The sequence below is a fragment of the Micromys minutus genome (assembly GCF_963924665.1).
Source record: "Micromys minutus genome assembly, chromosome: 2".
Taxonomy (NCBI): domain Eukaryota; kingdom Metazoa; phylum Chordata; class Mammalia; order Rodentia; family Muridae; genus Micromys; species Micromys minutus.
This window is the reverse complement of record NC_137971.1, coordinates 92,716,928-92,960,720: the sequence shown is the minus strand read 5'-3', so window position 1 is coordinate 92,960,720 and position 243,793 is coordinate 92,716,928. Positions and strand designations below refer to the sequence as shown.

At 41.7% G+C, this 243,793-nt stretch overlaps 5 protein-coding genes across 10 annotated transcripts; 2 read left to right on the top strand and 3 right to left on the bottom strand.

Annotated features, from left to right (window-relative positions):
* Nucleotides 1-1,559: 1,559 nt before the first annotated feature.
* STIM1 (stromal interaction molecule 1) lies at nt 1,560-160,855 on the top strand. 6 transcript variants are annotated; one of them, XM_080913541.1, is made up of 14 exons: nt 1,561-2,790; nt 84,892-85,022; nt 113,135-113,249; nt 131,128-131,239; nt 134,007-134,122; nt 138,223-138,400; nt 144,836-145,013; nt 149,643-149,810; nt 150,266-150,366; nt 150,647-150,882; nt 152,377-152,469; nt 154,433-154,499; nt 154,756-154,826; nt 158,936-159,074. In XM_080913541.1, exons 1-13 carry the CDS (start codon nt 2,652-2,654, stop codon nt 154,799-154,801), a joined length of 1,680 nt encoding a protein of 559 aa, XP_080769667.1. In that variant the 5' UTR covers nt 1,561-2,651; the 3' UTR covers nt 154,802-154,826; nt 158,936-159,074. The 6 variants fall into 6 exon arrangements, with proteins under 6 accessions (XP_080769663.1, XP_080769667.1, XP_080769665.1 ...); XM_080913537.1 differs by having other exon boundaries at nt 1,560-2,790; nt 154,433-154,826; nt 158,936-160,855; XM_080913539.1 differs by lacking the exon at nt 154,756-154,826 and having other exon boundaries at nt 158,936-160,855.
* A 3,069-nt stretch (nt 160,856-163,924) lies between these two features.
* RRM1 (ribonucleotide reductase catalytic subunit M1) lies at nt 163,925-189,379 on the top strand. The gene is made up of 19 exons (XM_080911735.1): nt 163,925-164,138; nt 165,020-165,108; nt 167,623-167,800; nt 168,830-168,930; nt 170,601-170,660; nt 171,062-171,101; nt 171,871-172,033; nt 175,482-175,623; nt 177,421-177,504; nt 178,090-178,251; nt 178,456-178,535; nt 179,869-180,070; nt 180,666-180,815; nt 181,004-181,225; nt 181,954-182,030; nt 183,982-184,117; nt 185,970-186,065; nt 186,971-187,159; nt 188,782-189,379. Exons 1-19 carry the CDS (start codon nt 164,120-164,122, stop codon nt 188,968-188,970), a joined length of 2,379 nt encoding a protein of 792 aa, XP_080767861.1. The 5' UTR covers nt 163,925-164,119; the 3' UTR covers nt 188,971-189,379.
* Nucleotides 189,380-207,017: 17,638 nt separating this feature from the next.
* On the bottom strand, nt 207,018-208,028 carry LOC308416535 (olfactory receptor 52E8-like; the record flags this gene model as incomplete). The annotated part of the gene is made up of 1 exon (XM_080911556.1): nt 207,018-208,028. The coding sequence occupies one exon, from the start codon at nt 208,026-208,028 to the stop codon at nt 207,018-207,020; it is 1,011 nt and encodes a 336-aa protein (XP_080767682.1).
* Nucleotides 208,029-214,284: 6,256 nt separating this feature from the next.
* Nucleotides 214,285-215,289, bottom strand: LOC308416337 (olfactory receptor 52K1-like; the record flags this gene model as incomplete). Its single annotated transcript, XM_080911287.1, has 1 exon — nt 214,285-215,289. One exon carries the CDS (start codon nt 215,287-215,289, stop codon nt 214,285-214,287), a length of 1,005 nt encoding a protein of 334 aa, XP_080767413.1.
* A 15,855-nt stretch (nt 215,290-231,144) lies between these two features.
* Nucleotides 231,145-232,095, bottom strand: LOC308416726 (olfactory receptor 52K1-like; the record flags this gene model as incomplete). Its single annotated transcript, XM_080911784.1, has 1 exon — nt 231,145-232,095. One exon carries the CDS (start codon nt 232,093-232,095, stop codon nt 231,145-231,147), a length of 951 nt encoding a protein of 316 aa, XP_080767910.1.
* Nucleotides 232,096-243,793: the final 11,698 nt, after the last annotated feature.

The following is a 243,793-nucleotide window of genomic DNA, read 5'->3' as shown; positions in this document are numbered from 1 at the left end:
AGATACATTTATGGCCTAACTTTGTAGACTGATTTTGAAAGCTGATACAGATAGCAGTTTCTTTTCCTTTTTTCCTTCCTTCCTCCCTCCCTGACTTCCTCCCTCCATCTCCCCTCTTTTTGGTTTTCTGTCTGTCTTTCTTTGAGACAGGGGTTCTCTGTGTAGCACGGGCTGTCCTGGAACTCACTCTGTAGACCAGGCTGGCCTTAAGCTTGTGGGACTAAAGGTGTTCATCACCATACCTGATGGAGAGCAATTTCTTTAAAAAGTTTTTTGACATTTATTTTTGGCACATGTGGAGGTTAAGAGGAGACCTTGGGCGGGGCATTTCTCTTCTCCCACCTTGTGGCTTCTGGGGCTGGAATTCAGTGTGGCTGGCTTTCGTGGTGAGCCCCTTTACCCACTGAGCCAACTTGTCAGCCTTAGGTTGGCCCTTCTAAGGAGTTTTTATTCAACAATATCTAGAATAACAAGAGGTTAAGTTTATTGGTGGGGAGCTGGTGGGGAAGTAGGGTGAGAAAGGTTTCCGGTAGAAGAAATAACAGACACAAATGCTCTAAAGCCTGTTTGATGTGTTTGGGAACTTCCTGATGGTCTATGTTTACCGTGGCTCATAGGAGAGCTTGTTTAGCGTGTCTGCGGTTCTGAGTTTGCCCCATTATATTGTAAAAGTGCACACACACACACACACACACACACACACACACACACACACACACAAAGTGTGATGGGAGATTAACAGAGTAGACAGAGTGATGGTAGATGACGTCCAACATGTATTTTTATATCAACAGCCTAACCCTTAAGCCAGGCAGCTGTTGGGCAAATCCGTGTTCTGGTCTTCAAAGGGCTCACTCATAACAGGAGCTGGTTTATCACTGTCAGAAGAGGGACTGGGCCTAAGCCAGTCTCCTGCCTCCAGTGCCAAGGACAGGGGTAGGGCACGGAGGTTTCGGTAAAGATCTGCTGACAGCATGCTTGAGAAGAGAACAGGAAGTATAGGCTTCGTTAAAGGAAGCCTGGGTGGGGTTTTCTGGTTTTGGGACACTTATGCTCAAGTCGCTACCATCTCCCCTAAGAATCAGAGATAGGAGAATGAGATGGGAGGAACCGGTCACAGGTTTTACCCTCAAAGCCTCAAGAGGATGGGGCTTGAGGGGTGGGTTCCAAGAGCTACACAAGGGTATCTGATGTAGATCACGGGCAGGAAGTGTTAGGAAAGCCGATAGACTTTTTAGGCTATGCACAGGTGAAGTTTTACCTACAGTGGGATGGACATTTCACTCTGATTTTTGGAACAATTTCTTCTTTAAACACTTGTAGCCTCTAAAGGGCTTGACTAGGGGCTCCCCTTCCCTTCAGTAACCCTCTAGAAAGGGTTCAGGGCCACCTAGGAACTAGTCCTTTCGCAGTACTTAGATCTGACCACCAGGGACCGCTGCGTACGGGAGACAGGAGGCGCGGGATCTTGAGCCGCAGAGAGGCGGAAGCCGATTGGCTGCGAGGCGCGTCGAAAGGGCGGAGCCTGGGAGCTGGGAGTTGGGGGCTGGGAGCGCGCCCCTGGGCCAAACCTAGCGGGACCAGAGTCACCGCGGGTGGCTCCGGGTCTGTCATCCTAGTGCGGGGTTTCTGTCCAACCTGGCTTTACAGCGGAGCCCGGAGAGCAGCGCTGCGGCCCGGAGATCCGGACAGGGCAGTAGCTGTCAGCGCCGCCGCAGGCCTGAGTTACCTGAGCAACTGCGTGTCAGGGGCCCGCCTGCGGGCGGGCGTTAGAGCGGGAGGCTGGGGTGCGCACGGCAGAGGCCGAGGCCCCATCCTGGTCGCGGGGCCGCGGTCCTGACGACCACCAGCGCAGGTCGGGTCCCCACGAGAGCCCGCCAGTGGCGGGGGGCTCCGACGGGCGGTCCCCAACAGGTTATTCCGGGATAAACCGGCTCTGGGGCGGGCCCGGGCTTCGCTGGGGGCCGGGCGGCGCGGGGCGGGCCGGCGACAGAGCACGCCCCCGCCCACTTCGGGCCCGCCCCGCGCCGCCCTCCCGCCCTCCCGGGAGCCGCTGTCCCGGGCCTGGCCCGTGCGCGTCCGCCTGCTGCACCGGGGCACCAGGAGCCGCAGAGGTACGGGACCCGGCGGGGGCACTGACCTCGGCCTAGGAGTCTTAGGATCCGGGAGACATCCGTGTCTGCCAGGGCCTGGAGGTCGCACGCCGAAGTCCTAGCTGCTGAGGCTCACCGCTGGTCCGCGGGGCGAGGTCAGGTGCCCCCACTTCTCTCCTCCCTTCTCTCCCTCCCCCACTTCAGTGCGGGCGGGAGATTCTGCCCGCCTCCTCCCGCAGGGGTGCAGCAGGCTGCGGAGCTTGACAGCGGCCCCGCAGCCACCCTGCTCAAACTCTCCGGAAGCAGCTAGAGCTCAGGCCGCCGCCGCAGCCCCGGCGGACCCAACAGTTGGACCCGAGTCTCCGATCCTTCTGCGCCCAAACTTGGGGCACTTGACCTTCGGTTGTCGGAGGAGGCAAGCCCGCAGGTGGCTGGACAGCTGCGGCGTCGCGAGGGCATCTTGCTTTGGATCCGTCGGCTGCACTCCCTGACTCTGGGATTTGCTTCTGGGATCCAAAGGTGTCTACAGCAAGCGCATGTTGACTGAGACCCACCGTCATGGATGTGTGCGCTCGTCTTGCCCTGTGGCTTCTTTGGGGGCTCCTTCTGCATCAGGGCCAGAGTCTCAGCCATAGTCACAGTGAAAAGAATACAGGAGCTGGCTCCGGGGCGACTTCTGAAGAGTCTACTGAAGCAGGTAAAGAAGGCCTTTGCGGCGGGCTGGACTGGGCTGGGGGCTTGATTGACTCAAAACTGTGTGGCCCCAAGTGGGCGAGTTGGGATCTCCGCACATGTGAGATACACCATAGCACTGTGTAGTCTCAGTAGTCCAAGAAGTTCTTTCGTGTAGCAGTCATGCCTAATGTTAGTATTTCCCCTGAGCAACTTTCCTTATCCCTTCTCCGGAGGATAGTGAGAGAAGCCTCTTGGGGACACCTTGACGTTTTATATCAGTAATGTTGAGCCCCCTCCTCCCCCCATTCAGGACTTCTTGTCTGGTAGAGTGGTCTTCTCAGACGTTACAATTGCTTTTAGCTAGTTTTATCACTTGAGGTATAAGGGGATGGGTGGGTGGAGGTGGTGGGTTGACGCCACTCGGGCTGGGCAGGGAAGATCAGGGCTGGGCTGGGTCTGTTTTTCTACAGCTTGGTGTTCAGGTGTGCCTTTCTGTTCTAACCACCGTGAGAACCGAACCGTAGTCCCTCCTTTCCCTCAGGAAATCTGTCTTTTGGTTGTGCTCATGTGAAATATCAAGCAAGTCCTTAGATGGAATCCTGTTTACCACTAGGGACTTAAATGGCCCTTTCTTGACTTCTCGGTAATAAAAAATCCTGGGACCACTTGTTGACTTAATCCGTTTCTAATGACTGATGAGAGTAAGGATTCCATGTTATTATTTTTAATCTGTCCGTATTTTCCCTGTATACTTGGGGAGTCTTGTTCAGCAGCAGTAGCTGTGGCCAATACTTTTGCAGTAGAAAGGAATCTTTAAAAAATACAATTAATTTACACAAATTGTAGAAGTTTATCAGTTCTCTTTTCCTGTTTCTCACACCCTATGATCTTCCTCAAACTGTCGCCTGAAGGGTCGGGGCAGAAGAATAGTTAGGGTGTTTGAGGATAGGCACGTTCAGAGAGGGCCTGTCTCAGTGGGCATCTGATGATACGAGTAGGCAAAGAATATGAATCATGGCGGGTGAAGTGTTTTAGATGGCATTGGTGGTAGACTTTTTCTTGCCCTGCTCTCTTTCAGCTTTCTTGACTTGGTTGTGTGAACTTTTAGTTGTTTCAAGGGCTGATTTGCAGATGAGGCCAGGACTGTCTCTTGCACAAGCATGGAGTTAGAGCTGTTGCTTTTAGGAATGAATCCTGCATCTTCATAGGAAATCTCCTAGGCCTCTGAAACTTAGCTTAACTGTCTCCCGGCCACTCCACTAGTCCATGAAGGGAACAATTAGTTGAACTGTGAAATAACTCTGAGTAGCATTTCTGCAATCTCAGTGACAGGCATCCTGATTTATAATTGATAATTTAGCCTTTTGCTTTTACTTCAGAATATGTAAAAAAGTCAATCTTTCTGAGAGCTGTTTTGTACATCAGATTTAAACTAAAAGGATGCAGGTTCGAGTTTCAGGCATTAGCAAGCCTTTAGGAAGTTGACTGGTGTGTGTGTGTTGCCTAAGGTAGAGAAGCATTCCAGCATTCCTTAGGAATACCTCATGACAAGTTTATGGAGACATTCCTCATATATCCTATTTTAGAGGACTGACTATTCAGATTATGCCAGAAAGGCCTCTCTTTTCATCTTTATTTCCTCTTAGTTCAGAATTGCCTTTCATCGTTGTAGTAATTACATCCCAGGAGGAGAGTCTCAGATTCTGTGTGTTAGGAGTACCCATCCTTTTCCTGGGAATGTGGGTGTCATGTGGGTGTCCTTCCTACCTTTGGTAGCTCGTCTCCTTGTGTCACTGTGGAACTTTGGCTCAGGCAGGGACTTAGTTTCTCCCCCCCCCCAAAGAAGTGGCTTATACCCTAGATTTTGCAGAGTTTAGGGAGAGAGTGTGATATAGGTAGGGACTCTTGCAGTCCTTCCAAGTCCTCTGTGTCAAGAGAACACAGGAAGGAGTTTTACTTGCTGTTAAAGCTACCCCTTCTACATCGTTCTTTCTTCCTCTCTTCCTCTTCCTCCCTCCAATCCTTCTCTCTCTCTCTTTCTTTAGAGAGAGGATCTTCAGTAGCCTAGGTTGGCCTTAAACTTAGAATGTAGCTGAAGCTGGTCAGGAACCTTTGATCTTCTTGCCTCCACTACTCAAGGGTTGTACTACAGGACACAAGACACCATACCTGGCTAGCTACCATTTTTTCTTAGCAAGATTCAACAAAACTGGTAAAGTTCTGTGCACTGTACGACTTGTATTTTACAGTTACATGACTTATTCTGCAAAGACTCACAACAGCTCTATTAAAATGCAGGTAAAGATAATACATTCTTATTTTTACATGTGAATAAATGCCTTGGGCTATCAAGATGGCCCAGAGAGTAAAGGTTCTGCCAGTGCATATCTGGTGACCTAAACTCAATTCCTGTTGGTGCAAGGAGAGAATTGACCCCATAAAGTTGTCCTCTAGTCTCCATGTGTATATCATGGCATGTGTGCTCACAGATACACATTGTATACACGCGCGCGCGTGTACACACACACACACACACACACACACACACACACACTAAAAAACAGAAAGAGAGAGAGGGAGACTGAGAGAGTAGGACTGGATTCTTTGCTTGGTATTTGAAGCAGGTGTTCTGATTGTAAGTCCTGGACTTCTTCCATCTTCTCTGGTCCTGTCCTGTTAAAGGAGTGCTAGGTGGGGCCTAGAAAAGGTTGCTCTCCTCTTGGCAATTCGGTAGGCCCTGGTGACTCTGTGATTGAGATCCAAGAAAAGGGGTGTTTTTTTCCCCTCTTCTGGAGAGGTGTTGATAAGAATCCCCCTCCTCCATTTTGGATGTATATGCAACCAACCTTTTAATCTGTCATAAGATTTGATTGTAAAGATTTTGCTAAAATCCTTATGATGGACAGGTATGATAACATATAATCATAGTTCCAGCACTCAGGAGGTAGAGGTAAAGGCAGGTGGATTTCTGTGAGTTCGAAGCCAGTCTGGTCTACATAGTGAGTTCCAGGCTGTTAGGAATACATAGAGAAGACTGTCTCAAAAAATGTTTATGGTACACTAAGGATATAGCTTAGTGGTAAAGTCTTGGTTAGTGTATTTCCAGCACCACTTAGAAAAAAATTTAATGACTTTTTTATGTTTTCTGTGCATATACCAAATGCTATTAAAATCTTGACCAGGGGCTAGAGAGACGACCCAGCTGTTAAGAACACTTACTGCTTCTGCAGAGAATCTGGGTTCTGTTTTCAGTCCTTACATGGCGCTCACAACCGTCCTTAACTCCAGTTCCAGGGGCTCTGCTGCCCTCTTATAACCTTTGAAAGCACCCAGCATGCACTTGGTGCATGTAAATACATGCAGGTGAAACGCTTATACACATAAAATAGAAATAAGTCTCAAAACAAAACAAGCCAAACCCTGACCATGGGGGCTGAGGTTATATTGGGGCTTAGTTGATAGAGCACATGTCTTGCATGCACGATGTCCTGGATTTGATCTTTATTTAACACCGAAACCAAAGCACCTCACCCATCAACCAGACAGACAGAGTTTCCTCTGAACCCTGAGCTTTGCAGTGCTCTCTTAGGGAGTGGGTAGAACATTGCTGTCACTTTCTGTCTTAAAAATACTTGAACACCCAGTTGTATTGTCACTTTCTCAGAAGAGATCTGTCTATGGCCGTGTTATTCTAGGGCCTACATAAAAACTGACTGAGAATGAGTATCAGGAACCTATAGACTCTAGGGTCATTGCTTGCAGAAATTCAAATGTTTTCTACAGAGTGTGTATTGAGTGAGAGACCTCAGGTCCGTCTGGAGTTGTGGCTGCCATGATAGGTGGTTTGGAGGGTTTCTAATCAGAAACTGGTTTAGCTCCAACAAGGTTTTGGAGGATAGGCATCTGTGTAGAGTGCAGGCTTGGCTTCTCAATCAACTTCTTTGGAGTGGCAAGTCAGAACCCAGCCATCCCACCCAATTAGTCTCTGCTGCCTCCAAGGCTATAAATGGCTTGGCCATCTTGGTAGCTATGCTAATTTTAGCTGAGGGTGGCTCCTGGAACAGGGCTGGAGCCAAGAGCAGGTGGGTGGGGCTTGGTTGAAGCTGATACCAGGGACTGGCAAGAGGGACACACTATCCTGGGGCAGCCAAACATATTTACTTCAAGGCCTTAGCTTTGACAGTCACCTTTAGCTAGGTTAATTGATTCAGCAAACATTGAACAGTGCCAGCTCATATGTTGTTTATTCAACAAGTGTTTGAGTGACTGCTCTGGGTCATACTGTGTATGCTTTCTGTGGGGGTTTAAGGATGAATTAAAGAGTTGCCTCTTCATGGAAGTTATACTCTTGCTGGGGAAACAGTTAATTAGCACACAAACATTGTCTTGTGAAAAGTGGAATGGAGGACAGTGCAAACAGGAGAAGGAACTAGAGGCATAGTTAAAGCCTGAACCCAGGACGGAATGGGACACAGTAATATCAGCAACAATGATAACAATCACTGTGCAGCTCTGACTGGCCTAGAACTTGCTGTTTAGACTTGGAGGCCTTGAAGTCACAGAGAACCACCTGCCTCGACCTCCCAAATGCTGGGATTAAAGGCATACGCCACCACTCCTGGCTCATTATAAACTTTTATTTCATTTAATTATTATAAGCAGCTTTTCTGATAGATGTTATCCTTGTTTTATAGGGTAGGAAATTAAATGAGAGAGGTCAAATAACTTTCCCAACGTTACGCAGAGAGTAAAGAGAACCAGTGTTTGAATTCAGGTCTCTTTTTTCCTTAGCACTACCTCAGCTTGTAAGTTATCTTGAAAAAGTCATAGTCAGGGTGTATATATGTGTGTGTGCACGTGCATGCATGCCTGTATACATACATACATACATACATACATACATACATACTACATACATACATACACACATACATACATACATACATACATACATACATACATATAGCTGTGGCAATTCCTGAGGACCAAGTGACTAACCCTGCCTGGGAGAGCTTGGGGAGGCTTTACAGTCCCCCCCAAGTTTTTCTCAGATCTTAGGGATAAAAAGTGGTTGCTTAATTTAAAGGAGATGGAATTGTTGAGATCCTACTTGTTTTTATGTTAGGAAACTGATACCCAGAGAGGCACTAAATGTAAATTTCATAGTAGGTTATTGGTAGAAAAACTAGATTAGAATATTTGAGCCAAAGATCCTGACTAAGTTATTCAGTGTATAATTCAGAATAATGACTGTTATTATTACATTATTTTATATTATATTGCTTGCTTCTACCCAATGAGCCTGAGTCTAATTTTTTTTTGAGGCAGAATTTTATGCAGCCCAGGCTGGCCTTGAGCTTACTATGTAATGAAGATAACTTTGAGCTGTTGATTTTCCAGCATCTATCTCCCAAGTGCTTGGGATTACTTGAGTTACAAGTACGTTTGTGCCGCCATACCTCGATTTATTTAGGTAATTTTACACACAACATCATGAATAGATTTAACCAAGTTCAAATTCTAACAGTATAGACTGTGTAGGCAAAGGAAGAGAGAGCTGTATAGGCTATACTAACCCAAGGTGCCGAGGTGGGTTGAAGGAAAGGGTGTTCTGGATGTCTGGGTAACCGGTGTGAACATGTGGGATCCCACCGTCGGGTGGTTTGGTAATTAGACAGGTACTTTGTTTTTGGCTAGCTGCTTCATGTGAGCACCTGTAGATAGGAAGAATGCGATCATATGTGACCTTTTGCTGGTTCTCATAATTACCATAATTTTAAAGTAATGATGAACATAAGGACTATTTTTAGGTATCTGTAACAGTGTACTGTGATGTGAGAATATACATGATTTTGGTTGGTGACAAAAATTATGTGTACTGTTAATATTGTGGCTGATTGCATGTGTATTATATATATGCATATATTTAAAAGAAATACTAACTTGCAAGAGCATATTGAAAGTGATAATGTAGGCCAGGTGTGATGATGTATGCCTATGATCCTAGGCATTTAGGAGACAGATGATCATCAAAAGTGTGAGGCCATGGACTAGAGAGATGGCTCAGCAGTTAAGAGTATATGCTGTTCTGTTAAAAGACCAGAATTTGCTTCCTATCACCCATATCAGGTGCCTCACAACTGCCTGTAGCGCCAGATTGAGGGAATCCATTGCTTCTTGGCCAACTGATACGCATGTCCTGTATCATGTCTACATATTCACACATATGCACACATGCACATGATTAAAAATAAATCTTAAAAATGAGTCTTGCCTCAAAATGAATTCTCTACCAGCCACGGTGTGTTTGGCCAGAAGGAATGAAGCCTCTTTGAAGGCAATGGTTTCCTAGGTCTTCAGAGAACTTGGGCTCTAAGTTCTCTGTGGAGTCTTGGGCTTCCTCATGGTAGCCTGTGAGATACATTGCAGAGTGGCTTCGTGAGCGTTTGTGGTAGTTTCTATCTGTGGGAAATGAGTCTTAGGAAACCCAGCAGCTCTGGCTGTCAGGCTCTTGGGGAGAAAAAAAGATATCAAACTTAGCTTACTATGGTTTTTTTTTTTTTTTTGCTTATAAAAATATGAAACTAAGATAGCAAAATATAAAATTCATATGCACACAAAAAATAAACGTAACATTACAGAGTTTTCTTTATTAAGTCAGGGGCACTTTGTATGACTTTCTGATACAGGCATAGTACTTTGTGTGAGTATGTGTGTGTGTGTGTATGTATATACATGTGTATATATATATATATATATATTTTTTTTTTTTTCCTTCTTGGGATTTTGTGAAGGAATATAGGAGTGGTTGTACCTTATTGTTTTCATTGTGTTAAGCCTACGCACTGTTGAAATTTGTTGGAGAAACTGGTAATCAGACTGTTCACATGAGATTTTGTTATTTTTCCTTCTCTCAAATGTCTCATGTTTGGGACCTTTTCTCAACTTTTGAGGTAGTACCATTTACTCGAGGCACTATGTATTAAGTTTTATTTAAATTCAGTTCCCTTCTTAATCTTTTCTTTATCCTCATTTTTACTATTTTTCAAAAAAAATTTTGTAGCTGACAATTTGCCTTCTAGAGCATATAGCTAAAAAGGATAGTTTCAAGACAATAACTGGGAATCTGGGTTTATGCTGTTTTTGTTTGTTTGTTTTTTTTTTTTTACTAAAAACATTACTCATTGGTGTGCTCCAAAGTGTGTAAATTTTTGCAAGTCTCATACTCACAACCTGTCTGCTATATAGTTTTGCTATAGTTAGATCGTCCAAGTTGTTTGAATAGTATAGCCATTCATTACAAGGCTGTGTTGGGGATTGGCTCAGTTGTTAGAGTGCTTGCCTAGCATACACGAGACCCTGGGTTTTAGTATCTAGCACTGCATAAGCTGGTCATGGTGGCTCATATCTGTAGTCCCAGAACTCAGGAAATAGAGACAAGTCATCTTTAGCTATGTAAGGACTTTGAAACTAGCTTGGGATAAATGAAGCAACAATTACAGTTCTTAGCACAAGGCTTGGCATATGACATACTATACATATTATAAGGTCTATGCATTTGAATTAGGTTTTGTCAAGTAGTTTGGATTCTGCTGCAGTTTTCTAGGTGCTTGAAAGTTGAAAAATATTTTCCTTGGAGTGGGTTGCTTAAAGAAATAAACTTCTCTTATTTGGGAAGCTCATTCTTTTAGAATTTCATATTCACTACAGATCGTTGATGAATAAGTCTTATATTTGTTTTTAAAAAGTAAAAGAAAAGGCTGATGAGATGGTTCAGTATGTAAAAGCACTCGCCACACCAGCCTGATGACTGAGCTCAGTCACTGGGACTTACCATGGAAGAAGGATTGAACCGAGTCCTGAAGTTGTCCTCAAGAGTGTATAACAGTTACACCTGTGAGCGTGCATGCACAGAGAGTTACAGGTGCAATAATACAATAAAATGTGAAAAAATATTCAACTCCAGATCAGTTTGAGATCAATAAACTCATTTTACTTGGAAGAAGTATTAACTAATTAATTTACTATGTATGTGAGCATGATGTACGTGTGTGTTGGGGGAGGTGTCTGAGGTTAGAGGGCAACTTTCAGTAATAAATTTTCTCCTGCCTTCAAGTGGTCTCCTTGTTAAAATTTGACAAAAGCTGGAGTCATCTTGGAAGAGGAATCTTAATTGAGAAAATACCCCTATTAGATTGCTTATACATAAGTCTGTGGTACATTTTATTGATGTGGGATGGCCCAGATCACTGGGAGATTTCATCCCCGGGCAAGAGGTTCTAGGATGTAGAAGAAAACAGGCTAAACAATCCATGAGGAACAAGCTAGTCAGCCTTGTTCTTCCATGGTCTTTGCTTCAGTTCCTGCTGCCTTGGTTTTTCCTTGATGGGTCTTAACTAGTGAGCCACACAAACCCTTTCCTTCCCAGGTTGCTTTTGGTCATGGTGTTTTGTCATAGCAATAGGAAGCAGACTAAGACATATAGGTTCCATGGGGTCAGTTTTAGGTTGCCAGGCATGTGTGTCTTTTACGGTTGAGCCATCCGGACAGTCCATATGTGTAAGATTTTAAAGAGACCAGGGTCTTATAATTACAAGTTCAAAAAAAAAAAAAAAAAAAAAAAAAAAAAAAACCAACAACAACAGAAAAAACAGTTAAGAGTATAAGAGTATCCGGGATATCTAGAATATACAAGGCCCTTGGGAAAGGAAAAGAAATAAGAGTGAACAGTAGCTGGGTGGTGGTGGCACAGGCCTTTAACCTCAGCACACAGGAGCAGAGGCAGGCAGATCTCTGTGAGTTGGAAGCTAGCCTGGTCTACAGAGCGAGTTCCAGGACAGCCACGGCTACACAGAGGAAACCTGTCTCAAAAACCCAAGCAGGGGACAAAGAGTAAAGAATGGTAAGGAAAAACTAACTCTACAAAGAACTCTGCTGAGAGTCGGAGAGTCGGGAAATGAGGGATAGAGCTAGATAGAGGCCTAGAACATTACTAAGCTCAGCCCATATTCATTGATGGACCACATAGAATGTGAAGACCAGAAAGGCAGGGATCACTGGAGCCATCTTTAGTCATGCCTCTGATGTCACTCAAGAGCCATCCTCTTGGGAACAATGCTTTCCAGGTGCTATAGCCTTTTGGATTTTTCATGACTTCTTTTGTTTATCTCCTAGAACTGTCTGTTTGTCCATCTTTTTCTTTTGACAGGGTCTGGTATAGCTCAGGATAGCCTTGAACTCCCAATCCTCCTGCTTCTACCTCCTAAATCCTCCTTTGCCTCTTTGCCCTGAATTTTCTAGAATCTTTTTTCTTTTTCTTTAGAGGTAGGGCTTCACTATATTGCTCTGGTTGTCCTGGAACTAGCCAGGCCTGTAGTAGACTAGACTGGTTTCAAACTCACAGACATTCCCTTGCCTCTGTCACCTATGTGGTGGGAACAAAGCTGCATATCACCATTCCCAGAAACACAAGGACCAAAGGATCATTTAAGAAATTATTTATCAGTGTGTGTGTGTGTGTGTGTGTGTCACAGTGTGCATGTGGAGGTCAGGGACAACTTTCAGAAATCATTTTCACTAGGGTTTTAGAGACTAAACTTGGGTCATTAGGCTTATATATGGCAAGTGCTTTTAATCTGCCGAGCCATCTCCCTGGCCTTTCCTCCTAGGAACTTAGAGCCTTTTTTGTATTGCCTTTGGTATCATGTTTGTTGGTTCATAATGACTTCTTTGCTTTGGCATGGTGCTTCCCTTTCTCCTTGCTTTCCTCAAGTCCAGTCCTAACTAGTTTTTTATCCTAGTCTCTGGTCCTACTTCCCAACAACTTCTTGGTACTTGTGTTGGAGTCTTCAATACTACAACTTGGCTTCTAGACAATCCTCCTTCTTACAGGAGGATTGAAGTACCTTTTATACGTTGACAGATGAAAAAACTTACTGAGTTGGATGTGATGACACATTTCTTTAATCTCAGGACTTGGGAGGTTAGAGGTAAGCAGATCTCTGTGAATTTGAGTCTAGCTTGGTATAGAAAGAATTCAGACAAACCGGGACTACATTGTGTAAACTTCTCTCATAAAGAGAAGAAGGGGAAAAATTACTCTGGTGTTTTGGCCATTGGCATTAGGTACTAGGATTTGACATCCTAGTGTGCCATGACCAGAAGGAGTTTTAGGTAGTATCTCATTTTACATATGAGAAGAATAAACACGTTTGCCCAGTATATTGCTGAGCCAGGGATACTACCTGATGTTCTTTAATTCTCATTCAGTGTTGTTTCTACTTTGTGGTGGAGCCTCTCTACTGTATCACAAATGCTTGCACGTAGTCTCCAGGATCCAAACAGAAGAGAGCTCCAGCTTCTGCTTCTTAGGTCCTACCCAGTGGAAAGCATTGATGTAAGGTTCAGAAAAGTAAGTCCAGCAGTATGCATTGCAAGTGGTGACATTTTAATATCTGTGCTCTGGTAGTTCAGTTCAGAGAGAAAAAAGGTCTCTTTCCAGACATATACAATAGACTTCTAAGGGAGGTGTGTCAGAGCCTTATGCCACATGTCACACCATTGTTTGACTCAGTGGGTTGTACTACGGATTTGAAGCTTCTACAGACAGGGATGATGTATAATATCTTAAGCCTGTAGGGTTACTTGTGGTCACCTGAAAAGTGCCAAGGAGAAGCTTTGTAGGCTCTGAGAATCTAACAAACTCTTTCCTGTTGGTACACTTGCTAGGGCAGGTGAGAGCTCATTAGGGGAGGCTATGGTTCTGTCACATTTTTCAGAGTGGAGTACATTTGTTTGTATGAGAGAATATGAAAGGAAAAGCCTGAAATGAGCCCAGGAATATAACTTTGTTTCCTGCTGGGGAGCTTAGAATAGAGAAGGCGCAGGGCTACAGAGTCTTTGTTGCTCTTTGGACTCAGGGCTTCAGCTTCCAGCACCTTCTCTCTGCTCCATTCCTTGCATTCTTGGCACATTTCTTTGTCTTGGTCTACCAAACATGCTGCTGTTGTTATTATCGTTATCATTATGTTTTTTGAGATGGGGTCTCACTATATGACTCTTGGTGTCCTGGACCTTGCCATGTAGACCAGGCTGGCCTCAAATTCATAGACACAGAGAACCACTTGCCTCTGCCTCACAGATGGTGGAATTAAGGTGTATGCCACCACACCCAGCCAGACATGCTGTTTACTGCTTCTTTTTAATTTTTTATTATGTAAAAATTCTTAACTTCCAGAATGTTCTCCCACATCTCATATTCCTATTCACTCCCTCAGTCCTTGGTGCTGGCCATGACACACATCTCATCTCTGAGCAGAGTTTTGTAACATTTACTATCTCCAGGACAGAGTATGCACTTCATACTTTGTTTATTCCTTTTCATTGAAAAGGAACATTGTGTGGTGCCAGCCACAGTACTGAAAAACCTCAAGATCTGGCAGGCAGAGAAAGGAGAATCAGGAGTTCCAGGCCAGCCTAGGTTATATGAGACCCTTAAAACAAAACAAATACTTGATATAAGTTGTTACCTTTCTGACAATATGACTTCAGCTATAGTACCTTTTGATTGAAATTGAACAGTGGACTTAAGGACTGGACAGTGATGGTTACACCCTTAATTCTGGCACTTGAGAGGCAGAGGCAGTAGGATCTCTGTGAGTTGGAGGCCAGCCTGGTCTTCAAGAGACTTCTAGGACAACCAGAGCTGCATAGAGAGACCCTTTCTTGAAAAACCAAAATAAAAAAAAAAATCAAAAGAGAGTTACTGTATATGAAGGGTTTTAAAATTCAATTTTAAAATCCTATTGTTAGCATCTTGTGTATGTATTTTCATGTCTTTTGAGGGTAAGGGTTTGAGTGCATAAAAGTATCTAGTTTACTCCTGTGTCTGTCACAGTGCCATCAGAGAGCATATGTTTAATAATACTTGTTGAATAAAGAAATGAGCACATAATACTGAATTAATCTTTGGATTGGGTAAGAGGGTAGTGAGAGCACCAAGTAAATCAACATTGGCTTCTACAAAGGTTTAGGTAAGTATGCCTTGGGATTAGAGGTTAATTTACATGGTTGGTGTCTTGTGGGTTTTGTGGGCACTATTTTTCTGCCTGGCCAACTGCTTCATTTTTATTTCTTGAGCACCTAATGAAGCTGTGCTGGTGACGGTTTCAGTCATACTTTGTGGGGAATATTTTGCCAGTGTCTCTGGTTGGCACTTTTGTTTGAAACAGACATGACTGCCTTGATCAAGTGTCTGCAATAGGAATGGAGGAAGGCTAGGCCCAGGAAGGACACAGCCCTGAGGACAAGGCTTCACTGGGTCCTGCTGCTCTGTCTCTGGTTCTACAGTCTACATGGGTTTATTTCATGTCAGACACGAGGCAGCCAGGAAACAAAATGAACTTATAACTGCTTTTCTTAGCAGTTGTGGGATGGAGAAGGGAACCTTTTATGGTCCCCACTGCTGAGTTTGTTGTGTAGCAGGGAGACAGGATAGTCTTGCTGATTGCCTTTAAAATGTTATCTGATGCTGAGAGCTCCTTGGACCTTTCCTTCAAGGCATTCGGTTGGGGTCTTTCTGAACTTGATAGACAATTTCAAAAGAAGACAGCTCACTGAGCTGCCACCATGGCCAACTAGAACAAGCCTGCCCTTTTCCTGTTAGCCATATTAGCCATATTTCCAGAGTTCCTGGCTGCCTTGTGTTGTGTGCCGGTCTAGGTAGTGACCAGAAATCTAGCTGGCAGGCAGGCAGGCTTCCAAATCTCATGTGTCTCTAATTTTCAAAGTGTGATTCAGTAGCTCTGTACTTGTTTGGCCTCTCTGGGTTATCTCAGGCCTCTCAAGAAGCTCTCAGAACTCTCACCACAGTGTACGTTAAAACAAATGTGCATATGTTTGCCAAGTTCTCAGAGCCAGATTCTAAAATTTACCAGCCAGGGAAGAGGGATGCCCTTTGTGTGTGTGCGTGTGAACTCTTTAGCTCATAAAGAAACTGTGCCTCATATTTGTGTGTTGTTTTATGAATACGGAGGTCAAATTTGGAGTGGTCTTATTTTGGGAAACTTTTGCCGACAAGGACAAAGGTCACTGGAACTCATACTTCCTATCCCTAAAGAGATAAACATGTAATTAAGACAACTAACTCATTGAAAAGAATGATGATGATCGCTAGGATTTGTTGAGCTTCTGGGAAAACTCTACAACTATATAACAACCCTTACAGGTGTATATTGTTCCCCGTGTTTCTGAGAACTTAAGGTCATTTTCTCAAGAAGACTAAACCAGGATTTGAATTGAGGTTTATCTGATCTCAAGACCAAAATTCATTCTATTTTTGTTTAATAACTCCTGTGAAGGGAAAGAAACTGCTATTTGGATTTAAGGAAAGTAAGCATCTTGACTAGAAACAGTATAACTGTTGAGGGTATTAGTTTATTTTGCCTGAAAGAAGCTAAAATTAGGAGTTCGGGGGTTGGAGAGAGAAAAACTGACTGTTTTACTTATGAGTTTTGAGTGGGTAGTATCACTTGGTGAAGTGTTTAGCTACTGTTTTATATTTAGTTTGTATCTTCCAAAAGTAGTATTCTGGTTGGATTGTTCTAGATATAGGACTTAGGATAGTGGCTGGATGTATATAGTGTCTTAACTTCAGTTAACATTAACGTATCATTATATATGATAGTCTGTGTCCAATAGATGTATTCAGTATAATATTCAGTAGGAGCCAGTCCTATTATTTTATTTTAAATAAAGGTTCTTTTATAGCCTAGGATAGCTTCAGACTCAGTACGTAGCTCATTGATATTATTACTTCTTTCTGTCTCTCAAGTGCTGGGATTACAGGTGTTCTCTACTACTCCCTGTTTATTTGATATGAGAATGGAAGTTTGTGTGTGCTGAACACGTACTTTATCAACTGAGCTACCTACTCTATATTAGGAATAAGGTACTTTCACATTATATTATTTTTATTATTTCAAATGTATATGTGCAGAGGTGTGTGTGTGTGTGTGTGTGTGTGTACATGTGTGTACGTGTGTGTGTGTGTGTGTGTACATGTGTGTACGTGTGTGTGTGTGTGTGTGTGTGTGTGTGTGTGTGTGTGTTGGCCAGAGTACAACCTTGGTAGTTGTTCCTCATATGCTGTCCACCATCCTTTTGAGACAGGACATCTCATTGCCCTGGAACTCACCAAATAGCCTAAGCTGGTTAGTCGGCAAGCTCCAAGGATCTGTCTGCCTTTACCACCCTAGTGTGTTATAAATGAGTGCTATTGTGCCTCACCTTACTTTTCAAAAAAAGAAATTACATTTTATTTATTTATTTTGTGCACATGCATGTATGTGGGTGTATGTATGTGTTGTGATCAGAGGACAATTTGCAGGAATAGATTCTTGCTTTTCTTGCTTTTTACTATGTGGATCCTGGGGATGGAAAGAGGTTGTCAGGTGTGAAGGTAGATAGATGGCTTTGCCTGCTGAGCTGTCTGTTGGGTGATGCCTGGACTTTCTTTCTTTCTTTTTTTTTTTTTTTAGATTTGTTTTTATTTAAATTTTAAAAGATTTATTTTATTATTTTATGCATATGAGTGTCTGAATGTTTTGCTTACATGTGTATATGTGCATCACGTGCAGGTCAGGTGCCCACTGAAGTCAGAGGAGGATGTTGGGTCCCCTGGGACTGAAGTTACAGAAGGCTAAGAGCCACCATGTGGATGCTGGAAACTTAACCTGGGTTCTCTGCAACAACAACTAACACTCTTAACCACTGAGTCAACTCTTCAACCCTAATTTTATTTTTTGTGGTAGTATCTCATTATGTAGCACTGGCTGGCCAGAAACTCAGTGAGTAGACTAGGCTGGCCTAAAATTAGAGATATGCCTCATCAGTTTTCTGGGATTAGAGATATGACATCAATATGCCTAGCTTTTATTTTAATTTTTTTTTTGTTTTTGTTTTTTTTGCTTTGTTTGAGATAGGGTTTCTCTTTGTAACAGCCCTGGCTGTCCTGGAACTCACTCTGTAGACCAGGCTGGCCTGGTACTCAGAGATCTACCTGTCTCTGCCTCCCAAGTGCTGGGTTTAAAGGCGTGCACTGCCATGCCCAGCTGGCTTTTACTTTTTAAAATTATGTATGAGTGTATCTGTGCGAGTATGTGCAAATAGTGGAGATGCCTCTGGAGAAGAAAGTGTTGGACACCATTGATCTAGAGTTATCGGTGGTCGTAGTGAACCTCCAGTGTAGGTGCTAGGAACTGAACTTGAGTCTTCTGAAGAACAGGAAGCACTCTTAAATGCTATACTGAGCTATCTCTTCAGTCTCCTGGCTTAACACAAAACCAAGACCAACCAGCCAGACAAACAAAAATCATGGCTTATCGCGTATCAAACTCAGGTCATGGAACCTTTAAGTCAAGTTCTCTCCACTCCACATGATCTTTTTAAGTTTTCACCATGGCTCTCTTATTGTGCAAGGCACTGCCTAGCTTCACGGACTTTGTGGAAGAAGTAGCAGCTTAGTGCGTCTTCTGGTACTAAGGGCAGAAATAAAAGGAAGGTTAAGGGGAGCATTCCAGTTAGAGGCAATGTCATAAATAAAGGTATGGAAAGAGAAAAACTGGGAGTTTGGGAGACATTAGTCCAGATTGCTTTGTGGCATCCATGCAGGAAAGTGCTGTAGTACAAAAGGTTCATTGAAGAAATGCCATGGAGTTTAGTCCAGTGGCCTTCAACCTCTAGGTCAAGTTGCATATCAGATATTCTGCATATTAGATTATTTGCATTACTATTCATAACAGTAGCAAAGTTACAGTTATGCAGCAATGATAATTTTAAGAGAATAATTTTATGTTTGGGAGTCACCACAACATGAGAAATAGTATTAAAGAGTTGAAGCATTAGGAAGGTTGAGAACCACTAGTTTAATTTAGACTTTATTCTTAGAGAAGTCCTTGTAGGTTTTAAGCAGGAAAATGACAGGACCCAAGTGGTTATTTAGGAAGACTGAATCAAATAGAATATTTACAAAATGTTGGTGGGAAAAAGAAAGTTTAGAAAGGGGAACTAACTGTTCATGAGCAGAGGAGATAAGAGTCTGCTGTGGAGGCAGAGTAGGTGGACTTGGGTATAGTCAGAAGACTTGAAGCCACACCAGTGTTTTGAGTTCAGGAAGGAGACTGGTCATGCCATTAGCAGAAACCATGGCAGCCAAGAGTGCCAAGTGGTGGGGCAGTTGAATTATTTGAATTACTGGGCAAGGGGCCACACTCTGCAGCGTTCCTGGAATCACTTTTTTGCTATTAAGTTTGCTAACAGAAGCTGGTCCTTTGCTCTAAGAATATCAGAAAGGTTCATGGAGGTAGACAGTCATGAATTCAGGCCCGTGCCTGGATTTTCTGTTTTTGTTTATTTATTTATTTATTTATTTATTTTAGATAGAGCCTCATTAGCACTAACTGGCCTCAAACTCATTGTGTAGCAGAGGTTGGCTTTGGACTCTCTCCTGATCCTCCTGCCTCTACCTCCCAAATGCTTGGATTTTAAGAATGCACTACCATGCCCAGCAAAAGGTCGAAAGAGCTTAGGTCTCCCTTCCCATCTCTTCCCCTCTTCTTTTTCCCCTCTCCCATATTTTTCTTTTGTTTCTCATTATATAACCCTGGCTGGTCTGCAACTTAATATGTAGACCAGACTGGTTCTGAATTCACTGAGATCCACCTGCCTCCCAAGTGCTGAGATTAAAGACATGTGCCACCATGCTTGACCTTACTTTTTCTCCCACTGTCCCTGTCTGAAAATGTATCTTTATGTAGCCCAAGGCTAACCTCAAACTCATGATCTTTCTGCCTTAGCTTCTTGGTGCTAGGAACTATAATCTTGCTGTTTGTCTTTCCCCCCATTCTCTTTGTTCTTTCACTCATTTGTTCATTTATTCCTTTTGTCTCAGCATCTCACTTTGTAGCCCAAACTGACCTGGAACTCAACATGTTGGCTGGGTTGGCCTGGTACTCTTCAGCCTCAGCCTCTTAAGTGCTGGGATTATAGCCATAAGCTAACACACTCACATTTATTTGTTTACCTCTGTCTATCTATCCATCTGTCTGTCTATCCATCTATCTATCCATCTATCTATCCATCTATCTATCTATCTATCTATCTATCTATCTATCTATCTATCTATCCATCCATCCATCCATCCATCCATCCATCCATCCATCCATCCATCCATCTATCTATCTATCTATCTATCTATCTATCTCACTGTGTATACTATACTGGCCTTGAACCCAAAGATCATCTGCCTCTGCCTCCTAAGTGCTGGGATTAAAGGCATGCAGCACTGTGTCTTAAACAAACGAACAAGCAAACACACAAAACACACACACAAGCAAGTACATGTATTTTTTAAATAGTAAGATCCATAAATTACTATAAATTACCTGTCTTTAAACAGATTTTAATTGACAGCAGGAAAGTGATTGACGTATTACATTGACATTATACCTGGTCCAGTTGCAGAGGAGAGGACTTCATCTCCTGAGGCTTTTGTGACCCAGTGTGGATATTGAGAACTAAACTCAGGTCTCTCTGAAGCAGTATATAATTTAACCAATGAGAAATCTCTGCAGGCCTACAGAATATTTAATTAACTTAACTTGATAAATATTGAGTCTCATTGTATCCTAGGCTGTCTTCAACTATGTAGCTGAGGACAACCTTGAACTTGTGACCTTCATGTCTCCGTTTCAGTGTTGGGGTGATTGGCATGCGCTAGCACACTGGCTTTGGCTGTTTTTTGTTTTCTTTTGGTGTTGGAGGTTGAACCAGGGCCTTATGCATGCTAGGCAGGCACTCTACCACTGCTATATCATTAGCCCTCTTTTGAGTTTTAAAATCACTTCTTTTTCTGAGGACCTTCCTCCCTCCTTTAAATATGAGCATTTGGCCAATGAGATGGCTCAGTAGGAAAGCACTTGCTGTGCAGCTTGAGTCCCTGGGATTCTACATAAAAGTGTAAGGAAACAACCAACTCCACAGAGTTGTCTTCTGATTTCCACATAGGCATCAAACACACACACACACACACACACACACTTATAAATAAAAATAAAAAGCATGTACAACCAGGCATGCTTATAATCTCAGCACCTAGGAGGCAGAGGCAGTGGAACTCTGAGTTAAAGGCCAGCTAAGTCTACATAGTAAGTTCCAGGACATCTAGAGCTGCACAGATAGACTGTGTTTTTTTTTTTCCCCAAAAGATTTATTTATCTTATTATGTGAGTATATGGTTGCTTCCTTCAGACCTAATAGAAGAGGGCATTGCATCCCATTACAAATGGTTGTGAGTCACCATGTGGTTGCTGAGAACTGAACTCAGGACTTTTGGAAGAGTAGTCAGTGTTCTCAACCATTGAGCCATCTCTCCAACCTGAGAAACTGTGTCTTAAACACACACACACACATACACACACACACACACACACACACACACACACACACACACACACACACACTTTAAAATAGTAAGATCCATAAATTACTATAAATATTTAAAATAATATAAAATGCAAGTATTATTGTAATGAGGTTACTCTTGAAATGAGGGATCAAAACTTGCCTTTGCTCCCTTGCATTCTAGCATGAATTAGGTTGGGATATAGTTTTTATGAGAATGGGTTACAGTAGAGAACAGTTGTGTTAGCTAAGTTTACCTGTTCAAGATGGGTGTTAGAATCACAGGATATATTAGATACTACTGTCTGTCTTGTAGCTTGTACACAGTTATTTTTCTGAGCTGAACATGTGAGCTATACCCTCAGATAGAACTTGGAACTTGGTGAGTCTGATTCCCTAAAGAATTCAGTGATGAAAATTAGGGCACTTGAATAGATCTAATTGGCTGAACTATGTGAAGGGCAGAGGCTTTCCCTGGAGGCCTTTTAAATCTCCTATGGTTATAGACTTTAAGGTTGAACTAATTAAAACACATTGGCAGTTGGACTCAATACTTTCCTTGGACTAGGTTTTGTTTCAGCCTCCTGGAGTTCTAGCAGTTGTCACAAGGCTGCCTTTCTTGAGGAACAGAGGAGTAGGTTTCCATTTCTCCATGTACTAAATTTTATGATGTGTCATTTGTCCAGTATAGGCTGACAGACATCCGGTAGTACAGACTGGGTATGTCCTGGATTTGCTATTTTCAGACTCCTAAGATATCCCTGAGGTTGATTTCTTATTTTGTTTTAGCTCTTCTCACCATCAATGTCTTTATTCTGTTAGCTGGCAAGTAGTTTCTCTTACCCTGGGATATCATTCTCTGGTGTGTGCTCTGTTCTAACTAGAAAAGAGGATAAGGAAAGGACTTAGTCCTACCGTGTGCCAGGTCAGGCTAGTGTTTTATACAACTATTGTTTGAGGTGTACTTCGCAATGCCTGTATTTTTGATGAGGAAATGGATTCAGAAAAGGAGAAGAATATATCTGATGGTCACTGCAGCTTGTTATCAGAACTCAGATATCTCCTAGGCTCCTGGTTACTTTCCTCAGGCAGCATAAATGACATCTGCTTTAATATTGTTTTGCTGTCAGTTGCTCAGGCTGATTTTGAACTCGTAGTCTCAATGATTCTCTCTGTCAGCCTCCCGAGTAGCTTGGACTGGATGTTTGCCACTGTGCCTGGACTCATATCCTTTCATCCTCCTGAGCCTGGCTAAGTCCTCACTTTCAGGAAGTCGTCTCCAGTTTCTAAAGTTAAAAACTGATTCCTCTGCTCCTGTTCCTTCAAGGAGAATTGAATGAAGTCACAGGGTTGGAATTTCAGGTCATAACAGACTGATGAAAGTCAGGGTTTGCTCAGAGTCTTGGCTAGCTATCTGAGTAAAGTCTAGCCTTTGGTTTGCTCAGTGTGCTGTTTTATACTGGATGCAATGGGTCTCTATCCAAGGGCATTCAGGTTCTTCAGAGGTAGGCATCACTTCCTTTATGTTCTTTTTCTTGGTTGTTTGGCTTTAAAGTGGCCTTTGCAACCAGTAGAGCTAGGCCTAGCAGTATATGGGTAAAAAAATATAATCGAGCTTTCATTGCTGGAATATGTCTGCTGATTGTGATGTTTTCTGGTTTTATTTACTTATATATTTTTTGCAAAGACCTATTGAGTTATTTGCTCAGAATTTGGGACGTATACTTTCTGTAACATTTGCCCTCTGGAATGCATCACTTCACAGGATAAATGGGCTTTCCTGTAAGAGGCAAGCATGCGTAATGCTGCTTTTAAAATAAGTTGAATTTTCTTTCTTGATGACTGGAAAATAATTATAAAAGTGTTTTTTTTGCATTTTAAAATGCAAATAGGTTATATGCTTTTCAAAAAAGGTTTATTTTTTATTATTTTAAATTGTGTGTGTGTACACATGAGTCCAAATGTTCTCAGGGGCCAGTGGATCAAATCCTGTGGAGCTGGAGTTACAGATGGTTGTAAGCTACCTGAAGTGGGTGCTGTGAACTGAACTCTGGTCCTTTGAAAGAGCAGCAAGTGCAAATGTGTTTCAGTTTTGAGACAGAGTTTATTTCTGGCTAGACTGGAACTCACTAACTAGTCCAAGCAGGCCTGGAACTCAGAAATCTGTCCATCTCTGCAAAGTGCTGAGATTAAAGTGTGTGCTGCCACTCCCCAAATATACGCTTTGTTTTTATCATGAAAACCTTGTTCCTTTGGGGACAGATTGTAAATTCACCATAACTGAAGATAATGGAAACACACTTCATAGGGAAAGTGGTAAGATTATTAATAATCAAAGTAAGTTCTACAGCTGGTTGATACATAGCATATCCTTTTTCCTGAGGCAGGGTTTTATTATATAGCCTTGGTCATCCTGGAACTCACAGTGCATCAGGCTGACCTCGAACCTCACAGACAGCCTTCTGCTTCTGTCTCCTGAGTGCTGGGACTAACGCATGCCCACCACTGCCCAGATACATAGCAGAGCTTTCTAACACTTGAGACAGTTTCTCATGTAGTTCTGGTTGTCCTGGAGCTTTCCATGTAGCTAAAGCTAGCCTTGAAGTCTCCTGCCTCTGCCTTCCCAGTGCTGGGATTATAGATATCTGCCACTATGGTCTGGCCTTAGCAAAGAACTTTTTTTTTTTTTTTTTTTTTTTTTGGTAGAATGGGAAGTCTGAACTAGCTTAGTTACACAATACCCCTCTGGTTTCTCTGCACTGAAGAGTATGTGAAGTGCTCCTAGGAGGGGAGAGGAAAATATTCTGTGGCTAGGGAGCTGTGTGGTAGCTGAGTTCCTCTACTTAGTTTAGCTGTGGATAGTAACTAAGCAGTCTATGCATCAGTTTGCCTGTTAAACAGGAAGGAATAATACCCATCTTGTTTAGTTTTAGAGGGCTAAATAAAATTATTTATGTGAAAGTGTTTTAAAGCCTTGAAATACTTTTATTTTCATAATAAATAAATACTTACTGGGTAGCTGGACTGGATTTGCTAGCATTTCAAGGAAGCCGTTGATTTAAGATATGGCTTGACGTAGGTGGGAGGAAGGATTCAGAATTAATGGATACACAGTTGAATGTTGTCTGGGCAGCAGCTGTGGTGAGAGAAAGGAATGCATTCATTCCTGTAATATGTATTTATTCTAATCTGCTTAGTGAAGGAGAAAGAAACTGGTAAAATATAGAAGTTGTTCGTAAACTCCATAAACCCTGTCTCAGATGTCGCTATATATTCACCTGTATTACTCCTAGGATGTAATAAACTACCAGTAAATATTTTCTGGGAAAAAAAAAAAAGAAAGTTGAGCGTTGGAGTCAGAAGAACTGAGTCAGTACCTGGGTTCTGTACGTTGTCATCTTACTTTCTGGGAAGAACACCCAGATTTCTCTTTATAAAATGAAACTATGATTAGCTATCACACAAGTGGATATCACACCAAATATTTAAGAACCTTTGTTTAGGGGCTGGGGAAATGTCTCATAGTTAAGAATACTACTGGCTGCTCTTCCACAGGACCTGGGTTTGATTCTCAGTACCCATATGGCAGCTCATAATTATCTATTATGATAATTATCACAATTATCTATTTGATCCCATTTTCTGATCTCTGAAGGTATCAGATACTCAACCACTTAGCCATACATGCTTGCGAAACACCCATACATATAAGATGTAAAAAACAAACAAACACATACAACTTTGTATAAAGCCTAGCACATAGTGCTTAATAGTTCTTTAATTTTCCCTTTCTGGTTCACAGAGTGTAGTGGGTGCATCAAGAAGAAGCAGAACTGCCCGTGAGGTTCGACATTACTCTTATGGAGTTGGTCTGACAATGTCTTTCTAATGCTTCAGCTCACAACTATTGATGTTATTTCTAGGGAACCTCCTGGGATTAAACAGGGTCTTAGAATTGATATGCTTTGCTTCTCTGGAACTCCCAGGATCTTGGTAGGAGGGTTTGAATCTTGTCCTTCTCAAAGGTTACATTTGCACTGTAGGGTTGTACAAAGATCTGGATTTAGCTGATTTGGTGTAGGGCTCTTATAGCTAGCCACTGGCTCCTCCACCCATCAGACTTCCAACAATTCACTGGCTTTGAAAACATGTATTATTCAACTTCTGTTCCGGATCAGTTGTGAATTCTCCGAGGAGTTGGAACAGAACATGTTCACTTGGGTTAATCAGGTATTTATGAGTTGACCTTTCCTGGTAAAAACCCCATTTTGCTGTCATGCCTGAGTAACTCTAGCAAGCTTAACCTAGCATTCCTGAAACTGCTGGAAGCTGTAATAGGTTTGCCTGCCCTTGTCACATATACACAAAGGCCAGTAAGATTTATCTGCTACTCAGCAAGGAACCAGAACCTCTCTTGTTCTGTGCTTTTAAAGCACTGGGAAAATCATTCTCCTCTTTCTGATAGGCATTTTAGATCTTGGAGCTTTTTCTTCTGGTATGTTTCTTGGGAAGACAAATGAGCAGAGAGGAATTATTTGACCATTAAGCAGAAAGGCTTCTATTTTAAAGATTTATTTATTTATTTATTTATTTATTTATTTATTTATTTATGTTTATGAGTTTTTTGCTTGCACATATATAAGTATACTGTGTACTTGCTTGGTGCCTATGGAAGCAGGGAGAGGGCACTGGATTCTCTAGCACTGGAATTATAGATGGTTATAAGCCACCATGTGGTTACTAGGAATCAAACCTGTGTCCTCTGTAAGAATATGCTTAAGGAAACCAGAGGGTGTTTTTCTAGTACCAGGGCTTTCAAAAAGATTTATTTTATTATTATTTTAAAATTTTTGTGCAGGGGCTGGAGAGATGGCTCAATGACTGAAGAGCACTGGTTCCTACGTATGTGGCTCGCAACTGTCTGTAACTCTAGTTCTATCAGGGAATCTGATACTATCTAGCTGCTATGAGTGCCAGGCATGCATGTGGTACTCATACATACAGGCAGGCAAAGCATCCATCCATCCATTCATCCATCCATCCATCCATCCATCCATCCACCCACCCACCCACCCATCCATCCATCCATCCATCCATCCATCATCCATCCACTCATCCATCCATCCATCCATCCATCCATCCATCCATCCATCCATTCATCCACCCACCCACCCATCCATCCATCCATCCATCCATCCATCCATCCACTCATCCATCCATCCATCCATCCATCCATCCATCCATCCATCCATCCACCCACTCATCCATCCATCCATCCATCCATCCATCCATCCATCCATCCATCCACTCATCCATCCATCCATCCATCCATCCATCCATCCATCCATCCATCCATCCATCCATCCATCTATCTATCTATCTATCTATCTATCTATCTATCTATCTATCTATAATTAGAGCAATTATGTGTGTACATGTGTTTGGTTGTGTGTGGTGTGTGTGTGTGATTGGGAAGTTAGGGGTGTCAGATCCTCTGTCAGCTGCCTGATGTGGGTGCTAGGGACTGAACTCAGGTCCTTTGAAAGAGCAGTGTTTACACTTAGCCACTAAGCCATTTCTCCAGCTCCAGAAAGGGCTTCTTTCTTGTGAATTGAAGACTCTTGGCAAAATGCTTGTAGAGAACATGTTTTTAGGTGGCATAGTCAAGCTTTGGGTAAGTTAAAGTTAGGTTGCAGTTAGTGTTAACTGGGTTTTTCTGAAAGTGTTCTGGATATGTCTTTAGTGCCCTCCTTTGGAAATTAATACTGCCGCAGGGGAGATCTCAATGTGAGAATTGAGGAGAAAGGAAAGGAGGGTTAAGGAAATAGATAATGGGAAGAAAAGAGAACTTCATGGGCTTTTTCTCTGCTGGGTGTTTTATTACATCAGTTTTCCTTTAATTTTAATGACAACCTTGATGAGGTAGCTATCACCAATCTTGTTTTAAAGGTGCTGAACAGAGAGCTAAACAACTTTCCCAAGGTCACAAAGGTAGTAAATATTAATAGTAATAATAGTGGTGCCTGGAAGACACACATTTCTTTAAAAATTTTTATCATTTTAATTAATGTGTGTATGTGGGTGCTTATGTGAGTTTTTGAATACCACATGCAGTGCCTGGGGGAGCAGAAGGCATGAGCTCCTCTGGAATTAGATTTCCTGGTGGTTCTATGTCACCAGATGTGGGTGCCAAGAACTGAACCTAGGTTCTTTGCAAGAGCAGTAAGTGTTCTTAACCACAGATGGGACTATCTCCATCATGGCCAGATTTCTGTTCTAATTGTATGAAGGATTAGTATTTTATCACTAGAGTTAAGAGCTTTGGCTTCTTGTGGAAGGCCACTCATCTTATAGTGGTGGTGTAGGGATTTAAAGCCACATCTTTCTGGTTACAAAGCTTGCTCTCTTAATGTCTGTATTAGTTACTCTTCTCATTGCTGTGACCAAGAAACATTTTAAAGGAGGAAAGATTTATTTTGGTCACAATTTGAGGAGATATGGTTCATTATGGCAGGGAAGGCGTGGTAGTGGGAAGATGTAATGGCTGGACCAGGAGGCAGAGAAATTGGTACAGAGTGGAGTTGTGCTATATGAGGCCTGCCCTTTAATTATGTTCTTCCTTTAGCTAAGTGCTACCTTCTAAAGGTTCCAAAGGCTCCTGAAACAGTACCATCAGCAGAGGACCAAGTCTTCAAACCTCGGAGCTTATGCTGCCATTTTATGGTCAGTGTCAAGAAAAAGAGCCGAGAGTCAGACCCATGTCTTAGGTTTTCATTTGCTCCCATACTTGTAGGACAGTATCTACTATATATTAGTGGCCAATAGATGTTTGTAATGAAACCTGCCTCATAGCTCATGTTTTCTGCAGTGACTCCCTATTTTCATTTGTATCCTTTTAAAAGATTTATTTATGTGTATGAGTGTTTGCCCTGTATGTGTACATGTGCAGCACATGTGCCTGTGCTCCTTACCACTGGGCCAACTCTCCAGCCCCCTATTTACACCTGTGCCAGCTTCTCAGTTGCCTATCTTTCTTCCTCCGTGACTTTACCATACCCATCTGCCTTCGTTACTTTTCCATTGCCATGAAGAGACACATGACCAAAGCAGCTTATAGAAGAAAACACTTAATTGGGGGCTTGCTGGCAGTTTGAAAGGATGAGTCCATGACCATCATGGTGGGGAGAATGGTGGCAGATAGGCAGGCAGACATGGTGTTGTAGCAGTTGCTGAGAGCTTATATTTGATTCATCAAGCAGGCAGCAGAGAGTGTGGGAGAGGGAAAGGGAGTAAAGGAAGGAGAGAGAGAAACAAAAGAGACAGAGATAGGGAGACAAAGAGAGAAATGGGCTTTTGAAACATTAAAGTCTACCCCCAGTCACCCATCTCCTTCTACAACAAGGCACAACTCCTAATCCTGTTCAAGAAGTTCTACCAACTACCAAGCCTTCAAATAGCTTTGGGGGCATTCTCATTCAAAGCACCACACCATCTTTTATGCCCCTCCTGATCTCCTAACACATAGCACTGTTAATCTCTTGCTTCTTCATCCTTCTTACCATCGGTTACCTTTGCTTCCTCTGTTGCTCTCCATCACCCTTCAGGCATATTTTTCCCCCTATGGTTTTCCTGACCAATCTCAGAGACTTTTCTCTCCACACTATAATCTTCTCAGTTTGTACCTGTTTCATTTTTAAAATTCATTTTAAAATTACTTTATATGTACTGATGTTTTGTCTACATATGTACCACATGCATGCCAGGTACCTTAAGAGGGCAGAAGAGGGTGTCAGATTCCCTGGAATTGGAGTTATAGCCAGTTGTGAACCAACATGTGGGTGCTCAGTACTTAAGTGCCCTTGTTCTCCTGGGAGACCCGGGTTTGATTTCCAGCCCCTACATGGTATTTAACACCTGTCTATAGTTACAGTTTCAGGGGAATGCAGTGCTCTTTTCTGGCTTCTGTGGACAACAGGCATGCACATGATAGGCAAAATATTTAAACACATAAAAACAGAACGAAACCAAAATAATTTGTTGATGATTTTTATTGTCATTATTATTTGAAGTATAGAGTTCTTGAAGGTCACAAGGAACCCAATTGTGTTTCTTATCTTTATGGGTTACTTCTGGAGTCTTGATTCCCAAACATCAGTGATATAAAATATTATCTTAATGATTGTTGGCTAACAAGTTGGGCTGAGCTTAAATGCAGTACTTAAATATTCAATTCTCCTGGCCTCTTGAGGGGAAGGAAAATAGCTTGTAGACAGTTGAAGCATGGCTTCAGTGTCAAACACTGTGAGTAACATTTTGTTTTTGTGAAGGAGTTTGACATTAGGATTGTTGTTTCTGTAAAGTCAAGAACCTAGTTAGTATTGAAAAACTTTAGTGATTTCTGAAAATAGAGATGGCCCCAAGCTATTTGTTAAATACTTCTGTGTTCTTCCTGAATTTTTACCTTTCTCCCTGAAGGAAAATTAGATCTAGAACATTGTGTAATGGTGGTGTCTTTGACTGTGTTTGTCTGGCTGTTTTTGAAGTCAGCCAGAATGTGTCTCATGCTCCTCAGGCATGACCTGCTCTGTGTTGTAGGGAAACAGGATGAGACACAGGGACCACTTGGATTCTATTTAAAAGGGAGCTTCCTTTTTCTTTGGGGCTTTTCAGAATTCCTGACCTACAGGAAATGACTAGAAAATATGACCAAAGAAATGTTACCCAATGCTAAGATGCCAGGTTTAGATTTCTGAAGGATGATAAGACTGGCTTCCTGAAGAGACATAAAGGCAGAGCTAGATGGGGAAACATTTGTTACTTGAGTTATTCATTTTATTAGAGCGTGGTACCATTGGTTTTTTTTTTTTTTTAATTGAGTTGAAAGTTACATGACAGGTAGATGTAGTAACTTATGTCTATAATCTAGCACTTGGGAGGTAGAGGCAGGACTGCTGCAAGGTCAAGGCTAGTCTGGTCTACAAAGTGAGTTCCAGGTCAACCAGAGCTATGTAGAGAGACCCTGTCTCCAAAACCAACAAAAATCTCTTATACTATAAAATTAACTTCTCTAAAGTATACGGTTCAGTGGTACATGTACATGTAGTACATTCAAAATATTGGGCAACCACTACCTCTAACAATTTACATCATCTCAAAGCAAAGGCGCACCCAAGATACATTTGCTTTTTGTTTTGCCTTTTTCTTTCTTCAACCACCAATGTACCAATGCACAGTCTGTCTATGGAGTTATCTATTCTGGATATTCTCATTCTCTATCTCTTTCTCTCTCTTGCTGGAACCCAGAACCTCTCTATAGAGATCAAACTCAGGGCCATGTGCATGTTAGGCAAGCACTTACACTTGAGCTACAGCCTTCCCCTAGATACTTCATATGAGTGGAATTTTACAGTATGTGCCCGTTTGTGCTTGGCTTCTTTCACTTAGCATATAATTTTATACATTTATCTGAATTATATAGTCTCTATCAGTATGCTACATTCATCCCCCTTCCTCTTTTTTCCCATGCACATGTGGAGGCCAGAGGAGGACATTGGCTATCCTGGTCTTGTTTCTCATTTATATATCCTCTTTGGAGAAATGTCTTTTCAAGTGTTTGGTCTTTTTTTGAGTTGTTTTTATTATTGAATTTTAAGAGTTCTTTATATATTCTGGAGAATAGACATCATGCCTTAAAAGTTCTTTCTTATTTATTTATATATTTATTTATTATTCATTTACTTTTTTTGGTGTGTTTGCCTATGTGTATATGTGTGTACCACATGTGTGCCTGGTACTGCAGAAGTCACGAAATCATTGGATTCTCTGGAACTGGGGTTACAGATGGTTATGAGCTACCTTATGGGTGGTAGGAACTGAATGTATTTCCTTTATGAGAACAGCAAGTGCTCTTAACTTTTGAGGCATCTCTCTAGCCCAGCATTAATGTATTTAAAATATTTATTATTATTATTTAATCATATGTGCATGTCTGTGTGTGCATACATGAGTACAGTTGCTGGGAGAGTCTAGGAGTCAGATACCCTAGAACTGGAGGGGCAGCTATAATGCACCTGGTGTGGATATTGAGAGACAAACTCAGGTCCTCTGGAAAAGCAGCAGGTTCTATTAACCACTGATCAATCTCTCTAGCCCCAACATTCATGCTATTTTTAGAACGTAATTTTGTGGCAGTACTTTCTTCATTCAGCCATCACTCATTAGCCAAGTAGAGTGGCAGATTCCTGTAATTTCATGTTAGGGTTAGGCCAGAAAATCAAGGGTTTAAGGCCAACCTTGGCTATATGAAATTCTGCCTCAGAACAATAAAACAAGACAAAATCACTCACTAATCTAAATATACCTAGTGCTTTCATGTCTTTTAATCTGTTTCTCCCCTTTTTTATGATAGTGAGGTTATAATTCTTCCAGGTCAAATGTAACCCTCTTTTGGAAACTGTCTTAATTACTTTCTGTTCCTTGTTCCATTGGTAATGTATGTTCTTCTATAAACATTTTTATAAGGAAGCACCTTTTTATTGTCTTCCTTAAACTTCTAGATTATGTTTCTTTTTTAAATATAAGAAACACATGGAAATATCACAGTATTAATTAGTTATCTCTAATGCTGGGACTTTTATTTTCTTTTTTATTTTAAAGATTTATTTATTTATTATATATAAGTACATTGTAGCTACCTTCAGACACACCAGAAGAGGGCATCAGATCCCATTACAGATGGTTGTGAGCCACCATGTGGTTGCTGGGATTTGAACTCAGGATCTCTGGAAGAGCAGTCAGTACTCTTAACCACTGAGCCATCTCTCCAGATTATGTTTCTAATGTCATGTGTTACATTGGATTTGTCTCTGTTCTTAGTATTTAGCAATGACCTATCATACAGTTGATATTATTAAATGTTTAATGAAACTCAAACATGGACTAGGATTTTGAGTATAGACGAAAGGCTTACTTGGGAGTGATTATGTAAAGAGATCAGTGGGGGCTGTACTGAAGTCATTCATACAGTAAATATTTGCAACCTACTGCAAGCCAAGAACTCTGCTAGTTTAGTATGCAATATTTTCTATATTCAAGTAGGGTAGAAAATAAATAGTGATACAATATGATGCCAGATAATTATAAGCTCTAGAAAAAGGTAGAGTTAGAGAGTAATGGAAAGGGCTAGGAATACAGCTCAGTTGGTAGAATGCTTGTTTAGCATGCACTAAATACTAAATTCATAAAACTGGGCTCGTTGACACATGCCTGTAATCTCAGTACTTGGAAGGCAGAGGTAGAAGGATCAGAAGTTCAAGTTTACTACTGGATAACAAGTTCTGAACCAGTCTGGATTGTATGAGACCTTGTCTCAAAAACAAACAAACAAAAAACCAATCAATCAACCAACCAACCAACCAAACTACCCAGCACCACCACCACCACCCCCCAAAATATAAAGAAAAGGGAAAAGGAAAGAAAGAAAGAAAAAGAAAAAGGTGGGGTGGAGGAGGAGAGAGGAGAGGGGAGAGACACAGGTTTAGATAGCGTAGTTGGAATGAGCCTCTAATTGGATGGCCCTTAATGTCAGCTCAGGGGTTTGGACCAAGAAGGACACCAGGAAGTGTAATGTCCACTGTGTGAAGCTATGAAGGTGAAGCCTGGATTGTGTTGGAAACCCCAAGATGAATATCTGCCAAGGAATTACAGACCAGGTGTGGATCCAGCCCAAGAGAGAGAAAGAAGTATGTTGTAGTCATCAAAGCTAATAGCAGTTAGAGTTCTGAAGAGTGCTTTGACATCAGGCAAGAAGATGTAGAATTTAGGGCGGAATGTGGTGGTTTGAACAAGAATGGCCTCCATTTATATATATGAATACTTAGTTCTTGGGGAGTGGCATTATTTAAAAGGATTAGAAGGATTAAGAGCATGGTCTGGTTGGAAGAAATGTGTTACTGGGGGTGGTCTTCAGGCTCTCAAAAGCCCATGCTGAGTCCAGTCTCTGTCTTAGCCTACTGATTAGGCTCTCAGCTTCTACCAAGTTTGTGATGATAATGAACTAAACATCTAAAAGCAAGAGCCACCCCCTCAGTGTGATGCCTTCTTTTATAAGAATTGCCCTGGTCATGGTATCTCTTCATAGATGTAGAACAGTGACTAGAACAGGGTATCCCTTGGCAACCAGTTGGAACCATGAAGAGAAATATTGACACCTGTGGAAACAGTTGGGTGAGGGATGCAACTGGCAGGCTTTTTTATTTTAGACTGTCTATGTTTCCCAGGCTGGTTTCAAACTCCTGGGATCAGTGGTTCTTTTGCCTCAGCTTCATGAGTAATAGCTAGGTCTACTGGTGTTATAGATATATTTGATTATACCTGGCTGACAGACATTTTTTCATCTCACAGTAAGAAATTATGGTGTTAGGGAAATTGTCTTTTTTTCCCTAGCCTTTGTTGGTGTACTGGATTATGTACTGTTTAAGGAAACATGGCTATATAGTTAAGGAATCCCTGAACATACCAACAAAATGAGACAGTGCTTAGGGTGACAGGTGGTTCAGGGAACAGTTTATGATCATCTAGGCTGAGGAAGGAGAGAGATCTGTGAGGCTATAAGAGAAGAATCTTGGGAAATCCATCCTCAGTCCAAGGCTAAAGAACAGCTTGCACAGGGTGAAGGCCTCCAGGGGGAAAAGGCAGGAAGCACTCTTGAACTTTTGCTCCTGTCCTGCTATGATATCTTCTAATTTTTTACTCTGTAACAAACCGGTCCTTGACTATCTTTTCTGAGCCTGGCATTGCCCTTGCAGAACTGTAAACAGGCATCATGAAATACAGTACTTATTTCTAGAAGTGCTTTGTATAATTCATGGGGGTAGATCTAGAAAGAGTTGACTGTCATGTATGGCTTAAGACATATCACAAAGAGTTGGACTTGGTGTGAGACTGCAGACCTACTCTACCTTGACGTTAGGTCAATCTACTCTAGTATATGTATTGGGAAAGGACCTATATGAAGGCCATTGTGAGATGCAACAGAGGTACAGATGTTCTTGTAGAGTATATTGTCTTTTAGCCTTTTGTTCCACCTTCAAATTTAAGGGCTTGTTTCCAGGAATATTTTCCTTTCTGTTCCTTCTCCAGTCAGAATGAATGTAGGTGTCCCATTGCTGTTTGGGAAAGACAAAGCCTGGTTGGTGCTAGAGCTGTGTTCGTTGCTGTGGGACTAGAGGCAGGTGAGATTTAGCACTGCCTGAGGTGCTGAGTGAGGGGTTTGTCCTCTTGGCAAGCTTAAGTCTTGCCTTTTCAGTGAAGCAGGGTGTAGTCTGAATTTCATTTGGTGCTGTGAGTTTTGAAGCCAGTAACATGTATTGAGGGAGATGCTTTTGTGGGGTTCCAGCTTTTGCTAAATCCTTTTTGATATGTTCCCAGTCATTTCCCAGGAGATCAGCTTTTCCAAACAAATAGTACTAAAAGGAAGGAACACTTTCCGTCCTCTCCATATTCAGCATAGGAAGCGGAAGTGTGGCTATTCAGTTTACAGTTACTACCCAAGCCTTATAGAGGTGCTGTATACTTAGAAACATTTCCATGTGGTCCTTTTAGTTTGTTTCTTTGTTTTTTGGCACAGGGTTTCTCTGGGTAGTGCTGGTACTAGCTTTGTAGACCAGGTTGACATTGAACTCCAAGATCCACCTAGCTCTGCCTTCCAAATCCTGGGATTAAAGGTGCTTAGCCCATATTGTCTTTAAATTAGCTTTGAGGAATTATCTGGATTCCTATTGTCATTTCAATAGACAGGCTTTACTGTGAGAGGTGGGGAGCAGTGAAAATGTATAGACCCTCCTCCAGTGGACAGGAACTTGATCACTTTCCATACATGTTTACTTTCAGGGCTAGCAAAACAGTTGAGGCATCTTTGCAACTCAGGGAAGAAACCTATTAGTGGTTCATGTTCTGGATGGTGTCATGGAGTTCTCTATTTAGGAAGTCCTTACTGTGTACAAGGCAGCTCTAGGCTTTGGAGGGGACCATACTAAGTGCTGCATCTTAAAGGAAACATTTAAGATTACAGTTTTATACCTGTAAAGTCCTACACTCTTTATAGTCTTTTGTGTGTTAGTAAGTACCGAGGGGCTGGAGAGATGGCTCATCGGTTAAGAGCACTGACTGCTCTTCCAGAGGTCCTGAGTTCAAATCCCAGCAACCACATGGTGGCTCACAACCATCAGTAATGAGATCTGATGCCCTCTTCTGGTGTGTCTGGAGATAGTTACAGTGTACAGTCTCTCATTTAAAAAAAAAAAAAAAAAAAAAAAGCATAGGCAACTACTCTTCCAGAGAGTCTGGGCTTGATTCCTAGCACCTATATGGTGGCTCACAGTTATTTCCCAGCGCTAGGGAAATCTGATGCCCTCTTCTGTTCTCTGTGGGCACTTCATGCACATGGTGTACAGACATAATTGCAGGCTAAACATCAATACACATAAAACTAATAAAAAATTGAAAATAAGTATTGGTAATAGGAAAGACTTTATAAATTTTTAAAATTGTGTATGTCAGGATGTATATGTGGAGGTCAGAGGGCAACTTTTGGGACTCAGTTCTCTCCTTCCTTATGGCTTCAAAGGATCAAACTGAGGTTTTCAGGATTATATGGCAAGCATCTTTAGTTGCTGAGCATCTTGCTGGCATAAAAGCCAGTTCCCCTTCTTTTAAACAGGAGTCTAGACAAGGGTTGTGAGAAGGGAGCATGCTACAAACCTACCATGTGCCAAATACTGTGTTTTCTATTTCACATTCTTTTTTTTTAAAGACAGGGAGGGCATCATGTCATGTAGTCCAGGCTGCCTTCAAAGTTGTTAAGCAGTCAGACTACCTTGACCTCCTCAGTACTAACATTAGAGATACTTAACACCACACCTAGCTTTTCACAGACAGTGTGTGTGTGTGTGTGTGTGTGTGTGTGTGTGTATTTTCTTTGAGACAGGGTCTCACTATGTAGACAGGCTTTAAAACCATTATTGTTCAGGCTGACCACAATTAATCATGTAGCTCAGATTGGCTTCAAACTTGCATGGATCCTTCAGCCTCGGCCTTTTTGAGTGCTCAGATTATAGGGTGCATCACCATGTCCAGGTAACAATTTTATTTAATTCAGTATTCTGAGATGATTAATGGTATCAGTATCTGTATTCTGCCCTTCTGTACCTCTGTAGCTTCTCACTGGAATCATACTTAACATCTGGTTTAGGCTGTTTGTTGTTTTTGCTGTTAAGTTTCATTTATTTTTATTTTTGATGTCTTAGGTATTTTGGTTATGTCTGTCTGTACACCACATATGTACATACAGTGTCCATCAAGGCCAGAAGATGGTCTTAGATCCCCTGGGATTTGAGTTACAGACAGTTGTGAGCTGCCATGTGGGTATTGAGAATCAACCAGGTCCTCTGGAATAGCAGCCAGTGTACTTAACCACTGAGCTATCTCTCCATCCTATACTCTTTTTTTCCCTCCCCTTGAAGATAACTGGGCTATTTTGTCATTTCTGGACAACAACTGTATCAATTATAAAATTAAGCTAATAATATTTTATATTTTGGAAGCAGGAGTCAGTCTAGGTAGTGATCTCTGGAGGACTTTCTGGTTTTTCAAAATCTATGATTTCTGTGATTATCCTTTTCTGCTCCTAGTATAGGGTAGGGCACACAGAAGCTTAAGGTTTGTCATAGAGATCACTGAGAGTTTCTTATGTCCCCCTAGTTGTTTAGCAATTTCTTAATCACTGTTGGATTACATACCCAGTATCCTTGGCAGAGGCTGGAGGACAATAGCAGATGTTGTTTCTCAGAAACTGTCTACTTGCTTTTTTCAGACAGGGTTTCATACTGGCCTGGAATTTGCCAAGTAGGCTAGACTGACTAGCCAGGAAGTCCTGGGGGGTACACTTTTGGCAGCCTTCCCAATACTGGGATCACAAGTGCATCCAATAATAATAATAATAATAATAATAATAATAATAATAATAATAATAATAATAATAATAATAATAATAATAAAAGTAGCAGAGGATGGCATTGTCTGGCATCAGTAGGAGGAGAGGCCTTTGGTCCTGTGAAGGCTCATTTCCCCAGTGTAGGGGAATGCTAGGTTGTTGAGGTGGGACTAGGCAGGTGGGGTGGGAGCATCTTCATAGAAGCAGGGGGAAGGGGTATGGGAGAGCGGGAATCCGGGAAAAGGGATAACATTTGAAATGTAAAGACATAAACTATCCCATAAAAAAGATAAAAAAGAACCCCAAAAGTAGTAAAAACCAACTACATATGTCAAGTCAATATCCAAAGATGAAATAGGAATTCAGAAATGTTGAATTGTGCACAAAGATGTTGATACAGAAACTTTTTTTTTCCAAGACAGGGTTTTTAGACCCTGGTTCTCTTGGACCTCATTCTGTAGGCCAGGCTGGCCTAGAACTCAGAGATCTACCTGCCTCTGCTTCCTGAGTGCTGGGATTATAGGCATGTGCCCCCACACTGGGCAAGAAACTTTAATACTGTCAACAGGTATACAGCTTGTCTATGAGGGTAGCTTTGTGCTTTGTGGGATGCATCTTAGAGCCGGATACCTTTCAACAAATCATGTTCATAAAGGAATAAGAATGTCACATCTTCCAAAACTCTTTTAGTTTTGGTGGCTTGTGGTCTTTGGAATCTTAGAAATCCATGAGAGCAGTAAAAGGATGTGTTTGTGTGGAAGTCCTGAGACCATAGCTGTGACCTCTTTATTTTGTCACTAGTGCCTGACTGTTATGGGTGGTCAAGGATACTTAGTAAATATGTGTACCTGAATGAACAAATGAATTTAAGTTACCTTTAATGTCTTAATAAGCCTAATGGAAATTGTACATTTATATACAAATAGTCTTTGTATTTTGGCTTAAATTAAGCCAATTCTGAGAGTATACTTGTATGCTTATGTTGATAGATTCTTTGGTAATTGAACTTGTGTAGTGAGTGATGGCCTTGGTCATAAGAATAGTGTCTAGGGAACTGGAGGCATGGCTCATTGGTTAAGGGCACTTGCGGCTTTTCTTTTAGAGGATTCTGGTTCAATTCTCAGCCTTTCTGACCTCTCACAACCATCTGGTAATTCAAGACCCAGAGGATCCAAAACACATACCCATTCCTTAAAAACAACAACAACAAATTAGAACCTAACTAGGTTATTGTCAGTAGGGCCTAGTGCTTGAATAGTCATGCATTTACTTTATTTTATTGCTCACTAGAAATATTTGTTCAATGACATTGGAGACATGGCTCAGCAGTTAAGAGCACTGGCTGCTCTTCTAGAGGACCTAGATTCAATTCCCAGAACCCACACAGCAGCAAGCAACTGTCTGTAACTCCAGTTCTAAGGGATGTGGCACCTTCACATAGATACACATGCAAGCAGAATACCACTACACATTATAAGAAAAAACATGAGTTGAAAATGATCCTGTTATGCAGCTTTGTTTTGCTTTGTTTTGTTTTGAGACAAGGTATGAATATTTTGGAACTCATTCTGTAGACCAGGCTGGCCTGTAACTCACAGAGATCTGTCTGCTTTTGCCTTCCAAGTGCTAGGCTTAAAGGCATGCATCACCATACCGAGAATAAAGTTTTGATAATTGTATGTAGTTGGTTAAAATCTTGATCATCATTTTGAAAAGAGAAAGTAGTGATAATAAACTCAGCTGGAAAAGTTGAATTCTTTCTCAGTTAAGTGTACTTTGTATATAGACACAAGTCTCTCAAAACATAAGCAGATGAGAAGGAAGATAATCTTAAGTGTTGATAAAGGTAAATTTCGGTACTTCCTAGTCAGCATTTTATTCCCTTTTATCACAAGTACCTTTTTTGGGGGGGAGAGTTTTCAAGATAGGATTCACTGTTTAACCCTGGTTGTGCTGACATTCACGTTGTAGACCAGGCTACCCTTGAATTCATGTAAATCCACTCACCTGTCTCCCCAGTGCTGGGACTAAAGGTGTGTGCCACCATGACTGTACTGTAACTTAAGAAAAAATTACCGTTTTTCTTTGTGTGTATATGTCGCCTGTGTGCCAGCGCCCATGGGGGTCAGAGGGTGTATCATCCCCTGGATTTGGGGTTATAGTCAGTTTTGAGGCACCCACGATGGGTGCTAGAAATTCATTTGGGTCCTTTGGAAGAGCAAGAATCACTGTGAACTGTTGAGCCAGATGCTCTTCCCCTATGCTTTCCCACATCTTCACATAGCCCTCCATACTTAGTGAGCATGGCATGGTGGCAAATGCCTGTAATCCTAGCACTTGGGAGGCAGAGACAGAAAACTCAGGAGTTAAAAGCTGTCTTAAAAGAAACAGGCAACAAACAACAACAAAAAGTGTCCTGATGTGGTGGAGCACAAATGTAATGCCAGCACTGAAGGCTGAGGCAGGACAGTACTAAGTTTGTAGCCAGCCTGGGCTATAGACTGTCTCCAAAAACAACTTCCAAGAAACTGATGGAAATATTCAAACACTTAAAACTAGAAAAGTATAATATAGCATTCAATGTATAGGATGAACTTTATGTACCAGTTATTCACCTTCTACAGGTATGCACTTGGGACTAATTTTTTAAAAGCCTTTTTCATCTTTACTCTCCTACCTCTTAGAGTATTTAAAAATTTATTATTATTATTATTATTATTATTATTATTATTATTATTATTATTATTATTATTATTATTATTATTGTGTGAGTGTGTGTATGGTGAGTCAGAGGACAACTTTTGGGAGTCAGTTTTCTCTTTCCATTATGGATTCTGAATACCATAATGACGACTCAGGTCATCATCCTTGCCTGAGATGTAGTGTAGGTCTTGAACTTTTCTGTCTCTTGCCTCAGCCTCCTGTGTATTGGAATTAGCTGCACATACTTCTGTATCTGAGCCCTGGCTGTCCTGGAACTCACTTTGTAAAACAGTCTAACCTCGAACTCAAGAGATCCATCTGCCTCTGCCCCCAAGTACTGGTCACTCTCAAGGTGTTTGTCACTAGGCCTGCCTTGCACCTGGCTTCTTACAAGTTTTTGCCAATAATTTTATGAGCCTTCCATATTTATTCCCTATACCTGTTACTTCATTAAGGACTAGAAACCGAAGCACATAGCTGTTGACTTAGCTCAACTGTTTTTTAAAAAGGGGATTCTGTTGTTTAAAAAGTAAGTTTTGAAAACTCTTGGACTGAAGCTGTATAAGAGGAACCAGAGGCTATGGAATGGGGAAAGTAAATGTAATTAACTTGTCAGACTTCTTAAACATTTTTATAAACTTCCTCATGCTTTTTGGTTTTGGCCTATATTGTTTCCTAACCCAAAAGTTAAATTCTGGCACTAGAAAGGGCTCATATATTTAACTTTAGAAAGGGTAGGTGGGTGGACTGTTTTCTCCTAGAGCCAGTCATGATGAGGAAGGGAGCCCTAAGGGCTGACAGTTCTGCTTTAATGAGCAAAGGAAGTGGTTAAGTCTCTAGGGCTTCTGTAGCCTGAAGAAGAGCCGGAAAAATGGCCCCAGGAGCATCTAAGATTAAATACTGTTACTTGGGGGTGGGGGGTGGGGATGGGTGGTGAGTGGGTGGTGGTGGAAGATGGACCACTCCACATTTCACATCCTAACAGGGCCACCTCTGTCTAAATGGCCCCAATGGTCTGGCCTTCGTTGCATCATGTTGATATGTTTCAGACCCAGATTCTTGGTACTGTGTTTAGGGTGGATTCCCAGGAATCCTGAGCTGATAATCTCAGGAAAAGGAGAAAAGAGCTCCTGGTTTTCACTATGTTCTAAGGGAAACCAAGGGCAGTAAATCTCTTAGCAATAGCTTTGGCTGATCTGTGCCCAGCAATACCTTTTGTCACATTGGCCAAGGAAGAGCTGCTGTGGAGAACTTAGTGTTCTCTAACCTTCTTAGAGGTCATAGGCAGACAGGGCAAAGGGGCAAGACCTTAATTAGCTAGAAACTCCCAGAGGAAAGCCACTTGGCAGCGTCTCCTTAGTGGGACAGGCTCTTTCTCCTAATGACAGGGCAAATCTCTCCTCCCTTTATAGCTTTCAGGCCCTCAAGAGGGTAAGCTGCAATGTGGTTCAGGGGTGATTTTATAAGCTAGAGAGGTAATATGATAACAGTTTATTTAGTCACTCAAGCATGCTTTATTTAATTTCTCTGAACCAAGCATTCTGAGTTGTAGGTGCGGAGATTGAAACCCCAAGGAAGTACTTTCTAATTAGTTATATCTAATTAGATTGGCTTTCTAGACTAATGCTTTCTGTCTGTGTGAATAGGAGAGTGAAGCTGACTAGTTTTATAAAGTTGAATAATTTTTATGTATCAAGTACTGTATAAAGGCTTAGTTTAGTTTGATTTAAAGATTTATGTGGACTAAAGAGATGACGCAGAGGACTTGAGTTTAGTGCCTATCAGCCATGTCAGGCAGCTCACAACTACCTGCAACTCTACTTCCAACTCTGAAGCCCTCTAGACTTGAGGACAATTGAATTTTTACATGCACATTTTACATGTGTGAGTGTTTTACCTTATTATATGTGTGCCCCATGCAAGGGGCATGTGTGTGTGTGTGTGTGTGTGTGTGTGTCTCTGTGTGTGTGTGTATATACACATATATATAATAAAAAATTTAATTTTTGGCTAGTGAGATGGCCCATTGATAAAGCTCTTGCTACCAAGCCCAATAACCTGAGCTTCATCCTCAGAGCACATCCGGTGGAGGGAGATACCTGCAAGTTGCCATCTGATTTCTGCACATGAACCACAGCCACAGAGGCGTACACAATGAATACATAAAGATGCAAAAATTAAAACTCTATTTTAGTATTAGAGAAATTGAGCCTTCAGCAGCTAAATGACATTTTTTCTTTTTTGAGATACAGAGCTATGAAGTGTTTTGTTCAGGTCTAAGTCCATTCAACTTTAAAGACTATATACTTTTGATGTTGTTGCTTTTGGGTTTTTTGGGACAGTCTCTCATTGTGTAGCCCTGACTGGCCTGGACCTCTGTGTAGGCCAGGTTGACCTTCAACTCACCTGCCTGCTGCCACCTGAGTGCATCTGGCTAGACTATATTTCTTATTGGTGTTTAATGTAAAGGGTCTTGAGCTTGGGCTGGAGAGATGGCTCAGTGGTTAAGAACACTTAATGCTCTTCCAGAGGTCCTGAGTTCTAATCCCAGCAACCATATGGTGGCTCACAACCATCTGTAATATGATCCAATGCCCTCTTCTGGTGTGTCTGAAGATAGCTACAGTGTACTTATATATAATAAATACATCTTTAAGAAAAAAAAGGTCTTGAGTTCAAGATCAACTTGGGCCAGCAAAGACTACGTAGTGAGACACAGTCTCAGACAAACAAAAACCAGTTTGAGGGTATAAAGTCTTACTTACTTACTAAGTCTTATACTTGTGTCGCTTGTATCTGGTGCTGCATCTGTGGCTTAATCAACTTTTTAGAATATAGTCTAAAGTAAATAGACTTAAAGACACTAAGAGGGCCTACAAGAAGGCTCAGTGGGTGATGGCATTGTCACCAAGCCTATTTAATCTTTGTTATTTAATTATTAAATATTATTTCATTTAAGCCTTATCCAATCTGTTCGGTAGGTATTATTATTTTCTTGCTATAAACAATGTCCAGTGAATTTAAATCACTTAAACTCATACGGTTAATAAGTTGTGGGATTGGGATTTAGGCTAAGGCTTTGTGCTTTCAGAATCTTTGCTCTTAACCACTGAGCTATATAGTTTTAGGCAGTGAGAAATGATCATAGATTTCAGCTTAGCATGTCAACTTTTGTAAACTTTATGGTCAGGAAAGTTTCCCAAGGCAAGAAGATTAGCCACATGCTGTTATAGTAATCAGTTGAGTTGCTTTTGAAGGTGTATAAAGGTCATGAGTTACTTCACAAATTCCTTCCTGAGGTGGACCTGGCAGTTGCCTTTCTTCCCTGTGGTCTCAGCCCATTTGAGTAGTAAATTTATAAGGAACTTTACTCTTTAAATTTTTTATTGCATTTATGTACTTGAATGTGCAGGTGCACTCCTGTATGTGTATATGGAGGTTAAAGAACAACTTGTTGGGGTTGGTCTTTGTACTATGTGTATCAGGCTTGCAGGCAAGTGCCCCCTGTTCTGCTGAGCCGTCTCTGGCTCCTCCTCTTTCCTTTTTCTTTTTATTTACTCATCTTTCCTTTCTTTCTCTCTTCTTTTCTTTCTTCTCCTTCCTACTTCCCTCTCTTTCTTATTCTTTTTTTTTTTTTTTTTTTTTTTTTTGAGGCAGGATTTCACTGTAGTTCAGATTGGCCTTGGTCTTTCTACCTGAGCCTCTGAAAAGTAAGCTACCAGCCCACCAATAATTTTGGTCCTAAGGAAGTTTTTCTCTCTACTGCACAGGTTGTTCCAGCAGAGGGACAGCTGGAGTGGTTAGGAATATCCCCTTTAGGGTCAGAAGCCAAATAACATCTGGAAGCACTTGCAAGAAGGGAAGTTGACTCTATTAAGACATTCTGTTGCCTGGAATTTGGGGTCCTGTTGTGAGGGTCTAGGGCATCTTTAGGATTGTTAGTTGGCCCACTCATCCTCAGATTCTCAGCAAGAGGCTGGGGCACAGAGCTGAGAATGACCTATTCTCTCTATGATCAACAGATTGCCCAGAAAGTAAGCAGGCAAGCAAGTTCATGCAGTGTGGTGGTTATTCACTGCTGTAGCTGAGGAACATAGAAAATGTACTGGAAGAGAAAGGAAGAGGTGTTTAAATGCTCATAGCAAGAGTGATTCAGAGGAGTCATGAAAGGTGTTGAAGCTGGATCTTAAAGACAAGAAGTATGTTAGTCAGAGAGTTACCTGAAAGTCACTCTGAGCAGTGTCAGTACAGTATGGAAAACAGAGCTGATTCAGGAATGGTGGGTTGCTCTTGAGCTAGAGAGCTGGGTGTGTGTAGAGGCCCAGACCCTGAACACCTTGTATTTTATGACAAAGGTTAAAGAAATACTATTGGAGTTGAACTTTACAGTGGATATCTAAGGTAGAGAGCGACATCATTAGACCTCTCCAAAAAAAAAAAAAAAAAATTAAAATTAAAAAAACTTCCCCCAACAATAAACCCTAGTGCAGGGAAACAGCCAGAAGGCAGTTGCTGCAGCAGATAATGATGGTTGACTTAAATCATGTGACTAAACGGTAAAGCAAGTGGTGTTGGGTGTCTGGATAGTGTCATACTTTATCATGAAGTGTGCGGTGGGGGGGTTTCTGAGATATTTATGGGGGATATCAAAGAGAAAATATCTGATACTTAGGGAGATGAGTTTTGAAGATCCTGAGAGGAGAAGTACATAGCTGAGAATGATGACATATAAGTGGGAATGGAAACCGTCAAAGTAGAGAGAGGTCTACTGAGCAGTTCAAAAACTAGAGACAGAGTTGAGGATAGAGCCTTAGGAACTCTGATGCATTCAGACAGAAGCTAGGCAGCCTGAGGAAGAACAGTCATAGAGATAAAGTTTGTTCTGGGAAGCCGGAATGAACCCTCTCTAACATGGAGGAAAAGTGTCAGAGAACAAGTAACAGAGAACAAGTTGGTTGAGCCCTGAAATGAAGCCACTGAGTCACTGGTGATCTTAGTGACAACAGCTTCCGTGGAGGGTGGGACGGAAGCTACACTACTATAGCTAAAGACACAGAGGCAACACTGAGAAGTATAGTGATGGGGAAGGGAAGGAATGGGGCATTGTTTCTAAGAGAAGGTAGGTAGGGTTTAACCGACTTATTTCTTCATAAGTTGGAGGGAGTGTAGCGAGCTGAGCTGATAAAAAGTTCAAAGGAGAAGAAATTAGTAAGTGTAATTAGTGAAGGTGCTGCAGCTTTCAGAATAGGCCATTTATTGTGGGAGCTCAACACTTCACTGTCCCATGCAAGCCTGCAGCCATTAGGTGTAGAATAGACAGGGAGAACTTGTCCTTAAAAATAAGTACTTGTAGCACCATTTATTAGGTGACTTCTGCATGACAGACTTTTTTTTTTTTTTTTTTGTGGAGACTCTAATGTTCACACAGCCCTCCAAAGTGAGCATTTTCACTGTTTGTGAGATAGATTTAGAAGACATACACTAATTAATGGTGGAGCCAAACTTTCAGTTGGGTCTTTGGATCTTTAAAATGGGCTACTGTTTCACACTACTAGTTTTTCAATTAGAGGTTTGATGTTATGACTCTAGAGTACCCTTGCAAAGGCCGGAGATGGATGATCCAGAGGGAGAAGGATAGAATTTGGGAACTGGTACTTGCCTAGAGGGCATATGACCTCATTACTGGCATCAGGAAGGAAGGTATTTATCTGGTTTTGTTTTGTCTTTTTACTTAGCTGGAGGTCCTGGTGGCTGTAGGCTTTAATTTTATCTTTCATTATAATAAAGTAAATAAATATAATAAAATAAAAGTATTTTTATTTTTAATTATGTATATACATATGTGTCTGTTTGGGGGTATGTTCAAGTAAGTGCAGTTTGTCCGAAGAGATGAGAACATTATAGGCAGAGTGAGCTGCCTGACATAGGTTAGGAACTGAACTTTTAGATCCTCTACAAGAGCAATACAAGTTCCTAACCCCTGAGCCATTTCTCCATCCACTTTCTGAAACTTTACCAGGGCCTTAGAGGTACTAAGAGTTGCAACTTGTGGACTGTTTATAGAGAATTAAAAACAAACAAAGCAAGAGGACAGCCACTCCTTTAGTGGGAAGCTCATTGTGCTACTCTATTTTTGTATAGTGTTGAGAGTTTCTACAATGGGGCTTAATCTTTCTTGACAAACTACTTGTGAAGAGTTAACCAAGCTGTAGAATGATATTCTTTTGGCAAAGGGCATATGGTAAGTGCCCTGATAAGTATTTTTATGTGAATTGTGTAATTAGATCACTAGAAAGAACAAGCACCAAAAATTGGAAGACATTATATTCAATCTAGGTGAGAGCTAGTTTACCTTAGGGAAATTCCTTCTGCAATCCTTCCCTGTTAGTTACTACATTGTTACTGTGATTGATAAGATACTGTCACCTAAAACAATTTATACAAGAGTTTATTTTGGCTTACAGATGAAGGAGGCTAGATGTCTGTAATGGTGAGAAAGGCACCGTGGCAAGAGCAGGAAGTGGAGAGATCACATATTAATCACACAGGAAGCAGATAGTGTAACCAGGAGGACCAGCAGGAACACCAGGAAAAGTTCTTGGCTATGCTTCTTAGCAAAGTGAAGATCAGTAAAGACTCGAGACCAACGAGTGTTACACAGCCAGCTCTATAACAGGTTAGCTCAGCCTAGTCAACTGTCCACTGAGTTCTAGTTACACCCTCCAAACATCACGTGTTTCTCCACAGTTCTTCACTCAGCCGTGAGTCTGTCTCAGCTCACATCACTCTGCCAATCAGCCCAAGTCCACAGAAGCAGCAAGAAACTGCTGCACACCACCAGATGTCTTTGTTTGGTGCACTTCTTTCTATGGAGTTCCAACAAATGCAGCTCAGCTACACAGTGTAAGGCAGACACTGGAGTTGTTAGCAAAGAATCCCTTATCACATGTCCTTTCACTTGCTTTAGCAGAACATTCTTTCTTCTGTGTTTGCCCAAGCAAAACACCTTCCAACACAACTGACTTTCCAAATTACCCTGGTTTCCACTTCAGTTTTCATTGTTGATTTGACAACAATCTGAGTGATCTAGAAAGAGGGAACCCCAGTTGAGCAATTTCTTCCATCAGATTAGCCTGTGGGCCATGTTTGTAGGGGCATTTTCTGTTTCTAATTGTTATAGGAGGGCCCAGCCTACTGTGGTCAGCGCCATCCCTAGATGCTATATATAAAATGCTAGTTTAGCATACAGTAGGGAACAAACCAGTAAGCAGTGTTGTTTGGTTTCTGCTTGAGTTACTGCTCTGATTTCATTGGACTGTGTTCTGGAAGTATAAGGCAAAATAAACCCTCTCTTCTCTAAGCTGCTTTTGGTCATTGTGCTTATCATAGCAATAGAGAGCAACATAGAACATTCATTATCCTTGTAACAAGCCAGTTTTTCATCCCATTTAAAAAACATCTTCTGAGGTAAGGCCTCACTATATCCCAGCTGACTTTGTGCTCATGCCCATGATTCTCCTACCCAGACTCTTGGTGTGGGATGACAGACATGTGCGGCCATGCTGCCTTTGTTTGGAGCCTCTACTCACAGTCTTATGTAGCAAAGGTGACTTTGAACTCCTGACTCTTCTTTTTTTACCTCCCAAGTGCTGAGGTCACAGATATGTCTTGTTTGCTTTGATTCATTCAAGAAAGATTTATTTATTTATTTATCACTATTTTTGGTATGCTATATAAAATGTAAAGTTTGCCACCTTGATAATCTATAATTGCATAATCAAACCAGATATGGTGGCATAGCTCTTTAATCCTAGTATTTGATGAGATGGAGTTAGAAGGACAGGAGTTCAAAACTGCATGATAGTTCATGCCTGTAATCTTAATATTTCAGAGGCAGAGGCAAGGAAGATTCCCACAAATTTGAGGCCGGCCTTGTCCATGTAGTTAGTTCCAGCACAGCCTGAATTGGTAAACCTTGTATTAAAACTAGACCAAACCACACATAAAAATAAAAAACAGTATGCAATCCAGTGGTAATAATTATCTGTGATTCTAGCCCTAACCCTACTCCTAACCCTACGCCTAACCAACAATAGAGTAGACTTGGTTTTTATACATTATTTGTTTGAATTGCTTTCAACTTGTTTTCAATTCTTTCTTGGTGGGGGGAAGAAGTAGAATTGTGAGGTAATGTATAACTATGAAGGTTTTGAGGAACTAACTTTTTGGTTTTAAATTTTTTTTCCAGTGATGAGTATTGAACTCAAGGGCACACACATGCTAAACAAGTGTTGTATGAACCAGTGACATATCTAGGGCCCAAACTGTTTTCCCCATGGTAATTATACCATCCGAGTACTCACAATCAATGTATTAGGGTTTCAGGGCTTTTGGGAACATTCCACATTTTTTGCCAAACTTGTTTTTCTTTCTGTTTGCTTTTTATTGTTTTTAACTTCTGTTTTGTTTTTACTTAATAGGTATCCTTGTGTATAGGAATTGGTATCTCAGTGTACACTTACCTAGTGACTAACGATAATCTTCTCGTGTGTTTATTGGCTATTTTTATGTCTTTTTTGAAGAAATGTATTGAAGTTCTTTATTTCAAATTAGGTTATTTGTATTTTTGTTGAGTTTGTAAATTCATTTATACTGGATATTAGACCATTAAACTAAATCTTAGAAACATTTTTTCCCAAAAGATTGACCTTTTTGCATTCTTTATAATGTTCTTCGGTGCACCTATCTATCTATTCACCCACCCACCCTCTATCTATCTATCTGTCTGTCTGTCTATCTATCTATCTATCTATCTATCTATCTATCTATCTATCTATCTAATTTTTTCAGTGTGAAGATTGACCATGGACCTTAACATATTAGACATGTGCTCTACAACTGAGCCACATCCAGATTGCAGAGTTTATGGATTCCAAGTTTCTCTGTTGCTTATGTTTTTGGTGTCTGAGAATTTATTGTCAAAGCCAAACTTATGAAGATTTATTGTTTTAGCTTTTGTGTTTAGGCTATTGATCCATTTGAGTTAATTTTTAAAAAGACTTATTTATTTATTATATATAAGTACACTGTAGCTGTCTTCAGACACACTGGAAGAGGGCATCTCATTACAGATGGTTGTGAGCCACCATGTGGTTGCTGAGACTTGAACTCAGGACCTCTGGAAGAGCAGACAGTGCTCTTAACCATTGAGCCATCTCTCCAGCCCCATTTTGAGTTAATTTTTAAAGACAGGGTCTCACAATGTAGTCTTGGTGGTAGGCCTAGAACTAGATATCTAGACCAGGCTCATCCAGAATTCACAAAAATCTGTCCACCTCTTCTGCCTGAGTGCTGGAATTAGAGGCATGAACCATCATGCCTAGCTCTGAATTAATTTTTGAAAATAGTGTTGAGTCTTGTATATCTTTATTTACATTTAAACCTTTGAAAGTTTGCTGTTGGTGTTTCTGCACTCAGTAATGACGTGAGCTTTCAGATCCCAACAGATATCAAAGGGTGGCTGGTTGCTGTTGGCTGCTGTGCATCTCAGCAGGCCTTAGATCTGCTTCTCTAGATCTTACTGTCTGATATACCTGGGCTACTGTGAGAATAAGGTCACTGATTGCCAACTGCCAGGCAGTGGAGTGGTGACACACCTTTCGTATATGTGGTGGGAGGCAGTGCCATAGGCCTGACAGTATCTTAGCCTGTGAAGAAAAGGAACAGGGTGAGGCCTGACTGAAACAAGAGCTGCAAACTGCAAGGGTGGCAAGGCAGCAAATCTGCGTTAAGCTAGCCAGTCCCCAGCTCTGTATATAGCGCGTTGAGAGCTATACAAAGCAGTAATAAGTCGTGGAAGCATAACAGTTTTCAGACTGAAGTCTCGATTTCAAATTGATAACTAAAACCTAGTCACTTATCTGAATCTGAGCTTCTTCATTTGTAAATGTTAATGCTGAGCTGGACTATAGTCCTTGCTCTTGGGAGGCTAAAGCAGGAGGATCTCAGTGAGTTATAGGTCAGCCTGGGCTAGAGTGTCAGATATTGTTTCAAACCAAACAAACAATCAAACAAATGTTGACTTCAAAGAATTGTTTTGTTGTCAAGGGGAAACAATAAAATATATGTACATTTGGCAATGTAACTGTAAATCAAGAAAACGGTTTTGCTGGGCTGGCTGTCCTGGAACTCACTCTGTACCTCAGTCTGGCCTTGAACTTAGATCTTCCTGCCTCTGCTTTCCGAGTGCTGGGTTTAAAGGCGTGTACATCATGTCTGCCTGAGCTCTAGGGAGGAAGAGGCAGGCTTCCATGCTCAGCTTTGTTTGGTTTAAAATAGGGCCGCACATTCTTTAGTGCTCATCTCATAGAGAAGCAAAGCCTAGTTCTTCTACCAATGACTGATATGGTGTGTGATTTCAGGCAGGGATCAGGTTTAATGATAGAATCCTTGCTCTCTTTTTCTTGGCTCACTTACTCACAGAGAAGCTCACTAATATACTTTGAGGACACTCCAGAGGACACTATGGAAAAACAGGTATGAAAGACAGGATTCTCCAATGTTGACTACACACTTAGTGGAAGTTTTGCTTTTTGTCATTCTTGCTTTTTGTTTGTTTTTGTTTTTGATTCTGTTTTTTGAGACAGGATTTCTCTGTGTAGCCCTGGCTGCCCTTGAACTCATCTAGATCCACCTTCCTCTGCCTTCTGAGTATTGGGTCTAAAGTTATACACCACCATGCCTGGCTACTGAAGTTTCAATGGGCATCATGATAGCAAAAACTTCAGCCCTAGTCAAACCTACAGATAGCTTTATCCCTGAAAACAAAACCAAAAAACCCCATCAGAGACTTGAACTACAATTATTTGGTTAAACTACTTTGAATTTTATTTATTGTTGGCTCTTTGAGATAGGGTTTCATTATACATCCTGAAGTGGCTTTGAATTTAGGCCTTTTTCCTGCCTCAGCCTCCCAAATGCTGAGGTTACAGATGTGTGCCACTACACCTGACTTATCTTCATTTATAAATTTTACATTTTAAAATTTATTTTTATTTAGAATGCTAGAGTGATAGGTCAGTGGTTAAGAACACTTACTCCTCTTCCAGAGGACCTGAGTTCAGTTCCTAGCACCCACATCAGGTACCTGTAACTCAGTCTCCACAGGCCAATCCTCTTCTCTGACCTCCATGGGCATCGGTGCGCTCACTCTCTCTCTCTCTCTCTCTCTCTCTCTCTCTCTCTCTCTCTCTCTCTCTCTCACACACACACACACACACACACTCTCTCTCTCTCTCACACACACACATACACATACACACTCACGATTTAAATTTTTTTATTTTTATTTTCAACATAGGGTTTAATTTTCTTGTTCAGGCTGGATTCAATTTCTAGTCTCAAGTGATCTTCCTGCCTCAGCCTCTCCAGTGGCCAGGCCTATAGCTGTGCCACTATTCTGGCTTTCAGATGTAGTTTTAATCATGATGGGTTAATTTCACCATTATTTAATACAAGGGCCAGCACACTAGGTAAATTTCTATTAGAACACAGAAACATTCAGTTGTTTACATATTTTCTGTGGCTATTTTTACAGTGGTAATTAATCACAATAAAGGCTTTATGGCCTACAAACCAAAAATATTAATTATCTGGTCCTTTATACAAAAATATTTGCTGATTCATGATTTAATATATGTAAGCATAGTAAAAATTCTCTTTATCATTAATAAGTAATATTTTGATAATTTTGATATCTTTTGTTTGACTTACTATTTGAAACTATTAGTTTGCCTTTACCCTGTAATTTCATTCATATTAAGAAATAAAAATATCACCTGTCATTTTATTTATTTTTGTTTTTAATTTTTAATATTATCTTTAATTCTTGTTGAATTGTTTTTGTTTAACTTATTTGTGAGTAGCCTCCAATAGCATTTATATAATAAAAATTGCTGTAGTTGAGTAAGAATAGAAACAGTAATTCATACTTTACCAGTCAGGTATGTATTACCCACAGTATGTTTTAGTACCTCAAAGCAATGAGTAGCTTCAGACACTGCTTTTTTGTTTCTGTCTTCCACAGTATGGAGCTCCCATTCAAATCTATTTAAGATGACTTGGTTGTGGTATATGGTGTGGGAATGTCACAGTCCCAGAGAGGGTACCATTATCAGTTTGTACTTTTTTTTTTTCAAGATAGGGTTTCTCTGTGCTGCTTTGACTGTCCAGAAACTCACTCTGTAGACCAGGCTGGCCTTGAACTCACAGAGAGCCTCCTGTCTTTGCTTGCCCCTCCTTCCCCACACCAAGCCCAACTTGTACATTTAATGTTGGCATAGCATCATTTTCTATTTTAAGATTTTTTTTAAAAAGCTGCAAAATAAGAGTTAATTTCCCCCCAATAGTCAAGCATTGTGGAGGCTAAGGCATAAGATTATGAGTTACAGGCCACATGTTACATATTGAGACCTGTATATTCTCCAAAGTGAAATAGAACCACATTTTTTCTAGAAGTCTTGTGGAGTCTTACTGGAGGGGAAAAGGCAAAGTCAGTGGTGTCTTACTGGCTTCGGAGAGTGGGAGGTTGGCAGTAGAAACACAGGTGCCCTGATCAGACTAGTTTTACCTGGTTTGAGGCGTTGTTCTTGGCATCTGTCCTTGGTTTTCCACTTCTCTGGGTGAGTCTGAGTAACTCTTTTGGAAATTACTTATGTATTTTGCTTAAACTGGTCAGAATCAGTTTGGATGCAGAACTTGCAAGCCAAGTTGTTGATGTAAGAACCTTGCTGATAGATGCATCTGCCTCAAACAAGAATGGAACTGTCTTGGGAGTGCAACTAGAGTGTTTGAACTTTGTCCCCCACATTTAAAAAAAAATCTTTTTTTAAAAAATTTCTTTGTGATCTCTTTAAGGCAAGGTCCTTTTTTCCATTTCCTTCCCAAATTCTTTTTTTAATTATTATTTTATTGGATATTCTCTGTATTTACATTTCAAATGCTATCCCCTCCCCAACCCGCTCCCCTTCCCTCTCCCCCTCCACTTGCTTCCATGAAGGTGCTCCCTCTCCCAATCACCCTCTTCACCTCAGTGCCTTGGCGTTCCCTTACACTAGAAACATGTGTCATCACTGGATCAAAGGCCTCTTTTCCCACTGTTGCCAGACAACGATATTCTCTGCAACTGGAGCCATGGGTCCCTCCATGTGTGCTCAATGGTTGGTGTTGTAGTCCATGGGAGTTGTGGAGGGTTTAGTTAGTTGATAATCTTGTTCTTCCCATGAAGACAGGGTCTTAGTAGCCCATGTTTACTTGAAACTCAGTGTGACCTTGAACCATTATTCTGCCTCAGCCTCCCAAGAACTGATTACAGACATGCATCACCACAAAATGCTCAGTATCTCTTAAGATTTCTGTATTTCTAGGGCTTACGGTTAGGCCCAGTCTATAGTAAATACTTGTAGAATGAATATATCATGGGTACTGTTAATATGTGTTTGATTTTGCTGTTTGTCAGCTTTATATTACCCAATCTCTCCAATGAGCACTTTTTGTCATTAGATATGTTAATATAGACTTAATTCATTTAACAGCCAAATTTTAATGACTCAAGAGCTACTTCTTTAAAACACCAATGCACATAAAAAGAAAAGTAAATTATTCTTAAAATTTTATTTTCACTATTTTTAATGATGCATGTATGTTTTTGTCTGATATGTACTTAAGTACCCACTAAGGCCAGAGTTGTGGAATCTGCCTGGAGCTGGAGTTACCAGCAGGTGTGAGCTAAATTTATGTTTTCTGCAAGAGTGGTACCTATTCTTAACTGCTGAGCCAAGTTTCCAGCCTATATTTTATTTATTTATTTATTTTAGATAGGGTTTCTTACTAGACCTGGAGCTTGCCCATCAGGCAAGGTTAGCTGGCCAGTGAGCTTAGGGATTGTGTTAGTCAGGGTTCTTTAGAGTCACAGAATTTATGGAATGTCTATATTAAGAGAATTTACTGGAATGACTTACAGTCTGCAGTTCAACTAACCCAACAATGGGCAGCTGTGAGTGGGAAGTCCAAAAGCCTAGTAGTTTCTCAGTCCCACCAGGCTAGGTGTTTCAGCTGGGCTTCTGTAGAAGCTGGAGTCCTAAAGAGGTAGGTTCCAACAGATGTGTTGGCAAGTAAGTGCAAGCAGGTAAAGAAGAGAGAGCCTTCCTTCAGCCATTGTCCTCAGTAGGCCTTCTGTATAAGGTATGACCCAGATTAATGGTGTGTACTACTATGCCTGGATTTGGAACATGCTCTGTCCTAGGCTGGTCTTGAACTCAGAGATCTGCTTGCCTCCGTTTCCTGGGATTAAATGTGTGTACTAAGCTTTTCACGGCCACTACACTTCAAGATCTAGATCACAGGTGTAGTGGATTGTAGTTCATTCTGGATACAGTCAAGTTGACACTCAGGAATAACCATCAGAAGGCTCCTCCTGTCTCTGCTTCTGTAGTCTGGGGATCATAGGTTTTAAGTAATGTACTTGGATTGTTCTGTAGGTCCTAGGGATGTGGACTTAGGTTCTCATGCTTGTGGTACAGGCACCTCACGGAATGAGCATCTCCTAACCCCTGAAAGCATTTATAAGAGCAAAGTAAAATGTCTAAAAGGTTAAGGCCTATCTTAGGCTTACTGTATCTTAAAGCTATCAAGGTTGGGAAGGGTTCACTTTCCTCCCTCAACTGTTAGGAAGAGTCATCCTCTCTGAATACGTTTAGTTTTTAACTTCTAGTTACTTTAATTTGCCCCCAAGCCCCCATTCCCATTTCATTATTCAGGTGGATGCTGGGCTGCTCTTTGTTCTGAAACACAGCCTTATTTGCTTGTCTTGAACTGTAGTTTACAGATAACCATTTTATGATTCTCAGGACAGGCGACCAATTAGGCTAATAATAGATTTGAAGTTCTGGGAGCACCTTAGCCCTATCCAGCCCCTGCTTATAATTTCTGAAGTGCTCAGGCAGCTGGAAAGAGACTGGAAACAGAGCAGCCTGCCCATCCTCTCCTAGGAGGCAGTGTAGTTTCAAGTCCATGTGAGTAGGTTCTGGCCTCTTGGGTTTCTGCATGGCTTTAGGGCAAGTGAAAGTGCTTAGTATTTGGGAGGAAATCACACTTGTGTTCTAGGAATGATTTCCCTTTTGTCTTCAAAGCACATGTGTTGGATCCTCACTTACATGTAACATGCTTTATTAGGGGCTTCACATGTGTTACTGCAATCCTACAACCTTTTGAGAAAAGTTACATCAATTTTCAGAAATTACTAAAATGACTAAATAACTTAAAGTCATGTAGACTTTTATCCAGATATTTTGATTTTATTCTTCCTAAATTAAGATAATTTCCATGTTAATAACTCTCTGTAGTAAAATTGGGCTAGTATTATTTGGACAAATATCCTTGGGGACATTTGCATTATTGTATTGAATTATAGGTTTAGCCCAAGAAAATGAAATAAATGAAAGAACAAGTTGCCCATTGAAGGGACAGGATGATACTTGCAGTAGGGATGTAAGACCTGAAGGAATCCAAGTTAAATAGTGTGCTGTCTTGTAGGTTAATAAACCATATTCTGGGGAAGTAGCTCAGTTGGCACAGTGCTTATCTAGAATGCATGAAGCCCTGAGTTTGATCTCTACCACGGTATAATCTGGACATAGTGCTGTGTTCCTGTAATCTCAGCACTGTAGGAGGACCAGAAATTCCAGGTCATACTTAACTATATATGGACCCCACAGCCTGGGATCCATGAGACCTTCTCTAGGTCAATAAGCGAATAACTAAGTAGGCAGATGTGTAAGTGAACACATCAGTCATATTTCTTACTATGGCATAAATGCCACTTAGAGGTGAGTGCTTGTTTCATAAAGCCTATTTTATTTCTCCTCCCTGTCAAACTGTCCTGTCCACTAAATGTACTGTTATCTTTCATACATATGCATTTATAGGTTCTTAAGATTGTTAGCAATTGAGCTATTGCTAACCTAGGGCTCATTTAACAACCTTGAATTTTAGTTTTCCCAGAATCATTTTGGATTGGAATTTGCTCATTCATTCATTCACTCATTCATTCATTCAATCATATATTGGATAGCACTCCTGTGTCCCCACTATCTTAGGTCCTGGCAGTTAGTATGATAAATATGACAAACAGATATAGCCTCTGCTCTCTTAGAGTTTATAGTTTTGTAGAGAAGCTGGAAAATAAAACAATCACAAAAGTCTGATTAATATTATCCAGGGATGCAATGGAAAGACACAGAACTGGGAACTTAATGTGCTACACCTGGGGACATAGCACTTAAAACTCGGTATCCATGGAAATGGAATTCAGAAAGATAATTCTAGGTGATAGAAAGTACATTCAAAGGCCTGAAGAACTAGACATGTTCATGTCAGTTCATAGACTGAGCATCTTTATAGCTGCTTTATATCAGATTCTGGGGACATAAAAATCAATTAGATGTGGTCCCTACCCATCCTGGAGAAACTGTCACGAGTAATGATGTCATTCTTAATAACCATGGTGCTAAGGTCACCCTAGATTTTGGACTCAGATTCCTGGGTCTCATGTGACTAATACCTTTAGAAACTGCCTGTTCTTGAGTGTTTACCCCACCTGTCAATCATAGAGGACATGAGCAGCAGCATTTGTTCTTATCCCCGGATTCATAAGTACCAACTCCTTGATTGCTACAACTCTCCTAGAGAATGTTTATGATCCTAATTAGTATTTTGAAATCTTAACCCTATTGTGATGTTATAGGGTGGGGTCTTTGGTAGGTGATTAGGTTGTGAAGACTGATCACTTATGAATGTGATTATTACCCTTATAACGGAAACCTCAGAGAGCATCCTTGCCTTCTCTGCCATGAGAGGGCATAGTAAAGAAGGCAGTCATTCCCTATCCTGGAAATGAACCCTCACTGGGGATCAAACGTGTTAGTTCCTTGATTTTAGACTTCTGGCTTCTAGAACTCTGAGAAGTAAATATTTAAAATTTTTAAAGTATGGAGATTATGGTACTTTTAGAATAGCAATGTAAATGACTAAGACAAATTGTAACCAAGAAGGAGGTAACAAATACCTAAGAATACAGTCAATGTAGAGTGCGTGGGTAATTTAAAGGCACATACCAAGAAAACCTTTATTTTCATTAACAGACATTTAAAGTTTATCTTTGTTGTTTGTAGATTTATGTTAAGGCAGTACATGATTGGACAGGAGAGAGATAGGTGGGGAAAAGGTAAAGGAGCGGAAGCAGAGACAGGAGGCAGAGAGGGATTCTGAGAAAATCAAGATGGAGCTGGAGGAGAATGATCTAGATCCAGGTGGACTTAAGAAAAGAATGATTCTGACTGTGATTCATAGAGCACTAGGGCTGGCTCCCTTGTTTTCAAAAAGGAGACTAATTATTTTGCTTTCAGCAGCCTTAGGACATCTGTCTAAAGCCATAGGGGCAGTGTCACCTAATCTGAGAGGACAAGTCTTGGGTGTGTTTTGACATAGACTGTTGTAATTGAGGTTATCCTTCGGAAGTATATTTTGCTGTTGCCTATTTTTAAGTTTAGTTTTATGATGCTAGGCATTTTGCTTAAGGTCTTCAATATGCTACATAAGAATTCTACTACTGAGCCAGACTTTTAGACTTACCGTTGTATTTCTCCTTAAGATTAAAAATATATATATATGAGTGTGTATGTGTGTATGAATATGTATGTGTGGTGTGGGTATCTGCATGTGTGTGCAAGGTACTTGTAGACATTATATCCCCTGAAGCTTGAGTTATAGGTGGTTGTGAGCCACCTTATATGGATTCTTAGTAAGAACAGCATAGTCTTTTTAAATTTTTTGTTTTTGAGACAGGTCTCATTATGTAACTCATTTTGTAGACCAGGCTGAGCTCAAACTCAGAGATACACCAGCTTCTCCCTCCTCAGTAGTGGGATTAAAGGCATACAACACCATGCTTTGCTTAGTACAAATTTTTTCATTGACATTTTCCAACCCTGCCCCACTGTATTTTTAAAGTTGTGATTTGTTTAGTTTCCCAGGTTCACAGCTGAAGAGCACATTGCCTCAGGATGAATTGTACTGTGACTTTCATCTATATCTGATGGTCAAGATTTATGTGATATTTACTTTTAAGACTTTCAAATTGGTGGAACAAAATATAAGGAAGGAATATAAAAAAACTCTTGCTTTGTTGGGTTGTTATGAATTTATTTGCATCCAAGAAGCCCATGATTTGAGTGGGAGGGTGGAGGCAGAATGTTTTGGCTGATTGTGTCCTACCCAGAGTCATGTTCAAATCCTCGCCCTGCCATGCGATGGTGAATCATTTGCTGGGTCCTGAGTATGGGTCCTTTTTAAGTGGGATTATTGTCCTGAAACAATACAAACAAACAAACAACAACAACACTTCACTGAACTCTCTTGCCCCTTCTGCCACGGGCAGACACAGTGAGAAGAATTTTTGAACTAGGAAGTGAGTCAAGGTGCCAAGTCTGCAGGTGACTTGATGTTGGCTCTTACCAACTTCCAGAACTATGAGAAATGAATGGCTATTGTTTAAGTCATTCTACCTATGATATTTTTATTTTAATAGACTGAATGGACAGATTGGCTAATCTGTCTACAGAATGGAGATTGGTAGAGATCCAGAAATGGATTGAACTCAGGTGGTCAGGCTTGTATGGCAAGTACTTTACTGGCTGAACTAGCTCCATGGTACAGAAGTTTTTGCTTCAGTTTTTGGAGCTCAGTATCCTGTATTTGTTAGTACAACTGGATATATAGTTTTGGACCCATTTTTATTTCATTACTTGTTTAATTTAAAATTAATTTATTTTTATTTCAGGTGCATTGGTGTTTGTCTGCATGTATATCTGTGTGAGGGTGTTGGAGCCTTTAGAACTAGAGTTACAGACAGCTGGGAGCTGCTTTGTGGGTACTAGGAATTAAATCTGGGTCCTCTAGAAGAGTAGCCAGTGCTCCTAACTACTGAGCCTTCTCTCTGGTCTCCTAAAATTTCTGTGTTCAAATTGAGGCAACTATAACTATTTTAAAGAGCGAGTTAGCTCTGGATTTGTTTGACCATCTTTCTTACTCCAGCTTTCACTGTGTTCCTGGAGGTTGGACACTAGGAATGACTGGCTAGGAATGAATTTGAGTAAAGAAGGCATTGGAACTGAACTTTGGTGGTAGGAAGAGGTTCTTTTAGCCTTTATAATTTTCATAGCTGCTCTGGTTAGTTGGCTTTGTGAATTAGTACTTAATGTCTTAGGGACTTAGAGTGCATCTTATTCAGTAGAGATCTGGCCTGTTCTGAAAGCTGCTGACATCACAGTGGAGATGATGTTTTTTTCAGGGCTGTGGGCTGTGGGAGACAGATGGGTATGTGAGGCAGGGTTAAGGAAAGGTAGGGATAGGAGGTAGGCTGTGTTATTTGTCCCTTTGCCTGCTTTTCAGCATGTTTTCTTTTTCCCTTTTTCCCCTGGTAGGTTTTGCAGTCTCATTTGAGAAGTAGGGTCCAAAATAACACAGAGCTGCTACACTTAGCATTCTTTGTTCTCAAAGCACAGCAGGTGTAGACCCCCAACCCCTTCTTATTTCTTTGAGGCCCAGTCTTTCTCTAAATGTAGAGCTCCTAGCTAGGTTGGCAGATAAGTAATCCATCTGTTTTAGCTCTCATAATGCTGTGCTTACAGACTTGTTTGAGACACTCCTGTCTTTTTTACATGGGTGCTGATATCTGAATTCTGGACCTCAAAGTTACATAGCATGTGCTCCTAACCACTGCACCAATTTTCTAGCCCATGAGACTTCTTATATCTTGAGTCTCTGTACTTTCTATTCCCTCTATCAGGTATTCCACCTCCCCATATATTCTTAATCTTCTTCAAGACCAGATTGCATAGTATCACAAACCTTTTGTGATACTATGATTATCTGTGTAGCTGTCTGCTTTTCTCCTCACATCTTGTACATATATACATATATACATATACATATATATATATATTTAATTTTTTCACTGGCAGTATCTCTATGTAGCTCAAGATGACCTCTCACTTGGGATTCCCTCTCTCAGTCTCCTAATTCCTATTGTATTAGTTAGGGTTCTCTAGAAGAATGAATTGAGTGTGTGTGTATGCATGTATGTAATAATTCATTATGGTAGCTTAAAGTCTGTGGTCCAGTAACAAAAAAGCCAAAGCTCCTTTCCTTTGGGTCTTCTGACCCCCAAGTGATCCAACCAAGAAAAATCTCTCACTGTTTAAATCAGATGTAGTCAAGTTGACAACCAATCTGAGAATGCATGTGTGTACCATGCCTTGCTATTTTGAATTTAAGAGCAAGAAGCTGAACTTTCTCTGTTTTGAGCAAGCTAAGGGCCTGAGGTTTGAATGATTAATTCACCACACATCAGTGTACTGATGTCCAAACTAGAAGTAGGCCATTGCACACATTACCTTATAGACTGCCGTAAGCTGAAAGAGTCTCTTCTGCAGTCCATCCTAGTGTCTGTCATCAAGGCCCTCCAACTGTCTCACACATCTTGTAGTTGCTGATGTCCAGAGAGAACAGATGTCTTTTCTGCTTGCTCTTCTTACCTGCCCTTCACCCTGTGCTGCTCTTCTAAGCTCTTGGGCCTGACCCAGGGAATGTGTTGGAAGGAAATGCCAGGAATAAGCCTCTCTTGGCGCTGAATCTTTTGATTCACAGGTTTGGCCCTTGGGGGCTGTGCAAGGTGATAAAATGGAAAGGAACAAATTCCCTGTCACAGCTAGAGCATTGCCGCCATCATGTTTGCAGCTGCACGGATGAGGCTCTCTCCTGCCTGCTTTGCTCTGAGATGTCTTAGAGGCTGACAGTCTGAAACAAATAGTCTGACATCTTTGTTGTTTGTTTGATACTTTTATTTTTGAAACAAGGTCTACTCTGGCCTAGTCTGGTCTAGAACTTGGGATGCTTCTGCCCGTCCTTCCCAGAGTGCTGGGATTAGAGACCTGAGTCATACCACCCACTATTAATACTTGTTTTTCTAACATTGTCAGGAAATAAATTGTGAGATTATCTTCCCTCCATATCGGGGCATACAGGGTCACAGTAGGCAGGAGGCTGACTCAAGGTCATTTGACTTGTGAAGGTGAATCTTCTAGTTTTCTACAAATTGTTCCTGTCACTATATTTGTTGTCTCTCTAGTTTTTTATTTCTGCTTAGAATTCTTAAGTATGGTGAAGTTGGGGTGGAAATTTAATAAGGCCATTTTAGAGATGAAGAAACTTCCACACCCATATATGTTAAATAATTTAACTGTTCAAATTACATTTTAGATTGATTGGTATTATCAGTACTCTCAATATTTTTTGAATAAAAGAATGACACACAACCAGAGCCTAGATTCTGTTTCCTTGGTCATATTATGCCAAGCCCCCTGGAGCCTGCCTTTGACTACTGTTTCAGCTGGTCTTGTTGGTCTTTTCTTTGGGATTCCCTCATTCTTTAGCTGAAGCTGTGTGCACTATGAGAGACCATTATCTCCCTGAGTGGGCAAGGAAAAAACACTACACCTACTGAGATTCTTTTTTTTGTTACTTGTTTTCTGGAATCTTCACATCATTGTTGACAAGGGTGACTCATAAATTTCACTATGTGATCTTCTCCATTAAGAGAGCTTTTTCCTTAGCCCTAAAATAAATTAGTTAATTGTTATATGTGATTAAGGCACAGCTGCTAGCAGCTTTACCCAGAAGAAAATAGTTCTTTCTTTTTGGTGAACCCAGACCCATCAATTTGGGGTTTGTAAATGTCTGTAATCACAGTTAAGTGCTTTAGGAGAAGCCCTTGAGGTGATTGGACTTCAGGTGGGGGCATAAGACATAGACATAAATATTAAGTGAATTTGAGGCAGCTTTTAATAAAGTGAAAAATTAAATTGTGCACTTATAAGTATTTACATATGTAGGATAGATGATTTGGGACTTAGAAGGTACAATGGAGCAAGTGTGTGCTTTAGTATTGTGTGCCATTGGCAAGCTAACTTTACAAACTAATTTTTTCTTTTTAGGAATTTTATTGGGGCTGGAGGGATGATTCAGTGGTTAAGAGCACTGGGTGCTCTTTCAGAGGACCCAGGTTCAATTCCTAGCACCTACATGGCAGCTCAACTGGTCACATGCAACTGTACAGCTCAACTGTAATTTATACCCTCCCATAGACATACATGCAGGCAAACACCAATGCACATGAAATAAATAATTAATTTAAAAAGAATTCTGTTTATTAGTATTATTTGTGGAGAACAGCTTTTGGCAGTCAGTTCTTTCCACCTTATTTAAAAGTCAGGTTTTCTTCTGTTGTTTCTATTGTGCTTGCTGTGTATTTCAGGTTGGCTAGCCTGCTAGCTTCTGGGCAAGTCTCTTATCCCTCCTGCCTACCTCCCCATAGGAGTGCTGGAATTGCAGATGTCTACACACCATCCAATGTTTTCTTCCTCAAATTTTATTAGTTTTTGAGAGTTTTGTACAATATATTCGGATCATATTTACCCCTTCTTTACCATCTCTTCCCAGTTCCAGCACCATTTTCTATCCACCTAAGTTTGTATCCCATTTTAAAAAAACCCTTTAAGACCAAGACTAAATATTCTTGAATGTGTGTGGTCTTGCAGTTGAGCATAGTTGACTTACCAAGTTTTGACTTACTCTTAGACAAAACTGTTTCTCCCTTTCCCAGTTGCTAGCAATTGCCAGCGGGTCTATGAATAGGAGTAGGATTGTTCAGCTTCCATCTGCATGCTGGGATTTGGTATGGCTTGGCTTGTACAGGTTTTGTGTATGCATTTACAACTGTTGTGACTTCATAGGAGCAGTTGCCCTGCTGTGTTCAGAACATAGCTTCCAGCTGTCATCAGCTACCTTTGGCTCTTACACTGTTTCTACTCCTCTTCTGCAATGATTCCCTAAGCCTTTTAAGAGGGGGTACAGTACACACAGTGCACTGAGGGTTGACCATTCTCTTACCAACCTTGGTTAGATGTGGGTTTGTGTGTTAATCAGCATCTACTGCAAATAGAAGCCCCTCAGATGAGGGTTGAGAGGTGCATTGATTTATGGATATAAAGTGTGTTCTTGAGGGTTGAACTCAGGTTATTAGGCTTCCATAATAACCATGTTTACCTGAAGAGCCATTTTTTAAACTTTATTTTTAACAAAACAAAGATAAAAGAACAAATTTTAAGCATTTTTGCATAAATGTATATGGATACATTTTTGTCAGTGCTTGGCTTTTTTTTTTTTTTTTTTTTTTTTAAAGGTTTGATATTCTGCATTAAGGTCTTACTAGTTACAATGAGCAAAAAAGTACATGTAAAACAGGATGTAACCCAGAATTAGTCCAAGTATTCTTGGTGTGTAAGGATTGAGTATAATGTTTTTTTTTTTTTTTTTTCTTGAACTTCACACAGTCTGTGAGTTGTTTCTGGGGTAGGCCGAGCTTTCTGGGGTTAGCATCCCATTATCAGTGACTGCATATTATGTCTGTTCTTTTGTGACTGGGTTATCTCACTCAGGATGATATTCTCTAAATGCAACCATTTTCTTAAGAATTTCGTTAAGTCATTGTTTCTGATAGCTGAGTAGTACTCATTGTGTAAATGTACCACAATTTTTGTATCCATTCATCTACTTACTGAAGGACATCTGGGTTCTTTCCAGCTTCTGGCTATTATAAATAGAGCTGCTATGAACATTGTGGTGCATATATCTTTGTTGTATATTGGAGTGTCTCTGGGGTATATGCCCAGAAGTGGAATAGCTGGATCCTGAAGAGCCATTTTAATGCCCCCTGCTTTTTTCTTTGTCAAAATAGGGACAAGAATAGTGATACCATAGACTGAGAAAATTAAATGAGGTAATATGGAAAAGGTATGTTGTGAATATTTGATCACACTGTGAACTCTGTGATTGGGTTTACTGAAAAAAAAAAAAAAACTGTTTCTAATTGCCTTAACACACCTTTAGTCCTTCTGGCTGGAATTCAGACAGGCCCTTAGTACACACCTTTAATCCCAAATAAGGAAGATAAAGCTAGCATGTAGAAGAAAGAACCAATGTTTGGAGGTGATGTCTAATTGAGTGGCAGAAAAAGTGATGAATCAGAGAAAGACTTGACAGAATGAGACAGAAATAGGACGTGCCCAACTCTGAAGAAGAGAGAGGAAAGGGGAAAAGGGCAGTTTTACCGGGACAGTTGTACAGAGACTGGTTGCATAGAGAATAAGCCAGACACAGTAGAAGACAGAACAAGCCAGAGATTAAGAAGGACACAGAAGATTAGGACACATTGGCAAAGTTAGATGAGGCCAAGCAGAACAATTCAGGCAGAAGCTGAGAGAAGCCATATTCAATCAGCCTGGAGACGAGTTTGAGCCAGAACAGCTGAGTTGAACCAGCCAGCCAGAGCTCAGAAAGAACTAGGAAGGATGAGTGTATTCAGCAGTTAAGTCTCTAAGACTGAAAACATTGGAGGACTAGGCCTAGGTTAGCAGACAGAGGCAGTAAATTTAGGAGATGACAATTACAAGAGAATAAAAGTTAAATTTACAAATACAGTGACTGATGTGTGGTTGGCAGAAAACTATTGGAAGATCTATTTACCTCACTCCTTTTGTAAGGAGGACCTGGATCTGAAAGGCTGAGAAATGTTTTAAGGGGAGAAGAAAGAGAACAGCAAGCTTTGAATCAAAAGTCAGGCCCTATGTTGTTCAACTCGTAGGCACATGCAAGATACAGTGGAAATAAAGCTGAAGAGATAAAAGTTTGGACTGTTTTAAAAAGATGTGTCTTTGGGCAAGTGTCTCTCCCCTACCAGCCTTTTTTTTTCTTTGAGACAAGGTTTCTCTTTGTAGCCCTGGCTATCCTGGAACTCACTCTGTAGACCAGGCTGGCACCAGACTCAGAAATCTGCCTGCCTCTTCCTCCTAAGTGCTGGGATTAAAGGTGTGTGCCAACACCACATAGCTTGGACAAGGATTCATTTTATTTATTTCTTTTTCTTTTTTCTTTTTCTTTTTAAAAAGATGAAGTCTCAAGGCTGGTGATGTATTTTATTAGTAGAATATTTGCCTAGTATGTCTGAGTCTTGGGTTCAAATTCCCAATACTGTAAAAAACAAAAGACAAACACTGGTTATGGTGGCAAATAACTCTGATCCTAGCACAGGAAACTGAGTGTGTAAAGACTAAGAGTTAGAAAACAGCCTGGACTACATAAAGTTCTATCTCAAAACAAATTAAAACAAATAAAGTAATAAAACAGAAATAAATTTTAGATAAGCATAATGACCTATGTTTGTGATCCCAGAATTTAGGAGGAAGTTTGAGAATTCAGGGCTAGCCTGGGTTCATCATGAATTCAAGATTAGCCTAAACTATACAAGGAGATCTTTTTTGCCAAAACCTAAGGGTTATGGTAGATGACTTCCCTAGCACGCACAGGGTCCTGGGTGTGATTCCTAGTATATTGGTGAAATAGGTCTCACTGTGTTGTCCATGCTAGTTTTAAATCTCTGGGCTCAAACAGTTAATTTGTGGCAATTCTGTGATAACAGCTCTCCACCTTTAGTCTTCTCTGCTGTCTTTCTTATAAAGCTGTTTGGTAATGGCCAAGCCTGTTGCTGCTTCTTTCTTCTTTTTACTTGAATAGAGAGTCTCAGTATGTAGCGCTGATTAGTGTGGGGCTCTCTATGTAGACCAGGTTGGCCTGGAACTCAAATCTACCTACCTCTGAGTGCTGGACACCTGGCTGTCTGGCTTGTTTTCTTCCTTTTATATTGTCTCATATACAAAATGCAAATGGAGCCTTCTCAGTTCTTTCCAAGATGGAAAATGGAAGAAACAGGCTTAACAGAGGGTCATTCCAAGAGGATAGAAAGAAATTTTCTTATCTTCCAAAATATCAGGGCAAAAAAAAAAAAAAAAAAGTAGCAGTTAAACTTTCTGTCTTTTTCGATGAGGAAGCTGAAGTGTGACAGAGGAGGTCACACAGCTGAAACTGAAACCCTTCCTCCTTGTTCCTAATTGGCACTCATTTTGTTCTACCTTGTAACAAGTTGTGGAGACACAAGTAAAGTATGACCTGCCAGGCCTGTCACTAAGTACAAAACCCAACGGCTGTAAACACAGGAAATGGGCTGGGACGAGGTTCAGAGGGAGCCGGAAACTTTGCCAAGTTAGAAGTGTTCAAGGGTTTCCTGTCCATGCTGTTAACTGTCAGAAATCTCCAGAAAGGAAAAAAAAAAAAAATAAACCATTAAGAATGAAAGTATATTTAGACTAGATGTGGTCTCTACCTAGGCCAGCCTACTTGTTTTACTGATAAGGAAACCAAGAGTCTCCCCAGAAGAAGTAATTTGCTTAAATTTGAACACAGAATTTATGGGTACTTAGAAACCTCTAATTTAGTTAAAATTCTTCATTTTAAAGATGAGAACCCTAAGACTCAGGGAGAACAAATATCTTACCCAAGGCCACATATTCAGACAGTGGCAGAGCTAGTATTGGGATCTCAGCAGCGTGCTTCCCACTGCTTAGGGAAAAAATAACCTGGAATGATCACCACAAATGATGTTTTAGTCCTGGGCAAGGTACAGCAGGTCAGGAAACTGAATTACAAGCAGGATATGTTAGCAGCTAACAGAGAATGGCAAAACCAAACAGAGTAAAGGAGTCTAATGAAATCTCTTGTTTAAGACACTTGGAAAAGTAAGAGGAACTAACTAACTAACTAAATAAATAAATAAATAAAATTGTAGCTATTTTAGGAACTCTGAATCCAAGCAAGAACAAACAAGGCAGGCAGATACCAAAGGCTAAAACTTTGCTGGGCATTGGTGGTACAGGCATGTAATCCCAGGATTTGGGCGTAGAGGGAGGAGAAGTCAAGGCCATCTTCAGCTCCACAGCAAGTTTGAAACCAGGCCCTTCTACACGAAACTGTTGAAAGTTAAAAGAAAAACAGGAAGAGAGGAGAGAGAAGAGGAGGAAGTAGAAAGAGAAAGGCAGGAAGGAGAGGGATGTTAAAGATAATCTTAGTATGCTGTTTACTTCCTCTGCCCACTATACAGGTAATACAGTGACTAGTAGATTACTGGGTCCCATTTGTCACACAGCAGTCTGGTGTGCAGAGGAATGACATTAACACACTGCCTGGCATATTATACACCTTTATTTCTCACCCAGCCTCTCAAGGCAAAGATTATGACTCCATTTAACAGATAAACTAAGATATAGATAAATCTCTTGGTCATAGTATTAAAATTACTACTGAATATGGCCAAAATAGTATTCAAATGCATAGACTTTTATTCAAGAAATTTTTACCAGTTTGTCAACTTGTGGGCACCAGAAATATAATGGTGTAATGGATGTGGTCCCTGAACTAAAGGAGACTAATTAGAAAAACACAATTAAATAATGATTGTTATTTATTGTTTCTGCTTTAAAAAAAAGATTTATTTATTTATTATATTTACGTACACTGTAGCTGTCTTCAGACACACAAGGGCATCAGATCTCATTGCAAATGGTTGTGAGCCACCATGCTGGGAATTGAACTCAGGACTTCTGGAAGAGCAGTCAGTGCTCTTAACCGCTGAGCCATCTCTTCGGCCCTTGTTTCTGCATTTTAAGATAGAGTATCATGTGTCCCAGACTGGCCTTGAAACTCCCGAGTTTCCTGAATGTTGGGATTCCAGAGGAGCATTACCATGACTAACTTAATAATTTTCTGTTATGATAATATATAGCACTTTTTTTTTTTAAAACATAGGGTCTTTTGTAGGCCAGTGAGTCTTATATGCACTATGGCGGTGAAGATGATCTTCTGGTCTTCTTGCTTCCTTCTCCTAGTGCTGGAATTATAGGCCTGTGCCACCACCTAGGCACACCAGGATGCTAGGCAGGCACATTTTCAACTTTCCATACACTTTTGAATAAGTTTGTTCTTGTTTTACATGTTTATTGCTCTGGTATGTTTGAGAGTGCCTTGTGTTTTGTGTATTGAGGACAAGGTCTGAGTTCCCTGACTGGCCTGTAACTCATGATTTTCTTGTCTCTGCCTTCTTAACATTGGCATCACAGGCAGGTACCACTACTTCTGACTAGAAGCATGCAACCTTCCTAATGCGGAGACCCTTTTTAAAACTGTTCCTCATGTTGTGACTCCCAACCATATATTATTTCATACTACTAATACTGTTGTGAATTGTACCGTAAATGTCTGTGTTTTCCTATGGTCTTAGGCAACCCATATGAAGGGGTCTTCAACCCCCAAAGGGGTCATATCCCACAAGTTGAGAACCGCTTCTAAACACATTTCATTCTAATGAGTACTGCTAGCAAAGTCCAAGGCTATGAAAGCCCTTGCAGGGACCATTGGTATTTCTGCCTCATCTATATTATATATGATGTATATATAGAAGCTAAAAAACCAGAATTGTCAGAGGAGACAGATCATCCAGGACCAAGATACTGTGGCTTATTCCTGTAGAGACAGGACCCTATGACAAAAGATGGGATGGTACCAGAGTCCCCCTCCAGCACTGATCAGGGCCCTGTCACCTCTAATCTGCAGTGCTTTGTACCCAACATCAGCTGTCCTCACTAAAGTCTAGAAGTCAGACGAGGGTTCTGATCCCATCTGACATAGGAAGAGTATGAGCTCTACAGAGCTGCAGTTGTTTATTCTAGGCCGTAACTTGTCAAAGGCTTTGGCTTCTACCCTTTGTACTAGGTTACAAAAAGGAAAGCTAAAACATGGCCAAAAGAGTTGAACTCGGTTTTCCTCTGACCACTGTCTTCTCATTTTACTCCACGCTACAAGGAGAGAATATTTTATATTATTTTAAGTTGTAACAGAAGATAGAATTTGGCCCTAGACTGAGGTCTTTGAATCAGCTCCCTTGGGATTCTAACAAGTTTCTAACAAGAGAAAAATGACTGAAAAAAAGTTCACCATTAGCCAATTTGTGAATTCATTTGTTCATTCCTCACTACTGATAGCTTGTCAGTTTACCACCTGTGTTGTAGTAAGTCCTGGAGCCCCACAGTTTTATTAAATTCTATCTGCAGAAAACTTATCTTGCATTTTGCACTTCACTGTAGATAAAACCATCCTTTAATGAATTTGCTTGATGTGAATTTTGTGTATAATGACAATCTGTTTTTTAAACTTAAATATAAAGTATAAGTTGTGTGGAAAGTTGCTTTTTATTTGTTCATTGATATTTTTCCATTTATTCTATTTAAAATTTTTAATTGGAAATAGATTTTATTATTATTATTATTATTACTTAATTTTTTTTTACAGTCCAGACATTATCCTCCCTCTTGGTCTGCTCTCCAACTGTTCTCAACTCATTCTTCCTTTCCTGTCTCCAAGAGGATATTCCCACCCCTATCCCACCAGATCTCCCCACTCACTGGGGCCTCAAGTCTCTCGAGAGTGGTTAGGTGCGTCTTCTCTGAGGCCAGGCCCGACAGTCCTCTGCTGTATAAGTGCTGGGGGCCTCATATCAGCTAGTGTATGCTGCCTGGTTGGTGGCTTGGTGTCTGAGAGATCTCAGGGGTTCAGGTTAGTTGAGGTAACCTTCCTATGGGGTCACCCTCCTCAGCTTCTGGAAATAGATTTTTTTTCATGCAATATATTCTAACCATTCCCCTTCTTACTTTTGTCTCAGATCCTCTCCAACTGCTCAGCTATTCAACTCCATGACTTCTTTTCTCTCTTTGGAAAATGAACAGGCAAATACAACAAACTAGAATAAAAAACAAAGGAGGAAAAGCATAACAGACATAAACATACACACAAATAAAAACACAAAATCAGAAACCATAATATATACACAAAGGACATATATGGTAAAATATGCTAAAGACAATATGAGACTAAAAAAAATCTCTAAAAACCCTACTTGGTTCATTTTGTGTTGGCCTTCTACTGCTGGGCAGGGAGCCTGCCCTTAAGTGTGGCTTGTATACCCAGTGAGCCTCCAATGGAGAAAAACTTACTTTCTTTATGAGTGGTTGTGAATTGGAGATAGCTTCTTTGCTAGGGATGGCAGCTCATGTCCACTTCTACTGTGCACTGGGACCCACTTGTCTTGGACCTGTGCAGGCCCTATGCATGCTCTGTAGTCACTGTGAGTTCAAATGTGCACCAGTGCTGTTGTGTCTGTGAGACAGTTTCCTTCCATTCTCTCTGATTCTTGCAGTCTTTCAGCTCCTTCTTCTGCATAGTTCCTGAGCCATGAGAGGAGGGGTTTGAAGTAGCCATCCTATTTAGTTCTCTCAGTCTCTGCACATTGTTCGTTTGTGTGTATTTTTCTGTATTGGTTTCCATCTACCACAGGAGGAAGATTCTTTGATGGTGTCTGAGTAAGACACTGATCTATGGGCATAACAGAATATCATTACAAGTCATTTAATTGTGACATTCCTTTAGCAGAACAGTAGTATTTGCCCTAGGACCATGGCTTGTGTAGTCTCAGGTTTTTATCCATTGAGCAGTGAGATGGAACCATGCCTGGCACTGTCCAGTCAGATAGTGGTTGGTTTCTCCTACAACATTTGTACCACTATTGCACCAGCATATCATGCAGGCAGGTCACCACTGTACACTGCAGAGTTGTTTAGCCCTGGCTGGCATAGGTTTCCATATGTAAACTAGAGCCTACCCTGGAACTCATGATAGTTCTATTTGTAATTATTTTGTTTTACAGATGTTAATTATCTCGTAGTTCATCAAAAAGTCCATCAACAGTTCAATAGTGAATACTTTTAAGGTAAAACACAATGAGTGTGTTAAGAAAAAAATTAAGTCTGGGGAGATGATGGTTCAACAGTTAAGAGCACTCTCTAGAGAGCCCAGGTTCAACCCAGCATCCACATGGTTCACAACCATCTGTAACTTCAGTACAAGGGCTTTGATTTATCTTCTGGCTTCCATGGGCACCACGTATGTATGTGGTGCACATACACACATGCAGACAAGCATTCATGCACATAAAATAAAGCAAAAAAAAAATCTTTTAAAACAATTCACCATTCTTCTGCCTCAACCTCCTATCGTTAAAAATACGTATTTATTTGTAGTAGTGAGAGCTAGCCCAGGGCCTGGAGTCTCTATCACTTGAGTACATTCTCAGCTCTTTTTTAATTTTTAAGATAAACTGAGTCTCAAGAGGAGAACCTAAGGGTTATCAGCCCCAGTGATTAACACTGCTTTCTGTTCTTCCAGAGGACTCAGAGTTTCCAGCATCCATATGGGAACTTACAGCCATATGTAACTGCAGTTCCCGTTTTCTGACATTCTGACTGCACAAACATTAGGCACGCACATGGTACACATACATTCATTCATGCAGTTCCTGTTTTCTGACACTCTGACTGCACAAACATTAGGCACGCACATGGTACACATACATTCATTCAGGCAAAATATTTATAAAATAAAAATAAATAATTATTGAAAATAAGAGAACACACTAATTGGAAGGCAGATCTCTGAGTTTGAAGCCAGTCTGAGCTACATAATAGTTCCAGATCAGTTGGAGCTACGTAGTGAGACCTGTCTGCAAAAACAAAATAAACAAAAAAAAAAAAAAAAAAAAAAAAAAAAAACCCAAGATAAGCTAGTTTTACTTTTATCCATAGACTATGTGGTTTGCTTGCACAATCTTAAATAGAAAATTGTTTTATATTTTTACAGCTACGAAAAATAAGGTTAAGCAACTATTTGGACAAATGAAAGAATCCTACAGTATAATTAAGAATGGCTTGAGTTAGTTTAACCCAGGGTGGTCTAGAACTCACTGCATAGTGCAGGCTAGCCTCAAACTCACAGAAATACTCCTCCCTATCTTCCCATGTGCTGGGATTATAGGTGTGAACTCCCATGCCTGGTTTGGTTTGGGTCAGTTTAGATTATAAAAATTAGCATTCTCAATTTTTCTTATGTATCCAAATTCTCAATCTGTAACAGGGCTTTCTTGTGTTTATTTTGTAGAAGTGTTTATTTTATTCTTAGCTCCAACCTATTCTAGTTCCTGTTCTTAGCAACAGTGCTCTGTTCTCTAAATCCCCATTTCTAACTTTGATTTAGATTCCATCTACTTATTCCAGTTTTAGCTCCCTAAATTTCCAAAACATTTACATATACTATGTGCTGAAGTAGAAATGAATACAAACCCAGTTCTTGCTTTGACTTAGTCTTAGCTACATTTCTGTTACCGTGGAGAGGCACCATGACAAGGCAACTTATAAAAGAAAGTATTTAACTGGGTGCTTGTCTACTACAGTTTCAGAGCACCAGTGAGTCCATGATCACCATAGTGGGTGATCATGTCAGCATGGTGACAGGCAGACAAGATGCATGATGATATAAAAATCATTTTATTTACATATTATTAACATCTTATAACAATTGAGGACTTACATCTGATCAGGAAAATTGATCAGGAAACATGGGTGGTATAGGGAAACACACACACACACACACACACACACACACACACACACACGTCCTGGCAGGAGTTTTTTGAAATATCAAAGCCCACTTCTGGGGACACATCTCTAATACCTCCTACTTTTTGAACATTTCCATCTACCAGATACCAAACTTTCAAATATATGAGCTTATGGGGGACATTCTCATTCAATGGCCACAGAACTGTTGGTGGTCAGATGGACAGGTACAACATAAGAACATGGTTAATAATCAGATGCTTAGTATAGATTACACTCGAGTTGAGGTACTTTGTGTGTATCAGGTTGTTTAATTCTCATAGAAACAGAGGTAGAGAATTCAAATAAATGTGCTAGATTATAATAGAACCATAAGGCCTTAAAGAGCATAAGCATAGACTAGGGACTGCTAACCAAACCGTAATGGTCGGGGTAGAGAAGTCTCTAGGAATTTGAAAAGGCCTGAGTAGAATATTGAAATTTGAGTAGAAGTTTGTCAGGCATGGAATGAGGCAAAGTTCTTGTAGGCAGAAGAAACTTTACAAAGCCAGCAAGTAAACCTTGCTCATCTATGAAATGGGAATTGGGAATGGTGGGAATTTAGGATGTATGCTAGTGCCAGGAGAGAAGAGTAATGGTGTAACCCTTATAATAGCTATGGAACATTTGGAGACTTGAAAAATGTCTGTGAGGCAATCAGTGGATTCTAAAAGGACTGTTTTTGTCTTGAGATAGGAGCTAGCTTTGTATCCTAAGCTGACTTTAAACTCGTAGCAGGCCCCCTGCCTTAGTTTTGAAGGTTTTAAATTATAGGTATCACTTCTGTACTTGATATGCAACAACTATTATTATATCAAACTCTTTGGAATACTATTATAGAACTTTAGAATTTCATCAATGAAGATGTGTTTTAGAAATAAAATTTTACAGAATGGAAAGATGGCTCATTGGTCAAGAGCACCTGTTCTTTCCAGAGGACACAAGTTTGGTTCACAGCATCTATTTCACAACCACCTGTAGCTCCAGTTCCGGGGATTCTGACGTCCATCCACTCTGGCTTCTTGGGGAATTTGCATATACATGCTGCACACTCATATATATACACACCCATAGACCAAATCACAGCTTTAGAAGAAGAGAAGACTTATACTGAAATGATTATACTTTTACAAGTAGTTTAAAGTAGTATGGAGACATCATTGGAAAACATTACAATTTCCACAGTGTCAATTTGGAAAAAAAACTGTAATAAAATATTGCTACCAGGATATTGGCACTGATACACTCTACTGATCTTGTTGGAGTTTCTTGTAGAGTTTGTGTGTGTGTGTGTATCTGTGTGCATTGAACACATGTGAGCACGTGCACATGTATGCATATCCACAAAGAATTTGTTTCTGAAGAACAAAATTTAGTAACTTTAAATTTCAGAAAAATTATGAATAATTGGTAAGGTATAAGTCTGAAAGAAACTGAAACAGACATGTCATTGAGGAGATTTTTGTGTTTATCTAGGGCTCGGAGGCCTCACTAAGCTCTCTTGATTGGGATGGCCTTTGCCATGGAGGCCTGACCTTTAGAAATCAGTTCTGACTTGTAAGAATGAGGAAGCAGATTTGTAAGGAGGCTTGGGGATACTTGATTCTGAATGGTCCTCACTCATTAGGAATTCTGCCACATCCTGAGAAAGGCCATGGTAAAGAAAGTCACTCTTAAGCTGCAACTGCTTTTAAAATTACCATCTCGAATGCAAGGCTTTTCAACAGCTCTTCTTGGCTGTCTTCTCCTAGGAGAAGATTGAGGGTTCGTTGACCTTTTATTGTTTCAGTAGAAGTTTGTGTGGGATAGAAAAGTAATGTGACTCTCTCCCTAGTTTTGGTCTCTTGGGGAGTTTAGAAATGTGTCCTCTGGTAAGCAAGTGAGCAGCACATCCAAGAGATCTGAGTCCATCTTCCTATTGCTATGGAAACGGGAATCTACATTGTTTTTTTACCCCATGCTGTGGCATGTGCTTGGTTCCTCAGTATTAATGTCTTTGAGGCATTTTGTCTCTGCTTTTGGTATTGTTGTGATTGAGACTTGATTATTGTTGGAACTAGCCTTACTTTTGAACCTGGAAAGGGTATAATCCACTGGTATCTATGTGTGTGTGTGTATGTGTGTATATCCAACACACACACACACACACACACACACACACACACACACACATCCTTTACAGATCCACTGATAGGTTAAACATGTTTTGTTAGTACTGTGCACAGTCCCTATCTGGGCCTGTCCTTAGGTCCCTAACACTTTTATAAAACTTTTCTCAGCATTTGTTGAGTTGTCTTTAATTATGTTTTTGGCTATCCCAGCCTCTGACGAGTGTTGGCTAGGACACAAGAATGTTGGGTCAGGCTCCAAGTCAGAAAACTCAGGGTAGTTTTTGAACAAGCGTGTTGATTTAATTCCCCTGAGACTGGCCTTTTTTTCTTGGCATAGACAGCTTTAGCATATAAAGACCTGTGGCATGTGGTACCCCAAAGCTGGGAAAAGCAAATCTTCCAAGAATGTATACAGCTTTAAGTTATTCCTACATCAGGAACTATGCTGCCCAGTGCTTGGCTAGATACAGGGTAACACTGGAAAAATCAATGCTGCTCTTGTAACGTAGAACACAGAGAACTGACAAATGAACAACTAACACTGATGTAGGGTTATTGCTTTTCAAAGGACTTTGCTGATTTTTCAGATAAAACTAATCCTGCCTAATAGTAGCTGATGCTTGTAATCCAAGTACTCAGGGAGCTGAGAGAGAATTGCCATGAGATACATATTGAATTCAAGCCCGGCATGCATAGTGAGTTTAAGGCTACCTAAGACCCCATCTCGAGCAAACAGATCCATAAACAAAGCAAGGAACAGGGTGGGGAGAAAGAGGAAAATGAATGCTTAGGCACAGTAGTCAGTGTGTGTGAAAGCACACGTGGTGTTTCTGTAACTCAGAAGGCAAGGACAGGGAATCCTGGAACTCAGAAAAGGGTTTTATTATTTTGACTTCCTACTGCCTTTGACTAGCTTGACTAGTTCTGATCTTAACAAATTATTGTTAAAAGTGTTAAATGAAGGACCAAAGAGATGGCTCAGCAGTTAAGAGCACTGACTGCTCTTCCAGAGGTCCTGAGTTCAATTCCCAGCAACCACATGGTGGCTCACAGCCATCTGCAATGAGATCTGATGCCCTCTTCTGGTGTGTCTGAAGACAGCATAAATAAAAACAAATCTTTTTTTTTTAAAGTGGTAAATGAAAAGCTGAAATGGATATTTCAATGTGTGAGCACTGAACTGGGGGCAGACACTTTTAATTCAGTCAGGAAGGATAAAGAGACAAAAGCCGGGAAAGTGGGCTGCTTAGCAGTAGTTACAGTCCTGTGAGAGACTGAGGAGCTGGCAAAGGCAATTAGAATGGTGAAGGAACCCATGACACTAAGGTCATGGCCTGCTTGGTAGGGACTCCCTGTAGGGATTAACCATTTTTTTTTTGAAGAAGGCTTCTTGTGAGAGAGAAGTTTGAAGAAAATGCTGAGGAAGCGAAGAATGTAAATATAGAGGATAAGGAGTCACTGAGTGAGGATTTCTTGTCCAGCACTGGAGGATTAGGTTTCCTTCTCTTTTCTTAGAGGAGTCTTCTTTTATTCTTGGTCCTCTTCCCTCTGTTTTACACAGTGTGCCAGGACTAAGTATTCTTCTCTAGTGACCTGTCAACTTGTTTTTAAAACCTAGCGAGAAAGGAATTTTTGGCCGCTTTATATCAGAAAGTAAATTGGTGGCCAGTGTTTGGATTAGATCTTTCTAGATACTTGGTGCCTTTTTCAAAGCATTATAATACAGGCACACAAAATTTGCAAAGTAACTAGAGGAAATTGTATTCAAAGGCAAAGCTATTGTAGAGATCAGAATACTCTGTAAGCAAGCAGTAGGTCACCCGGGTAAGAAAGAACTTAAGGACTCTAGTTATTGTTGGGGCTTCCTTTTATGGTCTAGGAGAAGGAGTTTGATTATTAGGTGGCACAACCATGGTGGTTGTATATTTTGATTGACATACTGCACACTGACAATTCTCACCCCTACCCTGTACAAGCCCTGTCTACATCACTCCATCTCCTCCTCACAAATCTCTCTTTCATTGTCTGTTTAGTTTTGTGACTCACCAAGATTAACCAGGGCCATCTTTGAAACTGTGAGCCTGGAGCTATCTATTGGAACCTGGTACTCTCGGCAGTGGGTATACAGCAGATGACAGTGGTTCACCCTTCCTTAGAGTCTGTCAATAACCAATAGCTCAGAGGTAAAGAGTGGTGTCTCATGAGCTCCCTCCTCTCCTTGACTTATTGGGTCTTATGTGGGCCCAGTGCAGGTTACTATAATTGTTAGGAATTAATGGTTATACCAAGTCTATGGAATAGACTATTTTCTGGCTTTTAAAAACTTTCTGGACCCTCTTCTACAATGTTCCCTGAGCTTTAGAGGGGCTGGTATAAAAGCTTACAGTTGTGTTCACAATCATCGCTTACCCTTTGCATCTTGGGCAGCCAAGATTCTCTTCATTTACTGCTCTTCAGTATAGGGAGAGGCTTCTCTGATTTAGGCTGATAGCAATGTTTGTCCATATGTATGGACATAGATATTTAGAAGACAATTTGCTGATATGTCAATTTAGTTAAATATCAACAATAAGTTTATAGCTTGAGCCTGTGACCTCCCTAGACCTGGGTTGTTAGCTAGGCTTACAGTACTAGGCATAGGGTGTCCACTTATCTCCCCGACTCTACCCCCCCTCCAAACAGGTTGTAAATGCAATCAGAGGGAAGTTGGTAATGCCCACCACAGTCAAGCCCTTATTGTGCTGATGAGCATATACTGCCTAGCAATGTTGTTGTTTTAAGATGGGGGGAGGTGTCTTATTGCTTATTGTTGGCTGGCCTGAAACTTGCTATGTAGACTAGGCTAGTTAACTTGTGGTGATTCTCTTGGCTCTGCCTCCCAAATGCTCAGATTATAAATGTGCACTACTGTACCTAGATAATATATCAAATATAAAGTTACTATGCTGAATTCTTACGGGCTTTCATTGCTTGGATTATCCTCCCTTCTGTTCCTTGTATCTTTGATCTGTACTTTAAGTGTATGTATGTGTGTGTGTTCGTGTGTGTGTGTGTGTGTGTGTGTGTGTGTGTTCCCATATGGTGTGAGGGAGGTGGAGGTTGACATCAGGCTGACTTCTTCAGTTACTTCTCTGACTTAGTTTCTGAGGTAGGATCTTTCCCTGAACCTGAGAACTTTCAATTTCAGCTAGACCGGCTGGCCAGTAAATCCCCAGGATTCACTTGGCTCCTGAATTTTGGGGTCACAGGCACATGCTACCACACCCACCTTTTTATGTAAATGTTACGGTTTGAGCTCATATCCCCATGCTTGTGCAATAAGCACTTTACTTAGCCATCTCCTCAACCCCTCTTTCCTAAGTATTTTTGTGAGCAAGTACTGTATTTATTCATTTCTGTTTGAATATTTTCATTCAGTAATTTCTTGTGGGAATTCATTTGTTCATTTGACAAATGTTTATTTAAGTCTAACTTTGGTGCTATAGACTTTCCTAAGTGCTAAGTATTGGCTTGAAGCCAGGAACCAGCCAAGAATAAGACATTTAGTATTCCTGCTACCATGAAACTCAGTATTTAGTAGAGAAGACAAGTCATTACAATTGAAAAATGTAAACGAACAGTATCTGTTACTTTTGGGAACATACTATGTTGCCCTAATGAAGTTTGGGGGGAAGGGATGACAAGGAAGATTTTTGAAGTTAAAAAAAAAAAAGTTTAACCAGAGAAAGACAGCATAAGTTAGGATTTGCAAATTATAGATGAAGAATTCTATGTAGTTCTCAACTGGACTGAGTGTTACCATCACTCAGTACACAGAGTATATGTTCCTGGGAGGACTGAAGTGTGCTGCAGTACAGCCCCCCACCCCCTCTCTCTAACAGAGGTCCACCTACTTCTACTTCCCAAGTGCTTGGATTAAATGTATGATCCATCATACTCTCTCCTGATATAGCTACTTTAGAAAAAGTTTGACAGTTTCTTTTTTTATTAGTTAATTCTTTATTTACATCCCAAATGTTGCCCCCATCCCCCCATCCCCTTCGCCTCTGAAAGGGTGCTCCCACCAGTTATCCTCCCACCCTGGGGCATCAAGTCTCTACAGGATTAGGTTCATCCTCTCCCACTGAGGCCAGACAAGGTAGCCTTCTGCTACATATGTGCTGGGGGGGGGGGGTCTCAGACCAGCCCATGTATGCCCTTGTCTCTGAGAGCTCCCATAGGTCCAGGTTAGTTGACAATGTTGGTCTACCTATGGGGTTGTCAAAATGTCAAACATACTCCTTTTGTGTAACCCAGCACTTCCACATCTAGATACTCAAGGGGAATTCAAGTATATCTTTATTTGGATAAATATGTGCAAGTGTTTGTAGTAGCTTTGTATCAGGAAAAAAAAGACTTGTGAACAGATAAGTAAACTGTGGTATATGCATTTAATAGAATGCCACTTAAAATTATAACAAGCTATTTCTCTGGTGGGGGAATATGATTTAATCTTAAGCATGCTAATTGAAAAGATCTCCACACTGGGCTGGGAATGTAGCTGTATAACGAGCTGTTGCTTAGCATACACAATACCCTGGGTAAATTCTCCAGCGCCAGAAAAACAAACAAACAAGAAATTTGACATTTATCCTAAGAATAATGAGAAGAAGGGCTGGGGAAATGGTCCGGAGGTTATGAGTGCTTACTGTTCTTGCAGAAGATCCCAGTTTAGTTCTTAGCACCCACATGAGGTAGCTCACAACACAGTATTTGAAATCTTCGCTAGCCTGGAGCTTGCTATGTAGAGTAAATTGGCTTGGAACTTGTGGTGTCCCCCTACTTCTCTGTCCTGGATGCTGGGATTATAGGCATGTGCCACCACTCTGTTTTTGATAAATGACCCGTGGGAGAGAAGTAAGCTTGGTTGGAGTTTTGAATCTGGGGTTATTACTGTCAGTGCTGCTTGGAAAACTGAAGGCAGTGCCAGTTTTGTTCAGAAGAAAGGCTCTAAAGCTCTTCTGAATTCCTGCCTCCTGCTGAGAAGAACTGGGTCTCTTCATGGACACGAGGACATGGTGTTCTAATAAGTACAGGGACATCTCTCAAATTGGCTGGGTTGTACACACCCCAGTGACCTGATCTCTCTCCTTGGTGACTAGACTTGCATGCGTTTCACTGGGGACCTTTCCCCTGTGAACACTAAACCTGTATCCATAGTCTTCGTATTTCTATTCAGTCTGTTCATCTGCCCTCCCCTACCCCATAGCCACTTTCGTTTCCCTGTAACTTTATCTCAAAAACTTCTGGTTCTTGGCCAAATCTGAGAGTCTTCCCAGAGCTAATGCTCTCTCAGTCTTAACCTTTTGATCTCTTTCTGAGGGCAAGGGTTTATCCACTTATTCAGTTAGCCAGCCAGCATTTGCTGATTTTGTGCTTGACATAGAGAACGTTAGCAGAGATGACAGGCTGGACTCTCGGGAATAAAATGAGTTAAACTTGGTTCTTGCCCTTTTCTGGATGTGGCATGTGAACAATGAGGAACGTGAAAACTCATATACTAGAATTATGTACAAAGTGCTTGGAAGCATGGAACAGTGAGCAATAAATGACTAACTGTGCCTTGGGGACAGAAAGAGATTTGGACGCTTGGGAAAGAACTTTGAGATTTCCTCTGCCACAGTAATAATCGTAAGAGACTGCTCATGTCTTGCAGGGGTCAGTTCTCTCATTCCATCATGTGAGCTCCAAGTATCAAACTCTGAATTCCTCCTTGAAGGTTGAGGAGTGAGACTGAAACAGTCTTTTAACCTTGGCTTGGCTTTTCTTAGGACTAGCCTCCATCTGATGCTGCTGAGAGGTTACATTAGTATATGCCATTAGCGTACAGAGATGCCCTTATCATTTTGAAAAATTACAAGGATTTTAGGAGATGCATGCCTGTAAATAATAAATGTAAAAAATAAAGATTAAGATGTATACATACATGTAAATACATGCTGTATTCAAGGGACATAATTTAATAAAACTCTGCTTCACGGTTATCTGAAGGAAAAGCACCAGAAAAGGGCATCAGATTCCCTGGAACTCAAGTTAACCAATAGCTCTTGGTATCCATGTGGGTGCTGGGAATCAAACCCTAGTCCTCTGGAAGAACAGCAAGTGCTCTTAACTGGTGAGCTCCCAGCTTCCCCAACCCCTTTAAGACAAGGTCTTATTTTGAATTTCAGGCTGACTTGAAACTGGAGGTGAGCTGCTTCCTGGCATTCTATAATTACAGGCTTGAGCATTAGTACCCAATCTGACATTTTCTTGAAACTGAATGAAATAATGTTTTACTTGAAGGAAAACAAATGATAATATCTGCTGCCAATTGTAAAATACCAATTCTTAAGTGAAAATTAAGTTTCTGAAAATTTGTTTCAGTCACTGTGTGTTTGACAGCTTTTCTGATTAAATCAGTGGTAACATTAATGACTATGATTATTTTGATATTGTCTAAATAGAATGTGTCAACATTTGAATATTCTGCATAACCTAGAACTGAGTGTTTTCAAATGAGCTGTTTATCATATTACAAAACTGTGCATGTATAAAAGATTCATTCAAAGTACAAGACCAATGCATATGAATGTTACAGAGTGTAACGGGTTTGTTCACATTGCAGGTAGTCTTAAACTAACCTGACCACTTATCAAGTTTAGATACAGAAGCAGAGAATAGCCATAGTTTTTATCTGGAAAAGCTATTAAAATAAGCCCACCCCTTTCCAACTACATGTCTGTGTCTGATCCACAGTGAAAGCTACATTCAACAGCTTAAATGTGAAAGTAGATACAAAAATGTGAAAGTCTTTCCCTTCTCATGAAGATGTTTTCAGAAAATGTTTTATAGTCTGACATATCCAGGCAGGCCTAAGTTCAATGTGTAGTTAAGGTTGACCTTGGACTTCTGATCCTCCTGCTTCTACCTCCCAAGTGCTGAGATTGCAGGCTTTGTGTATTCTACCAACTGAGCTGCCTTCTCCAGTCCATAAAACATAATTAGTTTTTATTAAGCATGCTGTTTTCCTTAATTTGTTAGGGACATTCTATTCTCTAGTTAATATCTAAATATAAAGATTTGTTTTAATGTCTACTTTCTTTTTTTTTTTTTTTTACATTTACCTGTTTAGTTATTTCTTTCAGATTTGAGACATAGTTTTATGTAGCCTTGAGCTCCCTAAGTAGCTGAGATTGCTTTTACACTGCTGATCCTCCTGCCTCTACCTCCCAAGTGTTTGTTAAAGTTGCCACCACACCTGATTTCTTTTAAAAATTTAATTAATTATCATTGTATATATGTATTGTGTGTGCGCAAGCATATGTTCAGGTTTATACATGCCATGGCTCGTACAGAGACCAGAGGGTGAAACTTTCAGAACATAGTTTTCTCTGTCCCCTATGAGATCTGGGAATTGAACTCAGGTCATCGGCTTACACAGCAAGCAGTTTTACCCACTGAACTATATCTTGCTGGCCCTCTGATAGACACCAGATTAATATCAAACAGTTATTTGGAATTAAAAAGTTTGACTAAAAAGTTTGGATGTGGTGGTGCATACCTTTAATTCTATCGCTTGGGAGGCAGACGCTGGCACATCTCTGTGAGTTCAAGGCCAGCCTGGTTTACAAAATGAGTTCCAGGACAGTCGGGGCTGTTAAACAGAGAAGCTCTGTCTCATAAAAACAAAGAGTCTGACCATATACAGAGCTCCTGAGACTAAAAGTCCAAGAATTTGGGCCTTGATCTTTTTGCTTCTAGTTATTTTCTTTTGTCCCCCTAAAATTAATATTAAGGTATTCTTTAAAGTTTTTTTTTTTAAAATAGAACACTTATCAAGAAATTGGATTTTGGATGCTGCTAGGGACATGCTGACTTTAATTCATGGAGATCACGATCTAGGGGCATTATATTAAGAAGACACTTGCAGCACTGGGTGGTAAATGTTACTGGTAGATGCAAATAAATGTAGAGGGAGTTCAGGTCGTTGTCAGAGTCTTATAGTGAATCAGTTGTCTATTCACTTAGAACAGGCTTCTCTAATCTTCCCACATATGACCTCTTTTTGCTTGAGATGTTTTATGTAACTCTAGGTATACAAGTGTACAAAGCCATAATTCTACCTAACACCTGTAATTCCAGCTTGGGAAAGCAGAAACAATAGCATGCCTGGGGCTGGCTGGCCACCTAACCCAGCAGCAGTGGTGACTAAGGCTTCCATTTGCAATCCCAGCACTCTGGAGGCAGAGGCAGGCAGATCTTCTTGAGTTTGAGGCCAGCCTGGTCTATATAATGAGTTCCAGGTTAGACAAGGTACATAACAAGACCTCGTCTCATCTCTTCTCCCCACCAAAGTCTGAATGAAATCTGAGCTGAGGTACTTTCAGGCAAGCGGTCCTCGTCGTGTGGTGTGATGGCCCGCACTATGCAAAGTCAGCACGCCGTGTGTTCACAACCAAGACTGCAGTGAAGTTGCACAATGCGACATGGCAACACCTCAGAGTCATTATGCCTTTTATTTTGAATTAGTCTTTGATCGTTGCATGTTCAAAGCCTTTTTGTCTTACCACCTTTTGCTTTTCAGCTCCCACATCCACTTATGTAACCAACAGTTTAAGAAGCTATGACTAAAGGGATAGGACTAGTTACTCACATTCAGATAGAACTGAGGTTTCTTTGATTTTTCTATTTCTGTCAGGAAAAATCAGTTATGTGAATATGGGAATTATTCACTTGCTGATCGGGAAAGAAGAAAGAAGACTAGAAATATACTGAATATCAGGTTTATTATTTATTTTTAAATTAATCTTTTTAATGTAACGGCAGGATCTCATGTCATCCAGCCTGGCTTCAGCTTCCCTGAGTAGTCAAGACTCCCAGTGCTCCTGATCTACCTTCAGGTTCTGTTATGCCTGGACAACATCATGCCTAGCCTGAGAGATGCTTTAAAATATATAGTTTAATGTAATTCTCACAAAAGTGCATGTAGCACATCATTGCTGTTTTTGCAGATGAGAAAATGAGGCGCAAAGCAGTTCAACCATTTGCCTAATGTCATGTAGTTTATAATTGATTATGGATGGGATTTTGGTGTTTGTGTTTTTGACATTAAGTTCAGGATTCTTTCATTGAAGTAAAGAATGCATTGATAACTGAGTGGATCTCTTATGGTATTCCTGATGGCCGTAGGAAGCTTGCCTGTGTGGAAGATACAGAAAAGGTCTCAAGGAGGACAAGGAAAAGCTCAGATGAAGGAGTTACTTGTAAATTTTGGCTGACATGGTTTTCTGGATACAATTCTAACACTATGTGGGACATCAAACTTTTGTCCTCTCTTAGCCTCATCCCCTTAATCCTCTGTGCTAGAGGATGCCAGCGGCAAAGGTCACCTGTCTGTCTGCTCAGGTTACATAGCAGAGCCTGTTGGTAGGAATACAAACGTCTTGCAGTTGCCATAGGTCTTTGGAAAAGTGCTGGATGACCTTAGGGAATGTCCAGCCTCAAGGCCTTTGGTCACTAGTGCCTGGTATACTATTTCTATTATTTGAAAAAAACCTACTAAATCTGCATATTTACAAAAGCATTATATATACCTTTAGTGACAAAGTAAGAGGCTCAGTCTGTAGGTGGTCTTAGAGGAGGGGCTCCCGTGGGTAGGCTATAGCAGGACTAGGTAAATCTGGAGAGACTGGACAGAAGGACAATAACAGCTACCTACCTTAGGTTATGGTTGATATTATATGTGTTTCTAATGCAAAGTAAACAAAAAGGAAGATTCTGCCATTTAGTTAGACATTCAGATTGCTCTAGTGCTATAAAATATATGAATTTACATTTGTTTATTTGACCAATAATTATGTTTAAAATGATGTAGTTTTTTGATTATTAGTGAGTACAACCTTTTTTTCCTGTATATATTGTTCCCTTGGTTTTCCACCCTGATTTATGAGCTCTTTGTGCTGTGTCAGTGTCCTAGAGTAGGCCTAGTCCTGTGTTAGATTCGCCTGCTGGAGAGCTATTAGAACGATAAAGCATTGTGTTTGTATGGGGATGCTCAACACATTTTCCAAGAGATGGGTAAAGGTTGGATGATACACTTCTGTCACTGTATGTGTAGTGTATTAAAATGCTCCTATGAGGAGTGAGGAGCTGGAAGCTAAGATTGCTGACACAAGAGGCTGGTGGGGGCTGAGTGGCAGCTCTGAGTAATGTTGTCCCTTGGTTTTTCTATATAGAGTTCTGCCGGATTGACAAGCCCCTGTGCCACAGTGAGGATGAGAAGCTCAGCTTTGAGGCCGTCCGCAACATCCATAAGCTGATGGATGATGACGCCAATGGTGATGTGGACGTGGAAGAAAGCGATGAGGTAATCTTTCTGTGGCTCTTCTCTCTGTGTGACATGATCCCTGAAAGCTGCCCATTTGTGTGGAGAGACGGCCGGTGCTTGTTGCCTTTTAGGAATTAATTCCCATCAGGTCGGATGATGCCCAGTGGAACAGGTTTGCTGACTAGTGGATAGCATAGTTACTGACTTAAGTATTTGGGACTGAAGGGATTGCTCCAGTGGTCTCTATAGTTTTGTTGGCTCTTTAATGTGGTCTTATCGTGGAAAGAGAATGTTAATCTGTATTCAGCCTTCTGTTGGTGTGTGAGAAAGAAGGCAAGAATAGTCAGATCCTACCTTCTGGGGTTTTATTTTCTTATTCGGGAGGAAGAAGAAAATCAGGGTGGTCAGTCTATTTTTAAAGACACAGTTTATGGAAGTCAGTTAATAAAAACTAGAGAAAGAAAACTCTTTAAAAAAAAAAAAAAGAGCTGTCTTACTGTCATGCCTTTGGCATCACTATAAGTCCAGGTCAGCAGCCAGAGTAAAAGCTCCTCATGTAGAAAAGATGTGGTTTTTTTATCTCAAGCTCAACACACCAGCAGTTTGTTGAAGTTACCACACCATGCTAAATGTTCAGTAGTGACATAGTGTGCATTGGGGCAGAGAAGCCTAGTCTCTTCTCTTTGTAAATAGTCTACCTTTGAGTTTGTGTCCAGTTTTGGATGTCACATCATCAGAATGATTTAGAACAGCAAGAGACTATCCAGAGAGGGGTGATATGAATGATAGAGACTGTCACCGTCACCATCTAACATCTAACATTACATGTCCATTTGTGCCCTTCACTGTGCTAGGTGTGCAGACAGGGCAGTAAAGACAGATTAAGAGAGACATTCTTTTCTCACTACAGGCTAGTGAAGAAACTGGAGTCTGGAAAAGAAGTGACTGGCTTCTGGTTGTTGTGGTAAAATATCAGAAAAATGAAAGGAGGAAGGATTTATCATAGCTCGCTATTTGAGAACTTATAGCGCATGGTAGGTTCCATTGTTTCCGGGCTTCTGGTTAGGCAGACTAATCATTTCAAGGAGCACGTGTTAGAGCAGAGGTTCCCACATTATGGCAACTAGAAAGCAAAGAGAATAGAAGGGTCTTAGAACATGATCTATCTTCTTAGGTTGTACCCACACATGCCAATGTATTTCCTACAACTAGGCTCCACTTCTCTATAATACCATCATTTTATTAATGCACCGGATCAATAATCCATTAACAAGTCAGAGTCTTTTTGATCTAATCATTTCTCAGTGACAAGACTGGTCAATTATCACATCAAACCCTTGACATTGAAGTAATATATTTGACTTTAAATACAGAAGGAGTTGAGAAGTTAGATTTTGAAAATGACAAATTGGCTGAGTACTGTGGTCAAGTTCTGTGATCCCAGCATTCTGGATGTGGAGAAAAGAGGATCAGGAGTTCAAGTCAAGTCTGGCCCAGGCTACATTCGACCTTCTCTAAAGCAAATGATAATGAAGACCGTGGAACTAGTTGTCCTTGATTTATCTCTTGCTCTGTGTAAGATAGCGTTAAGCTCTTTACATAGTTACTCTAATTTTCTTAACTATCGTCAGAAGTCAGTTTTATTATGAGGGAACTGAGATGCTAGAAAGTTTAAACATTTACTTAAAGATACATACCAGATTTGGGCCTATATCTGATTTCAAAGCCCATGCTGTTATACATTGTATTGTTTCCTTTATTTTAACTGTAGAACAGGACCAATGTGGGGAAATTAAAAGCCAGTAATATTTTTTTGGAATAAAGAATTGCCTAATAGAGAAATTTTGTTATAGAAGAGACTGGCTTGTTAAATATTCTTTATCACTGAAGATAGGGCAAGTAGGAAATGACATTGTGCTAATTGGTTGGTAGAGGGGACTCTTCTGTAATGATCAGTAATGCCTAAGGAACTGAAGGCGGAAGAAAGGTAAAGTTTGAATAGAAGAGAAGCTGCAGGTTACCCGGGTTGCAGAGAGCCAAGTGATAGAAGTACAGATAACTTTGGGCATCTCAACTTTTAGTCTTATCTAGAAATATTGGAGGTCTTCAGGGGACCAAACAAATGGACCCACGTTCCTCTTAGGGAAGAGGTCTAGAGAGATCCTGGTCACTGTTCTAGCGTTGCCCGGAGACTGGAGAACGGGGAGTTCAACAACTGAGACTGTGATGGAGTGGGGCCACAGGGATGGCTAGTGGGTAAGAGCACTTGTGGCTCTTACAGATGACCAGGGTTTGGTTCTCAGTATCAATGTGGGGGCTTACAACTGTCTTAACTCCAATTCCAGGGGATCCAGCTCCCCCTTGACTGCCACAGGCACAACACAGGGAAAACATATTCATACACATAAAATAAATAAAGTTTTTTTTTAAAAAAAATAATATAACAGCACTTGGGAAGCTGATGCAGGAGGATCTCTGTGAATTTGAGGCCAGCCTGGTCTAAAGAGGGAGATCCTGTCTCAAAAAAAATGTTGATATAATATAAGATCTGCAAATTTCTGGACATCTTTGTCAACGTTTTTTTTTTAACATTCTATTGAGTTGCTTTGTTAAAGAGGGAAGGAAGAAAATGTTTTCTTAGAGGAATGTTACCACAACAAAAATCTCATCAGCACAAACTGTTCTAAAATAACACAAAAGCTGTCACCTACTTTGTCTAACCAGTGATGAGAAGTTCTTTTCAGCATAGCTCTGCCTTGCCTGGCCTGCCCCCATTCACTGTGATCTCAGACTCTGTGGTTAGAGGTTCCAGGTCCACCACTGTGCAGTTCCACCGTCCCTTGTCATCTGAGACTTAGAGTGAGAAACTAGTAAATGTGTGTGCTTCAGTTGTCTAAACATGTGTGGGACAGAAATGGTGTTAGGTAGATAGAGCAGAGCTGAGGTAATGGATGGTAAGGTGGTGTAGTAGAAAAATTCTGGTTGCCCTGGTTGTCAAGGACCTTAGATTTTTGTGTCCTATCTCTGCATAGTGTAAATTACCCAGGAAGTATGAAATGATGTACTATTAAAGCCTCATTTAACATAGGTGTGCTGTCACAAGCCTGTGATCCCAGATACTTGGGAAGCTGAGGAAGGAAGCAAGTTTAAGGCCTGCCTGGGCTTCCAGAGTTTAGACCTAGTCTAGGTAACTTAGTGAGTGGGAATTAGTAAAAGAGCATGGGATACAGATCACAGTGGTTTGTTAGCATGTGTGAAGTACTGGGTAATCCCTAGTGTACCTAAGCCCAGTTTATTCTGCCTCATGTTGGTAAGTTTTTCAGATAACTGAAAAAACTGAAAGGTTTACCTCAGTGCTAATTTAATGGTTTTTTCCCATTGTTTTGGCTTTATGAATGCTATGTAATTGCTCTGCCCCTGAGCTACATTCCACAACTCATTTCATTGTGTATTTTGTTGAGATACGGTTCCAACCTTGAGTATGCCTGGCACTGATTATGTAGCTGAGGTTGAACTAAAACTCAAAAATCTTCCTGACTCTGGCTCCACAGTCTAGAATTACAGGTGTGAACCACCATGCCTGGCAGGAATGGTTTCTTAGTAAGGCAAGGGTTTTTACTAAGTTAGCAGTGTGGGAACTCCTGAGCTGGTAATAAAACTGTAGGGGAAAGGATTTACTTCAGTGTTAGATTATCCTGATAGTCTGAGGTGGACTCTAAAAATACTATCTTACTTAAGTTAGACTATGTGTGTGTGTGTGTGTGTGTGTGTGTGTGTGTGTGTGTGTGTGTGTGTTTATGCACCCATTTGTATGTATACTTACATACAATTGTATGTATGTATGTGGAAGTCAGAGGACAGTTTGCAGGACTTGGTTCTCTCTTTCCATCCTATATGAGTCTAAGGTGTTGAACTCAGGTCATCAGGTGTGACCTCTGAACCATCTTATTGGGACCTTCGTTGCTTTTTTTTTTTTTTTCTCCAGACAGGGTTTTATGTATCCTAGGAGATGTACTGAGAAAGACACCAGTGGGTGGCTGCTTATGCTTGGGAGAGAAGCAGCAAAGAAATGAGCAGGAAGGAGATATTTTAAGCGATTTATTTATTTTTATTTTATGTACATTGTGTTCTGCCTGCTTGTGTGTGTGATTGAGGAGATCAGATCCCATGGAACTGGAATTAAAGACCGTTTGAACTGCTATATGTGGGTGCTGGGAATTGAACTCAGGTCCTTTGGAAGAACAGCCAATACTCTTAACTACTGAGTCATCTCTTTGGCCCCAAGGCAGGCCTTATATAAGGTTTCTTGGTGGGTGGATGGGTGGGTGGGAGCTTTCCAGGGTGGCTAGGGATTGGTGGATTTTTGGCCCTGATCTTGGACTTTTTTTCCCTCTCTCTACAGGGAGGTGCTTGGCCTCCTGTGTCTCAGGGGTGGGAACAGACATTATGGGGGTTAGCATGGATGGTGCTGGCCAATTTTAACTCAAACTCTCGGAGATGGAAGTCACTAATCCAAGCTGGCTTCAAACTTGTGATCCTCTTGCTTCAGCCTCCTGAGTACTGGGATGTCTACCATAAAAAGATGAAGTCTGCTGTACCCAACAGATAATCTTAACATTGTGCTGAGTGGAAGAAACCAGTTTAAAAATGTATATGTAAGAACTTTGGCTTGATGGTGCATGTTTAAGATCCCAATACTTATAAGGAGAGGCAGAGCAAAGATTGCTTCAAGTTTGTAACTTGGGACTGAAGAGATGGTTCACTGGTTAGGAGTACTGGTTACCCTTCCAGAGGTTCTGGGTTTGATTCCGAGTATCCACATGGCAGTTTGAAACCTTCTGCATGGCAGGCTGTGGGTAGCGATAGCCGCTACTGAGTGCTTGGTCTGTGGGACTAAACCCTGAAGGGAACTATCATCAAGAGCATTTGCAATAATCCAAAGGTAGGCAGGGGTTCAGATGTGCTGGGAAGTAGTGTGCAGAAGAGAAGAGGGCTCAATGCAGTTAGCATGGGCTGATTTGGGTGAAGGAAAGTAGCAGGGTTCTACGTAAAAATTATGACCATGATTTCTAATTTGATATTCCCCTTTAGGCATTGTGCCTCCTTTCCTTATAACCAGGTAATTGTAGACAAGCCTGCCCTGCCACTGGGGTCTTCCTTACTAACTCCTACTGTATCCACTGCCAGTAATCTCCAAAGCCAGATGGTGGCTCTGTGTCTCGTGTGTGGTCTCCTGCCGTTGCATCCCTTCGGATCTGGCCTTAGCTGCTGTTAGATTCTCTAGACACACGTCCTACCACTGGCGCTGCTCTCATTTGTGTCATAGACATTTCAGATTATCTCCTGGTTCCTTCCACCCCTTTGTCTGTCATGTTAGCTCTCCTTTAGCAAGAGCCAACCACTCAAGCAAAGATGGACTACTTCCTGCGCCGTGCCAGGCTCAAGTCAGCCACGCTGCTGAATGGTGTGGTGTCATGGTATGGTGAGATGGCCAATTTGAAGTTCGTTTTGTTGATGGTGGTGATTTTTCTATTGTTGTTTTATGTGTTTTGGTGTTGGGGATCATTATGTCCATTTATGCCTGGCTGTGCCAGGCAGTTGCTTTATTACTAACCGGAATCCCCAGGACCTAATTTGGAATTCTTGCTGTATAGTCTAGCTCTCACTAACTGTGACTGTACCATCATAGTAGGAAAAGGAGAAAAAAACCCAAAGCTTTAACACCTATTGTGTGTCAGACATTGTGCATGTGGCTTTGTATACATTACATTCTGATAATAATTCTGAAAATAGTCATTCTCTTTAAATAGTTGGGAGAAATGCCTTCTAAGTTGAAGTCTTTTTGCTTAAGTTCACATAGCCACTAAGTAGCAAAGCCAAGTTTTGAAAACAGGCCTGTTTGTAGCTATTCTTTCTGATAATGCTAGTAACAACCATAAAAGTTATGCTGAGTCTATTCTGTATTATACAAGGTATTATACAAGGTGCTTTCTATGCATTAGTCATTAACCCTTGCACAGACTTCATAAGCTACCTACCAATTACTAATGAATAGAGAGGCTGTCATTTTCAGTTTTTAAGTGGGAAAGTCTGGTGTTCTTTTGGCTGCAGATGTGGAGTATTAACTCAGAACAGAGCAACAACTGATACCACCACCACCCTCACTTCCTCTTCTTTCTCCTCCTCCTCACCTTCATCATCATCTCCTTCTTTCAGATTCTGGCTGTGTTGAGTAGTTTTATATTAACCTGCCACAAACTGAAGTCATCTGAGAGGAGGAAACCTCAATTAAAAAAAAAAAAAAAAAAAAAAAAAAAAAAAAAACCTCCACAATATCCAGCTGTACAGCATTTTCTTAATTTGTGTTGAAGGGGCGGGGCCAACACCATTGTAAGTGGTGCTGTCCCTGGGTCAGTTGTCCTTAGTTCTATGAGAAAGCAGGCTAAGCAAACTGTAAGAAGCAAACCAGTAAGCAGCACCCCTCCATGACTTCTGAGTCAGCTCCTGCTTCCAGGTTCCTGCCCTGTTTGATTCCCCATCCTGAGTTTTATAAGTGACGGACTATGATGTGGAAATGTCAGATAAACACCTTACTTTTGTTCACGCTGCTTCATCACAGCAGCTGAAACTCTAACTAGGACACTGACCCAGACCTTAGCATGCTTTCCCTAGCACTTTGGGATTTCTCACTGCTGAACATGCTGGCCTAACTCAAAAGGTATGGCTTTCTCTTGTTCCTTTCCATGTTCTTTCTCCCTGAGATTTTTATCTTGACTACTCTATTTTCTCTTACTCTAATGATATTCTCCTTGAGCATTTTTTGAGAGAGAGACAGAGACAGACAGAGACAGAGACAGACAGGAGGATAGACAGACAGATTAGAGAGCAAGCAAGACAATTTCCCTTTCCTTCCTTCATTCCTTCTGTCTTAGTCAGAGTTTTATTGCTGTGAAGAGGCACCATGGCACAGCAACTCTTATATTGGAGAACATTTAATTGGGGCTGGCTTGTATTTCAGAGGGTTGGTACATTATCATTGTGGCAGGAAGCATGGTGGCAGGCAGGCAGACATGCTGCTGGAGAGGTAACTGCAGTTCTACATCTGGATCAGGAGGCAGCAAGAATAGTGTCAGGATAGTGACACTGGGCTTAGTTTGAGCGTCTGAAACCTCAAAGCCCACACCCAGTGACATACTTTCTCCACGGCCACAACTCCTAATAGTGCCACTCCCTAGGAGCCTATGGGTAGCGTTTTCATTCAAACTACCATACCTTCCTTCCTCCCTCTCTTCCTTTAGGAAAGGACTTGCCATTGATTCTTTTGTGAATTTCACATCATATATACCCCAATTCCACTTATTTCTCCATCCATTCATATCAGCTCCCTGCCATTGTAATACCTCCCAAAGAAAACAAAAACAAAACCTACCAACCAACCAACAAAGATCTCACCGTGGAAATTGTAGCACATCACATTGTGTCACACAGTAACCCCTCTGTCCACACATCTTTTTGCAGATATTCATTACGTTGACTCATTGGTCTGATTTGAGAACTCTGGCTTTTGTTACACCATCAATAATGGATTCTAACTAGAATTTCTCTTGGGTATTTGTTATTGCCCTGTGTCATGGAGAACATGCAACTTTGGATCTGCAGGACTGGCCCCTTTCCACACTCCAGCAGTTCATAGATGGCGAAGATTTTTGGGGTAGGCCAACTCATAGCCCTTGATCTAGGCCTGGGTGAAACTGAGTTGGTCAGCCTGCTGGCTTCCCTGCACCCACACCCTCAGGGTGAGCTCTCTAGCACTGCCCCAGCTGGCTTACCCAATGCCTCAGCCAGCAAGGAGCGGGGCCAGTTCTCTTGCTATCGTGACCTCATAACCCCATGACCCCAGGGCCAGCTCTCCTGCCTGTCCCAGGTGACAAGGGTTGAGATGGCAGGAGATTGTCTTCCTTGTCCATGCCACCTCATGATAGATGAGTGTTTGAGCATGCCCTTGGGGCCAGCTTATCATCCCCCCCCAACCCACACCATGCCCAGCTCTACTGTGTTACCCAGATGTGGTTCAGGGCCCACTCTCCTAAGTGCTGCAGCCAGCTCTCTTGGCCTGCCTCAGCTATCTCTGCGCAGCCTTTGGACATTAACATGGTCCTAGGTGGCAGCCCAGACCAGGGACATCTACATGGCCTCTGGTGGTAATATGATCCATGAACATCAACACAGGGCCCTGCTGCTGCATGGCCAAGGGCCCAGATATGGTCCTCAGCTGCAGCCTGGGATGGGAGACCTTGACCATGGTCTCAGGTGGCAGGGCCGGCTACTTACATCAGGCTGTTCCTCTCCATCCTTGAGTCTCCAGTTCTGCCTCTCTTCATTGTGCTCAGCCCTTTCTTTGCTTTCTCTCCCATCTCTCCACCACAACTTGCATATGTAGTGGTACCCATTGCAGGTGGGCAGCTGGCAGAGCTCTTTTGCTCACCTCCTCCCTGTGGAAGAAGGCATTCCTTATGACATGTCTCATCATGTAGACCTGGATGTCATGAAATTCACTTTGAAGATGAAGCTTGCCTTGAACTCACAGAGGTCCATCTGCTTCTGCCTCTCAAGTGCTGGCATTAAAGGCATACACCACTGTTGCAGTAATTGTGAAAGGGTCTGTTGCTACTGTCCCCTGGGGTCTCAGTCTGTGGGAGCTCTCACTGCGAGAGTTGCTCCAGTGTGAAGCCAGTGGTACTCTGCCACAGGATCTGCAAGCTGCCTTCTCCACACGGTTCCCTTCCCAGGCGGTCCACTCTGCCTGCCCTAGCTGCTTCTGTCCCAGGTGATCCACGAGTGCCCCAGTGTGTTGTTTTCACTCACTTTCCCTTAGAGTGTTGTTGCCAAGCCTTGCACACACACATCCCAACTCTGGCAGACTCGGTGCATCCTGCCACTACACCTTGAATTCAATTAAATCACCACATCAAAGAACACATCAAAATACTCTGATCTAATTGGCATGATATAATTTACCCACATAAACAAGTCAAATGATCCTGTACAATTCATCCCTTATAAAATATTCATAACAACCTTTATTCATATAGAGATGCACTGAGAGAAACGTCTACATCTGCTTCCATGTTGCCCCTTCTTGAATCTCCTCTTTCCTGTCTCTTCTGCCTTACCAAAACCTACCCCCCCATTCTCTACTGTCCAATCATGTATCACCTTGACATCAACCTACAAACCACTATACCCACCCGGTGCAAAACAATTTCCAATGAAGTGCTAAACTGGGAGGTATTGAGTAGTGAGATAAGGGAGATGAGTAAGGATGGGGAAGTTGGAGGTTTGTGCAAAGTGAGGCTGATGGCTCATTTCAGAGGACACTGAGGTGACAAAGACAACAGGGTACATGATGAGGCTTTCTGAGTGATCACACTGAGGGCAGGGTTTCTGGGAAGGTAAAGTCAAACCTGTCTTTTTGAATACTGGAAGTAAGACATCTCTCTTCATCTGGTAAAGGGAGTACATTAGCTCAGGGGTACCACTGCCACATGCCCACGTCTTTGCCAGCCAATTATGTATGTGATTCCATTCGTTCCTTGGTTTGTCTGTGAGCTGTAAGCTACTAACTGAATTTAAAAACAATCTGTAATGAGTAGCTTACCTTTGTTTATTTAAACTCTTAATAGTTCACAATCTGGCTGTGGATTATCTGGTGGTTCACATTATGCTGTATTGGTTTCCTTCCTCTATGCTACCGATATCCCAAGCATGTTCTTCATAAACCATCATTGTGTTCTTGTTATAAATGAACCTTAATCCTGGTCTTCCCTTGCCTTCCATTTTGCCTACAAAATTTTCTCATCACCAAGACCTAAATGTTTCTGAACCTCACCATAATTGGTATTTTGGGCCAAATTATTCTATGTTATGGGGAACTATCTGTGCATTTTAGGATAGTGAGTGGCATCCCAGCTCTACAGCATAGGCTAGTAGCAAACCTTCATCTGTCCCATTTGATAACCCTAGATATTGTCGGTTATGAATGATAGTTTGCCCGAGGAATAATTATTACTTTCTTGAATACTGCTGGTTTAGAGTAAATGTTTTCCCCTAAGAAATCTCCTCTACTTTGGGAGGTAAACCTTTCTCTCTCATTTGGCATGTTCTCTCTCTGTCTCTCTCTGTTTCTGTCTCTCTCTCTCTCTTTCTCTGTCTCTCTCTGTTAATTAAAAGTCAGTTGTTTTTATTTTATGTGTAAGATTGTTTTTGCCTGCGTGTATATATATGTACCACATGTGTTCCTGGTGCCAGAAGTTGTCACTGGATCCACAGATGATTGTGAGCTGCCTGGTGTGGATGCTCAGAACAGAGCTCAGGTCCTCTGTCAGAGCAGCAAGTGCTCTTAACCACTGAGTCATTTCTCCAGTCCCAGTGTGGGTTTTGGTTTTTGAGATAGGGTCTTACTCTGTAGCCCAGTGATAGACTGTGATGAGAAACCGTAGCTGAAATGAACCCTTTCCTCCTCAAGTTGCTTTGGCCATGGTGCTTTATCACAGCAATACTAACCCTAAGACGATAATAAACACCTTTTATAACAGCAATTTACAGGCAGAAGCTAGGATTTCTGTGAAATCAGCATAGTTTACATATCAAGTTTCAGGCCAGCCAGGGATACACATGGAGACCCTTTCTCAAAACAAAAACCAAGTCTAAATATGACCGTTAGAGTCTGGCCTAAATCTATTATTTTAGCTCTACAGTCAAGTATTAGATACTCTTTGCCTTTGGCAAGGGTTAGTTAGAAAGGCAGAGATATGAACTATTTATTTATATAGAAATAAATACTAGGTTTTTTTTTTTTTTTTTTTTTTTTTTTTTTTTTTTTTTTTTGACACTAGACGTAGCCCTGGCTGGTAACTGACTAGGTAGACCAAGCTGGCTTTGAACCTGTGCTCATTCTGTCTCCTGAGCTGAGTACTGGGATTCTACCTGCTGACGGGAGTAGAGTTCAAAGGCCAGAGTGCTGCTGTTCAGAGAGCTGTGGGAATTTCTAGAAGTTAGGAGTTGTGGTGATCTAGCATGTGCTGTAGAGGAGAAGATACATTGTCATCTGGCACTCAAGCAAGGGTCCCAGTTGGCAGACACATGGAGCTACACATTTCAGAGAGTGGGCATACTTTACAATCTGTCTCAGTGAATGGCAGATACAGGATGAGGCAGCAGCTCCCCCAGATGGCCTCCCTCATGCTTCCAGAAAAACCAGAAGGTGGCTTGCTTTGACAGACAGGGAAATTCTTTCTCACTAAGCAGGCTGTTGTTTTCCTTCCTCCTTTCTTTGTTGTGAAGTTTGCTTTGTCTCTTCTTGATGGCAGTCCTGCTGCTGACAGGTTTTCTGTCTATGTGGATTAGTGTCCTTGTGTTTTTGTATGTGTACATATATAATTTTATGCTTGTAGGGGTATGTGTGTCTTTTTGCATTTAGAGACATCAGTGTCTGTAACAAAAAGTAGAGGAAGAACACATACTAAGTTAGGGAAACTGAGTCAGGATAAAAAGGTTAGGGGCAAAGGGTTAGGCCTACAGTATATGTAGCCTGGAGGTAAAATGGAAGCCCCAAAGTTGCTGATAATGTACGAAAAATCTGGACTCCACCCAGCTGTAGGCAGGTTTCAAGGATCACCTGGCAGCTAGGAGTGATGAATCCAACACATTTTAGGTACTAACCCTGTTTTTGATTCTTCTTGTCAGAAGTTGCCAAGCCCCACTTCCTTTTAGATCTAACTGGATTTTGTTTGTATATTTATGAAAATCTCTCTGCATATGCTTCTGTCTATGGGTTAGTCATGTTCAGTGTGAATCAAAAATATTAGGAAGGGCTGGAGAGATGGCTCAGCGGTTAAGAGCACTGACTGCTCTTCCAGAGGTCCTGAGTTCAATTTCCAGCAACCACATGGTGGCTCACAGCCATCTGTAATGGAACCCAATGCCATTAGATAGAGACAGACAAGAGGATAGATAGACTTCTGGTATGTCTGAAGACGGAGACAGTGGACTCACATACATTATATAAGTAAATAAATATTTAAAAAATATTAGGAAGAATTGACTTCCAATTCTGCCTCAGTTGAGGATTAATGACCCTCTCTGTCTGTTTTTGTTTTGTTCTCTCTTCACCTCCTCATCCTCTTCTCTTCCTTCTTCAAATATTTCCTGCTGGATGCTGGCATACAAACAAACAGTAAAGCAGACACATTTCTTCCTATGAAGATTTTTTATGTTATTGGTGGGTATGGTGGCACAGCTCCATCATTCCAGCATTTGGAAGGTTGAAATTGGAGTATCAAGAGTTCAAGGCTACTTTCAGTTACATAGTGAGCTCCATCAAGTTTGGTGATAAGAGAGTGAGGCCAGTGGGATGGACTAGCAGTAAAGGCATTGTTGCCAAGCCTGATGATCTGGGGACCCACATGGTAGAAAGAACCAACTTCCACAAGTTATGGAGGAATCTCAAATGTCTGAGAAACACCTAAAGAAATGTTCAAAGTCCTTAGTGATCAGGGAAATACAGACCAAAATGGCCCTGAGTTTCCACTTCATACCAGTCAGAATGGCTAAGATCAAAATCTCAGGTGACAGCACATGCTGGCAAGGATGCAGAGAAAGAGGAACACGCCTCCATTGCTGGTGGGATTTCAAACTGGAACAACCACTCTGGAAATAAATCTGGAGATTCTTCAGAAAATTGGAAATAGATCTACCTGAACATTCAGCCATAACACTCTTGGGAATATACCCAAAAGATGCCACAGGGGCACATGTTCTACTTTGTTCATATTGGCCTCGTTTGTGATAGCCAGGAGCTGGGAACAATCCAAATGTCCCACGACAGAAGAATGGATACAGAAAGTGTAGTTCATTTACCCAATGTAATTCTACTCAGCTATTAAGAATGAGATCATCCTGAGTTTTGCAGGCAAATGGATGGAACTAGAAAATATCATCCTTAGTGAGGTAACTTAGACCCAAAAGGATATGCATGGTATGTACTCACTAATAAGTGGATATTAGCAAAAAAAAAAAAAAAAAAAAAAAAAAAGAGAGAGAGAGAGAATGTACAAAAAACCCAGGATACAGTTCACAGAACTCTAAAAGGTTAACAAGCCAAAGGGCCCAAGTGAGGATACCCCAGTCCCACTTGGGAGGGAGACAAAAGCTATCACAGGAAGAGGAGGGAGAGTCTCGGGTGGGAAAGGGGACATAGAGGGGGACATGATCAGGTATTGGGTGGGGGAAAGGACTAAAGCCCTGAGGGCCAACAGAAAGAAAGGTGGGGGGGGGGACCTTCTACAATGTACCAGAGACCTGGGAGGTGAGAGACTTTCAGGACTCAAAGGGAGGGACCTTAGATGAAATGCCCAACAGTGGAAAGAGGGAACTTGTAGAGCTCACCTCCAGTAGAAAGACAGATCATCAAGTGGAGGGATAGAGTTTCCACCCCATAGTCAAAAATCCTGCAGAGACAAAAATGGAGAAAAGAGCCTTAGGAAAAGGAGGTCCAGTGACAGGTCCAAATTGGGATCCAGCTCAAGGGGAGGTCCCAAGGCCTGACACTATTACTGAGGCTATGGAGAGCTTACAAAGAGGGGCCTTTCATGACTGCTCTCTGAAAGACCCAACAAGTAGCTGAAAGAGTCAGATGTAGATATTTACACCTAACCAATGAACAGAAGCTGCTGAACCCTGTGGTTGAATTATGGAAAAGCTGGAAGAAGCTGAGGAGGAGGGCAACTCTGTAGGAGGACCAGCAGTCTCAGTTAACATAGGCCCCCAAGATCTCTCAACACTGGACCACCAAACAGGCAGAATATACCAGCTGATATGAGGTCTCCAACACATGTACAGCAGAGGACTTCTGGGTCTGGGTTCGGTAAGAGAAGACGCACTTAATCCTCAAGAGACTGAAGGCCCCAGGGAGTGGGGAGGTCTGGGGGGTGTGGGTGTGGGGACATCCTCATGGAGATGGGATTGGGGGGATGAGGAAGTATGGGATGTGGAATAGTCTGAGGGTGGACCAAGAAGGGGATAAAATCTGGAGTATGGAAAAAATATTAAATAAAATTAAAAACAAAAAGAAGGCTGGAGAGATGGCTCAGTGGTTAGAGCACTGACTGCTCTTCCAGAGGTCCTGAGTTCAAATCCCAGCAACCACATAATGGCTCACAGCCATCTGAAATGAGATCTAATGCCCTCTTCTGGTGTGTCTGAAGACAGCTACAGCATACTCATAGTAAACAAACAAACAAATAAACAAATAAACAAATAAATCTTTTTTCAAAAGACTTCATTTTTAGGTAGTGGTACTACTGAGAAGGGAGGGGAGCTTACTTCACCAATAGGCTTAACTTCAATTAACAGATGAATGGACAGGAGAGGTTCAGTTTAGAAAAACGAAACTAGTTAGAAGTCTGCCTTTGAAGGTTATACCTTGTCCCTAAGACCTGCCCTCTCTTGCTCTATTTCCTGACCACCATGTGGATAGTAGTTTTTCATCCTCATGCCCTTCTGCCTCGATGTTTCTTTATACCTTACACAAGGCATAAAAGCAATGGATCCAATTGACCATAGATCAAAACCCCTGAAACCAGGAGCCAAAATAAATCCTTTTCACCTTAGGTTTTCTCAAGTAATTGTCACAACATTATGGGAGGGTGATTAGCATACATGTTTTCCTCTAAAATTTGAACATATTTATAATGTCTATTCTGGTAATATTTCTATTAAATTTGACATGTAGTCACTGTTAAAGGGAGTTCTGCTGCTTGCCTTTATTCTGTTGTGTGGTCCTACTTTTCTATTCATACATCTTGCAGCTCTTTTGGAAAGGACATATGATAGCAACTTCAGGTACTATGCCAGCATCTGTGGGACTTACTTGCTTGTTTTTACTTGTTCAATGACTAGCTAGATTATTTTAATAGTCTTTTTCTACATTCTCTTTGATTTCATTCCATAGAAAGTACAGTCTTACACATGTACACAGTCAGTATGTGGTGATAAGAGTTCTGGCAGAGCTGCCTTTAACATCTCTTTTCCTGCTCCACCCAGTTTTGAAGCTCCATCAGTTGTAATATTATTACTCTCTTATTTTCAGCAGTGCCTTGGGGCATAAATTATTAGCATGAACCTGTCATATTAGATCTCCTTTGAAGGGATAGTTTCTTAAGCTTTGTACTTTCCAGCTACTTTTTACCCAGTTCTCTCCAGCAAACTCTCTGATCTATAATTTGCCCATATTCAATAGGCTTTATCTTCTCTAGTTTGATCTATTTGAGTTCAGCTGTGATATAAAATATTAAATGAATAATTTTATAAATAAGCAATTAATAAGCTTTTATTATGTATATATTGTTGTTGGGGATTGAACCCAGGGCCTTGTACATGAAGGAAGGTGTCCTACTACTTGGCCATTTCCCTGGCCCCTGTGAATTTTAAATTCTGTGTAGAATGTTGAAATCAAATGCTTTGACCAACCCTGGGTGTGAGTCATCTGTTTGTTCAGAGTATCCTTGCTCTGTATGATAGATAGGCACCTGTTAGTCACTGAATTGTCAGATACGTGGAGTGGTATTGCAGTGCTGTGTTCAAGTAACCCTTGTTAGCTTAATGGAAGTGGAACAAGTAGCAATGTTGGAAAATTGGACATGCCAAAGAAAAGGAAAAAAGTGTGCTGAAATTGTTAAGAAATAAAAATCAACCTATCTGTGAAAGGCTAAAGAGAATTTTGTTGTTGTTTTTTTTTTTTTTTTTTTTTTTTTCTTAAATTGCAAGTTATGGTCACAGTATCATTTTACTGTGGAGAAAACATATCATTGGTATATTCTCTCTCTCTCTCTCTCTCTCTCTCTCTCTCTCTCTCTCTCTCTCTCTCTCTCTGTGTGTGTGTGTGTGTGTGTGTGTGTGTGTGTGTGTGTGTGTGTAGGGGTGGAGTGGAAATGGAATGCATCCTCTGTAGAGAAGAGGATACTGCTTCAGCAAAACCACCATTATCTCTCCAGATGCCTTTTACCACAACTGACACTATCTACATGATATCTCTAGTTTTGAACTTACAGGGATTTGAAGTCTAATTTCCCTCCAGGCAATGTCTTTGAGCTGTGGTTCTAGAGCTGTTCTTAAACAATACTTTAGAAGTTGAGTACTTAGCAGTTGGGCATCAATAACTTCAGGTCTCCATGGTTTGTCTGTCCCAAAGTATAATTGTTATCTTATTAGTTAGTGTAAAGTCTGGCTGTGCGTCTCTGTATTTACTCCCATGCACAGCAGGAGGAAGCTCCTCTGAAGATGGCTGAGTATAGCAGAATGTCATTAGGAGTCATTTTATTGCTAACAGCAGTATGTATTTTTATTCTAGGTCTCTGTGCTTTCTAGTCTCCGGTTCTTAGTCACTCAAGCACTGTCAGGTATAGATTCATCTCATGGAGAGGGCCTAAGTCAAGTTGGTTGGTTACTCCCCAAGCTTTGTACCACCATTGCCTTAGCATATACTGCAAGCAGACCAACACTGTAGATCAAAGTGTTTATGTCTGGATTTGTGTTTACATTTCTTTCTCTCTCTCTCTAGAAAGGTAGCATGCAAAGTACCTTTCTATACCAAGGGCAATAGAAAGTAGGGGTAAAGGCCCCCATGCAAATACTAGCTCAACTTATCCATTATTCAATGAGTTGTGTAAGTGTTGTCTTTAGCAATGGGGTCTTTGCAACAGACTGGATTGTTTGGGGATTTCCATGGGATCACTTTGGCCAAGAACTCATTTAGATTTAATCCAACCCCAATACGGAAAGCTTCATTTTGTGACAAGAGATGTCCAGTTGGAGCTCTGTCTCTCCCATTTTTTACTGCATTAGGTTTCTATACTGTCTCTCAAACAGCTCTTAATTCTGTCTCTCCCCATATAGCCTCCTTTGTCTTCTCTCCCTTCCCTCTCCACACTTGATTCCACCATTCCAGCTCCCCATCCACCCATCCACCCATCCATCTATCCATCCATCCATAACCAATTATTCTATTTCTCTTTTCTAAAGAGATTTATCTGTTCTCCCCTAGTCCCTAATTCTATACCTAGTCTCTGTGGTTCTATGGATTGCAGTTTGGTTATCATTGACTTAACAGCTAATGTCCATGTATAAGTCAGTACATACCATATTTGTCTTTCTGAGTCTGGGAGACCTCACTCAGAATGATTTTTTTTTCTAATTCTATTTACTTTTGAATTTTATAAGTTCATTCTAATGTTCTTTTAAAGAAGATTTATTTGTTTATTTTATGTATGTGAGTATACTGTCGCTGTCTTCAGACACACCAGAAGAGGGTATCAGATTCCATAACAGATGGTTGTGAGCCACCATGTAGTTGCTAGGATTTGAACTCAGGAACTCTGGAAGAACAGTCAGTGTTCTTAACCACTGAGCCATCTCTCCAGCCCTCATTCTAATGTTTAAGTAATACTCCATTATGTAAATGTACCTCATCTTAAAAACATCTTTTTCTGTTGAGGGATGTGTAGGTCGTTTGTAATTTCTGGCACTATGAATAAAGCAACAAGAATATGTTTGAACAAGTCTCTCTGTGGTAGAATGAAGCATCCTTTGGTATATGCCCAAGAGTGGTAAGCTGCGTCTTGAGGTAGACTGGTTCCTATCTTCGTGAGGACCCATCACACTTATTTCCATCATTGCCATACAGTTACTCCACCAGTGATGGATGAGTATCCCCTTTACACCCTTACTAGCATGAGCTACCACTTGTTTTGTTGATCTCAGCCATCCTGACAGATGTAAGATGAAATCTCAAAGTAGTTTTGATTTGCATTTCCCTGATGTCTAAGGATGTTGATCATTTCTTTTTTTTTTTTTTTAAATAGTACAGCATAGAGTTTATTTATGTCATGGGGGAGTTAAGAGGGTAGTAGAGGCAGAGAGAGAGAGAGAAGAATAGAGGAGTAGAGGCCGGCCATGAGCATGTGGAAAGAGAGGGGGGAGAGGAAGAGGAGGGGTAAACGTGGGGGGGGGCTTGGGAGGAAGACAAGGTGTAAGGAAAAGATGACAGGACACACCAATGAAAGGAAAAGTCACGGGGCACCAATGTTGTGAAAAGATGATGTCCCAGGTTTTGGCACCAATGTTAGGGGAAGGATGAAGAGAGTGGGGGGCATATGGCCCATGGAGGTGCGGCGAGGCCTGGGGTTAAGGGAGATGCCTCTGGGGGGGCCCATGTTGGGAATTTGTTCCCCCTGAGGGACCAGCCACACGATGGTATAGTACAGAATAGAGTTTATTCAGGTCATGGGAGAGTTAAGAGGGTAGTAGAGGCAGAGAGAGAGAGAGAGAGAGAGAGAGAGAGAGAGAGAGAGAGAGAGAGAGAGAGGGAGGGAGGGAGGGAGGGAGGGAGGGAGGGAGGGAAGGAGGGAGGGAGGCCAGCCGGCCATGAGCACGTGGAGGGAGAGGGGGGAAGGGAAGGGGAGGAGGAGGGATGGGGTGGGAGAGCAAGAGAGCCAGGAGGCAAGAGAGGCCAAGAGCTGATCATTTCTTTAAGTGTTTATCAGCCATTTGAGTTCCCCTTTTTAGAATTCTTTTAGATTCTCATCTTATATTTTAATTGGGTTGTTTGTTTCCTTGATATCTACTTTCTTGAGTTTTTCATATATTTTGGGTATAAGCCCTCTATTAGAAATGTAGTTGGTAAATAATCTTATTCCATTATGTTGTCTGCCACTTTGTCTGAATGACAGTGAAGCGTCTCAGTATCAGGAAGTCCTACTTATTAATTGTGGATCTTAATGCCTGTGCTAACAGTGTTTCTGTTGAGAAAGTCTTTTGCTGGGCCACTGAGTTCAAGGCTATTCCCCACTTTCTCTTCTATCAAGTTCAATGTATCTGGTTTTATGTTGAGGTCTTTGATTGGTATGAAGTTGAGTTTTGTGCAGGATGATAAATATGAATCTATTTGCATTGTACATGTAGATGTCCAGTTTGATGGCACCATTTGTTGAAGATGGCATCTTTTTTCTAGTGTGCATTTCTGGCTTTATCAAAAATCAGGTGTCCATAGATGTGTGGATTTGTCTGGGTCTTCAGTTCCATTCTGTTGTTCAGTGTATCCATTTTTGTGTTAGTACCAGTTGGATTTTATCACTATAGCTCTGTAGTCCAACTTGAAATTGGGCATCATGATACTTCCAGCAGCTATTTTATTATCCAGGATTGTTTTAGCTATCCTAGGCGTTTCCTGTTTCTATATGAAGCTGAAGATTGTCTTATCAAGATCCGTGAAGAATTGTCCTGGAATACTGATAGATATTGCATTGAATCTGTAGATTGATTGCTTTTGGTAGGATGGCCATTTTTACTATAAGCATGGGGGATATTTCCATTTTCTAATGTCTTTAGTTTCTTTCTTCAATATCTTAAAATTTTTTTTGTATACAAGTATTTCACTTCCTTGGGTAGAGTTTCCCCCAAAATATTTTATATTTTTTTGAGGCTATTTTCTGATTTCTTTCGTAGTCTGTCACTTGTATATAGAAGGCTACTGAATTATGTGAGTCTTTTTTTTTTTTTTTTTTTTGTATTCAGTTTCTTTGCTGAAAGAGTTTATCAGCTATAGGAGTTTTTGGTGGAATTTTTAGGGTTACTCATGTATACTATCATATCTACAAATATTCTTTGACTTCTTCCTTTTCAGTTTGTATGCCCTTGGTCTCCTTCAGCCATTTTACTACTCTAGTTAAGACTTCAAGTACTGTATTGAGTAGGAATGAAGAATGTGTATTGTTCCTGATTTTACTAGAATTGCTTGTAGTTTCTCTCCATTTGATTTGATGTTGGCTATGGACTTGGTGTAAACTGAACTTATTATGTTTAGGTATGTCTTAATGTTCCCTTAATCCCTCCTGGACTTTTATCATGAAGGGGTTTTTGTGTTTTGTCAAAAGCTTTTTCTGAATGTAATGGGAATATCATGTGGTTTCTGCCCTTTAGTTTGTTTATGTGATGGATTACATTTATTAATTTATGTATGTTGAACCATCCTTGCATCTTTGAAATAAACCTTACTTAATCATGGGCAGTGATCTTTTTGATGTGTTCTTGGATTTGTTTTGCAAGTATTTCATTGAGAATTTTTGCACCTATGTTCATACAGGAAATTGGCCTGTAATTCTCTTTCTTTGTTGTGTCTTTATGTGATTTATATATCAGGGTAACTATGTCCTCATAAAATGGATTAGGCCCCTTCTGTTTCTCGTTTGTGGAATAATTTGGGGAGTATTGGTATTAGCTCTTCTTTGAAAGTCTTATAGAATTCTGTAGTAAAACCATCTGGCTCTGGCTTTTTTTTTTTTTTTTCTTTTGGTTGAGAGACTTTTAGTAACTGCTTCTATTTCATAGGGGTTATATATCTACTTAATTGCTTATCTGTTCTTGATTTAACTTTGGAAGAGGTATGTATCAAGGAAATGATACATTTCTTTAAAAATTTCCAATTTGGTGAAGTACAGGTTTTTAATGCATGTCTTTACGATTCTCTGAATTTCCTCAATATTTTTTGTTAAATCCTTCCTTTTGATTTTAGTTAATTTTAATATTCTTCTCTGTCTTTTAGTTAATTTGGATATGGATTTGTCAACCTTATTGATTTTCTCTAAGAACTGATTCTTTGTTTCACTGATTCTTTGTCATTTTTTTTGTTAGTTTGTTTCTACTTTCTTGATTTCAGCTCTGAGTTTATTTTTGGGGGTCTATTCCATTTGTGTGTGACTTTTTTTGTTCTAGAGCTTTCAGGTATGCTATTACATTACTAGTATGAGATTGCTCTCTCTCTCTCTCTCTCTCTCTCTCTCTCTCTCTCTCTCTCACACACACACACACACACACACACACACACACACACACACACACACTGGTACTTAGTGCTATGGACTTGTTCCTCTAAGCGAGGTGAAAGTCTTTAATTAGCCTAACTGCTCTCCTGGCTTGAGTGGCCTGTGGGTTCCTGGAGAATCTCTTCCTCAGTTTTACTGGAGACTTTGTCCATATAGCTTCTTATGGTGCCTTCTATCCCAGCAGTTTTTGTAAATATCCTGTCTTCCATCCAGGGGTGAGCCAGACTGACACAGTTTAGCTTGGAGATTGGGTGTGTTCATGGTGGTACGGGCACAGACTGCAAGTATCCTCCCTGCTGCGTCTGTCCAGTGCTGCACATCCATCCTGTGTAGATATGGCATCATTGACCCCAATTAAGAAGACGTTCTTTTCTCTCTGAGGAAATTCTTTCTAATTAGTGATCTATTTCTGTCCTATCATAAAACTAAGGTCACCAACTGGTAGTCCTTGACTGTTTTGGATACTTTGGTCCTAATAGTTTGCAAGACTGGAGATGTTAGTGTAACCCAGTCTTTGCTGTTCTGTTCTGATGCCTGGTGAGTTCAACCTTATGTGTTGCCTTTAAGATTTGACCTTTGTCATGCCCTTCATCAGCCACATAGGTATCCTCTGCTTTCACTTGTGCTGCAAATAAAGGGAAAAAGAAAAGGTGGTGTTGCTGTTTTAGAGGAAGTTTCCTTGTGGCAGAGAGCTAGAAAACAGTTGAAGATTATGTATTATTTTAAGTGAACAGTATAAGTCACAGAAGAAGGAGAAGGGGGAAGGGGAGGAGGAGACCTAACTTAGTTTTATCCATGTTTAGTAGCCCTAATAAGTAACCTGGACCTAAACAGATACCTACGTATGGTCAGGAGAAAAAGGGGAGTGTTTTAGATGAGAGAGTGGCATGTGCAGCTCATTGGACTGGTGAAAAGGCTGATAATTTCAGAGACTAGAAATTTATTATCATCAGGAATAGGAGAAAGAAGCAGTTGATGCTCAATAAAGTCATAGATGGTTTTGGAAAAGGCTAATTTCAGTTTAGGGTGGAGTTAGGGATTGCAAAGAATCTTAGTGCAGAACAGAAAGAACCTTTGAAGTTAGGGGACTGTTGCCTTAATTTTTTGCATTTTGTATCTTCTACCTTATTGGCTTTTGTTAGCAGGCACTGAGAGATAGATCTCCCTTCTATGTCCTCTATAGGACTCTCTTAGATCTGAGAGATCTGTATCATTATAATATTGGTTCCCAGGATTGTACTTACTTAGCTGTATTATCCTTAAAAGAACTCATCTCTTCAACACTCACACTTTGTTTCAGGTACTATTGTAAGCTGTTATCATAAATTGACTCATTTATAAGTAAGTGCTGTATTATGAGGGCATTACTGTTACCTCCATTTTATAGATGGTGTACATGATACATTGAAAGTAAGTGATAAGCCCACAATTAAAACCGAAGCAACTAGCTCTAGAAGCAAGGTCTAACTTGAATTCCAGCCAGTTTAACTCTCTTGACAGTTAAGGCATGTGCCTAGCATTCTGTGTGTTGTAGGGTAAACTCAAATAAGAGACGGCTTTTCAGCTATTTAATAACTGTGTACTCTGCTCTATGCCAGGGCTTATATTCAGAGATAAGTTTATGAAGCTAAATTCATTATTAGTTGAGTAGTCTAGGAAATTTACACTGTAAGTGAATAAAGTGATAAATAGAGTCTCTATTTTTGAGTTGCTTAGGGAAAGTAGGAGGAGCTAATTAAATAGTAATTATAGTGTAGTAGGAATACTGTCATAAATATGTACCCTGAGAACTAAGAGAACAAATATAAGGACATTCAATTAGCTTACCTAGAAGTGTGGCAAACTACGCAGAGGCAGTGATTTTAACAAGCATAAAGTTTTAATAGGTATAAAGCATTTTATGTGGACCATGTTGTAGAAATGCTTGGAGCTATAAAAGTGCATGATTTGCTTAAGAACTGGAAATGGCTTGATGTCTCTAGAGAGGGATTAATTACTTATTCTGGAAATAGCCAGAGATTAATTTTTAAGGTTTTTTTTTTAATAACAACTACTCAGGATTTTTTGTTTTGTTTTATTTGTTTCGGTTTTTGTTTTTGAGATAGTATCTCACTGGGTAGTCCTGGCTGATCTGAAACTTACTATGTAGACCAGTCTGGCCTATAACCCATAGAGATCTTTCTGCCTCTGCCTTCTGAGTTCTGAGATTAAAGTTATGACCGACCACATCTGGTTTCAGTTCTACTTTTATAGTATAAAGTAAACTATAGATAATGTGTCGGTGAATTAGTGAGGCTGTTTTCTGGTAAAGCTTTCCATACTGGGACTGGGGATATGGCTTAGCCATTAGTGACATGCTTGCGTAGCATGCACAAAGCCCAGGATTTGATCTCCAGCACATGTACTGGGCATGCTGGTGGTAAATGCTGGTAATCCCAGCACTCTGAATCAGGAGGATCAGAAATTCAAGATTGTTTTTGGCTGTACAATACATTTGAGGCCAGCCTAGGATACATACTAAAACAAACCCCAAATGAAAGAAAAATGTAAATAAAATGACTGTAAACTGGATTTGGCTTATTATAGTATCCCAACCCCTGGTTAGACCAGGAGGGAAAGTATGAAGGAATGCCAGTGGACAGTAAGTGTATAGGCCACATTTTCTAAGGCCCCAATGTGATACTGTGAACCTAGGGCTTTACTTTATAGGTTGTGAGGAGCCATGGAATTTTAAAGGAGTTGGTCAAGTTAGACTTGGATTTCATAAAGGTCATTCTAGTGGTTTGGTTTGGTTTTGAGACAGGGTCTTACATAGCCCAGGATGACCTCGAACTCCTGATCCTGATATGTCAAGTGCTGACATTATATTTGTCTCCACTGTACCCCCACTTCATTCCAGTGTTTAAACTGACAGAAGACCTAAGTGCATGAAGGATAAGTGAGAAACCTTCTCCTAACCTTTTAGCAGTAGCTGGTGAGAGGCCACTTAGGACACCTCTTTCCCTTCTGAAACATGTGTCCTCGTACTTGGTATAAACTGCACCTGGAGCTGTGGCAGTTAAAATGGCAGTTCTTAAATATGGTGGCACACTTTTGCAATTCTAGTACTGAGGATGCTGAAACAGCCGGGTCACATGTTTGTGGCTAGCCTTCCTGCATTGAAAAACAAACAAGTAAACAACAAACAAGGCATGGTGGGGGCATCCCTGTAATCTCAACGCTTGGGAGATGGGAGCAAGAGGATCAGGCTTGGGCTGGAGAGATGGCTCAGTGGTTAAGAGCACTGACTGCTCTTCCAGAGGCCCTGAGTTCAAATCCCAGCAACCACATGGTGGCTCACAACCATCTGCAATGAGATCTGATACCCTCTTCTGGTGTGTCTGAAGACAGCTACAGTGTACTTATATATAATACATAAATAAATCTTAAAATAAAGGAAGATCGGGAGTTCAAGGCTAGCCTCAAAATACAAATATCACAAACAGAAAAGTTAGTCAGTGCTAGATGTTTTAAGATACAAAGACGAGCTGAGAAACATGGGTTTTTAGTATTTGTGAGGAGGAGACTTTGGAGGTGCTGTTTGGTTTGGAAGGCATAGAAGACATAGTGAGGATCAGTTGGAGAGTGGAGGAAGGAGGCAGTGGTACTACGGGCCACCCTGGAGAACTGCTCAGGTCCCTGCACCTGAGGGTGTACCGTCTTCTGGCTTTAAGTCAGTGAGCTCTGTCCTCTGAGGAGGCTAGCTGGGACAGTGATGAGGGACTCTAGAGCTGCACTTTCCTCCTTCTCTGCCACCACCCACAGGACTGTACTGCTGCTTGGGATTGTCTCTGTGCTACCTCATGGAAGATCACTCTTCTGAGCTCATAGAGCTAAATATACCTAGTGACAGCTGGTGCTCAGGCGAGCTGCTGAGCCGCTGAGCGTCGTTCCAGCCAGTGCTGCATTTCCCATGGAAGACAAAACTTTTAGGGCACCTCCTTGGACCTTCTTGAGAGAGGAGCTCCTCATTCTGAGCTTGTTTTGAGAGCCAAAAAAGCAATCTTATTTTTGTTATTGCTTTGAAATATTGTTCTAGTTATCATCTGCTGGCTATCGGACAATATTCAGTGTAAAACAAAACAAGGTTAATGCTTATCTAAAATATAGTAGAAACTGGAGTTGTAGTTTAATATACCATCTTTTATACCATCTTTTAAATTTTTATTTACTTTTACTTTTTGTATATTGGTGTTTCACTGGCATATGTATCTGTGTGAATGTATTGGATCTCCTGGACCTGAAGTCACAGGTAGCTGTGAACTACCATCTAGGTGCTAGGAATGGAAACTGGGTTCTCTGAAAGAGCAGCCAGTGCTCTTAACTGCTGAGCCTTCTCTCCAGCTGATAAAACATTCTTTTTTTTTTTTTTTTTTTTTTTTTTGTTTTTTGTCTGTTTGTTTTTAGTACAGATTTTTTTCACATAATTTTTGTATTGGATATTTTCTTTACTGATATTTCAAATGTTATCCTCTTTCCCAGTTTCCTCTCTGGAATCCCTCATCTCTTCCCCCTCCCCCTGACTCTATGAGAGTGCTCCCCCATCCACCCACCCACTTTCTTCCACCTCTCCACCCTGCCATTCCTCTACACTGAGGCATTGAGCCTTTACAGGACCAAGGGCCTCTCCTCTTGTTGATGCCAGATAAAGCCATCCTCTGCTACATATGTACATATGCTACATAAGCAGCTGGAGCCATGGGTCCTTCCATGTGTGCTCTTTGGCTAGTGGTTTAGCCCCTGGGAACTCTGGGTGGTCTGGTTGATTGATATTTTTGTTCTTCCTATGGAGTTGAAAACCCCTTCAGTTTCTTCAGTCTTTTTTCTAACTCCTCCATTGGGGACCCGGTTCTCAGTCCAATGGTTGGCTGTGAGCATCCCTCTCTGTATTTGTCAGGCTCTGGCAGAGCCTCTCAGGAGACAGCTATATCAGGCTCCTGTCAGCAAGCACTTCTTGGCAGTAGCAATAATATCTAGGTTTGGTGTCTGCATGTAGGATGGATCCCCAGGTTGGGCAGTCTCTGGATGGCCTTTCCTTCAGTCTCTGCTCCACTCTTTGTCCCCGTATTTCCTTTAGACAGGAGCAATTCTGGGTTAAAATTTTTGAGATGGATGGTTGTCCCCATCCTTCAACAAAGGGACCCCCATCTCCATGGATTGGCAGGATTAATATAGTAAATATGGCCATCTTGCTGAAAGCAATCTGCAGATTCAATGCAATCCACATAAAAATTCCAACCCAATCCTTCATAGAGTTAGGAAAAGCAATTCTCAAATTCATTTGGAATAACAAAAAATCCAGGACAGCAAAAACTGTTCTCAAGAATAAAAGAACATCTGGGGGAATCACCATCCCTAACCTCTAGCTGTACTACAGAGCAATAGTGATTAAAAACTGTATAGTATTGGTACAGAGACAGACAGGTAGATCAGCGGAATAGAGTTGAAGACCCAGAAATGAACCCACACACCTATGGTTACTTGATTTTTGACAAAGGAGCTAAAATCACCCAGTGGAAAAAAGACAGCATTTTAACAAATGGTGCTGGTTCAACTGGCGGTCAGAATGTAGAAGAATGCAAATCAATCCATTCTTATCTCACTGTACAAAGCTCAAGTCAAAGTGGATCAAGGACCTCCACATAAAGCCAGATACACTGAACTTAATAGAAAAGAACGTGGAGAAAAGCCTTGAACACGTGGGCACAGGGGGAAATTTCCTCAGTTTTAAGTAGAACATTTATTACCTGCCACATTTCAGGACTGGAGAGATGGTAGTTAAAGAAATACATTGCTCTTCCAGAGGTCTCCTGGGTTGTTTACTCCAGTTCCAGGGGGGTCTGATGCCTCTGCTCTCTCATGTACACAAATGCACACGGAGATACAAATTTAATTACATTTGAAATAAAACAGTTCACATAAAACTTCATTAGTTCCCATTCTTTTCTCTTTCTTTTTTTTTTTTTCTTCCCATTCTTTCTTTTTGTGGGAGTGGTTTTTAGGACAGGGTTTCTTTGTGTAGCCCTGGCTGTCCTGGAACTTGTTCTATAGACCAGGCTGGCCTCAAACTCACATCTGAGATCTACACGCCTCTGCCTCTTCAGTTCTGGGATTAAAGGCATGAATCACCATGACTGGCCAAACCTTTTCCTTCCTTCCTTCCTTCCTTCCTTCCTTCCTTCCTTCCTTCCTTCCTTCCTTCTTCCTTCCTTCCTTCTCTCTATTCCTTTCTTTCTTGCTTTTCTTTTTCTTTTCTTTCTTTCTTCCTTCCTTCCTTCCTTCCTTCCTTCCTTCCTTCCTTCCTTCCTTCTTTCTTTCTTTCTTTCTTTCTTTCTTTCTTTCTTTCTTTCTTTCTTTCTTTCTTTCTTTCTTTCTTTCACTTTTCCCTCTCCCATATTTTAACCCTCTACTCCTCTTCCAAAAAAAAAAAAAAGAGTTCAGAGTCATCCTCAAGAGTCTAACCAAGTTCCAGGTTAGACTGGGCTATATGAGATTTTGTTCATAATAAAAAAACAAAACCACCAAACAAACAAACTAAAGAATTAGAGCTACTGGAAACATGGCTCAGTTGATATAGTATCCACCACACAGTGTGAGGGCCTGAGTTCTGGTCCTTAGCATCCACATAAAAAGTCGAGCACTACAGCACATGTCTGTAATGTCAGCGTGGTGTGGGTGGACAGGCGAATTTCTGGAGCTTGCTGGCCAGTCAGCCTAGCCACATTGATAGTTTCCAGGTTCAGTAAGACTCTGCCTCAAAAGGTAAGGTGAATGTTGACCTGTGACTTGTGCAAATGTACATGTGTGCACAGGCATGCACAGACATACTGAACATTCCTTTTGAGCAGTAACTTTTCTTTGTTTCCCTGTGGTTTGTTGAGTCAACTGTCACTCTATCGATGATGATGATGATGATGATGATGATGATGATGATGATGATGATGATGATAAGCAGTATGAGGGAAGAATTCTAACATATCTGTCTTTTCATATGAAACATAAGCAAAGTGAAAAATTATTTTCACTAGCAACAGAAACATTCACATAGAAAGACACATGAGTGGGGTTTATAAGTGGTGCATTGGAAATGTGTTATTATATCTGGAGACAAGTGACTTGTGGGGATCCTGGTGGTTCACAAGTATCTCCTGTGACTTGTGTGCTTTTCCTTTACAGTTCCTAAGGGAAGACCTCAATTACCATGACCCTACAGTGAAACACAGCACCTTCCATGGTGAGGATAAGCTCATCAGCGTGGAGGACCTGTGGAAGGCATGGAAGGCATCAGAAGGTAACAGGCAGCATGGTTGCGGTCCTAGTTGTCAGAGGTTTAGCGAGGATGAATAGATACTGTCCTTAAAAGGACATGAACAACAAAAAAATGCTTAACGAGAAGTGAATACTGAAATCATTCTATATGTCATGGAATAAGACTGAGCTACAGTCATTATGCTGGGCAAAGGTCAAAGTTGTCCTTCATTAGGATGTCTTGAATCCAGCCTGTCAACTTCTGCCCCCACCAGCTTGTCATGTCACCCCCAGAGATAAGGAGCTTGCTGTTCTCCTGAGGCAGCCTGTTCTGTACTCTCTGCCCAGTCCACCTCTTCTGAGTCCTAGGCCTTTCAAAGGTTGAGTGGCACCTCCACTGCTTCTCCCTGCCAAGTTAAATAGTCCTTCATCTTGGAATAAAAGCATTTAAGTCTGTTTCTGATTCAGATGTCCTTTTTGTAAACATTTTTATATCCTTCTTAGATCCTTGAGTTGGGCACAGAATCCTAAATGTGGTTTGATTTGCACAGAGCTGAACTGCATTGCCAATTTCTGGGCTCTGCGCCCTGGGCATATATACTAACACTTCCTGATTAAATGCTAGTGCCCTCAGTGGTCACATTACTGACTCATGTTGAATTTATCAATGAAAATCTTATACCTTTCTAGTAATAAAGCTCCTAAACCATAGCTACCTTGTTTCCCCCACTGGAGCATTTTATTCAGAATTCTGAGTAAAGGAGCATGCTTAGTTTATGATACTTGACAGGAAAGAAAGAAACAGATCTTTAGCTTCCTCCTTTATCTCTGTGGCTAGAGCTTCCTTGGATCTCACTAGGACCGGAAGCTTGTAGTTCAGTTGGTAAGTGTCTTTGCTGCTCATGAACAAAGTCCTGAGTTTGCTTCCCAACACTAGGAAACCCAGGAGTGGTAGTATACAAATGTCTCAGATCTTGGGAAGGGGAAGCAAGAGGACCAGAAGTTTAAGGTCATCCTCACTAAGTTCAAGGGCAGCCTGCGGTCTGTGAAGTCTCTAAGACAGGTAGGTAGATAGACAGACAGATAATGGAAACAGTGTTTTCCCAAGGTCTTATAGAGCAGATGTGTCCCAGTTTTAACCAAAATTAACTTGGGGAGGAAAGGGTTGATTTGGCTTATAGCTTATAGTCCATCATCAGGAGAAGCCAAGGCAGAACTGACGTGGATACCATAAAGGTATGCTGCTTACTGGCTTGCTCTCATGGCTATTCAGTTTCCTTTCTTACTCCATTCAGGACCTCCTGCCTTGGGGGAGGGGCATCACTCCAGTGGCCTGTGCCCTCCCACATCGATCATTAATTTTAAAATGCCCCAGAAGCTTACCTACGGGTTAAAGTTATGGAGACATTTTTCTCATTTGAGGTTCCCTCTTCTAAGACAATCCTAGCCGTATCAAGTTGACCCCCTCAAAAAAAGAAAAAAAGAAAAAGAAAAAGAAAAAACTGACCAGTATTAGGTGTTAAGAAAGGTTAAATATGAGTTATAGAGTTATGCTGGGCTTCAGAATTTTGAGAGTGTCCCCTTATTTTGGCCATGTTGGCCTCAGATTCTTGGATCTTAGCCTTGTAAGCAGCTGGGATTATAGGCTCCTGCCACTGTTTTTAATTTTCCTTGTTTTTAGATGAGGAAACTTAGGACTTGGCTTATAGAATTGTGTGCTCATTGTCATGCATTTAGGAGAGCCTGGACTAGATCTCAATCTGATCCTTGTAGATCAGTGCATTTCCTTCTCATCTGGTGGCAGACCACACTGCTTTTAGTAGAGTGAAGTTGTTTCTATTTTCATTCAGATTCTTATCTCTGACTACAGAATTTAAACCTGAAAAGGAACTTGCATATAGGTCGAGAGCAGCCTTAGGTTCATTAGATTTGCAGCAGAAAACGGGGCAGCTTCTGTCACTTAACTGTTTTGTCAGTTTAGAAGAAGCATGCAGGAGAAAGCATTCTGGAAGTCTTCAGAAGTTTAATCTCTCTCTCTCTCTCTCTCTCTCTCTCTCTCTCTCTCTCTCTCTCTCTCTCTCTCTCTCTCTCTCTCTCAGTTGACTGTTTCTTTACAGCAATGCAGGCTGTCTCCTGAAGAGAGAGGAGGCAATGCCATGAGCTCTGGCATTATATAGCATTGCCAGGGAAATCTTCCAGCAGTCTGTTTAGTTTTGGTCGACTTCTCTAATAGCGTGATGATAAGGTGCCTAGTTTTTAAGAGTAAGTTTTATAAGTATGAACTTGGAATGCAAGAGGTGAGGAGCATACTTGTAGCCTTTTCCCAAAGGTTTGATAGTATGCATTAAGATCTTACTAGTTACAATGAGCAAAAAGTACATGTAAAACAGGATGTAACTCGGAATTAGTCAAAGTTTTCTTGGTGTGTAAGGATTGAGCATAATGTTTTTTTTTATTCCAATATACAACAAAGACACATGCACCACAATGTTCATAGCGGCTCTATTTATCATAGCCAGAAGCTGGAAAGAACCCGGATGTCCTTCAGTATATGAATGGATACAAAAATTGTGGTACATTTACACAATGGAATACTACTCAGCCACCAGAAACAATGACTTAACCAAATTCTTAAGAAAATGGTTGCATCTAGAGAATATCATCCTGAGTGAGATAACCCAGTCACAAAAGAACAGACATAATATGCAGTCACTGATAATGGGATACTAACCCCAGAAAGCTCTGAATACCCCAGATACATTTTTAAAAGAAAAAGAAAATTTGTTTATTCCCTCCTCTTTTCCCTCTCTTGGGGCAGCACCTCAGGTAGCCAAGGCTAGCTTTGAACTCTTGCCTCTCTGTCTCCCAAACCCTGGGGTTACAAGACCATGGTAACCGGTGCTCGAACACACTCTCCCTCCACAACACCATGCTGGTTTTTACTTGCTGGAGTTCAAATCCGGGCCCTCACAAATGCCAAGCTTGTTACCTACACTGAGCTATTCTCTAAAGTCCCTACATAACTTTTCTTTCTGATGATTGAACCAAAATTGTCATCTATGTTGTGACCTAATATTTAACACAGTCATTTATGTTTTACTTTACACATATACTAGAAGGGAAAAGGGTCTTACTTCTATCCTCATATAATAGGGAAATTATATCCCTCTCCGATTCTTCCTAGATGTTACTCCTACGTACATCTCCTATGCTGCTGCCATAACGTGATTTTAGCAGCATTTTCATGCGAGTTACTGAGGTGATATTGCTATAAATCACAAGCATTTATAGTTTATTGTAGTCTATGCTTTGGCGTGTGTGAACAGTTGTGAAGCTACTACAGAGTAAAGGCAGACTACGTTCATTACCTCATAGCCTCTGTCATTTCTCCTCCCCTCAATAACTCCTGAACTACCTTCTGACAAGTGCACTTTACATTTTCTAGCATTTTATTTAAGTAGATTTATATAATATATACCCTTTAAAATGTAGTCTTTTGCATTTAACATAATTATTTTGAGATTCATACTTTACATGTACAAATAGCTCATCTTTTTTTATTCCTGAGTATTAATACATTGAAGAGATACACTTCAATATTTTTTATTCATTTACCTCTTGTTAGACATTTGGGCTACATATAGTTTTTGTCTATTACAAATAAGGCTGAACTGCCCATTTGAATATGAGTCATGTGCATTTTCTATGTCTTAGAAAAATACCTAGGAGTGGAATGACTAAATCATATGGCAGGTTTCAAGAACCTGTCTGCTAGATATTCCCATCAGCCTATGAGACTCTCGGCTCCCTGTCTCCTTTCATCAGCCTGTTACATTTTAGCACGGTGTAGTGGTGCCTTATTTTGGTGTTGGTTTATGGTTTGCTTAATTAGTAAGTAATGATACTGGGCATCTTTTCATGTACCTTAAGCTGTCGCTCGAATATCTTCTTTGGTTGAGTATCTTTTAAGTCTTTAATCTTTGTTTGTTTGTTTTAGATAACATCTTATAGTTCAGGCTTGCCTCAAATTGCTGTATAGCCATGACTGGTTTTTGAACTTCTGATCTTTCTGCCTTCACCTCCTAAGTAAGTGCTGGAATTACAGGCAATATCACCATGTCCTGTGGATGTGAAATAATATATTCTCTCTCTCTTTCTCCCCCCACAGCCCCCTCTCTCCCCCCTAAATTTTTAATATGAAGGCTGAAATTACTTATTTCAACCCTTTTTTCATCATCTTTTTTACATTTGCCCTTGTGCACGATATGAATTTATTTGCATATTTGTTCACACACACACACACACACACACACACACACACACACACACACAAGTGTATAGAGGCCCAAGGCTTACATTTTAAGTCTTCCTCAGTCATTCTTCACCCTATTCATTGAGCCGGTGTCTCTGTGCTGGCTCCAAACTCACTATGGATTACAGGCTGGCCCCAAACATGTGTAGTTTCTGCCTTTTGAATGCTAGGATTACTTGTGTTTTCTGAAACTTGTTAGATAGCCAGGGCTCTCAAACTTATGATTCTCTTGCCTCAGTTTCTCTGCTCCTTACATTACAGTTGCACACCATCAGACTCAGTTGAAACCTTCACTGTTTTATAAATATTATTTTCCTTTTTACGTCCTAACTTATAGTCTGTTCATGTGTACATGCTCATAGGCTAGTGTAAAAATACTAATCAGGTCATTGGCTGATGGTATTAAGTCCACTTAACCTTGTTTATGTTTCTGGCTGCTTGGCTTATCATTTACTGAGGAAGAAACACATTTTGTTTGGAAGATTTTGTCTGGCTCTCAATTTCAGAAGCCTTGTTGCCTTTGGTTTGTAGTAAAGTGTTCCATTCAGGCAGAATTTGCTTGGCAAGGGAAACTGTTTACTTTGTGGTGACTGGAAAGCAAGACAGGAGTGCATGATAACGTGTCTGGACTTCTAATACTCATGTGTTACAGATGACAGACTTCTCTCTGCTAAGCCACACCTACAGGTTCTGCTACTTCTCGGTAAATGGGTCTCCCACCCTGTTATAGTTAGTGTATATTTTTTTGTCTCTTTTCATTACATTCTTTTATTTTCAAAGTACTGGGGTTTCAAAGTACCGAATGGTGCTCTCTCATTGAGTTATATGCCCAGGCCTTGACTTGTGTTTTTAATTTTAAAATACATTACTAGGCATGTATGTTTCATGACTGAGGCAGGAAAATTGACTTGAATTGGAAGCTGGTCTACATGATGGGTTCCTTCTTTTTTTTTTCTTTCCTTCTGTTTTTTAAAGAAAGAACTTGTTGGTATGGTAATTCATGCCTCTATTCCCAGCACTCAGGAAGGCAGATCTTTGAGTTCAAGGCCAGTCTACAGAGTGCGTTCCAGGACAGCCAGGGCTACATAGAGACAACCTGTTTGGAAAATCAAAACAACAAGAAGTCACAACACTCAGGAGGCAGAGGCAGGAGATCCAGCCTGGTTTGTCTGAAGAGTGAGCTCCAGGAGAACAGCCAAGACTCCCTCGATACCCTGTCTTAAAAAGAGAAGTGGTCTCAAGTGGTAGTATGCTAGCCCCAGAATACATGAAACCCTAGGTTCTATTCTCGGTATGGACCATGTGAACCATGTGTCATGACACATCCCGTAAGTCTAAGCACTTAGGAGATAGGGGCAGGAGAGTTAGGAGTTCAGGATCATCCTTAGCTATAAGAGAGTTGGAGGCCACTCTTGGCTACCTCAGATCCGTCTTCAAACAAACAAACATTCTATTTAGATATCTCCTTTTGGAACCTTCCCTGAAACCTGCAGTCTAGGTAATGTGTGTTGTGTCCCCATAGCCTCTTATGGTCATCTCATCATAGCACCTAACATGTTAATTACAGCCTGTTACCTGCTCGTTTCCCTATCAGTTTGCTTGAAGTCAGTATCTTATATGATCCCACTTTCTAACACTTAGTACTGAAATCAGCCCAGGTCAGGAAAGAAGTCGGAAGTCTGTCCTTGTCTCTACCATTGTCCCATCTTACAGTTTCACATTCCAAAGTTACAAGGTTGTTCTCCTGCTGTGCAGCACCCTGCCAATGTTTCTCTGATCTGATTTTCTCTGTGCTTTGTTGTATATGACCTTTAATAGTATGTCCTTATGGTCTTTAATAGACTAGGGTTTTACATAGTAACCTAGTAAGAGTGGGCCTGTCATATGAGGCCTAGGCCCAAGGCCCAGATTATTTTCACAGTGATGTTTTGGAGTTTGATTTTGATGTCATGCTAGGAAACTAAAATTCCCAGGTAGTGGGAGCAGGAAGGGAACCTCTTAGACAACCCAGCTCCAGACTACATCCCATTCTTATGAAGAGCCACTTTGGGAGGATTATATAGCTGGTTTGCTCATAGAATAAACTAGAAAACTTAGTTGTTGTTCAATTAAATTAAAAAAAATATTTTGTGTGTATGGGTGCTTTGCTTGCATGCATGACTGTGCACTTTGTATGTGCTTGGAGCCCACAGAGGCCAGAAAAGACATCAGTTCTCCAGAGAAGGAACTGGAGTTGCAGATGCCTTGAGATAGCGTGTGAGTGCTGGGAATGAACCCAATTCCTCAAGGAGAGCAACCAGTGTTCTTAACCGCCGAGCCATCTCTATTGCCCCTTCCATTGGTTTTTTAAGTTAGCCTACAAGTAAGCTTCGTGATGCCTGTCAGCTAGTTCCGTGTCTTTCTCTGAACCCTGTATCACCTAATCTCTCAAAGAGAACACCTACCACACTGTTGTGCTTGTTCATTTACTCTTATATCTTCTTTTGGAGAGAGCTCTTAAGGATGGAGTAGTGCACCCTGGCAGCTTCTACGTGGAATACTAATAAAAGATTGGTGAATGAGTGAATAAACAACTGGAGATAACAGCAGGTGTATCTGAGGCAGGTCTTGAATACCTGATCCTCCTGGCTCCACCTCCCAAGCTTTGTTCCACCATAGTTGGCTAGTCATGGTTTCTTTAGTACTTATTATAGGATAGGAGGTTCCTTATGTCTTTACCACACCATCTAAAAACTACTTATCACCATTTTATAGGTAACAAAAATGAGACTGTGATCTTACCTTTAATAAGTGATGTTTGGTTCAAGGCACATGATTACAAAGCCCACATTTGGAACTGCCAGACATATTTGACTGGTGGACCAAATGAATAACTGAGGTTGACTAGGTAACCAGCCAGTGCACTAATAGCTGTGTGAGGAGACTCAAAAAGGGTTTGGCAACTCCCAGAGCGCACGTTGTTCTCTTGAGATGAGGGTTTGAAACCACAGAAGTAGATGAGGGCTTCATCTACAGGCACCACAAGTCCATTATGGGAAAGAGATACTGACTCAGGAGCTCGTTTCTTATTGCTTATTCTTTTCCTGGCAAGAGAAAAGATTGGCCAAGGCCCAGGATCTGCCTTGGCGCATCTCTGGAGGACAGCTATAGCTGAAGAGATAGGAGGATCTTACTATTCCTTCACTGATGTGCCCTTACCCCAAGTATCCACGTGGCTCACAGCTTTACTTCATTTTCTACTCAAATGTCACGGCACCAGAGAGGCCTTTCCGTCCTTAAAAAGACTTTTCTGTTTACACTTATTCTCTTACTGCTTAATTTTTCTTAATTGTACTTTATCACTACTTGATGCTTTTACTGTTTTCACTTTCATGGATTATATTAATTTATTATATTATTTATTTGTTTTTAAGACATGGTATTACTATGCAGCCATGGCCAGATTGGAACTTGCTGTGTAGACCAGGCTAACCTAGAACTCACAGAGATCCATCTACTTCTGCCAGGGTTAAAAGCATGGGACTATATTTATTTTCATTTTAATTAGCTTGTTTTAGTATGTGGAGGGTCAGAGGATGATTAGCCGGAGTTGCTGTTTTCCTTTCACTCTGTAAGACCCAGGGACTGAAACTCAGTTTGTCAGGTTTGATAGCAAGTGCCTTTCAGGGACTTTGACCGTCTGAGCCATCTCATAGATTCAGTTTAGACTGCCTTTTTTGCTTTTCCCCTCAGAATCATAAGCAGCAGAGGGTCTGTGACTTTTGCATTCTGTATTTCTAGGTCCTGGAGTGGGCCATCCTTGAGTTGGAGATGACCCACTTACAAGAACTTATCGTTTAGCTCCAGCAGCTTCTCGAGAATTTTCCTTGTCCTTGTGCATGACCTTGGACTCCAGACAAACTGGAGTCTGTTCTTAGTGCATGACCCATACCCAACTTCTGACCACGCTATTTTTAAATGTATTTTTATTTCATATGTATTGGTGTTTTCCCTGCACATGTCTGATGAGGGTGCTGGGTCCCCTGGAACTGGAGTTACAGACAGCTGTAAACTGCCATGTAGGTGCTGGGAATTAAACCGAGGTCCTCTGGAGGAGAACTCAGTGCTCTTAAGCACTGAGCCATCTCTCCAGCCCCACTCTATTGTTAGAAAGGAGTATTTATTTATTTACGTACTTAGTATATGTATGTATGCCTGCACGAGTTTATGTACACTACATGTGTGAAACTGGAATTCTAGTTATGAGACTTGTGATATGGGTATGAACTGAATCGGAGTCCTCTGTAAGAGCAATGAGCTCCCTCAACTGTAGAGCCAGCTCTCCAGCCAATGAACTCCTTTTAAAAGTGAATATGTGTGCAAGCAATCACTACTGAGGGATATTGCTAGATTGTAAGCCATAGTACCTGAAATAAGGATCTCCTTCTTAGCCTTGTTCTTTTTCCAGGGCCTAGCTTGGAAGAGAACAAAATAATGTTTCCCGAGTGACAGAATGACTATTTTACAGAAAGGGAAATTGAGGCTTGTATCACTTAAGTCGTTTATCCCAATTAGTCTATGACGGATAAGATAGAAATTAAAGTCTTTAGCTTCAAATTTATGTTATATATTTCATAATACAAATCTAGCAGGGCCAAGCCTAGACACACATGACTGTAATCCTAGAATGTGGGAAATGGACACTGGAGGATCAGGAGTTCAAGGCCAGCCTTAACTATGTAGTGAGTTTGAAGATAGTGTAAGCTTCATGTTTCTATTGTCTCAAAAAACAAAATTAACCAAGCAACCAAACATATCCAAAAACAAAAAGATTGGAGATGACAGTTGTCTTGTAGATTCTCGATTTCTTTTATTTTATGTATACGAGCATGCTGTTGCTGTCTTCAGCAGACCAGAAGGGGCACCAGATCTCATTACAGGTGGCTGTAAGCCACTGTGTGGTTGCTGGGAATTGGACGCAGGACCTTTGGAAGAGCAGCCAGTGCTCTTAACCACTGAGCCATCTCTCCAGCTCTCACTTTCTTTTAAAACTTTTATTTGTGAGAATCTTCTACATGCATACAGTGAAATATGATCTTATCTAATCCTCTTTCCCCCTAAGCTCCCTGATCCTAATGCTCAATTTTCTAACTTCATACTTATTTGTTTTAATAATCCATGAATTCCATGTTTGCTGAATATGTGTATATACACACATATGCACGCGCACACGCATGCACACACACACACACACACACACACACACACACACACACATGGGTTGGGGCTATTTACTGGAACATAAGAACCTTCCAGAGACACTATATATATTCAATAAAGAATGATTCTCCCAGTATCTGCAAATCTATCTTCCTTTCGAGTGTTGTCATAACCTCTAGAGTTTGGTCTTTTCTTACTCTGTGTAGCATTGTTCATCACTTGATATTCTAGGGACCATATAGACAGGTTTGGTGAGGTATATGGTTTTTGGATGCTAAAACCCCTCCTGGGTTTGGGCATACTAGTCATCTGTAATCTGTACCTGATCTCATAAGCTTTCTTGCCAAATTCTGTAGTCTCTTGTTGTCAGCAATTACTCTATATTTGCCTTTTCCCTTCCTTGGCCCAGAGATTCTTTCCATTTTTTTTTTTTTTTCTCTTTTGGATTGAGAATGCCGTCTGAGCCTGGTGGTGCATGTCTGTGATCTTCTCTCTCTCAGAGGTGGGGTACAAGGATGAGAACCTATGTTGGCCATATGAGATCTTATCTCAAACAAAGCAAAGACACTAATGATAACAAAAAACTGGGATGAGAAAATAGAACAAGACTTAACTTTTAGCTACTTAAATCTAAGTAGGTCCTGGTGTCTCAGTTAGACTGTTGCGTGAGATCATGTTGGAACTCGGAGTTGCCATCAGAGATAGAGATAACATGGGGGATGCAGCTCATTATGCTTAGGTTGTTTCAGTTTGCAGTGACTTTAGATGGAAGACACCATGCTGGCAAGCCCTGTCTAGATGGGGCTGCTGCCCAGGTAGCTGAATAATACATAGAGCTGAAAACAAACAAACACAACATTGCCTTGAGGTTTGACATGACACTGAAGCCACCCCTTTTCCTGTAACTTAGCAGCATAGAGAGTGACTGGTCAGAAGCCATCCTTGGGGTACAGTGATTCTCTTAGAGAACCTCTACCTCAAGACAGTATTTAAAGCAGTGGTTCTCAGCTGGGAACACTTTAGCCTTTTGGGGGGCAATATTCAATAATATCTGAAGATAGATATTTTTATTGTAATGGCAGCATTACTGATGGCATGTACTGGGCACATGCTAGAGATACTGTTTAATGTCCTGCAGTGATCCAGAGCACAGCCCCTACAATAAACATAACCCCAATAAAATGTCATTGGTGCAGAGGCTGAGAACCACTGCTCTAGAGTCACTCTTGCCTGTCTTCATGTGGAGGGTGCTGATTAGAACATGCCAAGAATTTATGCCCAGGCTTGTGCTAAGGCGTCTTCTCAGTAGACAAAGGGCCCTTGAAGCACCGCTGGCCTCAGGCTTTTCTACCAACAAAAAAGGTGCCTTCCCTCCACTCTATATGCCAAGCAGAAAGGCCTCTTTGTGTTGGATGAGGCCGAGCTCACTTGGCACAATTACAGGGCTGTGTTGTTTTCTGTACTTTACAGGCTGGCACTTGTCTGTCGTCTCATGCATGTTGCTCTTATCCCTTTATTAGCAGACAGCCCAGACTACAGTAAATGGCTACATTGCTAGTGTGTTCAGATATATTTTCATTTTCAGTAATAATAGCTAATCCATTCTACTTCCTCGGTATTTTTCTTAACACTAAGTCCATTATCCTTTTCAAGCCATGGGGTTTGAATGTATCTCTTGGAAATTAAATTTTCTTCTTTTGTATTTTTGACTGGGTGCTAATTCACCCAATCAGTGACTAGCTAGATATCCTTTGTTTGCACAAAGGGTCTGTGGTATCTTGTCTTCTAGGAGCATTCTTAGAGCACATTCAGTATGCCTGTCTACCTGCCCGTTTCCTCTCCTGGCACCTTTTCCTCTCACCCCGTGCCTCTGCTGATAGTCTAAGCTATTCTCAGAACCACTCGACATCAGAGCTTTTGTCCTGAGCACCAGAGTCTTCTGAGGACATTGAGATGGAATCAGCTTTGCTGTCAACTTTGCTTTGTTCAAGATGGTTTTCTGGTTTCCTGCTTTGTAGTCACATTTTAGTGGAAGCAGGAGCATAAAGGGACATATTCCAAACTGCCCAACTCTGTAGTTCATGTGAGATTGATAGAAAAAAACATATGTACGGTTATGCCTGCGATCAGAGTAATATCTGAGGTTTTGTTTTCTTGTTTTAAAGTTAGGGCCCCTTTATAAAGTACAGGTGACAGCTGGGCAGTGGTGGCACACATCAGGTGCATCTCTGAGTTTGAGGCCACCCTGATCTACAAAGTAAGTTTCAGGATAGCCGGGGCTACACTGAAACCCTGCCTTGAGAAACCAAAACAACAACAAGAAGAAGCACAGGTAGCCTGGAACTCCACCTGCCTTAGACTCCCGAGGTATAGAATTATAGGCATAGGGTTGCTTTGTTTTTGACAGACATTTCAGAAGTACTTAGATAAATGAACCAATTTTATTTTTTCATTTTTAAGTTTTGTTTGAGACATGATTTCATGTAGTCCAGAGTATATTTGAATTTTCTACACAGCCAAGGATGACCTTGAGTTGCCAATTTTTCTCTGCCCTCTCCCGATTCTGTGTGTGTGTGCGCATGTGCGTGCGTGAGCGTTTGTATGTGGCTGCTCCATGAATGCTTTTGGATTCTCTGGACTTGTAGTTTATGGGCAGTTGTGAACTACCAGACATGAGTGCTGAGAACCAAATTTCGGTCCTTTTCAAGAGTGGCCAATGCTCTTAACTATTGATTATCTCTCTGGCTATGAAGCTGAATGTTTGAAATGAAGTGTTATTGATGCTGTTCGGAGGCTCTAATTAGAGCAGTTCTGAAACTTTTCACTGAGGAAACTTATTCTTTGAGTGAGTAAGTTCTCACTGATGCCAACAAAAAAAAGATTACAATGTGGCCGATACAATTAAAGGGTCCCTGACAATGAAAGGGGTTAGGTAATATTCTCCTGAAAGGTGGCTTTGACATCAGAGAGGATGGTGATGCATCTCACCACAATATTCTGCTGTCACAGTTTGGCTTCTTGCTGACAGCAGTGGTTCTCAAACCAAGTAATGTGCAGATTTCTTTTGGGGACTGAAAACTTTATTTTGAACCTGTGATACCAACCAAAATTGTTTTTTATTATTTGTCTGTCTATCTATCTATTAGGGTTTTTCTATTTTTTTTTTTTGGCAGGGGGTGGGGGGTGGAGGGCGATAGGCTAGCCTTGAACTTGCTTTGTAGCTAGTGTTAGCCTTGAACTCCTGAACCTTCCATCTCTGCCTCTTTAATGTTGGAATTGCAGTCGTGAGCTGTCATGCCTGACTTTATTGTATTTAAGTGCTCCCCCCTTTCTCTCTCTCTCCCTCTCTGTATTCATATAATGAGGCTTAAGTTGCTATGTAAGATTTATATATAAATATAAAAAACATATTTTAAAAGACAGAGTCATACTATGTAGCCTAAACTGCTCTTAAACTTACACAGATCCAGCTGGTCTTGAGTATGTGGTCAGCCTGCTTTAGTCTCCTAAATGCCTAGATCACATGCACATACTCCCACTCTCTGATAAGAAAGGCAGTATCTCAGCAAAAAGACACTTACTACCAATCCTGACAACATGACTTCAACCTCTGGGACTCACATGCAGCAAAGAGAACTTTGTCTTTCAAGTTGTTCTCTTACCTCCAGTCTCTAGTACATCATAAACAATAAAAAAATATTTTTTAAACCTTAAAAAGTCTAACTAAATAGTATCTTTTTCTGTAGTCCCGTTGCTCAGGTTCTAAAGTTCAGTATGTCTATATTATGGGGGCCATCTGCTGACACATCCCTCCACCCTTTCTCACTAGCTAAGTTACTGTGAACTATGATTTGTACAGTAAATCATGATCTCATTTGACCTCAGTTGGTTTGAACATACTCCATGTGAGTAAGTCTGCTTTTGCTCCTTTATATAGCAATTAACTTTTTTTTTTTTTGCTTTTAAGAAAGCATCTTACTGTGTAACCCTAGCTGGCCTGGAACTTCCTATGTGGACCATCTATCTCTGCCTTCTGAGTACTAGCATTAAAGGCAAGAATCATCATACCAAGAAGCAATTAACTTTTGATAATAAATAGAGGTAAACATTAAACATGTATGAACAGCACATGAATGTAAAATTATTTTTAAAAGATAATTTTTTATGATTGCCCATTTAAAATAACCCTAATGTCGTGATATGGAGAGATGAGCTGCTACGGCACTTCAGCTTTGGTGACCGTGTGATTTACCAGGTTGTGAATGATTGCTTGGTAATATTTTTGTTTAAAATTGGCTAGGGTTAAAATCCTTCTCAATTTGCAGTAAGCAAAAGAGGGAAGTTAACTTGTACAATACTAAAATATCTATAGATGAGGGGCCTTCAACAGGTATTCTCTGACTTGGGGGCTTAATGATACCATTTAAATTCATCTCCTGGCTCTGTTTTACCTCTGTATGGGGATTAGCCTTGTTTCAGGCCAGTCAAGATTTGTGTCTCAAAAAAACCCCCAAAAAACCCAAACAAACAAAAAAACATTTTGTAGTGTTGGATAGATGTGTCAGCAGTTAAGAACACTGGTAGCTCTTCCAGAGGACTGGGGTTCAGTTCCTAGCACCCACACATGGTAGCTCACAACCTTTTGTAACTCTTGTTATGAGTTATGTTATCTGATTTCCCTCTTCTGGACACCAAGGGCACTGCCCACACAAAGTACAAACCTACATGCAGGCAAATGCCCATATACAAAATAATTTTAAAATTTAGAAGTTGTACTTTATATAAAAACGGTAGTTTTGCTATCTGGATTTTTTTGTTAAAATTCCTTAATTTAATATATATTTTAAATTATTTTACTATTATAGCTGTTTGTCTATGTATATGAGTATGGGCATGTGTGTACCACAGTGTGCATGTGGAGGTCAGAGGACAACTTTTGAAAGATAGATCTTTTCTTTTATCATGGAGTCCTCAGGTGGTTATTAGCCATCTGATTTGGGTTCTGGAAACTGAATTTGGGTCCTCTGGAAGAACAGCAAATGCCTTTAATCCTTGAGCCAGCTCATTACCCCTTCCACCAAGATGTACATGACACTTTCTTCTAAAATCCCAGGCAACTGCCTTCTGTTGTAACTATTTTTTATTATTTATTAATTAAAAGTACAAACACAAACTTGTGACTGAAGTTTAGAGCCTGTTTTTATAGATAGATGAGCCAGATTGCTTTTCTTTTTTGCTTCTGTTTTCACATGTATATGTGTGTGTATGCTGGCCATGCGTATTTGTGTTTTTGCGTGTGTGTGCGAGCACACATATTGTCTTAGTTGGGTTTCTGTTGTTGTGATAAAACACCAGGACCAAAAGCACTTGGTTATGAAAAGGTTTATTTCAGCTTACATTTGTAGTTCATCGTAAAGAGAAGTCAGGGTAGCAGCTCAAGGCTGGAACCTGGAGGGAAGTAGGAACTAAAGCAGGAGTCGTGGGAGCACTGCATACTGGCATGCTCCCTATGCTTGCTCAGTCTGCTTTTTTATAGCTTCACTAGTTCAGGGTAGCATAGCTCACAATATGGTTCTTCCCACTTCAATCACCAATCAAGTAAATGCCCCCATAGATCATTGCCATGGGGTTATTTTCTCAGTTGAGGTTCCTTCTTCCCACATGACTCTATCTTCTGTAAGGTTGATACAAAACTAGCCATCACACATGGGTATGTGGGCATGCATGTATATGTATTCACATGTGTGTGGGGGGCAGATATTGACACTGGGTGCCCTCCTTAGTTGCTCTCCGCTTGATGTATTCAGTTAAAGTCTCTCACTTAAGTTCAGAGCTCACTGGTTCAGCTAGTCTGGCTAGCCAGCTTTACTTGTCTCTGCCTTCCAAGGTGCTAGGACTATAGGTGGGCCACTATGCCCACCTGTCATTTATGTGGATGCTGGGGATCCAACCTTAAGTCCTCATGTTTGTGGTAAGTGGTTTAACTGAAAACCATCTCCCCACCCCTGTTTTTACTTTTACCTATTCAAAATAAAAGATAAAGATATAGAATTGAAATTTATATGTAGTAAGCTGTTTTGACCAATTTTGTGGAATAGAACTTTCTACAATACTGAAAATGTATAATTTGCAGTGTCTAGCATAGTAGCCACTAATCTCTTGTAGCTATTGGATATTTCAAGTGACTAGTGCCACCGATGAACTGGATTTATTAACTTAATTTTAAGAGATTTTAATTTACATTGGTAGCTTCTGGCTGCCTCTTGGATAGTGCAATTGTGCATAGAAGCTTCAAATAAGAGAATAACTGTAATGTACCCAACTTGTAGCAATGAATTAGTTAAGCTGCTTTGGCTCCTGGATTTGCGAATGAGACGCACAGGTCCAGCCCGACCACCTATTTCATCAGTTTCACAAGTGTACATGCATATTTATATAATACACATAACCTGTACATATATATCAACACACATATGTATGTACATACATATAGACAGAAACCATACTTTATTTCTTCTCTCTGGCCTTTTTATGCCTTCTTAGACAAAAGTTCTTCATAAAATTACCTCATAGATAAAATGCTACACAATAGGGGAGTTACAGAAGGATGTTGATAGTAAGTTCAAAGAAGTGTTTCATCCTATAAGCTCATTATAAGTTCAAAGCAACAATTTCACGTGGCCTTGCTTTATCATGGTTCACACTTGTGGCCTTATCCTTGGACCCAACCTTCAATGAATGTTTTTCCTTGATCACAAATCTGTCCCAGGGCTATTTCTCTTCTTAGTGTAATTTATGAAAGCTCATTGTATTCTTTATTATGTAGCCTTTCCTTGCTATTCTATGAGGAGGGTGCACATTCTATTCTTGATTCTAACTTTATTATCTTTCTGGAAAACCAACTAAAACAATCTCTTTAAATCTTCTTTCTAAAATTCTCTGAATCAAATCAGGAATTTTATAGAGTGGCTAATTATTCCAAACAGCATTAGTTCATAAAAGTTCATTTTCATTTTAATCTGCAGGGGATTTGCTGGTGTGGTAATGTAATAATGGCAGGAAAGGCATATCAACAGCAAGAAGCACTCCTGGGAAGAAGTTTCTAGGGCTGTGCCTGTCTAGAGCACACCCATTACAACTATGCAAAATGGTGGGCCATCTTCAGGAAACTTGCTTGTCATAGCCTTTCCTAGGTGGCTTCTGACAATGAATTATGATAGATAAACTCCTATCCTTTGTTTTATTTTCCTATATGGAGGGATTGAACCCTGATCCTCTGCAAGGACAAGTGCTTTTAACTACTGAGCCTTCTCTCCAGTCCTTCCATCTGTTTCTTTAACCTGAGCTTCACTGATGTTATTAAGTTTTTGGACTGGAAACCAACTTCTAGAAAGCTTGGAATTATGTGGGCCATAATGAAAGTTTGGTTAAATTGGATGGGTAGTTCTCAGTACTGATAACATTTGTAATAATTAAAAATCATTATCTTGGACTGAGATGTACTGAGTTTGATCCCTAACATCAAATAAACTGAGTGTGGTTGCACCTACCTGTAATCCTAGCATTTGAGAGAGGGAAGATGATCAGAAGTTCACAGCCATCCTCAGCTTCATATTGACTGCTGGAACAACCAGGCATATTCGAGTCCTTATCTAAAAATCATGCTTTATTTGGGGGGGGTGTTTGTTTTATGTTTGAGATAGAGGAAACTTCAATCTCACTGTAGCTAAGTTGTCCTTGAGTTCATGAGCTTTCTTTTTCAATATTTCCAGTGCTAGTATTGTAGGTGCGCTCAACATGCTCATGTTTAAAAACCATTTTAAAATAAAATTTATGGAGACATAAAGAAGATACAGCTGCCTTATTTTTGAGATAAGGTCTATCTATATAATCTCAACAGGTCTCACACTAACTTTCTAGCCCGGATTTGCTTGAAATACCATGCTTTTGCCTCAGCTTCCTGTAAGCTGTGATTATAGCCATGTTCCATAATATATTTATTTTAAATATAAAGTTGATGGATTTTGGTAGATGTTATAATTTGTATAATCACCACATTCAAGATACAGAATATCTCTTTTCTCTTAAAAGATTTCCTTTTACTCTGTCCTGTCAGTTCTGCTGAAACCAACCATTCTTAGTTTTTTTTTTTTTTTTTTTTTTGGTATTAAGAGCTTCATATAAGTGGATCATGCAGGGTCTACGCCTTTCAGACTTAGGATGTTATCAACATGGTAAGTGCATGGTCAGTGTGGCTACAACAGCAAGTGTAAGTTAAGGCACACTCCTTGAAAGTATCATAAATTACCTCAACACCATCATCTTTCAGACTCCAAAGGAATACAGGGGAAGAAAAGGACAACTAAATCAAAAAAGTTGGGGAGTAATGTTTTTTTCTGTCTTTCCACAGTGTACAACTGGACCGTGGATGAGGTGATACAGTGGCTGATTACGTATGTGGAGCTGCCACAGTATGAGGAGACCTTCCGGAAGTTGCAGCTTACTGGCCATGCCATGCCAAGGTTAGAAATGGGGCTGGATTTTTCTCTTGAGGGTGTAGGGAACAGGTTGGGAGTGGCTCTACCTTTAGGTTGCTCTGGGCAATTCAGTAAGGCTACATCTCACTTCATCTTCCAGATTCAAGAGTCTGTAGTCAGCTGCTCTTCTCATATCTATTGTGTGTTTGCTATAAAGCATGAAGGCCACTTTGTTTTGTTCTCTTGTGTAATGATTTTTATCTCCTGGGGATCATATCACTGACCTCCATTTGTTGACTACTTAGTACATGGCAAGCATGCTCAGTGGGCAAAATACTTGCTAAGCCTGACTTGGGTTCAATCCCTGGAACCCACATGATGAAAGGGGAAACTGACACCCACAAATTGATCTGCACACATGCACCATATCAATCACATGACCCTGCCACACACAATACATGTCAATGAATAAAGAAGTTATTTTCTAGAAAGAAAACTGATTAAAAGTCTATTATGAGGATTCAGTGATCAATAAGGGTTGTCTTAGGGTGTCTATTGCTACAGAGAAACTCCATGACCAAAAAAGCAAGTTGGGCAAGAACGGGTTTATTCAGCTTACACTTCCACATTATTATTATCACCAAAGGAAGTCAGGACAGCAACTCGAGCAGGGATGGATACAGGAGCAGAGGCCATGGAGGAGTGCTGCATCCCCTGGCTTGCTTCCCCTGGCTTCCTCAGCCTGCTTCCTTATAGAACTTAAAATGCCCAACCCAGGGATGACATCACCCACAGTGGGCTTGCTCATTCCAAATTGATCACTAATTGAGAAAATGTCTTACATCTGGATTTCATGGAGGCTTTTCCTCAACTGAGGTTTCTTCTTTTCTGATGACTCTAGCTTATGTCAAGTTGCCACAAAACCAGCCAGTACACATGTGAAATAGCAGAACACTATTCCATAGTGTTGGTGAACACTGCCATCACTTGTGCCACTGAGCTCATAGGACATACGGTGATAACACAAAATCCATTGCAGAGGTGACCTAAATAGTTTAAGAATTCCAAGGCTTTCAGAAAGCACCCCACTTTACATAAATTACACAAAACCCAGGTGTGGTTGTGAATGTCTTTAATCCTAATACTCCAAGAGGCAGAGGACAGTGGATCTTTGTGAGCTGGGGGGCAGCCTGGTTGACATAGTGACTTCTAAGACAGCCAGGGATACATAGAGACCTTGTGACAAAAAATAAAATGAAAAATGTACATAAAAGGAAATTGAGGTCTTAGGGGAGAAACCAAGCAGTATAATGATTAGACAAGTGAGAATGCTTAGGACCAGAAGCCAGATCTCCTGACAGTCTGCTGGTAGTGCCTCATTACCTCTCTTGTTAGGTGCCCTTGATTGCCTTCCAAGTTCAGAGGAGGAAGTAGCTGCCATTCCTTCATGCACAGACAGAAGTAGAAAACACACACTAGAATGTCAGAAGAACACACTAATCTATGTTTTCTTGTAGCTGAGGGAATAAAGCTATGTATTAAAAAAGATAGCCAATGGTGAAGGTAGTATAGTGTTAGCTATGCCCTTAGAGGACTTAGTCATGTGGTTTCCATCTTTTTGTATTGTATATTCATTTCCATCTATACATGCTGTGTGTTAGCAGAGAAAAAGGAAGTCCAATTTTTTCAGTCTTATTATCAGTGTGGTTAAAGTTTATTAAAAACTACATTACTCTTACAAGGAATAAACTGTATTGCAGTTACTAAGATAGTTGTTAATAGGACTAACTCAGTATTCTTATAAGCAAGTTTATATATAATAACAATGTGTTAGAATCAGAGCTGTTCAGAAGGCCCAAGAACAGGTGGGTCATTGCGCATGGCGTTCTGACCTGGACTGGACAAGAGAATACATTTTCTCATGAAGACCGGTGGAGACAAACATCTAGAAGGTAATTCCTAGAAGCAGAAGCACAAAAGAAATCACTGGTAAGATTCTCAGCAAGCAAAATACCTATGTTAGAAGCCTGATCTATATTTGAGTCTCAGAACCTTAAAACAAAAGCTAAGTATGTTGGGGCATATCTGTAGTCCCAGTACTTCACATTGAAATGGGAGGTGGAGACAGGAGAATTTCTTGGAAGCCCATGAGCTGACTAGCCTGGAATGTATCTTCTGGGAGACATAAGAGAAATTCCCCCTTCAACAATATGGAAGGAGAGAATCAACTCCTGAAAGTTTTTCTCAGACCTTCACATGTACCCTTTTGCACATGCATGCCTTCACTCATACCATACATACATACATACGTACATACATACATACATACATGCATACATACATACAAGACTAAATAAATAAGAAGCATAAAAATATGTAATAAGGTCTGAGCCACAGATTGTTAGTCCTTAGAGGGTAGAGTGCTTGGGAGATTGTAGATATGGAGAGAGAAGGTGATCAAACAATTTATTGATGGTAAAATATAGCTCAGCAGCTAATAAGAGTTATTGCTCTTCCAGAGGACCTGGGTTCAATTCCCAGCATTAAATGGGGGCCCAGTTATCTGTAACTCCAGTTCTAGAATATACAGTGCTTTCTTCTGGTCTCTGTGGGTGCTGCCTAGATCTAGTGTAGAGACATACACATAAAATAAAATAAAAAATGAAATAAACTCACTTGTTTAGACTGTGTTCTAGAGTACAGAGGAGAGCAGCCAATCACTAACACTGAATGTGTTCCTGGAAGAGATGAATGATCATTCCAGAATACTTTTTGATGTCTCAGATCTGACCCCTATTCTTTGTCTTAACAGGCTAGCCGTAACCAACACCACCATGACAGGGACTGTACTGAAGATGACAGATCGGAGTCACAGGCAGAAGCTGCAGCTGAAGGCCCTGGACACAGTGCTATTTGGGCCTCCTCTCTGTGAGTCTGTGTAGAGATTTACTGCTGTGCTGTGGAACCCAAAATCATTGGGAATGGCAAGGTTGAAACCTGGGTCTCATAGGCACTCCTACAAAATTCACTATCCACTGGTGTTGAGATATGAAATAGCCTTATTTTAGTCTAGCCATATTTAAATAAGCTCTCTACTCATTCATTAAAAACTTTAAGGAAAGATTCAGTTTTCAGTATTGCTGTGCTGAATCCTATAGGAAGACCTAGAAGAGTCAACCATATTCTGTCCTAGAGGTGAGGGATGTAGCTTAAGTGATAAAATGCTCACCTAGCCCTCATGAGTTCAACTGGGTTCAACTTCTGCAGAGCCGAACTAAAACCAGTGTCCTCTAATAGTACTTGTAGAGTACTGTCAGAGTATTGGTACTCACATTAGTCTATGTTTCAGACTAGAGACAGAGAAAATACCATTTGGGGGAGGTGGCACATCACATCTGTCTTTTAGAGGGGCCTAGCATTATTCCAAGAATTTACCAAGAGAAGACATTGTAGATGGAAGAAATAACTTAGAGTAGGAAGGCTAAAACAATTGGGTAATACATATAGGCCAAATATTTCCTAGCTGTTAGCTGCTGTTGCTGGGTTTGTACAGAGGGAAGGGACTGATTGCTGTAAACTGTCCATGGCAAAGACTAAATGTGCTTTTAATGTAGCAATGGACGCTTATTAAATAATTCAGTCTCTGGAGTTCTGATTGGCGAAAATGGTTTAGCCTTGCCACCCTTTTCTTATTTTAATGGAGCCAAGAGGGAACAAAAGAGACCACAATTTCTAGCATTGCGTGGTGGTGTATGTTTCCAGTCTTGTAAGGGAGGCTAAGTCAGGAGAATTTTGAGTAGTTGCCCACCTGGGCTGCATAGTGAAATCATATGTATGTGAGGTTGGGGGTGTGTGGGGAAATGAACTGCAGGCAGATCTCCCTTGAGGGCCTGTACCTATACTTGGGCGTGTTTTATTTGCCATAACTCTTCTTTGAGAAGCCCACGACCCTGTTCTCTGAGAGCCTCTTCCTTAACAATTATGCTTATGTCTATATTAAAATATCTTTGTCAAACCCCAACTCTGCTTTATAAAAGGGAAAGGGAGAAGGAAGCTACAGACTAAATCAAGTAGTCTAGCTGGAAGAATCAACTAACATAAGGACCAGTCTAGACTCCAGGCCGCTAGGTCCAGATGATCAGAGGAGGAGAAGCCTTAATGAAGGAGGTTAAACGGATTCTCTAACAAGGACTTTGAGAGTGTTTTCTAGGCCCATTTCATATAATGTACATGCTTAGTGTGGTCTAGAGTAAAGGTGGCCAGAGGTTACAAAACTATTCCTGAGACAAACAGAAGTCTCATACCTAGATTAGAATAGCTATAACAACAACCAAAATAGTAGTTTCAGTTAGGCATGGCGGTGCACACCTTTAATCGACGCACTGGAGGGGGGTGGGGGGGAGGCAGACCTCTGTAAGGTCAGGCCGTTGTGATCTCTTATAGGTTCCAGGCCAGCCAGGTACACCTGAGACCCTGTCTTAAAAAAATGTTTGGACTTTTTGGTTTCCTTTTAGACTTTTAAATTGTTTGTTGGCTTATTTTAGTTTTTTATCTTATGCGTATGTGTTTGTGCATGTTTACTGGTGTGCACATGCAGAGGCCAGAAGAGGGTCTTGGGTCTTTGAAAGCTTACTGGCATTTGTGGGATACCTAACTTGTTATGTGGGTGCTGTGATCCAAATTCTGGTCCTCTTGATTGTATAGAAAGTGCTTTTAATTGCTGAATCATTTTTCCAGCTCCTAATAATAGGTTATAAGTGCTGAAAAATAAGATATGAAAAGTTGCAACTTGCCAGCTTTGCCGATGATAATGTAAAGTGGTATTGTTACTATGCAAAACAGTCTGGTGATTTTGCAAAACTTAAACATGTGAGTTACCACAACCCAGCAATTATATATATATGTATGTATGTATACATCCAAAAAATTAAAACAGGTACTCAAATGAGTACATTTATACATATGTTCATAATAGCATATGTCTAAGACCAAATGTGGAAATGTTCATGATTGGATAAATGGATAAACAAATTGTACTATATACATGCAATCGAGTGTTTTCAGGCATAAGATAGGAGTTCTGATACACACTGTAGTATACCTAAAAAATCCATTTTGCTAGATTACAGAAGCTAGTTGTAGAAAGTCATATTCTGTGTTTCCATTTATATGAAACACCCAGAATAGGTAAATCCACAGACAGATCCTAGAGTCAGAATACATATTGGTGGTAGGCAGGATCTGGAAAGAGGAGGGAATGAGAAGAAAATGTTTATTGGGCGGGAAAAAGGTTCTTTTTGAGACAGTGTCTTACTCTGAAATCTAGGCTTACCTTGAGCTTGTGATAATCTTCCTGCCTCAGTCTCCTGAGTGCTGAGATTGCAGATATAAGGCAAGGACTCCAACCCCTCCATTCCTTCTCACACAAGGTCTTGGTCTTGGATTCTTGATAGCTCTCTCCTGTCTCAGCATTCCAAGGCGGTTATAGACTTTTTCTTTAATTCTCACACTAGGGATCACACAAGGACCCTGCACATGCTAGGCAGGCATCTCACTAGGCCATATCTATACTTCATTTCATAATTTTATTTGGAGACAAAGTTTCACTAAGTTTCCTAGGCTGACCTCAAAATTATTCTTGTTTGGGGTGTCTAGCTGAGAAATGATGATGATAATAATAATACATTAGTGATATTATTAGGTATATATTAGTTATTATATATTGATAAAATACATTAGTAATTATATCCTATGATTACTATCCTCATCATTATTATTTGTCACTGGGAACTGAGCCCAAGGTTTTTTTTACATGATAGGCAAATGTTCTTCTGCTGAGCTACACACATTCCCAGCTTTCCTCCTCCCCCACTTCCACCTCCTATAGAATCTCTGGATTTCACTCCATATCCTGGGCTATTCTGGAGATTACTATGTTTATCAGGCTGGCCCCAAATTTGCAGAGGTCCACCAGCCTCTTCCTCCTGAGTGTTAGGATTAAAGATGTATGACACCACACACCCTCTTCTATTTATTCATGGGCAGTAAGCTTTACTTTGGAGTAATAGAGTTGCTTTGGAACTAGAATAGTTGGTATTGACATTTTTGGAATGTACTGTATGACCCTGGATTGTTCATTTAAAAAGTTATTTGTACTATATGAATTTTGCCTCAAAATACTGCCTTGAAAAAGTTATTTTGTATGTTTGTGAGCCTGAATGTATTTATTTAACCGCATAATCATAGGTCCCACAGAGGCCAGAAGAGGGCATTGGATCCCCTGGAACTGGAATTACAGGTGGTTATATGCTGTTCAATGTGACTTCTGGGAACTGAACCCCAGTCCTCTGCAAACACAGCCAGTGTTCTTAACTACTAAGCTATCTCTTCAGTCTCCCTCTTTAAAACAAAACAAACAAAACCTAAGAAGCAAAAGGAAGAAAATATAAATTGTACTTTTTCAAATTTTAAAACTTTTGAGTATCAAAGAACATATCAAGAGAATAAAGAATAACTGTGCATGGTGGCATGCACCTTTCATCTTGGCACTTGGGAACACACTGAGATGGCACTGTCCCCTTTACCATATCACAGTTTGTTCTCAGGCTTGTTATCTAACCCAAACCAGGACCTGGCTGGTAGAGAGATAGGCACTGACTTTATCATGATAGTATGTGCATGTGTGCTTAAGAGAAACAAGTCCTTCCACGTGAAAGGTCTGGTAGAAAGTTTGTGGTGGGCTGGAGAGATGGCTCAGTGGTTAGGAGCACTGACTGATCCAGAGGTCCTGAGTTCAAATCCTGGCAGCCACATGGTGGCTCACAACCATCTGTAATGGGATCTGATGCCCTCTTCTGGTGTGTCTGAAGACAGCAACAGTGTACTCATATATAATAAATATATAAATCTTTAAAAGGAAGAGAAAGGTCTGCCTTTTACAAGAGGAATCACTGAGGAGGAAATGCATCAAACTGCGAGCTAAGTGTGCCATGTGTGCCCCGACTCACTGTGTCCTCCCTGTCTGGCAGTGACTCGCCATAATCACCTGAAGGACTTCATGTTGGTGGTGTCTATTGTTATTGGTGTGGGTGGCTGCTGGTTTGCCTATATCCAGAACCGTTACTCTAAGGAGCACATGAAGAAAATGATGAAGGATCTGGAAGGGTTACATCGAGCTGAACAGAGTCTTCATGACCTTCAGGAAAGGTAAGACCTGGCTTCCTTACCACAGCCCTGATACTCTTGGAAGTCTCCTGTGGCATTCTGTTGACATGGTTGTGAAGGCTATTCCATCCTTTAGAACTGTTCTGAGGTCCTAGCTTCCTGCCATCCAGTTCACTCGCCCTGGGTAGATACTCCTCTTGAGAGGAACTTTCATTCTATTTTATTTAAAACCAAACATACAAAACCCCCACCGTTTTCTGTCTTGAGCTTGAAGGGGAGAAATGCATAGGTGCCAGTGGTCTTGAGCTTCTCTGGCAAGGGGTTTATGATCATTCTACTTATTTTCCTATGTCTTGATTTATTTCTTTCTCATGCAAATGGATACAGTTAACTGTTTCCCATGGCTCCCAAAAAAACCTAATGAACCTAGCTAGTGGTCATAGTGCCACATGTCTATAATCCTAGAATTTTGGAGGTGGAGGCAGAAGGATCAAGAACACAAAGTTATCATGGACTACTAACATGGTTGAGACTGGGCTACATAAGACTGTTTAAAAAGGGGGGGCTGAGAATATTGTTGATATCAGTTGATAGAGTACATGCCTATCATATGCTAAACTCCACATAACTGGACTTGTCTGCCTGGCAAGGTATGTTAGCAGGTAAAGGTGCAGCCAAACTGACATGCTGAGTTTAATACCAGAACCCACATGGTGGAAGAAGAGGACTAATTCCTGGACATTGGTCTTTCATCTCTACATCCGTGTGGTTCCCATGTGTATGTGTGCATAGACATACATATACACACTAAATGTTTTTAAAAACTGGGCTGGAGGCAGGATGTTCAATATCATCATTCACTGTATAGCAAGTTTGAAGTCAGCCTGATCTTCTTAAGACCCTGTCTCATAAAGAAGTAAAAAAATAGAGTAACCTCAAAAAATTCTCATCCTATTCCCTTAGTTCTTTTTTATATATTCTAAGTACTAGGTATTGACTTCTGCGACTGTGTGTGTATTCCTCTCCAGGACTCATTGACATTGATAACACGAAGGACCAGGCTAAAGAGGTGGCTTTGAAGTTATGAGCACTACTGATTGCTTTTTCTAGAGGATTGTGATTCCTAGCACCCACATGGTGGCTCACAACCATCTTTAACTACACTTCTAGGGGATCTGACATCTTCTGTTCTCCATGGGCACTGCATGCATACACATGTGGTATACACAAGTACATACAGATGTACAGACATGGTGAACACCCATACACAGAAAATACAGATAAATAGCCTGAAGGATGTGATTCGAGAACATCATGCTATCACTTTGATAGTATATGACTCTTCTGAAACTGTCAGAAGATAAGAGTTTTGGATAATTGCAGTTAGGAGGCATTCCTGTACTCCAGAATCTAGAATTCCGGTCTCTGTTGGCAACTGCAAGGGATTCTCTGCTCCTAGGGGAACAAAAGTCACACATGTAAAGACAGTTCGGACACTCCTAATGCAGACTTGTACCACCACATAGTATAAGAATGCAAAGGGGTTAGACAGATTCCAGGGCTGAGTGATTATGACACTGTAACCAGATGCTCTGGGAAGATGGGTAGGGAAGGACAGGCCATTGAGGTTGAATATACAGGTGGGACCTTGAGGCGCACACAGATCTGTTCAGTAGATATAAAAGTCAATAAGAGGTCAGTGCACGTTTTGGAGTTGGTTTTGTTTGATTTGATCAAGAGGAGAGGCCTATTTCAGGATCCTGAAATTGATGTCTGAGTAGATAGGATTCCCTATAATCCTAGCATTTGGGAGGTGGAGGAGGTGAATCAGTTTAAAATCAGTTTAAGCCACATAGGAAATTCCAGGTCAGCCTCGGCTATGAAACCCAGCCTCAAACCATCCACTGAAAGAAGGAAGCCTGGTTTGTGTACCCACTCATGTGTGTGATATGTAAGTCTGTTTGAGACATGATCTCACCATGTAGTTTAAGTCTAGGCTGGCCTTGAACTCATAGTAATCCTCCTGCCTCAGATTTATACAAGCTGAATTGTAGATTTGCATCACCCACCTATTTCTTTAGTGTTTGTTTGTTTGTTTGTTTTGCTGAGGGGAAAAGACAGGGTCTCTGTGTAGACAAGTCTGGCCTGGAATTCATGGTGATCCTGTCTTAGATTCTCCAGTGTTGGAATTACAGAAGTTCATTAACATGCCAGAGATATGTAAAGGGATACTTTTAAGTAGTAGACATAAGAGTAGGAAAAGCTCTTTTTATGAGCAAGGTTTCTTTTTGGTTTGAAGTGTTTTATTTAGATTATTATTATTACTGTTGTTGTTAGTAGTAGTAGTAGTAGTAGAAGAAGAAGAAGAAGGAGTGGTAGTGGTAGTAGTAGTAGTATTTAAATAATCCTTGGCTAACCTGTATCTCACTTGTAGACCAGAATGGCCTGGAACTCAAGAGATCTGCCTGCTTCAGTTTCTCAAGTGCTAAGACTAAAGGCAGACACCACTTCACCTGGCCGATGAGCTGGGTATCAAAACTGATAGATACTATTATCCCTGCCTTAGAGTTGAGGAAATGAAGATTAGGAAGGTGACGACATGTCATCAATGAACAAGAACTTTTTTTTTTTTTAATTTATTTATTTTATGTATGAGTACAGTGTAGCTGTCTTCAGACATACCAGAAGAGGGCATCAGATCTCATTACAGATGGTTGTGAGCCACCATGTGGTTGCTGGGAATTGAACTCAGGACCTCTGGAAGAGAAGTCAGTGCTCTTAACCACTGAGCCATCTCTCCAGCCCAGAACTTTTGTTAAAAGTTATTTTTTTTTAATGTGTATGAGTTTTGTTTGCATGTCTGTATGTATATTACATGTGTGTCTGGTAACAGACACTAGAAGCGGGTGTCAAATCCTCTGGAACTAGAGTTACAGCCACTTGTAAGCCACATCGTGGGTGTATAGAATAGATCCTAGGTCCTCTGGTAGAGCAGAAATACTCTTCTTTTTTTAAAAAATTGATTTATTTATTGTGTATAAGTACACTGTTGCTGTCTTCAGACACACCAGAAGAGGGCATCAGATCTCATTACAGATGGTTGTGAGCCACCGTGTGGTTGCTGGGATTTGAACTCAGGACCTCTGGAAGAGAAGTCAGTGCTCTTAACCACTGAGCCATCTTTCCAGCCTGAGCAGAAATACTCTTAACTGCTGACATTTCTCCAACCTCTGAGCTACAAATTTTGATACTCTCCAGCAGCAGCTTTACCAGATTCATTTCTATGGGCTTGGTTTCTAGAGGGCAAGAGGCGTTTGATTTCTAAAGCTGATTCATGGTTACTTTGCTGGGCCCTTGCTTTTGTACCCTTTGCCAACTAGGGGCTAACTACTGCTGTCTGAACAATTCCCATACTTCATTTGTCTGAAAAACATGCACTGTTTTCATTCCAAAGACAAAAGAATCTAAGCAAGAGACATTCCAAGTTTGGGGATAAAACTTAAGCTCCCAGCCCTCCCTGCACTCCAAATCCTCCTGAGCTGTGTGACCACTGTAGCACCAAGCAACAGACAGACACGCCCCTCCCCCAGGCTTGTACACACACACACACACACACACACACACACACACACACACACACACACACACGTACACACAGAGGCCACATGCTACTTTGTCCCTCCTATCTATAGAAATGCATAGCAGGGCACTGTCATCACGAAGTTTTGGTGTGAGTAAATGTAACACTACATATATATTCCAACCAGGATTTCACTGGTTTCAAAACAATTCTCTGAGGCAGCCAAGAATCTTGTTTCCTTTTTGCTTTGAAGAAACTGGTGAAATGTGTCTCTAGTCACACAAGTGTTTGGGCCACAGCCATGGACTTTCAATCTGGCTGCTCAATTTTCTTCTTTATTGATTGATTGCTTTGGAGAAGGACAGTGCTTAATTGTACATTTATTTGCTCATTTCTCCACACAATATTATATATTGATCTCTGTCTCTACTAGACTATGGAGATGCAAGTAGGTCCATTTTGCTGTAATAGAGAGACAACAGCCTTTCAGTGAAGGATTGAATCTTTAGTGGTACAGTGTCTTGCAGTTGGGTCATGGGACAGTAGACACCAGCAAGGTTGGAGATGGGGAAATGGCACCTCTGGTCATTTTTAGCTATGCACGTTTCGCCATCTGGTGTTCATTCTAAGGAAAAGCAACTTCTCCAAGGGCACCATAGGCAGAAAATGGTTCTTGTTGCAGAACTGAACAAGTTGCATGCTAGAGGAGGTGGGTATAAACCAAGGTGTGGGTTGGGTTTGGAGGTCAGAGATAACGCACCCAAGTCTGTTCTCTTATCTTACCAAGAGGGGCCTTAGGATCATTCAGTTGGTGTGCTTAGCAGCAAATACCTCTACCACTGAGCCGCCTCACTGGCCTCTTCCCTCCTTCTTCCTTACCAAGACCTCAGTCATGCTAACCCAGGACTCTAAATCTCTTCTCTTTCTCATTATCCTCACGTTCTATTCCCTGATCATTTGATGGTTCCTACTAACCTCAGAAGACCAGGCAACAGTTCAGTTCTTTCCCATCTCAGGCAGTTAGTAAATTCTTTTCTTTGGGTCTTGTCATCGAATTACTATTACTGTGATAGAACACTGTGACTAACATCAACTTCGGGAGGAAAGGGTTTATTTAGCTTACACTTCCACATCACTCTTCATCATCAAAATCAGTGAGGACAGAAACTCATATACAGCAGGAACCTAGAAGCAGGAGCAGATGCAGAGGCCATGAACAGGTACTGCTTACCTGCTTGCTGTTCGTGGCTTGCTCATCCTGCTTGCACGCTCTTTCTTTGTTTTCTTTTTCTTCTGTCTTCTTCTTCTGTTTCTTCCTTCCTTCCTCCCTCACTTCTTCCCTCCCTCCCTCTTTCTTTCTTTCTTTCTTTCTTTCTTTCTTTCTTTCTTTCCTTCTTTCTTTCTTTCCTTATTTCTTTCCTTCCTTCTTTCTTTCTTTCCTTCTTTCCTTCTTTCTTTCTTTCCTTCTTTCCTTCTTTCTTTCTTTCCTTCTTTCTTTCTTTCCTTCCTTCCTTCCTTCCTTCCTTCCTTCTCTCTCTCTCTCTCTCTCTCTCTCTCTCTCTCTCTCTTTCTTTCTTTCTTTCTTTCTTCTTTCTTCCAGGCTGACCTCAAACTCAGAGATCTGCCTGCCTCTGCCTCCTGAATGCTGGGATTAAAGGTGTATGCCACCATCACCCACTAAGAGGACAGTTTTTTATTTATATCTTGTATTTATGGCTCAGCAAAGGACTTGATCTTTAGTAGGAACCTGATTAACTTGTTTAATAAATGAACAAATGGATAGATGGGTGAATGAATTAAGATATACAGATGGAAGAAGGGAGGAAGGAAGGAGGCAACAGATAAACTTTTAAGATCTGCTTAGCACAGCTCCTTAGACATACATTTTAGTGTGTGGGTGTGTATGTGTTCTTGTGCTTGTAACAGTCATTTGAGAGTCTAAGAGGTCCAGCCAATAATTCTTTTCTCATTTTCCATAAGCTTCCCCTGCTACCATCACCTTACCTGAACCTGAACCATTAGGTTTTGCCTCATTTTTATCTATCTTTAAGGGCTTTCTTCATTTATTGAACCTTCTCTCTATCTCCAATTTGAGGATAAATATGGACTTTGAAATCAAAAGCTTTGAATTCCAATCTTTTATTTCCCATCTTTGTTCTGTTTTACAAAGAGATAAGGAATGTGTTTGATATTTGTGTAGTCAGGTGTGGGGGAGGGGGTGCCTCTGCGGACCCATACTGAAGCATCCCTTCCCCCTGAGGGACCAGCCACACGAGGGTATAGTATAGAATAGAGTTTATTCAGGGCATGGGGAGGGGAGTTGAGAGAGCAGAGAGAGGGAGATGGAGAGGGAGAGGGAGGAGTGTTGAGGAGTAGAGGCCTGCCAGGAGCATGCAGAGAGAGAGGGGAGGAGAATGGAGGGAGGGGTCAGGAGCAAGGGGATAGAGCAAGAGAGCAAGAGGGAGAGGCCCGGCAAGCAGCCCCTTTTATTGTGAGTCAGGCACACCTGGCTGTTGTGGGGAGGAGCCTAGACTAAATGCCAGCAATTTTCATATTCACATCTGTCCCAGGCTGATGTTATTATCTGCTAGGAGAAAAAACTGTGAACTGCTTTTAAACTGGTAGTTGTTATCATTTCAATGTATGATATACTTTAGGGGGAGAGATTCATATTTACTCAGTAGAATAATGGCTGACATAAGATTTAAAGCTAGCCACTGTGTTCTGTTGGCCCTGACTAGCTCAGAGGCGCAGCCAGCAGAGTAGAAGGCGATATGCTATATGCTTAGAGCTGGTGGCTCTTACTTTCTTTCCTATTGCTATAACTTACGGCACATTGGCTGGCACCTCCTTGCCGCATCTCCTCCAGCTCTCTACCTTGTTCCCCTGACCCCCAGGCTGCACAAGGCCCAGGAGGAGCACCGAACAGTGGAAGTAGAGAAGGTCCACCTGGAGAAGAAACTTCGTGACGAGATCAACCTTGCCAAGCAGGAAGCTCAGCGGCTGAAGGAGTTGAGGGAGGGTACTGAGAACGAGAGGAGCCGCCAAAAGTATGCCGAGGAAGAGCTGGAGCAGGTAGGAGAGTCTGTACAGGATTCCTTGGGGGGTTGGAAAGGATAGAGGATCAGGGTCTAGCTGGAAAGCTTTAGTTGTGAACATTTTGAAATATGGTTCAAATCTTTCTTCTGGACTTACCAGTAAGGATAGTGGTAAAGCTATAAAAAAAAATGGTTACCATGATTTTCAAAAAATGGTAGATAATGGGAGATAAGAGTGATTCTCTTCCCCCTCCCTTTTTCACTGAGGTATTTATATCAAGTGAACAAATCCTAAGTATTGAGCTGGTAAGTTTTTACTTATGGATATGCCTGTGTATGCACCACTCAGAAAGCTCTCTTTTGCTCTTGTCAAATTTTACTCCAAGAGTAACTGTTGTCATAGCCTGTAAACCAGATTAGTTTTGCATGATTTTGAATTTTGTCAAAAAATGGCAGTGGGGATGGAGAGAAGGCTTAGCCGAGAAGAGAATGTATGCTTGGGCTACAGGTGACCTGGGGAAGAATTCAGTTAGAAGCTCTACCTCCTGTTGACTAAGGGGCTAGTGTAGATAGAGGCAGAAATCACTAAGCAAGGCCCTGGGCTGTGTCTCTGTGGTTCACAGGGTACCCTTGATACAGACGGAGAGGCTTTCGGAACCTGATCTCTTATTTGCCATGCCGCTTCTGTGCATTGCCGTTTGTGTCTTTGGACCCAGAGATCAAGTGTCTCTGGAAAGCCTCCAGTGTTGCAGGAAACTTGGTTCAGTTAAGGAAGGCAGGGGGCACAGGCCAGAGAGTGGGGGTGCAGACTCAGCAGGTGTGCCTATAGCTGGGTGTAGACTGAATAGTTGGTGGGCATGAGCCTGGACAGCCAGCTTGGTGACTGTCAGCAGTGTGCCCTGCAGTAAGCAAAAGCCATGATGCTGATGTAGGCGAGGTGGTACAGATGGACAAATGGGGAAATCACAGTTCCTGCTCCAGCATGTGCCCACGTGATGAGCCGTGTCTTAGTTTGCTTTCCTTCAGGCACCCAGGACCTTGTAAACTTCTAGTTAGAATAGAGTTTCATCTTAAAATGTTTCCCTAGCTCCTAGTGCTACTTACAGCTATACTCTTGCTCACGAGAATGCGGGATGTGGGAGTTTTAGGGACTGCCAAAGTTCTCTCATTTTGACTGCAGTTCAGTTCAGTTGTTTGAGGCGTGTTCTGAAGAGCCAGGCTTAAATCCACCTCTACCCTGGGCTCTCTGAGCTGACCCTTTCCACCTTCAGGCTCTCACATTCTGCATCTCAACCCATGTTTTTAAGTGAAAAGAAATTCATAAGTCAAATGATCATATATATATATAACAATATTAAAGAAGTGAAAATGAAAATCACAATGAAATACTATTACAGCCACTAGAGTGACTAAAGTTAAAATACAAAGGTCATGCATCAGTGATAGCAGTATTGATAGGTACAACCCTTGTGGGAAACTATTTAGCATTTTCCTACCTTCTTCTCTACCTCCAGTGCTGTAAATCAACTTGGGCTTTATATGTTAGCAAGTGCTCTACCACTGAACCATATTCCAAACCTTACTTGATGGTTTCTACTAAAACTAATACATAAATGCTTTATTACTATATACTCAACAGAAATGAGTGTTTATGCTGGCTAAGAGATGCATATTGGGGCTGGAGAGATGGCTCAGCAGTTCAGAGCCTTAACGAAGCAGCTCTCCAAGATGATCCTTGCATATTTGTATTGGTTTATTTGATGATGGATGTGAATGCATACACTTTATTTGGGGTGAACCAAGGATTATCTTTTATGGAAAAGGAATACTCAGGGAAGCTCATTGGCTGAAGGCTCAGGGATATCTAGATACCACATTAGCATGGAAAAGAATTCCTGGTGTTACACCATGTGACTGAGTGCCTCAGTGGGATGTTGTGTTAAGTGCCTCAGAGCAGGTGCAGATGCAGGTAGAGAATGGCTCTACTGCTGGCGAATCCCTGAGATTCCTGGGGCTTGAGCTCATTCTGGTAGCATTCTGGTAGCACGGTCCCACATGCTCTACAGTTACTCATAAAAGTCAAATAAGCTAATAACCCAAGTGATTATCAACAGGAAAAATAAGAAAAAACTAATTATAAATTACCTAGTAGATTATTACTCAGCAATGTAAATCAGCCCTCACCTTAGGATTTTACTTAGAATCTTCTGTGGGAATGGTACTGTTGATTTTTACCCTATTTGAAAGATGGATCTTGGGGCTGGAGAGATGGTTAAGAGCACTGACTGCTCTTCCAGAGGTCCTGAGTTCAAATCCCAGTCACTACATGTAATGAGATCTGATGCCCTCTTCCAGTGTGTCTGAAGACAGCTACACTGTACTTATATATAATAAATAAATCTTTTAAAAAAAGAAAGATGGATCTTATATATAAAGCCTGTGAAAGCCAGGCACTATAGCTCATTTCTGGAATCTCAGCACTCAGGAAGGTGAGGCAGGAGAAGTGACGTGAGTTCCAGGTGAGCAGGACACATTTTTTAAGACCAAAACAAAATATTTGAGTATGTTCAGTAAACCTGTTATTCAAATGACTGGCAGTGTAATGTCAGGCTAATAAAAACACATGATAGACTGAAACAAATAAAATGAAAAAAAAAAAAAAACCAAAAAACAAAACAAAACAGGGCTGGAGAGATGGCTCAGAGGTTAAGAGTACTAGCTAATCTTCCAGAGGTCCTGAGTTCAATTTCCAGAAACCACATGGTGGCTCACAACCATCTGCCATGGGATCTGATGCCCTCTTCTGGTCTGTCAGAAAACAACTACAGTGTATTCATATAAAATAAATAAATCTTAAAAAAAAAAAAAAAAAAGAACTATATTAAACCCCCTTGAGAGCACCAATCAACCCAAACATTTTATGAAAAATAACTAAATATTTTAAACTAAAATTGATATTTTTCTTTTTCTTTCCAAGACATGGTTTTTCTGTGTAGCCCTGGCTTTCCTGGAATTCATTCTGTAGACCAGGCTGGCCTCAAACTCAAGACACCTGCCTGCCTCTGCCTCCCAAGTGCTGGTATTTAAGACACTACCACCACCTGACAACTAAAATCAATTTAATAATTTGCATAAGCAAATTTGCTTAATGTCTGACTTACAGGGCTACTATATTATTTTTTTTAAGATTTATTTATTTATTTTATGTGAGTACACTGTTGCTGTCTTCAGACACACCAGAAGAGGGCATCGGATCTCATTACAGATGGTTATGAGCCATCATGTGGTTGCTGGGATTTGAACTCAGGACCTCTGAGAGAGCAGTCAGTGCTCTTAACCACTGAGCCATTTCTCCAGCCCCTTATTTTTTTATTTTTTATTTTTTTGTTGTTTCTGATACAAGCTTTCTGTTTAGATTAGGCTGACCTTGAGTGAGTGAACTCTTACTGTCTCTGTCTCCTGAAGACTGGGACTATTAGTGTGCACTGCAGCCATTCCAGATTCCATTGTTAGTGTTTATATTCTGTCTGTTTTAAGAGACTCGGGGTAAAAAGTCAACTAATGGCAGGCATACCTGCTCATGCCCGACATCTAAGAACTCTGAGGAGGTAGAGGCAGGAAGATCAGAGGTTCCAGACAAGCTTCTTCTACTTAGTAAATTCAAAGCCACCCTAAGCAGCATGAGACTTTTTCTTAAAAAAACGAAAATCCAAAACCTAAAACTGGCATTATGGAGATGGGTTAGTAGTTGAGAGCACCAGGTTCTCTTCCAGGGGACTGGGAATCTGTGCACAGGTGCCTGCAGAACCAGAAGCGCTGGCTCCCTTTGGAGCAGTAGTTATAGGAAGCTGTGAAATACTTCATGGCTGGGGTGTGTGCACCTGCCTGCAGGTGCCTACAGAGGCCAGAGGCGTGGGCTTTCTTCGGATGTGTTACAGGCAGTTGTGAGCTACCCCAGATGGTGCTAGGAATTGAACATGGGTCTTCTGCAAGAGCACTGTTCACTCTTGACTGAACATCTGTGCATCCCCCAGAATGAGATTTCCAACCACATGCTGTGTCTACCACATTGTGCTTTTTTTAAATTTAGTATTTTTTTAAAAATGGGAATGGGTATTTTGCTTGATCTATGTCTGTATACCCAATGTGGGCCTGGTGCTCAAGGAGATTGGAAGAAGGCGTTAGAGTCCCTGGAATTGTTACAGATGGTTGTAAGCTGCCATGTAGGTGCTAGAAACTGAACCACCAGTGCTCTTAACTGAGAATCCCTTCAGCCCACACTGTGTGTCTTGAGAGCCACACACAGCCCCCAATATACAATAAGATTATTCAGGAGCAGATATATTCCTGAAGAGACCAGGAAAGCTGGCTGAGACTGGCTGTTTGACCAGTAGTATAAGCTAATGTGATAGAAAAGAGTGTTCTGGAGAGGAAAAAGTCTCCACTTGCATTTTGCTTGGCATTATTGACAGTGTGATCTTAAGTAGGCTGTTTTCTTCTCTGTGCTTCCTTCCTTGTATGTGAAATTCAGAGAGCAATCTTTGTCATTTTGTCCTATCGCAAGAATTGTGAAGCAGAGATGGACTCAGAGTCGTGAAGCATCCTACAGAGGTGCTGAGAGGATGCTAATGCTAACCAACAGACTCACATCCGCATGCCCCCACAGGTCCGGGAGGCTCTGAGGAAAGCAGAGAAGGAGCTGGAATCGCACAGCTCCTGGTATGCTCCTGAGGCCCTTCAGAAGTGGCTGCAGCTGACACATGAGGTGGAGGTGCAGTACTACAACATCAAGAAGCAAAATGCCGAGAGGCAGCTGCTGGTGGCCAAGGAGGGGGTGAGGCCCTCCTCTCGACTCCGCCCCCATTCTTCTCTGCTTTACCCTGTCCTCCCTTTAAGGGGAGAGATAAATGGGCAGTGGACTCTGTTTCTTTTTCTAGCGTGCACTGCTTAATAATGTACTGAAGTTTTTGGAGGAGGGACTGAGTCTTCTGGGTGTGATAGAGCAAGTAGGAGGGGTAGAAAAGCTGACACAGCTTTTCTGCTTTAAAAAAAGGCTGCAAGGGAGCCGAAGGTCCTTCTGGGGTTTGCCTAAGGCTGGACCCTTTTCTTGCACTTCTCAGCAGGTTCCTGAGTCCACCCACGTTCTCCCCTTGCCTTACTTCTCACTTTGCTTCTTTCCTCTTCCTTCTCCCTGTGAAGCTTAAGTTGTCTTAGGAGGACAGGGAAGGCCTCATTTCTTCCAACTATGATCTCATACTCTCTTTATATTGGGGGGCTTCATCTTGGCAGGCTGAGAAAATAAAAAAGAAGAGAAACACACTTTTTGGTACCTTCCACGTGGCTCACAGCTCTTCCCTGGATGATGTGGATCATAAAATCTTAACTGCTAAGTAAGTAGCACCAGTTATCAGCTCCAGCCATGCTAATATCATCCTTAGAGACTGAGGTTAAGTGAGGCCTTCTAACCCCAACCTCATCTCCTCACGACACAGTGACAGCTCTGGTCTCCTTCCCAAGCCTGGATCCAGCTTCCGCTCTGCTCTTAAATTTATGGCTTATTGTGGTTTTTATTCATACATGCGCCTACCCAGTTTGTTCCTCTCAAAAGTGATCTTGTTCTTATTGGGGATTCCACGTGGGCCACACTGCAGCTCTTCCTTCTGTCTTCAGGCAAGCACTGAGTGAGGTGACAGCAGCCCTGAGGGAGCGCCTGCACCGGTGGCAGCAGATCGAGATCCTCTGCGGTTTCCAGATCGTCAATAACCCTGGCATCCACTCCTTGGTGGCTGCGCTCAACATCGACCCCAGCTGGATGGGCAGCACCCGCCCTAACCCCGCCCACTTCATCATGACTGACGACGTGGATGACATGGATGAGGAGATTGTGTCGCCCTTGTCCATGCAGTGTAGGTGACATCTTTGTAGGGGTGAGCGAAGTAGCCTGTGGTGGGCAAGACGAGATGTCTATTGCCTCTGCTGTGCTTAAGCAGCAGCTGGGGAAGATAACTAGGAAAGATGTAGCTCCTTCAGTGGTTAATAAAACAATTCACATTAAGATATTTCTTTATAGCTGTCCTTTTGGTGGTTTCTCCTTGTTATATATCACCTTCTCTGTCCTGTATCTGTGTGTCTCTTTCTTTACTGTTTTTCTGTTTAGTCCTCCTCTTTTCTTCCCTGTACTGCCTACCTTTATTTAAAAAACAATCTTTAGAGACTTTATTTATAGTATAAAATATTTATTTGGACTACTTGTGCTTATTTATTTTCACGTTATGTTTCTTATTCTTCATTACTGAGCAGGTGAATAGAATGATGTCTCTTTTCCTTGCCTCTCTGCGTGAGAACCCATATAGTAGCAGTCTCTAAAGTCTTCCATCCCTAACGTCCCTGAGCTGGAGGCATTCTTGCTCAGGAGAGACTCCTGTACAAGTATGTCTGACTGTTCACTGAACTTGGACATCTACTCCCATCACTGTCCTGGTTCTTTCTTATTTTCCCAAAGGTGATGAGACCTTAATAGAACAAAGCCAAAGGGACAGCATTCTGTGGGAATGCTTTAGTAATTCCCTTCTGGTCCACGGCTGAATTTTTATTTGGATAGATTATTGTAGCTGAGTAAAGTAGGCATATCTGTGGTAAGGGTGTTACCTTGGGTGTATACCTTTCCAGTGCAGAGGGGATTACAGGCTGGTTTGGGGTCTCATTATCAAGAGCCCAGGTACATTCCCCTGCCTGCCCTGAAGGCCAGATTCTTTAATCAGGCTGAATTCGTATTTCAGACAAAAGTTTATTTGTCAGTGTCCTTTTTTCATGGCCTGAGCCTGAAACTTGCAGTATAGTTCAGGCTAATCTTGAATTTGTGATGATTCCCCTACTTCCTACTCTACTAAGTTTTAGGATTATAGACACATAGGACCATCTAAATTTTTTCAGTAGTACTCTGCCCCTGGCCAAGTCTCTTTAACTTCTTGATCTAATATCCTCTTTGGTTTCGTTTTAGTTTTTTGAGACAGAATCTCACTACGTCACTCTGGCGGCCCAACTTTCTCTTTAACCCTGGCTGGCCAGAACTCTATGTAGATCATGCTAGCCTCAAACTCATAGCCTCAAACTGCATCCCAAATTATGGAATTAAAGGTGTGTGCCACTATGCCTGGCTTGATCTGATATTTTGCTAGGTCTTTAGTCAAAGGCCTAACAAGGTTTGGATCACTAATAGGCAAATCTGGATCCTAACTTGTTGATCTAAAGGCTCCTGTGCTCTCTAGGTTAGGGAGGAGCTTCATTAGCTTTGAGCTACTCATTCCGTCCCCAGACCTTGCTGTATCCTATTGATAGACAGGCCAAAACCCTTCATAAATCAGATTCTCTTCTCCTTTTGGCCTGGCTGTTGACCCTAGATGCTGCCTGGCTGATGGGGCGTAGGTTCAGTGACCGCTCTCTCTGCTCTACATCCGCCGGCTCGGATGATCAGTCCCTCTGGAAATACCCGGGTTTGAGGAGCCCCTTTGGGGCTTTTGTTTTTCCGACTTTTGGAACTAAACCAACACTCCTATCCAATGGGCCCCTTCTGTTGCCTGCCTCACACCCCTGCCTGCTCCCCTGTGCCCTCAGCACTTTCCTTACTAACTGAAGGAGGGGTTCGGGGGTGAGAAGAATCAGCCTGTTCAGCTGAGAGCTGGAGAGAAGACGTCCGTGGTGGCAGACAGCCTCGGCCTTTCCCTTCAGCCCAGCCACAGGAATGTCCTGGTGGTAGTGGACCTTCTTCCTGCTGGCCTGGAGGGAAAGCAAGGGAAGAAACATTCTTCTTTTTTTTTTTTTTCCCATGTTTCTTCTCTTTTTTTCTCCCCATTTCTACTTCCTTTTTCTCTCCTTTCTATTATGGGCTTCTTTCTCTTCAAGCATTTCATGCTTTGAAGCTGCCAGCTCTATATGCCCTACTGCCTAACTCTCCATCTCCATGGTATGTGTCCTCTCCATGGCTTGGCCTTATAAAGCTCTGCCGCCCTAGTAACCTCTGCTTTCCTGACTTTTAAGGAATAAGTGCCTTTTTGTCTTTTAAGTTGGACCTGGGATTGAGCCTAAAAACATTCTCTGGCACATCCCTAGGTTACCTGGTGTCCAAATCAGAGTGGTAATTATCCTACAAGAGCCTGTTTGCAGCACGGATCTAGGTCACTGTTGCTCATGTAATGTTGGAGGAAATCTGGAAAGGAGGGAGCGTGAATAGTGCATTGAAAAGGCGCTCATTGCCTCGCCGTAGCTGGATAGGATACTTTTTCTTGCATTTTTTTGTCAGCTTAAAAAAGATTTTATTTTTATTTGAAATTATGTATATATGTGTGTATGCTGACTTTGGGTTTGTGCACATGAATGCAGGACCCAGGGCGACCAGAAGAGGGCATTGGGTCCCTGGAGCTGGAGTTAGAGACAGTTGTGAGTTGTTCAAAGTGGGTGCTGGGAACTGAACTTGCAGCCTCTGCAAGAGCAAAACACACCACTACACATGGGACCATTTCTCCAGCCTCTTCTTGTGAAATTTTAAAAATGTGGTTAAGATATTTATTAAGTACAATGACCTGTGTGGGTATTTTGGAGGCAGTATTTAGAAGTCTCAGAACAACTCCTCAGGGTTTTACAAATGCAGATTAAAATGAGAATATCACAGCTAGAAGTAGAAAGACTTGGGTTCAAATTCTGCTGTTTTATGTTTCAACATTCAAGGCTAGTTCATAAAAATAGTCATTTTTTTCATCTCTTGAAACTTTGTTTGTTTTTCTAAATCAGAGTCTTACTATACAGCTAAGCCTAGTCTGTAGCTCACTTTATAGTCTGCTGGTTTCTAACTCATAATCCTCTTTCCTTGGTCTGTCAAGTGCTGAGATTACTGTTACATCCTATCACATTTTAATAAGTATCTTCCTCATTATTAAATATTTTTATAAGTATCACTTTTAATATCCCTGTCATCTGCCAGAAAATAGATATATTCTCATTTTTTCACCCTGCCTTTGTGCATGCTTCCATGCAATAATTAATAGTGATCCAATGAGCATGTTTGTGTACAAGTCCTTGTCTGTGTTGTGAATTATTTCTGAGGTTGGCTGAAAGGAAAGGCTGGTTCTTGGTGCTCTCCCGGACCTTGCTCCTAGTCCCTATCCTCTACTGTCCTGCCTGTGTCCTCCCACTAACTGCCTTGCCACTTCCCTTATAGTGACATTGGCCTTAGGTCTCCTTTTACTGAAGTTGCCACTAAAATTGCCCCAGGCACCTTATCTACAATTTCCCATCCTTTCAGGTCCCACAGGGGGAGGTTTCAGGGAGGTGGTGTCCTTTTCTCTGGACTGGGTATCAAAGGTCCAGAGAGGTGTCTAGCAGGCGTATCTTTATGGGTACCCGCTTGCCTGCACCTGACTTTGGTGCCCATTCCTTATATTCTGTCTACTCTCCTTGCAGCCCCCAGCCTGCAGAGCAGTGTCCGGCAGCGCCTGACGGAGCCACAGCTTGGCCTGGGATCTCAGAGGTTGGTAGAGGGCGAGGCTGGCCACTTCTTGACAAGCCGGGTATCTCTGCGGCGAATGCGTAGCCTTTCATCTGGACAGTCTTTCACTTCTGAAGGCCACGGGACCAGCCCTTCATCTGCCTCTGCTTCTTCTTCCTGCTCCTCTTCCACTACCACCATCGCCACCACCACCACCTCCACTACCACCACCACCACCATCAACACCGTCCATGTTCACCCTGTTTATTATCACCACAGCACTTCCTATTTCCTCCAGATGGATCCCTACCCCGACCCAACCCCTTCTGACAACATCGCTGTGATGTCTGGGCATTCAGAGAGCTTGGGGTATCAGCTATCTCTCTTCTCTTCCTTCCTTCCCTTCCTACTGCTTTTACCTTGGCCTCTGCTTGCTGCCTGCTGCTGCTTGTTGACCTCTGGGAGGTGTAGTGAGGAATCTTTCCCTGTTCTTTCCTTTCTCAGTTCAGAAGATTCCCTGTTAAGGTTAGCTTAATTTCCTGCACCTGTCTTCCCTTTGCTGTTTTGGGTTTTCTCTAAATGAGTGACAGTCCTCTTCCCTCATGATCCTATATCACTTGTTTAAATTATGCACTTTTAGATCAATCATCTCATTTTTTTTTAATTTCTTAAACAACTATTCTGTTTGGGGCACTTCTGAAAATGGGGATTCATAGGTGATAAGATGCAGCCCCAGTCACCATGACCTAAGTATAGTCTTGTTTGCAAAAGGCACACAAATAAACTACAGTGTCATAAGTGCTCTGGGGTACTGAGGAAGGAGGAACGACTAACAGTGTGTATCTAGGTGGAATGCTTTACAGAAGTGATGACATTTGTGGTGAGGCCCTGTGCAGAGAGAAAGAAAGGGTGGGGTGCTCCAGCTTGAGGAAATGTTTTGTGCAGAGGAGTGGATGTATGAGAACGTACTATATATTTGTAGTGAAAACACCGCATAGGTGTTGGAGAGAAGGAGTGGCAGATGAGGTCAGAAGGATGCAAAGGTCAGAAAGGCTTGGGTCTGGCCTCTATTGTTTTAGAAATGGAACATCATAAAAGGGTTTCTGAATGAAGTCGAATTGGCTGTATTTTTAGAGGACTTGGAGGGCGTAATTACAAGTGCTTGCTGCTAAGCTTGATGACCTGAGTTTGAACCCAACAGCTCAAGTGGTAGAAGGAAAGAGCCAACTCCTAGAAGTTGCCCTCTGATCTCTGCATCTGTGCCATGTGCATGTGTGTGGACACACAAAATAAATAAGTGCAATAAAATAAGAATTGAAATCTTTTCATTTTAGAAACACTATTTTAGTGGCCTTTATGTAGGGAGGAAAGGAAGATGAAGGAACCTGAGGCACTGCAGTGTACACTTGAGGTCTTGGCTTGGGAAGATGATTCGCTTACAACTTGGCCACAAGGTACAGAAGGAAGAAGCTAGTTTCACACCTGGGTGTCTAGCTGGGCTGAGTCAATGAGTACAGCCTCCATGGAGTTACAGAACAAGAAGAGGAATAAGACTTGGAGATTTGGGACAAGAAAAGTTAAGCGGGGATTTAAATACTTATTTGTTAAAGTGGACAGTTAAGGAAGGCTCTGAAAGGGTCATTTTCCTCAGGCTGCAGAGAAACTTAGGACAGAGCGCATGCAGACGCCTGACTTTTCATTCAAGATGTTTGTTCTTCTGCAAGGTCTCAGTAAGTGACCTCGAAAAGACCTGGAAGTTTCTCCTCAGTCTGGTCTGGCAGCTCATTTCACTTTCCCTGCTAACATATCAGAATGTTAGGTGAATATGAGAGGTTGATTTTGCATGGGTTAAGCTTAGACTAAAAAGGGACTCACCTTTGGAAGCAGCTCTCATCCCTGAAATTGTGACTATGGCTCCGTCCTGGTTGCTGAGCTGCAGCCTGCTTATTCTGTTGGTTCACTCTCATCCTCATTTTCATCTGCAAGCGTGGGAAGAGAGACGGCTTCTCCCAGCACTTATGGAGAGAACTGGGGTGGTTTGGGAAGGCTAAGGGTTGCTGGGATTCCATGCTCTGAGGCCTATGCCCAGGACATGGGGAGGAAGGGTGGGTAGTACCTGCATTCACCTGGCCTGTTCACTGCTTAATTTTCTTTTGCACCATGCATCAGAGGATCATCTCTAAAGGCAAACAGGCTCTCTAGTAAGGTTAGTAGTTTGGGATGGGAGTTCAAGGCAGCTTAGCCTTGGGGAGGGATAGCTATGGCCTAGAAGGTCTCAGAAGTTCAGGGAGGGAAGGTGAGCATTTCTTAATGGATGTTTCTCCTAGATCCTTATCTTTCTATAGAATTCCTAGTATTTAGTTGATAAGGGAGGCTTGGCAGGATAGAAATCAAGAACAAGTTTAGGACTGTGGGTCATAAAAAGACTGGGAAGCCCAAGCTTTTTTTTTTTTTTTTGGTGTTATAAAGGTAGAAATTCCTAGGATCTTACCTCCTCAGTTTTAAAAGAGCTGCCTTTTTTAGTGTGGCTTCTTGGGATATTTTGGAATTTTCTTAGTGGTGTGTGTGTTTATGTGGAGGATTGTTATCTGCTTAGGGAAACAAGGATACTTTTTAAATGTTTAAGATGTAGGCCTGGCTGGCCTCAAACTTGCTCTGTAGCTAAGGGTATTCTTGACTTTATGCTCCTCCTGTCTCTATTTCTCAATTGCTGGGGGTATAGGTGTGTGGTACCATGCTCAGCTTTGGGTTTGGGGCCATTCTCTGCCTTAGCCCTTCTTGTACTAGAATTACATATATGCACTTGGTAAAGATTCATTTAGATAGAAGCAAGGACTAGTGTCAGATGCATGAGGACAAGTAGGAGCCTGAATATTTATAGACAATGGTTGTGTGGCTGGACCAGTATTTGTAGTAGTAGAACTGGAGCTAGCATTGTCTCCCTTCAAACACCAAGTCCCTGGAAGCTCAGCTGGCTGTGGAGGTGCTGCTAGTTAGCTGTTTCCTGAGAAAGAAACCTGTAATAGTTATGAGCATTACCATTACCTTACATTTAGATGTTTCAGGAGGCTGGGGCCCTTCTTAACCTTGACCTTTGGCTTCTTTATCTAGTCCTGTGTTTCCTTTCCTATCCTAACTTAGATATTTATACCTTTTCTTTGGCCTTCCCTTCTGCCTCGGTTGTGGGCTCTCAGGCCTCTGAGAAAGTGAAGGAGAGTTTAACACTGATAGGGGATGCTAATAGCCAGTCACCTCTTTGCTGTAAAGAAAGGAGCAGTAGCATCTGGTGTTGGTTTATGGAATTCCTAGGCTCAGCCACGCCCCTAAAGGGTTTTTAGTCCCTGAACTAGACTCTGTGTGTGTCCAGTGTATGAGGGCATGATCCCGTAATTCAGACCTGCAAAGAAAGCCTTCATGTTGGCCTTCCAGGCTGGCTGGATTTGTTGCCTTTACTTATGCAATACTCTGCAGTTTCACAAGTGCTTTGTTAAGATTTTGTTCCTCTAAATAGTCTTGTAAATAACTAGTTTAATACCGTCTTTGTTGGGCAAAAATTGTGGCTCAGCAAAGTTATACAACTTATATAATATCTCACAGAAGGGTCCAGAGTTGTTCACAAGCCCTGTACCTTAAAGGCCAATATTCTTTCTACCTAAGCCTCTCCATTATCCCTGTCAGCAGAGTTTTGAAACAAACCCCACACTTTATTTTATTTTATTTTATTTTTGCACAACTTCTCCATGTCCACCTGTAAATTTTGTAAGATAGCAGGAAGAGGCGACATCTTGGCCTTTGGAATAAATGAGGGGTTGTTTGCAAGGCTGTTCTAGCGTCTCCTTCCCAGCCTTGGTCAGGCCTGCTGACTGCATGTTCTGTTCTTTGGGTCCTGCCCAGACTGCATGTATCCCAGGTGTGATGGGGGAAAGGCAGGAAACATGAATTGGAGCAGCATGCAGCTTCTATGGTAACTTAGGGTTGAGTCCTAAGAAACTCTGGCAGCTATGGAAAGGCAGATTATTGAAGAGGATGCCTATAGAACTTGAGCCTACAGCTTTTATCAGTGTAGTACCTAGGAATTCAGCAGGGTTCAGGCTTAGCCATTGCAAAGCTATTTGTCTGATGATAATGCTGTTTAATGACATTTGTTTTTGTTTCTTTTTGTTTGTCTCTTTTCATTATTGTTTCCTTTCTCCTATTCTACCCACTTTTCTTCCTCTATAAATCTACTTTCCTCCTTTTCTTCTCCAACCTGTTCCTTTTTCCTAATCCTGTCCCCTCTCTTACCCTGTCCTGATGATTTACTCAACTTTCATTACTCATTCCTCTTTCCTTTTTTACCCCATTTTTCCTGCTACCTGTTTCTTTCTCTTCATTTTCTGCCTATCTTTGCCTTCTCAACATTTTTCCTCCTCCTTCTGCACCTTTTTCCATTTCCCTGTATTCTATGTTCCTTTTTCTTCTTTGTCCTGTATCTCCAGGGATTTGACCCATTCCGATTCGGAGTCCTCCCTCCACATGAGTGACCGCCAGCGTGCGGCCCCCAAGCCTCCTCAGATGGGCCGTGCTGCAGATGAGGCTCTCAATGCCATGCCTTCCAACGGCAGCCATCGGTTGATTGAGGGGGTCCATCCAGGATCTCTGGCGGAGAAACTGCCTGACAGCCCTGCTCTGGCCAAGAAGACATTACTAGCGCTGAACCATGGCCTAGACAAGGCCCACAGCCTGATGGAGCTGAACCCCCCAGTCCCACCTGGTGGTTCCCCACTTTTGGATTCTTCCCATTCTCATATCCCCAGTTCCCCAGACCCAGACACACCATCTCCAGTTGTAGACAACCGAGCCCTGCAGGGTAGCCGGAACACACGAATCCCCCACTTGGCTGGCAAGAAGGCTGTGGCTGAGGAGGATAATGGTTCTATTGGTGAGGAGACAGACTCTAGTCCAGGCAGGAAGAAGTTTCCCCTCAAAATTTTTAAGAAGCCTCTTAAGAAGTAGGCAGAATAGGGTGATAGTGCTGAGATAGCCTGTCCTTCCCTGGGTCTTCTGCCTTTGCGTTCCTTCCTTCCTTTGAAATACTTGGCCCCTAGAGTGGGCCATAGAGGGGCCGGCCCAAGGGCCTGGGCACTGTACATACCTGCCCCGCTCATCCTTGGTCCTTCATCATTATTTATTAACTGACCACCATGGCCTGCCTGCCCTGAAACCCTTCCAACCGTGGGCTGCTGCTGTCACATCCTTTCCACTTCAGTGCATGTCTTAGTTGCTGTTCCCTCAGTTCCCACTCCGCGTTTGGGGTCCAGCTTCTATCTCTGCTGTCCCAGTTTTGAGGTTTGGTTTTTGTTTCTGTCTCCTGCTTTCAGGCTCTCTCTCCCATTGCTCCCCAACGTTCCTAGCAGTTGTGGGGAAGATAGGAGGAGTAACTTCTGACACCTGTACCTCAGATCTGTTCATCCTACTCATTCTGCTTACCCCAGACCGGGGCCAAGGTCCTAATCTCTGGGGACTGTTCTATGGAAGTGTGGTGGACTGGAGGGAACCTCATCCTGGAGCTCATTTGGATCTCCAGGGCTCCATTCAGGGAGTGGAACCAACTCCCAGGGAACAAGTCACCAGAGTTTCAAAGAGAGGCCAGGCTTGTGATTGAGTGGAGAGACGTCTCTTAGTTGGAGGATGAGTAGATGCCAAAGCTGTGGGCTGTAAGGCAGTTGCCACTTCCTCTTGCCCTGCCCACATCTGCCTTCCTCTTACCTCTGCTCCCCTATATTGTAGGAGTGTATCTCTTAAGAGGTGCTGCCCTGAAGCTCCTTAAGCGTCAGTACTACTGGGGCTCAGGACAATGGCTCCCCTGGCTATGGGAGCCACAGTCACGACATAGGGCTCTTGTGGAGCCCTAGGCAAGGATGTTGTATTTGAACCAAAAGACAAACCGTTTTAAAGTAAAATAAAATAAAATAAAATAAAATAAATCTCCTGAATTTCCCAAGTGCCTGCACAGCATCCTCCCTTTGTCAGACTCCATTTCTGCGTTACTGCATAGCCTGGGCCACAGGCTCAAAACAGACACAATGGGTTTGGGGAAGGGGTGGAGAAGGAAGGTGGTGTATGTATGTGAAGGCTGCTGTGTGACCACTTCTCCCCCGCCCCCACACCTCCCATCTTCCAGACAACTCTCTCCTTTACCTGTTTTTGCTATGGCTGTAAAGGTATTTTCCCTCTGCCCCACTCTGTCATGCCTTTACCCTGAGTTCCTAATTTGGGCCTGGGTTGGGTGCAGCTGGGGCTGGTCTTAGGTGGGTGCTAGGCTGTAGACTGCCTTGGTGCCCCCTGGACCCCCTCACGTGGGTTTTTCTGTGTTATTTTCATAAGATTCTTTGAAGTCCAATAAAGCATGTAGGAGATTTTAACCTCTGCTGGCTGTGACTCTTATTGTGTCCCTGTGACTTAACAAATGGAATTAAGAGGTTGGTGAACTAGTTCAGTGGGTTAGGGCACTTGCCATCAAACCTTACAGGCTTGAGTTTTATCCCTGAGACCCACATGGTAGAAGGAGAAAGCCAATTTTGAAAGTTGTCCTTGGATTTCCACACATGCTGTGCTGTGCATGCATGAGGAAGGGTACAAAAATACATTCCCACCCCCCAAGAAAAGTTTTCTCTGTGTAACCCTGGCTGTCCTGGAACTTGTTCTGTAGACTGGGCTGTTGTAAATAGAATTGGGGGTTTCTACCCCACCTGTAATAATTTAGTTCCCAGATAAAAGACACAAGCCCATAGATTTGTAATAGCCTTAAAAGCACCAGAGCTAGGTAGATATCAAGCCTCCAAGCTATTTTCCTACTTCCCTGTCAGTAACCCCTAGTTATCACTTGTCATGCTGGAGGAGATCACTATCTTTAGATAGCTTGCATAGGCTCAGTTCAGTTCTCAGCAGTTTTCTGTTAGCATGGAGAGATAAGCAGCTCTCTTTTGAATTTAGAATATTTATGAATTTTGCCCATCCCAGCCCATTCTCAAGTAAGGAGTCACTGCTAAAGAAGACCACTCAGCTTGACCAAAGTTCAAATTGAGGATTTGTATTAAGCAGGCCAGGGACTTCTCACAGAGCAGCCTTGAGTGCATATTACAGGGAGTTTTTAAAGACGAAGAACACAGAAATACTACGTAACTGATTGTCAGTTGCAGGGGAAAGCAAACAATTTAACAAGAGTGAAGAATATGCAGTTAGCTGGAGTATTTTGACCCTGAGATTCTAGAACAGGGTAGGGTGCTTTCCAATGGAATTTTTCAGGGAGGGGGTAGAAACCAAAGATGGCTTCATCTGAGACAAAATGGAGGAACGTTTACCATATTACATTCTTTCTCTTTCCAAATAGTGTCTCCACCCCTCTCCCCATTTTTAAAGCTTTATTATTTATTTTCTCATGCAATATATATGGGCTACAGTTTCCCCACTCTCCACTCTCCCCCACCCACTGCTCCATTTCCCTTCAGAAAAGAGAACACCTTCCAGGGATATCAAACATGACAAGACTCAGTAAAACAAGGCACAAACCCAATAGCAGGAAAAGGATTAGAAGAGCAGATGAAAGTGTCAGATACTCCTCTACACCAGCTTAACAAACATACATGCAGAAGACATACACAACCCCTTGCAGGCTCCATGATTACTGTTTCAGTCTCTGTGAGTCCCTATGAGGCCTGCTTAGTTGATTCTGTGAGCCATGTTCTCCTGGTGTCCTCTACCCCTGTGGCTCCTACAATTCTTTAAGTTCTGAAGGGAGAGATACTATGGAGATCTCCATTTTGGGTTCTCTTTCTCTTGTCTATGGGTTTTTACATTTGCTCCCATCAGCTGCAGAAGGAATCCTCTTTGATGATGACTGGGCTAGGCACTGATCTAGAATTTTGGCAGCTGACCCAATTTTGTTTCTTTTTATTTTTTAGGTCTAGATTCCACATTGGAATAAAACATGCAATATTTATCTCTATGAGCTTGGCTTATAATGATATTCAGTTACATTTTCTATCAAATGATATATTTCCCTAACATCTGAATGACAATTGTGTACCCATATCATATTTTTCCTGCTGGATAACCCTGGTCCTCTAGCTTCATGTAGACTTTCCTATGCTGTGTCAGTTATAATTAGAGTTGGACAGCTTGTAGAGGGCACAAGAAACAAATGAAAGGGTTTTATCGAGGGTGGCTGGGAGAGGGAACATCTTCATAGAAGCAAGGGGAAGAGAAGAGGAATGGGAGTGGGGAGAAAGGGTATAACATTTGAAATGTAAATACAGAGACTATCCAATAAAAAAGATTTTAACGAAAGAATACCACATGCATTCTTGTATGAAGATCAGTTTGTATGACCCAAATTATTTTTATACCCGTCTTGAATAAGTTTAAAATAGGACTCTCACTACTTTCATTTTTTTCACCTAGCTTCCCCCCTTTATTAAAAATGGATTTTCTCCTTCACATAACATATCCGAATTATGTTTTCCTTTCTCTCCAATTCGTCCACATCTGGGTCCCCTCCCTTTTTGTCTCTCATTAGAAAACAAACAGGCTTCTAAGGGACAATAATAAAATACAATGAGGAAAACTAGCACATCGGTATTGAATAAAAGCAACAGAAGGAAAGATCCCAAGAGAAGGAACAAGAATCGGAGATCCACTTGTTCACAGGCCCTGAGCATGCTGCTTCGGTCTCTTGAGTTCATATGAGCTTAGAGGGTCTTGATTCTTTGGTGTTCTCCATCCCCCTAGCTTTCTTCCTCCTCTTCTGTGGGGTCCCCTGAGTCATTAGGGGAGGGGTTGGATGGAGACATCCCATAGGACTGAGTATTTGCAGGTGTCTTGGTCTCTGCATCATGTCTGGCTGTTTTCGCCTATGAATGTTTGGTTACCAATGCCATATTGCTGATCCTATCTCTACCACCATCCACAAAACAGTAACAGCAAATGGATCGTGCTTCTTCTTAAGAGTCTCGCAGTATCCCTATTTCTTTCTGTAAGGCTAAGGTCCAAATACCTTTGGCCTAGCCCAACTCTTTTAATTCATGAGTGCAGACCTAAGAGCTCCGGGGTTTCTACCTGCTTCTTATTTGCTTTAGTGCAAACCAGAATAAAATCCTGGTGTTTCCATAATTTAAAGAAGAATAAAAACGGCGTTCCGAATGTCTGGATAGTTACTTTTTGTTGTGGGGGGAAAAAAACCAGGGAATTTGCTTTGCCCACACCCAATAAGGCGAAAGGAGAACTCGGTTCCCGCCAGATTCGCTTTCATCCAATGTAATGGAAAGAAGCGCGGTCTCCAGGGCTTTGCCCATACTTAACATGGCGGCCAAGGGACTGGCATGCTGACTTTCTACTGCTCAGTTTCCGTCCACTCAGCTCCCGGCGTTGGAACGTCAAGAACGTCATTTAAATTCCGTCGCGTTGCTTTGCACGTCACGGGTGGCGGGAGCGGGAAGGAGTTCGTAATTTGTTTCGTCTCTTCTGCTGAGGAGAGTTGCTGTCTGTCGCGCAGTTGCAATCCCTCGGTCCGAGCAGCCCCTAGGAGTCCGACCCTTCGCATTTGACAGTCGTCTCTGTGCCGTCTTCGTCTCGGAGCTGCCAACTGGTCTCGAACCCCCTCAGCACTTCAGCTTGTAGCGGCGATGCATGTGATCAAGAGAGGTGAGGGATCCGTGGGATGAGGGGAGGGAGCGGGAACCCCGGCTGCCGAGCGCCCAGCGGTTACCCGCCAGCCCGGCCGCCCGGGGGCGCCTCACTGCTTCCCGCCGTTCCCGCCGCCGCTTCCCGCCCTGTCTGTCAACTGGGCCTGTGTCTGCTCAGCCCGTTTCCATCCTCTTGACCTTTGTGTGTTCCCTTCGGCTATGACGTTGTGCTCCATTCCAGCCTCACCCCTACCCGGTCTGAGAGTTTCTGAGCACTGTTATTCCTTGCCGCCATCCTCAGAGGTAGCTACTTTGGGCTCCATTTTACAGAAGAGGTTGCAAAGACAAAAAGAACCCCTACACCCCCATCCCACCCCGGCTAGTCGTTGGTGAGGTTAGAATTGAAACCCATAACCCATAATAACCCTGTGTCTGTCTTCATTTTTCAAACGAAACAGCGCGGAGTCGAGGATCTGGTGTAGAAGGAAATAAGGAAAGAAAAGACTGAGCACCACAGTTTTTGAACACCTGTCATTTTTCTGGTCTCTTCTGAGGTGGGAGTGTGGTGCCTCTCCTGCCTCTGCATTGTCTGAGAGGGGTTTTTTTGGTTGTTTGTTTCTTGGGACAGGGTTTCTCTGACTGGCCTGGAGCTTTGTGTAGATCAGGCTGGCCTCAAACTCACAGAGGTCTGCCTCCTCTACCATAAGTGAATTTTAATCCAATAGACAAAGACTTTTAATCCAAATAGACAAAGCTAACCACTGAGCAGTCTCTGCAGACCCCAAAGACAATCTCTTCATAAGCATTTCATTTTGGACAGTTTTAAAAGCTGAGTACACTTGATTCTTTGGTATTGCCATCTTCATAACTGCTAATGTTAACTGTGATTTGATTCTTCAGATGGCCGCCAAGAGCGAGTTATGTTTGACAAAATTACATCACGAATCCAGAAACTCTGTTATGGACTCAATATGGACTTCGTTGATCCTGTAAGTAAATAGAAGTGTTCTTAGCATTGTGTGATTTTTATGTCTCTTATCTCCAGCCCTTTACTTAACTAGACCTCAGTGTTAAATGTGAATTTATTGCTGGAAACTTTTCTTCATTTTGATCTGTTTTTCAAGTTCTCACTTTTTGGAGAATGCAGAATGTGAGCAAAGAGGGGAACAGGTGACATGACTACTGTTCAGGCATCTTATTTATCTTTATTTATCCACACAGTATAGAAATTGGTTCTATATACCATCATCTGAAATTAAGAGTGTTGTGTATCTTATTCATTTAACTTTTAAGATTCTCTAACAATTTTATACATATATATGTGTATAAAGTATACTTTTGCCACATTTTCTTCAATGTCTTATCTCCTTCCTACAGCCCCTTCTTAGTGCCGTGTGTGTGTGTGTGTGTGTGTGTGTGTGTGTGTGTGTGTATGCGTGTGCTTGTGAGTGTGTCTGTGTCCCCATCTGTCCCACTTCATTTACTCAGAGCTGATGTAAGAGCATCGATCTGGAGTTATTTTACTTGGTTGAGCAAGAGGCACTTACCAGTGATTGCCTCATGGAGGAATAAGACTCCTCCAGTACCATGAACTGCTGCAGATACCTCTCTGCGGAAGGGTAGGGCCCCACGAACCCCTTCTCTTCTCTGATGGAATGCTCAGTGGCCCAGTCTGGTAGAGATCCTGTGCAGATAACCAGTATAACTGTTTTTCATGAGGTTTTTGTTAATCATTTTATACCTTAAAATATATTTGTTATAAATCTACACATTTTGGACTTTGAGATAGTAATTAGAATAGTGGAATGTTAATATTGGGATGAGTCTAAGACCTCATCCTATTTTATCTTTATTCTGTAGATATGATAGGTTTAAAGAGAGGAGGGGACTGGTTAAGGTTAATGCTATTGCAATGAGAGCAATAGAGTGTCTTGATTTTTTTTTTTTTAGATATTTCATTGCCTCCTAACAGCACATGTCCACGGATGCATTAGTGGACCAGGGCAGATCCTCTTGAGAAAGTCTGGATGCTATACAATGTAGCACATTTCCAAGTTCTGAGTACTTGCCATATAGCATCAGAAACTACATGGGCTTTCATACTTATCTGCTGAGTCAAGAACATGATATCAGCAGCAGACTGGCTGAGCTGTGTTGTAAGTACCAGCGATCAGAGGAACCGCCCACACTCAGACCTCTTTTGAAAGCGCTGGGCTTTGACCAACTTCCCCAGTGAAGCTGCTTTAAAAAAAAAAAAAGATTTAATAAATATGTAGATAGAACTTAGACTTTGTTCTTTAGACTGGATGGTGGGCCGAGGAGATGACTCAGTGGGAAAAGTGCTTGCTTTATAAGCCAGTGCAGCAATATGTGTAACCACAGTTCTGGGGAACTGAAGACACGGCCAGATCCTAGGTGTACATCAAGAAGGCAAGTTCCAAGCTCAGGGAGACACACTGTCTCAAAGAATAAGGCAGCTGTCGTAGTGAGACCTCTTTCCATGCTGGTCCCTTTGACCATGTGTGTTATGTTCTTGTGGGCTGTTTGTTGTTGTTGTTGTGTTTACTTTATGTTTTTTCTTTATTCTTTGTATGTTTATCCTTACTATTGTGAAAGAGAATAATTGTAATCAGCTTCAATTAAGGCATAACTTACAAAAAGAGCTATTCTATGTACCCTGGTCAGCCAAAGGTATACATAGTAAGAACATGTCTGAAAACAAAACCAAAAATCAAAGAATAACAAAGCTGTTCATATACTCTATTTTATGCTTTTGATACTATTGTTCTTTACATTTTCAGTGTCTTTTCACTGAGATAAAAATAAGGAGAGCAGTTGAATCCTGGAGTCAACTCGGGCCTCCCCCTGCTCCGGCGTGATTGAGTGCGCCTACACCCACACACACACACACGTGTTTATATACACACACAGCTCAGTTGGCAGTGGTTGTCTTGTAAGCATGAGGGCCTGAGCTTGGATCCCCAGGACTCATGGGAAAGGTCGGCTGTGAGTGCGTGCTTGTGGGAAGGCAGGTACAGGGGGCTCCCTGAAGTTCACTGGCTGGTTTTTCGCTCAGTCAGTGTACTCCAGAATTAGTGTCTCAAAAACTAAAGTGGGGTCAGGGCTGGAGGGATGGCTCAGCAGTTAAGGGCACTGGCTGCTCTTCCAGACGACTTGTGTTCAGTTTCCAGCAACCACGTGGTGTCTCTCTCACACCTGCCTGTAACTCCAGTTTCAGAGAATCTGGTATTTCTGCCATTCTCTGGCACGAGGCATATACTCTTTTAAAAAGCTAAACTTAGACTTTTAAAAGGTGACACTAAGTCATGTTATATGAATAGGATACATTTTTTGGTAGCTTTGTTGGGTTATAGATTCTTATGCTGGGATAATGTTTTTCAGGTGAGATCACATTGTTATAACCTTGCTTGCCTTCACTACGCCTCTAAGGAGGCTGTTGTTTCTTAGGAAAGCTCAAATAACCATCGGTTTTATTTTTATAGGCTCAGATCACCATGAAAGTAATCCAAGGCCTATACAGTGGTGTCACCACAGTGGAACTGGACACCCTGGCTGCTGAGACAGCTGCGACCTTGACTACGAAGCACCCTGACTATGCTATCCTGGCAGCAAGGATTGCTGTCTCTAACTTGCACAAAGAAACAAAGAAAGTGTTCAGCGGTACGTCTGGAGTAAAACCGTTAGAGTTTAATAGCGTCAGAAAATTACAGGAATAACAACTACGTAAATTTCAAAGATTATATCTTATTTTGAAAGGCAGTATACAATTTAGTGATAGATGGGAACTAGAACTTTCTATTTCTCCGTATAGCTGACCTACTGTGAGAGAGTGCGTGTGAGTGTATGTGCGTGTGTGGTGTGTGTTGAGACAGGGTCTCAAGCAATCTGGGCTGGCTGCAGACTCAGTTTGTATCCAAAGATTGCCTTGAACTCTTGATTCTCTTGATTATTCAAGCTCTAGGACTGAGGGCCTATGTCATCGTGCTGTCTTTGGAGTTTCTGTTCTTTTTAAATTTTTATATTAATTTATAAGTTATGTGTGTTTGTATGTGTGGACAAATGTGTACGACAGCATGTGTGTGAAGGTCAAAGAAGGTGGTTCCTGGGATATCGCAGATCATCTGGTTTGGCAGCAGATACTTTTTCTGTTGAGCCATCTTGCCTGACCTACGTTTCTGTTTTAAAAGAATTAACTAGGTGGTGAGAAGTGACTGATTTCTGCATTTTCTTTTTTCCCTCTTTAGCTGTATATCAGAGCCACTTGGGAATTGTTGATAGGCTATAAGGTCTTACATTCATTCTCTATTTTATTTTATTTTATTTTATGTATATGAGTGCTCTATCTGCATGTATACCTGCGTGCCAGAAGAGGGCATCAGACTCCATTACAGATGGTTGTGAACCATCATGTGGGTGCTGAGAATTGAACTCAGGACCTCTGGAAGAGCAGCCAGTGCTCTTAACCACCGAGCCATCATTCCAGGCCCCCTTATATTCATTTTCTTTGAAAGAATATTTCCTTTATATAATGTGTTATTCTATTGTTACTCAACAGAGATATGTTTGTTGAGTATTTTCTCTGCTAGGTACTGAAGTGTGTTGGTACTAAACAAGGATTAAGAGCCATTGTTTTAAAACAGCCATGTTTTAAGTGGTTTTGACTGTATTTTTTTTTTCTTCTTTCCTCAGATGTGATGGAAGATCTCTACAACTACATTAATCCACACAACAGCAAACATTCTCCCATGGTGGCCAGTTCAACACTCGACATTGTTATGGCCAATAAGGATGTATGTACAACATCTTTTTTCTGGTGGAAATTTTTCAAAAAAATTTTTTTTGTTGTGTTTGTTTGTTTAAATAATGCATTCAAGCCCGGGCAGTGGTGGCAAATGCCTTTAATCCCAGCACTCAGGAGGCAGTCAGGTGGATCTCTGCATTCCAGACTAGTCTGGTCTACAGAGTAAGTTCCAGGACAGTCAGGGTTACACAGGAAAACCGTGTCATGAAAACAACAGTGATGACAAAATGTGTTTAAGAACACTTACTCAGTATAGAAGGCAAAGAGAAAACCCAGTTCTCCTGCTCTAGATTCTCTGGTTTTTTAGTAGTGTGTGTGTGTGTGTGTGTGTGTGTGTGCATACTGTTACTGTTCTCACTTAGAACTATAACTCATAAATATCAGCCTTTACAAATTTACCTCATTCATTCGATCAGTGGTGTAACATTCCATTTTAAAGATTTCTTTTATTGTACCCACGAGAACTCCTCTATTGATGAAAGTTTGTTTTCCTATTTTCACTGCAAGAAATAAATATCCCTGTGTGACAGGTATGTAGGGTTTTTAGTAGAAACTCATTTTAACATTCTGCAATAGATAAATTAGTTGGCTAGCTCTTAAGAAAACTTAAAAGAAAACAGCCATTTGTTGTAATTTTATGTGCACCACATGTGTGGTTGGTGTCCACAGAGTCCAGAAGAGGGTATTGGAGTCAGATTGCCTGGGACCATTAAAGTTATGTATGGTTTTGAGCTACCATGTGGGTGCAGGAAATTGAACCCTGGTCCTTTGGAAGAGTAGCCATGCTCTTAACCACTGAACCATCTCATCAGCCCACTTCACAAGATCTAAATTTTTAGTCCTTGTGGACCTGGGACCTCTGGCAGTCCTCTGTGCTTCTGCCTTGTGGGTGCTGGGATTGTAGTTGTGAGCACAACACCTCGCCCTGGTCATAATCTCGAAGACATGTTAAAAACAGATAACAGTAGCAAAATCTAATCTAAAAATAAATATTGGAAAATAACCAAATACTTATAATCTAGTCCTTCAGTTCTTTGTTCATTTTCAGCCTATACCTAGTTTTGATTACAAAAATGTCCTTCAGAGTTTGACAGATGGAAGGGTTCAGATAATATTGTGACTAATATGACCACACCTAATTTTACCTTTGTTTCCTTCTAAATAGCTTTATAACTTACCAAAGCTCTTAAATATTGGTCAGTTTTATAATATTTTACTGCCACAATAGTAATTCATTTTAGCTCTATTAAAGGACCATGAATTTCCAAAGCCTATTAGCTACTTTCTGTTTGCTTATAATATATATTATTTTGTTCAATTTAAAGTAGGCTCACTGTCAGAAATTTGTATCTGGCATCTGAAAATGTTGGTACATGCTTATAATCCTGCAGTCAGAGAGCAGAGTCAGAACTGTGCAAGTTCAAGACCAGTCTGCCGGTCTTCTTAGTCCAGGCTAGTCAGGGATACATAGTAAGTATCTCAACAATAAATAGCTGTACATACAAGCAATAAAAAGTATGAATGTGTGTGGTACCAACACTTTAGTGTTAACGGGCATGAAAGCATGTTTGGTCTCATTTCTGGTGTCACCTAAAAACATTAGAAGTTGTGAAAATAATCCTTATTATTTTAATTATGGATTCTTTTTAATTCCCTCAGCGCCTGAATTCTGCCATTATCTATGACCGAGATTTCTCCTACAACTACTTCGGTTTTAAGGTAAATTAATAAATAGTGGGTTTTAAATATGTGGGGGCTTCTTCTTAATCAGGAAGTATAGTATTTTGTTTATACTGATGGTTTAGTTTGAATGCACCTGGTTATACATTAGGAATATGGTAGGGTTATGGTAAGTGGCGATACTTTAAAATAAGCAAAATTAACTTATTCACTAATAGCTTTTGATCTTTCCAAATATTCTGAATTATTCTTAAAATTACATGGGTTATGTGTCACAATCCACGTTCTACTGTTTTCTCAATAACTATTGATTTCCTACTCTGTGAAGTGTTTGTCTGAATATATTGTGTTGCTTACATAAAGCAGTGACTAAGGACTACTATGAATTCCATATCCAGTGTGTATTTAAAAACTTGAGAACTCTTTGCTTGCTCTTCTAGACACTGGAGCGGTCGTATTTGTTGAAGATCAATGGAAAAGGTAAGACTTGAAAATGTATGTTCTTTTATTCAGTATATTAATTGTACAGCTTTGCACTATTAGCTTTAACATTTGTATTTAGACTCTGAATAACATTTTAAAACATTTATTGCATTTGGGGCTGGAGAGATGGCCCGGTGGTTAAGAACCTGGCCGCTCTTGCAGAGAGAGCACCCAGGTTCAATTCTCAGCATCTATGTGGCACCTCATAACTGTCTTTAGCAGCAGTTCTAGGGGATCCAGTGCCCCCTTCTGATGTCTGTGGGTACCAGACATGCACATTGCACATAGACCTAGACATACATATGTAAGCAAAACACCATACACATTACAAACCTTGATTACAGTCACTTATGTGTGTGCATGGGTATGGGGAGGGAGGTATACTGTGCCATGACGAACACGTGGAACTTGGAGGCCGACTTGTAAGAGTTGATTCTCTCCTTTCACACTGGGACCTAGGGATTGAACTCAGGTTGCTAGCCTTAGCAACAAGTGCGTGTGCCTGCTGAGCCATTTTGCAGCCTTCTAAATAACCTTTTGTTGTTTAATTGTAAAGAACAGACATTTTTTTTAGCTTATGGTTCTGGGGGTTATCGCATGGTAAGAACAACTAGAAGGTCTCTAAATTACAATTGAAATAATTGTTTCTTGCTTGTTTGTAAAGTTTTTAGAAGTTTCTTTTGCTGTTAATTTTTTGGTTCAGATGTGTTTCAGCCTAATTATTCTGACATGTCCTATTATCTGGAAATTCCTACTTTGTTTTCAGTGGCTGAAAGACCACAGCATATGTTGATGAGGGTATCTGTGGGGATTCACAAAGAAGATATTGATGCTGCAATTGAAACATACAACCTACTTTCTGAGAAGTGGTTTACTCATGCCTCTCCTACTCTCTTCAATGCTGGGACCAACCGCCCACAGCTGTCCAGGCACGTACCTTCTGTAGCTGCGTTTTGTTGCTATTGCTTTCTTCTTAAAATATTCATGTATATTAGTGTTTTGTCTGCATGTATGTATGTGCACCATATGTGTGCCCATTGCCTATTATCAGAAAGGAGTTGGAACTGAGCTAACCATGTGGGTGCTAGGAATTGAACCCAGGTCTTCTGAAAGACTAGCTAATGCTCATAACCACTGAGTCAACTCTACAGCTCCTAAAGCTTTTATAAAAGTTTGACTAGGGAAATAAGAAAAAGCCAGGTGGATCATCACATTATAAACAAAAACTTCAGTTACTGCCTGTTCTGATTAAGTAATTTGCATTTTGGAACAATCTCTGACTATTATGGTAAACAAGTTGGAAGAAGACAAATGCAGTTAAATGAGAAGTTTATACAGTTGATTGGGGTGGTATTTGTAAAACTGGATATTTTAGATGCTATTGAATAGAATGTTTTTGATAGGGAATTGTATGTCATTTATAGTCCAAGAAGGTTGCTTTTTTTTGTTTGTTTGTTTTTGTTTTTTTTAAAGGGCTATAGATCAGAGGTAGGTTCTATGCTTAGCGTGTACAAGCCCTTTCAGTCAAGACTTTTCAGCACTGTGAAAATGATTAGTAAGTACCTAGAGCTAGCTACAAGAGCCTGCAGTCATTTATTTTTAAAATCGTGAAAGGATTAAGAAGGTGAAAGTAGAGAGGTAGATTCCTAAGATACATGGGAATTAAACTTACAGAATTTGTGATGGTCTGAATCTGCATTAAGGTTGGTTTCTGAGTTTTTGGGCAGAGTAACAGGATTACTGGTAATACCCTTTGCTGCGAAAGGGATCACAGTTTTAGTGTCTGGAGTAAGTTTTAAAAAATGCCCTTAGCAAGTCTATGTGCCTCAGGAATTCAAGGATATGCCAATATCCATATCTCGTATTAACATTTATATAACTCATTGCGGTTTTAGAATAGAATTCATTCAAAAATTTGGTGTATCAAATAACCTTAATTTGGTAAAAACTTAGGTCTGGGTTTAAGAGATGATGACTCAGAGGTTAAAAGCGCTCGTGGCTCTTATAGAAGACCTACCTTTGGTCTCCAGCACCCACATGGCTCACAACCATCCATAAAAAGTTCCAAGGGATCTGACACCTTCTCACCAGGCATACATGTGGCACATGTCATACAACCTCACACACATAAACCTAAAAAAACAAAGACAAAAAAAAAAACCCAAACCGTTAGATCTGTTACTGCTTTTAGTGTGGTAGTGGAAGTCTGGGCAGGTGTTGTAAGGTAAGAAGAAAGTGAAGTGGTTGAAAAATGAAAGAATAAAGATCGCAGATATATTTTTTAGACAAGGAATTCAGAAGTAAGTATTTATGGACAAATTAGAAATAAAGGAGGTTTTAGCAAAGTAAGTGGATAAAAGTTTAATATAAATAAATTAGTGTGTTTCTGTACTGTAACATTTAGAAGTTTTAATTTTTCTGCTGTTCAGAACCAGGCATGATGAATATGCTTGTGATTTCAGGGGGTAAAGGCAGAAGAATTGCCATTTTGGGACCAGTCTGCTCTCTGTAGCAGGCAGACAGCCAGGCTGAGCTGTATAGGAAGACCCCTGCTCCAAACATCAAGAGTTGGGCTTGTAGTTTGGTAGACTGCTTGCTGGCATGGGTGACTGTAGGTTGATGTCAAGGCGATACATGATTGGACAGTAGAGAGTGGGGCGGGGACAAAGTTTTTATAAATAGAGAAAGAGAGGGGAAGAAGAATTAAAATGGAGCTGAAGGAGGAGGTTCTATACCCAGGTGGTCTTAATTGGCAATAGGTAGATATGATTATTTCTAGGAGTTTCTATGGGTCAATTTGTTATACTTATGTGGGCGGTTTACATCTCTGTCAAATGGTTGTAAGCTTATTGTGTGGACGTATTGTGGATTGAGAATTTAACATATAAATCTGATTGATAAATTATTGATTATTGAGTCATGATTTTGCCGTGCTGTGGGGATTGTGAGCTAAGTTCCCAGTTAACAGGGAGGCTGCTAGGAAAGGGAGGCTCGTGGTCTGCCTGGGTCTGAGAGAACTTGGGGGCAGTGTGGAGTCGCAGAGTTAAAGATACCCCTCAGTGCCATGTGGCCCTAATGGTGCCAGCACTAGCACAGGATAAAAGGTTACATTTTAAAATAATCTGCAAGAGGTGGGGCCTTGAGTTTGATTCCTAGCACCCAACTGTTCAAGAATCTTGAAAGCACTGCAAATGGTAGTGCTGAGGTAGAAGGATGGAGAATTCATTGCCAGCTTAGGCTAAGTAGTGATGCCCTCATAAGCAGTAAATGCATAGAGGGAAGGGAGAACATTAGCAGTTTTTAGAATGACCATCAACAGGCACACAGACGTATGGGATGATTATACAGTGGAATGCTTTACAACCATGAAAATAAGTTAAGACTACATATATTAATTAAAAGGGATTGATGGCTATCATTCTGAGTTAAAGACAGGCTTCAGAAGGATAATGATACAGAAGGATAACTAATTACAGGAAGTATGATTAGGCTTTTTGTGGCATCTTATTTCTTCAGGAAGTTCTGTATATACTCTCTCTTGATACCTGAAATGTTTTATAGAAAGTCAGTGAATAGAATCTGAGTTATTTAACATTCAAGATGACAAAGACCCTGGTAGACTAATGTTAGTGAATTGTGAGCATGAAGAGATAGATCCAAAGTTTAAGTAGATGGGACATCTTTAAAACAGACTGCAGGCTGGGCTGTGGTGGCACAAGCCTTTAATCCCAGCACTGGAAGACAAAGGCAGGGGCATCTCTGTGTTCGAGGACAGCCAGGGCTGCACAGAGAAACCCTTTCTTGAAACCCAGTACCCTCCAAACCCAAACAAATAAAGAACAACAAAAGACCAAGGAAACTATATTTTTAATTTACATGTCAAAGAATTGGCTGACCATATGGTATTTAAGGCTCAGCCTGATCGTTCATGACTTGAATTCCAGCCTTCTGGAGGCAGGTGGGATCTCTGAGTTTGAGACCAGCCTGGTACATAGTGAGTTTCGGGACAGGGCTATGTAGAGAGACCTTGTCTCAAAAACAAACAAAAAACCAAGGAACTTCTTTTTCTTGGTTACTAACAATTGGAGAAATCTGATGTATATCTAAGAATTTGAGGAAATGAATCCTGGCATATAAGTAGTCTGGTAAAAACCAGGCTAATTTAGGCTTAACTATAAGACTTCCTTCTGGGTTTAATGTCTAAGATAGTTAGCAATTAATTTAAGATAATATCTTGATGATTTGTATTCCATGGAAGGTGTTTTCCCGTCTTGGGCAAACACTTAGGAACCCTGCACACTTTAGATCTCTTGTTGCCTGTTTAACTGTCGGATGATCTAATTGCTCTGTCGCCCGTTGACTTCTTTCTCACTGTAGCTGTTTCCTCTTGAGTATGAAAGACGACAGCATTGAGGGAATCTATGACACCCTGAAGCAGTGTGCCTTGATCTCTAAGTCTGCGGGGGGAATCGGGGTTGCCGTGAGCTGTATTCGGGCCACCGGCAGCTACATCGCTGGGGTAAGTGTTAAGTTGTGAGACTCGATACCACTCAGGCATGATCCAGAGGGCGTCCTGTTGTCATGCTGGTGCTTGGGAGGCTTCTGTTAATTACCACCTGTTGCTGTGAGTGGGAGGGAGTCGTTTTGCTTTTTGCTTCCTCTGTTGTGTTAGAGGGTTAGGCTGTGTGAGATGATCTCTCTATAATATTTTTTAGCTCAGATTTTAGAATTATGATTATTTTTAAAGCAGTAATAATAGACATCTTTTTGTTGTTGTTTTGAGACAGGGCCTCACTTTGTAGACCAAGGGGATCTGCTTGCCTCTGTCTCCTGTGTGCTGAGATTAAAGGCAAGGCATCACCATGCCCAGCCAGCTATCATTTATTGACTGATCACTATGTGCCAAGTCTGTTACATGTATTACAGGAATTACTCCTTTTACTTACTATAACATCAATCCAGACACACTAGCAGCTTTGTTCCTTACAGTAATCTAGGTGCCAGTGTTTTCATTTTTCACATGAAGAAAGTGAGGCTTCAAAGTTGGGTTTTGTTCTGGATTAGTCACTGTGTGTTAGAGCTGGGGTTCAAGCTCTAGACATTGGAAAGCAAGGTAATGGTTTGTGCATTTTTGACCTGGATTTCTATAATACATCTTTTACCTGCTGGCAGTGTGGCCTAGAGGGAGTTTGATCCGTATTCTTGTGTGCAGTGTGGAGAAACAGTGAACGCTATGGAGTCAGGTTCTGAAGGAACCTGTCCTATGATGTATGTCTTTTTGTGTTTGTAATATTTTTAATATTTCGTGTATCTATTCATTTTGTTAGTTTGTGTTTTTCGAGACAAAATTTTTCTGTGTAGCCCTGGGTATCCTGGAACTCACTCTGTAGATGAAGCTGGCCTTGAATTTATTGATCTATTCATCTCCTGTCTGTCCGTCCATCCATCCATCCATCCATCCATCCATCCATCCATCCATTTATCTATCTATCTATCTATCTATCTATCTATCTATCTATCTATCTATCTATCTATCTATCTATCTATGTATCATCTGAACTTGTAGAGTGAGCCACAACTCACTTTTCAGACTGTCCAAGCATTTACCTTGGGGGTTAGAAAAATTCTTTAAAGAATTTAAAAGGTATTTTCCAACCATAACACTGCTTAGCCTCATTCTATAATCCATTCATTGCTGGGAGTCTCCATTTTGTTATTTTGTTATGTTGACAGCATAACGTATTATTTTTATTTGCCTTGAATTTTTGGGGGGCAGGGTGGTGTACTATCATAGTATGTTTTTGTTGTTGTTTTTATGGTACCCAAGGCATATTTTTGTTGGATTTTTAAGACAAGATTGGCTGTTCTGAAACTTACTCTGTAGACCAGGCTGGCCTAGAACTCTCAGATCCACCTGCTTCGGCTTCTGCCTCCTGGTGCTGGGATTAAAGATGTCCCTCACCGTGCCTGGCTCCCATGGTGTATCTCTAATCTAATAATGACCAATAGATTACAAAGCTAATGGTTCTGGAGTTCTTCTTTGTGTGTATTATATCTCATTATAAAGTAGGGTTGATGTGAAGTAGCTCAACATATAACTTACATAATAATATTTTATTGTTATGTCTGGTGTTAGGTTTTCATTGCTGAGGTGGGGATGGAGAGCAGGTCAGACTTCATAGATGGGTGCTTAGGAATTAGTCACTGTTTTGAACAAAGGGTCAGGAGCAGTTTTTACTTTGAGGCTGTCCTGTTTTTTTCCTTGCCTGAGCCCTGTGTCTTATTCAGGTGCCTTTATTTTTGTTCCTTCTTTCAGACTAATGGCAATTCTAACGGCCTTGTGCCAATGCTGAGAGTTTATAACAACACAGCTCGTTATGTGGATCAAGGTGGAAACAAGGTATACTTTGTTACTAACGAAGGCTGGAAATCAGAATTAAGTCTTTATAAAACTTGATTTAGTTATACATTGTTTTACTTTGTTTTTAAAGATTTATTTCATTCTTATTAATATGATTAGTATGTAAATATCTGTGAGCATGTGCATGTGGGTGTTCATGGAGGCCAGAAGAAGGCCTCTGGAGCTGGAGTTAAAGTGGTTGTGAGACACCCACTGTTGGTACTAGAAACTTAGCTAGAAACTAGTGTCTGGAGGCCAAGAGGATGTCAGAGCTGGAAGTGGAGTTATGGGCAGTTGTGTTGTGGGTGCTGGGAGCTGAACTGTGATCCTTTATTAAACCAGCAAGTGCTCTTCACTGCTGAGCCCTCTCTCCAGTCCCCAAGTTTTCTCTATGTCATTTCTGTTCTACTCTTAAAATTTATGAAAAATATTAAGTTTACTTTTTTGATACTTTTATTAATTTCACTTAATTCACTGATCATAGTAAAGATGAAAGGAGACATTGTAAAAATGCTTTGCAAAAATAGAAGCATCTTTGTTTAATTTTGATTTGGATAAGAATGCTGACTACTTACTTCCCTTTAGCGCCCGGGGGCATTTGCTATTTACCTGGAGCCTTGGCACCTAGACATCTTTGAGTTTCTTGACTTGAAGAAGAACACAGGCAAAGAAGAACAGCGGGCGCGGGACCTCTTCTTTGCACTTTGGATCCCGGATCTCTTCATGAAGCGAGTGGAGACCAACCAGGTGAGAGGCCTCATGGCAGCTTTGGTTCTTACAGCTTTGCTCTTCAGTCCCTCGCCTGTGTGATGCCGCAGATGGCACCTGGCACCTGGCCTGTGCCAGCAGGCAGAACTGCAGCTTTAGACACCCATGGCGGCCCCTTGTTGCAGCGTGTGGGAAGGGCTCTGGCTGCTGCGTGACGTCTCTCTTCCTGACACTCCTTTGCAGGACTGGTCACTGATGTGTCCCAATGAGTGCCCTGGTCTGGACGAGGTCTGGGGAGAGGAGTTCGAGAAGCTATATGAAAGGTATGAGAAAACTGCTAATGTGGTGAGCACCAGAGCCGGCAGACACTTCTCTCACTCGGCTTCCAAATACCAGAAGTGTGGATGCTGAGGGCCAGGTGCTTGAGAACACTTGCTCACCATGTTGCTAGGCACCGAGTTTGACTCCTACCACTGGAAAAAAACTGAAAAATATTTAATCATAGCTCATTTCTAGGAATCTTCAAAAGTATCTAGAAGAGAGTTAGATGTTTCTTGATTTTTTTTTTTTACTAAAATTGGTATTTATCTTTTTAAAATTTGGGTGCTATGATTTTTAATTGATCCTTATAAAAACTGAGATAAAGACTAGCTGAGTTATTTTATAGTATAGTACATTTTTATTATTATTTTTTAAATTACATTTATTTAATTATTTTGGGCTTTGGGGGTACAAGTGTGCCACAGTGCAGATATATAAGTTGGCTTTCAGGATCGGTTCTTTCCTTGCACAGGGATCAAACTCGGGTGTGGCAGCAAGTACCCTTACTTACTGCCTGGCCCCAGTGTAATACTTTTGGTAACATAAACCACAAGTAACTAGGACACACAAGTTAAAATTAGAGCAGTACTAAATTTTGTTTTGCTTTTGTTTTTTATTTTTGAAGCTTAAGGGCAGTTTCACTAGAGTTTTGAGAAAAACGAGGGCAGGCAAGCTACAAATATCAACTGCAGGGAGGAGGAGGGAGAGGAAGCTACCCGCTTTTAGGCTAGGGTCTGAGAAAGTAGGCGGCTTTACCAGCGATGTTCTGTGTGCCGCTGCCTGTAGGAGGAGAAGGGGCTTCAGAGAAGAAAGCCCAGACTACCAAGGGAAGCAAAACGGGAGAAGCAACGGTAGATGCAAGCTGTGTGACAGACTAAGCTGGTGCCAATCTTGACGATGCTTTTTGTTCCTTTTTATTGTGAAAAGTAGCATAGATTTGGTGGGGTCGGGTCATTTGAAGGAATCTAAAGCTGCCTGGTTTTCTGTGTCTTAGCTGATAGAAAATGGATTTCAGGGTTAGAGAAAAGGTTTAGTAGTTAAGAGTGTTCATGCACACAGTCTTGAGGCTGATTTAGAGTTCAGATAACTACATAAAAGCCAGGAATCCTGGAAATACCAGTAACTCTGCTCTAGCTTCCATGTGCATAGGCATGCACAGTCACAACACTCATGAGCACATACTTGCACAGACACACAAATAAATTGAACCAACCTTTTAAAAAAAATGAGCGCCACTCCTCCACACCTGGTAAAGCGAGAATTTGCACAATTGCATACTTTAACGTATTCTTCCTAGAGTGTGAACACTGAAATAATGCTAGCTTTGTCTTTCAGTTACGAGAAGCAGGGCCGTGTCCGGAAAGTGGTGAAAGCTCAGCAGCTCTGGTATGCCATCATTGAGTCTCAGACAGAGACGGGCACCCCGTACATGCTCTACAAAGATTCCTGTAACCGCAAGAGCAACCAGCAGAACCTGGGGACCATCAAGTGCAGCAACCTGTGCACAGAAATAGTAGAGTACACCAGTAAAGATGAGGTAGGAGGGGAGACCGTCTAGCACACCGAGGGGCTGTAGAGGTGGTTACTGCTTGTGAGTCTCTCACTGATCTCAGTGGTTACTTGAAGTGGGTGAAGGAGATTTTGTTCCCCAGCACTGAAAAAAAAAATTACATGGCAGAGTTATGTTAATTAAGATGCATTTTTAAGATAATAATTTATCTGCCTGGGAGAGAGGAGAATGGAATGCACCAGGGAGCACAGTTAAGAACGGGGTGGTGATGGTTCACACCTCTCGTCCCAGAACAGAGACAGGCTAACAAACCAAAAAACCATATTTGAGTATTCTGAATAGTGTAGCTCATGTGACTGATCGTGGATGAGTGGAATCGGTGGGCTGTAGAAATGTGCTGATAAATGATGGGAAAACTCTGATTTTAGGGGTTGGGATTTAGCTTAGTTGTAAAGAGGTTTCCCAGTACAGACTATTAATAAGTTCCTTGAGTTTGGTACTCAGTGCTAATGTCAGGGGTGGTGTTTTCACTCATATCTGTTAGTTCCAAAGGCTCTAATGATCTCACTGATACAGGAAGAAGAAATCAGAAGTGTGTGATTCTGACAACTTTGTATTGCAGGTTGCAGTTTGTAACTTGGCTTCTCTGGCTCTGAATATGTATGTCACACCAGAGCATACGTATGACTTCAAGAAGCTGGCAGAAGTCACCAAAGTCATTGTCCGAAATCTGAATAAAATAATTGATATAAACTACTACCCTATTCCAGAGGTATGGCTGGATTTCCTTGCTTATCGGCCATTATTGAATCCGAGGTGGAGCACATTTGTCTTGGTGTGGCTGCCCTCGGAGTGATGTGAGAGAAGGAAAATGAAGAGGTTGTGTGTTAGTGCAGAATGTGGCCTTCTCAGTTCAGAGATGTTTTCTTTTCTTTTTTCCCTAAATCTTTTGGCACAAAGGCACATCTATCAAATAAACGCCACCGGCCCATTGGAATTGGGGTACAAGGTCTAGCAGATGCTTTCATCCTGATGAGGTATCCCTTTGAGAGCCCAGAAGCCCAGTTATTAAATAAACAAATCTTTGAAACCATTTATTATGGAGCCCTGGAAGCCAGCTGTGACCTAGCCAAGGAATATGGCCCCTACGAAACTTATGAGGGGTCTCCAGTCAGCAAAGGTGTAAGTATATGGTTGAGATTTTCTTTTGCCTGTACCAGTAATGGGCTGAGTAATGACTCCTTTCCCTGGAACCTAGGAGGGTGTATTTGGTCGTGAAAGGATCTTTGTAGATATGGTTAAGGACCTTGAAATGGGATTGTTTTGGATTATTAAGACCTAAGTTTATTCAAGTGCACCCTAAGTACAGCAAGAGACTCTGAGATTTATGATATTTCCAAAATCTGTTCAGACTAGTAAACTAGTAGAGGAGATAAATTATCCGTGGCTTTTGACACCAGGGACTGGAATCTGAGGAGCCCTCTTAGAATTGACTTACATTGTCTTCTCTTTATAAAGATCTAGTTTTGAAGTTTATTCTGATAAAAAGAAATTCTAATATATGATTGTTTGAAATTTGGTATTCTCAGCCAAATAAACAGATCAAAGAAGCAAAGATCAGAGTATGTTTTACTCTAAAAGGAATGTATCTCTTAAAACTTTTCATGAATGTTAAGATTTCCTAGTTTGTAGATCTGCAGGAATGTAGTTGATAGAAGGCCCTTGGCTGCTTCTGAACAACATACTTAATGGAACTGTGTCTAAGAAACTCTGGAGCTGATATTTCTTAATGTGTTGACTACAAGATACAGTTGCTAGATGTGGGGATATGGCAGTTATTTAAAAAATTTTGGTCACTGTTTTAAATTGCCCCAGAGTAACATCATAAATGTGGACTATTTATTTCTTAGATTCTTCAGTATGATATGTGGAATGTCACTCCCACAGACCTGTGGGACTGGAAGCTTCTCAAGGAGAAGATTGCAAAGTAAGTAATGATGTCTGAAGTAGCAGGGAAGCCAGGAGGCTGGGGTCTTCTGGCTTTTCAGGAGTCGGATATGCTAGTAACTTCTGAAACTTAAGTGGCCTACTACAGAAATGGCTTTGGAAAGTATAAAAAAATAGTAACATGAAAGTTGTTTGCATAGTGAAGGCCTTTCCACACATAGTAGGCATTTCAGTATGAGCTGATGTCATTGGGGGAGCTGAACACCCATGCTAGTCAGGTTTTTGCTTTTTTGTTCTGGGTCCTTTTAGATAGTGTCTTACTATGTAGCCCTGGCTGTCCTGGAACTTAACCGGGCTGGCCTCAAACTCAGAGATCCTCCTGCCTCTGCCTCCCAAGTGCTGGGATTAAAGGCATGTGCCATCACTGCCTACCCCAAATAGGCCTTCTTTTAACAAGTTTTTCCTTCTTTTATTTATTTAATTGTGTGTGTGTGTGTGTGTTTTAAATAGTATCTTACTATACAGTCCTGGCTGCCCTACACCTTGCTACATAGACCAGGCTGGCTGCAGACTTGTAAACCACTATGCCCTACACTAAATGGAGAAATAAAATAGAAAGTAAAAACTGTGCTTTATATTTCTGCCAGATGCTTGCTTCACAAAACAGTCAGAGATATAATTTGTTTTCCCAGAGATAAGCCTTGTTGATGATGTGCTTTTTTAGACCTCTTACACACACACACACACACACACACACACACACACACACACACACACACATACATACAGTATGTCCCGTAAATGTGACTAAATGTAACATATTCTGAGACTTTTTGGTGTTTGGGTTTAGAGATCTTTAGTGCAGGTACATTTGATATATTAGCAATTACAGATGATTCCGTAATTGGGATTGAGCAAATACAGCCTCAGTGTTTTTCTACGTGTGACCATAATTGGGATTTACAGGTGAGGAAGTAAAGATATAACTGATACTTAGATCTAGAAAGTGACGGAGCTTGGACCCTAGTTGTACAAACTCACTCAGGACCTGAGGCTCAACGCTGTGCACCGTGTGGGTCCGTAAGTGTAGTTGTAGGAAAGGTGTGTGTATTAGAGGAACTTAACTAATACAAGTCACCAAAGCGCTTGATGAACAGTTTGTTTTGACACTTGTGTCCACTGCCCGCCTGCTCAGGAAAATGCTGTGGTGTTGGTTTCCACACTTTAAAATTTTTAACATTTACTTACTTTGTGTATGCCTGCATGTACAGTGTTATAGAGGTCAGAGGACAGTTTGAAAGACTTGGTTCTCCGACCATGTTAAACAATATATACCTTTTCTACATTGAACCCAGGTTGTCAGGTGACAGAAACCTTTACCCACTGAAACCATCTTGTGGGCCGTGGCGTTGGTAGCTCTTAGGCTAAGCTGTGGAGATTTCTAAGAATGTCCAATAGTATATTCTTTTTTAAACACTTAAAAGGGAAAAAATTAACATTTTAAAAGCTAATAATAGATAGTAGGTGAAGTCTGGGTGTCCTCTGAGTGTAATTTGCCCTTTACACGGATAATGAGGATAGATTGTAGTCATACGTCACTAATCCTGAACATTTTCACAGCACTGTTTTCCAAAGGGGCTGGCGGTCATAGAGGCACAAGGAGGACACGAGTGGGGCCGAACGAATGTCCCTTGATTCAGATGAGCTGCTCAGGATAAGTTCAGTTTCCCTGGGCAAATAATGTACCTGATTATCTGTGTGACTCCTAAGTACCACAGAGCAAGGCTAGCAGTTAAAATCGTGCTGGTTCCATTGGAGCCGTGGCATCCCACTGTGGCTGCATCCCACTGGAGGGTAATGGCGTCAGTGTGAGTTAACTGCCTCTGACGTGGTCTCAGCATCTGTCTACACCAGGTGATGCAGAGCAGTTGCCTTCTTGGCAGACTGCAGCCTAGCACGGATCTATAATAATCTCTCTCTCTCTTTTAAAGGTATGGTATAAGAAACAGTTTGCTTATTGCCCCGATGCCTACTGCTTCAACTGCTCAGATTCTGGGGAATAATGAGTCCATTGAGCCTTATACCAGTAACATCTACACTCGCAGAGTCTTGTCAGGAGAATTTCAGGTAAGAAGTTTACAACCAGATTTCTAGAAGCTCTTCTGAAAGCTGAGGTTGAACGCTTACCCATGATCTGCTTAAACAACTACTTTGCAGTATGAAAGTAACTTCTGTTGCAAACAGTCTCGAGTAGACCTGTCTGGCCTCCAGCTTATGTAGCAGAGGATAGCCTTGAACAGGTCATTCTTTTTCCAGTTTCCGGTGCTGGGATTACAGGTGTGCATCAACATGCCTGGCCTAGTCATAGTCCACACATGGCTAAAATTGGGGCTGGGTTGTTGAGACAGGGTTTCTTTGTGTAACAGGCCTGACTGTCCTGGAACTCACTCTGTAGACCAGGCTGGCCTTGAACTCACAGACCCACCTGCCTCTGCCTCCTGGGTGCTGGGACTAAAGGTCTGCATTGCTACCACTCGGCTTTTTGGGGTTTTTTTTTGGAGGGGGGGCGGAAGCCTCATCATGAACACCAGGCTGGCCTCCAACTTGCCTACTAAATGATCCTCCTGCTTCTGCTTTCTGTGCACTTGGATTATAGGTATGTTTCACCACTTGCTGCATGATGTTTCGTATCTGCTACCTCACGTACTTCAGCTGGGGTAGTAAAGGTGCCTATAGAGGTATTATTACTCAGGCAGGGTGGTCTACATTTGTAATTCCAATACTTGGGAAACTGAAGCAGGAGGCATTCTAGTTTTAGGCTAGCCTAGGCTACATAGCATCCCCTCTCCTCCATCCCTAGTTCCCAGGTCAGGAATGGTGGTTAAGTCCGCAATTCTCCAACTTGGGAAGTGGAGGTGAGAGGGTCAGAAGGTCAAGGTCATCCTTGGTTATATGGCCCGTTCCACGATAGTTTAGGCTACATACTCTTAAAGGGTTGAGGGGAGGGGGATATATTTTTCTTAGATACGGTTACTAATGAGAATTTATGTGCTGCAGAGTCAGAAATTACTAATTAAAACAAAAATGTGGATTTCCAGGTGTCCTGAAATAAATTTTTGTGAGGTATAGGGAAGCTGCATTTCTAGTTATTTCACTCAAGCATTTACTGTTTGGTCACTTTCGAAAACCAAAGAAGAAGTCTATAAAAACTTACTCAGCTTAGACAGTGCTGTTTCTTTGCAAATGTCATATTATTTCTTTAGATTTTTTTTTTTTTTTTTTTTTTTTTTTTTTGAGGGGTGGGGTGGGCACAGCATGCTCATGCCGTGAACAGAGGACAACTGGGAGTTCTGTCCGTCCACCATGTGAGTTTTTGGGAGGAAACTCAAGTCGTGTGGTGGCACATAACCTTAACTGGCTGAACTAAAGATTTATTTTCGTGTGCATGTGCCTGTCCGTGTGCACATATATGTGCAGGTGCCCCTGGAGTGTAAGAACATGTACTATTCTTGCAGAGTTCTCATCTCCCACACTGGAAGGCTCACAACCACCTGTAATTCCAGCTTCAGGGGACTTGATTTGTCTGGATATATGCCCACATACAGTCAAATCCTTAAAAATATTATTTAGTGTTATTAAAATAAGATTGGCAAAAATCCAAGGTAGATGATTTGATAATCTGATGTATGTATATGTGTGTGATACACACACACACACACACACACACACACACACACATACACACACACATATGAGAACAGTCATCACATTGTTTTTTTTTTTTCATACTAGATGCCAAGATCTTAAGGGTTTTGTAGCTTTGTGGTGAAATGTCCCTCATTTGTGTAAAGCCAGTGGGTTTACTAGGGGTTTTAATGAGTTATTCCTTCGTCTTATTTTGGGCTCTACACCTGGGACCCTATTGTAAGACCTGCCAATGTTATTTTATTTCTCTACATGTTTTCTGCTTTTTCATCAGATTGTGAATCCTCACTTACTGAAAGATCTTACTGAACGGGGCTTGTGGAATGAAGAGATGAAAAATCAGATCATTGCGTGCAATGGCTCCATTCAGGTACAGAACGCTGGTGCCCTGTCCCTTCTCCCAGGCAGTGCATAGGGAAATGACCTTTCACTGTGGCCTGCAGACTCTGTTGATGTCTCTGCACGGTTGTGCCAGAATCACAGACATCTTTGTAGAGTCTGTGTTGTTTCTCTGACGCAACACTAGTTCCCAGTTTTTCTGCACAACCTGGGAACTTTTAAAACCTTGAACTTGGGTTGAATTTATTGCTAAGTAAATAAGTCAGGAATTCTTACATTTCTTAAGGCTTGAAATTGGAGTTCAGCTTAAAAAGCATGGGAGGACTGAGACCAACTGTGTAGGCGGTAGTTAGGTAGCACTTAACAATAAAATGACTGCATTTGGGTCTCGACAGACGCCTCGGTTATACACTGGCCAGCTTGGCAACTTCCTCCAGATTCTCATGGCAAGAAGTGGAGCATCAGTCAGGTTGTGTGTAGACCCAAGAACCCTGATTTACTTAGACTCTTAAGTGCAATCTGGCATTCTGCCTTTATTGATCCAATTTAAAATAGTTTGTCTCAGTACTTCCTTTGATTGGGTCTCTGTGAAGTCCTGATTATTTGTGTTTCTTTCATTTAGCTTAGCTTATTTTCCCTTCCTTTCCTAAGTATGTCTAGAACAGTAACTGTTTTGTCCATCAGCCAGTTCAAGATAGATGTTTAAATCATAGCCATCACATCTACATTTGGTTATAAGATTAATTTTATTGACTCTCTGAGCGACAGATAAGCAGTTTGGGGGTAACATGCTTTACACATTCAGATACTAACTCATAGCAGTGTCAGAGCTGCAGCAAGCTCAACCCAGCATCACTGCAAGCATAATTAGTTTGTCGGTTATATTGCTTTTTAAAACTGGAATTAAAATAATGACACATAATTTTCCCTTTCCAGAGCATACCAGAAATTCCTGATGACCTGAAGCAACTCTATAAGACCGTGTGGGAAATCTCTCAGAAGACTGTTCTCAAGATGGCTGCCGAGAGAGGTGCTTTCATCGATCAAAGCCAGTCTTTAAACATCCACATTGCTGAGCCCAACTATGGCAAACTCACCAGTATGCACTTCTACGGTTGGAAGCAGGTTGGTTGAGCACGCAGAATAGGACTTAACTGCCAGCTTGGAATATTTCAGAATGGAATAGTTCCTGCTAGCTGCCTTTTATATCTGAAAGTTTTTCACTTCAAGTGTTGAAACTCATGAGTGGTTTTTATGCCAGCTCAAACTTTCTGGGTTTTTTTGTTTTCTGTTCATCAGTTGTAAGCTGCCTGATATGGGTGCTGGGAGTTGAACCCTCAAGTCCTCTAGAAGGTCAGGAAGTGTTTTTAAACAACTGAGCTGTCATCTAGCCTTTGTTTTAAATATTTTTACTCTTTCAGAATTTCATACAATGTGTTTCAATCATCCCAGAACCCTTACCACCTCAACCCGTCCGTCCGTATGTCTGTCTCTCTTTTAGCAACCTACCACCTCTGATTTCGCTGTCCATATACTTCTGGTTGGGGGCCAGCCCCTGGGATGTTGACTTTCTCTTCTTAAGAAACATCCTAACCTCTTCAGTTAGTGTGGCCCATGAACTCCATGCTAGAACAATGACTTGCTTGCAGCCAGAGACACTGTTTGACTTTAAATGTCAGGGAGTCTTTGTGCCCTTCCGTATGTTTCTTAAGTCTTTCTTCCTCTTCAGTTGACTTCTCTGTTCCAAAGCATCTTACACATATCCATCGTCCCCAGCTTTATCCTGAGAGTGAGCCAGTGTGCACCGTTACCATCTGCGAAGTGCTTTCATTCTTATGTCTTGACGTGTGAGAGGCCTTCTGTGGAATTACAGATGGACTCTGTTACTTACATGCTTTTGTCGGTCTGTCCTGGGAATCCTGGACAGGAAGACTACCCTTGTGAGGTATTTATAGTGTTCTGAAGAAACGGTCTTAACCCCTAAATGGTTATAGGCTAAGGTAGGCATGTTGTTCTGTAGAGACCTAAAAATAATACACATAAAAATGAATACAACTAAGCAAAAATATTTGATGTTCCAAATAGGTAGTTCAGTCTCAGGCATGAAAACCCAAGGTTTAGCTATCTATTAAAGCATTTTTCAGGGAGATTTGTAGAGGAGGTAAAATTACAAGTTTGTTTGTTTGTTTGTTTTAAGAGTTTAAGTTGGTTATAGGAATACATTTAAAGATTTTTTTCCTTTTTATAAAATTATATATATTTTTCCCTTTTTATAAAATTATATATTTTTTTATTTTTTAACCTTCTGTAGTATGAAATTTTCTTTTTTCTTTTTTTAACAACTTTATTTTACAAAACAAAGATAAATGTACAGATTTTAAGCATTTTTTGCATAAAATTATACAATACATTTTTGTCAGTACTTTTTTTTCAGATTTTAAAATAATTTTTACATAAAACTATATGAATATATTTTTTAGACAGTACTTTATTTTTTTTAAAGGTTTGATAGTATGCATTGAAAACTTGATAGTTACAATGAGCATAAAGTACATGTAAAACAAAATGTAACATGGAAATAGTCAAAGTTTTCTTGTTGTGTAAAGATTTTTTTTTTTGTTTTGTTTTGACATTTAAAGATTTTTAAAATTAGTTTTGTAACTGATCACATGGGAATTACTTTGAACAAAGACTGTCTGGTGTTCTTCTGGAGGTCTTCCTAATGGCCATGTTTATTTCCCTTGTAGGGTTTAAAGACTGGGATGTATTATTTAAGGACAAGGCCTGCTGCTAATCCAATCCAGTTCACTCTGAACAAGGAGAAGCTGAAAGATAAAGAAAGAGCACTGAAGGAGGAAGAAGAGAAGGAGAGGAACACAGCAGCCATGGTGTGCTCTTTGGAGAACAGAGAGGAATGCCTGATGTGTGGATCCTGAGGAAAGGCCTAGAACCAGCAGGCTTTCGGCCATGGCAGACTGTTTGAGCATAGATAGCATAGTGGGTTTGCTTGATCATGGGAAAGCTTTGCTCAACAGTCTGGACAGAACTTCTGGGAAAGGGGTCCTTGATTACAGTACTGTTTCCACATAGTGTAAATGTCATTGTTAACAAAACAAGAAAACCAAAGCCAGTTTTGATATTAGGAATCAAAGTAGAGGTTTTGGGAATACAGAAGAGCCTTTCTGGAAATAGTGATGTGACTTAGGAAGTCTCATCTCCCTCCAGTTTACCTGTCTGACTGTCTTTCTGTTTAGGCAAAGAGATTTAGTTCGCTTTGACTGATTGCTTAGAAGTAAAATCAAGCAATCACTCATCAGCTGAAGACCTTTGTCTAGACAAACTTCTATAGGTCATTTTGAAATAAAAATTTCTAAGTGACTGTGTGGTACTAAATTTGTCATCTATTATACAAAAGTCAACTTAGGGGGAAAAATGTTCTGTTGAGAGTTCAGAGACAAAACTTTGAAGACATTATATCTAATGTTAACATCTACCCGTCTCTGCCCCAGGATGAAATCTCATTAGCATAAAATCTACAGTTTCATTCATTTAGTCCAGGGTTGCGTAGGGTTGTCATCCAAGAACATCCGTCATTCCAAATAGAAACTCTTCATAACTACTCATCTTTATATCTTTATGAATATGTATTCCAGGACCTCATAGACTGCAGTATCTGTCCTTGGATGTCTTGCATGATCTCTAGATACATGACGGTATAATGTGCTGTCTCTCCATCTATGCACACCTCATATCCGTCTTGTGAATGGGAACATAATGACTGCCGGGAACACCGGTGCACACATACCCACTGAATTCCTGCTTTTAGGTTTGATCGTTCTCTACAGCAGAGAATTGCTGGACTATATAACTGTGTGTTTGACTTTGAGGAACTCTATTGACAGCACCGTTGTATTTCTATACAAGTACTAAAAGGCTTCACTCTTGTCTTCATACCCTTAAAACACTTGCTTTTCATATTTTTGATAAAGCCCCTATGTGTTTGAGTGGGGAATTTACTGACCTTGTAGATTGAATTGTTTCATCAAACCTGAGGTTTTGGCCATTTTTTTTTTTTTTTTTTTTTTTAAATAATCATTCTGCTCTCCCAGTGCCCCCCCACACCCATTTTTAGAACTCATAATAAATCTCCTGCTTCACATAATAGTGGCTGTGTATGGCCTTTGGAGTTGTCCCCTCTCCATCTTCTGCTCCCTAAACTCAGTGATTATGATTTTTTTTCTGGTTTTATTGGATAAATTTTATTTCCATTACGAATGTTACCCCCTTTCCCATATCCCCTATACTCTCACCCCTTCCCCTGCTTCTCTGAGGGTGTTCACCCATTCACCACCCTGACATTCCTCCACACTGCAGCATCAAGCCTTGGCAGGAACAAGAGCTTCTCCCACTGATGTACAAGGCCAGTCTACTACATATGCAGCTGGAGCCATGGGTCTGTTCATGTGTGCTCTTTGGATAGTGCTGTGATCCCTGGGAGCTCTGTTTGGTTGGTATTATTATTCTTATTTTTTTCCTTTTTACTTGAACAACTTTATTTTAAAAAAACAGATAAATGTACAGATTTTAAAAGCATTTTTGCATAAGAGTATATGAACATGTTTTTGTCAGTACTTGATTTTTTTTAACGGTTTAATAGTATGCATTAAAATCTTACTAGTAACAATGAACATAAAGTACATGTAAAACAAGATGTAACCTGAAAATAGTCAAAGTTTTCTTGTAAAGATTAAGCACAATTTTCTTTCTTTTTTTTTTTTTTTTTTTGGCCTTTGTTTTTCTTGAACTTCATATAGTTTGTGAGTTGGTTATGGGTGTTCAGAGCTTTCTGGGGTTAGTATCCAATTATCAGTGACTGCATATTATGTCTGTTCTTTTGTGACTGGGTTATCTCACTAAGGATGATATTCTCTAGATGCATCTATTAAGAATTTCATAAAGTCATTGCTTCTGATAGCTGAGTAGTACTCCATTGTGTAAATATATCATAATTTTTTTTATCCATTCATCTACTGAAGGACATCTGGGTTCTTTCCAGCTTCTGGCTATTATAAATAGGGCTGCTGTGAACATTGTGGTGCATGTGTCTTTGTTGTATGTTGGAGTGTCTCTGGGGTATATGCCCAGAAGTGGAATAACTGGGTCTTCATGTCCAATTTTCTGAGGAACGGCCAGACTGATTTCCAGAGTGGTTGTACCAGTTTACAAACCCACCAACAGTGGAAAAGTGTTCCTCTTTCTCCACATCCTTGCCAGCATCTGCTGTCATCTGAGTTTTTGATCTTAGCCATTCTGACTGGTGTGAGGTGAAATCTCAGGGTTGTTTTGATTGGCATTTCCCTGATGGCTAAGGACGTCCAGCACTTCCTTAGATGCTTCTCAGCCATTCAATATTTCTCAATTGAGAACTTTTTGTTTAGCTCTGTACCCCATTTTTAAATAGGGTTGTTTGATTCTCTGGTATCTAACTTCTTGGGTTCTTTGTATACCTTGAATATTAGGCCTCTATCAGATGTGGGGTTGGTAAAGATCTTTTCCCAATCTCTTGGCTGCTGTTTTGTTTTCTTGACAATGTCCTTAGCCTTACAGAAACTTTGCAATCTCATTAAGTCCCATTTGTCAATCTTTGACCTTAGAGCACAAGCCATTGGTGTTCTGTTCAGGAAATTTTCTCCTGTGCCTATGTGTTCTAAGGTTTTCCCTACTTTCTCTTCTAATAGTTTCAGTATTCCTAGTTTAATGTAGAGATCTTTGATCCACTTGCACTTGAGCTTTGTACTAAGAGATAAGAAAGGGTCTATTTTCATTCTTCTGCATGCTGAGTGCTAGTTGAACCAACACCATATGTTGAAGAGGATGTCCTTTTTCCATTGAATGTTTACAGCTCCTTTGTCAAAAATCAAGTTACGATATGTGTGAGGGTTCATTTCTAGATCTTCTATTCTATTCCATTGATTCACATGCCTATTTCTGTACCAGTACCATGCGGTTTTTAACACAATTGCCTTGTAATATAGCTTGAGGTCAGGGATGGTGATTCCCACAGATGTTTTCTTGTTGTTGAGGATGGATTGAAATATTCTAGGTCTTTTGTTATTCCAGATGAAATTGCACATTGCTCTTTCCAACTCTATGAAGAATTGGGTTGGTATTTTGATGGGGATTGCATTGAATCTGTAGATTGCTTTTGGTAAGATGGCCATTTTTACAATGTTGATTCTTCTAATCCATGAGCATGGGAGATCTTTCCATTTTCTGAGATCTTCCTCAATTTCCTTCTTCAGAGATTTGAAGTTCTTGTTATACAGGTTCTTCACTTGCTTTGTTAGAGTCACACCAAGGTATTTCATATTGTTTGTGACTATTGTGAAGGGTATCTTTTCCCTAATTTCTTTCTGCACATGTTTGTTCTTTGAGTAGAGGAAGGCTACTGATTTGTTTGCATTAATTTTATATCCAGCCACTTTGCTGAACTTGTTTATCAGCTGTAGGAGTTCTCTGGTGGAATTTGTCGGGTCACTCAAGTACACTATCGTGTCATCTGCAAATAGTGATGTTTTTACTTCTTCCTTTCCAATTTGTATTCCTTTGATTTCCTTTTGCTGTCTAATTGCATCAGCCAGGACTTCCAGTACTATGTTGCATAGGTAGGGGGAAAGTGGGCAGCCTTGACTAGTCCCTGATTTTAGTGAGATTGCTTCAAGTTTCTTACCATTAAGTTTGATGTTGGCTATTGGTTTGCTGTATATTGCTTTCATTATGTTTAGGTATGGGCCTTGGATTCCTGTTCTTTCCAAGACTTTTAACATGAAGGGGTGTTGAATTTTGTCAAATGCTTTCTCAGCATCTAGTGAGATGACCATGTGTTTTTTTCTTTGAGTTTGTTTATATAGTGGATTACATTGATGGATTTCCTTATATTAAACCATCCCTGCATCCCAGGGATGAAGCCTACTTGATCATGGTGAATGATGGTTTTGATGTGTTCTTGGATTTGGTTTGCAAGGATTTTGTTGAGTACTTTTGCATCAATGTTCATAAGTGAGATTGGTCTGAAGTTCTCTTTCCTTGTAGGGTCTTTGTGTGCTTTAGGAACAAGGGTTATTGTGCCCTCGAAAAAGATGAGTTAGGTAGTATTCCATCTGACGCTATTTTGTGGAATAGTTTGGAGAGCATTGGTATTAGGTCGTCAATAAATGTCTGATAGAGTTCTGCACTGAACCCATTTGGACCTGGGCATTTTTGGTTGGGAGGCTTTTGATGACTTCTATTTCTTTAGGTGTTATTCGATTATTTAGATGGTTTACCTGGTCCTGGTTTAACTTCAGTATCTGATATCTGTCTAGGAATTCATCCATTTCCTCCAGATTTTGCAGCTTTGTTGAGTATAGGCTTTTGTAGTAGGATCTGATGATTTTGAATTTCCTCAGTTTCACTTGTTATGTCTCCACTTTCCTTTCTGATGTTGTTAATTTGGATACTCTCTCTTTGCCCTCTAGTTAGTCTGGCCAAGGGTTTATCAATCATGTTAATTTTCTCAAAGAACCAGCTCTTGATTTTGTTGATTTTTTCAATGGTTCTTTTTGTTTCTATTTGGTCTATTTCTGCCCTAATTTTGATTATTTCTTGCCATCTACTGTTTTTGGGTATATCTGCTTCCTTTTGTTCTAGGGCTTTCAACTGTGCTGTCAAGTTGCTGATATATGCTCTCTCCAGTTTCTTTTTGGAAGCACTCAGAGCTATGAGTTTTTTTCTCAGTGCTGCTTTATTTGCATCCCAAGGTTTGGGTATATTGTGTTTCATTCTCATTATATTTTAGAAAATCCTTAATTTCTTTCTTTATTTCTTCTTTGACCATGCTATCGTTTAATAGAGCATTGTTTAGTTTCCATGTGTATATGGGCTTTTTGCTGTCTTTGTTGTTATTAAAGACCAGCCTTAGTCCATGGTGATCTGATAGGATGCATGGGAATATTTCAATCTTCTTATATCTATTGAGGCTTGTTTTGTTACCGATTATATGGTCAATTTTGGAGAAGGTGCATGTGGTGCTGAGAAGAAGGTGTATTCTTTTGATTTAGGAGGAAATGTTCTGTAGATGTCTATTAATTCCAATTGGTTCATAACCTCTGCTAGTTTCACTGCGTTCTTGTTCAGTTTGTTTCCATGATCTGTCCATTGATGAGAGTGGGGTGTTGAGGTCTCCCATTATTATTGTGTGGGATGCAATGTATTTTTTGAGCTTTAGTAGGGTTTCTTTTATGAATATGGATGCTCTTGTATTTGGAGCATATATGTTAAGGATTGAGAGTTCCTCCTGAAAAATTTTCCCTGTAATGAATAAAAAGTGTCCTTCCTGATCTTTTTTGATAACTTCTGGTTGAAAATCTACTTTATTCGATATTAGAATGGCTACTCCAGCTTGTGTCTTGGGGCCATTTGCTTGGAAGGTTTTTTCCCAGCCTTTTACTCTGAGATAGTGTCTGTCTTTGTCTCCGAGATGAGTTTCCTATATGCAGCAAAATGCAGGATTCTGTTTATGTGTCCAGTCTGATAGCCTATGTCTTTTTATTTGGTAATTGAGCCTGTTTATGTTAACAGATATTAAGAAATAGTGGTTTCCATTTCCTGCTATTTTTGCTTTTAGAGGTAGAATTGTGCCTATGTGTCTTTCTTCTTTTGGTTTTCTTGCTTAGGTATTTTCTTGTTTTTACTAGGATGTAGTTTCCATCCTGTATTGGGTTTTCCACCTATAATTTCTAGAGTGGTTACCAGCTTGCAATCCTACCAACAATGGAGGAGTGTTCCTCTTTCTCCACATCCTCACTAGCATCTGCTGTCATCTGAGTTTTTGATCTTAGCCATTCTGACTGGTGTGAGGTGAAATCTCAGAGTTGTTTGGATTTGCATTTCTTTCATGACTAAGAATGATGAACATTTCTTTAGGTGCTTCTCAGCCACTTGATATTCCTCAGTTTAGCTTTGTACCCCATTTAAAAAAATAGGGTTAAGTGATTCTCTTGAGTTCTTTGTATATATTGGATATTAACCCTCTATCAGATGTAGGATTGGTAAAGATCTTCTTCCAATCTGTTGGTGGCAGTTTTGTTTTAATGACAGTGTCCTTTGCCTTATAGAAGTTTTGCAATTTTATGAGGTCCCATTTATTGATTCTTGATTTTGGACCATAAGCCATAGGTGTTCTGTTCAGGAAAATTTCCCCAGTGCCGATGTCTTCAAGGCTCTTCCCTACTTTTTCTTCTATTAGTTTTAGTGTATCTGGTTTTATGTGGAGATCCTTGATCCACTTGTACTTGAGCTTTGTACAAGGAGATAATTATGAATCAATTTGCATTCTTCTACACGCTGAACCAACAAATAGAACAGCACCATTTGTTGAACACGCTATCTTTTTTTCCACTGAATGGTTATAGCTCCTTTGTCAAGTGTCCTTAGGTGGGCTCATTTCTGGATCTTCAATTCTATTCCATTGATCTACCTTCTTGTCTTTATACCAATACCATACAGTTTTTAATGACTATTGCTTTGTAATACAGCTTGAGGTCAGGGTCGGTGATTCCCTCAGAAGTTCTTTTATTGTTGAGAATAATTTTTGCTATCCTGAGTTTTTTGTTATTCCAAGTAAATTTGCAAATTGCCTTTTCTAACTCTATGAAGAATTGAGTTGGAATTTTGATGGGGATTCCATTAAATCTATAGATTGCTTTTGGCAAAATGGCCATTTTTTACTATATTAATCCTGCCAATCCATGAGCATGGGAGATCTTTCCATCTTCTAAGATCTTCAATTCCTATCTTCAGAGACTTGAAGTTTTTATCATATAGATCTTTTACTTGCTTGGTTAGGGTCACCTTAAGGTATTTTATATTCTTTGTGACTATTGTGAAGGGTGTCGTTTCCCTAATTTCTTTCTCAGCCTGCCTATCCTTTGAGTAGAGGAAGGCTACTGATTTGTTGGAGATAATTTTATATCCAGCCACTTTGCTGTCATTTATCAGCTGTAGGAGTTCTCTGGTGGAATTTTTTGGGGTCACTTAAGTATGCTATCATATCATCTGCAAATAGTGATATTTTGACTTCTTTCCAATTTGTATCCCTTTGCGCCCCCCCCCCCAATTTCTCTGACTAGGATTTCTAATACTATATTGAATAAGTAGGGGGAGAGTGGGCAGCCTTGTCTAGTTTCTGATTTTAATGGGATTGCTTCAAGTTTCTCTCCATTTAGTTTGATGCTGGCTACTGGTTGGCTGTATATTGCTTCTATGTTTAGCTATGGGCCTTGGATTCCTAATATTTCCAAGACTTTTAACATCAAGGGGTGTTGAATTTTGACAAAGGCTTTCTCAGCATCTGATGATATTTTCATGTGTGTTTTTTTCCCTTTGAGTTTGTTTATATAGTGGATTATGTTGATGGATTTCTGTATATTAAACCATCCCTGCATCCCTGGGATGAAGCCTGCTTGCTCATGATGGATAATCGTTTTGATATGTTCTTGGATTTGGTTTTTGAGAATTTCATTGAGTGTTTTCATATTGATATTCATAAGGGAAATGGTCTGAAGTTTTCATTCTTTGTTGGATCTTTGGTTTAGATATAAGTGTAATTGTGGCTTCATAGAAGGAATTTGGTAGTGTTTCTTCTGTTTCTATTTTGTGGAATAGTTTGTAGAATATTGGTATTAGGTCTTCAATGAAGGTTTGATAGAATCCTGGACTAAACCCATCAGGTCCTTGGCTTTTTTTTTTTTTTTTTTTGGTTGGAAACTTTTGATGACTGCTTCTAATTCATTAGGGATTATGGGACTGTTTAGATGGTTTATCTGATTCTGATTTAACATTGGTACCTGGTATTTGTCTAGAAAATTGTGCATTTTGTCCAGATTTTCTAGTTTTGTTGAGTATAGGCTTTTGTAGTTGGATGTGATGATTTTTTAAATTTCCTCAGTTTCTGTTGTTATATCGCTTTTCATTTTTGATTTTGTTAATTTGAATACTGTCTCTTTGTCCTCTGATTAGTCTGGCTAAGGGGTTTCTATCTTGTTGGTTTTTTCAATGAACCAACTCCTGGTTTTGTTGATTCTTTGTATAGTTTTTTTCATTTCTACTTGGTTGATTTCAGCCCTGAGCTTGATTATTTCCTGCCATCTACTCCTCTTGGGTGCATTTGCTTCTTTTTGTTTTAGAGCTTTTCGGTGAGCTGTCAATTTGCTAGTTTATGCTCTCTCCAGTTTCTTTTTGGAGGCACTTAGAGCTATGAGTTTTCCTCTTAGCACTGCTTTCGTTGTGTTCCATAAGTTTGGGTAGGTTGTGCCTTCATTTTCATTAAATTCTAAAAAGTCTTTAATTTCTTTCTTTATTTCTTCCTTGACCAAGTTATCATTGAGTAGCACATTGTTCAGCTTTCATGTGTATGTGGGTTTTCTCTCATCTTTGTTGTTATTGAAGACCAGTATTAGTTCGTGGTGATCTGATAGGATTCATGGGGTTAGTTCAACCTTCTTGTATCTGTTGATATCTGTTTTGTGACCAACTATATGGTCAATTTTGGAGAAGGTACCGTGAAGTGCTGAGAAGAATGTACATTCTTTTGTTTTAGGATGAAATGTTCAATAGATATCTGTTACTTCCATTTGATTCATAACTTCTGTTAGTTTTACTGTGTCTCTGTTTACTTTGTGTTTCCATGATGAGAGTTGAGTGTTGAAGTCTCCCACTATTATTGTGCAAGGTGCAATGTGTGCTTTGAGCTTTAGTAGGGTTTCTTTTATGAATGTAGGTGCCCTTGAGTTTCAAACATAGATATTCAGAATTGAGATTTCATCTTGGATTTTTTTTTTTTTTTTTTTTTTTTTTTTTTTTTTTTGAGGAGTATGAAGTGTCTTTTCTTATCTTTTAAAATAACTTTTGGTTGAAAATTGATTTTTTTTGATATTAGAATGGCTACTCCAGCTTGTTTCTTGGGACTATTTGCTTGGAAAAATTTTAGCCTTTTACTCTAAGGTAGTGACTGTCTTTGTCATTGAAGTGTGTTTCCTGTATGCAGCAAAATGTAGTGTCCTCCCTATGTACCAAGTCTGTTAGTCTGTGTCTTTTTATTGGGGTATTAAGTCAATTGATGTTGAAAGATATTAGGGACCAGTGTTGTTGTTTCCTGTTGTATTTGTTGTTACAGGTGGAATTATGTTTGTGTGGCTGTCTTCTTTTGGGTTAATTGAAAGAAGATTACTTTCTTGCTTTTTCTAGGGTTTGGTTTCCCTCCTTGTCTTGAAATTCTTCATCTATTATCCTTTGTAGAGCTGGATTTATGGAAAGATATTAATTCAGTTTTGTCATGGAATATCTTGGTTTCTCCATCTATGTTAATTGAAAGTTTTGCTGGATATAGTAGTCTGGGCTGGCATTTGTGGTCTCTTTGGATCTGTATGACGTCTTCCTAGGATCTTTTAGTTTTCGTAGTCTCTGCTGAGAAATCTGGTGTGATCGTGATAGGTCTGCTTTTGTATGTTATTTGACCCTTTTCCATTACTGCTTTTAATATTCTTTCTTTGTTTTGTGCACTTGCTATTTTGACTATCATATATGACTTGAGGAATTTCTTTTCTGGTCCAATCTATTCAGAGTTCTGAACGCTTCTTATATGTTTATGGTCATCTCTTTCTTTAGGTTAGGGAAGTTTTCTTCTGTAATTTTGTTGAAGATATTTACTGATCCTTTAAGTTGAGAATCTTCCCTCTCTTTTATACCTATTATCCTCAGGTTTGTGTCCTGGATATCCTGGATGTTTTGAGTTAGGACCTTTTTGCATTTTGCATTTTCTTTGATTGTTGTGTCAATATTTTCTATGGTATCTTCTGTCCCTGAGATTCTCTCTTCCATCTCTTGTATTCTGTTGGTTTTACTTGTGTCTATGAGTCCTGATCTTTTTCTTAGGTTTATCAATCTCCAGGATGGTCTTCATTTGTGATTTCTTTATTGTTTCTATTTCTGTTTTTTAGAACCTGGGTGGTTTTCTTCAATTCCTTCACCTATTTGCTCATGTTTTTTTGTAATTCTCTAAGGGCTTCTACCTGTTTACGTGTTTTGTCTTGTATGTCTTTAAGGGAGTTATTTATGACCTTCTTAAAGTTCTCTAACATCATCATGAGTTGTGATTTCAAATCAGAGTCTTGCCTTTCCAGTGTGTTGGGGTCTCCAGGACTTGCTGTGGTGGGGGAACTGGGTTCTGATGATGCCATGTGGCCTTGGTTTCTGTTGCTTAGGTTCTTAGACTTGCCTCTCGCCATCTGCTTTTCTCTGGTGTTAACTGGTCTTGCTGATTCTGACAGTGGCTTGGCCCTCCTGTAAACCTGTGTATCAGCACTACTGAGGGACCAGTTCTCTTCCAGCAGGGTCTGGGTAGAGATAGCTGTAGCACAGGGCCAGCTCTGGGCACAGGCGGAAACCATAGGATCCTGTTCCAGACTGCTCCTCCGTTCTTGTGTGCTGAGTGCTCCGGGAAGGATCCTCTTGGGACAGGAATTTGAGCCTCCCCCGTGCTCTCAGATGTATCAGCACTTCTGTGAGACCAGTTCTCTCCCAGCAGGGTCTGGGTACAGAGTGCTCTGGCACAAGGTCAGCTCCCTAGTTTTGATTTTTTTTCAATCCTTAAGTTTCCGATTCTTGCTCATGCCTACTGTTTAATTTCTCAGTGAATATTTCCTGAATTTGATGTGTTTTTTAAAATCATTTTTACCTGTGTTGATAGTCTGATGTTAATAATTGCTTTCATTTACTTAATTTGCCCCTGTTTTCCATTCACTTTTAGTCTGTTTAAGACAGCTGTTTTGTTTTGTTTTCCTTTGAGACTGTAGTCTCATGAAGCTTAGCTGGCTTCAAACTTCTGAAGTAGGTGAGGATATCCTTGAGTCTGACCTTCCTGCCTATGGCTCCTGAGAATGGGGTTGCTGGTATATGCCACAACAGCTGGTTTATGCAATGCTGGGAATCCCACTCAGGGATTCTTGATCTCTGCCTATAGAGCTACATCTCTGGCTTGAGGCAGTGATAATGTGTTGGGCCAGTATGGCCAAGATCTTGGTTTCTTGAGAAAGTTTCTGCTTGTTTTCTGTAACTGGCAGAGTTGAGACTGACTTGTGACGAGTCTATTTGCAGATCAGATTCTCGGGCTTTACTGCTTTGTTTATCATGGAAGGCTGTAACTGTGTGTGGGTGGTCACGGTAGTCTCTGTTTCGTTAGCACATATTTGGATTATGTTTGGGTGAATGTTTCCTTGAAGTTCTAGAACTATCCTAGTCACCCTCATAGGCAAAGTATGCTTGGTTACCTTAAAGGACAACAGAGCCAAGGCCATAGTCTGCTCTTTGTCTGTAGAGATCTGTGGTTGGGTCAGTTAATTAGGGAGTTCCAAGAAACTAGAGAGATGTGAAGGCTGTTTCTCATTTGACCAGTATGAGCAGAAATGCTTGGGGTCAAGGAAATAGTCTAATTTGAATTCTGTAAGTGGTGATAGTTCACCACCCAGCTTCCAGGTTTACTCAAGTTTATAGGTCCAGAGTCTTTGGATGAAGGGGAGCTCACATTCCCTTGAGTTAACTCTTTCTTCCTTGCCTTTTATAGAGTGATGTGCATGGCCTTGGTAGGGCCAGCCGACATGGGCCTCCATGAATGTCGATTGCTGTTGTGGGCATAAGGCTTGTTTGTATAATAATGTTCATATTTTCATGTTTCTCCAAGGAATGTCCTGAGTCCATGATAATCACAGACTACATGAGTCTGGCTGGCAAAGATGTGGCTAATTTCTCAGCAAAATGGTAAATGCTGGGACCTTCAGGACAGCCCTTAAGGCTGTGGAAAAGAACTCTAAAAACATGGGTTTCAAAAAATATTTCTCGGGCTGGAGATGGCTCAGTGGTTAAAAGCAATGACTGCTCTTCCTGAGGTCCTGAGTTCAAATCTCAGCAATCACATGGTGGCTCACAACCATCTGTAATGAGATCTGATGCCCTCTTCTGGTGCGCATATTATTATACATATGTTAAATAAATAAATCTCTTAAAAATATATCTCTCAACTATGCAAAATGAAATAATGAGTTGTGTAAGGGGCTTCACAATTCTAAAGAAACAGAGGCAGATGCACTATGAGGCAGCTGTCAGAAAGATACTAAGGAAGAGAGATTTAGGGAGTCATGACCATAAGGCAAGATCTCACCCAGCATAGTGTGGTTTGTTTGTTTGTTTATACTTACAAATGTGGGCAGGTTTCTGAGTTCAGGGTCAGCCTGGGACAGAGCTAATTTAGGTCCAGGTGTAGTTGGGATGGTAATCTCAGACACATACGGAGAGCAGTCAGGCAAGCAGAACAGAGGCTGCCAGCTTTGACCCACGAGTTGTTTGCTTTGCTCTCAAACACCCCTTTTCTCAGGAACCCGGCCACGCTGAGGCTGGACCTTGGCAGTGTTGTACCCTGGGAAAAGGAAATAAACACTTCAGAGATCACTGGCCCTTAGCGTTAAACCACAGCATCACTATGGTCTCTAGGTAGATCTAGGGTTATGGAGGTCAGGTCATTATGAAGTTAACTGGGTTTTGTCCCAGAGTCTGGAAAGGGTTCCCAGAGCCATCCTGTGGTTATTTCTTCAGTTCTAGGATGCATGACTGTAGAGTCCTGCAACTTGCAGAGTCCCTGCCTCGTCCTGTGACGACTGAGTGAGGATTGCTCTGCTAGGAAAAAGCAAAGGTTAGCCACTCAGGAAATGGTAAAGCAAAGGCAATTGCATCCTGGAAGGATTAGTGTCACCATCAGTTTGGTGATTTCTACATCTTCATTCGACTCGACCTAATCAGCCTGTGTGAAAACCAAGAGAATGCAATGGATTATGTTAAACTGGGTGGTGACTACATTCAGATGATGTATTTTTTTGCTTGGATAAATTATCCCCTGGTAAACGGTTACTGATTTGAAGACAGAAGTCTTCCCCCTTAATCTTAGTAAAGGCCACCAGAAGCATGTTTGCTTTTAGCTGACAGGAGCAGCGACATATTTTCACTGACCTTTAGAATATTTTACTGATTATTATAAATTACTATTATTTATTTTCGACAGGGTCTCCATGTTGTCCTGGCTGTCCCCGAACTTGCTATGATCAGGCTGGCTTAAAATCCTGCCTTTGCCTCCCAAGTGCTTGGATAAAAGGCATGCACCACCATGTCCAGCCTTAAAGTTTTTTTTAAAAAAAATTATGTGTAGGCACGTGTGTCGGTGTCAGGGTGTGTGCACATAGTTCAGCTGCCCATGGAGGCCAGATGAAGCCATCAGGTCTCAAGCTGATCTTGAGCTGGAATAATAGTCACCTGATGTGAGTGCTGAGAACTCGGGTCTCCTACAAGGGCTCTTAACCACTGAGTCATCTCTCCAGCCTGTAATAGTAAATATTTTTAAAATCCCAGCACAGGGTTTCTTCTCACCTTTTACTGTTTATGTTTCCAGATCACACACACACACACACACACACACACACACACACACACACACACAGAGCCTTATATTTTTAATATACCTTAAGCACCATAATAGCTGGGCAGCTACCTAACCTCCATGCTGTTAGAACCTACCTTCTTTCCATAACCATTACTGTGTTTCACCTGGGCTGCTCTTTGCTCCAGTTAGGCAGCCCTCTGGACCATGTTCTCTGAGCCCCCTAGCCCATGATGGTTCTCCCGCTTCTCTCTTGTGGCAGCTCTCCTCCCTCTTGCATGTTCTTACTTTCACAGGGCGACTTCCTCTCTCTCCTCCTGCCTTGTGGTCTCTAGTCAGGGAAACTTAAAACCAGACTGTGTCTCTTCTTCCCAGCTATTGGCTGCTTGTATCTTTATTCACCAATCAGAATTAACAGGGACAGGGTTCCTCAGACTACGTACAGACTCCAAATCTTGGAGGCCAGCCCTTAGCATTACAATAAACAGTAAAAGACAAAACCTCAACACTAGCCCTTCATCTTGTTTTCAGGTATACAGATTCATCAGCTCTGTGTCGTAATTTAGTTCCCACAGGACTTCAGTTAGCCTTTCCTTCTACAAGACATGATATTGCAGATTGGAGTGGTATTTGTAATGTATGAGGAAGAGGTAGACTATTTTAGATTTATTGGTATGTCTATGTGCCAAGGGCCATGCAGGGGGAAGGACAAATGGCTTTAGAACTCATGGAGTGCAGCCCATGGGTTACCACAGCCACAATAGGTGAGCCTCAGTGTGGCATGACCCAAGGACCATGTGTCCTGAGGACTGCATGCTGTTTGCTGTCCTCCTGATCTAAGAATTTTACGAAAGCTCTAAGGAACTTCCAGCCCCTCACTGGACAGTGTCTCTGGAAATCACAATACTAATGTTTGATCTCTCTCAGGAATTGCTGCTGAGGCAGATGAATGGTTCAATCACAGCCCTAGGAAAGAACTTAGAGATGTGGATTGTCAACAGTGACCACCACCCTTAGAAAACATTTGGAAAAAATAAAGTTCTTAGTGGAGCAAAGTTGAGATGTTTTTTTCTACTGGCTCCGATGTAAAAAATATTAGGCAGCCATGTGAAGTTGAGAAAGGCACAATCTTAACAGTTAAGCCAGGAACCCTTTGTGGTCAGGGAACAAGAACAGTGGCCACACTGGCTGACACAATCCTCACTGAGGCCGGGCTGGTGATAATTGATTTCTTATACTCATTTTTGTTCTAGGCTTCTTGATATGATTTGCTAAGATTTGATGCTGAATAGATATGCATTTTGAGGATCTAGGATAGGTATGGTTGACTCTTATATAAAAGTTTAGATTTCTGATTCTTTTAATACTTTTACAAGATTACTTTTAAAGATAAATAATAAAGTGATTAATCCTTTCTTAGTAACCACGAATTGCTGCCTGCCAATAAGAGAAACTAGCTGAGAAAACTACCTTTTTTTGCTTATACTTTGATAATCTATAACAAGCTGTTTAGTTACAAATGTATGTGGGTTTGGGGGAATAATCTATTTTCTCTACTTGTACACCATAATGTTATTTTTTTTGTAAAGGTATTGGAGAACACACTGTTTTTTCATAATCATTTACTAGAAGAAAGTTAACACATTGTAATTTTAAATTGCTTGAAAAAAATTGCTGGAATATATAAGCTATGGAAGAAAGAATAAAGTGTGGGGCTGGGACACTGTTTCTCCATCCATTAACTCTGTGTGTATGTGAGGTTTGTGCAAATGGGAGCTGGAACATTGTTCCTTCCATCCATCAATGGTATGTGTGTGTGTGTGTGTGTGTGTGTGTATTGTGTGTGTGTGTGTGTGTGTGTGTGTGTTGTGTGTGTGTGTGTGTGTATGTATGTATGTATGTATGTATGTATGTATGTGTGTGTATGTATGTATGTATGTATGTATGTATGTGTGTGTGTGTGTGTATATTTATGTATGTTTAAAGTTTGTGTGAATGATGGCTGGATCATCCATCAACTATGTTTTATGTGTAAGGTTTGTATGGTGAGTTGGAACATTGTTCATTCCACCCATCAACTTTGTGTACATATGTATATATGTAAAGCTTATCTGGGTGTGTGTTAGAGTTTGCTCCATCCACCAATTGTCTGTCTGTCTGTGTGAATTGTTTGGAGCCTGCTTGCTGGAGGCTCTAACCATTCTATGTGTAAATGTGTATATGTCTGTAAGTCTATATGCATATATGCATGTATGTATGTATACATGTATGTTTTTGTGTATGAAGTTATTGGACTCTGCCTTTTATTTTATCCTCTCTCTCTCTCTCTCTCTCTCTCTCTCTCTCTCTCTGTGTGTGTGTGTGTGTGTGTGTGTGTGTGTGTGTGTGTGAATTTTCCTTTTCTTTTTCTTGTTTGAAGGAGTTAGCTTCTCTAATTGATGGCTGCCTCAGTTTACCCTCTAGTGCTAAAGCTGGTCTTTGACATCTATGGGCAGGAAATAAATCTGATAAAAATTCACAGGTCTTCAACATTAGTGAAATTTCCCAGGATCCTATGATAAGAGGTAAAGAATAAATTGTGCCAGACCTCTCTCACAATCAAGAAAAGGGTAAAACATCTAACTAGGCTTCTGGATTTGGGAGGCGAAATACTCAGTTTGGATGTGCCAGTCTAACCCGATGACTGAGTAACTGGGATTTGTTTTAAATGTGGCCAGGAGCAAAGGAAGGCTCTGCGTGAGACCACGGATGCAGTACACATTGCTGTGCTCCGTGTGCTCTGGGATCCAGCAAATCCAAAGATGAGCCTGAAGTCACAGAGACAGAGGTTAACTGCAGCCTTTGGCGGGATGCTGGGATGAACCACAGCAGAGGATCTGGATTTGGGTGTGAAATCCTATTACATTTGGGTGTATATTCTTTTGAGAAACAGCTTTTGGCCTGGTGGAGAGCCTAAGTAGACACTGGACACTTAACTGTGGGTCACCAAGTTGCCATCATAAATTGCATATGACAAGTGGGCTGTTGTCCAACTCGACAAACCGCAAACTTGAGCATGCACAGCATTTTGTCACTGAATGGAAGGACTGTGTACAACACTGGACTTGAGCAAGCACTGAAGGTACAAGCTGCATGAAATGATTCCCAAGTCATGGTCCCCGCTCCTGCTACGCTAACTTCTCCTTCCCAGTCCACACCTATAGCTTCCTCTGGTCTGGTAACAGAGGAAGAGGGGGACAACAGTCCTGCTTGGTTTGCAGGTGGGTCTGTGTAGTATTCAGGCACATTTCTGGGACATAAATAAAGGGCATTTCTAGATGACAGGAGGCTGTGGAAGCAACAGAGTTACTCTATTATTTTAAATAGAGAGAGTCTTACTGTGTTGCTCAGGCTGGTCTTCAACTCCTTGATTGGGGCTCTATAGGGTGTAAGATCATTGGGGCTCTATAGGGTGTAAGATCATTGTGGCTCTATAGGGTAGGCTCTACTCTGGTCTTTGGATCTGTACTGGTTATTTATTTATTTATTTTTTGTCAGCTTGACACGAGCCAGGATCATCTGGAAAGAGGTAAGCTCAACTGAGAAAATGCCTTCATCAGATTGGACTGTGGGCAAGTCTTTGGGCATTTTCTTGATTAATGGTTGATGGGGGAGGGGCACAGCTCATTGTGGGTGGTGTACTGCAAGCTGAGCAAGCCATGGAAAGCCGTAAGCAGTGTTCCTCCACGGTCCCTAGGTTTTGGCTTTTGTCCCTGCCTTGCCCTCCCTCTCTGAGGGACTGTAAGCTAAGCCAGATGACCCTTTTCCCTGCTCAGGCTGCTCTGCACTCTGGTGTTCATCACAGCAAGAGAAACTATGAAGACTGTCAGACCAGAACCCAGGGCAGATCTGGCCTGATCGTCCTTTAGACGGAGGCTCCTGGGTATGACTTGAACTATTGGTGTGGTCTAAATGACATCTGGGGTTATCTGAGTCTCTGTGCTTGTGTTCAATTTGGAATCTCAGGCAAAAGCTTTCTTTCCCTCGTGTTCAGGACTGATAGGTCTCTAGGATTAGCCTCAAGTCTGTCAGGCATATCGATCACATGGAAATTCAGGTCAAATCTTAGGCTATATTTGAGAGGGACAGCCATAGGGAGGACTGGGACTTTGTTTGCTTCAAACAGGGGTTGGGGGAAGATTATGGTCTGTTTGATTTGCTTTGCATCTCCCGGTGAAGCTGTAGCTATCTTTAAATGATGAGCGTTTTTATGAATTGGAAAGAAGACGAAATGACCTGGGTAAATACAAGCAGTTCTACTGGGGGGAGGGCGCTAAGTAACAAAATGTTCAGCAGTCACAGCAGCACTAAGATGATGCCATTGAGCCGTAACCTGCTCAGGACACGCCCAGCCTCTTAGTACAGACCGTTCACTTCTTGTTCTCACAGGGCACAGCCCCAGCTCCTCAAGTTGAAAACACCCCCTTACCCTGGTAACTCCCTCTCCCCTCCCCCAATCTGTGACTTCTCTCTGCTGTCTTGGGGTGACTGCATTCCACAGAACAGTTTCTCTATGTGTTGCCGGATCTCCTTAGTTCTCACCCCATAAATGAGAGGATTCAAGGCCCCTGGGAGGAGCAGGTATATGGCACTGAGTAGGTTCTGAACATCTTGAGACACTGTCTTGGCCACTCGAAAGACAATGGAAGTGGAAAGGCCAGAAAGGTAGATGGTGAGGATGACCAGTAAGTGGGAGACACAGGTGTTCAAGGCTTTGGCTCGGGCTCCTCCAGAAGAGATCCGGAAGGCGGCATAGATGACCCGGGTATAGGACGTTCCCAATAAGGCCAGATCAAAAGTCACGGTGACCAACCGCATAGCCAGTCCCAACCGGTTGTTGAAGGTGAGGTCTCCACAAGCTATGCTCAGCAGTGCAATGTACTCGCAGGCGAAGTGTCTTATGACGGATGTCTTGCAGAATCGAGCTTTCGCAGTTAGTACCACTAGGGGCACTGCCACTCCTAGGCTCCGTGTCAGCGCGAAAGTGGCCATGAGGCCCAGTAAGTGTGAGGTCATCAGGTCAGTATAGCGGAGAGGGTGGCAAATGGCCACATAGCGATCTAGAGCCATGGCCAGCAGGAGGTTGTAGTCCAGAAGGAGCGTAAAGTAGATAAAGAACATTTGCGCTAGGCAGCCACGGAGTGAGATGGGATTAGCATAATGCACGAAGCCTTCTAGCATCTTAGGCATCACGGCTGTGGAGGCGCAGATGTTGACAGCCAAGAGAAGAGCAATGAGTACGTACATGGGCTGATGCAGACTCCTCTGGGCCACCACTGTATGAATGACTAAGACATTGGCAGAAATGATGGACACATAGAGAAAGGAAAGAGGCAGGACCAGAAGGGGTCTCCATTCCCGCAATCCAGGGAAGCCCACCAAGACGAAGCTGCTGTAGGAAAAGTTGAAGATACTGGTATTTCCATCCTCACCCATTGACTTTGGTCTTGTGCTGGCACCAGGAGAGAGAATCAGGGGCTGTCAGAACAAAATGGTTATTTTAGGAGCCTGAGGCTCACATGATGGAAATCTACCTGGTGCGTGTGTGTGTGTGTGTGTGTGTGTGTGTGTGTGTGTGTGTGTGTGTGTGTGTTTGGAGCAGACACGTACAACGTCAGATGTTTAGGGAGCTACACAGATGAATAAGACATCAAGACATTCCTTGTGCTCAGAGAGCTCCTGGATTTCCTGTGTAAAATATAAATGTACAAGATACTTATTTTAGGATGTTATTGGTGTTTTATTGTTGAGTGAAATATAGCAAACAAAATTAGATGTGGTATATGAGAGTGGGAAAACAATGTTCAGAGATAAAACAATAAAAAAAAAATCCTTTGGTTAGAAAGTATATAAAGAATCTCTGTTCCAAGGAGATCAGGAAGGACACAAGTAGGGCTTCAAACTGGAGAGAAAGGAGCCAGCCAGGAACAATGTGGTCTCTCCTCTGTGTTTAAGGTACACTGGCTAGGACAGAGAAAAGTAGCTGAGAAAACTGGTTTTCTTGGTCCAAAAGCACCAGGCTGCATAGTCTGGTCCCTTTCTTAGCCCCTCTGGTCTGGCTGCAGCACCTCCTGCCTCCTTGAGGTTTACTTTCCTTTACTAGAGTGAGCCCAGGGAGAGCAGGAGTTCTCCAGAGCTCCAAGCACAGAGCCACGCAGACAGCTTTCCTGAGGCTTTGCATGGAGGTTGATGGATGAGGAACAGGAGGGGGCTGTACATCTGGATGAGACCTGTTTGATAGTGATTGTATATCAGGAAATGTTCCAAATGCTTTCAGAAGTTAACCGAGACTGGACTGGAGACATGGCTCAGTGGCTAAGAGCACTTACTGTTCTTGCAGAGGATCTAGGTTCAATTCCCAGCAACCACATGATGGCTCACAACTGTCTGTAACTTCAACTCCAAGAGGTACAAAGCCCTCTTCTGAGTTCTGCAGGCCTCAAGCACACACACACATAATACATAGACATACATGTAAGCAACACACTCATACACATAAAGACATGGATCTAAAATTTTAAAAAATCTTCATTTTTATGAGTGTTTTTACATGCCCTTAGACCCATTACTCAGGAAGCAGCTCTCTGTGGGTTTAGACCAGCCTGGTGTAGATAGTGAGTAACAGGCCGGCCAGGGCTACATAATGAACTTCATGCTACCAAGAAGGAAACCCAAGACAGGAAGTGGCCAAAGTCTAGTTCAAAGTCACATAGGTAATAAATGACTGAGTTGAATTCACAGTTAGGTAGTCACTGCAGAGCACTCCCTTCTCCCAAATTCAGGATTTGCAGTGTGTGTGCGTGTGCGTGTGCGTGTGCGTGTGTGTGTGTGTGTGTGTGTGTGTGTGGTTTGCCTAAGTCTTGCTGGGTTTTAGAATCTGAAGTATGGCCAGGCATACTCAGCAACTAGTCATCTCACTGCAGAAACACCATGGACCCTGAGGATCAGAGAAACCTTGCAAGCTGTGAAGCAATCTAGAAATGTTCTCCTCACTCCCAGTCAGTGCTTTTCTGGGTATGACTGGACTCCCTCTGGATACCAGAAGAGGCATGTCTTTTAACAAACTCTCACACCAGAGAGAATTCAGGAGGGGGTGTGGTCAGAATTATCCTCACCCTGGGATGTCTTTATGAACATTCCAGAGCATTGCTTTGGAAGGCAGATTTTGTAAGATCTGTCATTGTTTGGGTTGGGCGAGGACCAGACAGCCTTTTGCAGAGAAGTGATAAAAATGTGCATAGTTGAGCAGTGAGACAGCGACTCAGCAAGAAGTGGTCCAGGAAGGGAGGGAAAGCAACCCCGGGGCAGCAGTAACCAGGAAGACACCGGGCGATCAGTCCTTCCCAGACAGGCCAGAGGGTGGAAGGGAGAAAAACCTGGCGGGCTGCCCATAGATCCTGTGACTTGGACAACGTTGTTCTGTCCTTGTCGTATGATTTATACTTTGTTTTTCTGCCTTGTATCTAGGCATTCATTCTTTGGGTAGATTTCATAAGGAACTTCTTTGACATGGGACCTCGAGGCAGTCAGAAAAGACTTTGCAGAATAATCAATGATCCTATGGAGAAGAGATAGGAGATGGGGTGGGGTGCTGCCCTTTAACTGGCAAGGAAAGGACTTAGAAAAAAATAAGGAAGAACTTTCTAGAGTCAAATCAACCACACAGCAGCTTATTAGGGTGAAAGAGAATGATCAGTAACTTCAAGGCTTTAAAGCTGTAATGATTATATTGGAATTGCCAAACCCCGAAAAGGGAGGAATGGGGTTGAGGTTCTAAAGGATGCAGTTAGTGAATGGCATTGAGCTACTCTAAGCAACTCATAAGTGGGGAGTTTTTTTTAGTCAATGATTGTACGTACAAGTGGAGAGTTTAGAAGAGAGACTGAGGATCGAAGTGTGGGGCGTGAGATAGCATCCCAGACGCAGATAGAATAGTGGGTGTCAGTGAAAAATGTAAGGGGGGCAAGGACAGAGAACGAGAGCCAGGAGCAACAGGCAGAGACCAGAAGAGACGTGGTTGCTGGGGAGGCTTCAGGGTATATGAACTTACAGACTAACAGGGTAAGATCAATGATGCAGAATTGTCCTTTAAGGATTTAAAGTGTAGAGTAGGCACCACGCAAACAGACAGGGGGGCTGAAATAAGAACTGCCCACTTCACATGCTTCCCGAAGAAAGAGGATTAACCTCCACAGCAAAATCCCATTCCCTATCCTCACAAGGATGTGGTAGCTGTGGCCATGTTCCAGGAGGGAGATGATTGTCCCACCCTCACTTTTGTCTTCAGGGCGTCTTCCTCTTTTCCCTCTGTCCCCCACCCCCAGCGTATGAAACGCAACTGGCTGACATTTGAGAAAATAAGCTTTCCTTAATTTCATTATAGCCTCCTAGATCCCAATCTCCCTTTCCAAGCTGAGCCCTTGGCATGGCACAGTCCCTGGTGTGTATCTATGTCCTCACAGGCTGGGGGCATTTCTAGTTGGAAGACCACAGCTTATTCATTTCTCTCCCACTGTCCAGCACAGAACCTACTGCACACAGAGTGTTTATAAAGTGTGCCAGTGGAATCGATGGGTGTACAAAGGGATCATACGAAACCTTGCAGCTCTTTGGGGGCTCAATGAGTGAATGAAAGTTGAACTCTCTAGGCTCAAAGATTTCAAATGACTTTCTTCCTTTCACCTAGCCAGAGGACCAAGCTTCAAACTCTAAGTCTTTCCTCAGCATCCCTTGTGCCCAACATGAGGCAGCACTGGAAACCTTTAAGCTATCCTAATCTCAGCAGTAAGGGAAGAAGGCTTATTACCTGGCAACGCTGTGTCAAGTGTTTAGCATGTAGTGTGTGCTTCAAGAGACTAACACTTATACTAACTGTAGGTGAAGACGCTTAAGGGGAGAGAACTGAACTAGCATCCTTAACACACTGCATACATTATGTTATGGGACTGGAAGACAAACCTAAGTTTGTCAGAGGTAAAAGGTAAAGTAGGTTCCAACCTCAGGATTACCTGCCTCCAAATTCCCCAGAACTCTTTGCGCACAGCCTGCAGTAGTCTCCGGCAGATCACCCGCTGGGCCTCGATTTAACCTCTGAAGAGGTTAGGTCTGTGATCAGTGCCCAGTTTCAAGGCACTGATCTGTGAGTCTGAGGAGGGAGAGTTAATTATACTTGGGACTCACGTGAGGTTGGAGGTTTGGAGGACAGTCCCAGAGGAGAGTTATTTCCAGGGACTTGAAGGAGGAAATGAGGAAAACCCCAGGAGAATCTGCTCCTCTTCATCCTGTTATTATTTAGTGGCTGCTATTTAGGATTTATTGTTCTTTCATAGGCTTATTTTAAATACACACACACACACACCAACTACTTTGTACTGTTTTAAAATGTTTTTATAAAATTTTTTTAGAAAAAGGAAGCTTCAGTTAAATATGTGTTATAAGAAGCAATAGCTTGGGGCTGGAGAGGTGGCTCACTGAGCACTGGATGCTTTTGAAGCGCACGGGGGCTCAGTGGCTCACAACCATCTGTAACTCCAGTCCCAGAGACTGTACCGCACGCACAGACATGCAGGCACACACATATAAAATAAAAACAAACAAATCTTTTTAAAAAAGAGACAATTACTTCCAAGTAAGTACGTTCTTGATATTTCTCCGAGAAGCTGAACCCCGGTGTTCCTGAATACTGCTCCTAATTGATGGCTTTCTTTTTTTGGTTGTGAGCCTAGCCTTTAACGGCTGAGCCATCTCTCCAGCCCGATGGTTTTCTTTTTTAAAGAATTATTTTTATTTTACACGTTGGAATGTTTGCCTGCATGTATGTCTGTGCATCATGTGTGTACAGGGCCCATAGAGGCCATAAGAGGTCATTAGGTCCTTTGGAACTGGAGTTACAGATGTTTATGAGCTGACGTATGGATGCTGGGAATTAAACTCGGGTCCTCTGCAAGAGCAGCTAGCGCTTGCTCTTAACTGCTGATCTATCTAGTGGCTTTCTAATGTTACTAAAACGACCGCTTTCCAAAACATGTGGCTTCTTCTTTCTTCATCATTGTCCTCAGTGGTTTTAAAGCCCTTTCACAAAGAATGAACGCTTCAGCTTGGCCATTCTCCTGAGTCAGCAGAGTCAGCCGCCCCAGCCTACAGATGCTGCATCCATGACTCAACCAACTATGGATCAAAAGTATTTAAAGAAATTGCATTTGTGCTGAACATGAATAGACCTCTTCTGTCTATGATTTCTTAAACACACAGTGCAACAATCATTAGTATAATGTTCACATTGTATTAGGTCTCATGTTTATTTATAAATTATTAAAGTATATGGGAGAACGAGTGGAGGGTGTATGTGTCTACTATACCATTTTACACAAAGGATTTGAATGCTTGTAAGTTTTGGTATCGGGGGAGGCACGGAAGCCAGTCTAGCATGGATAGGAGGGATGACTGAGCTGTTCACAATTTTGATGGTTTATTTTGCATCCTTGTTTAATGCCCGTTTAACAAGGTCCTGCCTTGGCTCATCACCCCCATCCCGACTTTTATATCTTGTGCTGACCTCTAGAAGCTTTCTCCACGCATTCTGAGCACTACCATGGCATCTATCCTTGTACACAGAGCCAGACTCGCTCTCCAGGGCTCCTGCTCCTTGTGCTGCCTGCTGAGAGTTGAGTGAAAACTGTGTAATGGCCTTTGGGGAGTCTGCAGCCCTCAGCCCTCCTTCGAACAATGGAACTACCCTCCCTCCCGTGTCTCTCTCTCTCTCTCTCTCTCTCTCTCTCTCTCTCTCTCTCTCTCTCTTTCTCACATTCTTTCTTTCTTTCTAGACTTGGTTTTCCTGCTCTCTGCTTTTAGGTCCATACAGCACCTCATGGAATGCATCAGCCCATGGCTCTCCCTCAACCATCTCACTCTCTGCCAGGCAGGAAATGTTGCCTCCATTTTGCAGAATTCTGGTGGGGGTGGGGATTCTGGGGTTGCTCTGTGCTCTTACTATCTATGAGTGACTGGACCATGATCTCCTTTGCTGAGCCCTGTGTTCATTCTACGCTGCAAACTTTGTCCACATCTTCTCTTTCTTTCCTTTCATTTGTGGCAAACCACCTTCTCTGTGAGGCATTATTATGTTCACTGAATGTCTCCTTCTCCTCACCACAGAGTTTTGTATATAAACTACTACTGAATGTCACATCATCATAAAGTGGTAGATTTGAGACCTCCTTCTAGAGAAACATAATTTTTTTCTTTCTCTGCAATCATTGAGATCCAATGTTGTATGCAGAATAAACATCTTATGGGTGTATAAATAAACACATGACTAAAACATATGCAGAGGAAGGGCAGACAATGTCAAGCCAGGGTCAGAACTTGCTTTCAATAGCTAGTTTATAATAAGTAGGTGCTTTTTGGGAAGTGGACATGAGGGTTTCCAAGAAGAACGCAAACAAGCTGGGCACTGTGGTTCATGCCTTTAATGCTAGCATTTGGCAAGGTAAGAAAGGAGAACTGTTTGGGTTCCAGGTCATTTGGGGATACTAGGAGTTCTAGACAGCTGGAGATATAGAATAGAACCTTCTCATAAAAGAATGATCAACTATAGCCAAGAAAATGTATACCAGAGACGATTCATTCAAGTGAATGCCCCGCCTTCACTGAGTAGTGAGGGTGATTTTTGGGATCCACAAATCCTAGACTATCATCCAGGAAGCTCTCTATTCCAGGGCAGGGACTGGGTCTTTTCTGTGGAGACCTGTTGCTGAGTCCTTTGGAACAGAGTTACCAGGTGCTGCCTGATTTCCTTGGTTCTGGCCCCGTAGATGATGGGGTTGACCAGACACGGGAGCAACAGGTAGAAAGCACTGAGCAGGTTGTGCACATCTTGGGAGGCAGTGCGGGCCACACGGTAGACAATGGATGAGGACATGGTGGAGGAGTAGACGGTGAAGATGACCAGCAGGTGGGAGCCACAGGTGTTCAGGGCTTTGGACCGTGCTCCACCTGATGAGATTCTGAAGGCAGCACGGATGATGCGGGAGTAGGAGGCGCCTAGCAGGAGCATATCCAGGACTCTGTTGAAGATGCGAACAGTGAGTCCCACCGTCTTATTCAGTGAGATGTCCCCACAGGAGAGCTTCATCAGGGCCATGTGTTCACAGGCAAAATGGCGGATCACATCTGAGCGGCAGAAGCGGACCCGCGAGGCCAGCACCACCACTGGAGCAACGATGCATGTGCTCCTGGTGGCTGCCAACACCACCAGACCAGCCAGTAACTGTCCTGTCACTATCTCTGGGTAGCGGAGAGGATAGCAGATAGCCACATAGCGATCTAGAGCCATGACGAGGAGGATGTTGCAGTCAAAGACAATAAGAAAGTAGATGCAGAACATCTGTCCCAAGCACCGAGGGAGAGAGATGCGATTGAAGCTTGTGGAGAAGCTGAACAGCATGGCGGGCAGCACTGTGGTGGCAGCACAGATATTCACAGCCAGGAGCAGGGCGATGAGCAGGTACATGGGCTGGTGCAGGCTGCGCTGGGATGCCACCGTGTGGATGACCAGGGCATTGGTGAAGAGGATCACCAGGTAGAGGCTGAGGAAGGGCAGCACCAGGAGGGCTCTGGCTTCCTGAATCCCTGGGAAGCCCATGAGGAGGAAGCTGGTGTAGGACTCATTGAAGGTGCCATTGCTCCACCCCGACATGACACCTGAAGGCTCAGGGAGGCCGCAGAGAGAAGAGTGGGGCAGGATGCCTGGCTTCACTCCCTGAGAGGCCCTGCTAGGACCTGCCCCAGACTCTTACTAGGCTGCCCTAGGTATAGTCATCAACGACAACATTGCTGTGGAGGAAATGAAGAGCTGTATGTTAGCATGTAGTGGAATACTTGAAGAAGTAATTACTTAGGCTAATATCCAATATATACAAAGAACTCCAGAGAATCCAAATAACCCTATTAAAAATGGGGGACAGAGCTAAACAAAGAATTCTCAACTGAGAAATATTGAAAGGCTGAGAGGCACCTGAAGAATTTAGAGTATCCTTAGTCATCAGGAAAATGCAAATCAAAACAACCCTGAGATTCCACTTCACACCAATCAGAATGGCTAAGATCAAAAACTCAGATGACAGCAGATGCTGGCAGGGGTGTGGAGAAAGAGGAACACTCCTCCATTGTTGGTGGGATTGCAAGCTGTTACAACTGCTTTGGAAATCAGTCTATCGGTTCCTCAGAAAATTGGACATACCTGAGGACCCAGCTATACCACTCCTGGGCATATACCCAAAAGATGCTCCAACATATAACAAGGACACATGCACTACCATGTTCATAGCAGCCTTATGTATAATAGCCAGGAGCTGGAAAGAACCCAGATGTCCTTCAACAGAGGAATGGATACAGAAAATGTGATACATTTACACAATGGAGTACTACTCAGCTATTAAAAACAATAGCTTCATGAAATCCTTAGACAAATGGAGAAATCTAGAAAATATCCTGAGTGAGGTAACTTAATCACAAAAGAACACACATGGTATGCACTCACTGATAAGTGGATATTTGCCCAAGAGCTCTGCTTACTCAAGATACAATTCATAGACCACATGAAACTCAAGAAGAAGGAAGACCAAAGTGCGGATGCTTCAGTTCTTCTTAGAAGGGGGAACAAAAACATTCGCAGGAGAAAATACAGAGACAAAATTTGAAGCAGAGACTGAAGCAAAGGCCACTCAGACTGCCCCACCTGGAGATTCAGTCCATATAGAGCCACCAAACCCAGACAATGTTGCTGATGCCAATAAATGCATGCTGACAGGAGTCTGATATAGATGTCTCCTGAGAGGCTGTGCCAGACCATGACACAGAGCCGGATGCTTACAGACAACCATTGAACTGAGAACAAGGTCCCTAATGGAGGAGTTAGAAAAAGGATTGAAGGAGCTGAAGGGGTTTGCAACCCCCATAAGAACAATACCAACCAACCAGAGCTCCCAGGGACTAAACCACTATCTAATTAGTACAAATAGACAGACCCATGGCTCCAGCTGCATATGTAGCAGAGGATGGTCTTGTTGGGTACCAATGGGAAGAGAAGCCCTTGGTCCTGCCAAGGTTCAATGCCCCAGTGTAGGGGAATGTCAGGGCAGACAGGTAGGAGGGGGTTGGTAGGTATGGGGGCACCCTTATAGAATCAGGGGGAGGAGGATGGGATAGGGAGTTTATGGAGGGAAAACTGGGAAAGGGGAAAACTTTTGAAATGTAAATAAAAAATATATAAAAAGTAACTACTTTTCAGTGCCCCTCAATTTTTTTGGACTTGGAACACCTGGTGAGTAATACATTGTCTCTTATCTTGAATGAATTCAGACTGTATTGAATGAGATCAAAGTGGCAAGGCAGAGAATGAGATGAACACTTGGGTGTGGATCCCTTTCCATTCCAGCTTCCGCTGCTGTGACAAAAGCCAAGGTGGGGGAGAACCCACGCTTGAGTAGTCCTGCTATGCAGGTGTTACAGGGGAGGTGGCTGAGCATTTGTTGTTGTCCCTGGTGCTGTGCCCACCTGAAGATGTGGAAAGGCATGAGGTTGGGAATCATGGGCAAGGTGGGGAGTCAGGGCACTGGGCCTTTGGAGTTGACATGTTCCTTTTCCATATCCCAAGGGGTTGAGGTTAACAACAGCAGGAAGCTTACGCTTTTAAAAGACACAGCTGTGACTCTGAATCACATTCTTACAGTGATCTCAGCAGAGAGCAGATTTGTGTGTGACTGTCTAGAGATGGCCCCTTTCCTTCTCTGGATGATCTAATCTAGGCCCTAAGGGTTTGACAAAAACTGACTTGCATTTCTATTATCCATCTTCTCATCTTGGTGAGCTGACATTCTAGGCAAATGCCACTTGAAACAAACAAACAAACCCACTCAACGTTCCAAGAATCATGTGAGGACCCTGAAAACATCCTGGTTTTTGGCTCACTCTGTTGATAGCCCAGAACTCAACTTTTATTCCCATGATCCAAGGATTGCTTCCCCACTTTGGGTTTCAGTTCTTCCTCATCTAGATTTGTTCTTCCATTCCTGGCTTCAGGGCACTTCATACAATATAAAAAAGGAGGCTAGAAATGGGGTGGGCAGCAGTTTCTCTCTTATTTTTAATGACTGCACCATCTGCTGGAGCTGTGCAACTGTTTCCTTGGCTCTTCCTTCCCCCTGCCTCTTTCTTTCTTTCTTTCTTTCTTTCTTTCTTTCTTTCTTTCTTTCTTTCTTTCTTTCTTTCTTTCTTTCTTTCTTCCTCCCACCCCTACATCTTTCTGGAACCATCCGAATGCTCCATTCTCCCCAACCCTGAGTGTGCAGCCATCTCTTTAGTAACGCAAACCTTTAGTTTGGAGATCCATCCTAGGCTGACCCCAAAGCTTGAGCAGAGGAGGATGTGGGGAACCTGGGACCGAGGCTAAGAGAGGAGACTATGACCAGGGACTGAGGTTCTCATAGAAGACCCTGGAATGTGATAAGGAGGTCTGGGACACCTCATAGTTCAAGTCATTTACTGGTAAGGAGAAAGAAACAGGGTAGAGCTGGGCAGTCATCCTTGGTTTTCTCTGGGCTCCTCTAGAATCACAGGACGGGAGACCTTTTGGTACCAGGGACCTGTGGAGCTCAGGAGTCTGTGGACTGCAGAGGAGGCTGGACAGGAGGAAGAGTCAGGTTCTCTAACAGGGATGTGATTCCCTGCAGGGTGCCTTGGTCAGAGCACAGTTCACTAATGTTGGAAAGGACAATGGCTTATGTAGATAAGACTTTTGGTTTATTTTGAAGCTCATCCTATTTTGGGGTGTCTGTCTGCTCGTGAAACAACCCCTCTTACCACAGAGCCCATCCTTAGAAAGGACTTCCTATGGAGTCCTTTCATCATCTATCTGAATAGTCTTCCCTTGCTCCTGGGTGTGCTCCCAGGAGTCATACAGAGCCCATTTAATCTACAAAACCTAGTGGTTTTGTTTGTTTTGGTTTTGGTTTTGGTTTTTTTTTTTTTTTTTTGAGGCAGGGTGCCTCTATGTAGCCCTGGCTGTCCTGTAACTTACTCTGTAGATCACTCTGGCCTCCAACTCAGAACTCCATCTTCCTCTGCCTCACAAGGGATTAAAGGCGTGTGGCACCACACCAGGTAAAACCTTTTGGGAGAGGCTTTAGGGACAAGAGTTTGTGTTGGTCTGAATGTGGTCCTGACAGGACAAGGGACTGGGTGTGGGTTCCCTGACCTTGCAGGAGGCAGCAAAAAGCACAGCTGATACTGCAAGGATCAGAGAGCACTGAACTGGAGGAAAGCCAGGCTGGGAAGAGGATGACCCAAAGCTGGAGTGTGCTGGGCTCATGGGGATGGCATGGTGGAGGTACATCATGAGGAAGCCCGGTCCTGCAACCCACCTGTGTTACTCTGGTGGCCAAGGGATTTCAGCAGTCCTGTGTTAGTTATAATTTCAGTTATGACAATGGCTTTTCAGGATGCTGAAATCCAAAAGGCTGATTTGAGCAATGCGGATGCCTCTTTTACTTTTTTCCTCTTTCTCCTCTCTCTCCCTGTCTCTCTCTCTCCTTTTAAGACAGGATCTCATGTCCTCCAGGCTGGCCTGAAACTCACTGTGTAGCAGAGGATGACCTTGAACTCCCAACTGTCCTGTTTCTACCTTTCAGGTGCCGTGATGGCACAGGCATGCACCACCAGACCAGGCTTGGCGCTTCTTTCTCCATGCTCCCTGTTAGTAAGTGAAAGAAGTGAGCTCAGGGCCTAACCCTAAGTCCTGGGCATGGAGAGGGATTCTGGGGACAGAGGAAAGGCCACCGCCTTGGTCAGTGGGCATAGACACATACTGTACTCCTGAGTTTGTAGACAGATCATGGAGTCTTAGTTCCCATCTTTCAAAAAAGGGGAAGTTCAGTCTTAGATACTTCCTTATACAAAATGGGGTTCTCCCTGGCACTGCCTTTGTTTTCTGTGGGGACAGAAGCCCTGTCCTGCTGTCCCCAGGCATACTGAATGTAGCTGTGTCAACGCATAGAAAAGAAGGTGGTTGAACACGGGAGCATCGATGAGTGGGGACATTTGAGATGCACACCTGCTAGAAAGGTCTAACTTGTCTACCTCTCTGCAAGAAGAGAGGAATAAGTCAGATTCAACCCGTTATACTATGGCTTTGGGTTCCTCTCAGAAGATGGCCTAGAAGACATGACCAACCTCAAAAGCCCTGAAAACCAAGGTTAGAGGCTGGGGATGTGCATACATGCTCTTCTTTCTCCCCGAATTGAAAGTAGCAAAGCACTGGACCAGATAGACTAGAGAGATGGAGTTGCCTGTTGCCCCCAATCCATCCTCACTGCCATGCCCCCCCCATCCCTGCCTGGCTAAGCACACAGGCTCCTACTTACCAGGACTCACACAGGCAGGGGAAGTAAAGACTGGTCAAATCAGTCCCCAGTTACCAGGGTGGGTTAAATTCTCTCTATGCCTCCCTGAGGGAAACAAAGGCTTCCTAAGCTCCCTCTCAGGTCTGACTTAGCCAATTACCAGGGTCCCAGTAGTCACTAGGATCCAGTAGGTGGGGAATAGTGTGAGTGAGAACATCATCTCCTGACAGAGATGAGCTAGGCAAGAGGGAGGAACTGTTACGCAGAGAGTAATTTGCCAAGTTTCAGCTCTGAAGCTCTCGCCCATTCCTCAGCCCACCAACCCCACTGTCTCCAAATCCCCACATCCAGGTTGATCCCTAGTACCCAGTCCTGTTTAACTGCTTGTTGGAAGTTTCTGTAGATCACTCTGTGTACTGGAGTCATGACCTCATTTCCAAACCCTGTCATCCTTTGGTGATCCCTCTGTTAGAGATGTTCCTACCGGCCATGTTTTCTGGGATGGGACAAAGCTAGCAGTCAGGGCTGTGAATGCCACCAATGGATGCCTCCGTTTCATAGCTGTGCCCTTGACTAGCTCTATCCTGCTTTTGTTTCTCCTCTGCAACATGACAATCTTTATTCCTTCTACCACTAACCGCTGTCCTTGTTATTATTATCTCTAGAGTAATTACTGTGACAGTAGCTTTGTGACTTCTCTGTCTGACACTCAGTAGGTGAAAGTCCATTTGCCTAATTTTTCTTAGTCTTTGCTCACTTGATAAAACTGAGATGCCCTTGGTTTGTTAGGTATCCTTTCTCTCTTTCTCCTCACTCTTTGAGACAGGGTCTCACATTGTAGCTCAGCCTGACCTAGAACCATCTTCCTGAATCAGCCTCCCAAGTACTAGAATTACAGGTGCATAACTTATAATTTTCTGAAGTTTGTACACTGGCGGGGTATGTGTGTGTGTGTGTGTGTGTGTGTGTGTGTGTGTGTGAATAGTATGTGTGTGTATGAACGGGTTATTCATTGCAATTTAGTAAAAGAGTCTCAATGGTTTGCTAGCTTAGCTTCTGGTTTTTTTTTTTTTTTTTTTTTTTTTTTTTTTTTTTTATAAATTGGAAATAGATTCTTTTCTCATACACTACATCCCAACCACAGTTTTAACTCTGTCTTTATGAGAGTCTTCCATGATATAAATCTGGTTGCTCCTGAAAAGCAGGAGTCCCCACTCTACCCAGCTTTCCAGCATGCTTCCTACTGTTCCTGCTAAATACTAAAGCCTCTCTCTCCCTCCCTCCCTCCCTTTCTCCCCCCCTCCCCCTCCCGTTCTCTCTAAGACAGAGTATACATATGTGGCCTGACTGGCCAGGAACTCCCTATGTAGACTGGACTGGCCTAAAAAACTCACAGAGATCTGCCTGTTTCTGTCTCCTGGGATTGAGGGAGTGCACCACCATGTCTGGCCACACTGAGGGTCACAGGACAACTCCATCACAGCTGCTGCAAGGCCACACTTCTGACATAACAGCTTAGTAGCTAAACTGTAAATGTACTAGTAGCCAACACATAGACTTGAAGCTTTTGGAGTGAAAAGGATCAATGTGGAGAGCAGAGCCCTTGCTTTTCCAACTAAAAACAAAAAGGAAACTACGGACTAAGCGAGTGATGCCTCCTCCAGTCTGTTTCAGCAAGAGCGCTGTGTGGGAACTCACTTCCACCTCAGCAACAGAAGGGAAAGAAGGGGTGACTGGGTGGGGGTGGGGGGTGGGGAGGTGGGAAGGGTGGGGGGCAGCGGCGGCACATTAACATTAGCAGGCTGCTCTGGTGACACTCTGAGCTCTGTTCCCTTTCTGCTGGTGGTAGTAGGTGTCTTTTCTGGCAGCTGCAGCATCTTGATTGGGGAGGAAGGAGACACTCCACCATCACCTTTTCTTGAAGCTATATCTATATCTATGTCTATGTCTATGTCTATGTCTATGTCTATGTCTATGTCTATGTCTATGTCTATGTCTATGTCTGTCTGTCTGTCTGTCTATCTATCTATCTATCTATCTATCTATCTATCTATCTATCTATCTATCCATATGGCGTTCATAGAACAAGTCTACCTTAGAGCTTTCCAAACTGGCAATCTTTGGGCAACCGTCTCTATCCTCCTCCTGAATGGTACACTCTCCATCAGAGACTCTGGGACCTCCACATATCGGCCCTGGTAAGATCCATACACTCATCACACATGTGTACCAGGGCGCAGGGACGCACACAGGAATCACAGATCACACACCTTTGCCATCACATTTTTTTTTCACACAGTCTTCTGATAGTGACACCAGCCTGCTTGCAGCAGAAAATCAAATCTGGATGCTGTGTAGCTGTAACTCTTTTCCAAGCTGGCAGCTGGAAGCCTAGAGAACTTCCATCTGTGAACTCTTATTTAATTTTCATAACCTACGAGAATAGGCTCTGGGTTTGTTTGCTTGTTTGTTTGTATATGGCATCTGAGGAAACTGAGATAATAAAATCCATATTGAAGGATCTGGAAATTCCTATATGAGAACCATTGTTTCCCATCCTGGACTATTAGTAGGACTCTTACCCACAGACCCAAAGAAGTCAAATAATAAGGAGGGCCCAAGGGAGGATGCTTGAATCTTTCTGAGAAAGGGAAATAAAATTGAAATTGGAGGTGGAGGGAGAGAGGGAAGGAGGAGGGGGGAGGAGAGAGGGAACTGGGTAGGAGAGGAGATGGGGAGGGGAACCAAGCAGGTGTAGGTAGGGATCAGGTGTGTGTAGAGAATAAAAAATTAACAGTAGGCTGGACATCTCTAGGATGTGCTAGAGATCTGGGGCAGGGGACGGGGAGACTCCAGGGAGTCTGTGTGTGTGTGGAGGTGACACTAGCTGAAACTCCTAGCAGTTGGGGATATGAAGCCTAAAATGGCCACCTCTTGTAGCCAGGAAGGACTCCCAGTGGAGGGGTAGGGACAGCAACCCAGTTACAAAACCTTCAACCCAAAATGGGTCCTGCCTACAAGACGTACAGGGAGCAGAGACTGAGAGAATAGCAAACTGATGACTGCCCCAAATTGAGACCCATCCCATAACCAAGAACCAATCCCTAACAATATTAATGATACTCTAATATGCTTACAGACAGGAACCTGGCATAACTGTCCTCTGAGAGGGTCCACCCAGCAGCTGACTGTAAACAGATGCAGAGACCCACAGCCAAGCATTAGATGGAGCTCAGAGAGTCTTTGGAAAAGTTGGGGTAAGGATAGAGGGACCCAAAGAGAACAGGGGCTCCATAGGAAGACACTAACCAACCTGGACCCTTTTGGCCTCTCAGAGACTGAACCACCAACCAAAAAGCAAGGATGGGTTGAACCTAGGCCTCCCACACATATGCAGCAGATGCGCAGCTTGGTCTCCATGTGGTTCCCCAACAACTAGAGTGGGGGCTGTCCCTGAATCTGGTGCTTGCCTGTGAATCTTGTTCCCTTGTGGGAGAGGGTGCGTTTAGTCCTGCAGTGACTTGAGGTGCCAGGGTGAGATGACACCCACCTGAGAAAGAGCCGTCCCCTTTTCAGAGGAGAAGGGAGGGAAGATGTGGGAGAATCTTTGCGAGGAGGGGCTGGGAGGAGGGGAAGGCTGATATTGGGATGTAATGTTGAATAAATAAATTAATGAAAATAAAAAAGAGCGAAAGCAAAGCTTTTGAGACCAGGAGAGGTAAGAGACGAATGCAGAGGGATACATAGCTAGACCAGGGCACGCTCATTAGGCAAACTGTAAAACTGGCCTGGCGCTTGTTTTGCTTTGTTTTTTTTTTTTTTTTTTTTTTTTAAAGATTTATTTGTTTTCATGTGTATGAGTGTTTTGTCTGCATTTATGTATGTGTGCCATATACATGCTTGGTGCCCATAGCGGTCAGGAGAAAGCACTGGATCTTCCAGAACTGGAGTTTCTGGGGGTTGTGAATCGCCATGTGGGTGCTGGGAACCAAACTTGAGTCCTTTGCAAGGTCAGTAAGTACCTACGCTTAACCACTGAGCTCTCATGCCAGTCCTCTCTCTCCTGGCCTAGTCCTTTATCCAGGTAGCCAAATGGAAGCTGGTGAAGAGAGAGAGCTATGGAGTGTCTGATTCCTGGGACAAAGGAATGTACCAGGATAGAGAAGAGGCTAGCTTGGTGTCATGTGGTGTGTATGTATTTATAGGATATATGAAAGACAGAAGAAAGCCAAGCATGGCCCAGGCATGCCTCCTAGCTGGAAGTGTTACTAGAGTATACTGGAGTGGGAATATTCTGGACATAGCAGAGAGTTGCTCAGACCCAGGGTCTCAGGAGTTTCTAGCTCCTGTACAGAAATGCTGATGATAACTTCTAAAAAGTCCTAAAAAGTTTCTTGCTCTTTCTGAGGGTTTCTTGCTCTTTCAAAGCCACTGGCTGAGGTGATTGACACCTGTAGCCTAACAGCAGGGAATTAAGTAATGTGGCCTTTGTTTTATCTCAGCGAGAACTGCTGGGCTCTAATTCTCAGCCTGCTAGTCTCAGGGGAAAAAAGGGACACTTAGAAAAGTGATTACAGTGTTTATTACTAAGTTGTAGAAAGTTTCCTATGAAAGGTATCTAAGAAAAAAAGTGGAAAGATCCCAAGCAGAGAAAGGGATAAACATACTAGTCAGGGGAAAAATTCCTTCGATCTATCTTCTCCTTTTGTCCTCAGAACTTATACATCTTTCAGAATACATGATTACATGTTACAAAGTTCATCACAAGTTCACACACACACACAAAAATCAAATCATCAATTGAAATAGAGGTTTACAACAGAGAACATTTACATGCATATCGATTAGGAGTAATTATCTGGCTAAACATCCATTACCTGTCTCAGAACCACTGAAGGTTTAAAACCATAACTAAGTTATTAGTGAGGTTTTGTATAGATAAACCCAGTCAACATTTTATCTTGTGCCCTAGCACCTATAAAAAATCATTAGCTTCCTTTTTATGACTGGTGGTTAATTGTTTTACAACCTCTTAGAATGTGCTCTCTGATAAGAGAGAGTCTGGTTACTATCTAAGAGCAATTAACTGGTGACACTTAGGAGACTGGCAGAGTTCTCGCTGCAGTTCTGTCAGAAATGACCTAAGGGCAGTCCCACTTTAAAAGAGATTAATAATCACTGTTATAATTTTAGGAATTCTTATAGGATCATCATTTGGACTTAAGAAGTCATTTATATGTCTATATAGCATCACTACAAGACAGTACATCTTCGTAGATCTGTAGAGATTTGCTCCAGAGGGGTGTGTTATTACTTAACGATTGTTATATATGTTTAATAATAACAGGAAAGCATTTTAATAGCAGGAATCTTTCCTAAAATGAATCCCTTATAGCCTTGCTTAATAAGGATGAACTGGCCGCAGATTATATAGTAATCCAAGGCTGGCCATTTCAGGATGATCACCTGCTAGTTATTAGCTTGTCCTGTTATGGCTCCTGACACTAGGGGTCTGAGAGAAAGTAGAATTTGAGCAAGGTATGATAAATTTAGAGTGTCACTTGAGTCCAGACGGAAAGGTAATGTACTCAGTCTGGGGTCCAGCAGTCACACCTAAGAGAAAGGGAGAAAAGGGAGCCTTGGTAAGCCCTGGCACCCATAACTGACACATAAAAGTAATGTGTAGCTGTGGTTGGGATCCTTTGATCTAGGCCTTAATGCAAGGCTGTCTTCTCTGTAGGAAATGGTTTTAACTGGGGCTCAATGAGTCCATCCCGGGCTGTACACTAGACACAACAAGGATGCATTTGTACAGTGCTACTATGCTGACAAGACTCTGCTTCTAGAAGTCTGGCTGACTTGGTCTTGAGATAGGCCAAGTGTTGACTTTTTAAAGGCTTCTAGTGATTCCTGCGTATTCAAGCTGTATGTTCTCTCATCTCTAAGTACCGCACAAGTGTCACATGGTCCAAACCTTCTCTTTTTCTTTTCTCTTAGACAAACTTGTCTAACTAAACATGATTTGGTGAGGTATAGGACAGCATGTGGCAGCCATCAGGAATGCAGGCCACACCATTTGTCCAGGGGACCATGACTGTGGATAGATTTGACCTGACAACCATTAGAGATGAGCTGCTTCTCAGCAGCCACGAAGGAATTGTTCCATGGCTAGAACGTTTTTCCCTTTCTATTCTTGGGATCTTTCCACTTTTTTTTTCTTAGATAGCTTTCATAAGAAACTTTTTACAACTTCAAATTCATCAGCACTGAATTTGACGAAGCCCCATTTCTTTGAGATGAGAAGCTTCTGGTCTGGTGATCAGGGAACTTGAACTTGGCTCCATGCAGAACCTCAGTCATGTTCCTTCTTTGGCAGCTTGATGTAGACTTGATGACTTGGTCACTGTGGACCCTGGCCACTGTGCCCTTGGGCTTGCCAAAGGTACCCCACATTCATGTCTGGAGACTAGGCTTGGGGCAGCATAGAGATCAGAGGCAGGAATATTTGCCATAAAATTGTAGCAAAACCCAAATAGGCAACTGCATACACTACCAAGGATGTTTGTGCCTATAGGACTCAGGCTCCTGTGAACAAAGGTTGTCTTAACTGGTTGTATATTTCTTTCTTTCTTTCTTTCTTTCTTTCTTTCTTTCTTTCTTTCTTTCTTTCTTTCTTTCTTTCTTTCTTTCTTCCTTCCTTCCTTCCTTCCTCCCTCCCTCCCTCCCTCCCTCCCTCCCTCCCTCCCTCTCTCTCTCTCTCTCTCTCTCTCTCTCTCTCTCTCTCTGTAGCCCTGGATGGTCTGGAATGCAGAACACTCTGCCTGCTCTGCCTTCTGAGGGCTAAGGTCAAAGGCAGTCACCACCATGTGCAAAGCCAGAGTTTCCTGTGTATTCACTCCCACATCAACTCTATGGTTCTCCCGGAGTACCAGCTAGTATACAACCATTATCTTCTTTGTCTAAGAACATGTAGTACTTACTGGACACTGTTATTTATGCATTCCTTCAAATTCCACTCTAGAATTATAGTTTCTAGAAAGGTAGTCAATGGATGGGCCTAACACAAAGCTGTGTCCTATGTGATGTCCAGATGTGAACTGGATGTTGTAAGTGATATAGCAGTGGTCTCCCCAGCCTAGACCGTCTTCTCTAGACGTCTTTACTTTGCTTTTTTTGTTTTTATTTTAAATAGCCAGTTGTTTGATTTTTTTAAAAAAATTAACTAAGTTATTTATTTACTTTAGTTTCCCATTCCCCCTCTCCTCCTGGTCCCTCCCTCTCCCCTCTCCTTCCCTCCCCTCCCCCACAATCTTCTTTCCCTTTTCTCCAGGAAAGGAGAGGCCAGCCTTGTATATCAAGTTTCAGTAAGATTTGGCACATTTTCTATTGAAGGTAGCCCAGCTAGGGGAAGGAGATCCAAAAGCAGGCAATGTAGTCAAAGACAGCCCTTGCTGCTGCTATAGGAGTCCCACATGAAGACCAAGCTGCATAGCTGTCATATATATATATATATAGACTGTCATATATATATATAGACTGTCATATATATATATAGACTGTCATATATATATATATATATAGACTGTCATATATATATATATATATAGACTGTCATATATATATATATAGACTGTCATATATATATATATATAGACTGTCATATATATATATAGACTGTCATATATATATATATAGACTGTCATATATATATATATAGACTGTCATATATATATATATAGACTGTCATATATATATATATATATATATATAGACTGTCATATATATATATATAGACTGTCATATATATATATATAGACTGTCATATATATATATAGACTCATATATATATATATATATAGACTGTCATATATATATATATAGACTGTCATATATATATATAGACTGTCATATATATATATAGACTGTCATATATATATATATATAGACTGTCATATATATATATATAGACTGTCATATATATATATAGACTGTCATATATATATATATATATAGACTGTCATATATATATATATATAGACTGTCATATATATATATAGACTGTCATATATATATATAGACTGTCATATATATATATAGACTGTCATGTATATATATATATAGACTGTCATATATATATATATAGACTGTCATATATATATATAGACTGTCATATATATATATATATATATATATAGACTGTCATATATATATATAGACTGTCATATATATATATAGACTGTCATATATATATATATATAGACTGTCATATATATATATAGACTGTCATATATATATATAGACTGTCATATATATAGACTGTCATATATATATATATAGACTGTCATATATATATATAGACTGTCATATATATATAGACTGTCATATATATATATAGACTGCCATATATATATATAGACTGTCATATATATATAGACTGTCATATACATATATATTTATATATATATATATATATATATATATATATATAGACTATCATATATATATATATTTCCATGAGAGAGTAAAGCCAATATCATATGGAAAGAGCAACAGAGGGCCCAGGTAGGTTTTCTTGTGTTTTCTGTGACCCCTCAGGGTCATCCCTTCCTTCCCCTCTTTCACAAGATTCCCCAAGCTCCACTTAATGTCTGGCCGTAGGTCTCTGCATCTGTTTCCATCAGTTGCTAGGTAAAACCTCTCTGATGACACTTACGCTAGGCTCCTGTCTGCAAGTATAGGGAAACATTATTAACGGTATGAGGGGTGGGCTCCCTCTCATGGCATGGGTGTCAAGCTGGGCCAGTCATTGGTGGGCTATTTCCTCTAATTCTGCTCTACCTTTTACCCCTGTACATCTTGTAGGCAGGACAAATTGTGGGTCTAAAGTTTTGTGGCTGGTTGGTGTTCCAATCCCTCATTGGAAGTCTTGCTTGGTTACAGGAGGGGCTGGTTCAGACTCCATATGTGCCATTGCTAGGAGTCTTAGCTAGGGTCATCCTTATAGATTCCTTGGAGTTTCCATTGTCCTAGGGTTTTAGGTCATTCCAGGTAGGGGAAGGATGAAGGGAAAAAGTAATAGTTTGAATTTTTAATTTACTTTTCAGGAGAACATTATTTAAAAATAGTCCAGAAAAGCTCATCACTGCCTATTTAAAATGTCATCTCTACAGCGTTTTCTTATTTAATTCCAGGAAAGAGCCCTCAGTGGTTTTTAAGTTTCCTTTCCAAGGTAGCCTTTACAAAGCTGAGCCTCCCCTACAGCTCTTGAAGCTGCCATAAGAGGGCACAAGCAGGAACTAAAATTGGTGGATCAGTATGTTTATTCACATAAACATTCACCAATAATAAATGATTACAAGGTTTTAGTTGCCAAGGAATCTGTTAAAGAAAAATATGATTTAGAACAATACATACAGAGATACAAGCCCTAAACTAGAACATTACACGTTGTGACTTAAGGCAACTAATATTTTAATCTTACTTCATATGATTATAATTTTGTCTCAGGTTTAAAAAAAACATTTTTTTTTGCCAGTTGGTGGTGGTGGCACACACCTGTAATCCCAGCACTGGAGGCAGGGACAGCTGTATTTTGAGACCAGGCAGGTTTATAGAGTGAATTCCAATACAGCTGACTATGCAGAAAAACCCTGTCTCAACAACAACGACACACACACATTTTCAATTAAAATGTATTCTATTTTAAGTTATGCGAGCATGTATGCATGTATACACACATTAGGACAAGCTGCCTGTGGAGGGCAGAAGAGGGTAGTGCATATCCTGAAGGGCAGGATGCTCATTTGACCACTGAGCCATCTCTCCAGCCTCCAGCTAAAACTCTTAATAATGTATTTGCATTATTTAATAAGCTGCGTATTTTTGAGCCATGGTACCTTCAGAGACCATGGGCAGCAGTAGAGGTCTCTTCTATTCCCTTCCTTACTTCACTAGCAACAATAATCTTTCCAGTGCTAAGGATCAAAGCCAGGACCCCGAGGCACATGCTATGCATATGTTCTGCTGCTACATCCCAGCCACTTCTGATGATGATGATTAATAATAATAATTAATAATAATATATTATTTGATTTGATACAATGCCTTAGTATGTAGATTTGGCTGACCTAGATCCTGCTAGACAGAGCAGGCTGGCACAAAGTCATGGCTATCCTCCTGTCTCTACCTCTCAAGTGCTGGGATGATAATTCTGTATCACCACTTCCTGCCTCAATAATATTTATTTTTCTCAAGAATAATTTCAGGAAAAAATCGTCCTATGGATTTTTCTAAGCCAGGGATTGTCTATATGGCTCCCAGTGATATCTTCTGGATAGTTTAACAGTCCGTTTTAGACTTAGTCCACTGAGCATGTACCATGGCTTGGAACAACAATAAACTACCTTGGACTATTCTGTGACTAACCTGGCATTTGATTCTTTTCAGCATGGAGAACATTTCTTAGTTAGTTTATTTACTCAGCTACAGAGTCTTTTGAAAAGCTAGTACCCAGATGTCAAGATGCATTTTTTTTTTTAAGAGATCCATTTTGTTTCTGTAAGACTCCACATTTAAAACGCCATCTGTAAACCTGCATAGAATGAAGGTCTAGTTAGGTGAGAGATCTCAGAAAGAATAATATGGATTTATTCACTACAACCTCAGTAGCTTTAACATGATTTTCTGTGTAACTGTGGGCACGCTGATGCTTCTTCATGAGCACAGACAGTACCCGGAGTTACAGTAGTGGGAGGACAGAGGTGAAGGGACCATTGGTATATACCCCTCTCCCTCACTTCTATTCTAGGTGAGAAGTTTGTGGGAAGGAGCAACGAGAGGGTTAATGGAATTCGTGTGGTCTGGAGTTGAACAGGAGGAAAGAAGAAAGGGGAGCCGCAATGGTGGTGGGACATACGGGGCACAAGGAAGAACAATGGGCAAAGGGGACAGATTAGAACACAATGTCATGACACATCTGTAATGAAAGTGCCACGGTCAAACCCATTGCTTTGTACTTTAAATTAGTTAGAAAACCAAAAACCCGGTAAGAAGATGACCATGATGGTAGCAGTTTGGACCTGTGTATCAGTTTCCTGTCTTCCTCAGTTTCACCAGGAATACTGGGGAGTCAACAGGAGCTTATCATAGGAGACTCATGGGCCTGAACTCAGGAAGGACCTTACCAGGTGCTGCCTGATTTCCTTGGTTCTGGCCCCGTAGATGATGGGGTTGACCAGACACGGGAGCAACAGGTAGAAAGCACTGAGCAGGTTGTGCACATCTTGGGAGGCAGTGCGGGCCACACGGTAGACAATGGATGAGGACATGGTGGAGGAGTAGACGGTGAAGATGACCAGCAGGTGGGAGCCACAGGTGTTCAGGGCTTTGGACCGTGCTCCACCTGATGAGATCCTGAAGGCAGCACGGATGATGCGGGAGTAGGAGGCGCCTAGCAGGAGCATATCCAGGACTCTATTAAAGGTTCGAATAATGAGTCCCACCGTCTTATTCAGTGAGATGTCCCCACAGGAGAGCTTCATCAGGGCCATGTGTTCACAGGCAAAATGGCGAATCACATCTGAGCGGCAGAAGCGGACCCGCGAGGCCAGCACCACCACTGGAGCAACGATGCATGTGCTCCTGGTGGCTGACACCACCACCAGACCAGCCAGTAACTGTCCTGTCACTATCTCTGGGTAGCGGAGAGGATAGCAGATAGCCACATAGCGATCTAGAGCCATGACGAGGAGGATGTTGCAGTCCATAGAAACCAGAAAGTAGATGCAGAACATCTGTCCCAAGCACCGAGGGAGAGAGATGCGATTGAAGCTTGTGGAGAAGCTGAACAGCATGGCGGGCAGCACTGTGGTGGCAGCACAGATATTCACAGCCAGGAGCAGGGCAATGAGCAGGTACATGGGCTGGTGCAGGCTGCGCTGGGATGCCACCGTGTGGATGACCAGGGCATTGGTGAAGAGGATCACCAGGTAGAGGCTGAGGAAGGGCAGCACCAGGAGGGCTCTGGCTTCCTGAATCCCTGGGAAGCCCATGAGGAGGAAGCTGGTGTAGGACTCATTGAAGGTGCCATTGCTCCACCCCGACATGACACCTGAAGGCTCAGGGAGGCTGAAGAGAGAAGAGTGGGGCAGGATGCCTGGCTTCACTCCCTGAGAGGCCCTGCTAGGACCTGCCCCAGCCTCAGCAGGCTGGACTGGGTGCTTAGGTTTTCATGAGTCTCCAATATTTCTAGAGGAAAAAGAAGTCATTTAGTCTTATTACTTAGTGAGATCTTCCAATAAATGCTTGCTTGCATTTCAAATAAATCACAGGTAGAGATATTGCATGCAGAATTCCTGGATCAAGTAACAGTCACACTTTTTTTTTTTTTTTTTTTTTTTTTTTTTTTTTTTTTTTTTGGATGTCAGTTGGATTTCCAGAGAAGTTGAATGAATCTTAGCACTGCCTCTGTGGTGCTTGTACTGAGAGCCATCGTGATCTTAAAAAATTGGTGGTTATAAAGTGACATTTTATAGTTGTCTATTGGGACTTAGTGTTTTCCTGGTAGTTTAATTGTTATTCATTATGTATTTTTGAAGCTTGCCTTTTAGCATAGAAAAATCTGTCTTATTCAAAAGCCAAATAGATAGTAATTGTAGTTTGTTATTCTATGGGCTATGGGTTTTATTTTTTGTGCCTGCATGTTTGTGTGTGTGTGCCTGTATGTTTGTGTGGGTGTGCTTGCCTGTGTGCATGGAGACAAGAAGTTCAAAGTGAGCATCTTTCTGTCTAACTCTCCACCTTATTTTTGAGACAGGTTGTTCACCGTTTTGGCTATCCCATCTGGCCACGGAGCCCCTGAGATCCACCTGTCTTGGTTCTCATGTTTGTTCAGCAAGAACTTTACCTTGTTCACATTACCTTTCATTGCTGTGGAGAAACACCATGAGAAAGAAACAAGAGAGAGACTTATGGAAGAGTTTATTTTGGCTTATAGTTCCAGAGAGAGAATCCACAGTGGTGGGGGAGACATGGCAGCTGGCAGTCAGAGCAGGCAACCAAGAGTCCACATGTGAACTAGCACACAAAACTCAGAGGGAGGAACAGGAAGCAAAGTGAGATCATATAAGTTACAGAACAGTGGTTCTCAACCTGTGGGTCGTGACCCCCACGGAGTTACTCATCAGATATCCTGCACATCAGATATCTACAATTCATAACAGCAGCAAATTTATAGTCATGAAGTAGCAGAGAAAATAATTTTAAGGTTGGGGTGGGGGTCACCACAACATGAGGAACTGTATTGAGGTGTCTCACGCGGCATTAGGAAGGTTGAGAACTGCTATTATAGTCTTTGAAGGCCTATGGCAGAGACTCAAAAAAGCCCGTCCCAGTGACCTAACTTCCTCTAACAAAGCTGCACCTCTTAAAGGTCTTGTTATCTCCTCAAACAGTGCCACCCACAGGTTCAAGTGGGAGACATTGCTCATTCAAGCTGAGGCACACCCGGAGCCATCTTTCCATATTCAAGGTTTTATGACAACATGAAATTCACTCATGACATGATAATCCAACTCGGTTTTATTCAGACTACAACACAGTTCCACTTGTCTGTCACTTCATGTTGCTGTCTTTATTCTAGATGACGTTATTTTATGTGGCAGAGGTATTTTTTAGAGGTGTGTGTGTGTGTGTGTGTGTGTGTGTGTGTGTGTGTGTGTGGTGTACACATGTGTGCAGGAGCTCGAGGAGGCTGGAAGAGGATGCTGGATTGCTGGATGTCCTGGAGCTGCAGCTACCCAACTCGTCTTGTGAGCCACCCAACATGGGAGCTAGGAACTGAACTCTGGTTTTTGGAAGACCAGCAAGTGCTCATAAAACTGGGACCCATCCCCTTAGCCCTGTGGTTTTGTTGTTGTTATTATTATTAGTTAGATAGTGACACCACATTTGTACTCATATCAGTACCAAGCTGTTTTCAAAATATTTATTGTAAGTAACTCACTACACGACTTCCCCTTTAAGTGTAAAGCTTCTAGTAAGTTCGTAGTGTTGTGTAATAATCACCATTGTCCACACTTGCGATGCTCGGATAGAAGCTCTGTGTCCACCCACAAACACTTGGCAAAAAATTGCTAAGGTTCTTTCTGACTCAGTGGATTTGCCAGCTCTGGACACTTCCCATCGGTGAAATAATAAACTCTTAGTTTTTTTTTCCAGCAGTGTATTTGAACTCATGGACCTCTTGCTACTGACTCTGGAGTGCTGGGGTGACACCTGGGTCCCACCATGCCTGGTTTGTGTTTCTCTGACTGTCTCCCATACTGCAGTACACACCAGTGTTTTATTCAGTTTTTTTTTTTTTCTCTTAAAGACAGGTCCTTTCTACATATGTCTGGCTGTCCTGAAACTCACTATTTAGACCAAGCTGGCCTCAAACTCACGTCAATGCTCCTGTCTCTGCCTCCCGAGTGCAAGGATTAAAGGCCTCCCAGTTTATTTTATTAGCTTTGAATGGAAAAATAGTATTTCACCATGTAGACAGCACATCCCGTTTATCCACACACGGTCAGGGGACATTTAGATTATTTCCACTTTTCTGGCTATTCTAGTAATGTTACCATGAATATTTTGTTTTAATGTATTTTTCTTGGTTATGTTCTAAGGACAAAAGTTGCTGGGTCATGGCTAATTCAATGCTTAATCTTTCTTCTTCTCTCTTCTTATCCCTCTTTCCCTCTCTCATTATTATCATTATAAATATCATTGTCATTACTAAGATAGAATCTCACTACGTGATCCTGGTTGGTCTGGAACTCACTATGCAGACCCGACTTTGAACTTATGAATCTCCTGTCTCTGCCTCCAGAGTGCTGGGATTACAAGTGTGCACCGTTGTGTCTAGCTTGTGTTTTTCTGAGCATCTTTTCATTTTTCTGCTGGCCACTTATTCGTTTTCTCATGAGAAATGTCTGTTTGTAGCATACCTTTGACCAGTTCAATCCGGCCTCTTTCCTGTCACTGAGTTGTTAGAATGCAGCGCCATTTTGATTACTGTAGATCATTAGTTAGACTCATTATTCTTGTTTAATTTCACCATCATTAGTATCACATTGGAAACTTCTGAAAGTTACCTTGTTGCAATTTGAAAAACTGGGATTTCATTAAACCTATAAAGTAGTCAGTGGAGAATCAAAATCTTGACCACACTCTGCCTGGTAACAAAAAAAATGTGTACTGTGTGTGTGTGTGTGTGTGTGTGTGTGTGTGTGTGTGTGTACATGTCAGAAGGTATCTTTCAGGAGTTTTCTCCTTCCACTGTGGGATTCAAGGATGGAACTAAGCTGTCAGGCTTGTGAGATAAGCGATTTGACCCTGAGTCATCTCATGAACCCTAAACAACAATGTTCTGAATTTTCAAGTCTTATTTTTTGCACGTCCCAGTGGTTTTATAGTTTTGTGTATAGGTCCATGGGAGCAGACATGCTATCTACATTTGTATTTCTGGAGCCAGATACAGACACCGAGCTCACACTTGGAACATCACTGCTGAGTGGTGAACAATCGCCTGTACTGTTTGTGTGTTCCTGTGCATTTTGTTATGTGCTCCACTGAGGTTATTACAAACCCATAACAGTTTTAATCCCTTTTACATAGTAACAATATCACTTTTTATGTCTATCTTATATCTTGTTATTATTTTTGCATCAATTAAAACTTTTCCAGAAGGTTCTGTTGTGAATTCGGGAGAGTTATTTTTCTTCTGTTTATAACAACCGAATTTTACTTCTGTTTTGTCTTTTTTTTTTAAAATAAGGTAGAATTTCCAGAATTATGTTAAAACCTGAAAAGGAAGGGTGTTTTATATGCTGCTACCCTACCTGTTTTCTAGTAGTACAATGTGGCTTGTTGGTTTAGGACTGACAGGAACAGGAAATGGCCCTTTATCCTTTCATGTATCCATTTATTGTTAATACATTTTTCTACATTTGTTTTATCCCAATTACTCAACGGTTCACATGGGCTTTGTGGGTACCTTGGATGTGGCTCCAGTGCCCACATTGCTTACAGTCTGGTGGGAAGGACCAAAAGTGCAATGGGAACCCAGAACACTGTTCAGAGATCTCTAACTTCTAGGGACAAAATCTGAGGCTGAGGTACCACCCAAAGTCCAGTGATGCTGAGCTGGTGGGTGTGGAGCTATGAGGTTAAGCTCAGAGGCCTGGGTTTCTAGTGAAAAAAAAGTCACAGTCAGCCAAAATAAAGGCAGGGGTGTTACAGCCAAAATAAAGGCTGGGGTGTTACAAAGAGCCCATTGATACAAAGCTGAGAATTGGGAATCTGGTCAGAGATGGATGGAGCGCCAAAGCCAGAGTCGCCAACCCTGTCATGAACCACAGTGGGGATTTCTGTATTTCCCGTGGAAGACATTATAGCACAAAGGAAGAGAATGGCGGGAAAGGTGAAGGGCAGAATAAACTCCACAGTCAAGACACAGAAATCATTTCCCTCTGAGAAGACCTAGGCCTGGGGTCAGGCTGAGGAGGCAGCAGAATGGACTAGGACAGTGTGTGATGGAGACACTGGCATGTCTAGGGGTGAGCCACCGCCACCGCGCGTTTCCTCAGGCCCCAGCAAGCGCCTCCACCTGGCCCCTGATACTCCCCATGCTTACCCTGAAGCTGATATCCATCCCAGCACAGCCAGGCAGGAGCAGAGGGAGAGCCGGAGGGGATCCCTGAGTGCTGTTAAATGCACCCCTCTATCCTCCCCTGGGAGCTCAGACTTCAGCTCAGCCTATGGCTTGGAGACAAGGGCCACCTGCCTGACTCATAATCTTCCAGGAGCACTGAGGGACCAACCCGGTCACCAGACATCCAGGCTCTTCCTATGGTCTGTGTTATTCAGTGTCTCAGAGGACAGGATGGCTTGACCTTAAACCCCAAACTCAGCCTGCAGCAAGTTACCTGGGTAGCTCTGGCAGGGGAGGGTCTGGGAGGTTAGTCCAGTAGGCTGGTCCTAACTGAGGAGCCAGTAATCTAAGGAAAGGCACCTTCTGGTGTGTGTGTGTGTGTGTGTGTGTGTGTGTGTGTGTGAGGGTGTTGAAGGATCAGTGGGGTTTTCTATGAAATTATGGGAGGAGACACTGCAAGCAGGAGAGTTGGGGGGGAGTGGAAGGTTCTGTCGAGGTGGGGGTGGGCTATCTAGGGATAGATCCTTTCAGGTGACTTGCAGATCTGCAGATCTGTGGCAATGCTTTGACAATTGCCTGACCAAACCTGTTTCCCTCCAAAATCACTGTTTTCTCTTGCTTTTGCTTTGGGACCAGAGAAGGAACAGATGAGGTTCTGGAAAAGTCCACAGAGGAGGGGACATCTGAGAGAGGCCTGAGACGTTGGGAAACAGTTGCCCAAGCCGAGAGGATGGGTTCCGTGGTTGAGTTACAGCTTCACACGAGGATCGGGGACACCTGTGTGCATGGGCGTGGGGGTGTGAGGTCTTTCCCTAAAGCCATGGATGGTAAAGAGAATGGGAAAGCAGAGGCCAAACAAGACTTTGTGGCTTGGAGCCCAGGACTTGAGTTTGCTTCAGGACCGGATGGACCGAGGAAGTGGCACTGTGGTACCCAGTGGGGAGCCACAGGGATGGAGAACCTCGCAGATGTCTGTCAGGGATCCGGCACACTGTATTCACTTTCTACAACCCAGGCTCGGACGTGAGGTTACCGAAAGAAGAGGCCTCTGCTCACTGGGTGGGACACACCTTATATGACTCCTCCTGGTGGCATGTAGCCCAGGATATGCTTTCTCGGTCATTCTTCTCACCGAGCTCCTTAGGTCCCTACAGTTTGACCATAAATGGCTCTTTACCGGGGTGGCCTCTGGGTCTGTCATTCAATGGCTCACAAAGATGCCTTTCTCACCTCTTCGTTCCTGTTCCCCAGGACTCTATCAGTTCCCACTGGACATCCCCCTTGGTCAGTCAGTTCACACCTTGGCCAACACCGGCCTCAGCATGGTTTGCAGTTGTGTAGTCTCTGTTTTCATTTCCAAATGCTCTACAAGAAAAAGCCACAACTAGGTGCTTAAATTGATTAAATAAAAACAAACAAACAAACAAACAAACAAAAAACAAAGTTTCTTTTCTGGCGGCACATGCCTTTAATCCCAGAGTAACTCACAGATCTCTGTAAATTCGAGGCCAGCCCAGAGCGAGTCCCAGGACAGCCAGGGCCTCCCAAGGTTTCCCCTTCCAGTTCAGGTGGCCATCATCCGCAGACTAAGACATTGTTAGTCTGCTAGCCTTGTTTCCGCAGTGCTTCTGTGAGAGAGCACACTCCCTCCTCTTTCAGCTGAAGGCAGCGTCACGGTTTCCTTGGCCTGTGCGGTGTAACTGTACCCATAGTCACAAGCCTCTTTGCTCTCTCTTATAAAGGCATTTGTTATTGAGTACAGGCTCCCTCTGAATAGCAAAAGAATGAAAGATTCTTCATTCAATTTCATCTGTAAAATCCTCTTTTTAAAATAAGATCACATTCATACGCTCCAGGGGCAGGACCTGGGATTTTATTTTATTTTATTTGTGGAGCCGTCATACAGCTCCCTAAAGTTCTCTTTTTAAAAGATTTATATATTTATTATATATAAGTACACTGTAGTTGTCTTCAGACACCAGAAGAGGTCATTGGATCTCATTACAGATGGTTGTGAGCCACCATGTGGTTGCTGGGATTTGAAGCCAGGACCTCTGGGAGAACAGTAAGTGCTCTTAACCACTGAGCCATCTCTCCAGCCTTCCCCCCAGAGTTCTTATATGTAGAATGTGAAAGAAGGTGGTAGGTGGCCTTGGTCTGGAGGTCTTGTGTAGGTGTACTTGTGACGGCCATGGTGGGGTACAAAGGTTCTGTCCCATCTTGTAGAGGTTTAAAGCCCTGGTTCAGCCCAGAAGGATGGGACCTGCCTGTGTAAGGCTATGGCTGCTCCAGGCAGGCTTCCTGGAGGAGGTGAGCTTCAAGCCTTCCCTTAGAAAGCAGCGACCCATGGTTGCTGAGTGACCACTCAGATAGAAAGATGTTATTCGTTATTCATCCAGGAGCCTTCTGAACACTGGAACCCCAGCGATCCCTCTTCTTTGGTCTAGCGCTTCCTCAGGCAGGGTGAGCATCCTCTCTTAGATGGAGATCCTCCTGCAGGTTGGCAATGTCCAATGAGACGGCGAGATGCTGAGACTGTAGAGTGCAGAGGGCAGGTCCTGAGGTCTCCCGGGCAGTTCAGTCAGGAAAGGAGCAGAGAGTGGGTACAGGCATCCCAAGGGCATTGCAGTCACCGTGTGGTTACCGTGGACCAGCTCCTTTTACCTACTCCCATGCCTGCCGGCTTTGCTTTTCCATCCTCAGCACCGAATAAAAGCCTGCGGAGGCTCTCACCATCAACCTCAGTAAGTCTAGACTCCCACCTTGCATTCATGGCTTATTTTCCCTGTGATGGTTTGTACATGCTTAGTTCAGGGAGTGGCACTATTAGGAGGTGTGGCCTTGTCGGAGTGGGTGTGGCCTTGTTGGAGTAGGTGTGGCCTTGTTGGAGTAGGTGTGTCACTGTGGGCGTGGGCTAAAGACTCTCATCCCAGCTGACTGGAAGTCAGTCTTCACTAGCAGCCTTCAGATGCAGATGTTGACCTCTCAGCTCTTCCTGCACCATGCCTGCCTGCATGCTGCCATGCTTCCTGCCTTGATAATAAACTGAACCTCTGAACCTGTAAGGCAGCCGAAATTAAATGTTGCCTTTATAAGACTTGCCTAAGACGCTCTCTCATCCCTCCCTGAAAGCAAACCTCATGCCCTGCTCATGCTGAGCCTACTCCTCTGCCTTTCTTCCCAAGTCTCACCGGGCTTGTGTCTGCTCCTGAGCAGCAGGTACCACCAGCTCTGGACACCTCCTTGCCTGCTTCTGTCACAGTCCCCCAAATCTTTCAGCAGAAGTTTAGTGGCTGATGCCAACTCTGTGCCATCACTGTAGAGGGACACCGGCAGCCCACCTGGCTTGTCAATCCTTTAGTCGTCCTTTCTATGCCCCACGGCTGTGGGCAGCCCTGTGTCCACCATCCCTCTTCTCATTTCTCTTTCAAGGTCTCCATGGTGTCCTGTTCTAAACTTTCCTCCCTAGCTTTCTCCCCGTGGAGATGGTCAGGGGTGTCAAATCTTCTGTCCCCTTCTTACATCAAACTTGGGGTGTCTTAGTTAATCTTTATTAACACGATACAAACTGGAGAAAGTGTCTCACAGAAGAGAGAAAAAAAACTTTATGGTCTATAGGCATGTCTGTGTAGGTTTTTTTTTTTTTTTTTTGTTGATTGACATGGGAGGGTCTAAGGCAGTCTGGGCAATGCCAGCCCTTGGCAGATGGTCCTGAGAGGTGTAGGGAAGGTAGCTAAATGTGATCCTGGGAGCAAGCCAGTAAGCAGTGTTCCTTCACGGTCTCTGCTTCAGGTCCTGCTTCCAGTTTCTTCCCTTGAATTCCTGCCCTGGCTTTCCTCAGCGATGGATTAGAAAGTATAAATTGAAAGAAACCCTTTCCCCTCCAAGGTAGGTTTTAGTTTTACTTTACCACAGTAGTAGACAGCCAACCATCACGGGGTCCGAAGGTCTTCACATGTGCAAAGACTCTGCAGTAGTTCTGGTTGGTGTGGAAGAATCAGGGCGCAGAGGGCTGGAAGGGATGGCTGTCACATGTAGAGAAGACAGGAGGCCTTTTTAGAGACACAGTTTCACAGAAGTCCTTGACATCTGTCTCAAGAGAGTCACCCAGCCTCTGTGGGGCTCATCAGGGCATTTTGGACTTGTATCTTACATCTGCACCCCTCAAACCTGAACCTCAGCCCAGAGAAATGGAACACGTGACTCCAGGAGGTACTGACAAGAGGCCTCAGGGAGAAGAGAATCTAGACTTTTGAGGTGTGCCATACCCAGACTATACATCCTTGGGCTGGTCACCCCCAGGCCTTTCTCTCCCATTTCTTAAAAGTAGGGTGTTAGGTTAAGTGAATTCATGGCCTTCCCCTTCCTTATTTTATTTTATCTTTTGGAGTGTGTTACATGTGGATGCATATATGAGCATACATGTGTCTTCCTATATTGTTTTTTAAGGTGATTTTGAGACAGTCCCTGGAAGCTGGGCTCACTGTTGTGGCTAGCCTGGGACTCACCTATCTGCACCCAGAGTCCTGGAGGAACAGGTGTGCCCCAAGAAACAAAAACATTGATTCTGAGTATCTTAACTCACCCTTTCTCAGTACTTTAACCACTGAGCTGTTTTATTCTCTCGGATTAGATTAGATCACACTTGTACTGTTTTCAGTGAGACTGACCAGACTGTAATGAGAAGGCTTATCATGTTCCTCAGCTAATGAGTTCTATAGAACCCAGAGGAGAGGAGTATGTTACTTCCCTGCACCCCAAATGCACATGAGAGCTGAGGCTCTGAGCAGCAGGCAGTCTGAGCCCTTAGTAATGAATGTGTCCTCTGCTTCACCAGTGACTGGTGCTCACTCTAGTTGCTGGAGCACAAGATATACCTTCTGTCCCCAGATGCTGGGTAGATTCTCCTACTCACAAGGTCCCCTCCTCTTGCTCACCCTAGTCTTTTAGCCCAGCATCTCCACTGTTACTGGACACAGCCTTAACATGAATGTTGGTACCTCTGGCAGATCTACTGTCTCCTCCAGACTTGACTCCTTTAGGGACAGAGATACAGGATACAGGCAAATTGCCCAAGAGATGGTCTTCCCTCAAATCTTATCCTAATTAGAGAGGGCAGACAAGCTTGGGGGTTCAACATTGCCTTGGTTAGAGGGGCCTGGTCCAAGGGAGCATAGAGCTGGGCTATGGATGTTACACACTGTGTATAGGGGGTGTGCTCCTTCCTTCCAGAATTCCCTTTGATCCCAATCCCCAAAGCAATACCCCTCCTCCACCTGTGTGTGTGTGTGTGTGTGTGTGTGTGTGTGTGTGTGATGTTTTACCAAGAATTTCCTCCAGGGCACAGGAGAAACAAGCAGTAAAGGTAAGAAAATAGGATTGAAAAATACTTGGTTCATCATGGAGCACAGACCCAGCCCCAGAGGGAGGACATTTTTCTAGTATCTGGACTTTAAAACCGTGGTCTATGGAGTGAAAGGACGCTGCACAGGACCACACAGGCCAAGCCAGCTAACATTCTAGCATGGCGGGCGATATGGCCTCTGGGAAGGGGTGTCAGTTTTCTTTAAGGTTGTGAGCTCTTATAGGTCCAATGCTATTCAGTGGATAGTTCCCATACCCAGGAATGTGGGAGGAATACAAGTTTGGATCAATAAATTATTTAAAAGAAAAGAAAGGCTATGAAGTTGGAGGCAGGCTTCAGACCAAGGAGGGTCTGAGAGGAGTTAGGGGAGGAGTTAAGGGGAGGGGTTGGGGGAAGAGTTAGGGGGAAGGGCTATGGGTAAATATGATTAAAATATGTTATATAAAACCCTTTATGGTGGTACATGCCTTATCCCATGCTCAGAGGTGGAAGCAGGCAGATCTCTGAGTTCTAGGACAGCCTAGGTTATAGATGTAGTTCCAGAATAGCCAGAGCTATACAGAGGTGTGGAAAGCTTCTGGGGCCACTTGGCAGAAATTTGACATTGGGCCAGGACAAGGAAGTAAGCTCAGGTTGGAATCTGATTTTAGGCTAGAACAAAGAAGTAGGCTTCAGGCAAGAATTTGACTTTGGTCTAGGACAGGGAGTTGGCTCAGGTATCTTTGTCATCATGATAAGCCCTTAGAGACGTTGATCTCTGGACTTTGTTTATGACCTTGCTTGTTCCTGGACTGTTTGTGTTTATTGTCTTGTTTGTTCCCTTGACCTAGAACTCACCTTATTACTTGCATGTAATCAAAATGGTATAAAAGTAGATTAGGAAAAAAAATAAACCCGCCTCAGCCTTAGAACTGGTTGGGGTCAACCTACAGTGTTGTCTAATTGTCTTTTTATTTTTAATCCTGCTTGCCCGCTGGAGAACCAGATGACTCACTGGCTTGGTCACAGAGAAACACTGGAAAAACAAACCGAACCGAACCAAACCAAAGCAAAATACATCGAATGAAATTCTGTAAGAAGTAATAAAAGAATTATAAATGAAGAGTGTTTAAACAAATCATATCTGCGTGACCTTCCACAGCTGTCGAATAATGTGGTATAACTGTGGAATCAGGAAATGATTGGGAGTTTGCTCAGTATAAAGAGTGCTAAGATAAAAAACAAAACCTCGGTCTAACATCCCTCTACTTTACTCCAAAGATATTCAGGACATCCTTTAATCGCAGCACTCGATAGACAGGTGAGTGGTTGTCTGTGAGTTCAAGGCCAGCCTGCTCAAAAATGGAACTGTCCATGAAGCTGTGAAACTCACTAGGGGAACAGCCCCTTGCTGAGAAGGAGGTGCTCTACCTGGGGATCCCTTTCCCCAGTGTTCTAACTTCACTGTTTGAGCCTCACAAACCTTCATAAAGTAATGATTACCAAACCTCTCCCAGATACGGCAGAGCTTGCCCTTGGCCAGGACTCTGCACTCGTATTATCTGGGACGCAGAATCAAGCCTGCTTCTGCTATGGCTTCTGCTGAGCCTCGAAGACTGAGGGCCTGGGAACAGACTCTACTGGAATGGACGAGTGAACTATGGCTTCCGTGAGAACAGGGTACGGGCTGAATAAATGCGTGTCGATCATAGTAACAGCCTCTGCTGCTTTAAGTGAGCGGTTGAGGGTTGTGTGGGAGAGAGACTTA

Bases quoted from the DNA above. Each gene is read 5' to 3' on its own strand.
- STIM1 (XM_080913537.1), top strand. From the start codon at position 2,652: ATGGATGTGTGCGCTCGTCTTGCCCTGTGGCTTCTTTGGGGGCTCCTT. The intron at 2,791-84,891 runs GTAAAGAAGGCC...TTTTCTATATAG, and splicing joins TGAAGAGTCTACTGAAGCAG to AGTTCTGCCGGATTGACAAG. The intron at 134,123-138,222 runs GTGAGTCTGTGT...CCTGTCTGGCAG, and splicing joins GCTATTTGGGCCTCCTCTCT to TGACTCGCCATAATCACCTG.
- RRM1 (XM_080911735.1), top strand. The intron at 168,931-170,600 runs GTATGTACAACA...TAATTCCCTCAG, and splicing joins TTGTTATGGCCAATAAGGAT to CGCCTGAATTCTGCCATTAT. The intron at 177,505-178,089 runs GTATACTTTGTT...ACTTCCCTTTAG, and splicing joins TGGATCAAGGTGGAAACAAG to CGCCCGGGGGCATTTGCTAT.